Source organism: Ammospiza caudacuta, chromosome 2, assembly GCF_027887145.1.
Source record: "Ammospiza caudacuta isolate bAmmCau1 chromosome 2, bAmmCau1.pri, whole genome shotgun sequence".
NCBI lineage: Eukaryota > Metazoa > Chordata > Aves > Passeriformes > Passerellidae > Ammospiza > Ammospiza caudacuta.
In genome coordinates this window covers 46,260,035-46,541,175 of record NC_080594.1, presented here as the reverse complement: position 1 = coordinate 46,541,175, position 281,141 = coordinate 46,260,035, and the positions used below count along the sequence as shown (strand labels likewise).

The following is a 281,141-nucleotide window of genomic DNA, read 5'->3' as shown; positions in this document are numbered from 1 at the left end:
CGGCGCTGCCCTCCCGCGGTGGACGGGGCGGGGGCGATGGCGGCCGGTGCTGCTGCCGGGCTGGGGATGGCAGATAACCCTGGCTGTGGCACAAGGAACATAGCTGCCCGCTAAATTCCGCTTCCCTCGGCCCTGTTCGGCGCTGGGAGGTGGTTATGGCCTCGAGGGGGTCCGGGGGAGGTGGTTCTTAGTGGCAGCGCGCCCCGTTGCGGACAGGTGATGCGCGGCCCGTCGCTGCCAGCAGCGCATCCTGCTGAGGTGTCGCCGTCAGCGCATCCATCCCGCTGCAGAGCCCTCCGGGGCCCTGGCAGAGCTGTCGCTGTCGCAGCGGGCTGGGCTCTGTGTACCTTTTATTGACCATAAAGAGGAGCTGATTGTCCCGAGAGCAGATGCAGCGCCTGCATCACCCGAGCGGGTTCTGGCTCCTAAGGATCTGTGCAAACAAAAGGCTCTTGTATCTCGTGCTCTTTGTTCTGTTAAGAATTCCAATGGTTGTCAACTGGATTCCCATTTTTCCTCAATTATAGGCCATCTGTAAATCCTGAAAAGGTAATAAATTTGTTTGCCCTTTGGTTCTGGAGTTGAACCATAGCTAAAATCTGGGGCCTATTTGAAAATTTACAACCTGTCTTTCTGTTGCTTACCTTTAGAAATACTTGCACTTCATCCATCCCCTAACTGACCATGTACAAATGATGCAAAAATGCTGAAAATTGTTTTATTGCAGGTATTTGTTACCATCCTCCTTTTTTGTTGTTGTTGTTCACCGTTGCTGGCTCACTGTTAATATGGAAAACTGCTGTTTCTGCACAGGCCAGAAGGTCTTTCTGTCCAGAATAAGTCTCAGTTATAGTTTAGTATAGATTGGTCTTCACAAAATATTTTAAACACAGAAGTAACTTGAATAAAAAAATGTTTAATCAAGGAATCAATTGGGTATTTGACTTATTTCAAAATATTGTTCCTATTTTTCTCCATGATTTAATGAAACAAGGAATGGCATAATCTTTTTTGCATTATCCAAACCCATAGACAAAGTTAACTGACAACAGAGGAGGATTTAACATCATCAAAAAAAAATATCCCAGGAAAATGCTCTTCACTAATATCAAACTGTAGCTGAGGCTTACATTTCAAACTTTGTATTCTGTGCACTTTGAAGAGAAAATTGTGGCAGTTTGTATATTTAGTTACTGATAGGTTATAATACTAATGAATTGTGGATCTTACCTAGTTCCAAAAAAAAAACCCCTCTGGTTTGATTGATAGGTTTGGCTTGTCCATGTTCTCTACTTAAGAGATTTAAACATGTAGTGCTTTTTTTCACTAGTGGATGAACGTTTTTTTTAAATCAGCTTCGTGTGTAAGTGCAATCTGAAGCTTAAGGTGCATTGTATAATATGTAATATAATTATGGATGTATTCAATATAAACACATTTTATAAGGTATGCTAAAATAATCTCTAAAGATGCTCAATATTTCATGCATGTTTTGAAAAAAAACCCACATTTTAATCACATGCAAAAGTGACAGACTACAGAAGCCATTAAAATCTGTCATTTTCTTTTACAGAATTTGCAGTTATTTTCAGCAGAATTAGAAGTACAGTGTCTCATTTTAATTCCTTTTTTTCTTGAAAATTAAAATGACAGTTCTTGATCTTTTTTGGCAAAGGAAATAATTTGCAAAATAAATTCATGAATTAGAGAAATTTAATTTTAAGAGAAAATTCAGCCAGTTTTACTTCTTTTAAGTGATTACTACTTTATCCTAATGGGTTCATGTGTTTATCAGGGAACATGCACTTAATAATCACTGCTTGCAGAGTGGGAATCTTCCACTCTGGAAATGCCTTCAGGAATTACTGCAATTTCCTTACTTCCTATTGATACCATGCTAGGTTTTTTTTCCATGTTGATTTTTTTTCATCACTTCTAAAGAACACAAAGCTTTAAAGTCTCTGTGTCACCTTTCAATCTGAGAATATTATCCCAACATTTATTATTGATAAATGTCATTTTTGTGGATTAAATGTCGCAACAGATCCTGTCCTCTTTTTTCTTTTGCTTGCTAAAATGATTGACTGAATATTATTTTTCTTTGAAGTTCAGTTATTTATGAAAAACCTGTGAGACTCAGTTGCATTGAAATTTCTAGGCAGGAACTTGGAATTCTCTTAGTGTTTTCAATCTCAGGCAATCAGTGACAATCAACACATTAATGGAATATAAAAGCACAGAACTTGTACTCAGTATTTATAGTTTAATTACATTTTAAGTGACTCTTGGCTTTTTAGTAGTCAGTCTTTTTAGTTCATTAGAAGTGTCACCAAATCCTACAGATATGTGTTCCACTCATACTCAGCTTAGAGAATGTTAAATGAGATGCAGAGTGTAGAGTGGTGTTTTTAAAACTTATTAACAAGTCATTAATTTCTCTCCTTTTGAATGGACAAGGAATGAAAATAGCAAATCATCTTGATTGGGTATACAGTATACTCAATACTATAATACTTTTAATATTAGATCTTAGAATGGTGATCTTGACCTTTTCAAAACATATATTAATGCACCCTTACATTTTGTATGGAAAAGACCCCCTGAAAGTTCCCTGGAGAAATCTATACAATTACTTCATGTTCACTGTGCTTAATTCTTTCATCCTGGGTACATTAAATGTTCTGTAAAATACCAGGTCTTAAGATTTCCCTTTTTTAAAATCCTGGTCCTTAGTAAGACCAGGAGAAGGCCATGTAATAAACACAATGTTCCATTGAAGAACAATTTATTTCTCATAAGTTACCTGCTATGAAGTACAAAGATTTAAGTTTTTTTTAATTGGTGAGTGCTGTAGCACAGCTGTATTGTGCTTTCAGGTAAAAGCAGATAGATTGTTTTACAATTGGTTGTAACTAATGAAATACCAAATCAGGGTTGAGTTTTGACTAGTTTTGCCAGCTGTGTTGGAAGAGGAGAGAGCTCTTCCATGCATGTATGTCTACCTGCGCAGTGTCACCTCTAATTTCTGAATGGCCACTCCCTTGTGCTGGTACAGTCTGGAGTCTCAGCCCCGTTCCAAGGGTTTGGTCCTGTTTATTTTCAGGCAGACACAGCCCTAAGGGGCTTTTCCTGGCAGAGTAGGAGCTGAGCTATGTGAGATATTTATGTGTGCTCAGTGCTTCCACAAAGCAGAATTCCCTAGGCTATTTCAAAGTCACACATATTTATATGTATATTGTTATCTCACTATTATAAAGTGATCAAACAGTTTGGTGTCTTAGCCACTGTCTTTCTGGACCCTCATTTGGGTGTTCATGCTTCACTGTTATTACACATCCTCTCCCTAGTTTGATATCTTTTCCTTGGTTATTCACCAAGAAATAATTGCACATCTTCCACCATTCTCAACTTCATTAGCATATTTAAACTTCTCTAACCATTTTGTTTATCAGTTGTAGCAGCTAAGGCTATTTGGACTTTTGGTTTAGCAAAATCTTTTCAGCAGAAGTGTTTATTAATATACGCACATTATGTGAGTATGTTCCCATCAGTGCTTTGGAAGGAACTACAACAGATTCTGCACAAAAAAAAGTTCATCTCTGCTCAAAGGTCACTTCACAGTTCTGTTTCCTTTACTGTTTCTGATCTGTGGGATGGATGTGAAAGTCATTTCTAGGACATCTGTTGCAGTGGTTATGATTTTAGTGTATGCCTGAATGTTCTGAAAATGTCTGTCCTGATGTTTTTGGTCTCCTTTATGAGTTTAACAGTATGCTGTGTTTATAGTTTCCTAGTGTAATATTAAACATATATCCAGGTTATTAAATTCATGTCTAAAAGGTTATTTGAACTTCCCGAAGGAAAAGTATAAAAAAATAAATTAATGCATTTCAGTGTCTTCTAGGTACAGAATTATAAGAACACTTAAGAAGGATTGTTGATGGTGCTAACTAAAAAACAATCATAAATATGTTGCATCCTCCATATATCTTTGGAAAGGGAGCATTAGCATTGGTGAAGTGAAAAGTTCCACTAGAAATTCAGTGAGGTTTTGGCAGCTGTTTGCATGGAATCAAGGTCAGTTAAACACTTTCTTGTAGCTTTTTACAAATGCTTAGATACTATGAGGAATGTGTGTATAACTCATATTTTGACTGTGGTCTTATCAGAGTTCTCAGTGTGGTTACCGTCCCTTAGTGTCCTGGGAAAAGGACAGTGTTAAATCTTGGCAAAGGCTTGTAACCAGGTGATCCCTCATGGCCCTTCCAACCCAAACCACTCTATGCTTCTACGACAGAGGGGTCTCATAAACAGCACAGCTAATGAGGTCTGGGCCCTTATTACTGGATTTTGTGACAGATCATAAGAATGCTCTTACCCTCTGAGCTCTCAGGCTGTCCCTTATTTCATCCACCATAATGACCAAAAGTAGTTTACTATCCCTGTTGGGGTCTCTAGCTTGTCAGAGTGACCCCGAGAAGAGTTTGGAAGTCTCTTTTCCCAGCCCGGCGCTTGAAGAAAGAGTCAGGGCTCTTCATTTCTCGGTCTCAAGGTTGTTTATTGTATCTTATCTATAAAAGTTTTCTCCTGTCCTGCTGAGGTCTCCTGTCATGGGGGACCTCAGCAGGATAGGACAAAGAATTGTATTTTATGTCTTTATACTAAAAACTACGTGTACAATGTTTACAATTACTTTCCAATACCTATCACCTATGTTAGACAGTGAGCTTCTTCTCTAAACCAATTTAAAAGTGCCAACATCACAGCAGAAGATGGAGACCAAGAAGAAGAAGAAGGAGAAAGGCTGGACATGTCCAGATCCCTTCATCTTGCCCCCTAGACCTCCATTCTTAAAACCCAAAATCTGTTTTTTCACCTCATGATAAATTTGCTATCATTCTACTTAATTTGTCGTGGCTTGCAGATCTTCATCTAAGGTTGGTAACTTGCTCCATGGGTCATAATCAAAACCACAGGCATTTTGGGCTCTGTGCCAGGGTCTCTGAGACCTCTGGCAGGGGTCTTGGCTGCTCAGGACAGCCAGAGGGATGTCCTGGGTCCTGGCATATCCCCAGCCTTCTGTTCAACTGCTCGCTGCTCTGTGGCCCTACACAGACTGGCCATTGCTTGCCACTTGACTGTCAGGCATGCAGAATCTGGCCCCTCAACTGGACACCTGTACAGATAGTTTTGAGAGGTACATGTATGTCCCCTTCACATGTGTTATATGGGGTTGACCTTAATAACTGTGAAGTTTGTATCAGTTTTCACTGTAGCAGCCAACTGGCCTTGTGTTTCAGGTGTTATCCAATAAAAATAAGCCAGGGAAAATGTTTAAATTTTAACTTTAGGGGAGTTTAGTTTTGGAATAGTTTTCAGTTGTCTTTGTCAACCAGTTGTTGGTTTGTTGTTTTTTTGGTTTTTTTTCAGAAAAGCAGGCTAATAGCTAAGGGGGCATTTGCCAGTGTACGACTGTAAAGGTCCAGGAGGAGCAGGGAGGTTGTGCCAGGTGGTGAGAGATTGGATCACGCACAGCAGTACTTGTGTCTTGTTCCAGGAGAGGCTGCAAGGCCGGTTGCTCAACAACACACAGATGTGTCTTAAAAAGGAAAAGTAAGAGATCCCAGATCTAATGAACCCTTTACTGGAGCTTGGTTCTTGGTAATCCACAATAAGACAGGCCTTTTAATGGGAATCCTGGGGGAGTTTATGGAGCAAATAAAAAGAGGGGTGTTCCCCAGCATTCCTGAGCTGCAGACCTCTTCCATGTATATTTGCACCCCCTAAGTTTCTTACCCTTTTACAAATATTTATAAAAACCCCTACTGATCAAATATTTATAAAATCCCCTACTGATAATTAATATGGCTTTGTAGAAGAATGCATGAAATAATTATAAATGCCTTGTTAACATACCAAGTTTTAGCTGAATTGTTAAGAGAGTTTGAAGGGCTCTAAAATCATCAGCAGATTCAGTGAAGTGGTACATTAATACCAAAATTATAAAGTAAGTCAGGAATTGGCTACAAGACAGCTAGAAATTGAATTTATTAATATGTATTTTTTTAATAGAGAGAAGGGTGAATTAGGCTAAGTCATCGCACAGTGTTCATTACTACATTCCTTAATTGTGGACAAAAACATTCACGATGGAGTGCTGAATTTTGCTTTTGAGAAAATAATGAGATACTGCTATTAGAGATTAGGATTAGGATGCACTAGATGACTTGGAAATTGGTCTAGTGAGACAGTGATGAGGTCTGAACCATAACATTGTACAACAAATCTTGTATCAGTGAAAGAAATTTAGGATCAAACCAGAGTAAAGAGAAAACTGCAAGCAATAATAAGGAAAACCAGAAACTCAGCCTTATAAATGAACCTTGGAAAGTTTGACAATTATTCATTCTAGTGAAAGTTGAGAGAGGATATCAACACTCTTGATAATTGTAAGAATGAATAAATATACAAAGGAAAATGATGTCAAATAACAATTTTAACAGAAGAACAAATATATGTAAGCATTAATAAATTGATGTGTAATTAAGAGGTTTACAGTCTCTACACCAATGTACTGGAATAGAGTATTTGTGGTAATAGTGTGGTAAAAGAAAACTTTCTGAAACATTGATTGCTTGTATGAAAGTGATCATATGATGTCTTGTCTAAAATAGCATAGTTCAACTTGATTACAGTAGATGTTTCCATCTTCATAATACAAATATTACTGAAATTGGTAATTTTATCATCAGAAAGCATATTGTAGGTTGGACCTTGCTATAGAAATGACATGTAAGTGGAGAAAGATGTCTAGTATCAATTGTCAGTTCCAGAATTTTGCAGAAAGGTTTATGTTTCTTTTAGAAGGAGTGTTATTTGACGTGATGCCAAATAAACTTTGAAATTCACTTTCTTTTATAAAAAAGTTTCATTCAAATGTGGGAAACTAATGTTATTGAAGCAACTCTGCTTTTGAAGATTCAGCCTTTTGAGGAGCAGGCTTTTAAATTCATAAGAAAAGGGTATTCTAGAGAATTCTGACATAGGAAAAAGTTTCATGATTTATGGAAGTTGGGGTTTATGAGGCCATACATTATCAGAATAAATGGTGGTCTTGTTCTTCTGTATTTTCCTAGTTCCTCAGGCTTAGAATGGAAAGAGTGAATACGTTGAGATTGTCTGGCCATGGGAAGGAGAAGATGCCTGCTCCAAGGGTGCCAGTGCTGGCAGCAAGATCACTGGATCTCTTCTCTTCCAGGAGACATGGAGGTCTATTTGTGGTTGGAGCTACCTGACTAGATAAAGTATAGATCAGTCTGCTGTGAAAGTACCTCACATGAAGACTGCCTGATGGTTTAGTTTCCGCTGAATATATCTTGTTATCAGATGAGCCTTTTCAGAAAATTGAAAACCAAAACCAGTATTTTCTTGTTTCTGGGTTTTGTTTGGAATGTTTTGTCCCCTGTCAATTCAGGTGGGCCATTATCTGTTACTGATTTTAATTGGAATTGTGGAAGCAAAATCCTGGAATAAAAAAAAATTGGAATGTTTCTTTAAGCTTTAAAATAGGCAGTCTTGACTCAGATTTTCAGTAAGGGCAATTTATGCAATAAATAAATAGCTCTTTAAATAGGTGTAAATAAAATATAATCATGTTTGAAGTTTCTTTATATTGACAAAGTGGTTGTAAAAAACAGTTCAAACCAATTTACCATAGAAAAGCCACACTTCAGTGTAGGGATTTTCACCAGAGAAAAACTTGGCTGCTGAAAGGGAGATGGTCTTAAATTTAAATGTGTTCTAAAGCCAGTTAATTTACGCCACTGTAAATGAAACTTAGAGTGGGCAAACACAAAGCTTCCTAACATGACTAGAGGTACATGACAAAATCAGTTTCAATTGACTAAGCACTCAAAGGTGTACTGTCAAAAAACTGTCTCTAAATGACCCTGTTTGGTAAGTCGCAGCAATTCTGTTATTCAGTCAGGCTCTTGGTGTTGTTTGTATGCCATTATTGCAGTCCAGAGTGCCTCATGGGAATCCACTTAGGATGCAGTCTAATAGCCTCTGTCTCCCTTCCACTACAAGATGTAGAGTGATCAGCCTTTTGGAATGTAAAATATGTAACTAAGTTTTCTTTTTCCATCTTAATTTTACATAAAATTGTAAAAATGTGGGGTTTTTTGAGGGTAAGCCTAGGACTAGTCTTTCTCTTAATTGACAATTAAACACACTCCTTGATGTGCTTCCTGTGTACTTTTATTAAAAAAAAATTCTTACAGGTGGGTATTATCTGTAGAATTGTTCTTTGATATATGGCAGATAATTTGCCATATGAATGATATTTTACAAAGTAGTAGTATTATCAAAGTCACTTGTAACACAAATTTCTAACTGTGCATATGATACACGAACTAAATTCAATGCTGGGAACTTCTTTGTTTGTTTTATGGTGCATTGATTTAGTTTGGTTTTTTTAATAATAAGACTGTAGAATCAATTACTTATTTTTCCATTTCAGGAATAGATTGAAGAAAACATGGCCAATCAACGGGATTACATTAGCAGACCTATTTGCAATGGAATTTCTGTTCCTGAAAATAAAATCAATTCCTTAGTGGCTGAAGGTCATGGACAACAAATTCTAAAAGTACTACAAAAGTTCAGAGAACAAAATATATTTTTTGATTTTAAAATTCGTGTGAAAGATGAAATAATTCCCTGTCATCGTTGCGTACTGGCAGCATGCAGTGATTTTTTCAGGTAAACCTAATTTTGGTGTGAGTTTGCAGGAAATAGATTGTAAGTTCTCTGGGAGGGAAGGAGGGAGGGAATAGAATTTAAAAACAAAACAAAACCAAAAATTAAAAAAATTATCACAATTTACATATGTCTGCAGAGTTTTGAGCACAGCATTCAAACATCCTTTTAGGGGTATGTGAGATACAGTTCTTTGTATTTACAGAAAGCCATGAGGACTTTATGAAACAGATTCCAACAGCAGTTGAAACTCTGTAATAAAATTTCAAATCATAAATATGTGGTTCTGCTGTTAGGTTGAACTGACACAGGTTATGTATGTTTAAGAGTTACCTGTTGCCTGTATCAGTACTTGAAGGTCTGCAAGGATATTGTTTCAGTTTTTATATCAATTTTTATATGATAGTCTATGTACTTTAATACATTCATGTTGTGAAACGATTGATTAGAAATACATCTTGTAATCTTGTACTGAGCAATTGTGGATAAATTGTACATAACTTTGGAATGGAACTGGTTTTTGTTTGTCCAAGAAGAGTGGTCGGTATTGTAGAAATTGTCTTCAGAGGTATTTAAATAGATATGCATACTTTTCCTAAACTACAGATTTCATCTTTTCAGCATGAAATGGATCTTCCTTCTTGTGCTTAAAGCTGTGTATTCTTAAGGGACAGTCTTCATTCACATACAGAATATTAATTTATAAATAAGCCTTGCTAACCTTTTTATTAGAAAGATTCAAACTCTCAGTTCCACACTGAAAGTGTTTCTGAATAGAGTTTACTAAAAACAAAGCTCAGACTCTTAACAATGAAAAAATGGACTCTTGGGAATGAGTTAATAGCCTCAATTCGGTTGCCTGTACATAGGTGAGTGTTATTTTCAAATGTCCTGGAACATCCCATGGTCTAAGTGAGTCTGCCATGTATGACAGAAGATAGCTAGATGTGTTCTAAGAATTACTGAAAAAAAGAAGGAATGCGGATGAAATGAGCACTTTCTCCACTGTAGGAGCAGATTTGTTTTTTTCTCTGACACACAAGACTACTTTCATTTGTCTTTTAACTGCTTGACAGCACCAAGATGATCTGGTGGAAAGAAATACTAGGATGAAATAACTTCCAGTGGTAATTTTTAGAACTGAAGTTAAGCACATGGAAACGCGTGTGTCCTTTTCATTACCTACAGACTCTTCAGATTAAAAACTGCCTGGAGAGATCTCTCCCTGCTCCTAATGGTTGATATGGTAGATAATAGCAGCCATCAGGTTCATAAGTTGTCCTGCAATGCAAGGCCCATTTTTTACCTTCAAAGAATAAAAAGTACCTAGGTCCACTACAAACATTTTGAAATGGAACACTTTTTGTCTTCCTTGGCCTTTGGACTTCTCTTACTTTTGGCTTCATTGTGTAAACCGAATAATCAGCAACATTTTGATCCTCACTTGTTAGCTTTAAGAGTCAAAACCTTTGCCTACATTGCTCTTCTTCTATTAGTATTGTTCAGTTGCTATTTTACTCCCGAATTAGAGCTTTCATAGCTCATGGGTTAATGAGCAAAGGATTATAAGGGTCATCACTTAGTATGCAAAGAGGTCTTTGGGACACAGTTGTCTTACTGTAATTTTGTGTTCTTGTTCGGGAAGTCAGACAAGTTCCTCCTTTACCAGGTGTTCACATCCCAAAGAGTATGTGCTATACACAGGGATGGTTTTTGTTTTCCTCTTTGGCTTCAGAAAAAAATGAGATTTCAAAAATCCCATACAACAGAGATACTAAGTGTATAACTGAACTATGATATAACACTTTTTTTAGTATGAATTAACTGATATATTAATATCCAGATTCTCTGCTTTGCATTTGATGATTTATCAAACTCTTCCTCCCTTATTATCTTGTGTCATATTCAGAAGCCACTGCTATCCTAGCTTGAGGCTTAGTCTCTGGGAGGGTAGGGCAAGGGATATTGCAGCACTGTTCTGTTGCTAGCACTTACTTGCTTGTAAAACTTTAATTATTTTATCTTGCCGTGTTAGATTGTGTGAAAGAGTTAAATGTTATTACATCGTTAGAATAAAGCAGTTAAAGTTGTAATAAAATTTCCACAAATCTCCTGGTCAATAGTCCATTCCACAATTTCAACCATCATCTTTATATTCAGTCACAATCTACTTTCTGCACGGTTTCTTTATGTCATGCCATCATATCAAAATCTCATTTTTTCTCTGACATTGGCCTGTACTCATACATCTCTCTGTCAACTCTAAAGCAAGAATTAAGTTTCCTTGTGTTTTTTCTCCTCATGTACCCCTTACCTACTTTTATTTCTGAGGACTACACCCATCATCTGTCTGGCCATTTGCTCAGCCTGCAATTTGGAAGGGGTTTTTTTTTCCACATAATTTTATGTACTCATCCACATTGCATGACCTAACTCATAGGGCTTTTTTACTATGTATTTTTTTAAATCAGGCTTTCTTTCCCAAAGTTGAAACTGATGCTGTCCTGAAATATTTCACATATTCTCTCATGCTGAGAGCTGCAGACTTCATCACCATTTGTGAAAATGCATACAAAACACAGGTGCTGCAATGATTTTGTTAAGCCATCACACTGAATATGTTCTTATCACCAATATTTTTTTTCAAACACACCAAATAATTTCATTGTTCATATAAGAACTTTCACAATTTAGACCAATTTTAGACCAGCCCACATTATTAAGTGCCCCTAATTGTCTCCTTCCACATCAATGTTCTCATCTGTTTGCTGAATCTTTAATTTGTGTGTATATCTTGTGTATTCTATTCACAGAGCCATGTTTGAAGTTAATATGAAAGAACGGGATGATGGCAATGTTACTATTAGTAACCTATCACCCAAGGCAGTGAAAGCTTTTCTTGATTATGCTTACACAGGAAAAACAGAGATAACCAATGATAATGTGGAAATGCTGTTCCAACTGTCGTCATTTCTTCAAGTTTCACTCCTTTCCAAAGCTTGCAGTGACTTCCTAATAAAAAGTATTGATCTTGTGAATTGCTTACAGTTGCTTTCTCTATCAGAAAGTTATGGGTCTGTCCGCTTGTTTGATCATGCGCTAGATTTTGTACAACACCACTTTTCATTGCTGCTCAGATCAAGTGACTTCTTGGAGATGAATTTTGAGATATTACAAAAATGCCTCGAGGCTGATGAACTAGATGTCCCTGAGGAAGAATCAGTGTTGAAAGCTGTCCTCCAATGGACCAAACACAACTTAGAAACACGGCAGAAATACCTGCCTAATTTGATTAAAAAAGTGAGATTGCACCAGTTACCTGAAAAGACTTTGCAGGACTTTCTGCATTCTGAAGAGCACTTACTTAAGAGTGCTAATTGCTCAGTAATAATCAATGATGCAGTTAAAAGTGTGCAGAACTTCAGTGGATTGTTTCCAGATGCACGTCCTTCAACAACAGAAAAATATATATTTGTTCATAAAACAGATGAAGATGGAGAAAACAGACATACGTTCTGCTACAACATCAAAACAGATAAATGGAAAGAACTACCACATACGCACATGATTGATCTGCCAGGGTCGAGTTTGTCTAGCTATGGAGAAAAAATATTTATAACTGGAGGATGCAAGGGTAATTGTTATAGGACTGTCAGGCTTCATATTGCTGAACCATTTCATGATGCCACTGACCAAACCTGGTGCTACTGCCCAGTCAGCAATGAATTCTCCATAGTGTCAGCTATGAAAAAACCAAGGACAATGCACACATCTGTTGTAACCTTAAATCAGCTCTTTGTGATAGGTGGAAAGACCAGAGGAGCTCAAGAAACGCGGAGTCTTTTGGACGTAGAATCCTATAACCCTCTTTCCAAAGACTGGAAATCTGTAAGCCAGTTACCAAGAGGTATCTACTATCCAGAAGCAAGTGCATGCCAGAATATAATTTATGTCCTTGGCTCAGAAGTAGAGATTACTGATGCCTTTAATCCGTCCCTTGACTGTTTCTTTAAGTATAACGCTATGACTGATCAGTGGTCTGAGCTTGTAGCAGAATTTGGGCAGTTTTTCCATGCAACTCTAATCAAAGCTGTTCCAGTGAACTGCACATTGTACATATGTGATCTCTCCACCTACAAGGTTTACAGTTTTTGCCCAGAAACCTGTGTTTGGAAAGGGGAAGGATCTTTTGAATGCGCTGGCTTTAATGCAGGGGCAGTTGGGACAGAAGACAAAATTTATATACTAGGTGGTGATTATGCTCCAGAAGAAATCACAGATGAAGTTCAAGTCTACCACAGTAGTAGGTCTGAGTGGGAAGAAGTTTCACCAATGCCAAGAGCCTTAACTGAGTTTTACTGTCAGGTCATTCAATTTAATAAATATAGGGACCCCTGGTCACCTGTACTGACAATTTGCTCTGGAGAATTTTGAAACTCCCAAGTTAAAAGAGTCTATTTAAATGAACAAGTTGTAGAATAGTTTTTAAGTATTAGTTTACAGATGGAGAAATATGTACTTATTTGCTTAAATTTTCAGTTTTGATTAAATGCTGTAGGATTGCTTTTGGAAGACTCCATTAAAATGTCATTCATACTAGTCATTATACAGACAGTATTATATACTTAATTTTATATACAACTCTTCTCTGTAATTATTAGAATAATTTTTAAAATTATATTAATTTTCCAAAAAGAATATTCATGAGGAATTAGTTGTGTAATATGTGTCATTATTTCTGTAATATTCACAGTTGTCCCAATAGACAAATTGCCAAATGAGAAAACTGATTGTGTACTGTTTTCCCTATGTAACTGAAGTTTAAAAGACATTTTCATTAGTGCGATTCAGATTTTCTATGTTCATAAACCTGTAAGAGGAATACATTGTCAGCTTTATCTTATCACAATGACCTTAGCAAGGACAAGAGCCAAAGTGACCTTCACAGTATTAAAACCAGGTATTTAACTTGAAGAGACTGATAATTCCTGGCATCTTACTTCAGCTCTTCAGTTTTGCCAGTTTTTCTCCATCCTTGTGCCTTAGTAGTAGCTTTATTTTCTGTTTCCATGCCATTAACTGTGGCAAAGTAAACTCCAATAACATACTGCAGGGTAGGTAAGATTTCTACAGGACAGATGATTCATGTGAATACCTTTGCTTCAGTCATGTTTCTGACTAAAGAAAGAAGACTTCAGGATGTTTTCTGTCAGAAGTCTTCATCTCTGAAGTCTTCAGTGCTACCTACTAAGCAGTCACTAGGCTGCTTATAGCAGCAAGCTGTAAACTGAACCGTAGCTGTTGCTTCCGTTAACTATGGGAAAAGGTTGTATCTTGTCGTACATCAAATATAAAGTTACAAAACTACACCCCCATATTAAAAGGCAATAGTAAATAGTATTCTGAGGTGAGAAATCATCTCTTGTGGTTTAAATTAATTAAAACACTTTATCTTGAACTTCATTGTATTTTTAAGATGAAAAAATATTACACAGTTAACACTTCACAATATATTGCTTGATAAACTTTAAGTAGTCAGCTATGATAATGTTAAAATTGTAATGGACTTTTAGTGCTAATATTAGTCTAGCCATATATTCTGAAGTAAATTTGATCTCATGCTTACAAAGTCAGTCTTCTTTCTGACAGGAGGACACTGAAATTAGCTAGGTTTCATAAATTAATTTGGATTCTTCCACAGCCTGAGAATTTCCTTTCTTACCAGGTATCCAGATAAGACACTGAGAGCCCTTATGTTCTCTATAAGTGTTGTGAAAGCAGTAAGGTTGTCTTCTGCCAGACAGAAATCATGATTCTAAACATTTAATCACATCTTTTCAAGAAGTTTAAATAATTAATAAAATTTAGTGAGGCATCAGAGACATCTTTTATATGTCTTGAGACAACTGTGGTAAGTTCATTATCACATCACTACTGCATGTACTTTTTGTAAAACCCAAGCTGAATATTAATGCTTAATATTGCCTAGAACAGGCTTCTGTTTTAAACAGTAAACAATGGAAGGTTCTGATTCTGTGACTGACTCTGTAATTGGTTATGAGATACCCTTACAAATTTAGATAACATTCATCATAGCAATTTTCATAAGCATGTAAACTAAAATCATGTATATTTGGAATAGAGCAGGACCGTTCCACTCAGTAATTTCTGTATATTAATATGTGTGTCAGTTCTGTAGAAGTTAGTAGCTTGCTACAGTATTTCAGGCAACTTCCCCATTTATTTTGGTTTTTTTTTCCATAATAAGTCTCCATATTTTAACTAAACGTAGCTAGGTAACCTCTACAATCACCTTGTAGAAATGCAAGTATTTTTATATTGGGACACAACTACTTTTTGTTAGTGCAAAGCAAATGTATTGACTAGAGAGAAGAAGAATACTATTCCTACTTACTGAAACAATAGGAAAAAACCAAACACATAGGAAAATGAGAGTTTTAGTTTTAATGAAGCTACTCAGGGTAGCATAGAGACTTCATTAACCATTAATTATTGCAACTTGTCACATCATTGGAATAAAAGGCCCAATTCACCTTTGCTTATGTATTTGTGTTGTGTTTGTACCTGAGTAATATGAGTATACAATTTATGCATTGAGAAAAGTGACATAATATGCCCGTAGTACATGGGTATAAATAGCTATGCAAATTGAAAGAGACTAGAGAATTGCAAGGGTGTTTTAATTGCCACTGTCATGACCAGATTGCTGGGTCACATAAACAGCAAGCGAGTCATTCAGGTGATGCTCTTTCCTCTTAAGTTTTTGCCTACAGCAGATCTTTTTGGCAGTCTTCCACCCAGCTACTTGCTATAAGACTCTGGCATCTGACATCAGACAGAGCAATGACGTATGTGAGAAATTCCTCAGTGCAGAGGAATTATAGACAGTGAAAACTGACTGTAGCTGAATTGGGAAAATAGACATGCTTCTTTAATATTCTACACTATACTTGTGCAGGAACTAATGTCAGTTCCCAGTCTGAAAAATCATTCACAGATTTCACAGGGAGGTGAGCTCTTACTCAGTGATCAGGAAATAATGTAGTAATGTCAGTTACTTTCTAGTATTGCTTACAGAAAAGTTACTGTGAAATGGTACTGATTTTCTGCAGTTAGGCACGTCAACCTGTACTACAGCTCTCACAGAAGGAAAAAGGATCATTTGCCACATTTCCACATACAAAGTATTAAATCTGGTAGCAGAACAGAATGCAGAAGAAGCAGAAGTGTTAGGAAGTCATGTTTAAAAACAAGGCTTTATCATAGAAGAAAGGACCTATGTTCCAAACCCTGTGATTAATTGCTAAAGATGTAAAAAATCTCAGTGAACTACACAAAAAAAAAAATATTTCCTTGAGTAACTGTTGTAGTCTGGATCAAACTGATTTTTCAGTCTACAGAGCATTTATGCAATTAAAAAAAAAGTCACAAAATTAATGCAAAGTGAGTTTTCAAAAATCTTTTATGACTTTTCAAAGCTCTTTGAATCAAAGCTTTATGAAAAAGTACCTTCCTCTAAAGATAGTAACTAGATTAACGACTATGTACGTTCTCACTGAAATAGAGTGATGTTTAAACATACAAAATGCATGTAAAATTATAATCTACTATTTGCACTTAAATGATGCAACCAAAACATTTCTAATAGTATTCTATTTTATGTCACAGAATACATTATAAGCATGACCAGTATAATATACACGAAGATAATATATATTGTATGTGGGATTGTAATATCCAATGATGACTATATTGGATAATCTTAATTTTTAAAGAATGCTATCAAAACGTTATGGCACTTTGGTAATGTTATCATACTGGTTTAGTTGTTATAATAAATATCAATTATTCAGGTATTTTATTGATTATGTTTGCACAGACCTGATGATTATTATTTAAGGACTAATTAATCTGTTTTCTATATTCTAAATACATTTGTAGTAAGTCAGTTTACTGCTGTTAAAATTCGTTATATTCACAAAATTGAGTAGATTTTCTGGGTCAGATTTATTTATGTTATTACTCTGTGAAGAAAACTGTTTACCTCCTGTGGTTAGTAAAGGGTAGTAGGTAAGGTATAGGCTATAGAATGTGCTGACTGCAGTTCCTAATGTGGAGATTAATTTTAGATGTTTCTGTTTGTAGGTGACCAACAGGAGGCAGCATAAGATCTCTTATAATTAAAACAGACTGAAAACAGGGATGTATTTGACAATATTTATAGTTGAGCATTATGCTCAATTTACTTTTTTCCTTCTAACAGCCAGTAAAGCATAGAGAACAGTAACATTTCGCTGCTGCCTGGGCTCTGCTGATATGTGAAAAGTATGATACTACACATTTGCTGAGATGTTCATTCTTTTGTGAAATAAAGCACTGAGCAACTGAATCCTTCTTGGGTCTCTCTCTTTTTTTTTCTTTTTTTTTTTTTTTTCCAGTGAGTTTTAAACTGCAGAGATTCTACAGTGTTTCTAATGCAGGTAATCTCTTTTGGGATTTGTTGGTTTGTTTTTTTCCCTTCAGTTGGAGAACATTTTGAATGCCATAACCAAGAAGCAGTGAGCATGGATGAAAACTGCAGTGAGGGCGGTTTATAATTATCCTTAGACCTTGTATTTGTATTTCCTTTGCATACTGAATTACTGTTCCCATGCTAATTTTAATTGTCTGCTGAAAAGTTTTTAAGTTTACCATGGTAAGGTACTCAATTAAATTGGTATCATTTTTTAAAATTAGATCAGATTGATATACAGGTTTTTTTAACAGTCTAAGTATTGCAAATGATTGGGTGTTTACTGTTACTGAAATGGACCTTCCATACTAGTAGAAGGAGCTTTATATGGAAGGAGAAAAAAGCTACAGAGTCCAAAATTTGCATGCCAAGACTTGCAGAAATGGCATCAATACAAAGTGATGGAGCCCAGTGTTGTCTTATGTCCTTCCAAAACTGAAAATTCTGTAACCCCGAGACTCCTCTATAGATAGATTAGAGTTGCAGCAATACAAATTGACTTTCCAACACTCCAAGGCCTTTGCCCCAATAGCCTTTCAGCTAGCAAAAGCCTTTTGGAGACATGTACAAAGCATTCCATCAGCATTCACAATATTAAAAGCTTATATTGAACAATTAAGGGATTCACAGACCAAATCTGAGAGCTTAAGTTGCATAACCCTGTGCACAATCAAAAGGAAACTGTATTTGTATGTTCTACAGATCCAGGGAATTCACCATGGACTTAAACAGTTTGTGTCTGAAGTAAACCATATGGTAGGGATTTTCCTCCTGTCATCAAAAGCAAGGAAGAAAGAATCTGGATTTAATTATTAAAATACATATAAATTACTCAAAAAATCAAGTCAGTTCACATAAATGAAGGAGGTCCAAGGATTTTTGTTGGAGGAATCTGTTATACACTCGGATTTTTCACCAGTGATTAACAGCCTCCATAAAAGTAGAGTAACAATTCCGGGAGAAAGTAGAGCTATTTAGGTTTATGTGCACAGCTACTCTAGGAAATAATGTGATTCCTAGTTAAAATTATTCTAGGAACACTAATCATATTTAATGGGTTTGTCTTTCACAATAAAAGAAGGATATTCAACAAGGTATAATTAGGACTAATTATTTTTGCAGACTAGCAGAGGATCAGACTGTTAATGACCTCCCCTTTCCATCATTTATCCACCTACTTGCTCCTGAATCTAGTTTGAACTACCTTGCAAGACCTTTACAGAGTGCTTGAATTCGATTTCTGAGCACCAGAAAATTACGAGTTAAAATACTGGTGTCACCGTTGGGTCAGATATGTCATACACACACGTGATCAGGGTCCAAGAAAAAAAGTTTTTATTCTGAGTATTCTCCAGTTTATACACTCTTAACAAATCGTGATCTTAAGCCATTAACTACATCACAATAACGTATTATATTAATTGGTGGAAAGCAATTAGTGTCAATGTAATTGGCAAAAGTTTTACAGAAATTTAATGAGGCATGTATACACATTTACTAATGCACGTAGTCTAACTTATAAAAATGTTCATGTATCTTTTCTAATCTGTTCCCATGCTGATGGCCTTGTCTTCTTCCTTGCTATGGATACACTCGAAAATCATCAATTGTTATTTCTTCTAGTAACTCAGCTTTGTTTGCAGGCCAGCTGTCAAGCCCCTCCATATACTGGTAATAATGTAAAGGGAAGCCAAGTTCATGTATGGGTTTCAGTAAGAAATACCCCAGTGTTATATTTGTCAGCAATGTGGCATGGTCTTGCTCCACTACTCTTCACCATTTTCCTTTTTAACTGGATTTTCAGTACACAGTGGGCAACTATGACAGCAACACTATCACTACCTGTTAGCAAACTGGTAAATTAATAGTTGGCTGAACCTGGAAAATACCATTTTAGGGAGATTTGTAATTTCATCACAGTTATGATCTCTTAAAGCTGTATTAATCAAATAACTACCCATACAAGTGAAAAAACTTGGAAAGACTGAGCAAGTCACTGTTAATAAATATGTGAAGTACTAAATGCATACATCAGGTTCGGCAGACTAGAGGTACCAAACTTGGAAAAAGTAGAGTTACATCATTAAGGCGCCAGGACCTAACACAGAAGACAAGGACCAGACACATCTTGTGTGGTGGAGGGGGCGAGGAGCCCCGAGCCCGACAGCTCCAGGAAAGTGATTTATGTGTATATACCAGCCACATCAATGGCGTGGTGCAGCGCTTCCCGAAAAATACTTTTATTTCTTTCATTACAGGATGTGATACACGTCATTTCTCCATTTTAATCACAAATCGCGCAGTTCAGGACGAACAGCCTGTTGCCGCGCGCTCGCTCTGGGCAGCAGCATCATAAACCTCGCGGCCAGACCGGTGGCTTATGCACAGTTATCCCGCATGTTCGGGCTGCCCCTGTCCCTGCCTCTCTGCCTGCCTCCCTCCTTTCCTCCTCCTTCCTTTCCTCCTCCTTTCCTCCTCCTTTCCACGCAGGCCGCCGCCCAGAGGCACCGGGCTCCACCCCGGGCCGCGCCCTCCGGCGAAACGGCAGCACCACACCCACCCCGCAGAGGGTCCCTGGCTGAGGGGGGCGGGCCGCCACAGCCCGCAGCCAATCATCGGCACGTCTGGGGAAGACAAGCGGCGGCTGCAGCCAATGGCTGCCCGGCGGCTGCGCGCGGCGCGGCCCCGCCAGCGGAGGCGCGTTGGGGATTCCGGCCCGCCTGGCGCGGCAGGGCGGGGCGGGGGAAGCGGCGGACACGGAGCACCAATAGGCGTGCGGAGACGAGTGACAGGCAGGCAGCTCGCCCAATGGGAGGGCGGTGGCTGTTAAAGGGCCGGCGGCCCGGAGGGGAGCGCCGGGCGCAGGTGAGTCGCGCGCGCGGCCCCCGGGGACCGGGCGGGGCGGGCGGCGGCACCGGCCCGGGGATGGGGCGGCCGCTCCCCCCGCGGCGTGTGGGCAGCCCCCGCCGCCCTGGGGGGGTACAGTGGTGGGGCTCCGTCGCCCTCGGTCCCTGGGGGGGATGAGGCGATTGCCCGCCGTCTTATCTCCCCACGGGGAGGTCCCGTTCCTATTTCTCCTTCTCCCGGGAGAGTCGCAGGGCCCCGCCGGCCGGAGAGGCCCTGGTTTGCGGCAGGGCCCAGGGGCCCATCTGCTCCCACGGCCTCGGGCTGTGCTGGCAGGGCAGCCCGCCGTGCCCCCGCCTCCCTTTGTTGCCACCTTGCTTTGCCTGCAGCGCTCCGGGTGGGAGCGCGCTGAGCCCGGGGCCGCGGCCGAGCCCGCCCTGAGCCTCCCGGGGCGCCTCCGCGCAGGGACCGGGCCTCCCGTTCCCCTGCAGGGCCGTGGCTCGTCCCGGGGAACGCGAGCTGCGGCCTCATAGTCTGTGCCTTCAATTGCCTCAGTCCGCAGCTGCTTCCCATCTTCTGCGCTTTCTCCCCGCTTCGTTGAATTGTCCTTTAGGTGCTGTTGGTTCCCTTCTGTGCCTGCTTTTTCGTTTGAGTAAACCGCAGGCTTCTTCCAGGGCTGTGTTGGGTGATGTGTTGTGCAGCGTCCAGATCCTCCTGTAGTAAAAACCTTTGTACAAAAGCATAAGTTGCTCCAAGCCAGTGTAGCCATCTCTTAGGAATTACAAAAAAGTTTTCTAGCAAGCCTTAGGCAGAAGATATTCAAGACCCTAATTTTGTTTAAGAAAACTTAGCGATAGTAGGTCTTTGTAATTTGATAATTTTTTTTATTCAAGCATAAGCCCTAAAAGTTTTGGGTTTTTTTAATCAAGACTTCATCTCTTGTAAAAAGTAATGATCTTCATAACATTCAAGTTTGATGCTAGCAACAGTCTTCCACTCTGGTGAATGCATGGATTTTTTTGTTTGCCTCATTGTTTGTTTGGTGCCTTTGATAATTTTTTTTTTGTTGGTCCAACATGTGGTCAGACAATAAAAATGTGAACAAAAAGACAGAAAATATAGAGGCAGAATGAGGATGCTTCTGTCTTTAACTATGCCAAAGGTTCTCAGTGTATGCATATTCTGTCTGTTTGTGGAGTTTCCAGCTTAGTTTTACAGTACTTGTTTCTTTTCAACCCCAACAGTTTGTATTTCTTTTGTGCAGTGATGAGAGCCTTCTTGATCACAGGTTGCTTTTGGCCTGACAGACCCAAAGTCAAAGCTCCATCTTGCCATCTTTTCTGGAAGACATTAAAGTCTTTATGTTGTCATCAGAATTGGGTTTTTTTAGCCAGCACTTTACCTTTCTACCCAAACTGTCAAAGTGTGCATTTTGCATTGCAGTTCTCCCCAGCTTCTTGTGCGCCTCCTCACTGGCAGAGCATGGGAAACCGAAAAGCCCTTGGTTTAAAGTAAGCACTGCCGAAGCACAACCAACACATTGGTGTGCTGCCAGCATTATTGGCATGCTAGTCCAAAACACAGCGTTGTCCCAGCTACTAGGATGAGCAGTAATGCTATCCCAGCTGCTGAGGCTTGGAATATTGGTGGGTTTTTTTCCTGTAGCTATCTAGAAGGTGTACAAATCCTAGCTTATTTACATTCCCATCTCTTAGGTACTTTGAGTATGTAACAGCTCATTTTTCCTCATTAAAGAGTAATATCCTGGAGACCATCTGGCAGTGGCTAAGAACTGAATATCCCAAACCTCAGCTTTTGTTAGATAATAAGGTTTTTTAGTTAATATATCAGATAGATACACAGAACCATCTTTGGGAGTAAATATGCTTATAAGACAATTCACTAACTCACCTTATATTAATTAGAAAGGAATTGTCCTTAACAAAGCAATATGCTTTCAAAAAAGAAAGAGTTAAAGAGGCAGGATGTCCTTACCAATTGGAAGTTGGTAGTCATGAGTTTTAAAAAATACATATTTTGCTGATGTTTCACTGGGAAAGTCAGGGGTTTCTATTGGATGTGTTCTAGTAAAAGTTTTATTTAAAAGTCTAAAAGAAAACTTCACCTACTAAAGGAATTGGATGCCAGTAGTTTCCAAGTTAGTATTGTAGTTCTTAAAGGTCATGTCCTTGGCTTATGGCATAAAATCCAAAACAGAATAGACATTTAACAAAGCATGGCTGGGGAGATCAGTCAAGTGATGCAGGGGGCTGGCCCACAGGGTCATTTAAAACATTTGCATCTTTTAACTCTCAGCCCTCTCTAGAGCTAAGGAGAAAGCTTACCTGTCAGCATTTTCCATGTTGATCTACAGTTGTATTTGGAAGATGATGAAAATTTGGAAACCCAGTTTATTTTTTGTTTGCTTTTCTGTGTTTGTTGGCTATGAAAGAAAACATGGATGTGGAAAACTGCAAGTGAGCCACTTACTTACAGTCAGTAGTATATCAGAGATGAAGAACAATGTCTAAACTATGAGACCTTATTCCCCAGGTGGGGAGTTGTAGTGCAGTGTGCTGATGTGTGTGCTTTAATCAAGTTTATGGAGAACAATAGGAGGAAAAATACCTAGTAATTTAAGAATCCTGTATAGGTGGGAGGGAGTTATTTAAGTCCTTTAGTTAGTAACAAGTGAATCTATAATCTGGAAGCCATTTCCCTTCAGGTGGACCAATGTCTCTACTGCACGAACAGTGAACAAGCAGCAGCTGGAAGTGTATAGTGAGTCCATGGCCCCCTTGACCTAAAGCCTTTTAAACCTACCTGCAGTGGTAGGTAACATGGTACAAAAGTCTGTTCAAAATAATCCTAAATTGAACCTATTGCCAAGCAGTCTGTGAGCAAGAGCCTTTTTTGATTCCTAGTCTTTTCTTCTACTATTTGGTGGGTTGGTTTGGTTTTTTCTTTAATATAATCTGTTATTAATGCAGTAATAATATTCATTACTGTGTTAATAGTCCCCGCAGTCTCCGCTTTCTGCAGAGTTGCACACAGTCTGTCAGGTGAATTAGGGGGGTTTGTGTTCTCCTCACCATCAGGCACAGGCCCAGCTGGTGCTGAGGGTAGAGCACTGGCTGAACTGTAAAGCTGCCCTGGTTTCTGACAGGAGATGTTCAGCAGCATGAGAAGGATGCAGGAGGGTTTTACCATGGGCATATAGTGACTTAAATCTATTTCCTGTAAAAATGTCTCTAATGAATGACATTTGTTTTAACTAGTAGTTATTTTGTGACATTCAACAGGATTGCTCCAGTTCTTTTATTTATGTTTATGTTAAGTTAGAAGAACCTCGAAAATGTCAACTTTTCATATTAATTTACTTTTTTTTTAATGAAAATGTTTTCTTATTTAAAATGTGTCTCAAAAATTTCAGTACCCTAAACATTTCATATTTTTGAAGTAATGATATAACAACTTCAGCTTCTTTTGTAAGTAGTTGAGCGTTCAAACTGAAATGCGTGTGTCAAATTTCAGTCTTAAGGAAATCCCAACTGACAAAACTCTTAAGAGCTGAAGGAAAATATCTGTAGTTTTGTAATGGAAATACCAAATCAGCCTTAACACTTTGTGACGTGGATATATTAATATATCCATGGTTTTATGATTTATAGGAGATTAGAGGAAGTAGAGAATCTATGACTACTTTGTATTGAAAGTTTAGCAAAATGGTTTTCCTTTATCAAATAAACAGTTAGTTCAAAATATGCATTCCTTAAATGATGACTTAGGAGTCAAGTTGTTAAATGAAAATATTTGGTGTATACCTTGGAGATTTATCTTGTTTGCTCTTTTTCTCTTAGGAAGCCTGACAAATAGAAAAATACAACAAAGTGAAGAGAAAATTTACTTCATGAGAACTGAGCTCTGCTTTCATTTGCTTTTAAATTTATTTGTATTAGTAGCTGATTAGTGTCAGATCATCTCTGTGGTCTGCTTGGTGAAATTACTAGGTTAAGCCTGGAAAAAATGAAACAGTTAAAAAGAAAAAGAAAAAGCAATTTTAGTGTTCAGGAAACACAAACTCTCCTTAAGGAAATCAGAAAAAGGAGAGAAGTTCTCTTTTCGAAGCAACTTAATACAACAATTAATGAGATGAAACGGAAAGCTTGGGAGGAAATAGCAGAGTGTGTCAATGCTGTAGGTGAAGGAGAGCAGAGAACAGGGACAGAAGTGAAAAGGCGATACCTTGACTGGAGAGCACTCATGAAGAGAAAACGTCTGAATGCAAACATCAAAGTAGTAGGTGCTGGGTTTCACCTTCCTTCATCCAATTTAGATGACTCTCTCAATGAAGACATGGATGAGAAAATGGGATTTGCAATTGAATCTAGTTTTGAGTGGCAAAATATCACTGACTTCAGAGAAGCCGGGGGATCGTTAACAGAAATCAAAGTAGAAGAGGAAGAGGAAGACCCGCAGAATTTTGAAGTGAGTGACTGATATACTTGAGCTATGTGCAATATGGCCTTTGCTTCATTTCAGCATAAGGCGTTTTACTCTGTTTCTTCATAGCATCTGTTTCTGTTTTTTTCTGAATGTGTGAATTAAACTGTAGAAATAAATATAATTCAGAGACATGGTATTCAAATCTAGCAACTTGGAATTGTCTGTAAGGTCTTGCATGTTGATCACTGATTTGATATCCCTAAACTTTGAGTATGTCTTTGCACGTGTATTTTCCATTTGCATGTGCCACAGATAAGAATTAGTTGAGTCAATGCAAGGAAAATACTCTGTTGAAGGAAACTGGTCATTTTGGTATTCAGAATGCCTCGATGGATAAACAGAGAAGTGCTCATCTTTAACAAATGGAAGTAAATGTTACCTGCAGGTACAGAAAGAAATGGAATACAGAAAAAAATAGGATACTGCTTGCATTTCTTGAAATGAACCTACAGGAGATAAAAACATTACTTGAATTAGTCAGTCAGCCTTTCCTCTCTATCAAAATTTTAGCGTGAATTTGGCAAGCAGTTGTGGATTCTATAGACAAACTGATACTCCTAGTAGTACTGTGACTGTCTTGGGATAGGCAACCAGCTGGAGTACAGTCAAATGTTGGGATAGTTTTGCTGTTCCTCTTTAAACACATAGTTCCCTTTTCCAAAAGGGGTACTCAAACAATTTTGTGTGGGATATTTTATTGCTTTGGGTTTTTTTGGGGGGAGGTTTTTTGTTGGGTTGGTTTTTTTTTTAGTGGGAGGAGTGGGGAGGCAATTCCTGTCTTAACTCCTTTGATATGTATGCTGGGAGAAAACCAGTGTAAGCTGTTAGATGGTAGTGAGAACTGCTGTCAGACAGTGCTGAAGGAACAGTGTGTGTCTTCTCTAATGCTAGAAGATTGGCGGTGGCTCTCCTAGTCCTAAAATTTTTCTGAACGCTTGCCTTCCTCAGTTTGCCTTTCTCTTGCAGCATGCATATTGGGAGACAGTTTATCTCTTTTGTACTATGAATTTGTAAGGGCTGTGATAATACACAAAATATTACAGTCTGCTGAAAGCAGTGGTCTTCACCACCTCATCATGTGCCACAAATAGCTTTACAGCAAATGTGATAGTACAAAATGGTTAAACAAGTCCTGCTTATTGACCCACTTAATAGAGTTGGGAGAGTTAGGAGCATGTGAAAAATGTCAGTGTTAAATGTTTTTTAGGAGTGGAATAGCCCAAGTTATTGAAGGTTAGGCTAGCTTACATAACACATACCCTATGGATCCATCTGCTCTGATAAATAATTAGTCACAACAAATGCCTGGTGGCTTACATAAATGTCACTCAGCTCTATGAAAGGTAAGAACAACATATGGTCTTCTAGATCCAGTTTTTTATCAGTTGTTCTGAATTATATGTAATAACTACTCTGCTATATTTTCTGGATGTTTTTGTATGTTCACTGACAAGATTTTCCATTTTTCATTACCAGATATTAAGTTGCAGATAAAGCCTGTTTCTCTTCCTGTAATGATAAAAAAAATCTTCTGACGTAGCATCGTTATTTTACAACATATAAGTTAAACATTTCTGAATTGCTTTAAAGATGATGAAAAACATGCACTCTGTTCTTTTCAGTCAAGTTGTATCTAACAAATTTGTTCTGGCATAAAGACTGGAATGTAATTCTTGTCTGTCACATTCCTCTCTGCAGTTTCCTATTGAGGAAGAAGAAGAAATATTGTCATCAGTTCTACCAGATTCAAAAAAGGAAAATGACCTACCAGACTTCCCCCACATTGAAGAGTTTGGAAATCTGAGCTCTGCTCAAGCTAGGCTAGCCTATGAAGATTCTCACTTGCTTATAAATCTGGAGAAGCAAAAGGTGGAGCTGGAGAAGCAGCGACTGGACATTGAAGCCGAAAGGTTGCAAGTGGAGAAGGAGCGCCTGCAGATTGAGAAGGAGCGGCTGCGCCACGTTGACTTGGAGCGAGAGCGCCTGCAGATTGAGAAGGAGCGACTTCAGATAGAGTGGGAGAAACTCAGGCTAGAGACTCTGCATGCTGAAAAACCTGCCCTGGAAAGTGACCTCACCCAAACTGACAAACCCATCATGCAGCCTCTGGATCTAGAAACTGAAAAGTTAAAACTTGAGAAAGAACGTTTGCAGCTAGAGAAAGAGAGGCTGCAGTTCCTAAAGTTTGAGTCAGAGAAGCTGCAGATTGAGAAGGAGCGCTTGCAAGTGGAGAAGGAGCGCCTTCGAATTCAGAGAGAGGGTCACTTGCAGTGAACATCTCAGCTAAGGTGTCAACGTTAGTGTTTCGATGTTTCTAAATTAGAAGTAGTTCTTTCCTTGATACTGAAAGTGTCCTAGAGGCTTAACATTCTTCTGTTCAGAGTTGAATGTTGATGTTAAATTGAAAAAAAATGGTGCTCAATATGTCAGTGTGCCTACATAAATGATCTTACGTGTGAAATTGCTTTTCAGTGTATCAGAACTTAAGTGTTATGTTCTCTTGTCTTCAGTATTGTGCTGTATTAGTTCAGTGTCCTCCTCTCACAGAGGCCTTGAGCAGAGTCCAGGCTGAACCTTGTACTTTTGTCACCGTACTAACAGGAAGGAAGGATCAGAATAAATCAGCTTGCTGTGAGGACATGGTACTGACAATAGCCTATATGGTAAAGAAATATAATTTCGGCAGAACACAGGAATACAGAGTCATTACAAGAGCAATTCATTAAAATTTATTCCCACCCCCCCTTTTTTTCTCCACCCCCATAATTGGGAAGAACAGTTGAAGAGTTATCTAGAAGTTAAAAGTGCAAGTTAAATTTGTTGCAGTTGTGTTTACTGTTGTTCCATGGCTTGAACTGAATGGGAGTGCAGAAGATAGGTTTGAGTTTTTATGGTGTTTTTTTTTTTTTGGTTGACATATTCATATTAGGCAAAGTTACACATCAGCCATACATACTATGAGCTGGCCTGTTGGTTTCACCCCGCCATTAGTAATGCTGTATGGAGTAAAGCACCTGTGTTAGGATAGCACAGGGATTTACTGATGGATCAGACATGCTGTCTAATGAGTCTGTGATGACCCTCTGTAGGAAATTGCTAGACCTTGTTTGTTCTTGGAAGGCAGTAGCTAGTGATAGGAATCTCAGAAATGGAGACTGAGCTCAGCCTAAGAACCTCTGAGCTTGAACACTTCTGCACTCATTGCTGGTTCTGCCTGGCCAGTGCCAAAGTCACATTGTAAGGCAGCCAGAAGAGGCTTCTGTTGCTCTCTATGTAATGTATTTTAATTAGACAAACAGAAATGGTCAGTGCTGAAGGCTGTTAGTATTTTTCATAGGCAATGTAGTCATATAACAAAAAAAAAGCCAAGGAAGGAAGCTTTCTATTATTTCATATATGTTTAAATACCAACTGAGCCAGACTTCACCTTTCTCATCTTTCTGCAAGTAACTGTCATGTTAACTCCATTGGAAATGTAGAACTGTGGGAATACTAAGTCTAAACGTATGTCGAGTGACTTAGGTGAATTTGTGCGCAAGTAAATAATATTTGTATCACTACAGGTTTACTTTTATTCTGCAAAGATTATTTTTTTATTACTGAAACAAGTGTGATTCTACAGTGGAAATAAATTTGACTACTACACTCCAAAATGGCTCTTGAGGCTTTCTTCACAGAGAAGCTAGGCTACATCTGAAGAGAAACCTGGATGCTGAACCCTGCAGCACTCCAGAGTTGCTGGTGCCTGTATTCCCTGCGTAGTCAGTCAGGAACATGAGGCACCTCAGAGCTGGACTTAAATCACCTGGGACTTAGTTGAGAAAGGATGAAGGAAGGAGATACCAACCAGTTAGATAAAAATGCCCTGGGGAAAGTTTCCCTGAGTTTTTTCTTTCTAAATGACCTCAGTGGGATGCCAGGTGCACACCAGTATTGCTCCATCACTCTTCAGCTGGTCAAGAGAGACAATATAACAAAAGATTCATGGGTGGAGATAAGAGAGGGAGAGATCACTCAGCAATTACAGTCATGGGCAAAACTGGCTTGACTTGGGGAAATTAGTTTGCTATCAATCAGTTCAGAGTAATGAGAAATAAAACCAAATCTTTAACCACCTTTCACACAACATTCTCTTCCTCCCAGCTTAACTTCACTCCTGGTTTTCTCTGCCTTTCCCTGCAAGGGATGCAGGAGGATGGGGAATGGGGACTACAGTCACTTCAGCACATGCTGTCTCTTCCCCTCCCTCCTCAAGGGGAGGAGTCCTCACACTCTTTCCCTGCTCCAGCGTGGAGTTCTTCACATGGGAGACAGTCCTCCATGGATTTTTGCAACAGGAGTCCTTCCCACAGGCAGCAGTTCTTACTGAAGTGTTCTGGTGTGGTTCCTACAGGGTGCAGCCCTTGAGGGACAGGCTTCTTCAATGTGGGTGCCCTGTGGAGTCTCAAGTCCTGCTAGTAAACCTGCTTCAGTGTGAGCTCCTCTCTCCGCAGGTCCTGCAGGGAGCCTGTTCCTTCAGATGTTTCCATGTGCTTCAGGGTGGGCTCTTCCAGGAGCTGCTGGTGGATCTCTGCTCCCCCATGGGCTGCAGGGGCACAGCTGCCGCACCATGGGCTGCAGAGGAACCTCGGCTCCAGCACCAGGGGCACCATCTGCCCCTCCTTGTGCATTGACCTTGGTGTCTGGAGCTTTTTTGCTTGGATATTGTTATTCTTCTCTGGCTGCATTTGCTTCTGCCTGTTTCCCTCTTGTTAAATACAATATCCCGGTGTCACTAGCACCATCACTGATGGACTTGGCCATGGCCAGGGGCAAGTCCATCTTGGAGCCCCCAGGGATTGGCTCTGTTGGACACGAGGACAACTTCTGGCAGCTTTTCTCAGAAACCACCCCTGTAGCCCCTCCTTCTACCAAGACATTACCTCACAAATCCAATATACCAAAACAAAGGGACAAATTGGCAGCTCTCTGGTATGCATCATGCAAATTGATATTAAAAATAGTTTTCTATGATTTGGAGAAAATCTTTTCATTTTAAAGCATGAAAGAGGCAGAATTCACGGAATTAGTCAGGTGTCTAGTGCATACAAAATTGACCAAGATAGTGGGATAGCATGGATTTTATGAATGTGTGCCCTGAGGTGGCCAACTTTCTAGATAACTATTCTGGCTGCCAAACAGGGTCAGAGTAGGAGCAAGGAGCAACATTGCCAGCTCTGCAAGAGGTAATGACCAGAGGGCCAAACCAGGAGAGAGAACATCCTACAATCTTACTTGGAAGACATGTCTTGCCAGGGCGGAGCAGATGTGGATTCTGGCTCCTGTTTTGACAGGTAGTTTGACCAGCACCTCTGTCTTTGTGAATTACTCCATTTATCCATTAGGATAATGATTTGTATTTTACATTTAATGACTTCAGAAGTGTACCCCAAGAGCATGAAAGGTTTTAGGGAAAAATAGGTAGATAAATCTGAACCATCTCTGAATTCTTAATTGTTTCAGAAATTTGAACACTTTTCCAAATGTTAATAGAGCTGTGTGTAAGCAATTACTTTTCCTAACAACTGTTCAGACTCCTAGGGAAATGATATGTCTTTTGGTTATAGAAAATGTCTTGGAAAATATTGAATGATGAAATTAAGTATTGAGATAAATCATTGAAAATGCAGTTTCAATATAAAATTTAGAGAAAATTACAGAGTTTAATATGTCTATTTTATAGCTTGCTTTTTTCATAATGAAAATGCAGTCATTTTGTGATAATTTGAATTAAAATGTCATATATTTAAATACTAATCTACAATCCCTTAAACTTGAATTGCTTGGTGATCACCTGTGATCCTGATGGTGAAGCCTAAGGTCAAGGTTTCGACCCTGTAAATGTCCCCCGGGTTAGGACATACACATGAACTCATTGTTCTACCAACATTGATCATGGGGTAAGGGTTGTAAATGCAGTCCCCAAGAGCAGCCCAGGATGAGCAGTGTCCCAACAGGCACAGCTGACAAAGCACAGTAGGATTCAAAGACAACTTCCTTTCCTTGAGTCAGTGGTCTTATGTTATTTCTAGGACATTTTGAGCAACTTTCATTGCACAAAAAGAGGTGCTGCAAGCAACATACAAAAGGCATAAAATATTAGTTTATTAAGATGAACAAGAGATGGTTAGGATTTCATAAGCATTTGTATCTTTATCACCTCAAGGTATTTTTACTACCCAGGGAATTATCAGCCAGCGAGGAGGAGTTTCTAAAAGCCCCCTTGCAAGTGGGAACGGAAGCCCATAATTTATATTTCTTCACCTTTTCACAGAACTGTTCATGCAGTTACCACAAAAGAGCATCAGTGATGAGTATCCTCTCTGGCTCATTCGCCCCCAAAAGCTCCCTGCAGAAAGGCACGGAGTGCTCCAAGGAGATGGAGTCAGACCTAGGGCTGATATTTTACAAAATCCTACTCTCTGTCAGTCAGGAGCCTTGACAGAAGTGATAGGTGGGAGAAGAGAGAGGAGGAAAGAGTAATTTTTCTCTGTTGTTGCTGAAATTATTAGTGAATTTAAGCCAGACTGTGTCAGAAAATGTCACCACATGCAATAGTATTCACCTTTTTTCTCTTTTATCTTTTTCCTTTTGCTTTTAATTTTTTCTCTTTTCTTTCTCTTTTTCTTTTTTTTTTCTGTGTATCACTATAAGTCTGAATACCTGCATCACTCAGACACTGTTGAAGTTTGCAGCTAACATTAAGATGAAATTTAAGAAGGCTGGATTATTCTGTAGGATAATGAGTTTGTTTTGCATCAAGGGCTCAGAATGTTTGTAGTTGGCATTAGGACTATGGAAAGATTTTAATCCAAGTTTAAAAAAAAAAGGAAAAAAGAGAAGAAAAGAAAAATTATTGCATTTTTAATGAATTCCCACCTGGTTTTTTGTTTCCAGATAATCAGCTTATTTGAAGATGCAAATACAAGGAGCGAAGAACACCTTTAGTATGGGCTTGGGACAACTTGTAGTACTTCATATTTTCCTTTTTTTTTTTTTTTTTGTTTGTGTTTTTTTTGTTTGTTTATTTTGTTTTGTTTTGGTTTTTGTTTTTTGTGGGCCAATTTGTACCAAACCCATGATTTCCAAAGCACTAGCTATGCCACTTGTGCTCTTGGTTTGTGCCCCAGGTGATCTAGCAGTGACACAGTGATCAGCCTTTTGCCATTCAGACAGCATCAAATGGGAGTTGGGGAGGGAGCTCAGGACAATGGGAGCTCTTGCCCACACCTCATTGGGTTTTTCTCTCTAGTCTCTTAAAGCAAAATCTCCTGATGCTATGTCACATGATGCCAATGAATTCAAAAGTTCTCAGCCATCACAAAACGTACTAGGAAAAAAAATATGTCACCTGACAGAAGACCAGAAGAAGCCCTTTTCAGATGCTGCGCATAATCCTTGTAAACTTGACCTGCTTTAGAGGACACTTCCATCCTCTCCTTTTACAGATTATGTATGGAATGCCATTGTTATTTCTGTTCCAGTTTTATTGGTTTTAATTTCCCTGCTTCACTCTATCAGTAGTTTTATTCTATACATTAGTAGACTGTGAAATACCTTGTCTTGTTACTTCCATACTTTCTAATTGCAACACTCCATCATTAGTCAACGGGTTCATAATGTGGAAGGCAAAGTTGCTATTTCATTTCATGCTATATAATACAATGCTTTTGGTTCAGTAATTACATTGTGCCAGACTTGTGATCAATCCTGAGATAGCTCACTTGTGATGGATAGCCCCATCACAGAGCGTATAAGAGTTAAAGGAAGAAGCAAATTTTTAATTTTGCTCCTCTGTCAATTTAGCTACTTGAATACTTCTTTGCAGACCAATATTTATCTTACTGTAGAGATTACAGAAATGAGAACTTAAAAGAGAAAATTGAAGTTTGAAAAGCATTTTATAAAGTTTTGGTTTGCAAACCAGAAAGATAAAAATTGAATGTTCTTCCACAGAAAGCTATTGTGTGTTATTCTGTTAATGTATTGCCAATCTTCTAGTCACCCGTTTAATGTACTGGAGAAAATCATTACCTGCTTCTTATAACTATTCTAAGGGTTATGTGAAATGAGCTCATCATTTTACTACTATTATTGCTCAGTGCTAGGCCTGTGAAAAATAGATTTCCAAAGGTTTTTTTTCTTCTGTCATAGAGGTGTTTGTGAGTAAAACAATTTTCTGAAGTGCCGGCAATGTTCAAAGTCACAGGTTATAAGGAGTGTCTTTTCCTGACAAGGAAGGAGTTGCAAGTCTGGGGTGCAAGAGTGTAGCATGGGTTGTTGCAGGGACAGCAGGACAGCCACGCCAATGGAGTAAAGGTGGAGAGAGCTGTGGCCTTTAGGGACAAATGACATCCTAGTGCCCTGAGGTTACAGCAGAGGAAACCCTGATCCTAGTGGGACATGTATACACTTTCTGAAAAGGACCTGCTAGGAGACACAGACAGAATTTCTGTCCAGACAGACTACTGCTTTAGTTAAATGAAGCAAAACTTGTTCTTGAATATCTTTATAGATAGGAGATCACAACCTATTCCTAGTTTTGAACATAAATACAAATTTTTCCTATTCATGTTATAAAATTCTCTGGTCTTAATTGTTCTTTCACTTTTGCTTGGGGCTGCATCTCAGACTTTTCCATCTTACATCCTATCTGCCATACTTTTGGTATATAATCCTTCTCCCAAGGAATACCAGCGAGATCCCACTAGTGAGAAATAACAAACTTAAAAACCCCTCAGAAAGCCAAGGTCTGGCACCCTAATGGGGATTTTGTCATCTCACCAAAGCAAGGCAAGGTGGCTGTGTCTCAAATTATGTCAAGGTCATTTTGTATCCAAAACTTTGGGAAAGGTCTGAGGTTCAGAATTCAGTTAGAAGTAGTTCAAAGGAGAAGGGGCAGCAGGAGGACTACACTGGTGAAGCAGGTAGGACACACTCTGCTCTGACAGTGGATACTAAGACACTGAGTTAACTGTGGTACTTAACAAGTGGAGAGACAAGGAGGTGGGAAAGGAGGCATCAGACGGAGCATTGTGGGTGGGCAGAGCCTGCCTTCCACTGCCTCCCCTCCCCTTTCTCAAGAAGAAAGAATACATCATTGCTTTGGATTTTCCATTAGAGCAGCTCCTTCCAGCATCCCCTACATGGCAGATGAGCAAAACCAACATGGCAAGGCCAGCTGTAACAAAAGAACAACACAAAAGGACCACATCTGGAATTGGATTACAGGGGTAGAGTCAGTAAGTGAACTCCAGGGACACGGGTGAAGGCCAAGAGTGATGGCAGCTACAGAATGGATAGCATCTCACCTCTCTTTTTGGCTCTGTAGGATCAATATGCTTTTCTATTGATTCGGGTATTCAACTGACTTTGAAATGGAAACATTGCCACTATTTTATATGCATCCTACTAATCCAAAAGTTTTTTAGTTGGAGGACTTCAGGTGGTTTCTGAGAACAGCAAACTGCTCCACCCAAGAGAATTTTGGAGAAGTCCTGTGAAGACAGATCATTTGTTTAGTCGCTCCACTTTTGGTATGCATCTTATGCATCACTATTGCATCAAGATAGCAATCAAGAAAGTAAAAACACAGCAGAAAAAGTGGAGAAATTGAATATGCAAAGGTAAAGAGATGAATTACTACTTTTACCATGCCTGGGTTCAGATGTGCTCAGCAAGAGCAACACTAGTGCTTTGAGCTCTTGCAGAACTGAGATCTGCTTGGTGATCCCTCCTTGGGAAATAAGCCTCAAGATTTCTGGAGAGGACCTGAGAACTCAGGAGGTGAAACTAAGATGGTGGGCAGTATCAGCACAGACCCCTGCGGGGTGTGATTGTCCCTAGGCCTGGGGATCCCAGGGGTCAGCCTGTGCCAATTCTGAGCCGCTGGGGCAGGAGGAGAGGTTCAGCATCCTATTGAACTGTGGTTGTCCTCTTCCAACTGGCCCAAAGCTTAAGGAATTGCAAAAAATACAGAAAGGAAAGGAAACATAGGTAAGTGTTACTATTCTTTCATATTGGTTTTAATACACAATAAAATCTCAGAGCTGAGGGCAGGAGACAAAAAGGGACCAGTCTAATGAAAACATTAAAAAAAAAGTTTTTGTTGTGTGGCTGTGTGGGTGCTACTTTTCAAGATCTGCAGAGGACGTGGGCAAGAGTACAGCTGCTTTTAGATGTGTGCAGGTCTAAGGGTTATTGCGATCCTCTGAACTGTCTCACACACAAGAAAAAGCATTTCTGTCATGCCAAATAGGCATTTTCACATAAAGTACTGGTTTATAGTTGACCTCATATAAAAGATGTAGATATTTTTTTTTTTTTGTCTTGAAAACAAAATATTTTCTGGTAGCAGTTCTTTCAGAGGCAGGAGTGAACACAAACACGTGAACTACTTCATTTTTATAACAAAAGGACCCTTACTGTGAATTGAAGTGCACGTGCCAGTTCCTCCTTCTTCCTGGAGCCTGCCAGCTTCCCTTCCCTTAGATTGTTTTTTCATCTGCAGTGTTTATAATAGTTGCAATGTTTCTGCAAGATGGAGAAAGGGCTGTTTATTTAGGAGGCTGTACTCAGAAGCTTGTCAGTTTAGCTGGACTGTTTGCCAGAAAAGAAAATTCAGTCTATTAAAAGATGCCAGCTTTTATTCAGGATGAGCAAATCCATTCAGAAAATAAATCCCTTGTGCCCTCTTCATACTCTCCCTTTTGATACATGAGCATTTTTGAGTCTTAGTTCATATGTTTATTCTTTTTGTAGAAAAGAGTTATTTCCTGTAGAAGAAAAGTCTTTTGAGAGAGAAATCAAGCTCTGTGAACTTCAGTTCACAGCTTTTTATACAAGAGTTCAGAAAGAGGTTAGGGGAAAAACAAAACCAGTGTAAGTGGAGCAGGCTTTGAAAAGCTTCTCCTGAACCTGCTCTGTCAAAGGGAGGGAACAACCTCCAGACTTATCTGCCAGCTTCCCTTGGTGTCAGCAGAACCTTCTGCATGGCCCAGATGGTATCAGGGCTGTGGTCCTTCTCCTGATGAGCACTGTGCTGGCATCCCCACCATTGCCTGCACCAAGGGAAGCTTGGAAGGCTCAGCAGCATCTCTACTGCTCTTCAGTTGATGGAGACATAGGCAGGAATGTGTAGGTCTATGTGTGCACACAAACCAAAGGAGGTTTAGGGGAATATAGGTTCTGATGGAGAGGGACCCCATGGACCACAAGGTAAGAGCTGCCCCATAGCCCATGGATGATGCAGTTGAACGCACTCATCCCAGGTGTTGGTGTACTCCTACCCAGGTGCACACTACAGATCTGACACCTGTGACATTTTTGTTGCATGGTTTTCATGGGTGAGAGGTGTGGTGGTGCATCCGTCCTTTCCTCCCAGGCCACACCATGGTCTGGGAGATGCTCGTGAGGCCTCAGCCTGTGACAAACAGTACTTGGAAAGAGCTCCTCTTGACCTTATCAGAAACACCATCTGTTCTCAGGAACTTCTGATGCCTAACAACCTCCCGCCCTTGTTTCTTTTGTAATGGACAGTCTTAGGAACATTTTTTTGCCTGAGTACCAACCCAAGTGGAATGACATTTTTGTTCTCAAACTTTCAAAGAGAGGATGCCGACCTGAAGTGTGGCCAGGATGATCCTTATCGCTAGAGCCCGCTCTCTGGAGGTCCTATACACAGCAGTCCAAAATGAGACCCTTTGAACTCTCTCAGTGTCTGTGTGCATACAAGTGTGTATGTGCTTTGGCCAAAGTGAGAAAAATTGGATTTTTCCTGCTTCTCTCCTGGATTCTTAAGTACTTTAGATTTGTAAGCAAGTTAGGCATGTAAGGATGTTACTGCTGTATTATTGTAAATCCCATATGAATCCTTTACTCTCTTCCTGTACCTCCCTGCCTTTCCCCCATCACCACAAGGACGATTTTGGGGTTATTTTGGTTAATTTTGGTTTGGATTGATTGACTCCAGATTTCTTCTTGCTGTTTTTTCTCACTCTGCTTAACCATCTAGTAAGCAGCAGAGTGAACCTTGCCAATGAACTTTGTCATGCTGTCACTTTTATTTATAATTGACTTGTTTTTACTGATACTTTTGCTGGTGATTCTTTAAGCAATTTAGAATAACAGTCATTCACAAAAGGAAGGGAGGAAGTCGTTGTTTTCCTTTATCAGTCTTGTCCAGCATGGCACAAGCATTCTGGATCCTGTGGCAGGTTTTCCATCTGCTTCACAGCCTCCCCACCATTGCTGTGTTTCTATAAGTGAAACCAGCAAAGAGCAAAAGGATGGAGAGCCACCACAGTCAGATAATTCAGAGATACTATCAGGAAGAGATCAAATTAACACTAGTAATTCCTAAGGAAATTTAAAGCACTTTCCCTATCGAATGACCAGGAGAACATCATTGGCTCGGATCTAAAGTCTACTAAGGAAAAAACAAAAGTGCCTCTTTGAGAATGAAAAGAGAAAGGAAGAAGCAAGTCCCATTGCTAAGAAGTGACTATACTGGGTATGCAAACTGATTCTATGATACTGAGATAAATGGATTTTGGTCTGAAATAATTCCTCCAAAAACAATGATGAACTTCTGTGGCGAGACCTTCAGAAATTTAGTGGTGCATCCAAGGAAAAGGAAATCATAAAACTGGAAGGACAGAATGGAACTGCTCAGGTTATTTGCAAAGAAGATTTTCCTGATGGAATATTTCTTGTCAAAGGCCTGGGCTATGGAAGTGTCCTGGGATGAGTGTCTGAGAAGAGTGAGTAGGTCCAGAGTTGTGACAGATACATTTATGTGACACAATGGCATTGTTTAGACTTAATTTTAATTTGAAAGTTAAAAATAAATACTAGAAAATACACAAACAGGGAACTTTGAGACTATATTTTCAGGTGAACCGATATTTTCCTATCAAGCTGCTTTTCTGACAGTGTCTTTGTTTTTCCAATGTAAATTCCACAGTGATGTTATTAATCCTGTATTTTTATTAGAGATATTTTTTCTAGACTTATCTCTGCTCCTTTGTCATATTCAACCTGGAGTTCAAATTGAAATTTTAAATTATTTTTGAAACCAGTATAATGAGGTGGGTAGTAAAACTGAAGTGTCCTGTTTATATTTCCCAAATCATGGGTACAATGGCTAGCTGGAAAAATTTTACCCAATATACAGATTTTTTTTATATACTAGAGAAGGAAGGAAAATAATAGGGAATGAGCAAAAGTAGGAACTTGTTTTAAACAAGTACTAAAGGAAATTCCAACAAGGTATTTGTGAGAACAAAACCCAAACACCTACAAAGTTTTTAAATTTAACATTTTTATCTTGTTCCTTATTGAAATTTGACCTCCAGTGTAAGTACTATCAACCTCTGTAGCCCTGAGAGATGCTGTTTCTTAGGCGGTGAGAATCTTCAGGGACAAACAGGCTTGCAAGAGCTGAGCATATTTATACCAGCAGCAGAAAGAATGGCCCAAATCAATTCTCAGGTGTCCCCCTATAGTGGTTTCCCATACCTCAGCACTCAAGTTTGACAGCATCACCAAGGGACCCAAGAGGGTTACAGATGGACAGACAGCTTTGTCACCATAACACCAGGCAGTTCATCTCCAGAAGCAAAACACAGAGAAGGGTAACTGAGGTGTGGTTTCCCTTTAAATAAAGGCTGATGTCAAGATTTACTGGTGTGGTCTGGGGGCAGCCAGCACTGTTAGTGCCTGTGGAATATTTTTCCCAGGACTATATAATAAATTTCAGTTTCAGACGGAGTCTGTTTGGTAAATTTTAGCAGTGCCTATGTATTTTGCAAAAAAACCCTCCAGCCCACCAACCATGCTACTAATATATATGAAATACAGCAGCCAAAAAACTTTTTGTCCTTTATTTTGTGTATGTGTGGGTACATAGGAAATCATCCAAAAAAAATCAAACTAAGAAATGCATCGCCAATTATCAAATATACATAAATTAATCTTTTCTGCCTGAAATACCAATTCAGGGGACATATTCACCTACTCATCACATTTCCCACTGAAATTACCAGAGCAAGGTTGTCGGCCCGCAAGGAGTAGGCAGGGAAAAAGCCACCACATGTTCACTGCAGCATGTGATAATAGCTCAGTGCTGAGTGTGGTTGGGCTCCCATCCCACCTTGTCCTCCCTCCGACAGTCTGTGGCTGCCTTGGGATTTGGCGAGTTGCTCCGGGATCAGCTCTGGAGGGGTAACCCTGTCCTAGGGGTCCTGCATGGGAGCTTGGTTTCATTCTTCTCTTCCCTGAGTGTCCATCCAAGGCTGGTGGCTGTGGTGGGGTCTGGGCACTGCCCTCTTTGGCTGCTTTTGGAGGGAGGGGTGGCAGCAGGGAGGAGCATCTCTTCATTGGTGTCATTGCTGGGACAGCAAACCTGCCACGTCCCTGAAGAGAGGCCCGGCAGACCTACAGGTAAAGCCAGGCAGGGCAGAGCTTTCTGCCTTCACCTGCACACGTCTGGATGGGTCTCTCACGGCTGCAGAGAGGTTTCCCTTCCTCCTGCCAAAGTGGTCTCTGTTTGACAAAGCTTTTAGGAGTATGAAATATGGCTGATTGAAGCATTGTGCTGACACAGCCCGAGGGTGCATGGATCCAGAGCTGCTCCAGGTTGAAAAAAAAATGCTGTACAATCAGCTATTTAAATAATAGATCAATTTAATTTATCTGAGAGAACATATCTTGACAACATAACTTGATTAAGGTCTAGCAATATCTACATGGGAGATTTCAGAAGGTAGGGTATTCTAGCACATAAAGGCAAAACAACACAATCAAGTTCCTGGATACAGAAAGTAGCTGTATTTAACCTTGAAAAAAGTTAGGGTTTAAGTCAGTTCTGAGTGGCATTTGGAAGCCCAGCACCAGCACAGGAGGTGCTGTGGGCTGTGACAAATGTGCCCTCCAGTGAGATGCTTGTAATTTTCCCCTCTCCACTGTAGCCCTGTGAGTCTCGGAAAAGAGCAATTTGAGAATGCCCAAATTGTCCGTGCTAATAAACGATCAAGGTCTAAGTGCCTCAAGAAGATAAACACCCCAGGTGGTAGGTGGGTATAATGAGATGGAGTCAGCATGTACCACACAAAAAATTAGCTTGTGAAACCAAGTGACCAGCCTACACCTTAGTGTTTCTTCCCTCTTATCTTTATATGGTATAAATTATCTTGTGTGCTGGCAGATACTCCTTATGTCCTTGCAATCCTGCCATTATGATGTCTTTTTCCAAAATAAGCACCAGATAACAGCAACCTCTTGAACTTTATATTTTAGTGGTGGACTTGTGTTAGGTGGAAGTGTCAGGTTTGCAGTTGGATTCACCAATCTTGAAGGTCTTTTCCAGGCTAAATGATTCTATGATTAATTTGCAATGATTTGCATTTACTCTGCTACAACTGTTTGCTCCCTTCAGCAATGATAACCACCTTAGCACTGCATCTATCACATGTCTCCTTTTCTCTGCTGGGACTTTGCTATAGCTGCTCTCCCCATTCTTTTGTTCCTATGCTTTTCCTTAAATGTCTTTTAGAGATGAAACTATTTCTCTTTGCTGTATATAGGGAACTGTGTGCCTATGGACAGTAGAAGTCCAGGCAACTACACATGGATCTTGCAAAGTTGGAGTTCTCTTAGTGAGAGAGATTTGGGAAATATATGCTCATGAAAGGAGCTGAGGGAGCAAAGGAGATGTGGGGAAGCTGGGCATTATAAGGAGCAACTGTTTAATATATGGTCTCATCCTTTTAAAAATAATCATTTACTAGATATGAATAATCCTTGGTGAAGAATGCCAATTCCCCACTGGGATGGACAAATCAGGATCTGTGGGTGTGCTGTTGGCTCCTAAATTTTGTGTATGATCAGCACCTTAAATTGCACCCTCCACATCATCTCCCAGCACACAGTGCTGCATCACATGCTAAGCATAAACCTCCTGCTCAGCAACCTGTTCCTTCTGTCCCAGGAAACTTGTTGCTTCCCTCATCTTTGCGACTCATTGCTGCCACATTGGTTGCAAAGGGTTTAAAAGTCAGAAAATCCCACTTATGCAATATACTTTTAAGAATGACTCCACAGTCGCATGTTAGCCAGTTCTGCTGCCTTTTTCTCTTTAGTTCAGTACATGGGATCTGCTTGGCCACAACAGCACTGTTTCTATCTCTCTCTAGATTGTCCATTCAAGGAACGATGCTTCTCCATGTTGAAGAGCCAGTGACAGGAAGGAAACAGTCCTCCACTGAAAAATGTTTAGAAAATATAATTTAACTTGCAAGAAGCTCAAGGCCATTGCAAGTTGTACCAGCCCCCACTGAGAGCTGGGACATAGTGTTGGATCAGGTTGCTCAGACCCACACTCAGCAGCTTTTAATAACCCCTGAGAGTGGAGCCTCCACAGTCCCTCTGAGCAGCCTGTCTCCATGTTTGACCATTTTTACCTTTCTGTAAAAATTTTGTTTACAATTGTCTAACTTTGATTTCTGCTGTTGTTACTTCTCTCCACTGTGCCATGTCCTTTCTCTGCCTGTGTGTCCCCTTCAAGCCTTTGTACACAACTCTTAACTTGGCATTTCCGGAGATGCTCTCGCTTTCCTTGGATCAATCTCCCACTGGATTTATTCTAACAAGATGTTTGGATTTCTGCTTGGCTACTAGGACCAGCTCAGTACAAAAGATTTAGCTTTTCTGTGACTCATTCCAAGGACTTTCTCCAAGTACTGTCCAGTTTTGAGAATACTGTTAGAATTCTTCCTTTGTTTTTGTTTCAATTGCACATTCTCTGTTTGACATTAATGGTAGCTGCAACTGTGGAGTTTGGCATTTTTTTCTTTTCTTTTTTTTTTTTTTTTTTTGTAGGCTGATGCTGGTCTTCCCATTGACTAGAATGTTGCTAAGTGGCTTGTGCTGATTTCCTATAAAAATTTCAATACCACAGTTGGAAAATGTACAAATCTTTTTCTTTCCTCTTCTTTCTTCTAACAAAGAACATAAGAAAAGATGTTCTAGAAAGGGACATTTCTTTGTCTTAACATCATTTTACAGAACAAATGGGGTTTTTTTGGCATTTATCAAAGAGAGCTAATTAAAAAAGAGAAGATAAAGTTTTCTGATTGATGACTTCATACCATGAAAGAAAAAAATATTTTTCTGCCTAGAAATGATTTCTGTTTTCTAACTACTGGGAAACCCTTTAGATATATCAAATTTACTAACATGTGGTATTTTCCCTCTGTACAAGCTTACTGTATGGGTATAAATCTTATTTTCCTAAGGGATATTAAAGTAAATGGACCTGAAGAAGTACTGTTGAAATATTTGTCTTCTTTCAGCTGTAAATTTGGTCAGAGAGTAGTTAGGATACTTGGCATTTTATATACAGAGAAGCTTTAAGTTTGCAAAGCTTCATCTCTCCTTCTTCTTCAAAGCCAAGCTCATAAACAAAGGAGCTGTTCCCAAACTGTCACCATAATGTCACTCAGTTCCACAAAGTCACCACATCACTTCTGTCCCTATAACAACTTAATATCACCTGTTGCTAATGCCTCAAAATAATTTCATGACCATCATTTTCAAAATAACTCTGAAGCGATTACTTTAAATGCAGTCTTTCTGCAATGTTTTGCAGAAAATCACCATTTTAATGAGAAAACTTTAGAATGAAGACTTATTTTATTAAATATTAATAGCACTGGCAATTTGTGATAATAAAATCGTGTTTCTCACTATTAGAACATAATTTTCCAATTTATTCTCCCTTGTTATTTTCTATTTCATATGAAATGTTGAAAAGTTTTATATGAAACTAAGGTGTTGGATAATTAGTTTAGAAGAATTGAATGCAATTTAAGATGGACAAATGTAAAACTATACACTTAAGTAGGAGTAATCCACATCAGAAATGCAGGATGAAGGCTGAGTGGCTTTGTAGCTTTACTGCAAAACGTCAGGAAGAAAATGCACCAACACCCTCCTACTCCTGCAGATAAAAAAAAATAAATAGGAATTCTGTCTGCAATGCGCATGGAAAGGAATCTTCCTGCTTTTATTGTGACCACTCATCAGGCTGGAATTGGAGGCTTTCAAATAGGACTTCAGGACTGATTTGGTTCAGTTGGAAAGAACCCATCTGTGATGCAGAGCTGTAGGTATGACATTGCCTTGCAAGGGGGCCCTGCGTGGTGACAAGATCCCAACCTTTATCATCCTGGCACAAAGAATAGCTGTGAGAGTGGAAGAAACTCCAGTGGGTGGGAGAATGACTTGGGGCTTGATGTAGGTGAACAAAGGTGGAAAACCTCAGGGCATGAAAGAAATTCATAACCAAGTGATGAGCCACTCTTTGGCAGAAGGAGCTCTGGCAGAAACATGCTGGAGACCAGAGCTTCAGTGGGGCATGAAATAAGGAAAGAGATCTAACAGAGTGTGGGAGAGAGCAAGGGAGCTGTAAAGAGGAAAGGCAGCCAAACAGCAACCAGTAGAGCAGGTTCACAACTCACTCATTCAAATCTCCATCAATCCCTTTCCTCCTCACCAGCTCTAGCCCACTAATGCCTGACAGGGCAGAATTCTAGCCTAGAATCTCACAAACAGGGAAAAAGGCCAAAATGGCCCAGCAGGGAAGGAAGAGAAGAAAGGATGGGACCAGAAGCAGGACCTGAAACAAAGCACTTCAGAAGAGATCTTTCTGCTCCTCTTGTTTGCTGATCCACAAGAGGCCAGACGAGCATCCCACAAAGTGACATGTCCCTGCACTGTGAATTGTGACTATTACTGAGACTCATAACAAGACGAGATAGTATGACTGGTTTGGGTAACTTCATGCTGATGGGAAGTCAAAAGCCTGTGTTGCCTTGTGGGAATAAAATCTCCCGAGAGCTTTTTTCAGATTGACCACAAATTGCTAGTGCTCTGTAATCACACACAGTCCCAAAGAGCTCCACCATCTTCAGAAAACATCATGGTTACAACAATGCTGAGTGAAAGCATCAGCCAGTTTCCCCTTTGGGTCAGGACTCCTGTGATTTATCTGTAGAAACATCCCACAGACTTTGCCAAAAGTAGGAAGAATGGATTCATGCTTGTCACTTCTTTTTTCCTAGGTAAATTTAATGTCACAGTGACTCCTGGTTTTCAGTTCCTAACAGAGGATGTGATAATCAGGTGGACAGGTCTGAATGCATGGAAAATATATCAGCATGATGGACCAAATCTTATCAGTTGTGCTTGATAATGGCTTTGATGTCTTACAGCCTTCTCTCAGGATTTGCATGCCCCCGTGACCCAATCAAATGGGAAAAAAGGATGCAGCAGCATTTCCACATCACCTTCCTGCCTCCCAAGCACTGAGGAACCTGTCTGAAAGCAGTGACCTTAACTGCACTCTCTCTCCTGAAACAGATTCTGTTTGATGGGGAGAAAGAGGAGACAGGTTAGAAGTTGTGCCCACATGCTTAAAAAGAAACCTCCCCTTCTGTTCAGGAACTCTGCAGGAATTTCAGACTCAATTGCATCACGCTTGCCACTTCAAAGCCTTCACCGACTGATCACACACTTGGAAAATATCAAACGTAACTGAACCTGACATGGTTATCAGTGTAACTCAACCTGTTTGACAGCCTCCTTCCTCAGGGCTCCTCCCTGTACTCAGAAACGTCTCTGGGGAAAGAGCAGGCATTTCTTCCCAGCATCATTCAGAGTGATAATTGCTTGTTTTAAAAGGAAGCACCTCTTTGCATTTTCTGTGGGAATGATGCAATTCAGTATTTCATACAGTGACTTCATTTTTTTGCTTTGTGTTAGAATTATTTTAAAATACTCCCTAAATGAAGAAATGAAGTCTTACATCTAGTCTTTATATAAATGATGTCCTTTTCATGTATTTTCAATTTCTTTGTTGTCATCCAAGATCTGATTCATGGAATAGCTCTGGTGGTGAGGATGAAAACCAGTCTGCCCCTGGCTTGGGTTTCTTCTGAAGACATTCCACTTGCTGTGAAGAAATAAGCATTAATAGACTAACATGAAAATGGAAATTTCTATATTGCCAGTAGTTAACTCACTTGAGCTGTAGGAAATACAGGCTCACGTTCCAGCTGTAATGAAAATGTACCCAGTGAAATGCACAGGGAGAGTGCCTCAGGCTGCACTGACCTGCCTCCAACCCTCTTGATCCAAAATGTCATTCCTGAGGTTTGCTGAAGGTACACTTGCCACTAGGAATTATCTCCCCACCTCCTCTCACCTCTTCTTTGAGAATTCAGATTTTGGGGTATCCAGCTGCTGCTGTAACCAGGGTTCTCACGAGCTTACCAGTGGCTTACACTAATTAAATGGCAATTTGAACACAATGGGTACCAAGCAACCTAATCTTTTGGAGCTGGGGGCAAGCAGACATTGCTAGAGGCTGGTGGTGTTCAGCAGCAGCTGTGAGAGCATCAGGGATCCAAAGTTGTGTGTTTACATGGAGTGGCTAGCAAGCACCCCCTGACATCAGGTACTGTGCAGCTGAAGGTAGTAAGCATTCAGTTTGGAAGTGATGGCAGCAACTCCATCCTTGTGTCCCTGTGTCAGTGGCACTGTGACCAGAGCTCGTCTCTCTGATGCTGCAAACGAGCCAGAATCACTCCATTTCACAGTGTGCTGGCTGGCCTTGGGTCCCCACGAGGAGGAGTCATCTGCCCAAGTGTGGGCACCTGCTCCGTAAATGTCAGCCATTGAATGAGTCATTCTTGGTTGTCTTCACCAACAACACTCAGAGAAGATTGTTAGGGCATCGCTGTCCCACCCACAAACAGTCGTCTAAAATAATTTTTTTATATTGCATCCTACAAGTTTCTAGACAGTGAAACTGGAGATGTTCAAAGCCAGTGAGTGTCACCCGGAATATCAGATGCTTTCAGAATGCCATTGCATTTTCTGTAGGCTTTCCAGCAGTTATTTCTTAATCCTTGTGATGGAGCTTTTAACAGATGATTTTTTTTTGTAGAATATTGATTCTGTCCTTTAGCCAAAAAGGCATTTTTTTTCCCTAAAGTTGTTTTAGAAATGTCAGGGAACTTCCAGCAATTGACAATATTGCAGGTAGCCGGAATATAAAAGGGAAGAAGGCAAGACACAACCTCTGTTATGTATTTATGCACTTCATGACTACTGTAGTGTTTAGAAAGATTCTTTTAATAGAATTACTGGATTTAAACTGCTGCAGTCTTATGACTTCTAAATTCTCCACATCTTGTACACAGCTACACCAAAATACTTTTAAAAGTCCCACCAGATCAGCTCTTTCCTTCCATACTAGTGCTTACATTTTTACAACATTATGCATGGATTTGAACAATTAGTATCAGGCAATGGCTAGGTAGAATCAGGGCATTAGCACTGGAATCCTTACAGGGACAGCTAAAATACACAAAACCTTGAAAAGTAACATAATTCTTTTTTCCAGGACTTAGGAAAAAGTGTAATTTATCTTGCAGCACTTGAAAGTTCACTTCAACAGTTTAGCCTTGTTGAAGGTCTTTGAAGCTCTTAGAGATAGAACAATCTAAAAAGACAATCAGGGTCTGGCCTTCAGAACTTTATAGTATTTGGTGCTAATAGAAGACGATGGATTGGTGAGCTACGGGCATAAATCTTTGTTTTAGCCACAAGGAAAGACTGACAGCAGGGCACACTCCTCTGAAGTGTAATGATAACATGCCTTAGTCCCCTCACAGATAGGTCCAGATTCTGAGCTCAGCAACACAAATGATAATGCACATATTTAGGTAAGCAGCTTGAGATATGTGTTGCAGCTTTCGAATCAAAGTAACAACAAAAAATTTTAGAAAATTTTGCCCTTAGGAAAATATTGAGGGTGGTCAGAACTTTTGAAGAGGTTGCCCAGAGAGGTTATGCAATTTCAACACTGGAGATGCTAAAATTATGATAGAATAACATTGAGAAACCTCTTAAGCTTTGAAATTGGATCTAACTTCAAAGCTGAACCTATTTTAAATGGATATTTGAAGGATCTGACCTCCAGAAATCCCTTCCAGTCTAAATGATTTCGTGTTTCCTATTTACTAGTTTCAGCTTGCCTGACCTTACATTTAATGCAACCATTATGAAATCAGTAAGTTATTTGCAATCTGTGGCCCTCCTCTCATTTAGAAAAGGAAGTGACTCTAAATTTCTATTTATAATTCCATTGGTGACTTCTTACCCTTCGACATTTTATCTGAAGTTAAACTTGCTGTTGCATACCAATTACACATTTTGTGGTAACAGTGTTAATTAATCCATGTCTACAACAAATCTCTGCAGCTCCTTGCAGGCTGCCTTTCTTTTCTTGTTTTCAGCATTAGTGTGGTATGTAAAGTCTGCAGGTTGACAGCTTTAGGAGGTCCCTTTTGCTGTAATTTTCTAATCATGGATAAAAGTATACTTACATTGAATATTAAAGAATATTTGTTCTTCATTCTACATCCTATCAGGGTTGTTATTACAGAATTATTAAGCAACAGAGGTGAAAAGTGCCACTGCCCTCCTTTACCACATTCAATGATTACAACCAGTTGTATAAAGCTATTCTCCTTTCCCCAGGCTCTGTTCTCAATTGTACCGAGGCAAATTCAATTCAGAACATGTACATTCAGTTCCCAGAATAGTCCTAGGTGAAATTCAGCAATAACAAGTGGTTGCATAAAGCTAATTCTGCATGTGAGGCTCTCAGACAACCCAGCAAGTCTGTACTGATTTTAAATTTAATAGGTGTTTAATAGAATACACAACCAGTGTGGGAGGGTTTAATGTGGAGAAGAAGGTACTCATATAACAGTGAATGTCAAAGCAGGCTAGGCCTACATTATGATTCTCATCAGCTCAGAAAATTTATTTTGCAGAGTCTAATATTGTTGTGAGTGTTAATGTTAATAATTGCTCTTGATTACATTGAAACTGAAATTATTTTAGAAGCAGATAAATGCTGTTACTATTCAATTGATCATTAAGACAGCTAAATTTAGAAATCTGTAGGAAAATTACGTGTCTGAAGTATTTTCATACTCCATGGAGATCTAGTCAATGGAGGCTTGGAAAGAACTCATCTCTAGAGACTGGGACACAATTCATTTACTCTCTCACAAGTGGTATTAGAGATGCCTTGGGCCATGTGAGACACCTGCACAGGGGTCCCTTCTCTTCTCCAGACTGAACCCCAACTCTCTCAGTCTGTCTTCACAGAAGGGGTGTTCCAGACCTGTGATACACTTAGAAGCTCTCCTCTGTACCAACTCCAGCAGGTCCCTGTCCTCCCTGTGCTGGTGCCCCAGAGCTGATGCAGCCCTGCAGTGGGCTCTGAGCAGAGCAGAGGGGCAGAATCCCCTCCCTGGCCCTGCTGCCCACCACTGGATGCAGCCCAGGACACGTTTGGCTCTCTGGGCTGGGTGAGCACTTTGCTGACATGTTAAGCTTGTCATCCAGCAGCAACCCCTGTCCTTGTCCCCAGGGCTGCTCTCATGGTCACAGCAGTTGTGCAGCAGCTACCCTCTTGGAGTAAGACAAAAGTGTAAGTCACTGTGGAGACAGCAGACTAATCCCCCAAGATTGCTTTCTCAACCACTTGAGCTGTAGTGGTTGAGAAATGCTGCTGTAGCATTTTCCTATCCAGATTTTTTTTTTCTTTTTTTTTCTTCAAATATTTTATCTGCCTATGACAGGCATCAGCAAAGTGAGCGTATCCTCTTTACCTCAGCTGACCAGGTTTCCTTTCAGCAAAGCATTCCCTTGGCAAGGACAAGTCTTGGAAACGGTAAGAGGATGTGGTGATCCCCGCCTGTGGCTGCTGGCCACGTGCTGGCCCTTGGTGGGTCACGGCACTCCAGGGCCACGCAGCTCAGTGGCTGCACTGCTCGTGCTGCTCCGTTCTGAATCCTTCCCAGTGCATGGCTACTGACACTGGCCTTCTCAAAGGGCTTGGGTGCCTCATTGCCACGTTGAAACTGACTTAGGGAAGGAACAATGAGCTCCATGGAGCAACATTCCTAACAGCAGCCATGGGCTGTTTACTGAAAGGGAAAAATAAACATAATGTGTTAAAGAGACAGGGGAGTGTATAAGAGGGGTAACACTGGAAGACAGTAAATATCCCAAGACAGCCCTGGTACTGCTCACAGTCATGGACAAAGAAAGGATGAAGACAAGCTCCTGGAAAAACAGACAGACACAGTAAAACAAAACAGACAGCATTCTTCATCCTCAGTCTCTCAATCTGTTCAGCCTCTAATATGTTACGTTATGAAAAATGGAGGCAAACATTTTTTTCTTTAAAAAAAAAGACAAACTCAGAACCAACCCATCCAGAAGTTGTTTTTTTAAATACAGCTGTAAAAAGAAGGGAGCTTCCACGTTTACTCAAAAAAGAGAAAAACCAGACAACTCACCTAACCTAGCCAGAGAAACACAGAACAATTCACAGTAAATAATGAATGTGCTAAACATGCCAGTAAAACATGGATACAAAGTAACTTTAGTCACAGTGATTCATAGTAGTGTTATCAGTCTTTTTTCTCTAAGAACCCTGCACACACTGTAGTTTTTCTGCCTGAGGGGAAAGCATCACCTTATTTTCATGTTTGCTGCACTGTCAAACTCTCTATAGGAACTGGTCTCCATCAGCCTATGTTAAGGTTACTGGAAGGATTTAGGCTCTTGTTGCTGTGGTTCAGCTGTCTGATATTTTAAGGTCCACTTTAAGAGGAAGTCATTCACTCATTCTCTATTCCTCCCCAGTAGTTATAAAGGGTCTCTATAGAGCATTTGGGGCAAGAAACTCATATTTATGTTGTTGCTATCTGGAGTGAAACTGAGCCCTGCTCTGCAACTCTGTGATTGTCTGTGCCAGACAGCAGGAGCATCGGCTCAGCAGTGTCAGGTTGCTGTTTTTGGCAGCAGCTGGGGCTTGGTCCTTGCTGGGCAGCTTTGGGCTTTGGGCTCCACCCAGGGCCTGCTCTCCTCCCCATGAGAGCCCTGAGGGCTGAGAGAAGCACCAGCACCAGGCTCTGGGGATAAGTAAGCCATTGGAACATGGCCCCTCATGGGCCTGGGAAACTCAGGAGCTATGATCACTCCAGTCTGAATTCACTTGCAGTCTGAGCTCTGGCATGTGGCTGTTACTGTGCTGGCCATACTCTGGATTTGGACACCACTGCCAGGCCTTGTGAATGCCAGGAGAATGACCATCACAAAACAGATTCGCTGCTACTTTGCACCTACAGACACGCCTGCTCCTGTTCACATCTGGCTTTTATTCAAATGGTCTTTCCCAGGTATGCCACTTGACAGGCCGGGGGATGAAAACTGGGGCAGGCTGCAGCTATCATCTATCACATCAGTCTCAAGGACTGTCATTTGTACTTCCTTGCTCCCTGGCATCTCTGTCCCTGACCTACCCAGAGGACAAACACTATCACTAAATGGTTCCCTAACACTTCAGGTAGGTGTTTAGTGACTAGTACTAAAATACATCATGACAGGACAATTCTTTAGCTGCTCAGAGTCCTTTGTCCCAATTTAAGTCCCTTAAAAGCACTTTAGAAATGTGCAGGGACTCAGACTGACTCTGACAAGATTCTGAATCCTGTTGTAAGAAATGAACGGCCCTTTTCTATTTTCCAGGTGGCATCCCTAATGATCAGAAAACAACTCAAGCTCTGTCAATATTATAAGAACAATTGTTGTTTTATTCTTTTTGGTGGGTACAAAAACCACAGTTTCTTACACAGAACAAGATTATAAATAATATCTGTAACATGAGTGACCCGTAGTCTCTTTTGATTCTACACTGCAGACTGATGAAGTACTCTAAACATTTTATCATTTTGTTTCTTGTATTAGACAGATGCAAATCTGTGGAACACGGAATGATGGAACAGAATGAAGGTAACAGCAAACAAGAGGATGACCAACAACTTTTATAAAAAAAAATTCTCTGAATTTTATTACAGTGATGGCATTTTATATCAATTATTGCAATGATTTTTCCCTAAGATGGTTAGAAAAAAGAATTGTGTTGTCCTCTACTGAATTTACATCAGTTAAAAAGCAAGCATGTTTCAATATTTCTCTTTTTCCAAAGAAAATGTAAATAATTTCTTTATTTTTTTTTCACAGGATTTACATATTTATTATTTTTTTATCACAGTTTAGTGATTCATTTCTACAGCTGAACAGCTGAGTATTCTTCCATTGTATATATTGATGTTCTGGAGACACAGGTTAGCATGTTCATTGACTTCTATAGCTATTTTTCTCTCTTTGTCAAGACAAAGACCAAAATGGTGTCCTTTCTGAGCATGTTCTTCACAGTTTAATGCGCTAAATTGGCAAGTCTTATTAGTTTTAAGTCCACTCAAGTGAAATTTGTTGCTGTTAATACACCCTTCCCAGCCCCCTCCCCCCAACAAAACTAAATTATGAATTTTCCTGATATAAAATCTGAGTTTGGGTTTCCGAGCTGAGCTCATGCACACATTGTTGCTGATGATGTCTGGCGCATTTGGATGTACTTCCCTTTCTCAGCCAAATTATCAGTTCATCAATGACACTCCCATGTCGTTACAGTCTGTGCTGTGTTCCCATCAGTCACCAACACAGTTTGATTAAGGCACTCAATTAATTTTTTGGTTTTTATGGTAGGTCCGATGCAATTACAGCCAATCCTGAACTTTGTCTAATTGCAGTTCCGGTGTGCACGGCCTTCGGGCAGTCGGGAGTCAACACGCGCCCGTTCTCTCCCACGCTCCCCGTGATGGATAATCTGGCTTTGTTTCTTATGGCTTCAGAAAAGGTAAGCTGGGTTTGAAGGAAAAGCAGAAGAGAGGAGAGTGTTACAATGTTTCTGTCCTTCAACCAGCCCGGACACAGCAAACACCAAAATATTAAATTTTAGACATCTGCATTTTTTTCATGTTAACGTTAAATATAGAAATAGTAATCATCAGAAATATAATACATAGCACTTAAATCTACTGGGCAAAAAAGACTAGCAATTCTGAGGATCAATTTCATAACAATAAATTGTTATTGATTTAAATATAAAATCTGAATTTGATAATGAAATTAACTGAAGAGGTAATACCTTCATCTAAACTGCTTCAAACTAAATTTAAATACAGTGAGAAGACCTTTTGGAACCTGAAAGCATTAGCATCTGTGAATGAAGTCATGCACAGGTGTTTATAGGCTTTGACCTTCAACTAGGCATGCCAGGATTAAACATAACTACTGAAAATTGTGTATAAATTGCAATAACTGTACCAGCTATCTGGCAATTCCGTCATTCAAATCTAAAGAAATTATTACTTATTTTCACAATGGAAATATTTAGTATCAGGAAATCTGAGAACTGTCCTCAAATCTCTTTCATATATATATATATATATATATATTTCTTTTTTTCCCTACAATTAGAGAAGGTGATAACTTTCAAAGAAAATGTAATTTATTGAGAGAAAATGCAGTTTTATACAGTTTTCTACATTACGTATAAATTTCCCATAGGAAGGTTTACATTTTTGTTCCTTAAAAATCTTTCGTTTCAGCTAAATCAGAATGAAATATCTTGTTTAGGAACTAAATTACTCTAGCAAAAAATCTGGATTTGTTAAAGGATTTATAGTTATGCCATCTAACTTTAGTCATCAAAAAATCACTAGCTAAATATAAAAATCCAATAAGGCTCTCTCAAGTGATTATAAAAAAAAAGCCAAGATGACTAGTTTAAAGTAAATGATTTCCAGATTACTATAATTAGGGTAAGTGTCTAAGGTAAAAAAATGCAACAAAGCATCCAAACTATAATACATTAAAAGAGATTTCAGAGATAACCATGTTAAGATATTAATTAGTGCAGAAATCTGATTTCTAGTCAGGAGAAGTTATGTAAATGCAGGGATGCAGTTTGAAATACTAATTGGAAAGAAAGGTAGATAGGAGCATTCACATAGGAGCAAAAGGATAACAAACATCATAAAGTCATTTTGTTTGCTTTTTTACTAATCTCTGCATTTTGAACTTTATCCCTCTGAGCCCAGTTTCTCCTTCTGAGGTAGCACTGAAATCCTGAGCTGCTGTTTGATATGTGGAGTTTATTTTATATATGAGCATATAGGGATGAGGATGAGCCCTTAAAACTCCCAAACATTTCCACTGCTTCTGGTGCACTTCTGTGGAAACGCACCAGTCTAATATTGCATTGTTATCAGGAGCTGCTTCAAAAAGTTGTCAGAAATACAGCGGCTGTTTGTGGCACAGTCAGAGCTTGGATTTAAAAGCAGCTTTCCAAACCAATTACCCTAAACACTTCAGCCCTTAAAAGCACCCAAATTCAGGAAAAGGCCTCAGCTTTCAGAGGGCATTATGGCATCCCCCTTATTCTGGAAAACCTTGGCTTTGGTAAAGGACATCCTTTGAAACCTTTCCCTGCCACCACTGTACTTTGTGACAGGGACTGTTACCAAACATATCTTCATCTAAAACAACACCCAGATACAAAATGTGTGGCAGAGGTGATGAAGAAGTGGGGAACTTTACCAAAAACTTCCGACTACTTCCCAGCAGCAAATAAGAATCTCTGCATTTGCAAAGCACAGACACAATGCAGTGTGGTACAGATCCACATGGTGCATGTCCTGAGTCCCTGCAAATGGGTACTGGTAACTGCAGAAGTGCAGAGAACATGTTCTGATCAATGGCAACAGAAAAACTAAAGGTGCTTTAGTGTGGGAGAGGGATGAGAGTCCAAACCAGATTAGAAAGCAAACTTGGGTGGAAAGGGACAGCTTGCTCCAGATAGGTTACATTTCCCAGAAAGTCACAACTGTCTACCAGAGTCTCTCCAGCACACCCATCAGCTATCTGTTCATGGCCATTCAGAGCTTCCCACTGGGAAATCTGAGTCAGAGCACTCAGATTTGTATGGGATATACAAGTTCTATGTAGCTGTGCTAGCTCAGTCTAAATAACTTTCTGGCCATTGACAACACACTCAGGACAAAAAGACAATAAAAGGGATCCGGGATAAATAAAAACGATTAAAAAAAAGGAGAACAACATTTTCTCAGCAGCCTTCCACAAAAGAACAGAAAAGCTGCAAGGAAATAACTCTTGTCCTCAGTTAAAGACTAACAACAGCTCAGCAACACACCACAGGACAACTCAGACACAAAGCCAGGAGGAGCAGGTCAAACTTGTACTTGGGACAGTGCCATAAAGCCAAGTAACCAGATAGGTGTCTGCTCTGTGTTTTAAACTATGCTATAGGTAACAAGCCAGGCTAGTACTCTGCTTGACTGTGCTGCTACAACTTCAGATTTCTGGCCTGGATGTAGAAACAGTTTCAGGAGTGGCTGGGATAAGAGGGAAAAGTCTCGGTATTTACTGTGAATATTATGCAAACTGTGAAAGTCTCCTTTCAGTCAGTGTATGCAGTTAATAGTGATAATGTATTTTCAAATTTGCCATTAGTTTTGATTAGATTAGTTGTGAAATTAATCATGTGAAAACACTGATTGCTCTGTTTCTAGAGGGGAAATGGGAATTTTGGAAGATGATATCCTCAGTCTGTGTAATACAAATATCCTAGCCTGTGTCGGCTCTTTTGTTGTACATGCTCCTCTAGTACTTGGGTCACATGGAGGTGGCTTTGGCACAAATATCTAAGATGGACTTTTAATGTATTTTTCTCTCTTGACCATGAAATTGGAAGTATACAAAATAAGTACATTACACACTTACTGAGCCATCCTGTAGCACTTCACCTTTTTTTGTAGTTAATTGTAATAGTGATGTTTTCCATTGCTTTTTGTTGTTTTGCAATTAGTTTCATTCATTAGTTATAAACAACAGCATGGGATGGGAGAGCAAGAGAAGGCAGCTGAGCTGGAAGCTGGTTCCTGAGCTTCATGGCCCACTAAGAATGCCATGGAGAGGTGGTGGTGGAGGCTGGCTGGATACTGGAACAACCCCTTCCAAAGCCTGTGGGTTTGGGGTGAGGAACTCAGCAGGGCTTTGCCTTAGAGCAGATGGACAGAAGGATGTTAAGCTCCTCTCTGCTCTCGCTATCAGCTCTACATTTACACTAGGGGCTTAATACTAATGGAAAAACTGCTGCCCGGAGGAGGAGGAAAGGATTGTTCCCTCCTTAAAGGAAACTTTCTTCCCTCTCTTCAGCAGATGCAACTGCCTGCCAGTGCTTCTGAATGTCTTTATCCTACACATATAGACTAATCCATTACTATATAAGCCAGTCCACATATACAGACTAGCCCTTCATTTTCATTTTCAGCTGCCTTAAGGAAAGGTGAATTTCCCTGAGATAACTCATGTTTAACTGTATGAAACTAAACTAAAAATCAGGGTAATGAATATTAATTTTCAGGAGGGTTATTTAAGTTATTTTATATTAGTTTAAAACATATACCATTAAAACTATTTGATGTTAGCTTAAAAAGTCAGATGTGTTGGTTACTCATGCAGGTTAGAATCACCAGGCATCTTTCCATATTAGCGAGTTTTAATTCCAATAGGATCTCTTTACTCCTTGGATTAAAAAAACCAAAAAACCATATCAAAGTTTTCAAAATGTGTAAGACAGACATATTTCTACAGAAATATGTGCAGCCATCATTGTGGGCTCTGTAATGCTGCCAGCTAAACAGGGGTTTGTGACTACCATGTGCTCTAACAGATGGCATAGTCTCCCTGTGCAGTGTGGCCAGGAGAGGATGACTGGGTCTTGGCAGTCTCCCACATATCACTATAAACATTTTTATAAGAACTTCACTTGAAATTTTTCAATTTCATGTAAATATTATGCCAAATAAGCAGAAAGAAGAATTTCAGAAGTCTGTAAATATTTGTTCAAAATCATAGTGATTTTTTTGTGAATTTTAAAAGTCTGTGCCCTAAAATGTTAATTATCAGAAGTTTTGACTGACCCAAAAATGAATTTTCAGTTAAATAAAATGCAACATTTTTGTATCTTTTTTTGTACTGTTTAAAGTATATTTTATCCAGTAGGAATTCATCTTTGTGATACAAGTCCCACAGAAATCCAGATTTTAGAGTATGGTACTTATGATCTTTTTTTTAAATACAAAACTCAGTTAGCTCTATTTTTTTAATTATAAGAAAACACTAAGACTAAAAAAATTCTGCAACTATAATCAGTGTCTGTAACAATGAAATAACCGAACTGGGTGGCAACTGTGGGGATTTTCAAGTCTTGCCATGTTTAGCACGCCAGCCAATTGGGGTCAGGTCAGTATTTGAAAGAAAGCTTTATTTTTTTGTTTGCTTTTTTAAAGACTGTATTTTGAATGCATTGCACTCTGTAAACTTGATAAGGAATATGTTTTCTGGGATTCTTACTTTTATACCAGCCTGGGGACACTTTCAGTGAGCACATCACTAAATAATTTAAAGGAAAAAAAACACCCTTCACCTGCATTTGGCACAATGACGTGCACAGGATTACTTCTTTTCAAGACCCTTATTACTGACAGAAGGGAGTGGACTTGGGAGATTAATATTAGCATCTAGAAGTCCTGTGTTGCAGTTCACAGTGATGAACAACGGTCTATACTCTTGGAGTTCCCTTGGCACATAGCATGCCTCACATTTTCTCTAGTGAACAAAGTGCATAGCTAACACTTTCTTTTTTTTTTTTAACATGGGGAAATTGGCAGCTCTACTGCAATTAGAATACACCCAGGGTCATGACTCTTTGTAGAACAAGGAAGAAAAGAAAAGCCCAGAGAAGAGTGTGCAGGGGACAGTTTCCCAGCCAGCCCCCTCCCTCGCGCCCCGAGAACCCACCTATTCCTCGCAGCGCTCCAGCTACCATGCTCACACAGCATTCTCTGCTCACTCTGTGTTTGCTCTGTACTGAATGGTGCGGTACTGAACGGGCTGTGCCTTTAGGCTGTAAGCTCCTCGGGACAGGGACCTGTTGTGTGTCTGGCACACTTCACCTACTGTACAGCGCCGCCTACTCCAGCGCTATACAAATAATAAATAAAAAATAATAAGTGCATCTCCAGTTGTTTCCTACAAGCTTTTTTTTTCCTAAGTGGCAACATAAGTATTATATTCTTCATCTCATTTCCCTAAATTTGTGTTTTCTACTTCCACTATATAGGGATGGCTCAGGAAAATGTAGCTGAAGATAGTTGTTAACAGAGGAGACATGTGGCTTGCTGTTTGCAAGGGCAAGGGAGCTCAAGGATGACAGGGTAGGGTGCTAGCTGCACGTTCACTTATACAGCAGCCAGCATAGCTTGGGAGCTACGTAAAAGTTATATTTAGAAGCTCAATTTGCTGCTGCATGCCATTTCCAAAGGTCATGGAGTTGATTTGTCTAATGATTAGTTGGCAAGATACTCACTGTACGGATGAGAGCAAGTACATTAGTAAACCATCCCTGCACACCTACTCAGGGGAGCTGGGCAGGATGCAGCTCGGCAGCATCAGCAGTTCAGCCTCCAAAATCACTGCATGAATGTCTAAAATACACTAGTCTTGACCTAGGTAAAGGGGTTTGTTACTGAAAGCTGAGGGTGATAATCAGGGTCTATCCCCTGGTTAGTGACTCTCAGACTATTATAGTGGGCAAAAGTTGACCTGAAGCAGGATATTGTGGGGAGAAAAAAAAAAAAAAAAGCCACACAATTAGCATAAAACATGTATCAAAGGAAGGGTGAAGGCACAGGGAGGGGAGGAGGGAGAGAAGGTAAAACAACATTTAGACTTCTTGTAACAGTGCCTTTTCTTTCATTAGGTTAACTATGGTTCAGTGATGTTGCCTATCCTAAATCTTGGTTACAGATAGGGCCAACATTGAATAATACAGGCTTGCAGCAATTTGTCTCTAGTAGAGTGCAAACCTTTCAGAAAACAGACTTTCCAATCAAGTACTTAAAAACTGGCCCTCTGGATATATACTTTCTTATTTAAAATAGTTGTCATTTCTCAACTGATTTGACAACTTTGAATTGTTCAAAATGTATTTTTCATGTTAAAAATTCCTTGCAATGCAGATGTCTATTAGCAACATAGAATAATGTACTGTACATCTGCAGCCAAAAGAACTGAACCACTTTGCACTGAAGTTTTCCAAAATATAAAGCTCTGTTCAGAAGCAAGCACAACTAGACAGACATGTCACAACACTGCGTTACAAGATGCATCACCCACTCGCTGTAGTAGGCCCTAAGTCCTACCCCTAAATTTTAATACTTTCGGTTCCATATACGTTGTAACCTTCTCTATAAGTTGCTAAATTCTGGGTATTCTGCGAGGAAGTTGGGTTAAAAGTCTGTGCACTCTTTGCCACCTTCATTCGTTTCGCCTCTGCCCTGGACTTGTAACAGAACTCTATCAAAGCCACCAGCATTGCCAAGCCCAAGCCTCCAACCAGAATGTAGAAGACTCCAGCAACGTTGCTGAGACTCAAGGCACTCGTCTTGTCCTGGGAAAACAGAAGTCACACAGTTAACCCTGGAAAATGGATCCCAAGAAGCACAAAACACACATTAAAACATTAAAAATAGACAAGTAACAATGTTTAGCTGAAATTTAATGACAGTTGTTTACACACTTTAGCAAAATTTGACCTATCTGGATCTACAAAATATATTTTAAACAACTGGTTTTCCCGGTTGGCATAAAAAAATTATTCTAAGTATATTGCCAACATATCAGGATGTCATTGCTTACTGCAAAGCATTACCTCCATTACATGGAGAATTGAACAATGACATGTCTAGCTCTATTTAGGAGACATTTCAGCAATGATACGAAACTGGATTTATGTAAAGCTCTTCAGAAGCCTGGGAATCCAGAAATCCATTTTATATCAGACAAGACTCTGCTTGATCTTTACAAAAACCAGTAATTGTACTTGTGATAGGCATTGCTGTTAATTTAAAAGATCCAGACTGAGCTTCTGATACTTAAATGACAGGCAAAAATAACATGTGAGGCTTAAGTTCTTTCTTTGAACAAACACTTCCTTTGAAAGTGCACACTGTACCATACACATTGTGATATATTTGCCTCTTACCTATTCTTGTATTTTGTTTTATTTTACTATAGATACAGTTCTGGAACATGCCCATGGACGACTAAGCTCAGTAACAGTATACTTCTAAATATCAGTTTATGCAATTTAACACATTTTTCATAATTTAGATAAAAGTAAGGATTTTCTTTAGCAAAGTATTAAATATTCATCATTTTATAATCACCTTCTTGGGTGTATGTAACAAATAACTATTCTACATTTCTCTATACTTCACTGCTTAGTTATGAATCACATTTTTTGGACTTGAAATCCATGTGCTTTTTCAGCATAGTTCTCAAGGAACTCTCTCAGGATTGACTTCATATGCTACATCGTGTGCCTTAAAATACTTATAAAGCTTTATTCTTATGCAGACTATATAATCTTTAGCTAAAGTAAGGAGAGTATTTAACTTCTGATTTTAATCTCTATGAAATTTTAACTTATGTAGACTGCAAAAAATTTGGATGTTTAATTTAAAGAGGCACTATTCATTGTGTAATCAGTAGATGAGCACAGTAAAGGTTCCCACGGGTGTACAGAGGCGATTGGGGCTTTTACCTGGGTTCTGCTTTGTCTGTGCCTTTTTACATGGCTAGGAAGAGCCTAAGTATCTTGGAGATGATTGTCCCTCTGGTGGCAATTGCTAACATGGTGCTTGCAAACAAGGAGGAGGCAGGACTGAGAAAGACCTGCCCTGATGTAGGTGGTAGGTTGAGGCTTTCTCAGCTGTTATTTACAGATACTTTGTCATCCTCTTAAATGGTTTTCACTCCTTTTTTTCAAAGCACTTGCCAGAAAAAGTGAAATGTGTTGAAAGCTTCTTTCCCACACTAATTTTATCAAGGTAAGTCTGGAGATATGCAGGCAGCAAGCAGTCAGTGCCTGTCATTTGTTCATTTTAGCTGTGGCTGCAGAGGCTGGCATGGAGTCAGGTAATGTGAAGGAATGTCAGCCTCCTCAAATACAGGGCTGGCACTGACTGTGGTGTTTCCCAGCCATCAGAAAATACCCGGTTCTGTGTCTGTCCCCATAAAGAGAAGGAGCTGTCAGCTCTCTGGAGCTGCCAGGATTCCTGTTTGGGTATGGACTAAGATAAACACTGGAAGCTGTAGAAACTATTAATTGCCAAAGCCTTTCACTTCAAAGCTCAAGTTAAGTTTTCCTTGGCCCCCGAGGAGCCAGGGACATCCCCAAATGTGCAAGACACCACCTTCCTGGCCAGCAATGGAAGGCAATCCTTCCTGCTAGCATTTCTTCTTCTCAGAACACTGCTGAGGTAGGCCAGCTCCTAAAGGAAGTGTAAAGAGTATTTCCTAAGCAGTCAATGGGAAAAGTCCATACCCTCCAGGCAGGAAGGAAATAACTAATCCAGGTTGCTGTCACAGACATCTTTTTATGAAAATGCTTTCTTAGGATTTTTTTCTTCCTGAGAAGCTGAGAGGCTCCAGGAACAAAATGTAAACAATGGTTATCTGCTGCTGTGGAATGCAACAGGTGGTTCTGTGATTGGCCCATCTTGGATGTTTATAATTAATGGCCAATCACAGCCCAATTAGCTTGGACTCTCTGTCTGAGACACAAACCTCTGTTATTAATTTTTTTCTATCCTTAGTTTAGCTAGCCTTCTGAGATGAGACCTTTCCTTATATTCTTTTTAGTATAGTTATAATGTAATATATATATCATAAAATAATAAATCAAGTCTTCTGAAATACAGAGTCAGATCTACGTCTCTTCCCTCATCCTGAAAAACCCTGTGAACACTGTCACAGGCTGCCTCTTCCAAAACCAAAAATCTGCTTTGTATTTCATCAAGAGATGCTCTGAATATGTGGAATGATGTTTGGTGATTTGTATTACTAAAGACTTTAAAATGCAATAGTGCTTCCTTAAATTAAAGCATGACCGCCATCAAGATGGGCCAAAGTTGATTCATTCTGTGTCTACAGCTGCTTATTTTATTTCTATGTCATTTTGTTTATTACTTCCTCTACTGCTTTGTGAACACGATAGTTAGGTCCCGAACTGTAGCGACTGACCTTACTTCCAGAGTCCTTGGGTCCACATTCACCTTTATCGTACCACCATTTGTTTTTCAGCTTGTCTAAGACGCCTGCCTCACTGAGTTTCAAAACGGCAAGGTTTACAGGAGTTCTTCACGTGGAAAATAACATAAATAACATTATATATGTTATTTTATGTTATTCAAGTAAAACTACATAGAATCGCATTGCAAAGTGACAGAGCAGAGGCCACAGTGGGTGCTATGTCATGTACTGTTGGCCCAGGTTTAGAGACAGACATAAGACCGGGACCTGCTCCATCGCTTTAGGTAACAGGCACATACTGCTGGGGAAGATTTGTAAATAAATAGTATGCAATTACTGTGAACCCAAAACTATTGGCTTACACACATTAACAACAAACCCTTCAGAGATATTTGTAAGATAACTGCATTTGTGACTTAAGAAATGTTAATTTGTGTTTCTTGCTTTCAATCTATTTTTAGTTTGGATGCATACAAACTAATAATATGATTTGGCCATAGGTATTTCATTTACTGCCCTCAAAATTATCCTGGCAAGAAAAGAAAACACTTCCTGCAGTGTGCTGCCCATAAACATTTGGCACAGGCCTGTAATAGGATGTCTGCATGCAAATAACTTGGGGGGACAGCTGCAAAGATCCCCTTATCCTCAGCTAAGAAGGACAGCGAGTCTTCCATTTTAATTTCCCATTTCAACATTATTTTAAAATTCAAAGTTTTTCCTTAAATCTCACATATTCATGTCAATATTTCAAGGGTCCCAGGCTGGTGATAAATTTCTATTTGGAATAGCTATTTTTACTGGTGGTATTTGCTGTGGGTGGTGTAACAGAGTTTAATGTTGAAATGAAACCTAATCCATTGCCTCAGAATCATGAAATGCTATAGGTTTACAGTGAAGTTGCTTAAACTCATTGAATAATCTCAGGGTATTATGGTAATGCCCCACTTCATGCAGATCTATCACTATATGTTTTAAAAACGTATTAAATTATTAACAGACTTATTTTATGTACTTTTCACTTCAAATTGTTGCCCAATTCTTAGTGGAATTATGTGGTAGGCATATGGATATCTATTTATGTGCAGGTGTGCATGCAAATAGAATATATATCAGAGAAGCAGGGAGATAAACAGAAATGGCATGTGATAGATAGCCTTCTGGTGATGTTAAATGACATGATCCTGTCTATGCCAGCAGATTTCTATGGGAAAATTTATCTCCCATAATATGCCATAATTCATTCATTACCTAAACATTAACTTACGGATTCAAGGCTTAATAAATAAATAACCAGTGCAAACATTAATTAGTCTAGTATAACTGAACCTACTAAAATAGTTTGCATTTAAGAGGAAAGGGGCTTATTGCACTCTATAACTGGTATAACTGGAAATTCCCAAATGTATTAATACATTAGTGCAGGTTTGTACATAGCTATTTAATACACAAGTAACAGCTTCTGAGCCTTGTATGCTATTTTTAACTCTAGGGACCCTGCCTCTTCATAACTTCTAATTACTCTTTCTATATGTACCTAAAATGTGGGAATTCACCTCACCTCAATATTTGCACCCTAAATTATGCCCCAAGCTTTGTCTGTCTGTCCAGACCTCCCTGCAGTTAATGGGAAAAGGTAGGTACCTCCAAATGGTGGGCCTTGATACCAATATTAACAAAGGATAATGCTGAGATGCCTGCCTCTTCATTTACTGCTGAGGAAGCCTTGGTGCCTTGGAGAAATTTTTGACAGCCACAGTTGGGTGAGAGGATTTCCCAGGAACTCTCAAGTGATTACTCTAAGTAAAGGAAAACCTTCATCCACTTTCCAAATCCCACACATTTAATTCATATGCAATACTCTGCTTCTAGAAACAAAAAATACCCAATTTTTTGCTCTTTTCCAGTATTCAAACTTAAATTTTGCCTTAAGGCTTCTGGCAGCAGGCTGTGCAGGTTGACAGTGGAACATGAGAGTCCCACAGCTGTGAAATGAGTGGGCGTGGGGTGCTGGCAAGTTGCGTGTCAACATGATCCTCTGCTGGCTTCTAGCACAAGCACAAAATAATTAATATTATTTGAATAGCCATCCTCTGTAACAAGTCATGCTCTGGCACTGAGCCACATTCCCATGCTCCTGAATTCTGTCAGGGGAACAGGGCTGGTTATGACAAAGGTAAGGGGACCTACAGGTACTGTTCTCCACTGGAAAATCAGAAGCCTATGGAGTTGCTGCAGATTAAATGGATCAAACTGATAACTAGGAATAGATATGAACTATCAAGGCCACCAGCAAGGTGGGAACAAGTTAGAAAGCAGATGCTTCCATGTCCTATTCTGCTTTTTTTTTTTTTTCCCCAGGACTAACACTTTAGTCATTTAAAAGCTGAAACAGGCTGGGGATTTTTTTCTTTTTTCCAACTGTAGTTCCTTTAATGTCATCCTTTCTGCATTGTCTCTGCAAGGAAGCTCTCAGGTTTTCCTTTGGGAAAAACAATCAATTTCACACTTTAAATTGCCATGCTGTCCTCAGTTTCTAAGCAACCTCAATGGCAATGATCAGCAGAGGAAGTTTCCATTTTCACTGGGATGCAGCAGTGATGTGACTGATGCCAGGCCCTTGTTTCTCCTTTCCATGAATTTTGGTGGAAAACTTTCTGAATGCAGGCCCTGCTGAAGCTCAAGAAAGCCTGCCCTTGGCCCCTCTCCTTCTTGCCTGCCTGAACAAGGCTCTGTGACATTTCCTTCGTATCTGCCCTCAGACAGTCACAGCTGTAATGAAGGAGAAGCATTCTAAGAAAAAAAACTTTGAAATTATATATTACAATATTTTAAAATATTTTACACCTTCAAAACAGGATTTCTGCCCTAATTTAAATCAGTCAGCTGTGATGGGAAATGTACATGATCCAATATAAGAAGCCCAGACTAAGGGGCTGCAGAGTGGAAAAAGAAGAGGTTTTGCTTAAATTTTCAGAGTCATAGCATATATGCACCTCTTTGCAATCACAGTAAGTGATTGCAGGTGTTGAGATTTTTAATGTATTTTAGGTTTTTATTTTGTTTCTTTGTTTCATTTTCAGTAGGACATTTTCAACAGGGAGATGCATGTCCAGATCACCTTGGCTCGTGGGCCAAGTCACTTATTTTGACCATGTCAGTCACAAACTCAGAGACTACAATTTCTTACTAGATTGCTTGCACAATCAGTTGGTGAATAGTCCCACTGATATTAAAGGGGACAGAAACAAAAAAAAATTGCTTTGGTTTGCTGTATGTGAACAAGAGGAATGTACTGAAGTCACATAAAGGGGATAAATTCAGCATTTACAATTAAATCTCCCATTAAATTCAGTATGGTATTCTTATTATGGCAGTTGAAAGTGACTATAGATTTGGGTCTTGTTCAATTGCTTAGTGATTTCTGAATTACTAATGTTGGGCTAAATCTTCAGATAGAGTACACTGGCACAGTTTGTGAAAATCAAGCGTAGTTTTTTTCCAATGTACAGCTGCTGAGAATCTCTGTTATTGTATATAAAGAGAATCCAGCTACCTCAAGTTCATGTAAAGATAATATGTGAGAAATAATAATTAAAATTACCCTTTATCTATGGAGAAGAAATTGCCCCACATAGCCATTGAGGAAAACTGCTGTGTGACAACACAGGAAACCCTGCTCTTCACCCATGTGCCAAAGTCAGTGTTGGCACAGCCTGACCTGGGCACAGGGACACTGGTTTTCTAACTTCTCATCACGTTCTCAGCCCTTCTACCTCCTCTCTTGGCTTCTTACTCATTTCCTCCTATCCTGTCATCAATCACTTGCTGTTGAAAGGGCCGTTTTTCAAGAGCCTCAGGCTGGATCTTGAGCCAGCAACATCAGCAAAATCAGAGTGCTTTAAAATGGTATTAATGAAGTCCTGAGCTAGCTGTGTTCAGGACAACAAATGGGCAATTATAACATTTAAATCACAATACTAAGTGATTCTGAAACAAATATAGAATTCAGAGAGACAAGGATTTTAAAAATGCAATCATGGATATATTTTAGGAGCATTTTCATTAGCCACTCATGGCTGAGCCATTAAGTGTAAGGTCAGACTCCTAGCTGACTGAAAAAAACATGGGCCACCGTGTTCTCCTGCAGGCTGCCAGCGGAGACTGGGAAGAATCTCCATCAGCACAGCTTCTGTCCACTCACACTTTATACAAACAATGGAGCAAAGTGGCAGAAACTGTGTTTCAGTACCTTCCTGTGCACCACATGAGATGATGGCATACAATTAGGATCTGAGGTAATACTTTCAAAAACACTCAAATGACTTGAGGAACTCACTTTTATCTTCAATCATGAACTAATTAATCAGATCACTAAACCACAGGTGGCTCACACAGGGCAGCTTTCTGAACTGCCTTTCTGAATTTTGGAAGATTGTCCCTTAAAGGGAACAATAAATGGGGAGGCTAGAGGTGACCTTTTAACAGCAGAGAATGGAGGTAGGAGACATCCTGATTTACAGAGCAATACAGACCTGTGGAGAACAGCTGAACTCTCTGGAAGCTCCCTCATTTCTGTGGTCCTCTGTACTATCATGAAGGGATATTGTGGGTCTACACTTTCATATTCTGAATAATGAATCTCAAATAGTAACAGCACAGGTATCAGTTTAGCTTCAGGTGCTTTATTTCTTTCAAGAGAAGAGGAGTTTCGTATTCTCATTCATGAGGCAACAAAGCCCTGCAGTTTAAACTGGAGCTGCTAAAAAAAGCTTCTTTTTAAATTTGTACAATAAAAGAAGTATTCTTAACCTTCTTAAGAAGGTAAGAACTTAGTTCAGGACTTGTTGGCAGTTATCAGGTTTACTAAGGAAATGCATAGTGTCCTGGTTATTCCAGTAATGATAATTTGCTAGCAGAAAAGAAATAAAATACATAGAGCTCCATTAATTCAGTAGAAAGGGTTTTGACTTCAATTGATCAAGAGTGTTTCTGAGCAAGGAAATGAATTGTACAGATGATAAATGGCTAAGTTACCCTTTGGGCAATCAGCCTGGCTGTAGTTTATAACCCAGGATCAGATGCAGCTGCAATGCAGAGTTTGAGAAGCGTGGGATGCCTGCTCACCTGCACGATGTGATGTGCTTGGTTCCACCCAACGTGGCCAGTGTGGGCACATGATAGACCTGGAGCTTCCCAGGACCACTGGTACTGCCCGCTCACCCAGCTGTGCCTGGGAAAAACTGCGGCAAGAAACAGGCCCAAGGCCAGATAAATGCTCCTGGCAGGCTGGGTATAGTCCCAGAACCATGGATTGAGCTCCATCATGTTCTCCATCCTTTGCTAACACTGTCCTGCCCACCACACTGCATCCTGAACTGTCTGTGTCACCTGCTGCTTATTTCCACTGGCAATGTGTTCCTTCCTCCCTCCTGCATTCACAGCTCCTCTGTTTCTCCATGAACCACACTCCTTGCCCTTCTTTTCTACTTTTCCCCCCCAACTCCTTTTTCTGTCACTTTCTACCACACCAAACTTGCTCCTTCAGCACTTCCAGACATTTCCCTGGTGAAGCCCTGTGTGTCCCTCCACCATGAGCTGCTCCCTTTTCCCTGCTTTATGACTCCCAGCACCTGTGGCTGGTAATTAGGGAAAGTAAGTTAAAAAACATCCTTAGTTTTCTATCTAACTTTCATCTCACTTTGCAACTACTGCAGGTTTATGAGGAGGATATTCTAAGAAAATGTAAGTATTTTATTGATTTTATCCTCTGCCTGTGATATTAAAACATAATAAATAAATAAATACTCCTCCCCCAGTAATGCAAAAGCTCAGGCTTGAGTAGAGGTAAGTTCTATCGGGTCTAATATATCTGAACATTTTGGAAGAGAAAATAGAGACCATTTTTGAAACTGTGACTGCTGGCAAGCAGAGCGGTGTGGGGAAAAATAGGTAGAGCAGCAGGATTGCAGGCAAAGTGAAGAGGATTAGGAGACCAGTTCTGGGTGAGTGCAGAACAGCCCAAGGGATGGTCCCTGAGGCCAGGACACAGCACAAAAGAGCAAAAGGACTAAAGAGGGAGAGAAAATAGTAAGAAAAAATATATGTAGGCAACTGTAAAGAAAGCTACATAAGCTGTGTATGACAAATCAATCAAATTTAATCATCTCTATCTGACTAGCTCTGTGCCTGCACAACTACCTGTGAAGCATTCTCTAATATATTGTTCACACACAAGCACATAAATAAATATTATTATACGCTGCCTGGAACAGAAGGGGTATTTTTAATACCTCAATTTTCCCCCACTTCACTGTCTTCCACATTTTTGCTTCTTTTCAGCACCAGGCAGTTTCTCAAACAAAGCTGTGAGGCAGCAAGGAAGAACTGGTGCTGGCCATATGGAAGACAGAAGAATGCAGTAAGAATATGAAGCTGTTAACACCTCAGCCTAGCATGCAGCCTAAAATTCCTGTCCAATAAATTCTGGCAAATTATGCCTAGGGAACCACCATGGATTTCAGTTTGCTGAAAAGATATCAGCAAATGTCAGTATGAAGATATTTTATCTGAAATTTGTCTTCCTATTTTGGATACTTGTGAAAATTGTAGTTTGTACCAGTATTGTTTGTGTCAACAATGGATCCCTGAGCCTGGACCATACATTAAATTACCCCTCAGAGATAGTCACACTGATTTTTTTCCCCTTTTCCTCTAATGTCACTGAAAAATATTTTTAGTAGTATCACATAATAGGAAAAAAGTCTTAGCTGGTGAGCAGGCTTCAGAAGGTATTTAACAAGCTTGGAAAAGGCTCACCACAATTTCAGAAGATACATGTTTCTGAAAATTGGTGACGGATCTCATCCCAGAGACCATTTATGAGTTTCCCTTGGGGTGCTTTAACAAATGCAAATATTTTTGCTTTTACAGTAATTGCATACACCTCGGTTTCAGCTGCAGAACCAGCAGTGCTGTGCTACTGGTGAAGCTGTTTGGCGGCAGGTGAGACCCCAGCAGATGCACCAATTACTTCACATACTGTTTACCCGCTTTTGGTGACATTGAGGCTAACCTTGGAGTCACCTCCCCCGCTGCCACATTCTCCTTTGTCGTACCACCATTTGTTTTTCAATTTGTCCAAGAGGCCTTGTTCATTCAGTTTTAAAACTGCGAGGTTAACAGCATTTCTTGAAACGATAAAACATATTTTGTAAGAAACTGCACAGCTGTTAAGATGTTAGAAGGAATGAGGACTTAAGCTGTTTATAAGCTTGATCCACACACTAAATAAACCTCTCATTTCCATATTTCAAAGCCCTTGGCAGCACAAATAATTGTGGTTACTTCCAAATGTGAAAAATGTGTTTCCAGTTCTAGAAACGATTTTCAGAACAGCTTGGATTTTAATGCAAAAATTCTATCAACCAACTCAAACTATTTTTGCAAATTGATGATAAAACTCTGTCTGGAATTAAAAACTATTTACACAGATTTATTTGAATCTATATTTAAAGTGTGGGCCCAGGCTGTTTTTTCAAGCAGATGAGAAAATGCATCCCCATGTACTAAAGAGGCAAGATCCAGACTGCCTGTGCTAGATGCTGCCAGTCGCCGTGTCACTGCAATTCTGACATGTAGCACTTCTGACTGATCCTGCATGAGCTAAGGATTAGGGCTCCAGGAACAGGCTGTGGGAGGAAGAGGACTAACAGCTCACACACTGACAAAGACGCTGTCCAGAGCCAGTCAATAGAAAGCACTGTACAAAAGTGTCCAGAGGTCCGTCTGTCTGTCTGTCTGTCTGAAATCCTGCTGCTGGCACATCTGTGCATATGGGATGCAGGCTCTAGGGTCCTGCTCCCTTTGCACATTAGAGGCTTGGCTGAAAGGCAGGACCTGGGGTCTAGCTTAGTGCCATGACTCTAGGGACTGCCCTGCTCTTCTGGGAGAGCACCCTGTGTCCCAGCCCAAAGAGCACCTGAGGAATGAGAAGGAAGGTGGTGATGAAGGGTGTCTATGCTAGGGAAACATGGCCAAACTGAAGTTCAAGCACTGCTGGAAGAGAAAAGCTAGCCAGTTAGTTAAGTGCTGAGAGATAAGAAGGTATTTTGGACATCCTGAGGGCCCAAGATACAAAGAGATTTTTTGGACATCCTGAGAACTTTTCTCTGGAGAGTTTAACATGTTATGCTACCAGCGGATGAAAGACAAATCCTGCTTTGCTAGCAACACAGTGGCATGGGCACAACAGACTGAAAGGGGTTCTGTGAGCCTGGTGTCCTCCATATCATGTTTAAATGCTCTTTTTTTTCAGATGAGAGAGACTTTGGATCTGTGCAGGCAGAGGGGCACTGCCAACATGAAGGTTAAAGCACAGAACCACTGCTTCTGTAGGAGTTCAAGGCTGCTGGAATTGTACTGGAATTCAGCCACGAACTAGGACACAGCTGGTCCTATGATGCAGTTTCTTCTGTGCTCACAGGTGTCCCTTTAGGTGTCCAGAGCATCAGGATTGGATGGCAGCAGTTGGACAGTATAGACCACCATACAAACCTGAATGTAAGGTATTTGGATTTATGATAGTGACTATAGCCAATATAACATTTTAAAATCAGTTGATAACTAATCTTGCCAAGGTATTTATGCAGCCTTCATCATCTCCAAAGGAAACTTTGCCCTTGTTTAAATGTACAGCTTCCTATCTGTATTATTACTAGGACCCTAAAGAGTCACATACCCTAATGATATACAACTACATCAGTATCAGTAAAATTGTATCTTCCTATTTTTATGTCCAGAGGTTCTTCTTGCATCCATGCCTATGAGAAATGTACACTCTCTCTGATGGGTGTCTGCCCAGGCTCTCGTGTGGCTCTGCAGAGGCACGTGGAGCAGTGGCACAGTTCATCTCCAAATTACTTGAGAGGTGTCAGTAGCTTACCTACTGCTCTTTGGGGATGATATGGGGTTGAGAAAGATGGGAGTTTCTCTCTCTGAATTTGTTTAATGCTCTCAAGATCTGTCTGTCAGGACTGAGTGGGATATGACAAGAACTATGACTGTCAATAACATTCTCATTTCAACAACGAGAGGATGCAACACCTTCAAAGCACTCAGAGAAGGGTCAGGAAGTGATCCTCTGGCATCAGGGTTCTATCAAATTATATGGCACTAGAAGACACTGGGTTTGTGATTCAGCCTCTCTAGAGGTGGCTGATCTCTCATCTCTGGGGGTCCTTTCTGGTCTTGGAATGTAAATTTTTTCTCTTATTAAGAGAGGTATCTTCCTGGCAGCCAGGTTCAGATAATGGTACTTCATAGCTTATGGAGAGCGCTTTACTACTCTGGCCCATCTGTGGGACAAATGTCAGCTTCAGGGCAAACTTTTACTGTCTTCTGGTAACAGCTTTTCATAAAGCTCCTCCTGGATGAAAGACAAGTCCTTGCTGGCTGGTCATGAAATTTGGAAACTACTTGTGTGTAGATCTGATGTTCCTTAACTTCGCTGCAGTTAGATTTACATGAGATTTTCAACAGAGATAAAGTGATTGCTTATCTGTCCCTGAAAGTGAGAACTTCAGGCTGTAGTGGGAGTGATAACAGACTGCTCTTGGTGGATAAATCTTTAAGGGGAATTTAGCAGCCAGGCTGACAAATGTGATTTTGTGTAAGTGCTCTAATTATGGTTCACACTCCAGAGGGAGAAAAGCAATTGCAAAATTGGAATGAAATTGTTCATTTGTCCCTTTTGTTCTTGGAAGCAATTGCTTTTGAATCAGTCATATTTACTACAGACTTTTCATACTCAGCTTTTCATTACAAAGCCTGTGCTGTCAGTCTGTTTGCCCCTTCAGAAAGGTAACTGTATGGCCAGCCTTGCCACTTAGAGAGATTTCCAGTACACTAAATAGAAATGTTACCTTTTAAGGACATGGGGACTGGGCCATACATGAAAGATGATCCTGGAAACACATTTCTTTGATGCTGAACAACATTACTTATTCTGAAAATTGCTTAGATATATATCTGGAGCCTGCTGTCTACAAAGTCAATGTCAAAACTCCTTCTCGCTTCAACAGGATCCAAACCAAGGTCTAATTTAATGTTGCTATGTTGAATTGTCACAGCGGGCAGCAATAACACAAGCAGCTGCTTTGACAGTTCTACAGATGCAGGCAGGAGTGATCACTCCCATGAAAAATGAAATGTATCTCAAGGAATATCACTAACTCTCAATTCAACAAGCCACTTAATCTCAGTCTGATTTTAAAGCAGATGGGAAGCCCTATCAATCTGTCTATCTGAAAAAATCATCTTCAAACTATTTCCTCTGAGCTGTAGTCTCTCAAGTGTGAACATTAAAGCTCACCAAATTAGACAAAGTCCTTATGCTAATGTTCTTAGAAAGGGTTTTTCTTTTCAATCTTTATCTTATTTTGGGTGAAGATGTTACTTGATAATTTACAACTTCTTTTTCAAGTTAGTCTACTTACACCTTTCACTTGGATATTCCAAGCTGAATTAAAAGCAACTAGGTGATGTCTTTGACAACTAACATAAGTTTTCATGTTTAATTTTCATGTTGAAGGGAAAGAGCTTTCTCACTTGCCAAATGTTTAAATTTATCTTTCAAAGCATTAAAGATTATCAAGGAAAATTTTCCCACAATCATTTAGAAAAGCTGCAGCTGGTTGATAGTAATCCTAGAGTAATAAATAAATGAATGAAACCCATTAATGAGAGGGTTATTTAGCTGGGTTATTAGCCATATCCATAGACAGTTTCACAGCACAACAGAGAAATGAAAATAAAAAGGATGAAGAAGTAAATGTGGATTTAAGCTGCAATCATCACTCTGAAATTAAACTGTATTGTTTACAAATGTAACACATTATTGTCCTCATCACGTCTAGTAGGCCATGTAAAACCAGGTTAGTTTCACACTGCTTTCTCTGTTGCTTTGTTATCCAGGTGCACCTCAACATGTGGAAATAAATAATTTCCCTCTGGTTAACAAAACACAGAGAACCTTTGCTCAACTCTGCTGTACCTCCCAGGTAGGTTATAACTGAGAGCCTAAAACGTGCAATGGTGACTGCATTGAAAATTATACACCCAGACCTCAGAGCCAGGCTGGATCACCCACACTCATCCTAGACAGTGCTTTGTTCTGCCACAGAGGAAGGCATTTGGAAACCTGAGTCTCCATGGCAGAAACTTTTCTTTCATCTTAAAAAGTAGGACTGTATCCGCAATAGCACACTTAATCTTAAAAAGTAGGACTGTATCCGCAATAGCACACTTAGCCCAAACTCCCACTAAAGACAGCGTATTCCTCAATAAAGGAACTGGCATCTTTACAAGAGTCAGGGTTTAATAGTAGAAAGCAGGCAAGGCCTTTCATATTTGACTCTTAGTCCTTGGTGTCACTGCACAGTCCTGCCTCTTCCATTACTCTGAAGAAAACAGTCTTTGCATGCAGTAGTCAAGCCAGATCAGACAAACTGCAGCCCTCACTTCAAAAGTACTTGGGTGCATGGACAGTGATTTCAATGCATGGATCACAGCTATTTTAAATGAGTCTTTAGAATTACAGTATGAAAAATGTGATAAGAATGAAATAATTTTTGCTCATTTAAAATCACTGTCCATGTCCTTATAAATAAACGGCAGTGAGAAGTTTAATACATTAATAAGTATCCCTTTTTTTTTCAGAAGAGCCTATCTGTGCTGTAGATACACCTTTCACAGTCATCAAAAGATGAAATTACACAGACAGATGACAAGGGGACTATCCAGTCCCTTGCAAAATAACCTCAGTGATTTCAAACAGATACCTCATTTGTTACCCAAAAGAATTGCAGCAGGGTGTTTGCCCAAAGCCCAGGGAAGCCAGCAGAGAGGTTTGCTTTGACTTCTCAGGAGTTTGGATCACAGTTAGCAGTGGTTAGCAGTTGACCCATCTGTTGCACTTCAGTCTCTAAGAAGCAGCGAGGGAGGCATGCAACAAATGACCTGAACAGCATGGTGCACCACACTGTGGTACCCAGCTCATGTACATGCTCAACCACAGGAGGGGTATTTCCACAGCTGATAAAGACACACAAAGGTTCCTGCACCACAAGGGAACGAGATAGAGGTCCAGGCTAGGGACCACCACGGCCAACATCACAAGCACTGCTGGAAATCTGAGACAGTCATAGCAGTACATCATGAAAAGGGACACAAAATTTTGCCTATTGCAACACTTTCAACATCAATTTCAGCACAGGAACTCATCACCCCTTAGAAAACAGGAACTAAAACATGAAATGCATTCTGCTCAGTAAGATCAACTAATGCCCAGAGCTTGAATACACACAATACATAAAAAAGGCTCTCTCCAGCCTAGTTAGGGTGAATATCTATCCAGATGTATGTACACTTGTATACAAATATGTATACTCTCAGCCACAGCTGCTTTTCATTTAAGTAATTCAGTTCCCAAAATATCTGGATGCACCATGGTTCACAGGATGGGTAGAAAGCACCACCCATCTGCACCATTCAGCATCATTCCAAAATGCAATTCCAAGGACTCAGCCTTGGCCTGGTTCATGGAGACTGCCTCCATGAAGTACAGTCTCAGAATATCCACTTTTGAATACTAAATACTGAATACTGGCATAAAGGCACAGACAGGTACCTAAGCACTCATTACAACCAAGGCAGGATCTCTGCTGTAGGCATTTAATAACAATATTTTAGCAGCCAGTAGAGCTTTGCCAGGAAAACTTAAATGTCTTAGCTATTTAAACAGCTTTGACATTTTCCTGAATCCCTTTCCTGCACTTAGTCTCATAAATCCTGTGTAACTGGTGTGTTAGATAGCAAAAATACTTCCCTGCATCCTGGGCAGATCCTTAGCACAGTTCTGCAGTTACCATCACAGGCGGCGGCACTGTTGTCTCACTTCCAGAGCTGGGGATGTTGTTCACTTGCAATAATGAATGAACAAGATGTGCAAAAATAACGTGACTCACTAATGAGACCCTACATACACGAAGAGAGCCTTGTTTAAATTGCAGCCATACTGTACAGCCCATTGTCCCAGAAAGGCTGGGGCCACTGCTGCAGCTGAGGAGTCAAAAGCACAGCAGAGACCCCAACCCTCCAAAAGGCTTTTCACAAATCATTCCCACAAGGGATTTCAAAGTCTCAGAAACACTCAGTCACTTAGAAGTTACATGGTGCAGAGAGATGTCATCTCTGGTTAACCTCAGGCTGTCTGAACATATAACAAAGTTCAACAAGGAATACTGAAGGTCATATGAACAAAGCTCCATATGTGAGGTAAGGACCAACTGGCAAAGTACAGGCTTCCTTTCTACTAGGATAAAATATATGACCACATTGTCCTATAATTGTTGCTCATATACTCCTATATAACTGCTGCCTGTAAAGAAGGAGGTAACAGCAAACATGGGAAGTAAAACCACAGATGTACAGATGTGGTGGTGCATCACCACTGAAGGAAAAGCTTTCCTGGGACTGCAGTATCACAGCCAGTGTTGGCAAGTGATGATGTGTCCCAAGCAACCCCAAGCTCATTTTCTTCCTTGCACTGTGGATGTCCTTCCCTGCAGCTACCCTGCAGCTGGTGCAGCCATCATGCAGAGTGGCCCCTGGGCACTCCTGGAGGGCTTCCTCCTGCAGGACAAGGCAGAGAGGGTGCTTGGTGAAGCCAAGGTCAGTGACCTCATTTCAGTGATGTGAATTCAGCTATTCTCTCGTGATCTAATCTGTTTCCAGCCCAGGTGGCTTGGGAAGAGGAGGCCACAGCTGCCAGGAGCTTCTCCTCACCCCCAGCCTAGCGCTTCCTGCATGCAGCTGAGGATCTGTCTTAAAAGTGCTTAGCAAAACACAAGTGGGTGCATTTTTACAGCTTGTGTATATCATCCATTCAAATAAATTTTAACAGGAAAAATTAAAATGCAACCTTACCAAGCAAAAAATTAAGACCTGCACATCTTTTGAGCTGTTTATTTTATCCCTGTTTTGAAAAGCACTGATGGCAGATTGTAACATGACACAAATGCAGTGTGGTTTAAGGGTGTTTGACAATTCATCAGAGAAATTAAGTGCAAAGCTGCATGGCACTGCTGAATATGTTTAATAAATTAGGAATGAAACAAGCACTCTGTTAATGAGGAAGATGTAGCCAAAGCTTACATCACTGTGTACTCAGAAGGCTTGAAAGATCAATAACATAAATATTAAAAAGAAGAGCTAATGCCTGAACATTTTTACAAGAAAATGATCTAAACTTTAAAGACAAAAGACCTGCCTGCTTTGAAAACATGTCCTCTTAAACCCATTTAAGACCTTACAGGGGAAATATTTTTACTGGGATTTATAAAGGTTTGCATGCTGTCACATTACTTGTATGAAAAAACCTGTATTCAAATACTGAAGCACAGGAGTCATCAAAACATTTTCACATGTTAGTTCACACAAAATAGAGTCCTTGGCACTTGCTGTCACAACTTGGCCAGCATTTATATTAAATAAAGAACTGCTAGTATTCTTGTTGTGAGTCTTCATAATATACTAGCTCTTCTCCAGTGGGTCTCTCAGGCTTTTCTGCTAAGCTTCTCCATTTTTATATTCATGCTGATCAAAGAAAGGACGTGATCAGACATCTCAGCAGAATGCTCAGGTCCAGCTCAGGACCTACCAGAACAGTGAATGCCTCCCGAATTCCATCTTGCAAAATTCACATACCCCTGCCCTGAAGAATTGACTGGACTGTAAAAAGCCAAAGTGTTGCAAGAAAGCTCTGGGCAGGTTCTGTGCTGCATTAGAAGCTGAAGCCTTTTAAAAACATTATTTTAAAATCCCCTGTCCTAGTGCACTTAAAACACCTCTTAAAGAAAAATATATCAAAATATTAGTCAAACAATAAGAATAAAGTATTTTTACAAGAATGTATGTTTATTCCTATCTATTTAGAGATGGGAAATTTACAGCAGTGCTCAGATACTTTTCAATTGTTGTTAATTAAAATAAGTTAAGCATTCTTCATTTAGCCATCCAAATAAGATGGTTAATTTCCAGGGCCAGTGAGTATTTACAGCTTCTATGGATATCCCAAGTATAGTACATGTTTAGTTCCTCGAGCTGAGCTTTGTAAACAAATATGAGCCAAACTGACACCTTGAGGATCAGCAGGAGTTCCAATTAATGGGAGACCCACTGCTGCTAAAAATTGCCACAGCTACTTTGAATTCAAAGAGGTTCTGACAATTTACACCAGCTAGAGGTCTGATGACTGTAGTTTAAAATATTTATATAGATTGAAAGCTGTTTTGCAGCAAGATATTCCAATTACAGTATGCAAACACTTCTTGGCACAAGCAATCAAATATATATTTTGCCTGTGTAAAAACAACAGCAGTTGACCTGCGATTGCAACTCAGCTTGTTTCTCTGTTTTACACAAAGCTTTACAGTAAATAAAAAACACATAAAATTGTCCCTAGAGAAACTGTTCATATTGGTTCAGTACACAGTCTTTAGCAGCAGCAGAAATTCTAGTTTCTCCCAACTCTGAACTATTTTAATTTTTGCTAACAACTACCTAATCCTGTTGTCATTGAGCAGTGCATTTTTTTTTTAAAGCAAAATTTTTCTTGCTGGTTCTAGCATAAGCAGGATTATGTGAATAGGCTGCTGGACTCCAACACCTGCAAGTCAGAATACATGTTTTAAAGGTGTAGAATTATAGAGACATAGAATAGTTTGAGTTGGAAGGGACTTTAAAGATCATCTAGTTCCAACTCCCCTGCCACAGGCAGGGATACCTTCCACTAGACCAGGGTGCTCAAAGCCCCATCCAATCCAGCCTTGAACACTTACAGGGATGGGGTATCCACAACAATGCTGGGTAACCTGTGCCAGTGTCTCACCACCCTCAACAAATCCCTCACTTCTGTGACATTTTTCAAAAGTGTCTGAGCACCAGTGTAGCACTGACTCCATGCTGCAGAACCACTCTCAATATAAGCTTAGCTCACTGCCAAGAACCTCAAAACTCTCTTTCACCTCAGAAACATTAGCAACCCTGAGCTAAAGGAAGTAAAAACCATTTATGGTTTTTACATAGTTGAAACTGTGGAAAGAATTTACAGTAATATTTTAAAAATTGATATGTGTAAAGTGAGCATGTATAAGTGCATCCCTCTCCCCCACCAATACATAATGCTTTCACCTCTGGTATGGCTGGCAGAAAGCTTTTTGCTTTTTATGCCTTAGGTGAAGCAGATATCAATTCATAGTTTGGTTGCAGCAAGATGTTTGGATACTGTTTCACCTGCCTCTCCAGTAACTCCTAAGTTCAGGGTCCCCCAGCTGAAAGAAAATGAGGGTATTGGCACAGACAGGTCGGGGCTCCATGGCAAAGCACAGCATGTGGTTCAGTGCCAGGCACAGGTTCCATCTGTGTTGGATAGGCACTGCTGAAAGCAGGGAGTAGCAGCTTGAGGTGAGGGTCACAGCAGTGAAGATCTATCATGCCTCATGCTGTCCTGCTCCTCTCCCACTTAGACTGCATTAGTGTAAGCCTCTTGCAATGACATTCTGTTTTGTTACCCAGGCATATGTTGAGACTCCTTATGTCTCTCCATCTCAAGAAAAAGCCAAATGCTGCACAATTAATCTTATTGTTTTGCAAATGGATGATTTAACAGGACTGAAAACATTATTCATGATTACTGATCTTGGCCAGAGGATTTAAATTTTCCTTTTTATAATATCTTAATAATATTTGTAAGGACTTTAAAATATATGTTTCTGAATGCCACAGAAGGACTATTTTCACCCAGAATGAGTCTAGGAAAACATATCTCTTTTGGATGCAATTCAGTGCTTATTGAATAGAAATATGGTGTGGTTCCTTGTAACTTAGAAAGCTGTTCCTTCTTTACATCCACCTCAATCCATTTGATATCACTGATGGATTACCAGAGAGCTTATTAAGATCACTGACTCTGGCTACCTGATGCAGAGGAAGATTTTACTACATCAAAATCTTCCAGAGCAAAGCAGGTGGCAGCTGTTGCAGCAGCTTCTAATTTTTCATTCCATTCAACATGTCCCAGCAGTGGCAGAAATACTGTACCTTTGACTGAGCATTTCACAGCTTTCCTCTGCAGGAAGACCCAGTCCTAGGTTGAATCACCTACCCAGAAGAAATGTTACTGTGACATCCAAAAGGAGTCAGAACTTATTGCTGAATCTCACTACAAATCATGGAAGATTAAATATCCTGCTGGACTAACTGCAAATATTAGGTCTTCAGGTTCCTAACCAGCCCCATATCTCAATGCGCTATATAAATGTATGTTCTATTTAGTGGGTAGCAGGGGATAAAAACAAATGCAAGATTTTAGTGCAGTATTGAGCATACCTGGTACTTTTGCAGATTTGGTTCTAATCTGGCAATATTTGAAAAGATTTCACTCTCAGAATTCTCCAATTTTTCACTACTGTAAGGGTAAATCTACCATTTATGAACATACAATAATGGCTGAGAGGAGCTACATCTGAAATGGTCTTTGCCTGTTTTCTACTCCTTATGATATGTTGATGTATTTTCCTTCTTGCAAGCATCAGGATCTCACAAGAGCACCTGATTAGTGTAAGATGTCTTTAAGACTCAGATATGGCAGAAAAACATCAGGAGTCACAGTGGAGTGACTTCTACAAGTAAAAGTCCTCAACTGAGCATCTCTGCATGCCTTTTCCATGAACTACTTTATCGTCAGCTTATGATTCTCCATAAAAAGTGATAAAAATCCTCTATCCTAGCTAATATTTCTGAGATGTCCTCAGAGAAGAGTCTTACAAAAGGAGTTTCATTTAACCACTTTCAGAGTGACAGATACAGGTACCTGTGGCAAGAGCTACAGTGAAAGAAAAAAACCCAACTTCTGCCATCTTCCCAAAGCTGCATTTGGGAGAAAAAAAAAAAAAAAGTGCTACTGCTGTTCCCAGGAATTAATGGAGTAGCCACATTCAGTTGAATTCATAAAAAGAAGCACGGCTAACAAGTCAAAGGAGGTGATTCTACCCCTCTACTCCCCTCCTGTGACTACCTCCATCCAGATCTAGGGACTCCAGCACAGGAAGGACAGGGATCTGTTAGAATGGGTTCAGAGGGCAGCCAAAAAATGATCAGAAGAACGGAGCAGCCCTCCCATCAGAACTGGCTGAGAGAGTTGCCATTGTTCAGCTTGAAGAAAACTAGGTTCCAGGGAGACCTTATTAAGGCCTTTCAATACTTTAAGGGAGTTAATAAGAAAGATGGGAACAAAGCTTTAGAGTGGGCCTGCTAAAACAAAACAAGGAGCAGTGGTTTTCAGCTAAAGGAAGTCAGATTTAGACTAAAATAAGGTAGACTTAGTCTACGTATAAGGAATAGATTTCTTAGAAAAAGGATGGTAGAACATTGGACTAGGTTGTCCAGAGAGGTGTCTCATTCCTGGAAACATTCCAGATCAGGCTGGACTGAGCTCTGAGCAGTGCAGTAGGGTTGGACTAGATGACCCCTAAGTGTTTCTTCACACCCAAACTATTCTGTGACTCTATGATTTTGTGGTTCTATTTATGTCTATATCTTTATTTTAGGAACAACCACATGCTTGTTCTGTTCCTAAGGTATTGTTCCTAACTTTTTGACTTGTCTGGTTAGACCTTTCAGCCACCAAGCCCTAATCTCACCTTAATGAGAATGAAGCATGATATGACTGCAAAGCCAATCAAATATATATTTGCAGCACTAAAAGGGCTACAATACAAGCAAGCTCTTCAATAACTTTTTCCTAGTAAGAAAAGCTTACTCCACATGGGAAAGCTGTAGGGCAAAACTGCTGTTTGCTTCAGAGGGAATTCATCCACTGACATCAATGTCCATGAAGTTATTAATGAAACGTTGCCACTATGACAAAAGCTATTGGCAGCACAGAAATCAGGATGGATTATTGACTTTTATGGCCCCCAGAAACAGATCACTAATTCATGAGATTTGTACAGTTCATACAATTTTTGGCAGGTCTAAACTTAGACTGAAAAGAGGCATGAGGGATTTCTGTAACATTACATTCATGCTTCTTTGTGCCTCCATACTGAGTTTTTTCATAAAGGCAATAAATGGAAAGATTCCAGCTAAGACTCGTTTTCTTAAGCTTTAGTCCAATTATGGTGCAAGCACTTTGAAGTTCATTACTTTAATTAGAAGGAGAGACTGAAAGACAAAAACAGGGGAGCTATTTCCCAGGTGGGAACTGGAGCTGCAACTGCAATGCAAAGAATAAAGAGCACTGCATAACTTGTGCCCTAGTGACATGCTGGCTTGTGTTTTGCCTAATGGCAGATCAATACCATACAAATGAAGCAATTACAGTTGTGCCACATAAAGCTTTATTTGGTCAGCAGCCAAAATGGGGATTAGCTGGAAGAGTTCCTAGGACTTTCTGTCTAAATATTATTGCAGAAGTTAATGAGGAATATCTGATATGCTTAGACAAACATAATCAGTGCCAGCAACCAGATGAGATGGTTGGTCCAATAGCCAGTGTGCTGATAATTAAAATGCCCTGAAGCCAGCTGAACAGCAGCCCAACATCAGGTGAAATGATCACAAGGGCAATCCAATCCCTCTGGCAACCAGCTATATGATGTCACCATCAATACATCCATGCACACAGCAGCAAACTCTCCACCTTCCTCCAGCATGGAAACAGATTCCGCTCAAGCACAGAGCACCTTCACTTTTGCACAGCTCTGTGTCCCTATACTGCCACTGGTGGTGGTGAAGGAAAGGCCACAGTTAGCTTAGTACAACGATTCTGCCATGACTTTACTATGTCCCACTCATTCTCATCCACTACACCACCTGGTCCAGTAGTGGAGGTGTCCCTGCCCATGGCAGGTGTTGGAAACAGATGATCTTTAAGGTTCCTTCCAACCCAAACCACTCTCTGAAATGCAAATATAGCAGCTCTCAGACCAACTGGACCAAGCACTATCACATTGATACAGGAACACCTGCTTGTAATGTTTCAAATACAAGCAGCCAGGCTACAGAGAAAACACAGTACTAAAAGTACTAATAAATATCCACAGTGGTCATGGAGATACAAATAATGTATTACTGTTGTCCTGAACACATGTCCATGTGCCGATTTTAATTAAAAAAGCCATACAGAGTAGGGTCCAGTGGTGATGGAGATTTCTGCCATTGCTTCTTAAATGGAACACAAAACATGTGGTCATAGACCACAAACTGTTTCAGAAACCATTAGCTGAAGTTACAATTTCCCAGTCACTTTCTTTTCTTGTCAGTTTCTTTGACCAAAGACACTGAGAAATCTACCACCATGTTTATCCTGACGCACACACCTCCATGGATTTGAAATAATCATAGAAACATCTGGAGTGGGAATGGGCTTCAACTATCCACAGCACAATAAACACAATGCTATTAATCTTCACTATTCCTCTGAGGCTGATGGGCAATTGTCATTACCCTCAATTTGCAAAGGTGAATCTGAAGTACAGATCTCCTTCAAGACTCCCAGGAAATCTGGGCAGGGTCATTAAATAAGCTCACCAGTATGACATGACTTCAGGCAATCAAACTTCATTGCTTCTCAGAAATCTGTGTCTTTTCAGGCAACTATTCATGGAGAATTTATCCTTCTGGTTTCCCAGAGATGGATTAAGCCTAAACTTCTGTGTGTTTCCTTGATTCAGTCCTTAACCACAACATACTCCTAATTTTTCCTGCCAAAAGTGGGAGACAGCCAACCTGAGTGACTTGACTCCCATAACAGAATCTTCCACATTTGACCCACTCAGTAGTCCCAAAAAAATCCATGCTGTCAATCACTCAGCAGCTAAATAAAGCTGCTTAGGAAGTTAACTGCTCCTTTTTCCCTGGCAAAGAAAAGGTACGAAGCACTGTCACTTACTTCACGGACTTCAAATTCTCTCACTCTATTTTGCTTTTCCAGCAAGAAAGTTTTATTCAGATGGGAATGATCTGCTTGACATTTAATTCACAGAAATTGTAACTAAAGCCTAATGGACAGGAGAAGACCTTCTACAAAGCAGAAAACATAAACATCACTTTCCATAAGCTACTACAACTTTCCAAATACTCCTGAAGCTCCAGGAGATTCAATGTGATGAAGATATCCTTAACATAGACATAATTTTCGAAAAGGATCATCGTACAGTGTAGTCTGGAAAGTGCCTAAGGAGTTTTCTGGTCCAACCTCCTGCCCGTACAAGGGTTGGTCCTGAGGTCAGATCAAACTGCTCATGGCTTCAACCAGTCACATTTGTACACTCCCAAGGATGAAGCCTGCACAGCCACTCTGAGCAGAGTGTCACTGTCAGACTGCCCTCAGGCAGTCAGGGGAAGTAGCTCCCCCCTACATCCAGTCTGAACTTCTCCCCTTTCATTTTATGTTCGTGGTCACCGACCTTCCTGCCCTACTTTGCTGTGAAGAGTCTGGCTCCATATCCTCGAAGACCCCCACGCAGACACTCTGGGATGCTCCTAAGATGCCCCAAAACCATCTCTGCTCCAGTCTAAACAAGTCCAGCTCTCCCAGATTCTCCTCATCAGAGAAGGTCCAGATTCATATCCAGCTCTATCTTGATCATCTTCCATGAAATAGGTTCAATTTATTGATGTTTGTCTTAAGTGAGGAGGCCAAAACAAAAAAAGGATGTTGTGTTCTACATGCAGTCCTAATATTTGCAATTATTTTATCTAATGCAACAGTATCTTCTCTTGTGGCCTACAAATTGGATGAACTAAAAACACTCTAATTGGAAACTGCTTTGGATAATTGCCCACTATCTAAAAGAGATGCCAAAAATAGCAGCCTGCTTATTTAATTGTGACAGGAAAAAAATCCTAAATCCTCAAGAAACTGTGATGACTTTCTGTTCACTTTCAACTACACTTTCAAAGACTGAGCTTGCATTATTTAAACCGAAAAGTCAAAACTAATTGTCAAGTGTTCATGTGGTTTTAAACCAAAAAATATTATCAACAGGTATAGAATATAATCAGAATAGTATCATATAGTGATTAAAATCTGAGGAGCTGGATCTTAGTAAATGCAGAGCATTTGAATGTGGGTGAGTCCTCTAGCTTTGGATAGAAGGCATTTTCTTTTTATTTAAAACCAATGAAGAAATGAGCACACTTCTAAAACCTGTCTTGTCATATTTTGTGTTGCAAGCAATAAAAGGCACCTGTGGAAACCTTAAAATTCAAAATTTTGGTTGAAAATGTAAAAATGTGAAGAATTGTCTAGTAATGTTTACATTAAGGCATATGAAATATGGAAAACTTGAGTTTTCTAGAAAAAGCTGAGATTTTCTGTAGGACATTACTAGATCTCATGAATTTTTCTGTTGGCTTAAGAGTTTTAAGATTCAAAATAGACCTAAATCACACAAACAACACAGCATAAGATGTGTGAAATCAGGTGCCTGCATCCATACCAAAGAATCCAAACATCTAATTCTGCATATAAAAGCCTCTTAAAGACACAGTTACAAATCCAGGGCACATTAAATGGAACCATATCGGCAACAGATTGGAAAGAGCCTGATGTGAAATTATGCTCAGAGAAAGCTGTACATATTCTGGAGGTAACAGATGGGCTGCCAGATGTTGGGGCTGCTCTCACCTGCAGACCTCATTCATTCCTGCTGCTAGTAATGGAAGATCTGGAAGCTAGCAAGGGATCTGGATCTTCCTGCACAGAGATGCTATTCCTGAACAAGACGGGAGAAAAAAAGCATCTAAAAAAGTTATATTTTCTTTGCATGCTGGAGGCAGATTATTATTTTCATGTGTTTTTTTAGAGTAGAAAGAAGTACTTGAAGTATAAAAATAAAATAGCTCTCTGCATCAGGTCAGACTCGGATCCCTTTTATCCAGTTGACTTTTGGCTTTAAAAAACTGCAGGGAAAATTTTAGTCAAACTTTGACTACAGAAAACTGCCAATCCTGCCAAAAACTGTTAAAAGAGAGTCACAACAAAAGAACACATAGCATTGCTTAGCATAATGTGATTTGCTAAAAGATATAGTTAAATAGGAGCTAAATCCTTTTTCAGGCTTGATTTAAGCTTTCACTCAGTGACTTGTTTGGAATAGGAAGCAGAGGAAGGAAAGCAGAAAACGGGAGTAAGGCATCAAGTTATAGAAGCGCAGAGACTTGAGCTAAGGATAACTAGAGATAGTTAAGAAAAAGAGCTCTAGTTTTCATTCTACCTCTTACCACACACAAAGCAGACCAGTTAAGAGGAAAAATTACTGATCATCCACAAGTCACTATTTAATCAAACAATATTTTAAACTTGTACTGTTCAGTGAGATACACATATGGCCATTTGTATTTGGAACCTGAGCTCCTTGGGAGCATTCTGATGATGGGAAAGAGTTGCATTTTAGAGCTGCTGTGTCAAGACACACAGCAGCTTAAATTATACATTAAGACTTCTGAATCTTGTTTTGTGCTGTCAACACCTTTCTACCTTTCATGCTGGGATGTTCAGTCCATAATGCCTACTCTGTCACACACTGTGCCAGTCTGAGATTCTATTCTCAGTTCAAAGCAACCACAAGAAAGAAAACAAACTTTTCTCCCTACTTTTGGTTGGAGATCTCTCGCAAGAATCAAGGCTGCACAAAGACTAAATAGCCATTTTATGTCTCGTGGAGTCCATCTTGTACTTACTGTCAATTGGAAGTGGGCAGTTTTGCAACTATCACACAGATTAATCACAAACTGTTTTTCAGGTGCTATTTGTACCCCAAATGTCATTTCCACAGAGAGGTATTGTTACAAGCTGCTGAGATGCCTTTCAGCAGCCTGCTCCTTTGCTTCAGTCTACCTACAATTTACCTGAACAATTATTATCTTAGTGGGATAGGCCTTTCAGTTGTTGGGAACTGTACCATCAACTTCAAAGGGCAGTTCCTGGGACTTGACACCTAAGCGGCCAGAGAGTTGTAATAAAAAGAAAAGAGAGAAAGAATAATGAGCAGCATTGTTAAAATATAAAGGGCTGCATCTTGCCCTCTGCTGAGATGCTTTGCAAGGGATTGGGGAAATGGCAGGGAAAAGGGCAGGAGAAAATTATTTCTGAAGTGGCAAGAGGCAGCATTTATTTCTCAGGGGATCTATAGATTGGAAACAACCATAACCTTTTGTATCCCACTGGCATACAGTGGGGATTAATCCTTATCAAAGGTTTGTAAAAGTCCAGAAAATCAGTAGGATGTGTGCACAGCAATGGTATCAGTATTTTTGAGACATTATGGCCTTTGCTGATTGTCTGAGGTAAGTTCACTGGTTATACTGGAATATAAGCCCCTCTTCACCTGTCAGAGAATTCAACAGTCTGACAAATTTCATTTGGATAGATCTGTTATTGTGAAGCTCCTATCCTGTTTGCATTCAAACAATTCTGAAACAGACAAGCAAGAAAAGAACTCTGATCTTTTTGCTGCCTTGATTTCTTTCTGTCTGTAGAAAACAAGCCCGTTATTGAACTTTTCCTCGTTCTGGCCCAATGCTTCTGTAAGACAGTAAAGAAATTTTTAGTAATCACTAAATATTGGAATAAGAAATCTCTTGTATAAATAGTTTATAAAACTTTTTTTGAAAAAAGCCTAGTTGTGCTTTTAAGCAAATGCTAAAGCAGAATATACAGAATGGTAGCTTCTCCTTTTACACTGATTATACTGCTAATTTAAAAATACCTATTGCCACTGAAATGTTTAAATTAAAAAAAGAAACCAAAAAAACCCCACAGCCTTTCTATGAAATAGTTTTACTGCTGTTTCCATGCTCTGTTCTTTCACTCCTGTTCAGAAGCACTTCATTTTCTCACTAAAATCCCAAGACTTTCCTTGGAGTAAGGAGCAGGATGACACTAGCAGAGAGGCGCCAGAACCTGACAGTGTGATCAAGATGGGAGCTAAGCTTCTTGGAAGAGTTTTGCCTTCCATCAGTTGCTTCTACTGTTATTTGTAGTGTAGGAAAACAGAAATGGCAGCAGAACAAATTCCTGTGACTTTTGATTTCTCCTCCAAACCACAGAGAGCTTTGTTCAATTATGAATCATCCTTGAAGTCTGAGAGTGAAAACTTCCTGCTAGTGGCAATGAAGAAACAGGCTCTGTGAGGCAAGGCAGGTCAGAGATGGCTCTTTGAAGTACTTGAAAGATAGAGTGATTTTTTTCTCCCCCAGGTCAGAGAAAATTCAGCAAATGCAGCATCATGGACATTAATGACTGGTTTTCTTTCAAAGAGATAAGTATCAGAAATTATCTCAATAGCAATGCTCTTTACTGCCATTTGGTGACTTAAATCAGAATTATTACAATTTCCTTCCTCTGTAAGTAAAAATTGCAAGAATGGGTAAAACTATTTCAAGTAGAAGATTTTGCCTCAATACATTTGCTTGTACATCTTGCAGTGAATATTATTAGTCATCATGAAATTTTCCCTTTTTTTACTGCACCATTTCTGCACAGGGAAGACCCTTATCTTGACTGAAAATTATGAACTTAATCCAGCAGGCATCACTGCGGAACAAAGCAAGTTGGGACTCAAATCTCTGTTCCCAAGGCTTTATATTTACTTTTCAAATAGATACTCTGTTTTTTAGACAGAAATAACCCAGATAACCAAAATTAAGTATGCCTCCCAGGCTCAGCTGAAAGAACAACTTGCTAACATTCATTGTCAGGTTCTCTTCACTGATCTTCTTTTGACCCCTGACTTTTATATTCCTTCTTAAGCAGTGGCCCATTCTCTGCCTTTTTACCTAGTAAGTGTTATTTTCAGTTGATAGAAAACTCAACAAGCTCTGAAGGATCTGACCTGCTTGAGAAATATCTCAGCTATAAGCTTTGACACTGAATGGTAATGATGTGGTAATTCAAGCCTTGCTATGCCTGCAGTGAAGGGAAGTTATGCCTACAGTGAAGGGAAGAATATTATGCAAAGTCATACAGTATGATCTACACCAACAAAAAGGATAATGATTATATATGTATAAAATGCTACAGATCACCTTCTAGTTTTCATATAATTTTGCATCACAGAAAGAAATGATCCTGGAAAATTCTGCTAAGCTGACTAAAATCCTCTTCTTTCAAGTATCAACAGACAGACCCATAACTATGGAGGGGTTTTTGCTTTCTCCAGTGGCCCTTGCTTCAAAAGTGTAGAGGTCAAACGCAGTATTTTCACATCACTCATTTTAATAATCAAACCTCAATTATTCACCAGTTCTTGCTATATCTTCTCAACACTGTATATAAATAACATCAGTTTTGAGGTCCTACAGTGCTTTGCTGAAACAACTCTGTGAATAACACACTGATTAAGGGCAATACCAGGCATTCTGGCAGGAGAAGGGAAATGTGAAAAAAAATCAAACCTGCTTCCTCTGCATCTTTCCTCACTGTCATGGTTGCTTGTCTTCAGAATGATTTGGGGAGGCCTTTATGTGCCAGTGTTGCCAACCAGAAGACAGCTAACCAGCAAAAGAAATACCCATTCTTCTCTCCGAAGTGCCAGAATATGCTCAGAGGCACATGGGCCTCAGATGTTATCAGGATGACCCAACCATACATTACTTTTACCTATTTTGGTACCTTTCTAGAAACAGGGACATGCCACTGATTGAAGAATGCAGCCCAGATCCACAGAAACACCAAAACAGAATAGTTACACCAACAATATTGGTTTAAAAAAAAATCTATAAAGACCTTTGGAAACTGAACAATATAGGGTACACTGAAGAGTGGTCTAGGGAAATGCTTCCTTTATGATACAACACACTTTGTGCAAGGAAGCTTCATTGATGGGAAAAGCCTATTTTTCTAAAGATTCATGGATTTCTGCAGTACAAAACCATTGAAAAACAAAAGTGGAAGAAGTCCTCTGTAGTCCTCTGTCAACAAATGTTGACAGTGTAAAAAATTTGTGTGGCCAGCTTAAACATTTTTCCTAGTTCTTCTCTTACTCAGAGGAAGTCTGTGAATATCATTCCTATTCTTTTGCACACACAAATCCAATCTTCTAGAAAGCATAAGAAACCAGAGAGTGTAATATGTTTGGGGGGAAATGTTTTTACCTATCCTTACAGTTCACTACTGCATAATGACTCTGATGGTTTTCCTACAGAGCCTGGTGTGAATTACCAGATCACTGACCAACAAATCCAGGGTAAAATGAGAACTGGTGTATATCTCAGAATATTATATTAAATTCACAATAAACAGCTTTGGCAGTGAATGATGAGCTTGGAATTCCTTCCATAGTAAGCTCCTTATAGTCTGGTCTACAAAAACATTGAGGACAACATTTGATAAAAAATTAAATAGTCCCACTGGAAGAAACTATGCTATCATAATGCTATTTTCAGGTCAATGAAAACAATAAAAGGAAACATCACTTACCAGAAAAAAAAAAGGGAGGGGTGGAAATATTCCATCCTATGTAAGGTCTGCCAAAATTTTTTATGAATGAGCATGAGTTACTAAAATAAGTTTTCTTCCAACACTAGATTTCTAACGAACCGTACTACACATATCTGTGAAACGCCAAGGTAACTGCCAGCTGTAGTACCACACTGAAATGAAGCAATGGAGGAATGGCAGTTCTACAGATTCACCTCAGGAAAACAAGAAGATGAAGTCATTAAGATGGTAGATTACAGACCCCATGCACACAAAGACTCCCCTCATAACAGATCTTTATCTTATTCCCACAGATTCATTTTTCTTCAAGAAAAACGTCCTTCCACCATAGAACTCTCACTTCTAGGGTAAATCTCTTTCTGGTATTGCACATTACATTATATAAAACAGGAGAATCCATACACTGTTACAGGACAGTTTGGATGCCTTCTGCACCCCAAGCAACCTTCAGGGAGCTCTTCCTTTGCAGGGAATGGAAACTAAAATCTCTAGCTTCAATTACATTACACTTTTCCCTCCATACAAGTTGCTAAAATGATGGCAAAATTACATCCGCAACACTAGCATCCCTGATTCACTGCCCACACTGCACATCTTATGTTAAACACGGTGAAGAATGGATAAAGTGCAAAGAGTCAGTTCATGTCACAAGATGTCACACTGCAAAAACCAGCAGATATCACCAGGCGGACCTTTTTGCCTTCCTCTTCAGAACAGAAAGAATTCTTCCTAAAATGAAACTGATTTAATCCTTTAATACATATAAAGAATAGAGGCTTGAATAATGGAATATGGAATCCCAGATTCATATATATATATATAAACATTAACTGTAATTCCAATAGCAGGAACTTATTAGAGCTCTGGATTTCATGAGGTTGGTGAACAAATATCACCAATCTCTAAAATACATTGATGCATCTAATCAAAGTTTTTCTATTATTTGTCTAAATCTAATGCTGCCATTCTCATCTGCCTGGGCTCAAAGTGTCTCACCAGACACTCATGACCTTGCAGGTTTCACTCATGCATGCTGCATACTTTTGGCTACAGGAGAGGACAAATGTCCTTAGTTGAAACAGTAAGAGAAGAAATGATAACAACTCATTTTTTAGCCCAACCTCTCATTCCCCTTAACATAAAACAGCTTCAAGGTACAAAAAGCTGAAAAAGCTTTTAGTGTACTTTTGAGAAAATACTGCCCTTAGCTTCTTTATCATTACCTCTTAGGGTGGAGAACTCTTTCATGTTCTTCACTATTCAAACTTGTTTATGATGCCTACATATCTAAAACAGAAAAGCAGAGGCATGCAAGGCACAGGACTTGAGAAGTACAAGATCTTCAGGTGTTGCCCTCTGATAACACAGTTACTGCAAGTGGCAAGGGAGATGACCCGAGGGTGATCCACAAGGGCCAGAAGTCTGGCCACAAGAACATCTAATGACAACACTTTTACAGAGGTAGGTCTTGCTAAGCAGACAAGCAGCACTCTCTTAACCACCTTTGAAAGCACCACCTTTGAAGAAAAAACTCATTAATTCACACTGAGTACCACACAGTGGCTTTGGAAGGATACCTACCGTTGTAGGAGGAGAAACAGTAAGAACAGTTGGGTAGTGCCATGAGAGAAACTCAATCTTTGCTGTGATGAGAGCCTTTGCCCTCAATCCCACATTCCTTCTCAAACACGACAGTCTTTTACAACATCATATAGAAATGAATATCACTGAAAAGGAAGGAAGGAAGGAGACACACATGATATGTGATGTGGTACTGCCCATTGGGCATAAAAGAAACACACATCAGGCATTTCCCATTCTCCTCCATTCAGTGATATGCATTATTTGTAATACTGCACCAGCACTGAGAATCAATCATTCCAATTAGCCAATAGGTACTGGTTGAACACTGCAGGAGTGTAGCATGAAACCCAACAAGGAAGAGTTTTGAATTAAAATCCACTACCCTGCTCATGTGTATGGTCATGAGCAACAGAGAGACCAGTCCTTGGATCTCTCTGACAAGTGGATTTCATCTGCATGAACCAAGTGATGGGTATGTGCTCTATAATGAACATGAGCCTGGTGATGTGATGGCAGGGAACCATCCCTAATCCTATGCTACAGGAAGAACCACTTTCTGTCAGTTAGATGTGTGAGAATATGTGATCTGGTTCTCCACAGACTCACATCAATTTTATTCAGATGCTACTATATTTTCAGGGAAAAAACTCCTGATTTATATCACTGAGTAAGTAGGAGGAGGATTAAGACAAAAATACTTCTAATGGAATAGGTGTTCAAACAGTTCAGTGATTAATTTGATATGAATAATTCATTTGGAAAAGTAGGTTTTTTTCCCCTAGTCCTGAACAAACCAAAGACAGCATTTGAATGTTTAAATTTTATATGCTATTTGCAATTATTTGTGAACTACATCAAGTAATTTGTGGTCTACATATAACTCAAATAGGAAATTAGGATTATTAAATAAAACAAAATTTGCAATTCCCATATCAAATTATGTCTTTTGACTAATTTATGTAATGAGCTCAGCTAGCCTGCCCTTCATGGATTTCAAGCTGCATGTTCAATATTTGCAATTATCTGTGCAGACAGCAGTTACATAAGTCATCTGATCAGTGACAGAAACACTACCATGTGGGATGAAGTCAAAATAGCAAAAGCAGCATAATCTAAATCTTAAAATATTCAGAAAATACTGAAACATGCAGATAAAATTTACAGCTGACTCTTTTCTGTTCAAAAACACAGGGGGAGGAAGATTTTCCCCTCTTCTGTAAGTGCTACTCTCCATAGATATACATGAAAGAGGTGGTAAAAATGTGAGGTATTGCTTGTTCTTTATTTTTATCCAGAACATTAAGTGTGTTGCTTAATGTTTTTAGTAGGTAAGCAGCACTGATGGTTTGTCACTGGGGCTGGAGAGGGAATGGGGTGCAGCAGGAGAACACGCAGCTTAGCACATATGAAAGAAAGGCTCAGGAAAGGCATGGACACGGACAGCCAGTCAAGACAGCTTGAAAGAAGATTTGGTCCAATTTTCAAGTCTGGTAGGATTTTCCCTATTCTGCTTTTTGAAAAATGTTTGAAGGTAGGATGTGAAAAATGACAGGGTTTTGATCACATCACCCTAATGACAGCTGCTGACCCCCAGTTAGATGAAACTATGGCCTCACTGAACTGTCTGGGAGCTTTAGCTGGGATATAACCAGGACTTCACACTGGACCCTACAATTGGGGCTGTGCTCTTCCTCTCTGCTCTTATTAGTCTTACTAGGCCCTCTTACTTCTAACTTCTTTATGTCTCATCCCCATTACTCCTAGGTATTTTTGTCTAGCCAACTGAACAAACCTGAAATAAGCCCAAATTTGACACAAATCAATTTCCACAGGCTATCAGTGCTCATTATAACAGGCTGTCTCTTGTTGGTATTGAATACTCTGAAGAAGAAAGGGAAAGGGACTAGAGAACACCATAAAGCACACTTAAAGCAAAGAGCCCACTGTCAGGACATATATGACAGCAGCCAAAGTACTCCTAAAATGTATGTCCTAGCTTTGACTCAGTACAGCATGACTGTCAGCAGTGGGCATTTCCTTACTACCCTAAACTGCAGTGCTGCCTACCACTCTTAGGTTGTCTGAAACACTGAAAAGGAGATATTAATTTATCATAAATATCAAATAAAAACCAAGTGTTTTGAAAATATATCCAGATAATAGAGCAGCCTTTCCTATTAGCTTTAACTACTACGTTTAACTACCACCTTTAACTAATCTATGAGTTCTGGACATGTTTTTCTACAGAATTAACATTTTTATTGTCATTTTCCCTCTCTCACTTCCTTAATGTTCTCTCTACTTTGCCCAGCAGTGAAAGTGGCAATTTTTAAATCTGATAGGTACTGAATGTTAAGGACCAAAAATTCATATCCAGTCACTGAAATAGCTGTCCTGATTTTCCCCTGCACATACAAATCTTCTTTTGCTGTGGATGCAGATGATTCTAATGATATTCCTTTTACCATCCCTGTAATGCAGTAACAGCTACTGATGTTTATGGCATTCTGTGCAGGTTAAACTGATGAGTTATGAGTGAGTCTAGTTATCTGCATAGTGGCAATGATGTCTCCTCTGCAGTCACAGATGTAGACAAATAGGTCCTTGGTTACCTCATCCACAGACATATGGCTACATCTGCACTTGCAACTCTTCCCTTACACTCCTCCCCTTTATTTCACATTGTGTTTCCTTCTCATGAGCACAGACATAAAAAATGGGGTGCAGAGCACTCTGTGGAGCGTTCCCTTTCCCCCACCCATGTGCACCTTATCACTGTCAGACTCCCTTCAACTCTTAGTTGCTCTTTGTTTTCAAGAAAATTGGCAAACCTGCACTAGAAAATGGAAGTTTTGTTTGCGTTAAACATTAAAGAAACAGAATGGTAAACACCACCAATTTTAACACAAATCTGACTTTTGTTCCCTGACAATTTAAATGAAATGCAAATGATGTTCTGCCTGTGAATCAAAAACTCTTCTACTTTACTGAATGTATCTGATACCATGAAAAAGAAAATACTGGTGAGTTTGAAGGCAGTACTGAAATGCATAATGCTAGAAACACAAACATTTTTTCTAAATAAGAAGGTGCTTTAGTAAAAAAGTACTTTAATGAAGGACTAATTACCTCCAAGTTATGACATTTGAAAAAAGATGCTACAAGCAGCTTCTTACTCAGAAATTAGTAGCTGAGATCAATAAACAAAACATAAAATGTAGGCATATTATTGATGCAGATACTGATGTAGATAATGTAAGCATAATACTGCTATAAAGGGTTGAATTCTGTGAAAAAAAGCTGATGAAATAGAATAACCAGTGTTAATTCTATTGAGGCTGACTTCAAGTAGCTAGTGTTCAACCAGTTTGGTTTTTATATGGCCTTGAAACATATGCCAACTATAGCTGCTCAATCCATATTGCAATTAGAAATGGTTACCTTTGTTGATCAAAAAAAAATGAAATGGAAGAAAATAAAAATAACATACCATGTTCACACACAAAACAAAAAGAGCTATATCAGGGACATCAGGGAAGGTGGAATACTATAACAACACATTTTATATTGTTATACTATTCCACCCACCTTAATGGAGAACCCTTCGGTGTGGCTACGCCATAGCCTTTGGAATCCAGATTTCCTCCCACTTTCATGGTGTCACATGGCTTTCGTTGCTCAATGTATTCATTCATGGTGGACTCCAGCAGGAAGGCAAACTTGCCCTTGGATTTGCGGACACGAGCTACTCCCTCTGCAGTAGTCCTAGTGAACACTGATGGCTCAGCTGATTTCATGTAGGTCCACATCTTTTCATACACTGCTATTTTTGATCTCTGGGGAAAATCAAAAACAAGTTAGAACAAAAGAATGTTGCAACATTTCAGAATGGCACTGCTCAAATAAAATCAACCATACTTAATTTTTAAGACATTTGAGGTTGGGAAAATCCTGGAGAAGGGTTTCATCTGAATTCCATTATTTTAAAAGAGACAAAAAAGAAAATTATCAATACTATAGTAGCAGCTACAATTTTTGAGTTTGGCTACCCTCTAGCAGTCAAAAAAGAAACCTGTAAAGCTGAATTTACTGTTAGATAGAGGAAGTTCACACAGTCAATGTGTTTTAGGGAATGATATATGAAATAGATGTCCACAATAAGCCTGTACTCTTAAGAGAAACAGTAAAATCATCTCTCCATAAATACTCAGCTGAATCTTAAAGCATTTCTCTAACACCCACTTCTACCATCAAAACCAGAGTAGCTTAAGAAGGATTTCTGCTTTCATGATTCAGAACTGACCTGATCTATATTCAGAAATGCTATACAATACTTAAAGACATGGTTCACAGTAAAATATGGAAACAGCAAGTTGGAGCATATACTAAAGGAAGTAAAATGCCATAAGGATCTTTCTTAAAGAATTAGGTATGATTTTAGAACTGCAGTATCAATGGATTTATTTTAAAGACTCTCATCCTGCCAATAACTGAGTAAGAAATGTACTTTCTCAAAGAATGCACACAATTCATGGCTTAGAGTGCATTAGTTGGAAATTTTCCTGTCCGAGAATGCATGGAGTAACAGGTAAATACTTAAGCAAAAAACAAAACTTCTTCATAAAAAAATAAAGCAAATAAAAAATTTCACTAAAAGAAAGGAAGGAAATGATGTCAGACGGAGAAGTTTCCCATGCCTCATTAGATTCACCCAACGACTCCTTTGCTTCCTCTAACAACAGGAATACATACATGCAAACCAGCAGTGTGTCAGCTGAACACTACACACTGTTTTTATAATAACAGATGGCACTTGTCTTCCCCTATGTATGCTGCAAAAAGGACTTTTTACCCTAATGCTCAAGTCAGCTTTTATTTGAGTCAAGAGGAGTTTCTAGCTAAGCAAGTTTTGGTCTATGAGCCTGTTCCTACACTGTACTGAGCACTCCAGGAAAATATTCATTATTCAAAAGCCCCAGAACAAAGGGCCTCAGATTGTTTAAACAAATACTAAATCCTATGATCTTAGTATTATACAAATAAAAAATGGCTTTAAGAAGCCTGGAACTGAGCCTTTTTTATATCTGAGAGTAATTTCCCTGAAGCACTTCTTTTTACCAATTACTGAATGACTGTACTATTACTTAGAAAATAATTTGCAAGGGACCTAAGTCTATCCTGAAAATAATTGGCATTTAACTAAAACTGTTCAATAAAAATGCCATATAGCAGAACATCATAAATTATGCTTTCCTTTTTTAGTTTGTCTGAATGCATAATTTTATCTTTCTGTCAAATATAATAACATCTGAATCAAAAACAGCTGTGTATGTCCATAATCACATCCTGACTTGTCACCCTTTCTTTTCACTACAGTCACAGCTATTTTATATTTACATAATAGTGGCTGGGAGCAGAGCATAAACTAAGCCACCAATGCATTATTTTTGCTTTACACAGATGTAATTACATGGATTTAAATTTGCAGAAAGAAAAAAATGGAAGAGTGTAGTAATAAATCAGTCATAATTTCAAGAGTATTTTCTTGCCTTTGTCTGCCTTCACTTCCAAACATTTCTCTCATCTTAACATCCATTACATCTATTTCTTTATAAAGGAACCATATAATAGGTCACTTTCATTTATAACTTTATGCAGCACATAAAACAGCTTGATTAGTAACAGGAAACACTGCTCTACATCAATTGGAAAAGGCTGCATTTAATTATTTTTTTCTTTTAGCATCTAGTCTCCTTTGCCTATGAAAATATAAAAATATGGAAAGTCTAACAAAGTATCTGCTCTCTAGCATTTTCTTCTCCCAAACTTTCATTTGCTTGCATTCAATTTCTACATGTCAACTCAGAGTGAAAACTGAAGAATGAACTAACAAGTATTTTTTATTATCATATGAGAAAACATTGCAGCTTTCCCTGCAGTCAGCCCAGCTGGGATAATTTTAATTTCGGGCTTTTCTGAGTAGAACTGCTAAAGCTAACTACTTTCCCTCTTGAGCAGTTTGCCTGGAAAATACAACTCTGACTGCATGTACACCAGGAAACAGGAGTATATAACAGCTAACAGTATCAAAGTTCCTCTTTTTCTTTATGTTGGCTTTAAAATGATTTTCCCTTTTCTGCTTTCAATTCAGATTTAAAACAGGCTGAAGAGGTGTTTCTGACATTTTGATCAGAAATGACAAAATGATGAGAAAATGTCCTGAAGGCTCATCTTCAGCCACATAATCACCACTGACAGAAAAGTTACACATGATTCTAATACCAAGAAGTGAATTGCTTCCAAACACACAAAATGTTTGACTTGGCACACAATCTTCTTGTACTATTGTTTCAGGCTAGGTCTTAATTTATGTATTTTGAAAACAGCTTTTACGTAAATATTGTCTGTTGATATTTTATCTTTCTCCCTGTTTTGTGAAAAATATCTTTAGAAATAGTACATAAAGTATCATTAAGAATCACTATATTGTGAGAGAGACTAGAAATCATTTGAACGCAGGGCCTCAACTGCACCATTTTAAAGAAAGTGATCAACACAGTTTAAATTTTCATTAAGCTTCATATTTTGCATATGCAATAGTATTTGTAGTTAATTTTAAAGTTTCCCTTTGTATTTTGAAAGAAAAGAAAAAATAAAAAGAGCAACATTGATTTTCCTTCTTTTTTCTCTTAGCCCTTTAAGACTGAAGTGAAAAAAGGGCTGTCACCTTAGACACTTCACTCCATCGTAGTATCTTCTCTTTAAAATGAGAACTTGCATAAAATATTGAAAGAGTTTCTGTGTTTACATGATGATTTAAAAGAACCATGAAATTTTTATCACCAATAGTGTTTCTACATCAAAATATCTGATCTCATTACTTCAATACAATGGCTTGTATACGTATTTTGAAAGTCTTGAGAAAACAATTCCAGTCCTTCATTCTTTACTATTTCTTTGGGAATTAATTTTTGCATACTATCGCCTAACAAATTTGCAAGCACTAGGTACTCTTAAAAATGCAACAAATTAATAAATGCAAAGTTACATAAATCTGCCTGACCATCAGCATCATGTTTTTAAGTATCATCACAGTTTCATTCTAGTAGAACTATCTATTTGTACCCATATATTGTGGTTACCACCTCAACTTAGGATGGACTGAAACTTGAGTTCCAAGAATAAAATATCTAACTTTCCACAAAAAGAACTAAAAATGTGTTTATGGGAGAAACATAGGTGAATATAAACAATTGGTAGGAGGGACTGTACTCATTAAAAAAACCAGTAAGACAGGGTTAGTTAGAAACCTTTTAGTGAACAGTCGAGGTACCAAGCACCATAACCATTTCAGCTGGATCCTTCTAGAGTTCAAGTAAAGAGGCAGGTACTTAAATGTGTGCTTTATATCGTCATAACACACACATCTCACACAGGATGCACAGGGCTGCTTTTCCTTCTCCAGTGTCTACAGAAGAAATCTAGAAAACTGGGTTAAACTGAACTCCTTGAGCAGTTTCATGATGTGAAGGTCCAATCACTGCGCTTGTTAAGTGAAATCTATATCTTATAAATCATCTTTCTGCAGCTAATAGAACAGATTTACAAACACTTCTATGGGGATAGTTGTTGCAATAAAAAGGTTATTTCACTTGAGACACTGTCTTTGAATGGATATTGTCTACAGTTTCCAAATGGCACTGAAAATTTTCTTAATGGTTTACTGAGTTCAGTTTGGCCAAATTGAAAACAGTGAAGGTGCGTGTGAGTATCTAACAGAATTCCTTTCAATTAGGCAATTAGAAGAAATTTTCATTCCATCTTCCTGACCTCTAAAAATCCCTTAATCTTCACATTTCAGCTAAATAATGACCTAATTAGCTGTGAAATTTTCAAGGAAAGGTTACTGGCTCACAGCATTTATTCAGAGCTGCGTTTAAACACTAAACTCACTTCGGTCAGCTGAGCTTAACTTTCATCTGCTGGAGTAATGAAATAAAGCAGGAAGGACTGTTTATTATGTGCTGCCTGTGATGTGTCCAAGCTCCCTGCTTTCCAGCTGGCAAATGATGAGGATTACATACCAACCACACTAATGCAGGAAAGCAAATGACAATGAAGTAATCAATAGAGACAGCGCAGGCATATGAATGGCTATTTATCCTGTTTCCTAATGCTCCAACCACATCCCCTCGAGTTAAATTTTCTCTTTATTATCCGTCTGAAAGTCAGAAAATTAAAAAACGCATTTCCTACCCACCACCCAAGACCCTAAAGGAAAATGCACGCAGCCAAATCCATAAGCAGAAACAAAACCTGCAAGACTCCACTTTACCATCATAGGGTTTCAATGCTGCACATCACTTCAGTACTGTAGCTTCACATGAATCAATAGTGCAATGCTGCTTTAATTATCACTTGCTTCAGTATCCTCCCAGGCATCTCTTTTGCATCTCCTTTTTTTTTTTTTTTGACAGGATCAATAAGCTTTCCACAGATTAAAAAACTGAAAACTCCAACAAATGGTCTTGTGGGGGTAAAAATGTAGCTAAAGCATTTCAGGAGTTACAAAACCATACTGCATATAATTGCAAAGTCACATTATTTCACATTTCCAAGCATCTTAAAAGAGTGGTTGATAGGGATAGCTGCTCTAATGGACGTGCCAACTTACTCTGAAGAACTCTTTGGTTGACCCTGAGTCCAGTGTCCCGTAAGCAATTTCGGTTTGTTTGGCAAGGTCTTCTGCACTCTCTATGGGGGAGACCATTCTCTCAACAGTCAAGAAAGCAGCGAGGTTAGCAGTGTAGGATGAAATAATGATGAGCGTGAAGAACCACCAGACACCTCCGACAATGCGACCTGAGAGGGATCTAAACATGAATAAGATAATGCACATTTTCCTGTCTCTTGAGCCACGAAAAGTGAGAGAGAGAGAGAGAGAGAGAGAGTGAAGGCACCATTATTGCTGAACATTTGTCATTAAGCAACAATCAATGGGAGGAAGGTCATTTGCATTTTAAATATTAATAGATGCTTCTACTCTTAGAAACTTAATGTCTACAGTGTAGTCCACTGTACCAATGTGTATCACACATACACAGAAGTTTAAATCCTCTTGGACAGTAATCTCAGTGTTCCTATTATTTCAGGACATGCCTAAAAATAGGAAAAAAGTGTCAAAAGATACTGGGTTGGTAATCTCTTTTGGAGACAAAAGTAAAGCATGGTAGCTGAAAATCAGTAGCTTTCTCTGTTTCCTCTTTAAAAAAAATGCAAAAGGCTTTGCATATGGATTATGTTGGTTTTAGGATTAACATATTCCTGTCACCCAAACTTCTCAAAAATTCCACAAGCCACTGCAATCATTCATTGAATATTCACATTTTTCTTCTTTAGGAAGCAAGAATTTTTTGATAGAAAAGATATTTCTGTTAAATAAAAACTTGTATTTTCCTTTTCAATACCTGCAATTTGATGAGAAGGTTGTTGAGGAGCAAGGCACATCCACGCTTAATTAGCACCAGTTTTATTACTAACTTCAATAATAGAAGGATTAGGCCAATGCTGAACATTCAAAATTTCACTGCAAATGGCTAAAATGAAGCCTTTAATTTTGAAAGACTGGGTCATAATATTTAATTAAAAAGTTTAGTTACTGCCCACTAACTTCATAAAATGTTGAGAAATTCAGGACTGCATATATTACACTAATCATTTACTAGATTATCATATATTATAGGACTAATCATGTACTGTAGAACTAAACATGTAGTAGATCTGAAGCATGTCCTCTGTTGCTGTAAAAGCAACACATAGTGGCTTCTCAGAAACAATCAAATATTGTCTCTCACAGACAGCAGTATTTGTGAAGCAGCACTGTAGAACTTGAAACAGAAGTGGGACATTTCTTGATGCAAGGCAGATATTCAGCACAACTGTGTGCATGCATTTCATGGTTGCAACACAATGGAACTAATTTAACAACAACACAGTTCTTTAGAAGTCAACCCAGTGGAATTTCCCCTGTGTGAACCTGCTGTTTCTGACAGCTATTTGGGGTTTATGCACATTGACACTGGGAAAATAATAGTAATGACTGAAATTTCAAGTAGACTATCTGTTGCTCTTATCATGGCTATTAAAAAATAAAAAGAAAAAAAAAAGAAAAAGAAAAGGTTGAAGAATGGACTTCAAAACACTGCCAGGAAAATTAATGAAAGAAGGTTTTATGCTTCAGTGTTGAAGACAAAATGCAAATGTAAAAAGATTTGACACAAACCTTGGGGAAATATCACATCCTTGTTGCATAAAGGCACCCAGGGAAAACCAGAGGCTGTTGAATATGCCAAACTCATTGGGAGGCTGGTCACTGGGTCCTTCTTTCCCATCCTCTGGTTCTTCTGTGTGCCACTCATATGGACTAAACCTGCTAACTAGGAACAGGACCACACTGACACCAATGTAGGCAAAGACTATGCACATCCAGATCTCATACGCCAAAGGGTCCAAGAAGGAAAACACTCCTGGTTTAGATTTCTGGGGCTTTTTGATCATAATGGATATCCCCAAACTCATAAAAGGCTTAGAAAAATCAATGACCTCTTCTCGTACCAAAGTGATGGTCAGAGGCGCAACAGCAATCTCTGCTTTCTATAAAGAAAAAAGAAATATAGATGTATAGATTAATTGATGTGTGCTTATACACTTGGTAAGCAGCTAATTCCAAAGGTATGTTATTAACATCAGCAGGACACCATGGCTTAAACGCTCTTTGTAGCATTTTTCTCTTTCTATCACACTGCATTTACTCAATATGATTTCAGTAAAACATACACATTGCAGGTTTTTATTTTACAGAATTATACAAATACTTAATTTTTCTGCAAATCTTACAGAGGTGAGCAGCAGTATAGGAAGATCATTTTGGGCATTAATTTAGATTTAAATAAAGGAATTCAAGAAAGAATGGCAAATGAGAATGACCTTATTGTCACTGAATGTATAGAGACTTTTTAATTGCTGTATTTTGGTAAGACATAATAATATTTTGAGGTAAAGCAGTTCATAGACTCAAAAAAGCTCCAAATGGCATGAGGCTGCTAAAGTGGTTAACTGTTGCTGTGATTTCACCAAACTGCACAGAGCTGTCTCAAGGGACATATAGCCTAATAAGATTGAATTAGATTTTAAACAGCAAAAAATGGCAAGTATACAGGAAATAGGTGTGCAAAATTATGAGCTAAAAGGATAAAATGTGTGCTGAATCCATTCCCACTAGTGTCAGCAATATTTTTTAAATGTATTTCTAATCTGTTTTTTGGATGACGATGCCAATCTTGAATGAATTGTTATTGATGGCGGTGATCATGGCTGCTAACAATGATGTCTGTATGCACCATAAAATATTGGAGCTAAGCTAATGCATTGCTCTTCTCTTTAGGGATGCTACACTACATTAAGGTTTGTTCCTTGCCTAGCCTTGCCTTTTACACTAAAGCTGTCAGTGCAGCAGGGCTTCAGATGGGAATTGTGTGGGGACTTTGGGGCAAAGGATGCATCCCTGAGAGGGGAACAGATGCAAGAGCTGCTGAAGCCTGTGTCCTGCTCATCACCATAGTGCTGTGCCTAGGTACAGCCACAGAGCAGAGCCTGTGTTCTGTGACCAGTGTGGACTTCTATACAGCTTATGGGCTCAGGAGAGTAACTGTATTTTGTGAACACTTTGTGGTTTCAATGAAGTTAAAACATGCTGAAAAATAAGGATGTGCTCAAATAGTTTAATCCAGTGTTAAGTAAATAGCTCGTGTGCCAAAGAAAATATTGAAAAGGAGCTTATTTGTCATGTTACAACTTTGAAACAGGTAAATGCATTTAAATTAATTTGTGGTTTCTATTTTATGTGCTAATTCATATCAAGCCATATATAAGCTTTATTTTCAACCAATATTGGGTGGTTAAAAATTAAACCTATTTTGAGAGCTTTGCAATTGTAAATAATTCAAAAGAATTGACTCATTCAGTGGCCCAAAAATGCACATTTGTATTAAGATGGCTGTATATTAATCATCAGATTATATCTGTCATTCTGAAATATCTGTGATGTATACACTTTCCAAAATTTTATTTAAAGATATTACATTTTAAGCAATGCATCTGAAATCATAATTTTGCAAAGGTATCAGAAATTAACTCTGGTGCTAATGTCTCAGGTAAACATTATGATATCACTGCTAATCCTCTTAATTTTAATTTACATTTTGTTATACAAGGCATTTTTTAAAAATTTGGCTTCTTAATCCCTTGTGATTATCTAAATCAGGGTGAAACAGATGTTTTATGAAAACAGCTATTCTTTGAGAAGGGTAACATGTCTAAAATATAAAAATATTAATATCAATATTTCAACTAACCTGAAAATTAGAAAGTAAACTTAATTTCTGTAGTCCAAAGACTGCAGGATGGTTTGAGCTACTGGCTTTTCTGCATTTTTTTTTCATCTTACTCATAAGTAGCTTTTCTCCAGAAGAATGGTTTCCTTCTTTAAAGTCAACATCTTTTGTATTTCTGAGTTTTAATTATTGCGAATGCCTAATGTGGAGTCCTTTGATTAAGAAAAAGACTCATGGCAACTGTAATCTATTCCTGCCAATCCTCTCTGTGTTTGTCATATAGTGGTATCTTCATTAACACAGTGTAAATGACAGACCTAGTCACTGGTCTTCAAAGGTGTTGGCTAACAGGGGTTTTTTTTGTGTCTGCAGATTTCAACTGGGGTTAAAACAGATTCCTGGGGGTTGTTAGTTTTCACAGTGTGAGCTGGAAAAGTGACTTCCCCAAGTTAGTGTGAATTGAGGAGGTTTTGAATACCTACTTAGTACATTGCATATTATATGTGAAATACTGGAGAGGATTTATCATACGAAATTTAAATGCTTAAATAGGGTATGCAGGACGAACATGATCAAAACTGCTGCCTACAGACCTTGAAGGAGTTAAAGAGGAGAAACAGGAACTTAACCCATTTTTTTACAACAGTGATCTAGTATCAGATAATTCATAATTTAGATAAATCAATTTTATGCCAAGAAATCTAAAAGGAAAATATATAGCTCGGTCATAATTAAACGCCAAAAAACTGGAGAAACGACAGCGCCCCAGACTGATCATATTATTATTTTTGTATGACTATTGTGTGCCATGTAAAGCCTACATAAACTCTTTATTCCAAAAGCTAAATAATGAAAATAGCTGTGCATGATAATTATGTGCTTTGCCCAGTTAACATACACCATATAATTATGGATTTAAATGATTAATAATATAACTATGGTGCAAAAACAATTAATGATTTTGTTGCCATTGAAATCTGTTTTGACAGAGACTAATGATACTTCACAGTTTAATAACTGCATCTGTAACAGCATTTCAATCAAGGCTCCACCATTACCAAGTACAGATGCATTCTGGATCCTTCCAATATTACAGAAAGAGACAAGATTGATTCTGATGGAGAGAGACATTTTCTTTTCCAGAATATATAATTATTATAATGTTGAGAATAAAATTTATGCTTGGTACATGTATTGTGAAGGTAGAAATACTATCTGAGAAAAAAATCATGCAGAAACAGATTTTAATCTCAGAAGCTCACGGCTTCTGAGATTTCAAACAGAAATGAGTTGTGACCTTTTGTGTTAAGCAGTGAAAGAAAAGCATTCTGTGTCAGGAGAATGAATATTTAATTGGAGCTGACTGCTGGTGAATTTGGAAACACCTGTTACATGTGCTTAATGGCATTTCATCCCCAGCCAGCATTTCTTCTGTGAGCTAGATATCCAGGCAAACAGAATCCCCATGGCCCAGTGCATGCATGTGGATTCATCAGGGACAAATGACCAAAATTTTCTCATAGTTTTTAATAATGTGCTAAAATCAAAAGAGGAAAAGAAGCAACCATCCCCACGTGACATTCTGTACAATCTTAGCAAAACTGTACCCCACAGCATTTTATATGGGACATGATGGAAAAATCAGCCATAGGGTTCAAGGAAATGACTACCCTGCTCTGTGCAGCTCAGGAGTGTCCAGGTACCAGAACAACCTCTGGTGCATACAGGTCTTAAAGGAACATGGAATAAAATTCTCAGTAGTAAGGATAGGGCCAAGGGGCTTTGGGGTAGGAGGGTAAGAGCAAGAGAGCAGAGGAATCTTTTGTGTTGTATAGAAAAGAGTCCAATCTCACCAGCCAGAGCAAAACTGTCTGTTAATCCATTAACATGGTTGGGAATTAAAAGCTCTAAAATGTTTCCCAAACAGATCATCTCGTCAACTTGCTAATTCCGTTGCAAATTCTCTCCCAGTCCTGGCTGCAAATAAAAAGCCTTGCTTGAAATACAGCCAACTACTCATACTATTTGTGTTTATGATTAGGGGATCTATCAGAGAAGATGAACATACTCTTCTTCTAGCAGAGCTTTGCAGCAAAGTCTCTGCCTGACTGATTTTTCTGTTTTCTCCTAGGCCTGGGAACCTGATGCTCTGTAAATTGCCTGGCAAGGACTCAAGGAATTTGCAGGGAGCATGCTCTTGATGGATTCCCTGTGGAAATCCTTAGCAGAAAACTTTGTAAGTAGCAGAAAGAACAATTTCCTTTAAAGCTACACATGTAGAAGTACACTAAGCATGCCCGGTGTAGCTCTTGGCCTTAAGGCCCAGCGGCACTGGACAGGCCGCGTCGCTGCCATCAAAGTCACCCGACCTCTCAACCTGCGTGGCCTCGTTCGAGCTGCTTGTAGGGAAAGGTGTCTGCTCTATCCTGGTGTCCAGCAGGGCTCAGGAATTGTTTTGGACAGTAATTATGGGCCAAAAATGTACTGGAGACCATGCTTGAAATTTAGCAGATTAATCAGGTGAATTCTGAAGCCCAGGGACATTCCCTGGTGCCACTGATACATCAGGATCGATACAGCCTCAGGGAGCCTTATGACAGTGCAGTGAATGTCCTGGGCAGCAGCTGACTTCAGTAAAAAAGCAGCTCCAAGAGCTTTGCTGCAGCTCATTCCCAGGGCCTAGTCCCAGAATTGCAAAGACTGTGGACATCCGAAACAGATAGCTGGAAAAAGTCTCCTCCTCACTCTTTTCCATTACAAAAAATGAAATGTTGGCCTAGTATTCTGGGTTGGCCTTCTTCATGTGGGTAATTTGCAACAGGTTCCTCATGCCTGTGAACTGTACAGCTTTCAGCTCTGTTAAAAGCTGTAGGTGTTGGCACATCTGTGTGAGCTTCCTTACAACACTTTTTATTTCAGTCTAGTTCTAGGGCAATTTAGGATTGATGAGGCAAATTTTTTTAAGATAAAACAAAGGAAAGAATACCCCATACAAACAGAAAATGAAAGTGTAATATCAAGTTTCCTCTATAATTTTCAACTAGATGATAGGCCACTGAAACAGGACATATGAACAAAAGAGATTTCTCCTAAATAGTAACATTTCTTGGATAATCGAAAAAAACATTCTAGTATGAAATATTGCTTGGCCATTGATGTCCATGGGTTTGCTCCAAAATTGAAGTTGGCTCCTTCACGAACTTCAAAGAACATGGAGAATTTTGGGAACCTGATATAACCTTTCCATGCCAATGGGGAAGGGAGATCACTGAAATTCTGGGGCAACATTTCCCACACTCCTACAGTACAGAGACTGTTTCATTCTGCAGAGTCCCTTGAACTGATGCTAATGGAGAATTTATCAGCTATGCTAAACTAGCAGAAGGGAACTGAAATGGAGCTGCTACAAAAGCTACGAGGCCTTTGCAATGTATGGCCTGACCTGCCAATGGAATTGTGAAAATGGGGATGGTTCAACTGGTATGCAGGAATTTTTTATGAGGAGGTTGAGGCATGTTATGAATTCATGGGTGGAAATATTGACATCTGAGTAGTTTGAGGATTTTTTTTTATTATTCCAACACTGAAATTAAAGATTTCTCTAAGAATTCTGAACAGTTCTCAGTGCAGATACTAGCAACTATAGTCATCAGCAAGCTCAGCTCTGAGTTTTCCTACTTTTGGTAATACCAGATACTGAAAATATTTATTTAGGTCAGTTGGAGCTATTTTATGTTAAATATTGGAACTTTATGTGTCAACAGAATTGCTAACTATTATGGTATTCTGAAGAATCCTTCTCCAGAGCACTCTATAACATAATGTTCTCAGTTGTTAAACTTACCTGGTTTGATCTTAAATTTTATAATTGATGGTCATCTTAAAAGTCTGTCTTCATTTTGAATTGCCTAATTATGTACTTGTCTGTAGTGGTTTAATACCTATGTTTAATATATATGATGGTGGATTTTTCATTTATCAAACTAGACAAAGAATCCCATCTTTTTAAAAAGATCTGTCCACCATTCCATGAAAATTAATTAATGAGTGATATTCTTCCCAACCAAGTTTTACGGTGTGTCAAGAATAGATGGTCTCTAACATTAATGAATTTTTAAGGGATATACAAACTATGGATGTTCTAATGTTTCATGGTACTAATTGAATAAATTGTAGAACTTGGATGAAACTATTAAATTTTGAAAATGAGTGATAACTCACAGACCTGAAACAAGATGATGTTTCTTTTCTGTGACCCCAAGATTAAATAAAATGCACATATACTTCCTATTTTATGACTTATACTATGATAAATTAAATCCTGCTTCAAAAATTGGTATGCTTACCCCATAAACAAGTTCTCCCACCATCCCATTCCAGATTTTTGTCTCTGGATCCCTTGCTCCATATTTTCCATCAGGAACAATGGCAATTTTGTACTTGATACCAATATGTTTTGCAATTTCTGATGCCAGATCTACACAGTATCCTTCAAACTTGTCATTCCCTTCAAACGTATCATGGTTTTTCTTGAACATAACATATGGGGCTTCCTATAATGAAAGAAGTAGAACTGTAAAGGAGAAGTGTACCGAATATAGTCTGAAAAAAACCAAACATGTCATGAGCTGACTGAATAACACACAATTTATAAAAAGTTCATGGACAATATTAGCAGGTTTAAATTAAAATGTATGAACAGAAATCCTTCTGGCAAGATATACTCTTCACACTGATTTGGGTTATACATTTCACAAGAATTATCAACCTTACTTTGTTTTAAATGATAGACCTTAGTGCAGTATATGCTAAATTTAAAGTATGAATAGAGGTTGGGCCTATACAGTGCAAAGGGCTGTGAGATCATGAAGGTACAATGTAGACTTCTGACTTCAGTGAGTAAGCATATCCTCTAACATAGTGGGGTGACTGCCTATGTAATTTCAGATACAGAGCCTGAGTGGCTTCATTTCTTGAGGTTTAGAATGTATAGCTCCTAAGAGGCTACATACATTTTACTGAGAACACAGAAATACACTCCCAAGGAAATATGCATCTTTCCTTTAAAATAAAACAGTGCAGATTCTGCAAGGTTTTTTAGGATGGACTTCAGTGATATGCAAGGACAAGAATGGTATTAAGTTGACAGTGACTTTACATGTTGTATGAAAAAGAAGTACCAAATATTTGGGACAGTGAGTGCCATTGAGAACGAGTAAAACCTGTCTTGAAGAGCAGATCTTGCATTCCCTGTATTAACCATGCTATTACAATAGTGAACATTATGCAACTGGGATATCAAGGTAATTTTCTTATTAGCTCTATGTGAATTCAGACTTTAGAAATTATTAAGTAAAACTGTACTTTCTGATGGTATTTTAAATTACTTCACATAATTCATATTCAGAGCCAGTTCCAGATGAAATATTTGTCTAATATAAAAGGTAATTTAGGTCACCCTTTGTTTGAATTTACATCACAAAATACTGGCAACTTAAGTTTTCTCTGTGCTATCCCTGGAAAATGTTGGTCTTTTGACACTATCCTTGGTAGTATTCTGGTAGTATCCCATTCCCATCTTTCCTACAGATATAATTAGCACAAGAATAAAAATAAATTTAAATATGTAGTGCAGCAATGCCTGCTCCTCTGAAACTAAAAGAACATCATCTGTAAGCAACAACAATTTTTAACCTCTATTAGGTGTCTAACAAGGGAGGATAGGTGGTATTATATGAGTGCAGTCCAATGAGCGCCTTTGCCTGTAAGGAGTTTGAATTTTCAAAGGAAAACTGCAGAGTATTACCAGCAACCTGCACTTTTTCTTGTATTCCTATCCCTACTTAAATCACGTTGATCTCAACCACTGGTCTTCTAGAGGGAGAGAGGGAGAAAAGCAGGGAGATCTTGACCTCTGCAGAAGCTCCTGATTTTTGGAAGTATTTTGGCCATGTGTATAAAATGTTCTTCCCCCACAAAGACTTTTTGTTCATATGAGAGGAAGAGCCAAAATCTGTGCCTTTCCACATATGTTATTGCCACAAAAAAGTTTAAAATAAACAGAGGTGAAAAAGATTCTGTCCTGTCTGTGATTTAGCCAACTGCTTGCTAGAAGGGCAACAAAGTCTGTCCACTGTCCTACATTTGTGAACTCTCCTTACAAGCTTCAGCTACATTGCTTGCTGTACCTCAAAAGCAATTTTGCTTTCCAAAGGCCAGAGTCAGTGGTTTCCAGCTCTTCTGATTCAGCCATAAATCTGCAGCCAAAGGCATGCAACTAGAGTCACACCAGGAGATAATTCTGGCGATGGACTCAAAGACAGGCACAGTGTATGCCAGATCAGCTTACTCCTTCCTCCAAAACCCAGACACTGTGCTTCTGCCTGCACCCCACCACTGGCAGGGCTGCTTCAAAAAAAGCATTTTAACTGTTTTTGCACAGCAAAGCCAAGTGGCAGATGCCTCAAGTTTTCTGTTAAAGGTTAAGTGCACTTCAGCCCTCCTAGCCAGGAGTTGTGTGAGGGAACACTGAGAAGGGAAGTGGCCCAGTTCTGTCCTTGGTAGGTACACGGATAGGTCATCCCATGCAGTTGAGAGACCACTAAGATCTGACAGGGATCTGTTGGATACCTGGAGGAACTGCATTGGTTCTCTTCCCCATCCATCTCCCCTTCTCACACTGATCTCACTGATTTAGAGCAAAACAGAGCAGAGAGCATTTTTCATAATGCAATTAGCTTACAGAGTAAGGTAGCATGCCTTGCTGTGACTGCTTTCAAAGGAGCAGCAACTGAGTATGATCTGCCAGTGTGAAATGGCACATTTAAAGATAACAGCAACACCTACTATCATTTGCTTACTATGTTGATCTTTCCCTCCTAACCTATTTTATTCTTTAATTCTTGTGCCTACTTTACCTGCCAAGTAATCAGATATCTATTTTCAAGATAGAATTTAATGGGGGAATGCGGGTGGGACTGCATGTGAGTATCTTATAAAGATTATTTTTAAAAAGAAAGAAATCAAATAGTAGCCCTAGTTTTAAATCCTGTCCATTTCAGACTTTGAGGGTGTCTCAAATTGATGAGGTGTTCAGTTGTTATAATAAAAAGACACTGCAAGGCACCTTTTGCTAACAAGTAACTTACACGGATAAACTTTCAAGGTCACACTGTGAAGTCATGAAATACCTGAATTGATCAATAGCATGTACTTAGCCATATCTTGATGCTCTTTTCTATCTGTGGCACTGAAAAAGACCTTTTTCTTTTGTATGATTCCTTGCGATAGTATTTTCAAAGTTAGTAGTAATGGTGTAATCATGGTAGTCTAAAAATGCAAGAGCTGCAAGTTGTCTGTGGAGAGGTATTATCTTCTTTTAAATCAGCTGAAATAGCTGAAAACATAGGCCTACTTTTTAACTGTTTCCAGTTTTAGCATCTTGTCTAATAGAAAGATTATCTCTGCCCACCATCTTTGTGCTTACTATATTTTTGGACTATGAGCTTTTAACCTACTGATATAAAGCACACCTCTGACTTACTGATGAATGAGGTTTTATATTGCAATATTTGCAAGATTTCAGCTGCTTAAGAATGTTCTATGGAGTACTGAATCACGGAAAAGTCCACATTGAAATGACCAATGACTAGCACGGAACAGATATTTGAAATGGTGCAAGCTTTACTTATATAATTCACAATTTCATAACAATACTTAACATTTGCAAATACAAGTTGATGTCTGCAACAATTACCTTTATAGATGTAAACAGATCATTCCACCACATTGCCACAAATTCATGTGTACAGTTAAATGCTCACAACTGATGATTCATACTATAAGGGAAGTCGGACAAAGTAACTAACCCAAATAACAAACAGATTTAAACTTGGTTCTCCTATTCCAAAGTGGATTTCAAAATATTCACCATTGCAAAAATAATTTGTAAAAGCGGCAGATATCTGTGCAAGGAAATTTCTAATTTTTAGAACAGGTGTGGGACACATTATCACACTTTATTCTGAAAGAAACTTCTGTAAATGTTAATGGAAGGTTTTTTTGGTAAGTTTTTTTTCTTTTACTTTTTTTTTCTTCTGAATAAAGTGTCCAGGATTCGGTTTGAAGTCTTTATTATTTTCATGCAACAAACTTCATTTTTTTCTCCACACTACTGAGGAATTTAATTAATAAAGTTTCTAATGAAAAAATATCTTTCTATTATGCGAAAAAAGCCTATAATAGAATTTCTGAGGTAAGACTCTATCAAGAGTATCAGTCAAAACAGTGATGGTGATTCTCAGTCACCTAATGAAAGTTGCCTATCATCTTAGATGCCCTAAGGTGACCTGCTTGACCCCAAGGTGCTGTTCTGCAGGTGCTTTGTGCTTGCATGTTACAGATAGGTCTGATACCCTCAGTATAAGGCATCCACCTATAGGCCACTGAATCAATTTCAAAATTTTTGTGGAATTACAATCTTGGGGAAAAACTTATCCCACATGCCTGGAAAAGTGCATACACCAGCTAAAACATCCAGAAGAAGAGGTCACATATACAGCATGAGACAGGCAAGGGTGATCCTTCCAGTGTAAGAAATGGGGGACAGGCTGTGCATCCTAGAGCATCTTGAATGTCACTGAATGCAACTGAATCAATACCCTTTGTAAAGCCATCCACATCTAGGTGACTTGGCTGTGAACTGAATCCTGCCCTTGGAACTTAATCTGCAAACACCAAGGATATCTCATTCAGATATTGAACTGTAAGCACAATGCAGATGCAGCTCACCGTCAAGCTTTGGTTTTACAGGAATTTTGTGATTTTTAAGTTTTGCAGTCTCAGAGTTAAGTGCAGAGTTGGCCCTATCATGAAATGTATTGAGAGTTTGGATTAGTCTTCTGAGCCAACTTCCCTAGATTCTTCCTCAACAAGTTGGGACCATATTTCTGAACCTGCAGAATTAGAGATGATCATTCTCCTTAGCTAGACAAGTCCCTTGCTTTACCCTAGTGTTAGAGCAGGGCTGCAAAGAGCATCCCTTCTCCAGTCATGCAATGAGCCTACTGTGCATTTGGAGGTGTTACCATCCCACCCCAAAGGGAATGCCTCTGCACAGGTAAGAAATGTATCCTTTCCAGAGTGCAGGAGGCTGTGCATCACATGAGGTGCAGAATAGGAGCTATAAATTGCAGTTGGTAAAGAACATCAGCTGCCCCCTGCTGCCTCCTCTCTCTGGGCTGCTACTGCACCACACAGCTAATGGGGATAGGCTAAGAGCCTAAACCAAATTTGTAAAATAACTTCTACCTGCTCTCACTGTGTTACAAATGAAGAAAACATTTTGCCAAGTAGAAAACACTATACTAAGTTCTTTGGGTGCAGAGCTGATCATTATAATGCAGTTTCTATGCAACAGGCATACAGCCACACTACAGCAAAGTAAGCATAGACACATAAAAGCTGAAGAAACAGAGGACAAATCAACTTGTGCTATTTGGCTTTAGGCAAAAATTAAAGCGAGCCATGCTGAAAACCTGTAAACTTTTCCTATGCTGCCATGACATCTGTCTTTGAAGACTGAAAAGTCTGACAGCACTGCTTGCAGAGGCTTTTCAGTTTAATGTTGGAAACTATGCATGCAACCAAAATTAAATGTGTCATCTACAATGGTTCAACTTCCCTTCAACATGAAGAGGGCAATGAAGAGGTGAAAAATCTCTGTGGCATTTGCAACATAACAAAGAAGAGAAAAATAACAGGAGTCTGAAAGTTATTGTAGTTAAATATTTCTTTTCTTTGTGTGTGTGATCTTGCAGATGCTAAATACATTGTCCTAGCAAGCCAATATTAAGAATCATGGTTCTATTCTGCCTTCAGCATCATGTGTGCAGCTCCCAGAGCAGTACATGGGAGATGAGCATGATAAGGCAGAATTCACCATATATTCTTATTCAAACCAAATTCCAATATATTTCTCTTGCACTGTGATTTTGAAACATGGAAAGGGGACAGTTTTTGGTCAAGAAGCTGTGCTGCTTTCAATTAATTGCATTTATCCAAAAATGACATGCTGCATTAACACAGGGCATGCTTTGGAATACTAATTCAGCTTTTTGGTTTTGCAAACGATCCCATCAGTCCCTTCAATACAGGGATTGGAAAAGTTCTTTTGAAGATAACATTTATTATGCACATCAAAATGCTTTAATGCAAACAGGACAGGCAAGATAACACATTTTAAAAGCTTTCTTGTTTTCCTTTTTTTTCCTTTCTGGTGAACAGAAAACTTTTCTATTACTTTTCCTTATTATATTTTACTCGCTTCTCCTAAGCTTGGAGCTATTTATGGAAATTACAGTATTCATGTGTGAGAGCTTCAGTCAAAGGTATCAGGATTGGTTTGAGAGGAAAATTTCGACTGAAAGCTTGTAATTCACATCGTTCTCTTCTCAGCTTGGCAAAGTTGAAGGTTAACATCATCTGTTCTAGACATTTCAGATTAGTCACAGAACTTTTCTTGGTGGTTCAGTGCCTGGTCATCCAGTCAGAGGAACAGTAATCCATATGGAAAAATTAGCTCAATGTTACTAGACTGGTGGTTAATACTTGAGCCTTAGTTAGGAATGTTCGCAGCATCTTGGGACTCTTTTCTTCCTTGATCAATTTCTTAAAATAGGATTCTTCATCAGAGGCTGAAAAGAGGAGGACTGTACTGAAGTATATTTTTTTCCATCATCGAGTCTTTTTTTTTTTTTTTTTTTTTTTTTTTAGGAAAAAGATACATATATTTAAAATTTCCCATGCAAAAATAAAATTAAAAGTTACACAATTTGGTTAGGAGTTATATTCTGAATTCTTGTATGGTAGTTTGGTTGTTTTGTATCCTGGAATGACAACCTTCAACGGGAGATTTGTTAAGACATAATTAACGCATAAGTGCTGATACAGACTGCTGAAAATCTGGTAATTAACTGTATTTTTAGATAGAACATTGCTTGATGCTTTCATTTGGATTACTTTAAACTCTGTATGGAGTTAGAAAAAATTATTTTTTTAACACCTACAGAATATTCCTTCCCATTTGAGACACAGTTTATTGGGTTAACATGTCTTGTCTAAATGAGGCAGGTGAAAAGGGCAGTGAACTGAGATGTAAAATCTTAAAAGTGGTCACGTAAAGGTCACCCTTTGCCATTTGGCTTTGATAAACATCAGCTATAAAGGGCAAGTCTGACTTCAGAGGAAAAAAAAAAGTTAAATATTTTTTTTTTAAATACAGATTTGTAAGAAACAATTGTTTTGAAAAATTGTGAATTAAAAATGTAAATTAATCAAAAAACTCATTCTCCTATGCAACCACTCTTTAAAAACACAATAATCCTGCAAAATCAAATTCCAAATCTATATTGATTTTATTAAAATGGAAATTTTACTGAAATGCTGAATGAACATTAGGAATGCATCTACTAAATTCATGTTTTCATCCACAATTAAGAATAGATAATCCAGTTCTGACTGGCTGACTGAACCATACCACTTAAGAGCTTTAGCTTTTACTAAAGTCAATTATTGAGTTTATAATTTACCAAGAAAAAGGGACACTGGTATTACAGTAATCTCATTTTATACCCTCTGTTCTATTCTGTCATTTAAAGGTTTTGGGTTTTTCTTTTCTTCCACTGTTCTGTGAGTCAAGATTTATCAATTAGAGGTTGTAAGAAGTCATATCTCTGAGACTTATTTTAGCAAAAAATGGAAAAGACTGAATTAAAGAAAAAGTTACCACAACTCAATTTTTAAAACCTGATTTCAAGTGAATCATTATATCAAATGCATACCAAAAAAAAAAATCTGTGCAGACATGACAGTCATTATAATTAAGATATATGGCTCATCCTCCCACCAACCTAGGAACTGGCAGACTAAATTAGATCATAACTAGAAATGAGATTGTGTCACACACCAGTATAAGCATTAAAAAAAAGAAACACCTTACCAAAATTGTAGTGACAACTACTGTTCTATTCTCAATGGCTGCAGTGTCATTTCCAAGTGTAGGTTCATGCTGAATCAAAACTAGTTTATCCATGTCATTCCAGTAACCAACCTGCAAAATAAAATGTACATAATTTGCAGTAAGGTCTACATTCTGCACAACAACAAATATAAACTCCTGTAAGAATAAGAGTGATCCAAAGATGGTTTTGTCCAAAGGAAGTGCTGTCTGGTCAGATATGGGAGTATGCATCTATCACTTTGGGTGTATCCCTTTGCACCCCTGCTGCACAGAGACAGACCTGGTACCACCTCCACTTCACTTGTCCTGAATGACCTGAGCTACTTACTTCAACCAGTAATAAGGTAAACCCCATTTTCATTACCTTGAAGGTAAAGAGACACAAGGTAAACACCATTTTCATTACCTTGAAGCCTTCCTGGGGCATAAATGAGATATAAGAATTTTTTCTACCCACAAGAATATTTTTGTTTATTAGTCCTCCAGATCTTTTGGTTTCAGACAGAGGAATGAAAGACATCTGGATGACAGTTTTGCAATCCCACGGCTGATCTCAATTCCTTGCTCCATCATGGGCTTCCCAGGAGACCCCAGCTCTGGGATTTATACCAGGCTTGTTCCACTTAACTGCTAGCACTGACCTTTTATTACCTACATTAGAAATCCTGTTATTTGTGCTTTTTTAACACTCACAGGACAGACAGTACCAGCAGGCAGTGACTCAGCTCATGCAGGATTAAGCATCCCTCCTAGAAAGGTGCTTGCTTTTCCCACTGACTGCAAAGCACGGTGAGACTGAATCCTTCCTAAATATATCTCTGGGAAGTGCCTACAGGGAGGTGGAACAAATTGGGTTTTTCTCTCCTTGGCTGCATTTAGGCTGCCATAACCCTTCCCTGAGCAGCTTTAAGGTAAAACAGCTGCCCTTGTTCATTGCTGGCAATGAATTCTCTAGAGTCAGATTTTAATCAGCTGTCCTTGTAATCCCATGGAAGAAAATCCCCAATCCTATTCTTTCCCCCTTCTTGCCCATTCTCTTTTCTACAGATAGATCATGGCTGTCTGTGCATCCACTGACAAGGCTGCTGGGGCTTTTTTCCTGACCCAGCACTGACAGCTCCATGTCAAATGGACAACATGAACACAAACCTGTCAGTAGCACAGTGTTCAAATTCCACCTCCAGGGGCTCCCCTGCTTGCTGAGAACTTAATGAATTGGGAGGCTGATCTTTTTGCCTAGCATGATTTAACAGACAGATGATCTAAAAGGTTTCTACCAAAGAGATGCAATTGAAGCAGGCACGGCTCAGTTTCTGGGAGCACCTGGGGACAAGTCAGCAGCAACTGCCCCTTGCTCCCTTCCTTGATGAATTAGGAGTTCAGGAGACCAAGAGTTGGAAGAGAGGAATGCCTTGTTTATCTTACTAGAAAAAGAACAGGATTTTAATGGAAAGTGGGCTCCAGGCAGAACTTCAATGTGAAGCAAACATGCACAAACTATATATACAAAAGTTCTGGTATATTTAGTTGAAATGTTCCTTTTCTTTTTGAGATTTCTCTTGCAGTACTTGAGCCTTGATTTAGGTGTCTGCAGCTAACAGGAAGTGTCAGCAGTGCTGATATAGAGAAGAGGAAGGTTTTCTTCCTGGTAGTATGCACTTCTAACAAATATTCTTTTTCAGCCAGACAGCCAAACAGCCACAGATAAAATTGCTTATTGAAAATGTGAAGTTCTTGTCAAAAAAATGTGACTAGCTAAAGGCAAAATATGTACACCAAAATCTAGCAGTGTAGGGAATTATTATGATAGTGAATGATGATTTTTCATTGTGCAATTCTTCATTGCTATAAAGTTCAGAAGGAAAGCAGAAAATTAATGATATACTGTGCTACAAAAGTAAGTGCCATATGAAAATTCAGACAGAGATAAAGGCATTATTTGAGAAATGACAGGCATCTTTTAAAGGAATTTTAGCTTTTGTGCATTGGCGTGAGCTTGTATGTATTCGGTGCTAACCTGCACTAAAGTAACTCTGAAACTAGATTACTGAATAAATATGAAAGATATGTCATGACACTTGTATAAAAGTATAGAGATACACAGTCACTCTGAGAGCACTAAATAACAGTATGCTTTCCCATAAATACCTCATCTTCACAAGGAAAAAAAAATTCTCAAAGTACAGGATTGAATTTAGCTATAAAAATACCTCCAATTCCATTTGGGTCACAATTGAACTTCATAGCAGTTGCATCCACTTATACAGAGGCTGAATTTATCTTTTAGGGAAAAAATACTGCAAAAATATTGGCCTCAAAGTTGGCAAAGTTATGCCAAAGTTAAATTTGCCATAACGGTTTGGATTTGAATGAACAGTGTCCCTTCTGAAGGCCTGTGCACCTTGTAGTAACCACTGAAGTAATCCTGTTGGAGCTCACAAGCCACTGAGAGAAAGAAAATACGGAAACATTTTGATAACTAATTTTCATGTTGCCAAGTTAGAATTCAGAATCCAAATCTTAGACTGTCTAATGCATGCAATGTAATGTATATACTTTGTCTACTTTTTATTTTCAATTTCTTTTTTTCATTTTATTACCTACATTAGACTTCCAGAGGTCCCTTATCATTCACAAATGACTTCCAGAGGTTTCTTATCATTCACCATGCATCCTATCATGGTGAATGACACAATTCCAGAATTATTGAGCTGGGAAGGGACCTCTGAAAGTCACTTGGTCATACCCCTTTGTTCAGCCTAAAGCCAGTTGCCCAGGACTGTGTCAGGATGGCTTCTGAATGTCTCCAAGGATGAAGACTTCACAACCTCCCTGCACAACCTGTGGCAGTGCTTGGTTACTCTCAGAGTATGAAGAAGTATTTCCTAATGCTCAGAAGGAACCTCCTGTGTTTCAGTTTGTGCTCATCGGCCCTGGTCCAGTGCCTGGGCACCAGTGTAAAGCCTGTATGACTTGATCACAACCCTCCATTCACAGGAGCCATTCCATTACATCTCTGTGATCCTTGTCCTCCCACCCTTTCCCCTCACCAGCAGGTTTTGTTACTGCTCTGCAAAGAAGAACCAAGTAAGAAGTGATGCATAAATGAAACTAATGTGAGCATAGGCTAATATTTCCTGTTTTACTAAACCATGTGGAAGTCTGCCTCTGTCTAGCTGTGCCATTTTTTAATGGTCTCTTCACATATTTAAAGCTGTGGGCAACAAAAGTCACTTTTCTAAAGATTAGATCCATGCATTACTCTGACTGGAAAGGCAGCTGGGTGACTCATAAGTCATGTTATGTTGGACATGAGAAGAAGACATTGATAGTGAAGGCCTCTTAGTTCAATTAAGTACAGTCATTTCTCACATATTATATAGGACTTGTCAGGCTGGACTACAGAACTGGTCCAATGATCACATATAAAGCACTATCCAATACATGAGAAATAAATTCTTGTGTGTAGCCAGATCTGTCAAAGCTGTTATGACTTGTTATGTCAAATACAGGTAAAGACTTAGGAGTAGCAGAGAGGCATGACTGAAAGGTAAGAAAAGCTCCTTGGGCCTCTAGCACAGCTCAGACATAGCTCCTCTGTTTGCAATCACCCTCCCCTTAAACTGCAGGCAAGAAGAGAGGAAGGAGACATCCCTGCAGTGGTGCCAGACCGACACCTCCCCCATAACAGGTGACAAAGCTTGAAACATCAACCCTTTACAAAAGTTTGCTGACAAGTAAATTCCCTAATGAGTTATTGAAGTTGTGACCTAATTAAACACATCTATTTGCACCTTGTCTTTCCTCCAGTACAAGAGGGAACAGAGGATGGAAAGGGCATAATTCACTGTTTCCTCCAGTGTACCCTAACCACCCATATATTTTCCTGGCTGGCAATGGTGTGGCATGGAGACTGGAAGGAAGCAGGGCTGGTAGCAAGATCAGACACATTTTTTGGCACAAGACAGCAGACTTCCCAAGAGAGGAAAGACAAAATCACCTTTCCCAATTTATTCTTCAGCCATCTGTCACACTTTCAAAAGACAACTGCACCAACAGGCCTTATATGCAGGCACATGCCTTGCTTTGGTCTGCCTCTCTACGCTGTGATATAGTGGCAATTTTTACATCCAAATGTGTAATTCTGCTCTGGGTCTGCAGTTTAGCACTCTGCCTCCTCAGCTCTGTGGCCGGTAACTGTCTCCAGGGACACACAGTTCACCTGGTAGTATTTACTGCACTTGTCACCTCTGGCCAACAGCAGAGGACTACTTAACTCAATTTTGATTGCTTTGGCCCTACTCAAGCAGCCATGAGTACCCTATTCATCATCACCTCCCCCCTTTTCTTGTTCTGATGACCTCATAAGCAAAATAGATCAAAATGACTCAAAAGAAAAAGAGAAAATCCTTGAGCTTGAGTACGTTTTCTGCTTTTATTTGTTTTACTCTATGATAAATGGACAAATTTCAGCGCAGAAGAGAAAGGATCAACAAAGTACCCAAGCTTATATTTTCAAAGTGATTGGGCTGAGTGATAATGAGCATTCAGTCATGAAGGATCTGCTTAGACATGTATTAATGTGCATTTGCTTGCAAGCAACCAAGCCAATCAAGCACACAGGATTAGATATTGCAATAAATTTCAGAAAATGCAAGTATTCAGGTCATTCTCTCTTCCTCCTCTCTCCTCTTCTATCCTTTCACCCTTAAAAGCCCAGTGTTAGTTACAGCCTATGGTTCATGTTTGCACAGAATGTACAAATCAACTTGCTTAAAAATGCAAGTAATTTTCAAGACAGAAATCTTGGGATAAGATACAAGAAATATCTACTATTCAGAATTCTGACCATTTGCACCCAGCAGCCTAGCAACATGTCATCCAACTGATATTCATTAGTATGTTTGACTGACTGACATCCCACCAGTCCAAGATGCACACTTGTTTTTGTGTTCCCCAATTTGAGGCACTGAATCATAGCATCTAGTAGAAAATGCAGGTAAAACCTGCTTTCACCAGAAGTATCCATGTACTCAGTGTATTATACCTATTCCAGCTGCAGAGTCCACTTTAACGTAAGTCTGCATAACTATTTCATCATACACAACTCATTTATATGGTATGAGGATAGCAATGTCAGCACATACCTTCCGAGGGCCAGTATTTTTCAGCTCAAAGACATCCATGGTGTAGTTGACCCTGCGACCGTAGTGGTCGAACTGAACATTTCCAGTCAAGCCTTGTATTCGAACCTACAAATAGAAGAAAAACCATTGTGAAGATCCAGTCTTATGCTTTTTACTTCAAATGTCACAGAGCAGTACAAGTTATCCTGGCTACATCCTTAGATTGCCGTAAGAACCCTACTGTAGAACAGTTCAAAGAAATAAAGTTGGCTGCTTTCTTTATATTCGTTTTTCCTGTCAAACCATGCTCAAAACAGGCTTAGATATGTCAGTATCTAACTGCTAACAAAGACACAAAGTGGACCTTCCCTTCCTTCATGCTGCGCAGATCAACACCTTCCAGCTGCAGGTTCTAAAGAGAAATACATTTTTTACTATTCCCATCACTCCTGGGGTCATATGTAAAAACCTAAAGGAAGTCTGGCCTGAGCTCACGTCTTTTTAGCTCCCACTCCCACTTGACAACAACCTTAGCCCCGGCAAAGCAGCTTACTATCAGGGGAGATAATACAGGGCTGATATGGATAGAGCTTGAAAAGGGTGTTTTCAAAGCATTAGAATGAAGAAGGCCAGTTGGCTGTGGCAGTTTCCCACCACCAGTGCCTCAGCTGAAACCAGAACACTTCTTTCTTCCAGCACTTAATTGTGTCGCTGAAGGACACCCAAGCAGTGGTCCTTGTCCCAAAGAAGTCGTGGCCATATTGCTGATGGCTTTGATTTTACCAGGATCTGGCCATGAAAACCTCTCTGGCAGAATTTGAAGTCTCATGCTGTCTGCCTGCCACAGAAGCCTGACTTAATGTTTCTCTCAATTGTTACAGATCTGTGCATCTGCACAGAATATGTGAAGCATACAAAATGCTTTATTTCTCTCCCTAAGAGTCAGGATGTGGCTTGAAATCACTTACTCTTTCCCTCTGTCCATTTCTATCTACTGATTTTTCTCCAGGACTGAATCCTTGGCTTCCAGGCACGGAGCTGCGAGCTCTGTCAGCAGTCACTTCTCCTCAACAGTTTCTCCTGAGTGGAGTCTCCTCATTTGCAATGATTTAAATTCTACTGCAGGATTTTTATTTTTGTTACTGTCCCATTCAAAGGAAAGGCTAAATCATCTTGACAGAGATCTGGAACTTTCTAGGCATCCATATTCATCAGGAATTCAAAATCCTGAAATAACCCATAGCTCTGGGTTATTTCTTTTTAAAGAAAAAACCCTCAAACTACCTATGTGATTTCCCTGGGAGAAGTCTACTTTTATTGAAGATGACAGAAACATATTTGAAAGGTTATATTATGTGGTTATACCTTTTTTCTTAAATGACAATATCTGTACAGCAGGTTATTTGCAATAGTAACAAATGAACTCAGCAGTACAGTGGAGGAAGTTCCAACTGTCTCAAAAGATCTAACAGTACCTTCAAAAAGTAGTAGTTCCTCTCTGCCTTCATTCCAAGTTACAAATCAGAACAACCTGAACAGTCCAACCTGCTTGCAATTTCCAAGTAAAAAATAATTTTCCCTCTCCTATTACTACCGTAGTGTATACTGTTCTGCAAGTCATAATAGCATGTAACTGGTCCAAAATTCTAAAATCCAAAATTCTAGAAGATCACTAGAACAAAGCCTCCCCTTACCTGTTTTAATGTCCTCTCCATATCAATTCCTTGACCCCATGGGGCTGCAGGGTTGGCAAGACAATCACCAGCATTTCCTCTCCTTGAAATATCAATTTTCTGTCTTCTAAGATTACGGAAAGTTTCAGCCATCACAAGTACTCCATCATATGTCAATGCAGATGTATACTAAATAGATAGACAAACACAGCCCTTCAGAGTTGACAAAAAAAAAAAAAATCTGCTGTTTCAAGATAATTCTAGTTTGATTCATTATGCAGCCGTTTCTATACCTTCATTTAGAAAACAGCTCTCCTCAAAATCAAAAGCAATTTTGTCTAAGGGACAAATGTAGGACATTGCAGTAGGTACAGCTTTAAAACTGTATTTCCTAAGGGTAGAAAAATCTGCATCTTAAGAATTAATTAAAAAGAAAAAAAATTAAACTTGAAATATTCAAGTATTTTTCCTTTTTTTTCCCACTTGTCTTACACAATAGGGAATAACCCCATCCACCCAACCTACTCAAAAAAAAAAAAGGAAACTAACTCACTGAGAAAAAAAAAAAACTGAAAAAATGCGCAGCTGATGAGCAGGCATTCAGGCTACTGGAACTGTTAGGAATGATCAAGAGTAGATTCCTCCTATTGGAAAACCTGTGTTGAATCTCTGCCTTATAGGTACCCTGAGCAGTCTGTGTTTCTACACTAACTACAGCAACTGCTCTAGGTAGATAATATGCCAAACGAAACATTTAAAACAAGTCTTGGGCAGATGTTAGCCTGGAGCCACATAAACAAAGGGGTGCTTTCTCAGTATGGTCCTCTGATAAAAACAATGCATCAGGAAATGTTGTTCACATGCTCAGGGCTGCTACTGATATGCATGCTAACTTCCAAAATTCAAATTCCGCTATTCAAATCTAATTTCCTTCCTTTCCTTTGTCTTGCAGATTATAAGGTCTTTGAGATATGATTTATCTTTATAGCTTCAAATTTTGGTTATCCTGAGATGAATTATGTGTGATTCCAATTAATCATGCTGACTTCTCAGAAGCAGACAGAATAATCCTGCTTTTGTCACAAGGTGTCCTATAGGTAGAATTTTTTCTGTCACCAGTAACTGGGGAGTCTTCATTCCAAGCCCTTGGTTTTGGTTTGTTTCTTTTTGTTTTTTTGGGGTTTTTTTTTGTCACTGAATTCTGTAGCTATGTCTTGTAATAGCCATGTTGATGCTCTCTCTAGACTTCACCAAACTACCAATGTCCCAGCCAAGGGAGGGCTGGTTGCATATCTTTGCATAGTGCCCAGCACAAAGGGGCCCATTTTCAAGCATGTCTGGCACGCATTAGTGCATATAATAACAGAACTACTTTGTTGAAGTAATATTTACAGCTCTGCTGTGATTTGCCTGCCAGGAAAATTATATGTCAAAAAAATATCTTTTATCACTCTGTGAAGGATTAGGATAGAGGAACTCTGGGATGAGATTTAACTTTAAAATCATGCCTGCTTGTGATTTCTACATGAGGATTTGAGGTGGAAAATTTCCAGAGGAAACCCCATACGAAAATTTAAAGGTAGCAAATTTACAGTTAAAGTAGTATCTCATCCAGAAGAATTCATCTGTCAGGAAAGATCTGCACTCCAAAGAAACCTAGATAATTAGACTAATTAATGTAAATTTTATTGAAATTAAGTTGTCAGTTAAGCATTTGACCTTTATTTGCTGTCGGTAATGGGGTGAAGTTGGAGAATAAATGACAACAGACATTTAAGTACATCAGCAAAATGTGTTGCAGTTTTCATTTCCACATATAAATGTAAGGATAGGCATGATTAATGGCCAGCAATAGTAAGATCAAATGCCTTCTCCTCTGCCTAAATATTAAAGTTTTCGTTCATGTAATCAACAATGCTAATAAGAAATTAGAACACTGGAGTGATATCTTTGGTAGTGCTTCAGATTGGGGAGTACCTTTGGTGGGGTCTCAGATCCTGGGTATTCTCTCTGGTCCAGTTTCTTCCAGCGCTGCATCAGCTTAGTTACCATTGGAGTACTGAAATCCACTAGCTGAAATCCAGTCACATTGGCTCCCCCATGCATAAATCTCTCCAGAGAAATATCTTTGAATCCCTAGAAAATCAATTTAAGATTTTGTTTTCCCTCCTACGCCACTGTGGGTCCAATCTGTTCTAGGTCAGCATGGCAGCATAAAGAATGCACAGCAGCAGGATTCCATTAGAAGGCAAAATTTTAAACCAGGAAATAATGTTGAACCTTCATTCATAACTTCCATTTGTGTAATAAAGAAAAAAAAGCCAAGAAATAGATTTGCAAAATTATTGCTAGGGTGGTCTTGACAGCTAAGCAACACATTGTTGGGAATGGCAGACAGTTTTTGAAGAAGTGCCTTTGGCAAATAAACTGAAAAATGTGTGCAGAATATTAAAGGCTTAATCCAATTTCCATTAAAGTTGTCAGACTGGAATAAGCACTGTACTAATGCTTTAAAAAATACATCCTTTTTTTTTTTTGCATGTTAAAAAATGAACAACCCTACTCTGTAAATACATTTACTCCAGTCTTCCTCGTTTAGACTGAAAATGAGGTAATATATTAGACATTAGAAGGCAGAGACAGCACATGAGGATCTCATTGTTAGTGCAAGGAAAACGACATCAAAATAACACTTCTGTTAAAAAGGATTCTGGTAGCTCTTAGATCTGTTATATATTGAAAACCTAGAGTGAATCCCAACACTGAAAGAGAAGATAAAGCACATACATCTCCTGACCTATTGGTTTCTCTGGCTAATCTGTTCAGCAAAATTCTTTACTAGATTTTGCCTTTAGAGACAGAACTGAACTTCAACAAACTGCATAACACAAACTGTCAAAGCACTAAGAAGCAAGCATAAATCTTTCTCCTTTCCTGGCTGCTATGTCTAAGGTTAGCTCAGAAGCATCTTATTTTAATTTTCTTAAATTCCTCTGATTGATACTTATCAGTGAAAATACAAGTGAAAATCTAGAAATATTTAGGAAAAAAATTGCGGGGTACTGGGGTAAGGGCCCAATATCCCAGGGGAAAAGCACTTGTTAAGGACAGAGATTTGATTCATGTCCTAAGGGTTACTGACAGTAGCTATAAAAGGTGACGCATCAGGACGTTGTATTATCCACATAATTGAACAGACAGTAGATAACAAAGTGTGCCCTGCTGAAGTAGATCAGATGTGCCTGTCTCCACTGCATACCTCACTAGCAGATTACTGCAACATCCAGTTCCTTGTTTACAGCAACTATTTTACATGAGAAAAATTACTCGGGGAACTACAAAATTGTAATGCCGAAAGATCTAGTTTATAAGACTTAAGAGTACAGATGTCTCATTTGCAACACCTGAGGCTTTAAATATAATCTGAAGTGGTACTAAGTGAAGGTTCAAGTGCAGCAAAGCACAATAAAATATTTCACGTCAACTAAAATTCCTTGAGGGTGAGTAGAAAGCAAACAGTTTAAAGCATGCATTATACTCTGTCCTACATTCACTGTGCTTTGCCAGGCAGGTATTTTGGCTTAAAGAATGAGTCATTTAAATAATAAAATACTGCATTTGGTCTTTCTTTGCCCTCTTCTGAACATTAGCTGTGTGAATGTCCAGTTTAGCCTTAAAGTAAAAATACTGAAGTAGTAATTTGACTGGAAATAGCTGATCTTACTGGAAAATACATGTTCCCCGGGGAATGTATAAAAGTTATCTCTAGAGTTCTTGTGTTAGTAATAATAAAAAGATAAGTCAAAAATCATTATAGTTCTAGTTTAATTCAGCTCCAAGATACATGTATCAGTTCTTTCTCCTACCTTGATTTTGATAAAATTTAGAAGTATTACTTACTATATTACTGTGCCCTTCATATCTAGATAGCTGCAATAAGAAACCCAAGTTCTTTTACACATCATAAAGAAAGTATTATGTACAAGCACATATTAGAGACAAATGGGAAATGCTGTGTGAAGTGCTATAACTTCAAAGTAAAACTGAGTGTTTCACTTACCGAGTAGGGGTATAATTCTAGAAAAGTATCTTACCAGGTTGGCAACAATATAATGGTATCCTTTAACATGCTTTCCCACGCTCACAATCTGTGGGAGAGAAATAAGACAAAAAAAGGAAAAACAATGTTTTCTCTATAAAAGTGCTTTCATAGAAAGCTAGATATAAACTGAAATATATAGCACTGGTAATATTAGGCTGGGAGTCTTTTTACAATAATGTAACTATATCTTTCCAGGGGCTTAATAATGGGAAAAAGCTAAAATTACAGTGAGTAAAGTAATGAACTGGTAATCTGAGTGCCTTCTTATTGAAAATGTTACTGTAGTATATACTATTTTACCAAATAGAGCAATTATCTATGGAATACGAACTCAAAAGGAGGAAATGTCACACTAGACAGAAAGCCTACCCCCTAATTTACTTTTTTATTTAAAATAAGTGCAGAATTTATGAATGAAAGTGGGGGCTCTGATAAGAGACTGAGCGATCTGAGCTGCAGCCTATAAAAAGGACTCTGAATTTGCCATCTCTTCAGAACAGTGAGAGGTTCCATTGTTTAATATTATTAATTTTCTCATGTTTGTGAATACTTTGTTCAATAAATGGTTTTCTACCACTTCTTTTGAAAGACGTTTATGTTTCCAAAGAGAAGGGGGAGGGGCTGCTTGAATTTGCTTTCTAGAGGGACCCTGTTGGAGACTTCCTTCTTAAATTTGCCTGAAACCAGGACAATAGTCTACAATTAAAGTGCTTGCATTTAAAAACCAAAACATAAGCCTAAAAAATCACAAAAGACACTAGACACCCAAGCCATGACCAGACTGTTACCCTTGGTATAAATGAATTTTAGCCTTAATAAAACTCCCAAATCAGTGATTTATTACCACTGCTGACATTTTATTGGGCGCGGTAGAGATGGAGAAGTCACAACTTTGCCTATTACAAGCTCAACACATGTGAGGAGGATACTCTCAAGTAATGAATTTTCCCATATAATAAAAATTTTCAAGTCCTGCCTTGAAACTGGATTCAAAAGAATTATGATCCCTGATTCCAATCAGGATTATGATTTGTGATCCCAGTAAAGCTTATACATCTGTACTCATTCAGCAGTGCATGGTAATACAGTATTTGCCTCCTCATTACAGGGAAGCTGATATAGGGTAAAAAAATTACATTTTAAAATAAATACCACATTACAACCTGAGAGTTATTAAGTGGACTGACATAATAAAAAATCATAGAATCATAGAATGGTTTGAATTGGAAAAGACCTTACAGATCATCTAGTTCCAACATCTCCCAATTCTTTCTCCTCGGACCTGTTCTTAATCTATTCACCCTTATCTTGGGCAAATCTCCTCTTGAGATTTATTTCTGTGCTTGTTCCTAGGAAATGCATGCAGATACTACTTCAGAATTCTTGGATTTGATGTGAATAATACATAACATTTTGGAAAAACCTGAAATTTGATGTTTTCATTGTATTCTCTCAAAATTGTTTCTTTGGGTGAGTGACACAAGTACACAGTTATGTATCACAGAGTTGCCTTAACTTCCCTTACAGTCAGTGGAAAGAGCAGTCAATTTGAGGAAATGATTCAGCTTATTCTAAAGCACATGTGTGAAACTAATTAGACACCTTGTGCCCTGAAAGTGTGTATTTTTCTGCATTGACTAGAAAGATGGGGATGGGGATTAACTCTGATGCAGACACCTACATTTTATTTCCCTAATGTTAACTGAGATGAATTTCACCCTAAAAATGTTGATTATGTTGCCAGAAAAGAAAAGTGATGGCTTCTATTTTCAACCAAGATTGGGTACAATTCTGACTTGGAATTTGGAAAGTGTTACAGCTATTGATCACACAGACTTTGAAAACTGGGAATTGGTTATAGTCCTGGGAAAAAGTGCCTGTTTAGTGAAATAGTTTTCTGTAAACATGTCATAGTTTTGAATATCAAAACTAGACATGCTGTCACCTTTCTTTCTCAAATACTCAAAGATGCAGAGTATGATCTACAAACCAAGATATGAATTCTTGCTACCTGAACCACCCCCTTTTACTTCACTGCATTTCTGCCCTGAAGGACATTGAGGCAATGAACTCAAGTGGAGCTGGACGGCTATTCAGTCTGGAATGTGAAGTCTCTCACTTTCCTTCTCTGTGCTTTAACTGGTTAAGAGTTGCTAAACTTTTGAGATGAGACCTCCACATTCCATTAATGTAAGAGTAGATATTACCCAGAAACCAAAACAGGCCTGAGATTTTGTCAGATGACAGAGTGTTCCAGAAAGCCTTTGCTACAGAAGTTCATTAAATCTGGTGGTACTTAAAAAACCCAGGTGCTTCCTTGTGCATGTGTCAATTCAGACCAACAGGCCAAGTTCAATCACAGCCCAGAGGGAAGGCAAAGTGGCATTGTCTAACATCTACATTAGCAAATAGGGCAGCTGGTGGGATAAGATTGTGAGCAAGTGTTGGTGCTAAGGAGCTGGCATCCCTTGCATAAATTTCAGGGATTTACAACGGACTCCATCTAACCTGGTCACCAGACTGAACTCACTACACTTCAGGGCACATCTTGTTTAGCATCATCCAAATAAAAACCAGTTCATGTATTTTGAGTCCAAGTCCATCACCTTAATGTGAAACTCAGGAACCAGGAGAATGACTGCAAAAAAAAGCATGTTCCAGCTGAGATATTTTGTGTTCCTGTGGGCTGCACTTTCTTAGAGAGACCCTGAGCATCTGTGAAGCAGGTGACAGATTCATGTAGCACATGGATGAGCAGTCAGAACTCCTTAATTTCAAAAGCAATGTCCTGGAAGAGAGGGCAGTGCTGCCACAGGGACCTTTGGTGGCTCTGTCAGGGAGCTTCACACAGCTTTCACACTGTGGCCAGCTGTGAAACCTAGCAGGGCTGAGACATCGGAGCTGGGCTGTGCCTGTCACACAAGCAGTGGAACACCAGGAAACTGCAGATACAGTAGGTCAGGGTCATGGTAGGTCAGGAGGAACCCTCTGCACGTGTAACTGTGCTCTTCCCTGCTTCAGGATGCTCTGATTCATAGTTGTCCCAGTGCCAGCAATCCAGCAAGTATTTTCACATTATGCACAATAATACTTATGGGCTATGCAGTACTTCCTCACTTACACATTCTAAACATTTGGTTTCACTCTGTACTCCCACTCTGGCTTCTTAAACACCACACAAACATAGTGCACCTAGCTTTTGTCACAGTGGGAGGTTAGGGTGACCTCAGTTTGCTCAAGGAAGAAACTGCTGGGAAGGGTAAACCTTGCTTCTTTGGGAAAGGCTGAGAGCAGCTGTAAGCAGGATGCTGCAGTGGCTTTTGCATATTGATTTTCAGGTTTTTAGTTCAATGACCAAGGTGACTAGTAACTAGAATTGGAGCTTTTTTTATACTTTTATTTGTAAAATTGAAGAAATTATTAAATAATCATCAGTGTTAAGAAGAATGAGTAAGAAAATATAGTCTGCTTCCCAAATTGCTATTAACAGGGAAGACAAGAGTCATTCCATATACTACCATGTAGTCACACTATTGGTGAATATCTCACTTCTGTAAACGAAACAGGACAGAATAAAAAATAGTGAGATATTAAGGCCATTAGGCTATCAAGTTTATTTCAGAATCTAACACAATTTTGTTTGGTTGTTTTTCCCCCCCAAATATTACTGTTTATGTACGTGTCTGAAGAAAGGTGAACTTCAAAAAAACCCAAATCAGCATTAGGATCTAATCACATTATATAATGCATATACATACAAGAAACTAAACAGAACAGTTCATTGTGAGAATTTTTAGTTGCTGATCTACTATAACACAATTATAAAAATGCCTTATTCTGATTTCAGAATGCCAGTGGTAATCAAAAGTAACTAGAATTACATTGACTTTAAAGTTTGATAAAAGCAGGGCCAGTGAGATCCAACTTGGGCTCTTGACACAACTCTGTGACTTTATGATACAATACTGTTCTTTCAATTTAGCTGAACAATGGCCTGGTCTAGGAAATACAGAAACTGTTCCACTCTTGGAAAGAAGGGCTACCAGTGTCTGCTTTGATTATTTTCTTTTTTTTTTTTTTTCCTGTGTGTGACAAGGTCACTGACTTTGATAAAACCATTTGCAAACTTGCATCAGCATCTGAACAGAGAATCTGGCCCCAGGTCATCTTCTGTTCTCTACTACTGTGAAATGGATATTGCACATAACTCATTTTAAAATAATGCTTAGCTTCTGTAGCGTGAAATGTCCCTCGTTATGATTTACAGGAGATTGGAGGTCAGGACAGCTGGAGTGAAAAGGACTTATTTTCAGTTAAATCTCTTCAAAGGGAGATAGCTGTGCATTACCAATCAGACTTTAACAAAGGTTTTCCTCTTTGGTATTGTGTCACAATACACTGCCTTAAGAAAAAGAACACCTGCAATAAAATGAAGGCTGTCTAATGCAATACAAAAAGAGTGGAGACTTGTTAAAGACAGAAGATTGAGACCTGACCTGCAATATTGCAGCAGAAATGGTGATGATATAAACCACAACTGAAGTGGGATTTTACACAATATCTCAACCTACGATAAATCTTCCATAAAGCCATAAAAACAGCAATTGAGAAACAAGCCTAATTTTAACAACTAGTGCCCAGAAAAGGGCATTCTTATTGGAGAAAGGGTGGACAGCCATTAGAGAGGATGCTAAAAAGGCAGAAAACAAAGCAGATGTGGCTCTGTTTCTCTTGTGAAGGCAGGTGCTGAGCTGGAACAGGGCTGTGCACACCTGCTCCTCTCGGCTGGGCCGAAAACGATGCTTCCCACACAGACCCCATGCTTATCAGCAGCTGGCAAAGCAGAGAGCCCTGCTCAGTGCAGGAAGCTACAGAGGAAGAAGACCTGGAGAGGTGGCTCAAAGGTCATTAACCAGTGCCCTGCACATAGCTATTTGCTTCCTTCTGCTGCTGAAGTTGTGCCTACTCCTATCCTAAATAGGATGTGGAGACTTGTAAGGAAAAAGGAATTGAGGAAAGAGATGAAGGGTGTAAGAAGGTCACATCACAAATCCTTTAAATCATTCATATTCATCATTTGTCTTCTAATGCCTATTTGCTCTTTCAGTGACTGAAATAAAATATTTCTCATGTCCAAACCTCATCAGTTGTGTGCTGCAGCCACAAAATGCATTCTTATTACTGTGCAGTGTGGGACTGTGTGCAAAATGCCAGCTGCTTCACAGAGAGGAGCCTGTGCAGAGCTCCTCCTGGCTCTGCAGGGTGAGGAAACTGCTGGTGGCAGTGCTGGCGGCTGGCTCCTTCAAGGAGAACTATCAGTTTGCATTGACATGCCAGTGCTGCTTAGAAGCAACTCCATAGACCTCTAGGGAAAGAAAAAAAAAAAAGGCATGGAGAATAAAGAATGAAGAAGAAAAGGCACTTTATGAATCTTCCATTCCCTCTGGGACAGAGATATGCAGAGAGCTGCTACTACATCCCTGAAGTGCTATGAAGTCCAACAATGCTGCTACTAGCCCATACTACTGTGTGCAGTGCACATGCCAAATTTTTTGGCTAATGATTTGCTCCTGTGGTTCTGTGAGAGCACAACTAAACCTGCATTTCATTAATGCAAATCTAATAGATGTTGGGGAAAAATACAGACAGTCCATGCTGTTTTTCAAACAAGAGCTAAAGAAATCTACATTATGCCACTAAACTACATGTAAAAGCCATGCTGTCTCTTGATAAATACCGATCTGTGTTGTGGTAGTGATCCTTTGTGCCAACACATCTCCATGCTCATGAAAAACAGGGAAGAAGGAATGTTGGAGCTAGTACTCTGTGTAACTCATGTGTCTGGTTAATTTTTGCCTTCCTGTATTATGTTGCAATTTATTGCAAAGTATCATGTTTTAATTTATTATTAACTTAAATTAATTGCAGAAATGACAAGTGCTATCTTCAGTTAGTAGACACACTGGAAACTAAGACAAGAAAAAAAATGTTTTTAAAACCAGCCAAATTGACAACTCCATCAATTTAGAGAAATTCCGCAGTCAAACATTACTTTTTCAAGTTTAGCACTCCTCAGACAAATTGAGAGGAGATGGAGAAGGAGGGGAATATCTTGGCTTCTGTACTTTTCTCCACACATACATTTATTTGCTTTCATTTTGACCGTAATACTACTACTACTACTATTACTACTGCTGCTATTACTAGTCCTACTAATTATTCTTCTACTACTTCTACTACTAATTCTTGCTGTGACAATCTGCTCCATTTTACCTATCAGAGAGATTTGGTTTCCAGTGCAAACACATAACATGATATTTCTCAGCAACATATCTCAAGGCTTTCTAAGGCTGAGGAATCAGTGGTGTCAAGCAACATGCTGAACAACTGATTTAGTTAGACAGCTGTGAACAGCATTCCAGACACTGGGCAGCTACTTCCCTATTTTGCTTGTTAATAACAATTGTTGGCTATTATTAATTAGAGTTTATTGGCTTGCAGTTTTTACAAGATTAATGATACCGGTACTTTGTGGCAATTTTACATCCATGTGTAAATTTTAATACTACACAGGGCAATGGCAATTCTTTTTACTATTATGTATCAGTTCAGCTGTGTACACTGAAGCATTAAATCTGTGGCAGATGCTCCATAACAGTTTTCACCTCTGTGTTTAAAGGCAAATAAGCCCTGGATGAGCAATGAGGCTTGATCTTGATGATACAAAACACTGACAGAGCTGAGAAAAGTGCTCATCTACTGGGAAACATCCTATTTAATTCTTATGGTCTGGGGAGAACAGGATGAAGGAAAAAACTGTCTGGAATCAGCCTGTTTGGTACACCACGAGCTCGACTGATGATCTCTGACAGCAAAACTGATTCACTTTGCAAAAATCAGAAGAAAATGCTGTTCACAGTGGACACTGGAAGGCTCTGAACACAAAGAATGCTGAGGTTTCAACTTTGTCAGATGGAGACAGTGGGATAGGATGGAGCTGCTACAGATGGAAGAAGAAAGGAAATCCATTGCCATTCATGCAGAAAGGAGAAACATTTCTTTTCTGAATATAGTCCCCATCATGTGGATGTGTTTATGGACATATCTGTTTATATAAATATAGAAACAAACACTGACACGTTACTGCATATGAAAAGCCCTAGAAAACAGAAATGAGGAGTAGCAATATTCTCTTTCAGAAAGAAGTAAACATAAAGGTAGGTAAATGCAATTACAGTTAGTTTGTGTTTTCAGCTTGCTTTGCTGAATTTTGCATGAAGGTCGTTATGGAGACACAATTAAATTGAATTTCTGGTAAAAATCTGAGAGGGCTATCAGAAACAAGGAAGAAGCAGACTACTCAGTAGCAGAGAATGAGGAAACAAAATGCTGGAGAGGCATCTCTTTATTGAAGGACTTTTTTAGATGCAGTCACACAATATAGCACAGAGGTTGATCCGATCACCCGATATCCCTTCTGGCTGTTTCTCATGCAAGCACATTACGGATTTGCAAGGTTCAGTACAAGATGACACACAGTTCACTCACTTATAAGGTATTTCTACACCAAGAGATGTCTATAGGTGTGTAAAAAGAGTACTGTGAATCAAAGGAGCTCATCTGTGTACGTCTGTGCCTTATTTCATGGCCTTACTCTCAGCCTGACTCACGAAGCACAGCAGGACAGGCTGGGTACACACTGGAGAGGAAGAGGCCTTGCCAGAAGGCTCCTGGGCTTCTGGTTTGAGTTTCCCATGGGCCACTCATGCACCCTCATGGCAGACAATGCCAAGAGCCTCTTGAACTGCAGTGCCATCACGGCAATGATCTTGCCCCTGGGCTCAGCCCTGCTGAGGCGCATCGGCAATGGTGTGCCCACTGCTGGGCCTCCAGCACAAAAGAGACATGCACACACTGGAACAGTCCAGAGAAACACCAAAAGGTATTGAAGCTTCTCTCATATGAGGAGAAGCTGAGAGAGTTGTGACTGGAGCAGCCTGGAGAACAAATACCTCAGGCAGATCTTCGCAATTATTTATAAATACCCAATGGGATGGTGTAGGGAAGAGGGTCCCTGACTCTCCCTTGAGGCGTACAATGATGGGACGACAGGCAAGGGACATGGGTTTCAACACAAGAAATTCCAGCCAGACATGAGGAATTTTATTTTTTTTTCTATGAGGTAGTCAAGTAGTGAAACACGAAATAAGAGTGTTATGGGATCTCCATCCTTGGATGCATTCAAAATTAAGCCAAATGAGTAACCTGATCTAAGGTTGCCCCCTTGGGCACCAGGAGTGATCTTCAGAGGTGACCTTCAATCCCAATTATTCTCTTAGTTTGTGAAACAGAACTGCTCATGTCAGTATTTCACAGTCTGAATTTCAAGACCAGCTCCAAAATCTGTATGAAAACAAATACCACCAATTTAAGAGTCCAGTTTTTGTTGGTTTTTTTTTTCCTTCTGGCATCTTATTTTCTCTGCAATCCTTAATATGCAATGACAATAAGAATTTTGTCAGAAAAAGGGACAGGTGAACAAAACTGTTAACTTCCAATTTCAGTACTTCATGCTTTTGAAATCTTCCTTACATTGTTTTACATGTCTTTTTGGTATAGATTAACAGCAACAAGAAAAAAATATTGAAAGACCAGAAGAAAAGGGCTAAAATATTTACAGTTAATACCATTATTCCTCATGACCTAAATGACACCTAGCTTACACTTTTCAGGGTAACTATCAAATCTGTTTGGAGAACTGACTGCATTGTATACCTGAACACATTTCTGACTACTGAACAAAGTATAAGAAATAGCTGTGATATCAGCAGTGGCTGAGCAAATGACAGTTTGCCTCTCCAGTAATAAGGGTTATTAGTCTCTGAAGAAGTAAAAGAACAAATACAGTGGTTGAACAAATAAAATATGTTTTCATTGAAATCTTAAGAATTATTTTCTGTGATAGTCTTCAAATCTGACCGCATTGTTTTATCACACTTCAGCATTGCTTGCAAAACAGCAAACAAAGAAATAATGGAAGAAATCTACAATGTGTATTTACTGAAGGTAAAGTATCCCAACTAATTAAATGCACGTACAACATGGGAGAGAGCACCATGGCATTTCCTTAAATGTGTGGTTTTAGCTACATATTTTCTGTCATCATTCCTAAGGAAATCACTTTTCTGCCACTGAGCTGTCTCTGGGTCTGTTTATCAATTTTCCAGTAAAATATTTTTTAACACATGTGGCAATTTCAGCTATATTTGAAAGGAAGACAGTATCTCTAAGACACATGTAAGGCATTAAGTCTGTACAGTTCTTATTAATCCTGGCTGCTGGGTGGAGAACAGAGACCCATCTATTTTAGCCACCAAAAGGACAGGAAGCACCTGGACACTACAGCTCCTGTCTGACAGCTACCAGTCAGCACATGGGTACTGACACCTTCCACCCATTCCTTGATTAGCCATGGCAATTGCCTTTTCTTTCTTGCTCAGTAAGTACACATTTGGGAAAAAAAATTTTTATGGTGCTTGTGGAAGAGGTAGACTAGGAGAAAAACAAAGTCCCTAAAAAACCAGAGAGAGATCACTTGTTTTAGTACTTCTGAACACCATTTCCACCTCCTATATTTAGTTTCTGCATTGTTTCAGATTTGACTTGTACAAATTAAGTGATAAATAAATAGTAATACAAATAAAATTCTGTGGGAAAAAAATTAAAAATAATGATTTTGTTAGACTGGGATGCCTGACTTGGGGTTTCATAACTTCAGCTTAAATAGATGTGTGGTATTAGTTTTGTTTGAGCTTTCTCAGTAATAAATAAACCCACATTGCTTTTGTTAGCATATTTATTTTGAAGCCTGGATTCTGCATTTCAGATAGAAATTCACTAAATACATGTAAGTTTAAAGTAATAATTTCCTAATTTTAGTAGAAATACCCTTCAGCCTTAGGCTGACTTGACTTCTGATTTTCACTGAAGGAGCAAAAATGCAAACAGATACACTCTTTTTAAAAGGCAGGAAGAAAAATAAAATGAAAAGAAGGGCTAAGAAAAGAAGGAAAACTCTCAATGAACAGTTGTGTGTTTCTTGCTGTGCCGTATGTGGCAAATGACTCCTTTGGCCTGGGCTGCTCAGATGCTGTACAGCTTGCTGCCAGTGTCAGTGGTTTAGTTGGAAGGAAGTGGAAATCATCATACAATGGGCTTCAAGCATTCATTTCATCTTCAGCAGAAAGTTGTTTGTATTAAATTCATGGGAGCATTTTAGAAACACTGCTTGTAAAGAAGAGGCATAGAAGCAAAGAATTTTCCATCCCTTTCACTGACTTTCATCCTTTCATTCAAACAGAATATTTTTGTGCTTTTAAAAGACCACCTGCTGAAAGTGCCATGGAAAAAGGGATGTCAGTAAACAAGGACACAACGGTCCTTGACAGAGAATGAATCACTAGAAATGCATTCTGCTATATAAGCTATAGCTGTTACATAAAACTGTGGAGATACCATTTTATCTTTCTGTGCCTTTGTTTTAGCTCTGTTTCTCTGTCTTGTCCCAGTAATCTGTAAAGATAATGGTAAAAAGACCCCTAATTTCATGCCCGTAGGAAAATGGGGCTTTGCCTTTGTTTCTTGTCACTTATGCAACACAAATAAAGGACTATCCTGGTTTATGTTTTGAATTAAAAATTTGTTGCACTTTTTTTTTATGGCTGTGTATGAACAGATGAAACAAAGGACTAGGTAAATTAACTGGGAATCAGATTTAGTGATATCACTTACAAGGTTTTAGAACACATTCTGTTAAGCATAAGAAATTTTCTATAACCGTTAAGTACAGATGTGCTTTCTCCAAAATGGAAACACACTTTCTGAAAGCTATGTGGAAAGCTGACATGGAATAGATCTTTGTAAGATCATAGAATCCTAGAATGGTTGGAATTGGAAGGGACCTTAAAGATTACTGAGTCCCAACCCCCCTGCTCCCTACTTTCCATCTTATTTTACTGCTGTGGGCGCTCCTGCTCAGCAATGAAACACACCAGTCGGAGGTTATTCCTGCAGGTGAGCAGCAGTGGTCGTGTCAAGCACTGAATTTCCTCGTGCTACAGACTGTGGGTCTGCCCCAAGCACCAGCACTGCCAAGGCTGCCCTGAGAGGCCACGGGGAGGGAACAGCCCCGGACTAGACCCACACCACCCCCAGCCACACACCAGGACTACACTGGTCAACAACATGTCTGCAGGCCTGCTTGCCCTTCGCAAAGGCAAATCATGTGCATCACTTAAAGGGGCAAGTAAACAAAACACTTTTGGCAATAGTCTTGGTGTGGTGTCTCTCAGAGCCCAGGATGCAGGATGGTAAGATCTGCCAGAGGAGCGTAAAGGATGAGTTTCACTTCCAGGTAACAAAAAGGTCTTCCTGGTTATGGTTGTTCTAAGCTGTTAAGAAGATAAGGTATTCTTTCACCATCCTGAGAATAAAGGATGAAAAGGATCTAAAATTATCTTGGTAGGCTTATGTTACAGCAGATGATCAAGTGTAGGTGGAGATCTGCTGACTCAGGCTGAAGACACTGTCTCTCTTACTGATCACAGAGGCAACAACTCTTTCATGTGTGCAGAAATGGATGTCTTGCTTCAGTGTTATGTTTAAAGCTGACTTTAAGCTGAGCCATGGACACTAACACCAAAACCAAGCAAAATATTCCCAAATACCTCCAAGTCAGTCTTGTGTGGGTGAACAAGACCAAAGACGACAGCACAGCTTTATTAAGAAACCCATCACAGTCTCAGAATATCCTTCAGTGATAAAATGTGAAACCTTTGCTGAGATGAAGACAAAAGGGAGCAATACAAGCAACTCAGACACAAACCCTTGAGTGCAAGCTGAATCCATCTTCTGGATTTAATGTAATGGCAGCCTTACTATCCCTTTCTAGAATGGAAATCTAAAAATCAAACCCCATTTCTCTGTATTTCACCACAAAAAGCAATACAGACTTGGCCCTGCCCAAAATATCACAGCTACATAAAACCTAAAAGGAAGATCTCATGATAAAAATAGCATATCCTGGGTTGTGCATGGAGGGAGTCTGGAATTCTGGAATTCAGACACATCACTGGGCTCCAGGAGAGAACTCTTCTGTGAAGACAAGTCCCAGATACAGAGTGTGTGGGGGGGTAGCTTCTACACACACACACTGACATACACAGAGAGGAGAAAATATATGAGAAAGACTAAGGAACTAAGAAATATAGGGACAAAAGGAAATAGGAAATGGTGACAATAAAGTTATACAAGAAGTGAGGAAACAGCAAAGTGCTGTTTCTGTCTGCTGGCAGGTGAAGAGGGCAGCGAGCAGAAAACATCAGGTCAGCTAAGTGGGCAGCAGGCATGGGCTGGGGAGGAGCACATTAGCTCATTTTGACAACACAGCCAGTGGAAACGCCTCCAGTCTTCACTGCTTGAGATACACAGTCATGAGAAGTGTGAATGTGTATTAACATGGGCAGTCAGTTGAGAAGAAACCCACAAGCCCACAAGCCAGTTTCCCTCCCTTCATTAGTGCAGATTTAAGGGCAAAGCACTTTGAGTTATGGTCTCATTACTGAGATTTAATTACTTTTCCTAAATGTTCTGCAGAACATTTACTTGTACATTGCAAAGTATTACAGTATAGTCACAACTTAGGCTCTCAATTACAGGAGAACTAGGCAGGAAAGAAGTTGAGTTAATTAGACTCACTGAAGCTTAATCAATTCCTCAGTGTATGCAGGGAAGAACACGCCAACTTTTAGTCCAGCTGTGAAGCTGTGAAGCCAACTTACCTGTCTGCTACAGGTTATTAAAGCCCCCAAGCAAAGGGAAAAAGTCGATGGCTGATATTTGAAAATGGCTGTTATTTTGCATTTTCTACACTGGGCTATTTTTGCTAATTTCTTCATTCCCATTTTTTGAAAACTAAATGCTTTGTTTCTGAGACTGCTTCTGACTACCCATCCTCAAGGCAGCATTTGGTCTTTGAGGGCCATATTGGAACCCCAACCCAGCATCCCAGGCTCATTTGTAGGTCAGCCTGTCTAGGAAGACCAGAACCTTCACAGGGGAGACTAAAGCTGCAACGCTTATGCACATTTTCTCTAGCCTGGCTCTAATGCCATTCCTGCTTTTACAGTGATGGTACTTTAGAAGGATGGAAAGAATCTCCAGGCATATACATGACTTCCAATTTAATTAGGTCATGCAAATATAGATATGTATATGGTAGATATGTATAGACGATGACTACTGAGTGAACAAAAAATCTCTAAGCCCACGAGCCAGTTTCTTTCAGTTCAGTAGCATGGATTTAGGGCACAGATTTTACACTTAGGAGCAAATAACATAAGTACAAGTAAAAAAAAAGCTCACTTCCTAGGTAAAATTTATCCCACCCAAAATTAGACAGTAGCCAGATAAATCACTTCCTAAAAGTGATACAAGTATGCTGCATGTAAGTTGTTAACTCCTACCCTCAACTCTCCCTGTGCAGTTAATGAAAAAACTCAATTAGCTTTAAGGCTTGTCCTGTGGAGGTGTGAGACAAACTCACCATGTCTGATTCAGCCTGTTGTGGCCACAAACCCCATTTTTATTTCTTAACATGCTTGCATTAGCTACCGACTTCAGGCATGCAAAATCCAGACCTGTATGAACTGACTATGTAGCTGCCGATTTAGAAGGAAAATAAGTAGCAGCTCCTGGATGAAAATAAAATGTACACGTGAGATCAGTGAGATCCAAACATGTACTCAGTGACTTCATTTTCCTTTGCAACTGAGTGGATAGTCACTATGAACACCCACACAGGATGGTGGGTGTACTTCAAGAGTTGTGGTAACAGAACATACTTTTTCTATATCACATTTGCATGCCATGTAAAAGAAATCAGGTAACATCATGTGCATGCACAGAAGTGAGGGAGAAATTGTTTTTCTGAATGTAATTTAGGAGACCCTCACATGGGTGTTCTGTTTTACTACAATGTAGGCTGACCTGGGGGAGGATTTCATTACAAGCTGTAGAAGGTATATGTTAAAACATAATGGCATTCAGAATAAAGAAAGATGTAAGGGCCAAATGAGTATCTGTAGCAATATATAGCATTGTCTGTTCTTTTCTTGGCAATAGTCATAGAAAAATTTCCTGTTATATCAGCCACACTATTAATTCTCAGTTTCTCTCTTTACCTCCTGCCAGTGAAAGTAAAATTGATGTATATATGACATTGAGTACTATTTCATGCATTTTTGAGTGATATTTTATGAATTTCTGTATGAAAAATGACATTTCATTTTTCAGTGACTTCAGAGGCAGATGCATCATGAATGGTTTTGCAACAAAATCTTAAAAATTCTCTAACACATTAACCAAGAGAAGGAGAGTGGTGGCAGAGAGTCCAGCACCAGCAGATGGCATTCATTCCCTGCAATTCCTGCAGCAGCAACAGTGAACTTGCACCACAGCAATGTAATATGTGAGATCATAAGAGATGCAGATAGTTAAACGTAAGTGATTTTCTTGTCATTCGGCAAAACTTTTCTTTTAAAGCATCATTTGTTTTTTCCATTATTTAAGAAACAGTTTACACATAAACACTGCATAGAGAGAGATTTGACACATCAGAGCAGCATGGTTTGATATTCACTCTGCACACTGGTATAGATGTTACCCAGTGGAAGCCAGTCTGTCTGACCCAGTATTTTTTTCCCCAGCAGCATGTTTCCATGGATAACTGATGGAAGAACCTGACCTCTCTTCCCAGTTCAACAGCACTTTTATTCACTGCTCTTTGTGTTCCTAAATACCCTGCTAAGGTGATAAAACTATCAGTTTAAATATCTCAAACAATAATTTTAAAACTTTTTATGGCTAGATATACACGACCTCTGCTATCTGGCAAGCAGAAAGAGTAATGGATTTAAAATAGACATTTTTCCCCCCTCAAACAAAGCAGAGCTTTACCCCCATGAAGGTACAGACTAAGAACACAGTGGCAATTCAACAACACCTTGTTGTTCCAGCAGCCCTCTGACCCTGATGCAGGAGGCATCAGGCAGGGAGGTGCTGGAAGTGGGACCAAATGTGCAGCTGCCCTGACTGCTGGCACCTTTCACCACCAAGGTCCTGAGGGGGAAAGGAGAGGCTCCCTGCCCTGACATGCCAGCTGCTAGGACAAGTACTGTAGATGAAAAGAGAGCAGAACAGGCAAGTGGGCATACAAATATAGGCTGATGAAGTAAAAAAAAATAAAACTTAAAAGAATCAATTTCATTTCCATTGACAAAATAAACAAAACACAATCTCATCTGGAGTTTCAGTAACATGTTTACAGCAACATTAAAAGCAGGTGTTACCTGTTCTAAGAGATTCTGAAGCCTCTCTATTTCACAGTCTATTACAAATTTCTTTTCTTGCCTTCGGTCCAGATCTTCTAAAAGCCGCCTGTAGCTGGCATCGTTAAAATTCTCCACACAGATGGCACTGACTTGCCAGCTATTTTGTCCTGCTTTTTCCATAATTGCTTGAAGTATTGAATAACCTAAAAGAGAAGGATACAGTACACTAGTAACACAATCATTGCGTTTTTTGAACAGGAATTGTCCTTAATCAATATTATGTCTTTTAACATATGCTCCTGCAGGGAAGGGAATAAGAGAATATTTGAATCCTACCTATGCTGCTTGTCATGATCAGCATACAGTATGCAATTAACAAAATTTACAATTGCTGGGGGTGATCAGAATGCTGAGCATTATGGATAATCTTCATATGATTCATACACACAAACTCTTCCACTCAAGCATTCAGCTTCTCAGATTAGTTTTATACAATTTCTGTATCTGGACACAGCAAAGGAAAAATCTGAGCCTCCTCATTCAGCAGAAGTATTTGCATACCACAAAAGCATTCAAATGCTTTGGTTTGGGTTTCTTTTTATAATAACACCACTTAATCCAAGCAGCTTCTAATGCTTCCTAGTGAGAATTCTTAGTTTAATTTAATTATACATATAAATTATATGCCAGTATAGATGTATAAATAGAAATTATATTGAACTATTTCAGAGCTTCCATACAGCTTGAATCAATGTATGCAAAGAGATTAGAGGTCACTGAATGAAGGGCACCAGAGAAGCATTAACAGTTACTACTGGCAGGACTATTGCTCTTTATCTGTACCAGTATTTGATGCCTCCCTGTTGTCCTTGAAGCCATTCACAGATGGGAAAGGCAGTGTCCTGTCAGAGGTCTCCCCCTGAACCTGCAGGAAAGTCTCAGGCTGCCCTGGACCACCAGCCCTTCACCTCCTTCCTGCTCTTTTTCAACTGGGGATGTGCAGTAGAGAGGCAGCAGGGGAAATTATGACATGACTCAGGACAGCTTGCAAACCTCATCTTGACTTGCTCAACCAACCCATGAAGCAGGAAGCATGTATTATTCTATTCTTCATCCAGAATAAGCAGGGAATTTTTTAAAGCAATGAAGATTGTACACCACACACCCAGAGTAGATGTTTAAAAAAGACAAAAATAACAGAAGGACAGATATGTTTCTCAATAACACGTTCATAAAAATGACACAATTCAGAAGAGCTCCTCCTGTCTAGAACCACAAGAGGATTGTGGCTTTTAACTCATGAGCTGGCAGAATTTCCCCCACTAGCTTTAAATTAAAGATTCCACCTCTTAAAAATCTTCCTTAGTGATGAGGTCACCCAGTGGTAGCCTCTTTCTCTCTTCAGCAAGAGTGTCCCATGCCTGAGTGCAGTGACCCTCAGGTGTCATTTTATTGCTCTTAAAGATGCCACTGCATGGCAGATTCCCCGTAGAACTATGAGATATCCCAGAGATTTCAAGAAGAATCTTAGTTAGTTACATTTCAGAAAGAGCACTTTTGAGTGTGTGGTTGCTAACCAACTAATTAGGAGACGACCTACATCACAGTGGAAATCTGAATTTGTCAAATAAAACTAGATGACTGTGTTATTAGAATGTGACTTTTTTCTGACACATGAGAAACTAATCTTCTTGCAAATCAGGACTAGCTATTTTTCTACTGGCCCCTATAACATATGCAGTCTTTTAAATATTAACTTAAAATATAAATTTTCTTATCTTTATGACATTATGTACCAGCACTCCAAAATGAACATTTATTGGGTTTTTCCCCCCAATTCAGATGACATTTTAGATAAAAATACTAACATTTATAATAAATCCATAAAATGAAGGACATATTTTTAAAGAAAAATGAGACGTTTATTTTATGAAACAGAATTTTATTGCAGGAAATGAATTCAAATACTCAATGTATCAAGTATTAAAACATTTCTGCACTCAGCATATATTTTTAACCCGATGACTGTTATTTTTTTTCAAAGAACCATCAGCTTTCCTGTAAATTGCCGCATAATTATTCTGCTTTTCCTGTTGCTATATTCAATCTCCTTTTTGCCTGTAATTATCTCTGCAAATCATGGCGAGATTCTTTCCCAAGCATTGTATTTCTTGCTTCATTTCCTATTCATTTCCATATATAGACATATATTAAAACCACTCCAATGTTACAGGGGTCCCTACCTCACTTAACACTGTAACTTTGACTTGATCTGTGCTACCAAGGCAGTCAACATTTACTTAATTCAGCTTCCTGACACTAATTAACATTTTCTTTGATTCAGAATGAATGGTGTTTGAAACAGCAATTGACATTCCCTCCTTCCTTTCTTATTTCATTTGGACAACTTCACTAAGATGTGTTTGGATCAAATTGGCAATTTATCCCAGCACAAAGCAGGACAAATATCAGACAAACACATAGAAAGCCTTTTCTTCTATCTTGGATCAAGGTTTCACTTGCCACATTTCATTAGCAACTGCCTTCATTTATGTATTTGAAGCTTCTGCAGCTTCTTGTTGGTAGCTGTCACTCAGATGAGGGTTTTCACAAGTAGGCACAACACAGCTAAACAGCACCAAGGGGATATGGTGCAGCATTCTCCATCAGAAGAGTTCAGAATCCCTGTGCAAGTCACCAGTGGCATGGTCATCTATTCAGTGTGCAGGAACAATTTTTAATGTAACAGATTGACAAGTATGAAGTTTACACAGAATGAATAAAGACATTCACAGGCTCAGTTGGATAAAAATTAGACATGCTGCGGAGAATGCTTATTTGTCTAAAATAATTGGCTACAGCTGACAAGGAAATAAAGTTGATTTCTGCAAACATTTTATAAGGCAAAACCCTCTGAAACTAACCTGGGATAATTCTCAGAAGCTAAATGCTGTATTTCTATTCAAGCAAAATTCCTAATCTTTAGAAAGATGTTTGCACAAGTAAAGACAGCAGACATGAATATTATAGCTGTCTTCTAAAAGGTATTTATTTTCTGTTTACCTGCTGTTTATCCTCAGTTATGCTACAGACAGATGAATGATTAATTTTCTGGAATACATCCCTTCCATTTATTGTGAAACACTATTTGTTGCATACAAGCAAACAAAATAATCCCTAGGCTAGCTCATATCCGCTGAGCTGCAAAATCCATATTTTTTCTAAACACTATTATTTAACAAAACGTTTAGGACTATGCCAATATATAAAAGTAAGTTAAATTCTTTCACAAATTTTTAGAGCAACCTTTCCTCATCAACTAATTCAACCCTGAAATGCAGACAACTCATTTATTAAAAAAGACAAATGGGTGTGCCCAAGCATAACTTTGAAGCCTGGAATTGTGTATCAAGAAGTTCCTGGTCCTTTACAGAGATGGCCTTTTTTATTTTCTTTTTTTTTTTTTTTTCTTCAATTTAAAAATCTATGAATAAATAAAACACCAACATAACTTCCTGAAAGCTCAACTGAAGTCCTTCCCAAATGCAAGGACATTATATGCAAGCAGGACTTCTTTTTCCTCTTTATGGAACTGTATTCTGGGGAACTTTCCTCAAATGACCTGTGATGAGAAGTCTGCCAACTGACTTTTACAGGTCATTGATTAAATGTAGATACTATTACCCACTGCTTAAGGACTAGTAATACCAATTCCAATTCCACCTCAATATACTGGAACCAAAACAGCAAAAGGGTAAAGATTTTGTTTTCTTGAGCCCTTCTCTCCTTATTTTCTGTTCTCTGGTCAGGTAGAATTGTGATGACATACCATACTGCTATTTTCTTCCTTTTTTTTTTTTTTGTCCCAAAAGATAACAGTCATAATGCTGTGAAAAATACCCATGACCCCATGCACCCCACCTTTCCCCCCCATGAAAATTTAACATTACTCTATTGGTTTCCTGTAAAATGAAAGCTAGAGATGCCTTCTGCAAGAAATCCATGCATCGAGGTCGATACTACATTTAGATATATTACAAACAAAATCTCAGATTTTTAAAGCCTTCTTCCCTCATTCCATAACCCACTGGCATTTTTTCATCAAAAAAATGGATCAGCCATAGAAAAATAATAGCATATGTGCACCTGGTGCTGTAGAGATATTTGTACTCGTTCAGAGTCAGATATCTTCTGGAGGCCAAAGTGTGTAAAATGGGCAATTTTGTAGCCCAGGATTCCTCCTACTCGCTGCAACATTCCTGTAATTGGAGCCTATACACAACCTTCCTCCATCCAAGTAGCTGAAATCATGAGAAATGCTTTTGATTTTAAAATTTAAGTTACCTTTTAGACTTTTTTATTTGTCTTCAGCTAGGCTTTCCCTTAAACAATTTCATTTCACCAGGAAATTATTTGATTTCATTTATTTCAGATTAAATAAAAAGTACAATTTGATATCTATATCTCTTCAGCATGTTCAGAATAAACTGAAGAGATACAGGATTACCATCTTGACTTATTTTTCTGATGGGATGTAGACCTTTCCTTTTTTTCTCATTTTTTGTTTCTTTTTCCTTCTTTTTTTTTTCCTTGTTTGCTTGCTTTCACCAGAAGATAGTTCAGTGATCAATTACAGTGATATAATAAATTTCAATAACTTTCATCTTACAGCAGCCTTTTCCTTCTGGGAAACCATTTCCCTAACCCTCTAAGCACAAGCAATCATTCCTGATGGGCTTGCCATGTGAAGTGGCTGTTTGCTCCAAACAGTAGCACCCCAGTAATAATTCTTATTTTGGAACTTTTGTCCAGCAACCTATCACTAATTTTCTGCAATGAAGAGGATGCAATATTTACATATTATGACTGTATTTTGCTATGGTTAGCAGACTAACAATACTGAATTATTAAGTTAAGAGGTTAATAAACTTGGAAACAGCATATGCAATATATTTGTTATGACCGCAGGCATAGAAAACATCTCTGACAAACATGGGTCTTTTCCAAAGATGGGCTTATATGGGCTCATGTGCTGCATGTTACTGAAATGCAAATTAATTTGCTTCTCTTTCAGGGCCAGTTAATTTTCAAATAGGAATAAATCTCATTCCCAAGGTTTACTATGATTTCAAAAGCCCCATACACTGGTGGAGCTACTTTATGAAAGCTACTTCCAACTATACGAATTAGTATTAGAGTAAGTTTTTTATAAATCCAACACACAGTTGGATTCTTCACATAGAAGTGAAGAATGACCAATAAATCATTTGGTAAGGATAAGCCAATATATTTAAAATTCAGGACTGGATTAATGTTGCTTAATTCTAGCTGTTTATAGAGTAGTTGTCTAAGTTAATCATCCAAGCTTGCAAAGGAGACACATGTGACCCGTAAAAAACCTCATTTTTTTGGTCTTATATATCTATCTCAAAGGTGTTTTTTTCAATGAATACCGAAGAAGTTTGGACATGAGATTTAGCGAAAATAACTACCATTTATTTTATCTGGCCAAATCTTGTTGAGATGAATCCAGAAAATACAGTAATGAAAACCATACAAGAAATTTACAGTATGAGCGATGCATGACCATACATTCCACCAATAACTACAAGCACTCTAACTCATGCATATTTCATTTTTCCTTGTGTTTATTACCTTTTTATTAACACACAGTTTTGTTTCAAATTTTGGTAAGCATAGAACTTCCAGAACTTAAACAAACTTGCACCCCTGATTTTTTCTGCAGTGTGAGCTGGAGACAGAACTTTCAACAAAAAGCACATGCAAACTGGCCAATTTCTCTGACAGAGTGGAAGCTAGAATTACAGGTGAGTCCTTCTTCAATCTGATTCACAGAAATGACACAGGGATTGGAAAGTAACACAGGGAACTCAAGAAGTAGTTCCATCTATTCCTCTATAACCCTCCATCCCACCAAAAATAAAAATTATATTTAGGTATATACTTTTATATAATATATATAATATATATATTATATATAAAGTATATTTAAAAAATTCTAGACAGATATCTTTCTTTGTCCTTAAAAATCTCTAAAGAGGATTCAGTCACATCCTAGGTAACATGTTCATTGGTTAATTATCCTTATCATTAGGAGATGTTTTCTAAAGTCTAACCGAAGTCTCCCCTGGCACAATTTAAAGCCACTCGTTCTTGTCCTATCTCTAGAGTAGGCCTGGAGAACAGTTTGTTGCCTTCTTCCTTAAAGCAATCCTTTATGTAACTGAAGACTGTTGTTAAATTTCTTTTTTATCTCCACTTCTGTTTCTGAAACATGATTCTCTTGGTTTTTCCTTGTGGAAAATGTTTTAGCCTCAATTCTGACAATTTTCCTTGCTTTCCTCTGGATATGTTGCAATTGATCCAAGTTGTTCCTGAAGTACATTGGTGAAAATATGATGTATTTTAAAAATGTATTCCAGAGTACACACAGTCCTCTTAAATTTTTATCCTCTGCAAGCTTAACAAATGCATTTTGTATTTCTTCATACAAATCATTAATAAAGACACTGGAAAAAAAACCCTGTAACCAGAATGGATCAATACTTAATACCTCTTTATTTGACAGTGAATCTCGTATACTTCCTTCTGAGTTTGAGTGTGATCAGTTTTTGATAGGTCTTCTAGAAATTTCATCCAGAAAAAATTTCTTTAGCTCATTGCCATGGGTTGACCTTGGCTGGATGCTGGGTGCTCACCAAGCTTTCTATTGCTCTTGCGCCTCAACTGGATGGGATGAGGGAAAACGTGGGCCAAGACAAAGAAAGGGAGACATCAATCAGCAGTTACTGTTGTGGGCAAAACAGTCTCAACTGGGGAAAATTAATTTATTGCCAATCAAATCAGAGTAGGATAATGTGGGGAAAAATCTCTAATGTTTTCTCTCCACCTCCCCTTTCTTCAACTATGCATATGTCTGTAGAAGGGCATTCTTGCCCAGAGAAGCTTCCAGAGAAGCTGTGAATGCCCCATCCCTGGCAGTGTTCAAGGCCAGGCTGGACAGGGCTCTGAGCCTAGTGGAAAGTTCCCTGTTTGTGGCAGGGGTGTTTGAACTAGGTGACATTTAAGGTCTCTTCCAACCCAAACCATCTACAATTCTATAATCTGCTCCACTGTGGACCTCCTTGGCTGCAGGGACACAGCTGCCTCACGAGGGTCTGCACCAAGGGCTGCAGGGGAACCTCAGCTCTGGGGCCTGGAGAGCATCCCACCCCTTCTTCTGCATTGACACTGGCGTCTGCAGAGCTCTTTCTCTCCCATATTCTCATGTCTATCTCTGTTGCACTACTTTTTCCCCTTCTTAAACACATTATCCTAGAGGTGCTGCCACCATCGGGGATGGGCTTGGCTTTGGCCTGTGGCAGGTTCATCTTGGAGGCAGCTGGCTTTGGCTCTATCAGACATGGGGCAAACCTCTGGCAGCTTCTCACAGAAGCCATCCCTGTAGATCCCCACTACCAAACCCCTGCCATGAAAACCCAGTGCATTGATCTAGCGAAATTTCATGGAAATGCAAAAACTTGCCTTAGAATGAGATACACAATTTTTTTCCAGTGTCTAGAAAACAAAATCATTTTGTAATAGAATGAAAATTGCTTTAGCTCACAAAATCTGTTTTTGAAAAATCCATGTCTGGGCTTACTTAACTTTTCAAATTCAAATCACTTTCAAAGAGATCGACTATGATGTAGATTGTCAATTAAGCCACCTATACCATGAATGATCAGGACAATTTTACTGCACATGGTTCTGAACCAAAACTGAGGAAACAATGGATCCAATTTAGCTATTTCTTCTATTGTGTTTTTGTTCCAAATACTTTGGAATATTTAATGATAAAGAAAGCTGCCTTTGAGATCATATTTCTTGCCTCTTTGACAACTATGACCTTGAATATTTTCTTGGTGTTTGAGACACCTTCAAAACAAGATCCTGCAATAGTGTATGGTCAGATGTTCTGTCATTCTCTCCCTTAATCCTTTTGAGACTGGTACCTGTGCAGCTACATCTGCAGTATTTAATAATCCTTCTTTCCTGAGGACAACATAAAGCTACAAGAAAATGCTGTCAATATATTACAGCCATTACTTTTTTTTTTTTTTTAGTCTTAAGTGGAACAACATAGCCTAAGAAATGTGCTTTCAGGGAGCATATGGGAGGAGGTTTGGCTTACACCACAATGGGAATTCATGATCAAAGATTCAAGCTATGTCAGGTCCCATTAATGCTACGCCCACTCAGCAGCAAGATTTTTTCCCTTCTTTGCATTTCAGACTCTGCAGCCTTCATATGAAAAACGCTGTAAAGGTGTCTCATCAAAGTGCCAAGTGATAGAGATAACTGGGAACTTGAGAGGAACTGAAGAAAAGCCCTGGTTTTAAAGTCAATTTTATAGTTTTGGTTGGGCTTTCACAGTTTTCAGATACCATTACTCTTCCCATTTCACTATATGCCTTCAAAATAACATTGCAGGCCCATCATTTTTCTTATGACAAGTATGCATGGAGATGAAAACATCCAAAGGTACTTACAGATAAACAACAAAACCAAATTACTTTTTAGGCAATAGTTTACAAACTATTACCTAAAAACCCCCAGCAATTGAGCAAACAAGTGGAACAAAAGAGGGGAGGAAAAAGAAGCATGTGTTATGCTTACCCTCCCTCAGACCGTCTATGTAGTCTCTATAAATAACCAATTATCTGAGAAGCCATCTTGGGACAATCATTAGGGCTAATGTGTATCAGTATTTTTAATGAAGGGGCAGAAAAGAGGAAAAAATTAATTCACTGGAAGAAATGAATCCATATGGAAGAAAATAAGTTCAAATATTTGCCTTATTACCTTTTGCCAAAATCCTTACTTTCGCTAAAACCTATAGTTTGTAAGATTGATACTAATAAATTATCCTTCTTGCACAATATCTTCATTCAGGCTTAGCTATTTTCCAGAAGTTGCTAGCTTGCCAACAATCTACCCCTCCAGTCTCAATTGAACAGGATTTATTTTGCCCTGCGATGGTACACAAATGTACAAGAGGTTTCTGTAAATAACATCCTAAGGAACCATGTCTAAGGATATTAGCACTGTGAGCTAAAGCTCCCAAGAGCTGGTATAATTTCAAATTAGCAGTACCTTAATGTATTCTGGTTAATATATTGTGCTGTTGTCTTTATATTGTCACGCACTACTTTTCCCCATAAGGCATCTGCCGCAATAAGATACCTGCGCCCTAGGACAGTGACTCTGGGCACTAAATGAAGATCTTGATGCCAGCTCTTCTGCCTCCTTTCTATAGGGATTTGTTAGAAAAGTAGTGTTTTACTATAAAATACCTGGAAGTCTCTGCCTATTGGCTGTGTCATTTTTAATTCCTGCCTGATAGAAAATAGAAAGAACAGTCTTCAGACTGAAACAACAGACATTCACATTAACAAGCATTTTGAAGAAGTCACAACCTTAATTCTATCTCTATGCATTTGTGGCCATGTCCATATTTACTGGCAGCTACACAGCAAATAATATTTAGGACCTTTTCCTCCCATAAGTTCTACTTGTAGACCCCAGGCACATTATATCTGATTTTAAATTTAATTTAAAATGTATTGAAATCTATATTTTGAAGTATTTACCTTTTTCAGAAAAATGTAATAAGCCTCAGGAAAACAATACTTAAAATCTGAGTTCTACAATTATAGTTACCACTTGTCTGAAGAGAGTTTGAAATAAGTCTTACTATATTTTTTAAACTGACACATGGACCACAAATTTATTAGAAGTTAATTACTCTCCCAACAGAAAAACAATTTGGAGATAATCCTAAAGATCTATGATTTTCTTTGAGTCCCTAAAATTAATTCAGTGCTTTTCTCATGTAGACCAGCATTAAGATAAGGCGCCTTCTTTTTGAACTGGAGCAGCAACTTGTGAAACATCTCAAGATTTCATATAGTGGCTTTTATTGAAATGTAATGACAATGATCATTCTCCTTACTTGACTTCAAATTCAGTTTTGGGTCCCTCACTGCAAGAAAGACATTGAGGGGCTGCAGCATGTCTGGAGCTGGGGAAGGGTCTGGAGCACAAATGCTGTGAGGGGCAGCTGAGGGAGCTGGGGGTGTTCAGCCTGGAGAAAAGGAGGCTCAGGGGGCCCTCAGCACTCTCTGCAGCTGCCTGACAGGAGCGTGCAGCCAGGTGGGGTCAGCCTCTTCTCCCAGGAAACAAGTGACAGGACAGGAGGAAACTGCCTCAAGTTGTGCCAGGGGAGATTTAGATTGGATATTAGGAAACATTCCCTCATAAAAAGGATTGTCAAGCCCTTGTACAGGCTGCCCAGGGAAGGAGTTGAGTCACTAACCTGGAAGGCATTTAAAAGACATTTAGAGTGGCAGTGGGGTACATGGTTTAGGGGTGAGCACAGCAGTGCTGGGTTAATGTTTGGACTTGATCTTAACTTTTTCCAACCTAAATGATTCTATGATTTTATGACATTGAATAATGCACCTGCCAGGCACTTCATCTTAGGGACTGAAAATATCACTCTCAACTAAATCCTGAAAAGGGCTCAGAATCTGAGTGTCTTAAAAAAACCCCAAATCCTACAATTAAAAAAGAAAAAAAAAGCAAAAAAAGTGAGAAAAGATTTCAATAAGTTCTTTTTAATATTTCAAGTATACAGATACATGTCCATAATACGTAAATACATCTGTATGTATGCATATCTGTAACTGCTTTATATGAACCTGTGCAAACCAGCATGCAAAGAAATAACAAAAATTTCAAAGAAGGGAAATGAGCAGAGACTGTTGATTGCATTGGCTTCCTCCTCTCTTCTAACTCTTTTCAATACTGCTCTGAACAGAGCAGGCAGAGCAGAAGGCACTTAGTAACCCTGCCTCTGTGAGTGTCTCCACAAACACTGCTATCACAGTCACTGATACACAGAACTGATCTTTCCAGCAATGCTGTAAGACAGCTAATGTAACATCTAGGTTCTTACACAGAGAAACAGGGAGGATAATGATATGATCTTCACAGAGAACAGTGGACTACTCCTACTTGGCTGAATCTCCTTTTGGTGTCCACATATAAAAAATTAATGCTAAAATATTTGACAGAGGTCAAAGAAGCAAATCAAGATGATTTGAGGCCAATATATAAAACATGCCTTAGAGCAAGAGAACTACAGGAGAATTTTTCTCAACTGAAAATTTGACTAATTTGAATTTGGATAATTCTGAGCTAGGTCATCCAGTATCCCTCATCCTGCAGCAGAAGGAAACAGGCACCTTCTTGAAGGCAACTCATAAAACCCTCCATCATATGTCTCACGTATTTTTTGGAGGAGAAGAGACTCCACCATGTTTAAAATGAAAAATCACAATATTATTATTTCTCAAGTTCAATGAGAACATTGAACACTATGAAAATTATGTTATGCATATGTAAAGAGCAGGACTAAAAGCAACCAGCAATATTATCACAGTATCTGCTACTGACATGATTTTAATTTTGTTCTTCTATTTTGTATCTACATTTCACAGATGATACAACATTTCATTTAAGTGGAATTAAAAGTTAGGTGACTTTTATGCTTCTCTTGTGGAGGATGGACAGTTACACATAGGTTTCCTTTGATTATTCTGGTGAAGGGATTTGCATACAATTACAGAGACAATTTCAGTTCCTAGCAGGAACAAACACAGAATGAAGTAAGTACTCACCATATGATTAGACTAATTTATTAAAGCCCACTAAGGCAAGCTATATGCCAAGAAGTAATAATAAACTCATGTCGAAAGCTCTGGTAGAATGAATACATTTAACAATTCAAATTAAATTTCAGCTGTAGGAAGTGACATTTAGTGGGAAACATGGAAATGGGAAAGGTATAATGAAAAATTAACAGGTAAAAGGATACAGACATTGAAAACTGTGACTGGCCTGTCCGGAAAAAGACCAGGGAAGAAAATAGTGAATAAAATCCTGGCAAGTTTCTAATATGAAATACATGTTGATCTGGACTTTGGTTAGTTTTAACTGACCTTGGCATTAATGTCTGAAAATGAACAGTGACCAGTCAATAACTGCTCCATAAAAGTTAAGTGCCTGTGACGTTTCATTATACAATGGCACTTGCATTGAGCATTTTGAAAGCAAATGATCTTAAGAACTTTGTTCATTTTAGAGCTGGGTATTTTCCTTCCCCTGAACAGCTGTTTATTTGCAGAAAAGCACACTCTGGTGTAATCCCAAGTCTTAATGAGCAGAAGTGAGCATTTCTGCCTTGGACTTGCCAGGAGAAAAAATTACTTAGGTTTCAGAAGAGTGGAAAGGAAACATCTCTTTAATAAAAATGGATGTTGCTTAAATATTTCCATTTAGGGCATCTCCAGGAATAGAAACAATAGGCACAATTTGGTATCTGCCTAACTGTTACCAGCAGTGGCAGCAAGACATCTGCTCAGTATTCCTGGTCAAGAAAGCATGGAATTCTGCAAGTGTCACTGAATGTCCCTGAGTACACTGTGTCACGATCATTAGGAATGAGCACGTCCTGGGTGGTTTAGGCTAAACCTCTCCAGCAAACCCACAGTATGAAAACAAGGCTAAAATAGTCACCAAGGCAGAAAAAGACAGAGAAAAATTACTCTGCAGCATGGTACAAAGAATATTTATCAGAAAGGTGGGAAACATTTAATGCAGTCTTATCTTCCGTGGCTAATTAGTTATTAGCTATAAAAGAATATCTGAAAAAGCTGCAGAAGATGTGGGAATTGGCTGAAAAAAATTAGCTGAAATAAGACATTACAGAGGGACTTTCTGTGTCTAAGAGGAATGAGAAGTGGGAACCAAGGAACTGCTCAGTGGATATAAGATACTTTTCAAGTCCTAGGATATGTATTTGGCATTTTAGATTTTAATTTCAGTTGAAAATAAAATAGTAAATAAGGTTGAATTTCAGTTCTATTAGTGCAAAACCAGAAAATTCCCACTTTAACAATTTTTTTTATGTCCCCACTTTTGTACTTGGAAATTGAAATCTATTTATTGGAAATGAAAATCTATTTCTAAAAATCTACAGCAGGTGATAATTCATTAAAAAAACCAGTATTATTTAATTTTCTTTACACACTGCTGCCAGGAACAACACTATCTATGCCTATTGCTCAAAAACCACAGTAGGAAAACTGCTGCCCACTAACAGTTCTTTGTGTATTTTGGCTTGTGCTTCCATTGCCCTTTTCAATGTGATTGACAAGATATTATTTCACAGTATAGTATCTTAAATGCTATAAATTACGTCAACTGTCTTATTTTCCTTAAGAGATACAATGTAGAATTGAATTTTCCAATTTGCTTAAAGCAGTGACATCCAATCTTTTCAACCTGAGCCCTGAAGCATTATTCCAAAAAGAGCAGTGGGCCACAATTATTCCTTGAGGGCATTTTCTCTGGAAGCAGAATGGAAGGAAGTGGGCATCACCCCTGGCTCCCTTGCTGGGGATCCCAAAGTGTCACCAAGAGACCAGGCTACAGTTATAAAATTTCACAAAATTCCTTAAGCACATTGTGTTTTGCTTGTGATACTGAATTATGCCCAGTGGCAGCCTGAAGGAGCTCTCACATGGCAGCTTTGTGCCGTGACTCCAGGCTGGGATGTGCATGGTACAATGTCCCAAAGTACAAAAGACAGGGTCACCTCATTCCTCCTGCTAAAGTTACCTGCTAACTCAGGTTCCAAATCACTGAGCCAAATCTCGGGCTAATTAATTGCAAATAAACAAACATCACCATTACAGAAACTGGACATTTGCCTGAGTCCCTTGTGAGATTGTTTCATGAGAGACAATTTGCACAGATACAAGCAGCAGCAGCAGACGCCTCCCTGCTGAGCTGTTAACACTGGAGATGATAGGAGGACAAAAATCTCAATATTGACACACTGCAGGACATTTACACCAAACAACCTTGCTGCAGTTGGGAGGACTGTGCACATTTGCAAAGTTATCCTCTGTGGTGTCCCCTCCAAGGACTTCTGTCCTGGAGCCAGGCTGCTTCCATGGCCTGAAGCTACTCTGAAGCATCATGTTGTGTCCTCTGGGGTTGCTCATGACAGACAAAAAGGAGAGATTTCTCCTTAATATAATGAAGAAAACATAAAGCGTCTGTTCATGGAAGAATACAAGATACCAGTTTCAGCATACATTTAGCATTCTATTGACGATGTCTTCTTGACTTGTGTATCACTAAATGAAGACTTAAAAAAACCCTTAATGTCTTCATTTAGGAAGGTATTTGTGTATGAAAGAGTTATAATTACTTTACAAATATTTATTTAAGGTTTTATCTCTGCCTGAGATTGTTCATATTCACCATTTAGCTTTCGTCTCTACGGCAGGTAAAATGAACAAGTCCTTTTTCAGTGAAAGAGTCTGGTGTTAATGCATTTTTATGATTAAAAAGGTTATTCTGATCCTGAGACAACTATCTGAAATACAGGCCGGTACAACAGAGCCTGTAGTAGAGAATGTGGAAAAAATTTTCAGGCATGTTGATAGGAATAATTGTATTTACATAAGTAATGTTGTGCTCAAAGGCCTCATTGTTCCAGGTGCTGTACCAAGTACACGTGCAAAAAAAGGTCTCCAAAAAGAGCACTTTGGAAACCAAATAGACTCGGAGGTAGGAAAAGTTGTTTATTCCTAGGTGAACAAGACATTTCAGAGGCATTTTTCATACTTATCAGTCTGAAAATAAAACAACTTGCTTCTAAATGGATAGTCAACAATTCATTTAAAAGTAGGATGATCAAAATATGCAATACAAGTTAGACATATATTGGATATACATAAGTTCTTATTTTTATTTATATTTGTTTCTTTTGAAATATGCTTAGGAGCAAATAATTTAAATAATTTACTTTGCATTTTCCTTTCTATCATTCTTTTTCAGCATAAGAGGTAAGTCACTACACAGTCCATATTCTAACTTGCATTTTCACAGAATAAGAACTAGAGAAATTCTCTGTGTGTGGGTGTAAGGATTACTTATAAAAGGCAGGACAAATCCCGTTGCATAACTCATAAAATATTCGTATTGACTTTAGCTGGGACTACTCACGGGAGAAGAAGCTGGTTTAATATTTGAAATCTGATATAATTAAAATTTGAGAGCATTTAATTCCAAAACCCATGTAATACATTCACTGAGTTTTAACTGTATAGCAACTAATTCTGTGCCAGGTGAAAATGCAATTGACAATAAGAAGTTAAATATAACAAAGAACCAGATATGAAAATGAAATCCCAGTATGCTGGCAAAACCTCACATCTGGAAGGAAGGCAGGCAGGAAGGGCACCCTCCTTTGAAGGACTAGGACTGGACACCAAAACTGTTCTATTACCACAAAACATATAAAATATTATAGATGAATTTGGGTAGTAAACACGACAAATCATGGTCTGGACTGGAACTGATGTTTTATTCTTATGTTAAATATTGCCTTGATATACTTTTTTCCCAAGAAATAGATTATTCACTTTTTAGACAATGTTCACCTCTTCTGTGCAACTTGCTGTAATTTACCCTCCATATACATACAGTTTTACAACTTCAGGGTGGTCACAACATATGTGGCACAATTTTGCCACACGCTTTAAAAAGCTGCTGTGTGTGTTTTCTGACTGTTTCAAAAAGATATAAAGTGACAGGTTCTGATTTTTAAATTACATGCCTTATTTGGAAACTGAACACTTAAAACAGGGTCAAACATGTCTACCACAGATAAGCATAGTTGTTTTCTTTAGGATTCATGACATTTTTGACAGTTCATTATCAGCATGCCAATATGTCAATATTAGCTGTTTTCCTGGCTGAGGAGAACTATGCAGGTGAAGTGTATGAAATATTCAGTGGATTGCAATAGCCAAAGCAGCCTTCTACCCTGGAATGTACTCAGCCACTTAACACTCAGGTTACTTAATAGCTGGTGAAGAAAGAAACTTTAAAAACAGCCTCCCATGCTAAAACTAAAATGCTACAGAACATTTACAGGACAGGGAGGTAAATTGCAGCAAACTGGTATTTCACCATTCAGTTTGAAAAGCAAATTCCATTGTTGGCAGAGTAACTTGCTCCAGGCACGCTCCAGGCTTGAATGTCAACTGAAACCCACGAGGAACTGAACTTGTGGTCTCATGCCACTCAAAACTGGTACCAGAAAAGGCCTTTGAGCTGCACCACAGTAATGTTCAAATCTGAAAGCTGCCTTGTCTTTAGGTACCTCATCATATCTTCTTGCACATTCTCACCTAAAAGCCACACTTTCCCATTACACTCTGGCACTCCAAGGCTCTTCTATCCTGCAGGTTTATTACAATTCAGATTTTAAAAAAACTACACATATATTCTGACTTGATGCTTTTAAGATACATGATTAAAACATGGCAAAATGCCACTTTCCCATATTAGGAAGGCCTGTGCCAATGCCTAACCTTATTCTTGGGAAATTCCATCTGTGTTTTGAAAAGGCACCTGAGAATCTGCTTTTATACAGTAACACGAATAACAGTAACACATCAAAACAAAAAGTTCTCATAAATGTGACAGGCCAAATTTGAAAGTAATACAACTTGCAGTACAAGCTACCTGCATGGGATAAACTTATGAAGAGTGATTTAAGAAAGACCGAACCTAGAATGTACTGTCAGTTACTCAGGATTGCAAAATACACTTAAAAATCAAATTTTATACTGGATTGGCTCTTTGTGAGTTTGCAAAATGTTTTCATTTCCCAACAAAGTGGAAGGAGATAATTTAACAGGAAATCAGGTATCTGAAAGAGCAGACAATAAAATGGGCACATCTGATAAATTAGCACCCTGGGATTTTCTTTTCCTGGTATTGCTCCCAATACTGGTCTCTTCTGGATTTGTGAGTTATCTTCATGTAGGACTATCCCTGAAGATTAAATCCATGCTTCACTACAGTACTTGATTGCACTTAGAGGGGTTTATAGGCACCTGAGTGAATTTACAAAAGTCCAGATCCACAGATTTTGTGTTGGATCTGAGTATCTGTTTTATGATGCTTTTAAAATATAAATGCTTCTTTTCAATAAATACAAAGACTTAATCCACAAATGTAATGTATTCACCTGAAAAAAGTAAAAAGCCCAACAGCTTGGGAAATGACTCTACATTCTATTTTAGTGCAATAAAATCTCATTCAGTAACTTATTCCTCATTTTTTAGAAAGCAGAGTACCAAGCTACTCTAAGTGTCCAGCCACTTCAAGGCTGAAATTAAAGATTAGTGACAGACTGAAGTAATCGAGTTCAAAGATACTGGTGATAATCAGATGAAACCCATGACTGTTCCTCATTACATAGCATGGGTATATTACCCTGAGTTAAACCTCCTCCAGTTCTCTGGAGCGTTCATTACTGTTACTTTTGCCCACACTCAAATACGCTGAATCAGGAAAAGGGAATTAAACCTTTCTATGCTATTTAGTCCCACCTCACCTCTAACAATCCAATAGAGAATTTCATCTGGTGCTTTTGCTTGCAATCTGATAAAACACAGAGAGCTTGTTCCTGGCATCAGGAAGCAGCTGGGCCCAATCCTGGAAGCCTGCTGAATCCTCTTCTTTCCCCACAATCAGGACTTTGTACCAACTCAATATTCCAACAGGATGTATGTATCTTCTACACACCATGGAAGAAAAAAACGAACCTAAAACCACATTAATTTGTGTCTGTGAATGTACAGTCTCTGTGAAACCCGAAGTCCTTCCAGTAATTACAGGGTCCATTAGATGTCAATACAGGCAAAATACAGTCAGCAAGATAGAAAATGCTTTTCAAAGAGGCTTTTGCCAATTAACAGTTTTGTTTGTTTGTTTGTTTTGGGGGGTTATTTTTTGGTTTTGGGTTTTGGTTTTGTGTTGTTGGTGATTTGTTTCATTTTGGTTTTGGTTTTTTTTTCCTTTTTTTTATTCAAGAGGCTGTTTCATCTGACTGGTCAAAATCTGAGGGTTTTTTTTTATCTGACAAGTAGACATAACACTTCAGAGAACAGCAAGAGGAGAAAAGGTTCTCCTGAAAATATCACTTAGGTATTTGGCATAGGATGAAGTCCAAAAGGAAGTGAATTAATTTCCTAAAAGCCCTGCCAAAGACCAGTGTATCTAATAAAAGAGAGGAGTTACTTGACCCAAACAGTCAGAAGAAGAACTCCCCTCCAGACACTGAGACACAATAAGAAACAGAGAGGCAAAGTCTATGAAAGGGTCAGGCATCTCATTTTCAGAAACTTGCTTTTTCTTGACAAGTAAATAAAATCCTGACAGTTCTTGGTTTTTTATCTTCTCAGAAGCTTGATCTTTCTTTTACCATAGTGATGTTTCTAGACAAACAATATTTCTGACCCTTAGTTTACAAAACTAAATCCTAGATTTTATGGAGAATTTGAATGGGATCACTTTCTATTTATTTTGGGCTCTTCTTGGATTATTCAGATAATGTTGATTTTTCCTAATGGCATGGACATTTGCAAAAGTAAGGCAATACAAAGCCCAGGACTGGGGAACACAATTTTACAGAAAGTAAAGGACGAGAATTTCTTATTTTGTATTATAGGTTCATTGAGTGGTTATTGATAATGGGTGATTTATACTGCATCTAGTATTTCCAAAGTCTTCTGCAGTATTTATCATTACTGTATGTTTGAATCTGAAAGGTGGGTTTTAACCATACAAACTACCACTATTACTTAGAAATTATCAAATATCCTTGCTCCCTATCTCTGCACTGCTGAATGTGGTATCTTCCCCAAAAGTGTCTGTATTTTCAAAAGTTGGTACAGAAACACTCTACTAGAAGCACATGATATTAGAACAACACACATTTCATTTCTCAAACATTAAAAGTCATTCTGTGACAAAACACCTGGACAAAATCCAACCTTACGACAAGAATCATAATTTTATCTTTTAAAAATACTTCACAATCTTCCCTCTATAAAGCTCATGTGGTGCTTCTTCCACAACCTTCTTTCCATTTTTACTAGATAATTTTATTTCCAATATAGACTAGCTTTTTCGTCCATTTCTACATAACTCCGTTTGACTCAACGCTGCTCTTTAGTTTAAGAAGTTTTATTTCTTCCTTTACTTTTATTCTCCTAATATATTGATGAAGCCCAGTAATTTTTCAACTACAGACAAGTCTCTTTCTTTCATGACACAGATGGTGCATAGCGATGATCATCCTAGCAGTTCTTCTCAGAATCCCTCTTTCTCCAAGAGAAGCCACAAGAATTAACTGGCTAAAAGTCTTCAGCACCAAATAATAATAAAAAAAAGTTCATCCTGATCAACATTATGCACATGAATGCTAACAATCATCCTTTCAAAGCACAAACTATTTATTTGAGTTTGGAAAGAAATAAAAAAAAAAAATTAAGAAGTGCTAGGAAGCAGATAGACTATTTAACATAACTCAGCATGAAATCTCAGGAGATAATTGAATACTACAGCACCTTGAAGAGTGGTATCCAAGTAAATTCAGTTCTCCAGAGGTATGATAATCTAATTTCTCTGACACTTATCTCAGGGCTGTTTGAAAAATCTGTAATATGCAAAACCCCCCTGACACTTAAGAAGAAGGCAAATGAAATATGGAGCTCAGAGAGCAGAACAGTGGTTTCCAATGAATCAATGAACATCGTGAGTTACGCACAGTAATCTGCTACTCTTTGGAATGTGTACTAATAAAGATGAGTGGTTAAAAAAATCTATTTAGGCAGCTTTTTGGTGGGGGTAGGGAAAGGCACAACTCATGCATGAGAAATACTTTCACATGCCTGTCACATCTCCAGTATTGCTTTTAAAAAAAACCATTATGATATACATTGCAAACATTAAAGACAAAGAAATACAATTTTTTCCCTCCTCTTAGTAATGTATACAGATGTGGTAAAATTTTACAGGCTCAAAATGAACCTATAATTGCAATAAAAATTACTCCTTCATTCATGTTTTAAGGAAAAAGACAGCAGAAGGCATTTAAAAGAGAGTAAAATGTAAATGAAATTCTTAGGAGACTTTAAAAGAAAAATGCACACATATGTAAATTTAGAGAATAATTAAAAGACACAAAAATATTTTAAATGCCTTAATATACACTATTCCAGTCTTTCTAACACAGCTCTCTGGGGAAGAGGAATAAAAACAGTAATGCTTATAGTACACAATATCATTACCAGTACTTAATGTGTCCCTTTCTATGCATCCTAAATTCTAAATGCTAAAAATGGTAAAAATTATATTAAATTCTCCAAATCCTTTGCTATCATCCTCCCCAATATTCTGACCTCTAAATTTAAGAGATGCATGTTTGATGCCTGAACTGTCAGAAGGATAAGGAAATGTCTGTCTGTCTGCATTGGACAAAGATTTATTGCCAATGGTTCAATGCCCAAATGGACACCAATAATGAGCAGTGTTGCTCACGGGTTCATGTTGGGACCAACAACATTTAATATCTTCACTAATGACACAGGCAATGGGACTAAATACCTGCTCTGCAAGTTTTCACATCACACCAAGCTGAGCAGTCCAGCTGATCTGGTGGATGGATACGGTGCCATCCAGAGGAACTTTAAAGACTTGAGAAGTGAACCCATGAAAAACTCAGGAAGTTCATCAAGGCCAAGTGCATGGTCCTGCACTTGGGTCAGGGCAATCTCAGTATCAATACAAACTGGGGGGATGAATGGATTGAGGGCAGCCCTGACAAGAAAGACTTGGCAGTACTGGTGGAGGAAAAATTGGACATGATCTGGCAATGTGTGCTTGCAGTTCAGAAAGCCAACCATATCCTCAGCTGTACCAAAAGCAGCGTGGCCAGCACGTCAAGGGAGACGATTTTTCCCATCTACTCTGTGCTTCCCTGAGATCTCACCTGGAGTAGATGTCCTGCTCTGAGACCCAGTACAAGAAAGAATGGATATGTTAGAACAAATCCAGAGGATTGCCACAAAAATGGTCAGAGGGCTGGAACAGTCAGAGATGGAGAGAGCTGGGGTTGCTAAGTCTAGACAAGACAAGAGAGACCTTATTACATCTGGGGAGACCTTATTACATCTTTCAATATATAAACTGGGCTTATAAGAAAGATGGAGAGACTTTTTGCCAGGGCCTGTAGTGGCAGGACAAAGGACAATGGTTTTAAAATGCAAGAGGGTAGATTTAGGTTGGATATAAGAGAGAGATTCTTTACAGTGAAGGAATCCTTTCCAGTGAGGCTGGTGAGGCACTGGAAGACATTGCCCAAAGAAACTGTGGATGTCCCATCACTGCAACTATTCAAATGCCAGGTTGGAGGGGACTCTGAGCAACCTGATGCAGAGAAATATGTCCCTGCCCATGACAGAGAGGTTGGACTAGATGATCTTTATTAGTCTTTTTCAACCCCAACCATGCTATGATTTTATGAAAATAGAAGTATTTAAATTATAGGCTACAAGATCCCCTAGAGAAAGAAAGAAAGAATATTTCTCAAAAGGATCTCCTAAAACGTAAAGACCAGCACCACAAAATATAAAAAAAATCCTACAGAAAACAGTGGGAATTATGTGTTCAAGTGCTTTTGCAGACCTAGTCTTGCACGTTGACCAGGCTGCTGGGGGTTGGGCTGGGCATCAGCCTGAGCAATTGTATTGTGGATCACTTGTTTCTCTGTAGTTGTATTCTCCCTCTTGTTTCATTACTATAATTATTGTTAATATCATTATTATTATTATATATTTTATTCAAGTATTAGAATCTAATTATCTCAATTCACAAGATTTACTTTTTCTTTCTGATTTTCCTCCCCACTGGGGATTGGGGTGGTGGGCAGTGAGTGAGCAGCTGCATGGTACACATTTTCTGGCTGGAGTAAAAACCCCAACAGCCCCTAAGGCACACCACCCAGCACCAATACTTGGCTGCAAACTGGGGTTTGTACAGATAATCACAACCCTTTCAGCATAATTAATGCCGCCCACAGTACACCCACCTTAGCACTCATGCACCGAAAATGTATCCCAGTTGTTGATAGCATGGAGGATAATGCCAAAAGCCCAGCCAAAGTCCAACTAAATACATCTACTCACAACTGTACTGGTTTCACCCTTGTCCATGGAGTCAATATTTTGATCATAGAAAGCAATCAAATTGTTCAGGCACAGTGTTACTCTGGTAAATCCATGCTGACTATTCCAAATCACCTCACTGTCTTTCATACATGCAGAACACTTACTCCATAACTACTTAGTGAACTGAGCCAAAGACATTCCTCCTCCCCAAATCCTTTTTCTTCCCCTGCTTCAAGATGGATGTGAAATTTTCCTTTTCCATGTCACCATGAACCTCCTCTTGAAAAACAAGATCTTTCAAAGACCAAAGAGAACAGCCTTTAAATTATGTCAGCTGGTTTCTTCAATGCCCTTGAAACCATCTAGTACCATGGGTCTGAAAAAGCATTGGCTTAAAAGCTCTCTGACACAGGCCTTCTTCATTCCCATTCTGCCACTTTGCTTTTTGATTTAGAGGGCCTGAGGGCAGATCTTCCCAGTAAAAATCAGGATTAAAAGGCACTGAGATTTTTGTGTACTTGTCCATTCTTCCACTGCTCATTGGACAGTGGGCTCACATGGGTTTTTCTTTTCCTCCTTCTTCTGCCAATACACTTTCACTCACTTTACACCCCTTTGTTTACTCTTGTTCTACTTGACAGGTCCATGCTTGAGGTCATATACAGTAGTCCTTCAGAGAGCCTGTCCTTGCTTCCATCTTCAGTGGATCTACTTTTTACATTTGAGCTCTGTCAGGAGTTCCCCATTCAAGCACCTGTCATGCTTGAATGTGAGCTGCACATTAAAAAGGATAATTTCAGTGCTTTAAGGAAAATGTCAATTGGCTTCCTGGACCCCTTCCTGTACAGGGTAGAAGTCTGTTGGACCATGCCAAGAAGATCCCTAAATGAGCTGCTCTCCTGAAAACCAGGGCTCTGACTCTTCTATTAGATCTTTGTGTTAACTTCATAAACACAGAGCTGGTTGCTGTTTATAAGGCTGCCATTGCCTTGCCCACCTCCAGCCTTACTCTTCCTTGCTTGTAACTGCAAGTTTAACAGGTCTACCCTGGTTATAACCTTCACTGCCCGTTTCAAGAAATCATCTGGATGTACTTCAGAAATCTCCTATTTTGCTTGCATTCCACCTTATTGCATCTTGACCACTTATCAGGGCAGCTGCAGTTCCCTGTGAGTATCAGAACCTGCAGTTTTGAGGCTTCCTCCAGCTGCCTAAAGGTTTCCTCCACTTCCACTTCTTGACTGCATTTAGCAGAGGTGCCATCACACCTGCTTATCTCTCTTTTGCTCCTCACCCCCATGCTCCAGGCCATTTGCTCCATAGGGAATTTCCTGGAAGTGCAGTAATCCCTTTGCACAGAGCACAGCACTGGATCCTGTCCATCTCCTGGTGGCCTGTAACCCTCCCATCCTCTTAGTCATTGCACTTTCTGTAACCCACCACATGGGTGGCCACACAGAGACACCTCATCCCTCTTGCTTGTCCCATATGCTCTCTGAATTCAGGCATAGACTACTGGGGTGGGACAACAGCCACAATTCTTTCACCAGGTGAGAACATGAGAGCCTCTTCCACTACTCTGTTCCCCTGGTGCTTTCCCATAGCCTGCTTTCTCATGGCCTCCCAATCCCCCTTCAAGAGCTCTGATACATTCCTAAATAAAGATATGCAGATAATTTTGATTTTTTAATACTATTGCTCCTTATTATCTTTTTCCGCCTTCCTTTACTTAAAACGAGCTGATTTAGCTTACATTTTAAAGTAAATTCTTAGACGAAAGAAAGGCCTCAAAAGCAAATTGTAGACTTCTAGTAACTGTTTTATAAAAGAATATTTACTGTTGTAGTATAAACAACAAATAATTATGGTATCATGAATCATCATTGCTAAGGAAACCATATTTGTATTAGTCCCTATTCATTGTTCGCTTTAGATCCTTATCAGAAATATATTATTTTGCAACACTTCTTGGAGTATCCTCTAAAATCCCTGTATATGAGTTAAAGCTGAAAATCTGAATACTTGTCTGATTGGATTGGATTTTTTTTCCATATAAAAAGACCAATAATAGGGTGAGATTCAACTTGTCAAAAATACATTACATATAGTCAATTTTCTCTCTGTACTTCCCCATTAATTTCTTTCTTTTAATTTCTTGGCATTAAAAGTGGTATAAAACGATCAGCAGTCGATGCAGTATGTCTCCAGCCTTGCATTAGCTCACATAGCAGGCCTGATAAATTGGCTATGATTTCAGGACTTTATATAGCTCTCATTATCTTTTTCTGCAGCAAAGGAGGTTTGGAAAAGCAAGATCCCTCCTTTTGCATATTGTACTGTAAATGTAATATAAACCAGTTATATTAGCACCTACCTATATAATTAGTGGAACAAAGCTCTTAATAGAACAATTTAATTTAACCCTTCACACATTAAGTCAGTGTTGTGCCCTTTTTACTCTCAAGGAATTGCTGAATTCCCAACCCACACACTTAATATAAAAATAAAGTGGCAATGAGGCTACAGTGAAAGAAAAAAAAAGATTGTATTGTCCTTTGGAGTACTTATTTTATAAGTTTATAAGTATGAATAAACAGGTATATGCTCTTCATACACATTAGAATCATCCTTTCCTCCCAATCAGAACTTGAATTTGCACTAACCCTACATCCATTTGCCTTTACAATTACTACTTTAATCTCCTTTCTTTCTAAGCTTTCTGAATCCACTGCTTACATTCCCTTTAAGCATATTTGTCTGCTAGGTCCCTCTCACATCATCTTGTCTGCTTTCCCACCTACCTGTCTGTATCAGCTAAAGTTTCTGCTTAAGCATTTAAATCTGTATTCTGTCCCTACTTTCCTAGATATTTAACCATTGTCAAATGTATAACCTGTACATTTGTAAGTCTAGCCTGCACTTTTGATAGATGAAAATTGTCCTCTGCCTTTCTACTCTTTCCTCATGAACTCAGGATCAGCATGAATAATTTTCCTTTTTGACCTGCCTATTGACTTAAATAGCGTGATAAGATAAACGGCATATCTTATTTATAAAGCAGGCTCTTAACCTACACATCAGAACTCTGATAATTTATCACATTAAACATGCTAATGGTACAATATTATCTTTGCAGTTTAAATTCCTTAATATTTGCATATTGTATCCAGCCTGCAGTCCAAACTCACCATAGCTTCCATCCCTTTTCTCATCTACTTCAACATTATTTATTAATTTCTGAAATACATAATTTTTCCCTCACTCATATCTATCCATAATATTACTCAATGTCTCTTAGCTTATTGTTATGGTGATAATATCCCTTTCTTTCTATTCCTGTTATTCTGCTCTTCTTTCCTTATGGCATCAAACTTAAATATTTCTCTCCACTTTCAAGGCCCTTTCTAATGAGCTCTACCATATTATCATTTATTTTAGAGATGATGATGATTGGAGATGCTAATCCCACATCCACTCACTAAATTTTCCAGCTTTTAACTCAGCTTTCTCCTTTGTAGCTCTGCAGAATCTGTGAGGCTGAGCAGAATCCCTGTGAGCATTTGCTTAGGCACCTTGTTACCCTCCCTCAAATACTGCTTTTCCATGCCACCTGCAAGAAAGCTCGACAATGAGCAGGCTGCCATGATGGTGAGAATACTTTTCATGCCTCCCTGTATGACTGAATTCTCCCATCTTTTGCTTTCTCTGTCCTATTTAATGCCTAGATGTAATCACTTTAAGCAGTGGTGATGTCTTTTTGTACTCCTATGTGTAATTTACTACAGTTCTCAAATGCTAAAATGATACCAACAAATAATACTCATATGAACATACTACTTCCATTTTCTTGGTAGTTTGCCTTTGAGTAGTTCCGCTGATAATTCCATTCTAAAATTGTCGTGCTATCAATCCATTAAGGTTTTTGAAGAAGACCCATTTTTGGAATGTTTCTTGAGCAGTCAGGAAACCTCCATGCGATATGACAAAAAATGGTCAAGAAAAGCAAGCTCCCAATCAAAGTATAACATCAAGAGTAGGCATAGCCCACATTGTCTTGACTCATTTCTTATTATGTTTAATGAATGGCTTGTCAGCTATCTATGCATACCAAGAATCCTGTATCTGAAAAGCTGGAATCTTAAAAACAAAGGCTTTGAATAATACTAGATGAAACAATCACCTGCATATTTTGTTAGCAGCTATTCCGTCCTACCAGAGGCAAGAAATAGTCATGGCTACGCCACACTCGCACATTAATTCCTTTCAGCAACGTTGCCATCGGTAAGCGAATCTTTGGGATTGAATGCTCTTCTACCGAGCAGAGAAATCAGAGCACTGTGCAATGGTTCTCAGCCATTTGTTTCTGGGTCTTGTTGCTGCCACCTTCTCCAATTTTGCAAAGATTCCCTCAAACATCTTCAGAGCCATATGAAGCTAAAAGCTATATGCCAGAGTACATTGAGAAACAGAAGAAAAGAGTGAAAAAGGAAAAGAAATGAGAAATAAACCCATTGCTGTTCATTTGCTAAAGCACAGGGTTTACCAGGTAACAGTGACAATTCAGTACGACCAGTAGCTGTATTTTATATAAGTGCAAGAGAAGCCAGAAAGTCAAATTACAGCTGCAAGAAAAAACAAAATAGGATGCCTCAGTGTGCTCCTCTCTCTATGTTTCTGCATGTAATCCATGAAATGTATTTCATAAGAGGAGTGCTATTGAGCAAGCTGCAGTTTTCACGCTTTGGAAAATTGTATCTGACAGATATTGAAGAGGAATCATCTACTGTTGGTTATTTTGGCCTTCTACATGTAGCTGACATCACTTTAGGAATTCAGGGGGCGAGAGGTTTAAATAAAAATGTGAACTTTTTTAGCATAATGAATAGTTCAAAAAGGCAAAAAAAAAGGGCATCAGTTTATGTCATAAACTGGCTTCTTGCCTGCTCCAGGGATGTGACAGAAGACATATAGACTTTATTGTCTCCACAAACAAAGTCATTTGCCATGTGATTTGACAAATCACAAAATAGAAGAAACTAATAGAAGAAACAGAGGAATAAACTCTCTGTTTTATGTTATCACTTCTTTTATAACGTTCGGATTTCCTTTCCATAGACTTAATAGCTTCTAGCATTCCTGTATCTCAGCATCTCAAAAACTGTGCATGTTTTTGCAACAGAGACCAGGCATTAACCCCATTTTACAGACAAAGAACTTGGACAGTCCCTATTCACTTCATGGAATATTAATGTTTTTAATATGTAGCTGTATGCCAAGGCCCGGTACTTGGAGATTATGTATTTCAGTGGACCCAGGGTAGGTATAATGTAGCCATTTGCAGAATACTTGCATGTTATAAGGCAACATCATTCTGTTTTTCAAAACAGAAGGGAACTGTTAATAAATAAAATTAATGACTAAAAACTGATAAATAAACTCGGCCATGTCATTATTGAACTATATGGGACAAATTATATTACTGTGATTCTGTGAAGACTATGAAGGGTTTCAATGACTCATCACAAATATGTCCCCTTTCATGGAATAGGTATAATTTGATCACTGTTAAAAAAATGCTGAAGGAAAATTTTGTATAAACCACTTCAGAAACGTAATAGTTTTTTCTGCTCATAATTTGTTGCTTCTTTTTTCTCAAACCCATGCAAAACTTATTGCTGGATTATTTTTTTTTTCATTTTCATCATCAAGATCCTCATTAATTTTGCTATTTTTAGTACTTTAATAATATTGATTCCATTCTGATGATGCAGCATTGCTGTTTCCATTTCCAAAGTATGCATGTCACTCTTCTACACCAGATTGACATATTTCAGTGTACATGTGAGATAGCCTGTTTCCAAAAAGGAGGATGATGCTATTACTTCTTAATCTCCCTCACTTTCAGTTTTTAACTTTATCATGGCACAATGACTCAAAATCAGATCTAGAAAAAATGCATCCATTTTAAAATTGCAGCCTGGCTGTTGTTGACAATGTAGTATTGAAGAAATGTAGTTGTTTTTTTCCTTCCCTCTAGTGCTTTTATCCTGAGTTCGCGGAATTGTCAGCCTTTACCTACAACAGCTGCACACAAGCAGCGACAAGGAGAGACTTCAGTAGCTACAAGTGCTTCTGCTTCTCATTATACTATCTCATCATATCCTGCATTTTTGCAAAGTCACAACACAAATGCATCCAGATCAGATGCTGTCTCAGTTACAGCACAGGGCCTGAAAGAAGCATCAGTTCAGGGAGAGACTTCTGACATAATCACACAGTTTCGTTCAGGAATGTACACTGCTATCTGCCTAATTATCCCCCCTCCTTTCCTGACTTTGATCCTCCTTTCACCCCCAAATCAGGACCCATAACACCTTTCCGTATACAACACTGGAAAAATTTACTGTGTGAACACATAAAACAATGAAAATCTGAATGAACAGCTTTCAGTAAAATAAATCCCACATAAGGTAGCTATGAAATGATAATTAAGTACAATAAAGCTGTAGTGAGAAATGCTAAGTTCTGCATATATACAGCAAAAAGAAATTACAATCTGTGAGAACAATAGTTCAAATTTTCTGGCATACGGACACTTACAATTGTCTGGTGTTAGATGTTCTGCATTAGTATATTTGTAGTTTGGAGGAGCTATACTAAGACCAAAAATTTTCTTCCTGCACAGTAATTCCGTCAGGAAAAACACAATAAAAGGTACTTCTGCTGATGTTCATAAAAACATTAAATTCAGTTACGAAGCCTTAAGCTGTATAAGAGGTGCTCAACTTTTCAAAGAAAATAAATAAAGAGCTGTCTTTGTTGGAGGAAAGTTAAATTGTTACAAGCAACCTATCAGGAGCAATTATGCTGATTCATGTTGTAAACATCATTCCAAGGTACGCCCACCAGAAAAGGCAGAAGCATGACATTTAGTGCATCAATTTAGCTTTGTCATTGCCTTATCTACAGGGTAGAGAGCTTCGCACATATCTCCCAGGAGAGAAAAATATCCAGTTAAATCTTCAAAAATGCCCTTTAGTTATAACTTCAAAACCAAATTTCAGTTGAAGAAAGAATTATTTCAGAATTTTCTTTTCAGCATTTCATTGCACTCTGCATAGACAGAGTGCACTGCAGTTCTATAAAACAGCCATTGTGCCAGCTTATCTAATCACAACCACATGAAAAGAAGCCTCTGAAATTTATTTAGATCACATAGTCAGCATGATCCCTGAATAAGGAAAATGTGTAATTGCATAGCTCAGGGGCAGATTCGGGTGTGCACGGTGACCCAGAAAGTCACATTTCAGTCCCTTGCAGCGGAGCAGCCGGAGCCAGGCGTGCACCAGGTGTACTGAGATGCCCTCCTGCCAGCCCAGCTGCTGCGAGGAGAGAGCTCAGAGACACAGAATGCCTCTCACTGCTGCCTCCTTTACACTTCCTCCGTTGGCTCACATAGGTGCAGCACACTGGGGAAACAGCCCCCATCTACAAAGGCACTGAAGCAAAAAAAATCAGCCCTCAGCATTGTGTGTTTGCATATCTAAGAAGTGGGACATTTGCATGCCATTAGATTATCCCTACTCCTTGTGCTACCAATTTCTTACACAGTACTCGCTGAAGCCAGAACAACAATCCTGACACTCACTGCTTTTTCAACTGTTGGTTGAACTGTTGCTGCATTGGGTGTCTCAGAAAAGGATGGGCTGAGGTGGAGGGGAGATGACAATCTACAGAGTACAGAATGGAGCAGTGCCACAGCTTGTTTTTGCCCCTGCCAACAGGGTGTATAACCAGCAAAGTCTAACACAATGTGCAGTTTCTGTCTCTGCTGTTAGTTTTACCTCAAGGCAGAGAAAAAAAAAAGTCAAATTATAAAATTATACTACTGACACCATAACTAAGATTGAAAAAGGCTATTACTGGTGTAAGTGACTCCAAATAAGGTTCTTTATTCATTTTGAATAGCTATGCACAGTAAAAGAAAGACAGGCCCAATAGATGCAGGCTCCAGACCCAGAATTTTCAATTCCCATAATGAAGGTAATCAAAAGGGGAGATTTCTCAGAGATCTGGGATCCTTATCATTGGAGACACTAAAAACTGATTAGAGAAGGTTTTGAGCAACCTTTCTAATACTGAATTCTGCCCATATATTGGGGTGGGAGAATTTTCACATGAAATCCAGAGGTCTCTTCCAACAAAAATTATTCTGTGATTCTGTGATTTTAGCAGGGACATCAGTCTGTTTTGCTGTCGACTCAGATGTGTGTTTGCATTGGGTTTGCATGGCCAGGTTTTGGTGGCAGAAAGAGCTACTGTGTGAGAGACCAGAAGGGTGACTTCTGTAAGAAGATTCCAAGCTTTCCCCATGTCCAGCAGGGTCAGTGCCAACTGGCTCCAAGATGAACGTGCTGCCAGCCAAGGGCCCACCAGAAGTGATGGCAAAGCCTCTGTGATAACATATTCAAGTAGAGGAAAAAGAAAGTTACTGCATGGCTGTAACTGCAGCCAGAGGAGAGGGCAGTGAGAACTCGTGAGAGGAGCAGCCCTGCAGACACCAAGGGCAGGGCAGAAGGAGGGGCTGGAGGGGCTCCAGGCATTGAGCTGAGATTCCCCTGCATGGCACAGACCACAGGGAGGCAGCTGTGCCCCTGCAGCCCACAGAGCACCCACGGGATGCAGAAAGCCTCCTGGAGCCCATGGAGGAGATCCACACCAGAGCAGGGGGATGCCCGACAGAGGACTGTGACCCCACAGGAGGCCTGTGCTGGAACAGGCTCCTGGCAGGGACCTGCAGACCCGTGGAGAGAGGAGCCCGCACTGGAGCAGGTTTCCTGGTAGGATTGTGACCCATGCTGGAGCAGCCTGCCCTTGAAGCACTGACCCTGTGGCCCATGGAGCAGCAGCCTGGGGAGCACTCTGGCCTGCAGGATGGACTCACGGTGTAGCAGCTTGCAGAGAACTGTTGTCCTATATATGGCAAAATGCTCAGGTGATGAACACAGTCCAGTTAACTCATCTCTAGAAGCCCTCAGTTCTCATTAAGTCAGACTGATGGGAGCAGTAAGAGGTGCTGCATTTCTTCACCATTTATGTGGGGTCCATCAGAAACATCAGAAACAATTCAAAGAAAAGAAAGAAGAAACTAGACATAAAGAATGTAATGTTAGAAGTTCTGCCCATGTCTAACAAGACAATCTCTCATCGTCTTTTCATCTGTGCTCCCATTTTTAACACTGCATCAAGTCTACCGAAGTATGAAACCCACATAAAGAGAGAATACATAAATGTAATCCAAGATGAACAAAACATCCAAGACTTAGCAGGGATGTTCATCAAAATCGTAGTACCTGTGGTATTTTCTCAGTGAAGAAGACAGAAGTTTTTCTCATATACTAACTCAAGGCTTAAAATGAATTCTAATAGCAACTAAACAGGGCTTTTTGTTCATTCATTTTTTGTTTGATTTTTATTTTTTAATTTTAGCAGCCAGATTAATCCTTTAAAGTGGATTCCCCAATTTTTCATTTTAAAACTGCAACTGGGGCAGACCCCTATCAGGTTAAGAATCAGCCAAAAGGAAAATTATATTTCCTTTAATTTAACTACATATTCTTTGATGAGCTCTCACAATGTAATTTGTACATGAGCTGTTTCCAAATGAATGTCTGTTTCTAGCAAAAAATTACTAGGAACATTTTAGAGCATCAGCTTTCTAGTTAATATTCTTTCACTCATTAACAAGAAACACCTTTTTTTTATTTTCACAGGCTCTCAATGTGAACTAATGCTTGGGCTGTTCTGATTATTTATTATTGTATTATTCATTATTAGGATGTTGCTATCAAGCACTTTGTTGTGACATTGAAAATCTGCAAATACAAATATACTATGGGAAAAAAAATTCCAGAGGGCAGACTTTGGACTGTTTAGCAGTTGAATTGACAGAATCCCTTGGGAAGCAGCCCTGAAGGGCAAAGGAGTCCAAGAAGGTTGCACATTTTCAGAAAAGGAAATCTTAAAGACACAGGAGAAGGTCCAAATGAGCTGAAAGATGAGCTGGCAGGAAGACCCACCTGGCTGAGCAGAGATTTGGCCAGACCTCAGGGTAAAAAGGAGAATTTAAGAAGGAGCAGACAATTCAGAGGGGCTGCAAGGATATTGTGTGGTTATGAAAAGAGAAAATTCGAAGGGCCAAAGCCCAACTACAACTTAATCTGGCTACGGCTGGAAAAGACTAAAAGATGTTTCTATAAATCCATTAGCAAGAAAAGGAGGGCTGAGGGAGAACCTCCATCCTTTACTAGATGAAGGGGAAAACATAATGACAAAGGCTGAGGTACTTAGTATTAACTGTCTTTTTGCCTCAGTCTTTATTAGTAAGATCAGTTGTATGCCAGGTATCCCTGCATTCCCTGAGCTGGAAGACACAGATGGGGAGAAGAGTGAAGTCCCCATAACACAAGGAGAAAGAGTCAGCAACCTGCCACACCATGTGCACAGGTTTTAGCTTCTTTCAGACAAGATCTGGCAGTCATTTGACTGTTGTCTAAATAATTCAGCTGGAGTTCAGCTGTGCATAGTGATAGGAGCAGCACCTATGCCTAATTAGTGGATAGTGATAACGTAGTCATTCACCACAGGGTGAGCAGGCCATAGAATAAAAGTGTCATGTAGAGCAGAACAGGTAGAGGTGAAGTGCAGGTGCCTGATGCTGTAACCACAAATCACAGTGGTCAGTGGCTGGTCACTTAGCTGAAGTAACCATTAAGGATAACGAAGAAAACAGGCAAAACAGGTAGGAGAGAACTGGAAACCAGTGAAGAAAAACCAAGTGAGACAATTTTTCTCAAAGCAGCTTGGTAATTCCTGGTTTATCGCAAGCATCACTTTTAGATGAGTGCTAAGAATACACACAAATACTCTTTGCTAAGCAATGTAGATGTGTAAGACCTGATAACAACACCAAAGATCTGTGAAAAACTTGGTTTGAAACTTCACTGAAAGTGGTTTTAGTTTTTTAGACTCATTTCCATCTTTACATATATGTGTACCTCCACATTTGAAGCATGTTTGAAGCTACCAGAAAACAGAGGAATTTGTCTGCCTAATTTTCATTAGACACTAATTAGTTGGTACAGCTTTCACAGAACTTTTACTCCTCTAGTTCAGAAAGTAAGATTCTATTTTTCGTGGGTTGCTGGCTGTCCTAAAGACTGATTATGGAAGAAGCCTCAACATTTTCTACAATATGGGTTCTCTTTTTTTTTTCTTGTTATATATATTTGAATAAGTTTTTCACTCTGTGGTTAAAGAGTTTGCAGTAACTTTGACTGTCATGGCACCAGATATATAAACATCTTTCACACTGCTTAGGCAACATAATACCAAATGATTCAGGAACACACACATCTTTTTTTCTATTCTTTCATCATCTACATTTACAATTTTATTACTCCTAAACCCAATAATATTAGCTGTTCAAAAAGTAGCTTGATATTTAGTTTTTAGCATTTGAATGTTCTGATTTTCCACGCAAACATTAGCCAGCTGTACTACCTCAATGGCATCACCTGATGGTGAGTTTTACCAGTTAGCAACAGAAAACATGGGAGCTGCTTCCTGTGAGGAAGCTACGTGATTTGACTCGAAAATCAGAATGAAATGTTACTTCCCCACAAAAACTAGATTTTCACTTTATGTTGTCATTAGTTTTAAAAACAATTTGTTAGCTTTGTGGGAGTTCTTCAATCAGGAGTTAAAAGATTTATTACTTCTCAGTGTTTTTTATGCTGAAGTCTCTTCTCTTACATAGCTTATCTTAAAACTCTAAGACCTACTGTCACCTAGGATAAATTACCACAGTCCGACCACACTGAATGCAACTGGACAAACAATCCAAGAGAAATTTGGGCAAGAGAATTTTTATAGACAGGTTTTATATCACCTTATTTGAGAGTCATCGCCATATTTTTCACTTTGCAGCTTATAATATTTGACACTAAAGCCAAATCCATCCGGAATCCTACCTCTTATACTATGCAGCACCAGCTGCTTCACAAGAAGGCCAAAAGGCAGTTGCTATGTTTTATACTCTCTATCAGTTTTGTCAGGCTCCCTTACATTCAGATACTGGCTTGAAATCTGCCATGAGTTGTCTTCCTTTTAATAGCTCTTCTTCGGCTCTACTCAAGAGTGTATCTCGAGATATTGTTACTCATCACAGCCTCCAATTGGTTATTGAGGTATGGTGCATTTATACCTTCAGCAATATCCTGTAAGTGTCATTTTTGTGGTATACTTCAGATTGTGGTATACTTCAGAACTGTATACAAAATTCAAGAGTTTTGAAATGGCCTCCTTTCCATGGCCGTTTCAATCTAGAATATCTATAGATCTATAAATCTACCATATCTTTGTTCATAAGCACTCAAATGGAGAAAGAGAACTGGTCTTTTGTAACAATAGCTTTATTCTCTTTATTAGCTTCTGTATTTCCTCTGACTAATTTCAAAGGCAATGAATAAAATGTACAGCTATCTGTGCCTGATGTTCAATTGTAAGCTTCCTTTCCCTTTAGTGATGGTCCTGTAGTTACAACATTTTACATTTCCCAGCATCTGAATTCATCTCACTATGCATTTTCTGAGCCTAGGACTCTGCTTTTAAAGGTTTTCTTTGGTTACTTTAAAATAGTGTTCCAAGAAATTTTCCATGTACATTTTTGATGCTTAAATCCCCCATCTTAGTAGCTCTTTTGTAATCTTACCAAGCAAAAATAAGAGTTTGATATCCTTATTTGGCTTTCCGTTCACTACATTTATGAAGTCTTGTTGGCTATTAAAATTCTTTCACTGAGTGAATCCTCTGCCCTCTGCATTTTAAGCAGTTAGACTTAGGTGTCAGTTTGCACTTTGATACATTAGAAGAAGAATATAGTGGCACTTTGTTGCTAAAGACCAAAACCAAGTGTTGGATCTAATTTGAAAAGGACAAGGCATAGCAAGAAAAAGATAAATAGAATGGCTTATTAAGTTTTACTAGCAACACATAGAGACTTGCAGTGTTCACTGTTAACCAACTCTAGGCATTATACTAACCTGTATGCATTGGAAAGTTGAGAGGGATTAAAGCAGTTTGAAAAAAACTCTGGAAATTAAAGTCTTCATTGATCTGCTTAACCAAAAGTCATCCATTATTTATTAACTAAAGAATTTAACAGAAGATTGCAACAGTTCAAAATTACATACATTAAAATATCCTAATCTGCAAATAAAGAATATTTCAGGCAGTCTCTGCCATACATTTCTCCAAGTTGCCTGCTACCGGGCAGACCTTGTCACCACTTTCAGAGATACAAATTTTCCTTTATAAAAAGGCAGAATATTGTGTTCCAATCATTAAAGTGAAAATATCTTTGCAAAAGATCTTCACATCTAGTACCACTTCTTTGTACTTTTTTAGTTGTTTCTCTGCATAAGAGCAGTGGCTAACAATGGCTCTACTTTTGTTTAGCGATGAAAAAAAAAAATCAATTGCTCATAGGCCACTACTATTTTTCCTTCCTTCAAGCTGTGTCATAATCCATAAAGAAATAATCCATCACTGCAGTATATTTTCTTCACAGCTGTGACAATAAATTCCTCATTTTGTTCTCATCTTATCCCAGGTAGCTCCACAGCCTTTGCTGGAGTTACTGCTGATTTTCACCACTGTCAGGGAAGGCTGAATCAGGCTGAAGAAACAGCCACTGCCACGTGCACTTATGAAGTGTATCTATGAATCACAAAGTATTTTAAAAGCTTTGTATCCCTCGTTTCATTAATTGAAGACCAGTTCATCTAGGATTTAATTTTCAGCCCCCAATGGTCCTTTTAATTCAGAAGGACAAGACATGCACAAAAATTAGTCATGCATTGAAAAGCTTTCGCATTTGTAGAGCTGATATTAACTCTTTGCACACTGTGATTTATTTTGATTGATGTGAGCTGCTCTAAATTTCTTGTCACACAAACCAGTGGGAGACCAAACCTAAGACTATGATGGAAATATTATGCTACATAAAATATAAACGGGGATAAGAAAATTCACCATTAATATTTATGTGTTGTGCTTGCAGTTTTCTATTTTTATAAATCCACTATGTCTCACCAGAGTTCTTTAATACATTATTTTAATTTCAAACACCCTATTTGAAAATTCAAGCATATGTATGATTCAAAGTAAGGCCAAGCCAAATTCATGGCTCGTCGTTTTTAATACAGTAATCCATGTGGAAAAAAGGAGAGGTAGTAAGAAGATATATACTTCTGTTTAGATGAGACTATGATTTTAATGTTTTAGGAGATAACATTGACCATAATCAAAGTGCAGGTCAATATTCATTTGCCAAATGTACAGTAAACTTCAATGATCTGAAGAGGGAGGAATCAATATATAAGGCCTTGCATTTTCATGATCATTTATGGTAACTAAATGCAAACTTGGTGTAGTGTGTTTTAATTTAGACAAATAATATTTCACCTAAAAGTAATATTATTTTATATAGAAAGTAAGCTACTCTGCCTTGCAGAACACCTGTACCAATATTGCTCACACCCAGAAAGAGCTCAGCGTGCCCAACACAGTAATGTCCTCTCCTTGTGCTTAGATTGCAGGGTGCTGGGGGAAAAGGTGTTTGCTCGGGACCCAGAAACACCATCCCAAACACTTTAAGGCAAAAAACTTCTCACCAAGTTTTGCAAAGGGTGACTGTGAGTTCCCTGAGTTCCTGGAAATGCAGAAAGCAAATTCTCTAGGCTGGTATATGCATTTTCTTTTCCTGCTCACATTATGAAAATTCTGACAGCTATGCAAAAGATGGTACCAAGATGCTGGAAAACATCTCTCTCCCTTACAGCAACATTATTATCTAGAAGATAAGAAGAAATCAAAGAGACTAAGGGAGTAGGCAATAATCCCAATTAACGAAACTGTCAGTGATTATGGATTTCATAGGATCTCTAGCACTGTGTTGACTTTGGGGGTTCATTTGTTGGGGATTTTTTGGGTAGGATCTTGTTAACTAAAGTTTAACTAAGCAAAAAAACTTCCAAAGCAATTGCTTGATACTAAAATAAAATAAAATAAACATTACAAGACTAATAAAGAAAAAGGGATATTAAAGGTAAATGTTTTGACACCTGATTTCTGAGCCAGTGCAGTGTTTGGGGTCCCAAACTCTTTTAATACTGTTAGCTTTGAAATTAATTCACATGGTTTTGCAGAATGGGGTAATTTGAAGTGCTATGAAGTCAAGAAAAAATGGATTTAAAACAGCTAGCTAAAATGAGAATTGACTATTTTAGAGCTCAAAACAACCTCAAAGGAGATGCATCTTGCTATGCCATGTAGCTAGTTGTGGCATTTTATTTTTTTTTTATTACAGCAATGCTGTTTATCAAATTCTAATGTAACATATTTAGTAATTTGACACAATTGTATTCCAAACTGCAAGGTCTTTATGGATCAGACACCAGCTTGCATTGTTCTTAGCACCAGAATCAGAAGGAAACATGGAAAAGTAACCTGGCAGCATTAAACAGCTTTAAGGCTTCAGGACCCATTAAAAGACCTCAGGTCCTATTCTTCACATTGGACAGCCTGATGTCAGAGAGCCATGTGTAAATCCACCTAATAGGATTTTTAGTTAAGTAGATCAAATTTTATAACTTCAGTCTCTGCCAGAAAGTGGATTTTTCTTTACAAGCCAGATAACTTTTTAGGCCTTCAGAAACTGCCTCTTTACTACAAATGGAGCCGAGAATCAGAAAGAACTTAGTGTCTTGTGCCAGACGGCTCTTTCAGAAATATCAATTAAGGTACTCTGTTATTATCACAGCCAATGTGGTATAACACCTTGCTAATAAAAGCAGTGGCCAAAGGGGATGTGATGTGGCATTTATATGCAACTCACACATTCAGGGCAGGACGAGGCCAAGGCAGAGCCACTGACAGGTGAATGTCAAAGTATTGGGAGCCTGTCTCCATTTCTGCAAAGAGATTTGCCTTTTATCACACTACAGTCTCAGAATTGCCTCACTGGTATTTAGGGATGCCATTGCAAGCAATCAGAGTTGTTGCTTTCCAAACAGCAGATGTAGGCTGCAGAAACAGAAGCAGTGAGCTGCAGAACTGTTGCCTCAAAGTCTTCATGCCCAATGAAAAACCAAAAGCACTGCAGAGCACTGGAGACAAGCAAAGGATACCATGCAAATATGAAATAAAGTTCATGGCTGATGTGTGGTAGAAGACAGGAGAGAAGACAGAGAAGAAGTTCAGAATGTACCAGCTCATGTTTGTTCACCAGATCACTGGGGAAGGAAAACTCGAAGCCCTGCCAAAGCAATCCATTGATAGCTGCAACAGGAGTGAAAGGTGCTGGGAGCAGAAAGAGGCACCACAGTTCACTGGAACATGATCCACTCCTTTGCTCCTGCTCTGCACACATTCATGCAGTTTGTAGAGGTCTCTGGAGACTAAAGACCAAGTTTTTCTCTTGATACAAAAGACTAAACACTTCCAAACCTAAAAGGAGCGATTTTTAGCACTTTCTTGAAGGTGTGGCACTAACTGAGCACGGCTATCCCAAAGCATCTTCCACTACTAACTTCAGACATTTCATCTTGACTATTTAAGATCTTTGCTTTTACTTCCAAATGGAGCAAAAAGGATTAAACAAGATGGGAAAAAAAGAGAAACAAGCCCACATTGCAGCAGAAAGTGACGGTTGGAGATACAGTAGGCATGAATATTGCAGATATTATCAGCTATGTTTCAGGTTTGGTAGTTTTTTCCCTATTGGTTTAACCTCCACTCAAACCCTTCAATCGTTTCAAATCTTCAGGTTTTTAGTCGAAAAACCAAAAGCCGTGCTCTAAAACCTGGATGTCCCCAGAGGGGCCAATGTGAGCCATGGCACGATGGGTTGCCCATGCCATGCACAGGGCTGAGCCCAGCCAGGGGCTCCCCTCCAAGGGTGGGGGTCTGGCCTGGGCTGCACGGATGTGACACCACCGAGGAGCCATGGGGACACTGCCCTGTCCCAGCTGTCTTCACGGGCACGAGGGGAAGGCTGTGGCCACTCGCCAGCTTTGGCTGCAGTCCATCCACTTTGCACCAGCTGAGCAGCACGACATGGACTGTAAAATCTGGCCTGAAGGTTTTAAAACATTTAGCGCTGCAAAGGCAAAAGGGTAGGCTGAAATAATGGTGTGGCCTGCCCTGACACACTTCTCAGCTCTGGGGGTATACGAGATCCTTCTTATTATCCCGGACAGGAGCTGAAAAATTACATCATACCAGAGGAACAGGACACAGGGGTTACTTTAGGGATGATTCAGATCTTGTTATTAATTCTCTCTACTTGGCAGAATGTTTAAAAACTGGCAAAGGAGCATTAGCATTTCTGGCAGAGCATTGTAACAGCTGCACAGGTAGTGAGAAGTCAGCAAGAAGCTCTTTCCAGCCTTGCAAAAAAGCATAAGAAGCAGAAAAGAGTACTGGCCCCACATCCCAATGACTAAATCATGTGGCAAAACTCAAAAGCAGGTCAAACAAAAAACAAGTTAGTATTCTATCCTACAAGGTTGGCACCACAAAATTTAAGCATGTCATATGTTGATATTTGGCCTCTCTCTATAGCAGAAGTCCTTTTCACAGGTCAAGCAGAGAGGGTGAACAACTGATTTGATGGCTAGAAAAATGCTGAGAGAAAGAGAAAAAACCTGGAGATGGTCCAGTGTGTAGTACACATTTCGTAAGTGTATCTGTAGGAAAGAGAGATAATTTTCTTCACAGTTCTTCCAGCAGGTGTTTATCCTTTTTGGCATTGACAGCAATATTTTGTAGCTACGCAGCAGACATGCAGAATAAGATTCCTTTCCACACTTGAAAAGAATAATTTCCCCTTATGCGACTTACAGCTGCTCCACTCATTCATAGCTGATGTCCTCCTTCTCCAAACCAACACTATCAGAGTATTGCTGCTTCTGGAATTTACTAAGAAAAACAAAACCTCCAAGTTGTGTCCATAAGATAGTTACCAAGGTGTTCTATTGGCTTCACTTAAAAACCAAGGAAGACGCTTCCCTATGAGCACAAACAGAAAAGCCTCAGAAGAAATATTATGTGCTTTTTTGATGCTAAGATGATAAGAACTGTTGAAAGAGCCTGAATAAGGCAAGGATCAGTGTACAAGTACAAACTGAAGCAATCTCTTTGCTCCCTGACAAATTTTACTTCAACAAAAGAAAATTTTATTTCTCTTCTGATGTGAACAGAGTGTGAGGATGTGTGCAAGGACAAAGTCAAAGGCACTTTTCTCACTGTAGCTGAGGTGAACCCCTTGCTGAAATAACTGAAGGAGCCCAGGTCAGTAACCACCTTTTAGTTAACCACTTCCTCATGTAATAGCTTAAATGCAGCTCTACAAAAACACCAGCTGCTGAAGAAAAGGGTATCTGAGCTCTTACTATGGACAAAGCTGGAATTAGACCTGCCCCAGTAACAAGACCTCTTGTAAGGACACATGGATTCATAAATCCTGCATGAGCACGAAGTATGGGATTGGTCCTGTGGAACAGAAAAATCTATATGACATTAGATGCTTAAACCCAGTGGCCCAATTCCTTCTTGGTAAAGGATGCAGTCAGTAGGTTATGCTGAGCTGCTCTGAGGATCTGACCCTGCATTTCCTTGTGAAAATGTGAAAATGTTCCCACATCTCTGATGAATGCATTTACACCAACTGCATTTCTATTATCCCCGTTTCTGCATTTACTAGAACCATTTTATGTTCAAAACAAATTAAAATAATGTTTAAGGTGTTGTCCCTTTATTTAGCCAGCTTGGATTTGAAGTGAACAGCGTTTCTGAATAAAACTGTAGCACTTTATGCTAAAATAAATAGCAAAATGGCAGAGAAATACACTGCATTTCATGTATTTTGGGTAGATTAGGCCAGTTATTCTGAAAATGAAATGGACACTTCATACCAGCAATATTTTCCAGTGATCTCTAGCCTCATTAGGCATTCTCAGTACACCCAGAAGAGTAGTGTAAATAAAATACACTGTTTTCTGATGAGCTTTGATGAGCAGATGTTTGGGGTTTTTGTTGATTCATGTCTGGGATGTTTTTAAAACTTTTCTGCTTGTGCTCCATTTCCTGTTGAAGGAATTCAGAATGACCCAGATGAAAAGAGACAATTGTGACTGTGTCTGCCTGGATGTCGCCCAGGCCAGCAGCTGCGCAGTGGCCACCATAACGTGCCTGACTTGCAGGAGGAGAAATTATGTAATTTTGTGTTTAGACTACTTGTGAATTCATCTTTTGGTTCAGATTAAATACTGCACTTCTATGCATTTCCTATTATCACTTGTTTGGAAGCTTGGAAGTGCATTTGAGATGACAAGATAAAGCACTTGGTGAACTTCTCCTTTTGCTGTTTGGTGATTCATGCACATGAAAACCATGAACATTTTTAGTAGAAATAAAGTAAGTAAATAAAAACTGGAATTCTTTCTCATTCTAAAAGGACTTAGACTAAAACCAAAAATAATTGATATCTGGTTTCAGGTTTTGTTTTCTATTTTGTTTTATGTCTTTCATTTCATTCAACTGGAATGCTGATGCATTAAAATATATTGATAACTATTTGTTCTCCCTGAGACAAAACTGCAGGTTTTTCACTATGACAGCCACAGACTAATTTTAAGTCTTATTACATGTTTCATTTTTCAAGCTAAAAACCATGATCTGTGATAATTGTAAATAGCAGAGATGGAAGTAAATGGCAGTGGGATGCTCCCAGTCTCTGAAATAACGTACGAGAAATGAAAATGGATCAAGCTTACTGGAATGTACTGATAGAACTGGAAAACATGGCAAAAGGTTTAGAAGAAAGTATGGGAAAAAAGCCAATATAACTTATTAAGGAGGAAAAGAAAAGCAGAATCAAGCCAATAAATCTGGGCAAATATGTGAAAGCAGGAATGCAGAGGTAGATCCTGAGGTGATTCACAAGACAATGCAATTGAAATTAATTAAACCTCCCTGAAGCAGTGGAAATGTGAGCAACAAAACAGCTGAGTTTTGGGAGGCCCTACCAAACAGAGTTTCTGAAGGAACAGAAGATGAAGTCACTGCAGTTCTACCCACAGTCCACAGATTCAGAACCTGCAAGGAGATATTCTGACACAGAGGAGAAAGGAAGTTCCTCTTCCCACAAGGAGTAATGAAGAGATCACGAAAGAGAAGGATGCATCCAGTGGGGGGGTCTAGGGGATGTGTCACAGAATAATAGAAGTCCTGTGCAGAAAGGCACACTGTGAACGTCACCCTTGGCTTCAGAACAGAGATTTTCATTCTGCCTCAAGATCAAGAGCATGTAGCTGCATTAGGAAATACCTGGCAGAATGCTTTGCTTATTTGAGGAGGAATTGGATGTGAAATCAACCTAGCAAAAGGCACAAATGAAAAGATATATACAATGGTCTATATACTGGTCTTTTAAAACACATTTATTAAACACTTCAGAAGAAGGATATTATTTTCTCAGTAAAACAATTATATGATACTATTAGCTGGGACCTTTTTTCCCCGACTCTCTCCTTGAAAAACAAATATTGAAACGCTTTTCATGGAAAAGGCTATTTTAAATGAGTTTCTTATTTTGAATAGTTTTAAAATAAAATAATGGAGATGTTGAGCCATACTAATTGAAGGTTGTAAAAAGAGTTGGGTTTTAATCTAATGGTTAATGAGAATGAAAATACAAATTAAAAAGAAAATATAATCTAAAATTACTGCTAGAATATTTTTCAGTAGCATGATTTGAATTTGTAAGATATGAAGATTTTTGATATTTACATTACTTCAGCTGTTCTGCATCCAGACAAAGCTAGGAGATAGAATTAATATAAGGCATATAGATATAGATACAGATACAGATATAGATATATAGATATACATAGATATATATAGATATATATATAGATATATAGATATAGATATAGATATATAGATATATATAGATATATATGAAGAAAAATTCATCCACACCCTCAAAAGTAAATTCCACACAAAAATTAATGTTAGGGTCAGGTTCATGTCCTGTTTTGTACTCTAAATGTAAACTGTTTATCATGTAAATTTGGCAAAGCTGCCTTAGTTTCACTACCATTAGTTAAAAGGGTTTTAAATACTTTAGACCTATTTGAAACTCTCTTTATCCCATTATATAAAGGAGAGTACTTTGTTTTCTACAGGAAGGATATAATTGAAGTCAGAGATATCACAATGCCTTATTTTTATCAGGTTTACTAACATAGCAAACTGTTTTCTTTCCACTTGATTCATCCATACATATCAAATCATTTTATAAGAGGCATCTGCAAACACATTTCTCTGTTATGAGAGACTTCTCTGAATAGCATACTTAAAAATGTTGCTTATTATTTTTCTGTGTTTAATACTTATATATTATGTTATGTTCACTTGATATTTTTTATTTAGTTTTCTTATTCTGAACTCACTACAGAGGAAATTTGGCTCCAATACTTTTTATGAAATAAAAGTATGTATTTAGGACTTTCCCAAGTTCACTGTCCCATGCTGACTGAACTCACCCTTAGGAGAGGGATGATCTAGGATACAAGTCCTTACTCCCAGGACAGTTTCCTTGGTTTTTTTTTCACAGTGAGAGGTTAACATAAAATATATATTTGTTCCAGGGACCTACACTAGCAACCAGTTTTGTATTCATAACCCTTCTCTTTGGTGACACTTCCATCATTTATTATGCCCAGATCTTCAGAACCACATTAAATGTTCTGCTTGCCATTTGCAGACGAAGTCACACTGGAACACAATGTATGCCCCTTGTCCAAAGGAAAATGTCCTGCAGCATCCAGGTGTGCATTAATATTAAAACCCACCAAGGTAGTTGTACAAAAAGGGGATTTTGAGACCCCAGGATTAAAGGACCCTTTGGTAACTCTCTTTCCAATTGCAAAATGCTAAATACCTCAAACATGCATTGCAATTTTGGGAACAGAAGCAGCTGCTAATGCTGTTATCTGTAAATACTAGTGCAGGAAATTCCCTGTACAGAGGCAGAAATAGCATCTGTAGCACTGTGATAAGCAGTCAATCATTTTAAAAGGATGTCTACACTTCAACCACCCCTTTTGGAATTGACCAAAGACAAATTATTTGTATAAATATGTATGCAAATAGGATTCAGTGGTAATTTATGAGGGAATCACCTAAAATATAGTCCATTTACAGGGAAAATGCATCTCAGAATAGTGAACATCTAAATACATTGGAATATGCTTCTTTACAGAAGCAGAAAACGTAGCCCTGAAATCACAGACTGCATAGATGATAGACTGTTCAATCAGCTAGACTAAGAATGTGCAACTCCAGAAATACCCTTATGTACAAACACAGATTTACACTAAAGTGGAATTACCTTTACCGCCTGCTCCAGCTCTGGAGAAGTAACTCACACTACACAAGGGATAAATGTCTCAAAAACATGCCAAGGAGGGATCATGAAGAATTAAATTACCTTTATAAATTTGATTATTTTTTAAACAATAGGTGCATAAAAAATGGAATAGTATGTCTTGATATTTGTAAGTCTCTGCCTTGTTTATTTATTTTTATTTTTAAAAAGCCTGCTTTATACTCCATTAAAACTTGGAACATTCATCTACACATGGATAATACTCTCAAAAGACAAGCTAATTTTTCTAACTAAAAATGCATTTAGAAACAACTTGGCACAAGTATTTGTTTTACATTCAGTATTAAACTGGCACCACGTCTGGTCTCTGGCAGCATTGACTATGCTGCCCTTTGTTTGCTACCACTTCGTGCTCCAGCCCTGAGGCCAACACCTGTGGCCATATAAAAGGCTCCGTTCAGCAGCTGCAGGACTCGGATGTCCATACTGAAAGGAATTTCTAAAGCACAAGCATTGGGATGTGCGGCTGGCTTCCTCGTCTGAGGCCTTTCAAGGCCCTCTTTGGCGGCCCACGCTGCTGGGCGCTGGATCCTTCAACTGTCTGCAGGGTTACTGCTGGCCCTGGGCTGGGGCGGCATAGCACAGCCTCACACTCAGAAAGGATGCTCTTGGCTGGGCTGGTGTAAGGCTGCCTTCACTGAAGGTAGTTTTTTTGCAGCGTTCGTCAAACCACTGATACAGATATGTATAAAGAAGGGCAAGGTCTACCCTAAATATTAATATCAAAGCTAAATACTAGTGAACCATAACACAGATTCCTGCTTAACACTTTGCTCTCTGACAGCAATTGGTTTGATCCACAGAAAAGATGAACACAAGTCCAATAATTACGTATGTAAAACACCTCCTCTCGTTTGAGATCGAATAATAATAAAATCAGAAATGTGCTCAGAGTTGCTATTTGAAACTCATAAAAGCAGCTGAAATTAATTCTACTATTCAGAAAATAGAGAACAAAATGCCAAGACATGAGCTTTTTTTTTCAGAAAAAAATGGTATGCAGTCACTTTTTTTCTCAACTGCAGCCTTGTGTGGAAAAGCTCTTAAGCAAATGAAAACAGACATTCAGAATTACAGACCATACTGTCCCTGCTCTCAAGTAAATACAGAATGTGTGTAAAAAGCAGATAAAAATGGCATGCCTTCATTTAAAGGAATGTATTACATATGCAGGTAACAACAAATTAACTATTCTCTAATTCTCTGATATCGTTAGAACAAGCCATTGGAAGTTGAAATGTTATTTACATTTGGATGTTGGAATATAAAAGCATATAAAAGTTACAGGCATAATCTTGTATTACACATGTGCAAAACTGAGATAAATGCTACTGAGAAAAGAACTTAGCTCTAAGGATTCTGCAACACTGTCACAAACAAATCATTAGAAAGGGCAGAGATGATTCACTGGCATGGCAACTTAAAAAGCAATATTTTAAATTATCATGAGTCTCTTGTCTTCTCCATGGCACCCACTAAGTCAGAATAAAGGACAGCAAATTCTTCAGACTAGGAATATAAGAAGCAGCCATTTATTTAATGTTTTAGGATTTATATATTTCTATGGCATTTGCATATTAGGCTGTGCTCCATTTTCTGAGTGTTTAGCCAGATGACCAAACACACAGAAAAGCTCTTATGCAGCATAGTTTGAGCCACATCTTACATGGAATACCAAAGTCAGAGGACTCATCTGTACTTGATGATCAGTTTTTGATTCCAATACCTGCATTGTCTATTAATTTCAACCTTGATTTAATGTTCAATCATTTCAGTCAACAAGAGGAGCACTTTCGTTAAATGAAGCATTCTGAAAGCTCTTGGAAGATTTTTCACACGTCGTAAATTAAATGGTGACTCTGTTGATTTACCAGTATTGCTCCTCTTTAGTGGTAAGAAGGGAATGATGGAAAGTCACAGTATCATTTCTAATGCTGATTTTAGGAACCAGCTGCATTTTAGTTTCACGTGTGCATTTATTACCTGTATTTTCAAGCTGCTACCACCTGCTGAGAAGCTGAGGATGAGCTGGCATTTTGCTGGTATAATTATTAATGAGCTAGCACTGGCAAAACAAAATCTGCTGCAATCCAATTACTGATGGATAAAGCACGTTGCCCCATTTCACTAAAAACACGGAATTTACTGAGTACAGACAACAGTAGATCATATGAAAAAATTACTGCAGTTTTCACTGATATTTGACAAAACATTTTTTCTCTGTTTTGTGTACGGTTTCAGATAGGTCTGATTAAATTACGATATAAATTTGGTAAAAAACAAACACAGTGGTAGCTGGATCCCAATGTGTCTGTGACATGATTCACTGCCCACGTAAGAGTGTTTGCTGAAGACAAACAGCTTTTTATCAGATCTAGTGAGGCATATGGAAAAGTTCAAACCTGCAGACCATGATGTTAGAGCATTCTAAGGACTATGAGAGCAGGTTTTATTTGCTGTTTCTTTTATCAATATTTCTTCAATGTCATGACAACACTGATCTTTATTTCACAAAAGTTTGGTGCAAAACTGCATGATGCAAGTAGGAATCTCCCATTTTTAGTGGACCCATTAATGAACTTACGTTTTTTTTAATTGTCCAACATTTTGCCAAAGATCAGTAAGACGAAAAATTCATATTGTGGGAATCCTACCAAATTCTTCCTGGTAATAGTAATCCAAAAAGGGTCCAAGACCAAGTGGATGACTGCAATTGAACAATGTCAGATTCCCAAAATAATGTTTTTTACAATCCTAGACATAACTTGTTTTTTCAGGCTTTCCTGTGATATTATTCTAAAAGTTTAAGGCAAGAGTGATGTAGATTTGAGCTTAACAGTGCTATGTAGGAAACAATAAATAAAGAGCACTTGTGTCAAAACCATTTTTTTTCAGTATTGTGTTGTAAGGTCACCTGCAATTTGCTTTTTATTAGCAACACCTGATCCTTTTCACTTATTTCACAAATAAGAGCCTTGTCTCAGTGTTTTTATGCACATAAAAATGTAAGTTATATATTTATATCACTACTGTGAGTTAAACTTTAGTAAGTTTAGCTCTTTCAGTTGAGGTGTTGAAATAACTTTATAACTTGCTACGATATTACCACTGTTTTCACAAGAGAGACATCCAAAAATTTGTTCAGAATTGCAGTAAAAACATTGAGTAAAGGTTGATGTAGAGCAAATTCTTTCAGCACCTAAATGCCCAGCTAATGATAACTTGCTGAGTACCATATTCTAATGATAGTCCTTCAACCTGATTTTAGAGTGTTTTTATCTAGATCACTTAGAATATTTTTGATCTGATTTTTGAATAATAGAACACACTAAATGTTTTACAAAGGCTATATATATAATTGAATAGAAATAATATATTATTGAAAGTTGCTCCAGAGTAGAAAATTAAGAAAACTATCTTTTCAGCGTCCTAAGTACTGTGAAGAAGCAATTCCCTGTTTCCTAGAGAAATCATGACAACTACATAAATAATCCTGAGGGGACATAAGAGATCATCTGAGGTGAATATAACAAAGCCCGTCACCACTGCAGATATTTACTAACCTATTTAAAACCTCTGAAGTGGTAGCAATCTCACCCTAGTGGTAAGAACCTCGTCAACTTATTCCAACCTTATTGAAACATTTTTTCCTAATAGCACTTCAAATCTGACTACATAATTCTATCTTGCCTACGTCTCATCAGGTACAAACAATTGATCTTTGCTCCTTACCAGTCCTACGACTAAAAAAAAGTAAAATAAAATCTCCATTTGTAAAGTTTTTTTCTCATTGGTCATGTCTTCTTTTTTAATTTTTTTTTAATATTCTTTGTCTTCAGTGGACCCTTGAAACTTATATCTGTACGTGGTGGTCAGTGCCATTCCAGCAATGGATCCTTGTGCTACATTTGTACTGAAGGCCCTTGTTATAGCTGAAAACAGTATCTAGTGCTTCAAAAAGGCAAGGAAAAATTGTTTTGATAATTTTTTGCTGTTATTTTTTTTTGCAGTGGAAATCTCAACATACGACATAGCAGCATGGCCAGCTGTGAGAGCAATATTAAGCTTTCACATCTCACATGCAACATTCTTTTTTGAAATTTCAAAATAACCTCTACTTTATTGGACTCAGTATGGCTTTTTGTACTTACATCATACTTATGGCTCACCACAACTCCAAAATATATTCCATGATATTAACTCTGAGACACTGACTCTGCACTTTGTATCTATGAATCTTCCCTCCTATATTTAGCCTTTATAACACATCACATTTCACCTTCTTGAACTGTCTGTTTGGCAGGTCACTCTGAACGCTGAACCCTTTTTGTACCACTCATACCTTGGCCAGGCTCATAAACCCACCAAAGTCTTTCTTTGTGCTGTCATGCAAATTCAGAGAGAAATCCCTTGCACCTCACCTCATACCTGCTCTTACTTTTAAAATATGTTATTAGCAAAAAAATTTGGGGTTTTGGTTTCTAGTTTTCAAATTACCATGCTATAGCTGAACCTCTATTTTCTATTTTTTTCTGTGAAAAAGTCAGGCCCGAGGCAGTATCACTGGAGGTACTGATCATGGATACACCAAACCTAATGGTTACTGCTGAGACAGAAGCTCTGCCAAAGCTGGAAATTAAATTAGCCTGATAAACTGACTGTAAATAAAATCCATAATCTCCCTCAAAATAAGTGGGAAAACTTTACATTTCATACACCACTATTTTTCTTCTCAAGACATCTTCTGTTCTTTTCTGAGACTGACTTATCCTCCACAAGTTCTTTGAGACAAAATCCTAGATATTGTTACTCTGTGTACTGTAGGATTAATTCTAACAGGCCACCAGCACTTGTACAGAACTTCTGCCAGGTTTAGATTGTCACAGAACAGTTTCAGCTTTAAAGGAGTTGCTATTAAAACGCTATCCAGAAATGTGGGAAAATTGAATTTACTTTGTACACTGTGAGCTAATTTTCCTCATCTGCAGCCATAGTTGAGTTGGTTTTATGAACATGTAATTAAAAGGAGTGGAGGGGGAAAAAAAGCATTAGCAAGGTACATAAGCAGACTCACACACGATGACTTATTTCTGTACAATGTAACTATTTTACAGTCCTTGCCCCTGGTGACCCAACTGCTAGGCCAGCTGGTAGCTCCACCCTTTGTGCTCCCCACTTTAGTCACAGTCAGGGACTGAAACTTTCTGGGAAACACAGCTGAGTTCAAACGGATGCTGACATTCTGTGAAAGCAGTTTCCAGCTTGCTGGCTGCCATCCTCCCTGGTGTCCTACGTGTCCCCATGCTGCTACAGCCCCTCTGCCACTCTCCATCCCGGGACCTCTCAGCTCTGGGTGATCCCTGGAGTTTAACTAGCAACTTCAGCCACTCCAGCTCGCACTAAGGCTGCACATGGTGTAAAAACGTAACACTGACCTCTTGGAGGTTCAATTCTTGCACTGCTCAACTCTATATTGGATATTGAAAGTGCTAGGTGGAGGGTTGGACTTAACCTTAAGGACCTTTTGCAACCTAAATTATTCTACGATTTTATTCTTAAACAGCTTCTCATATGTCACACAAATTCCTTCAACCTTCTTCTGTGGTTTCAGGGACCAAATTTTTTTTACTTGCGCCAGAAAATGTTGTCACCAACTAGTGGAATCACACTACAGGCGTACTTGTGCTAGGTCAAAAATCCTATGAATTTACAGATACACAGCTCCACTTGATTATATGCCTCTTTTTAAATATTAAATAACTCTCAGTCACAACAAAACAAAATATATAAGCTGAATGTTCTTCTGCTCTACTCATTTGGTTTTTTTTCACTTAATTCCCTTTAGAGATGACATCAAACATTACCTGAGCTCTTTTGCCCTGCTGGACTTCCCTTTCCCATGGGTATCTCAAAGAGGCATGGTTTTTGTTTCAGCCCTTTCCTACTATGCTTTGCATAACTCAAATAAATGTTCTTCAGCCTCCTTTTTTCTTTGTGCTGTCTGTGTTCCTGGGACTCTGCTGTTATTATTAATTGTATCAGGCACAAGGTCATAATTAAACCTTTTTAAACCTGGAAGGAGGATAAGAGAAAGAGAAATGTATTGAAACAAAAGGACCCTTCAGGCTTTAGCATTCTGTGTCATTCCTTACTTGCTGACTTTCCCCTGTTAAATAATGAGCTGAATTTTCCTTCATCTTTCTCTTAGGTCTAATGCCTCTTGCAAAACCTGCTCTCCTTCTCCATAATGCCCCTTGCTAGATCCAATTAATTTTGTATTTTTGCCATTCGTCCCAGTATCTTAATTCTGTCACAGGACAGTGATTTTCCAGACTGTGAGTTTGGCAGAACATCAGAAAGGGAGATTTAACAAAATAGCTGAAGCCACCACCTCATCATAGTTTGTGTGGTCCAAGACTGCTACAGGGTCTATCTAACCCAAAGTGTGGAATGTGGGAATGACTAACAGAGATGCAACAAAAGTACATTACTAGCCTAACTGAAATGTTAACATAGGTGGCTCCAGCATTAAAGCCTGGGGTTCTGCAGGGAGCTTAGGGGCTGTCAAAGACATGAATGGAATGATACAACAGAGAAACCTTCCTGGATAATAGGATTTAATTGTTCAGCCCCCAAGAGTGAGCAGCAACTGAGTCACACACAGCAGAACCAAGAAGCAAGCAGGACAGAAAGGCTCAAAAGCAGGTCTGGAAACAACATTCATTTGTCCACCACTGCTGCTGAAGTGTATTTTGTCATTCTATCTTTTGTGAAGTACTTCTGCCTTTTGCAATACTGACAGCTGCTAAACACTGCTTTCTTCCCAGATAGCTACTGTGTCAGGCTGGAATTTAGGCTTATTGCTTACCTTCCCCCTAAGAGCTTTTTCACAGCTTCCCACTTAAGCTGCAAAGATCAACTTGCAAGCCCCACAACAAAATGCTGAAGGGCTTCCCATTTCTTCAGTTTGCTTTGATGCAGCTGCTCAGAGATATAGGGAGACATCTGGCATGTGAAATCTCTGACAAAAATCTAGACAAGTTTAATTTCTGGCCTCACTGACAGAGTCTATGACTTAACATTAATTTTTTTTTTTCTTTCTACACTTATTCTGATAGTAAGGTGATGCTTACTTTTTTTATAGTGTATCTGAGGTCCACACTGAAATTTTGTCTTGTGAAAAGGTGGTGAAAATTTACTCAACAATTACGTTCCTTTACAGTACTCTTAATACTAAAAGATACATTGAATCTTATTTTCCCTTGCATGAAACTGCATCACAAGACCCACTGAGAATTTGAGAGACTACCCAATGTAGCATCCCCTGAATCCAAGGTGGAAAATGTCATGTCTTTATCAAAGATGTGCCGATGAGTTCAGAGTGGCAGAGTTCAGTGCCATAAGAATTAATTATTAACCATGCTGTTATAGACTCTGTTCTGAAACTGTCCTTGGTGTGATACCACCTGCTTAAAAATGATGTCTCAACCTAACTAAGTGTGTGAATTTAGATGAGAAAGGTAACTACAGGTTGTGCACTTTACTTAATAAACTGTTGAACTTGTAAGACCACATCTGTAATTATGTACTTGTTTTCTTGTTATCCATAACTATATGTTGAGTAGAAATACTTTCAAATTCTTAAAATGCTTTAAAATTCTGCTAAATTTTTCTCTTTCCCATTACCTAATACATTCTGTAATGCTTCCCAGAACTTCTTCTATGGGTCCAGCAAACATTAAAAAAATATTTAGTTAAAAAAAAACAAACAATTATGAAACAATAAAAATTCTTTCATTTTCTTCCATTCTTCATTTTGATTCAAATTCAGGTATTTAGGCAGCATATCAAGGTATAAGCTCACTAAAATGTAGTGCTTGTATATAGGAGAAAATTAACTTCTATAGCCATAATCAAGTAATTAAACAGATTTAGTTAGGTCTTTGTAATCCCCTATTTTTTCTGTAGAGTAATTATACTGGAATAAAGCCACTTTAATTCTGGAATAGACTGTCTAGATGGGGAACTATATTGAAACAGCTGTAGTAAAATAATTATTTGACTACAGCTATGCTGTTCACTCCCCTCTGAAAGCAAGGCACCAACCTAAAAATCTTGCCTCTCTCGCAGAAGCTCAGCGATGCTGGCTCAGTCCTCTTCCACAAACAAAGACTTTGCCAGCAGAATGAGCACACAACTCAAGAGAACAGCTTTTACCTCTCAGTTCTTCACTGAGAGGTGATGCAGTGATGCACTTGCAGTTTTTAGCGCTTAAACAGTTCTGAGATGCATTGGGATGTGGAATGGAGACTGTGGATAGAAAATATGCCCTTTTCTGCAGTTCACTATATATTTTGTGAAAGTGTAGTCCATCACAGAAGTAACCCCAGCTAAAAAGAGCAGAAGATGGGCTGCGGCAGCACTCCCTCCCTCTGCCTGTGGATACCTTGTGCCTTGCAAGCATTGCCTCTGACCTCCACTACTGTGGCACAGCCTGAGGGCAGAGCCTTTCTCTGCCTTGACCTTCCAAAGCTTGGAAGTCCCACAGGCTCACTCTCATCTCAGCTTACAGCAGTGCAGATGCAGAAAAGAGGCTGATCCTCTCTACTTTGCACTGCTGTCACTTACAAAGTGAACTGAAGAGAGAATAGAGCTGTAACATTCTGCTTATTGAACATGCTGCTTTTTGTTTCACTACCATTGGTTTAAAGATTTTAGTATTCTAGACTTAAAGCCCAGGCTTTGGCTGGTCGATTACATCCTATGTGAATCCAATGCCCAATTTTTGCAGACTAAGGAGTTCAGTTAGAGGCATTTCACCCCAAAGGCCCTCTAAACTTTGGTTCTCCAAGCTCTCAATGGGACATGAAAGTTCCACAGACGTACAAAAGTGATTAGAAGGATGCAGATAAGAAAGCTGTGTCCCAGCCTACCTCGGTCTGTGTCGTAGAGGAAAACGAAGCGGTTCCACTCGTAGTGATCCAGCAAGCTCAGGAGGGCTCCCCGCAGGGACGGCCGCAGCTGCAGCACGAACTGGCTCTCGCCCTCCGTGGGGAAACTCGGCGTGATCAGCGAGATGTGCAAGGCGCTGCAGAATGAGGTCAAGGTATGTACTGATCTCTTATCATACAGTCCAAAAATGGCAAAAACTCCTCTAGAATACTGGGAGCAAACTGAAAGAGACAAACAAGCAAACAAAGAGACTTTAAGTAGTGACAAAAATCTGTAGACATGAGCTTACACATTCCAACATCCTCAAATTTCTAATTTGATGATTTGCAATTCTGCCTGTACATTTACGTTCATTTTTCATGTGTTTTATTCTGGAAACCAATAAATAAATAGCTAAATAACATTTTGTGACTTTCTGATCCTATTCATAGAACACTAAAGTATCCATAGTGGTTTTACTCTAAAATAAAATGTAAAATAAATAACATATGTTCTTGTAGACCAGTTAAAAAAATCAACATATACTGTTTTAGCCATAGCTCTGCACAGTATCAGGCATTGAGCATTTCCATTACCTTGAACTGAAAAATGTTCACATTCTAAAATGTGAAAATTATCAAAAATGTTACTGACCTTGTAAGTGAAATTTGGACATTTTGAATTGTAACGATGTAGAACCTTTGCTCCCTTTTAAACAGGAAGCCCTTGTGGTACATTAAAACACTTCTAGAGACATTGAGTAAAACCTACTTCATGAATAATCTCCTTGACTTTAAGAGGGCAGTTTAAGTAAAATGTAGTAAGTCAATGTGATCTGACTTTTGCCCCAACCCTTTTATTTCTACTCCGTGCTAACTGGAAACCAGAAAACAAATGACCTGAACATGTATTCTCAGTTTTGATTTGCTCTTGGACTCACTGAACACATAGGGAGAGACTTCTATTAATTTCATCATACTACGTAAGGACTTCACTGATCTCTGCACAGAAAAGCAAGCATATGGGTGTTTTCTTGAGCATTTACTGCATTCTTATCAATTCATAAAGAGTCTAATGAAAAACATCCCATTTTTTTGAAGCACAAACCAAGTTATTAGAAATTGTGCGATCATTAATAGTGTTACCTCTCCCAGACACACAGAAAATGGAGAAAGGAACGGTCAGTTAGGGGATCATCATATTTTCTATGCTTTCCTCTCACAATTTCCCATGCTGTCCTGTTCCAGATGCTCTCTTCTCAGAGTCCATTCTTACATGTTGCCTAAACATGGGAAAACTTAAGGCATCCTCCCACTAGCCAGGAGTTCACAGTCATTCTGCACGTGCAGCACACTCACGGAACGATGTACACCCTTACCAAATTTAAAGCACTCCAGCTTCAACTTTTTCATATTACATTTATTTCACAAAGAGCTGAAAATAGGAATTGTGCATTTTTCTCCCGAGACTTGCGTGATTTACCCACTTCTGATGCCAGAACTGGAGTAAGTGACTTGAGGGCAGTTTTGTGATTTTATGTTCTCCTCCACTGTTATGCGTCCCATCCTAATGATTTTTAAAGTCAGATTTTATATCAATAGAGCTTTTTCAAAAGCTTTCTTCCTTCAGTTCACCTTCAATAAGTTCACCTTCAATATACACATCTCTTACAAACCCTCTTAGTATTTTCTTTGCTGGACCACCCAAAACAGATTCCCACAGACCCCTCAAATGATTGGCTTGTCATTAATCATCACACTAATCATCACAGGGAGCATTGCTCTCTGCTTCCCCAGCTCCATCTCATCTGGCTTGAACACAGATGACTGACATGTTGAGAACTTCAGTTAAAGGTTTTCCTGCTTTTTTTTTTTACATTATTTCCCCATCTCAACCATACAGTATCTTTTCTGACATATCCTAAGATGACACTGTGCTTTTCTAAAATCTGAACCTCAGTGATGGCTGATGATCATGTTGGGATCAAAAGTCTGCTTCTTCCTTCTGGGCCATTTGCAAATGATGAGTTTCTGCATATAGCAGAGTGTTTTCATCAGGCACTGTTATTTGTTTTCTATCATGCCCCACATAGATCTGAACTCCTTTAAAATTATTTACTTCTCTGCTTACAGTGTTAATCTGCTCTGCTTGATGCACTTTTCACCCTTTCCAGCAAATTCCATATTGGTATCCTGACTTTTCATCTCTGTGTTAAATTAGACAATTAAGATCTTTCTCCTGTAATTGTGCTTCTCCAGCCTGGAACCTCCCCTTATACCAAAATTTCTTGCCATCTTCTCCAAAGTTTCATGCTTGCCTTTTGACTCTGTTTGTCACCATTTCCAGAAATCACTTCTCTTAAGACCATGTCTATTTTATACCATTCTCTTGGCAAATGGAAGATAGAGATCAATCCTATACTGTCTACCTTAGAAACTTCTGGTTGCATTTTATGCCATTTCCAATCTATATCTATATTTTAAAGCTTTCATTCCATCAAAATCTGTTCCATAACTTCACTGATCATACATATTACAGCTCTAGTAAGAGGCACTTGTTATTGCATCTGCCCTTCAGTAAACCAGTTCTTGAAGAACCAGGAAATAAAGATTTGACTTCTCTGTTCCCATTAGTCATCACACCTCTTTCAAGATCAACATTCTCCTTGAGTGAAAATCAATGTGAAATATCTATTAGTTTTAAATCTCCAACTAGATTTTCCTGCTTTTCTGTTACATCACCAATATCGAACAATTTAGCTTATTTTACTATTTCCTGTATTTTTATTAAAATATGTAAACAAAATTCTAAAACATTTTGTTTTAATGTTCTTTAAAAGTTTCATTTTTCAATGGAAGCTCTAACTGAAGGTTTCATTTCTGCAGCAAATGCCCTTTTATATCACTTATTTTAAACACAGTCTTTCTTAATTATACTACTTTCCAAACTTGTATCTTGCTTCTATAATCATTCATTGAGTCCCACCCTGTATGTTACTTTCCTGTGAAAAGGGGTTTTTTCATATTTTACAAGGATTTCTGTGAAAATAGGGCAGGCCTTCTCTATTTTTAAACACAATTCAATTAACTCTGAGAACTGAAATAATTGAACACAACCCTCATGTAAGAGATAGTTACTTTGTGTATTTCTTGTTTAGACAAAATTCTTCCTAAGGCTAACCGCTGTTGTACATCTTTGCAGTTTTACGGGGCACAGAGTACTTTTTGTAGCTCATGGTCCTTACAGTAGGAATCCACATGATGAAAAATTCAAGAAATCAATGACAAGCTGTGAAATGGTACACTTAGTGGAGTTAAAGCTCAAATTCATTACCAGGATGGAGAAAAAAGTCAAACTTGAAATTTCATTAAATAACATAATACGACCCTGAAGTACTTAGAGTAACAGAATAATAATTCTTCATGTTCAAAGCAAACTATCTTTGCCCCAGTCTAAATCCAAATATGATAAAACACTATCTGAATACCATTAAAGTCCCAAAATAGCCAATCCAAGAAAACTCGTGCTATTATACTTGAGATCAAGACTGGAAAATCACTGAAGAGTGTCCTTCTGTGCTCCTTGATAAGAAAAAATGCTAAGATGAGGGTTACGAGACTTTTTCTTACTCACTACAAAACCCACAGAGAGGAAAAATGCCTGTGACACTATGGAGATGAAGCTTAAACATATGCAGAGATGCTGCAACACTCCTGAATCAATTTTACAGTAATCATCAGCGACCACAAAATCAGCAAAGCCACGAGGATTTGCATTCCAACTCAGTACCGTTCTCAGAAAATGCCTCCCGGCAAACATGACTACCTGAATTTGCCAATTCTTTTTCCAGTTTGCTTACACTTCTGAAGGCATTTTACTTATTAAAAATTAACTAAATTATGCTTGGCAAAACAGTTGCATACTAGCATTCTAAGAAAATTTTTTTCAAGACTTTTTCCCTCATAAACACAAAGCAGTGACAAATACACTTTTATGAGCATATTTTGAAAAATATTGAACAAAACTTTGTCTCTAAACCAAATACCTCTTCAAAGCTGACAACTTACTGTCTGTATTACACATGCTATTTTCTCCAGCAGATTTTGTGATGCCATCGGTCTCACCAAAGACGAGATGAATGTGGAGGTCAGATTCATAGAATCACAGCCTGGTTTGGGTTGAAAGTGACATTACAGATCATCTAGTTCCAATATTCCCTGTCGTGGGCACCTGCCACTAGATCAGGCTGCTCAGGGTCCTATTCTGCCCAGTCTTGAACATCTCCAGGGATGGGGAGCCCACAAACCCTATGGGCAAAATTTTCCAGCGCCTTACCACTTTCACAGAGAAGAATTTCCTCCTAATATCTAATCTAAACCAACCTTCTTAAAGTTTAATGTCATTTCCCCTTGTCCTGTCACTACATGCTCTTGTAAACAGACTCTCTCCATCCACCTTGTAGGCTGCCTTCAGGCAGTGGAAGTCTGCAATTATGCCTGAAACCTGGTTCTTTCATTCTGTCTTCACAGGAATGGTGCTACAGCCCTGGGAACAAGTGTCCCACCTCTGGACTGGCTCCAACTGGCTCCTTGCTGTGCTGGGACCCCAGGCCTGCATGCAGGATTCCAGGTGGGCTCTGAGCAGAGCAGAGGGGCAGAATCCCCTCCCTGACCCAGCTTTCCACACTGCTCTGGATGCAGCCCAGGATACCAATGGTTTTCTGAGCTGTGAGCACTCATTGCTGAGACATGCTGAGCTTCTCATCCACCAACACCTCCAAGGCTTTCCCCCAGGGCTTCTCTTGATCCTTTTTCCACCCAGCCTGTTCCCCTTGGAACAGACTCCAGAAAAAACATTGCATGGCACCTTAAATTGCCAAGGTAGCATTATTGCAGTAGTTGTAATATGAATTAGATGTGTTCTGTCCTAGCTATGATAGTACAATCACTTTAAAAGAAGAGATGACCCTCAGGACCTTCAGTTAAGAAATGACATCATAAAGCCAAAATGGCAAAAATGCATATACTGAAGGGTTTGCTGAGACACACGGAAAAGTCACGTGGTCTTCTTTCTCTGCAAGGGAACTTTCCAAAGTTCCTGCTACAGCTCTAAAGACAAGTTCCTCACTTAAAACACAAATCTTATCTTGAAAAACAAAAATCGAAAAATTCCAACAACTTCTTATTCCCAAGTTATGCTCAAACAGTTTAAATCCTCTAAACAATATGTTTACAGAGAGAAAGTAGGGTACAGCTGGTCTGCCAACAATGTTAGTTTTGCTCAGCAGCAAACAGGCACCATGTGTAGGAACCTGGAAGACCTGCAGCCTAACACTAAAGTAATATGACAGAACCTTCATCAGTCATGACTCACTGACCCTGAGTGTTCCAGGACACAGCTTCTGGAATGAGCATTGTAAAAGCCTTCCCCTACATTTTCAACTCTTGTGTGGGAAGCCCTGGTATGGTTAGCTATTACAGATACGTTAACAGACACACTGATCTGTCATAAAAACACAAACTTTTGTGGAACCACAAAAATTGAAAGACTCCAGACTAGTTTACATTGTGGAAATTTTCAGATACGAGGACAGTCTTTCATTGCTGTCTCTTCCCTTTCTCCCATGCTCTGGACATCCAGACAGGGCTTAGGGACTGTGATTGGTCACTGACAACTTGTGTCTGACTCTCCCTCCTCCTCAGGCTGCTCACCTAACCCAGATGTCCTGGATCCAGATCTCCTGGATCTCCCCAGGAGATACTGTCATTTGCAAACTTCTTCAGCATGGGACCTTGCCATGGGCTGCAGATCTTCAAGAACTGCTACATTGTCTGCACACTCCAAGTAGTCCTTCAGGAAAAGACTGCTTCAACATGGGTCCCCCACAGGCCACAATTCCTGTTAGAAAACTCGCTCCAGCATGGGCTCCTCTCTCCATTGGAGCACAGCTCCTGCCAGGAGCCAGCTCCAGTGTGGACTCCCCATGGGCTGCAGCTTCATTCAGGGCACTTCCACCTGCTGGCATGGGATCCTCCACAGGCTGCAGGTGGATCTCTGCATCCCCATGGATCTCCATGGGCTGCAGGGGCACAGCTGCCTCCCCATGGGCTGTGCCATGGGCTGTGGGGCAATCTCAGCTCTGGCACCTGGGGCACCTCCTGCCCCTCCTTCTGCACTGACCTGGGGTTCTGCAGGCTGTTCCCCTCACATATTCTCACTCCTCTCTCTCTCACTGCTCCTAAGCAGTGGTTTTCATCCTTTACTGAATGTGTTATCCCAGAGGTACCACAGCATCACTGACAAGCTCAGCTGGCTGAAAACTCTGTCTGACATAGGAGTGGCCCCTGGCATCTTCTTGCAGAAGCTGTCCCTCTACTCCCCTCCCCCAGCCAAAGAAGGGCAGGCACTGATCTCTCCTCTGTGGTGACCAATGACAGGACCTGACAGAACGGCCTAAGTTGTGTCAGGAGAGGTCTAGGTTGGATATTAGCAAAAGGTTCTTCACCTAAAGGGTGGCTGGGGTCCGGAATAGGCTCCCCAGGGAAGCAGTGGTAATAGCAGCAAGCCTAAGGAGAGTTCAAGGAGCACTTGGACAATGCTCTCAGGCACATGGTGTGACTCTTGAGGATGGTCCTGTGCAGAGCCAGGAGTTGAACTTGATGATTATCTTTGAGGGTCACTTCCAACATAGCTTATTCTACTCTTCTTTGATCTGGTAAACTCCAGAGAGCAACACATTTAAAAAGCATATTTAGGGAGTCACATTTCCTTGTGCCACCATGAAAAATTTCATTTGAGGTGTGTCTGAAATGCCATCAGTGGTCCATGACTTCATGGGTCACAGTCACATACACTGTTCAGCTGCTGTGCACCTGCCAGCACCGATGTAAAAAATATTGAGCAAATTTTTCTGACCTGAAGATCTCCTTCCAAGAGGAACAGCCTACTCATATGGAGATGCAAGCTCTACATGCGAGATTAAGCACAGAAGGGAGAATCATTTAATCTAAATATGAACCACATCTGAAGATCTAATGATTTATAAACTTATATTCATAAGAACTGTGATGTAGGAGATGAGATTAAGCACTATTTCTAAAATAACTTTGAGATTGGTGTTTCCTGTTAAAATGTCCAATGATCTTTCTGTTCATTTTGCACAGATCATCCCAACAGTCTCTTTCTCCTCTCTGCTCTCTGATCCACCTCCTGATCACTCCACCGACCTCTGCCTCCTGGAAGAGGACACAGGGTTAGTTAGAGCTCTGGAACTAAAAGACAAATGATCTAAATTCATCCCTCTGTAGTTTTAAACTACCTTGTACCCAAATCCAGTACAGATTTGAAACACATATGCTCTTCCTCAGTTGGGTTTGAGACTGCTGATTTAATACTAAATTATGCTCTTGCATTAAGAATAATTCCCAACACTGAGACAAACTTAATGAGCTGAACTAAATCACTGATATAAGATGACAGACAGGATTACAAAAAAGGAAGCAGTGTTACATAAAGTGGGTAGATGAAAAATATTATAGAAGTATTAGGACCAGTATACTAAAATCTTAAAAATTGATTGGAGTAGAATAGTATACCTCTAAATACGGTTAACAAGGAGTTAACAAAAGGGAAGCAAGGAGTTTTTAACAAATTATATAGTTAATACATCCAACAACATCCAGCAAAACCCTATTCGCGTTCTATTTATGGACCCTGCACCTTCTAAATCATCATCTAACTCTGTCTTTTGATCACAAACTCCTTCAAGCAAATTAATTATCTTGCATTTAGGAGGCATATATCACATGTCAGGTAGCAACATACCTAAAGTATTATAACCAGAAATAATATCACAGCATTAACCAAATAATAATAATATGGTTAAATAATATCACAGTTTAACCAAACCAGCTTATTGCTCTAAAATTTACCATCATGTTAGTGGTTGAGGTGAACAAAAAGAGACTACATTATGATATTTCCAGCTTTTAAAAAAAAACAAAAAAAACAAAAGAAACCCCAATGAATCACAAGTATTACTCTCTTGAGTATTTATTCCTCTCAAACATTTGTCCTCCTATAATAAGACATTGCATAATGAGAAGTCTGGCATGTTGGGTACTGAATCTCTGAAACTAAATTCATCCCCTGGAGCAAGTCACTTTGCATTCCCATGTCTCAGTTTTCAAGGTTTAAACTGTCTGTTCTGTTGAGGACTATAAGCACTTGACAGGAAGGCCAGTCTCCTGTTAGATATCTGTAAAAGTTTAGCACAATGGTCCAGATGTCCCAATGTGGCTTCTGAGTGCTACCCCAATGTGTAAGAATGTTATACCTAGTGGGTATAACCCATCTCTTGTAGTTCTACAGTAAATTCTGAAACCCTAAAACTACGTAAACCTTTGTCCCAAAGGTCATTGTGTTTGACTGTATGCGTAAGATGAAGCACTTACTAAAACGTGTTCAGGAGCTTTTAACTGGAGTTCAGCACCAGATAAACCAAACACAGAAAATTCATCAGTGTTTTCTACTCACAGCAGTGGATTCCTTCTAGTAATCACTTCTAAGCAACTTACCAGTTAATTTAAAAATACTCTCCTAAGTACAATGAAAGCCTTGGTTTAATGTGGTAGATCAAATGCTAATTTGGGAAATGCAATTCTATTTGTTCAGCTGCAGATGTGAGAACATATTGCAAAACAAGATACAAACTTACAAAATTTTTAATTAATTGCCACATTTCCAGAAATCATTTTTGTGAATTGTCTCTAAAAGACTATTTCTGCTCAAAGACAATTCCTGAAACAATATCAGAAAGTGATAGTGCATTGCTTGCCTATTGAATGGAAAAATGGAATTGAATGAGCTTAACTAACATGCACGGTATTTTCTTCTTTTAACATAAATTTAAACTTAATATAGTGTTTTGTGTACAATGTCTTACATCAGACCACTAAGCTGCAGAACTTTAACTTTAGAAGGTTATCCTGAGAGATGTCCAATATAAAAGACCATTGAGACCAGGCAAGACTGGCTTGTAAGTCCAACTGCCCAACTCTTCTCCATGCTTCATATGGAGGCAAGATTCTCTCTCCACAAATTAATACATTGATTAAAGTTTCCTCCAAGCCAATTGCAGAAGCTGTGAAACAAGCACGTGCGTCTTTGTATGTATAGGGGCACAGGGAGAGTGGATGAGTCTGTCTCACCTGGTTCTTACCACCCAAAAGTCAAGGGTTTTAATTTCTGGGGATTTTTTTTTCTGTCTCTAAAATCGAAAAAAAAATAAATTCCAAAGACAGATCTTAAAATGGGTGATAAATTGTGTGTACCAATTTATCCACTAGCGGTACCTTTCTCTTTTTAACTACAAAATTAAATGATACAATATAGATAGATAGACAGATGGATAGATAGATAGATAGATAGATAGATAGATAGATAGATAGATAGATTATAAAGATTATAAACTCTTCACACAATCTCACTTTAGAAAAAATACCTCTTTATTTTTAATTCCCTTTCCATCCCTAAACTCAATGTGATTTGGAGCTGCCCTTCTCTGAGTCTCATCTCATATGACTGACACAGATCCCTTGCAGCCAGGGGCTCCAGGTATTTCTCACACAGAGATCATGTATCTCTATTTTCCTTGAAAGTGCTCACAACTCTCATTTCTTGATAAAGAACACAAAGTAGCTTGGCAATTTATAAATTTCTGAGAGGGAAAATGCTTTAATCTTTAAATACCTCCATCTGAAAACTTGGGCACCACTAAAGTATTTTACTTTCATTAATATATAATTCCACATAATTTAAATCCAATGGAATGTTTTTACAGAACAAGAAAAAAATTTCCATTGGGTTTATTTACAAAATTTACTTTTCCTCTGTGCCTTGGCTAATTTATTTAATAGAAAGCCCCTCATGAATTTCACATGTGCTGAACACTAACAAATCTTCTCTCATTTTTAAAAGCCCTTTACAGCTCTACAATAAATCATCCAGTCTTTGTGCCTTTGTCCTCCTGTCCTGTGCACTCCATGGATGTGATATTTATAGCTGCCTGGCAATGCACATACACGTGCGTATCCCTAACTCTGCCAAAACTTTCTTTTTGAAAGCTCCCCCATAGAGAATCCACATGCAGCATTTACCTTTCATAGTCACATGAATGAGAATCCACGTTGGTACAGAAGTTCTTTTTTGGCTGTTTTTAAAAGCTGATAAAAATACCAGTAACATGTGAGAGTTCCAAGCTTTTCAGAACTACAGAAGTTTTTTAGAAAGTTAAACGTGGTAGGAAGTTCCTGTGGCACTGGCAGGTTTTCTCAAGGACAAAGTCTATACAGCCATCTTTGAATTTTTTTCCTGCTTCAGGATAAAAGCTTAGAGAAGCATAACAGATTGCATGGAAATTAGATTGGACTACAGTAAAAAACTGGTTTATGGAATCAATCGTAAAATTCCCAGTTGCTTAACTGAGGTGAACATTTCACCTCTGATACTCCTGGTGGTTAGAGATCTTCTTGCAAAATCCTATCACCTTTTCAGTTTGCCAGCTGAGGGAAAACTCATCCTCATTAAATGAATATCTAGAGGAATCATGTTTGATAACTTATCTAGATAGCCTGTGTGATTAAACATTTTTTGCTTCTCTGATTAAACATTTTCTCTCTTTCTTGGATTGATTCATTTTCTTCAAGACATATTACTTCTTTCAGTTCAAATCTGGACTTCATCCAAATATTTCTTTGTAGGAAAAACAAATTACCTTGCAGCTTGTTTTTCCGCCCAAATCTAATACTTTATAAAACCTTGCCCCATATTCTATTTTAATGAAATAGAGCAAAGAAAAATAAAAGTTTTGTTTTAAGAAGTAATCTTCTGATGGCCCACTTCCCTGTAATGCTAGCCTCTTTTTTAAATTATTATTATTTATCTTGAAAAGGGAAAAAATAGGCATATTTAAAAAGAAATTTTTCTTTCCAGAAGAAAAAGAGCTAAATAAAAAAAGAATCAGTTTCATCAGTTTTAAATAAGAGGGTAGCTTATGCAGTTAATGACATAAAACCAGCTTTTTATTCATAGCTATGTAATCACAGGCTTTTCTTACACATAAGAAGAAATATTTATACTTTACAGAAAAAAAGAACTGCATTTTTTTTCTTCTTTTTGGAGAAGTAAACGTTAATTCTGAAGTACTCCTGCCAGAAAAAGTGTAATTGACAGGACTTAACTGTATTTAATTTGAGATGTGAGGTGAAGCCATACAACTTGGCTCTTAACCTAAATTGTTTTGATGAAGACTTTACCGTAATTTTTACCTCAAATACTGTTTTCAATTTGGGCCCCCACTACAAGAGAGACATTGAGGGGCTGGAGCGTGTCCAGGGAAGGGCAGCGGAGCTGGGGAAGGGTCTGGAGCACAGGTGCTGTGAGGGGCAGCTGAGGGAGCTGGGGGTGTTCAGCCTGGAGAAAAGGAGGCTCAGGGGGCCCTCAGCACTCTCTGCAGCTGCCTGACAGGAGCGTGCAGCCAGGTGGGGTCAGCCTCTTCTGCCAGGCAACAAGTGATAGGATGAGAGGAAATGGAAAGTTGTGCCAGCGGAGGTTTAGATTGGAGATTAGAAAAATTATTTACTAAAGATGGTCAAGCATTGGCACAGGCTGACCACAAAGTGGTTAAATCACCATACCTGAAAGTGTTCAGAAAACATGCAGATGTGGCACTTCTGGGACATGTTTAGAAGTGGACATGGTGTGTTATGTTTAGTCTATAATTCCATTAAACTGGGGGGGGCATGGGGGCAGGGAGGGCTCCAATGTTATCCATCTTCTAACGAGAGCACATGCCAGAACATCCTACATCATAGCCTGCATTTTCTCTTTAAAGCACATTTTCCTAATGTACTGGTTTCCATATTTCTTCAGAGAAGGTTAGACTTCTGGTCTTAGAGGTCTTTCCAGCTGTGAGTCTGTAACTCACATTTTGAACCAATGTTGCTTCTTTATGTCAAATTTTGTGTTCTGATTTTACTGAACCGGAAAAAAAAATCAAGGCTCCTTGAATTTGAGGAAGCTTAAGTACAGCATTTTTTAAAGTATTGGGGAAGCTTGGTACAACAATTCCATGTGACTTTAAAAGGGGACTGGACATTTAACTGCTCCTTCTGGCTTAGGAAATATCTTCCCAGATCACTGAAAAATTTGGCAAAGGAAGATGCAGAAGGCAGGTAATCATGAAAGATGTCCAGCATGAGGAGTCATTCCACAATAATTTTCATTCAGACTTGACCAAAGATGTTATTTTTTGTCTGATTTGTAGATTTATATTAAGAAATAAAGTTTGTCTTTAGGGGAGAGATGTCATTTGATCCATCACTAGAACTCTAATGTTTTTTGTTGGTGAGTCTGTTTCTCAAATTCTTATTCTTCCACCTTAATCTTCCAGCCACCGCAGTTTGTCCCCTGAAGTGCAATGATCTCTGTCCATTCCAGGCTTTTGATTGTGTTGGCCCAGATGGGGCTGAGGTTTTACTTTCTCTCCTCAGTAACTGATTTCACATCATCAGGAGTTCCCTCACTAGCAACTTAAATCATTGCTGACTTTGACTCATGCTATTGTGCAAAGACATAATCATAATTAATTTCTCCCACTTTGCTATTTACTATTTAGAATCAGTGAAGCCATGGATTCCGTTTGGCCTCAATAAGATTAACAGACATTCATCACATGATGTTGATTAAATAACATTAAATAAAATACTGCTTCCTTGGACACTCTTAAATCTGAGTATCATTTAAAAATCCAGAAAACACAGTTTTTAATTTCTGAAAACAATTTTCATGTTAAGAGGACAAATGTGACGAAAATCTTACCTGTTTTTTCCCCCCAATTTCCCATGGGTTAATAACCACTAGTATCTAATTTCATATACTTTGACTTGAAAAAAAGCATTTTCACTAATTTTTTTAGTCCTCATAACTTGGATTTACATACAAAAAGCTTCTGAATGCTTTTGGAAAAATCTGTTTATCTTTCCCTTACTTCCTTCCTCTTGATGGTAGGAAGCACCACTTGAAACCAGTGTTACTTTTGGATAAATGGAATGTGCTATCTCATAGAGATTACATACAACTTGATGAGAGAGACAGAACTTCAGAGGATCTAGAAAAACTCTACTGCTGCCTTCTGCAGCCTGTGACCAGGTATTGGCAGGATAGCAGGTGTTGACAAAGTCTACAAGGCTCTTCTGAAGCTTCTCCCCAGTCAAGGAGGATCTTCTAAGCTGTCATTTCAAGATAAAGATATATCAAGCAGCAAGATATACAACAGCCCAGAATTACCTCATAAATGGGACTATCTTTCTGTTTTCACTGCTTTTCCTTGCCTTGATCTAATGAACTGCCTTAATGGTACCTGGAAGGATAGAGAAGTGAAAGCCAAGGAGTTTGTAAATTTTCACTCAAGGTCCTATTTTAATTTTCAACAGACATTTCAATTAGCTATTCTGAGTTTTCTAAAATCCAGTTTCCTGAAAACCAAAATGCTAACATTTAAGTTCTTAATATAATTGAAGTAAAGAATAAAATATTTTCAAAGAATCAGTAAGATGACTGTAGATACCCTTTTTATTCATCACTGGCCTGTTCAGCATGGATTCTCTGAGATTTCTTTCATCATTCTATACTTTATACTACAGCCCTCCCTCAAAAATCACAGGCATTTTACTCTTTACATAACCAAAACCATACTAAGAGATTTCCTCTCTAGAAATTTGGATCTTAGCCTGCCTGGGTGACTATACACATCTGGAAATCATGGTTCCTTCAGACATCTGATGCTGCACATGCAGAATGTGTTTTCTGTACTTGTACTTGGTCCTTCATGTTACCTTGGTGTTTCAATCATCTCACAGCATTTATGTTTTTCCAGCATCTTTTAGCTTGCCTGTTTCCCACAGATAATGCAGTAATCACAGCTAAGGAATTTTTTCAGACGTAGACTCTGCCTACTATGGTTATGTCTGATCAAAATGCCATTAGGGAATTACTGTCTGTGGAGGGCCAGAAGTCCAAAGTTTAAGAAACCCCAAGCTAGCCCCCTACCCTCTGCCCATTTTCTCCCACTGTGCCTTGCAGTTTCTCCTCTACTCATTTGATGAGAGATTCTTCTTAGCCTCTTATGATTATGCCAGTGGAAATCAGACACAGTACAAACAGATGATTTTAAAATCAAATGCTTGGTATGAATGATTGGAAATGTATGTTCCATTTTTGCCACCAAGCTGATTTTAATTTCTCTAAAAAAACTAATATTTCAACTTATTTTATGTATAAAATACATTTTTCAACAGCTAAAGGTCTCACATAATAACTAAAGTAATGAGAAGAAGGAATTACTTTTCTAAAAATAAAATATGGATGAACCCTTTGACCAAGGGTATTTACAGTGAAAGTCATTCACCTTCTAAATGGAAGACCAGTCTCATCAGATCTGAGTGCAAAATATATTCTGGCCATGCACTCTGTTTAATGACTCCAAGCTCCAACTGTTTGATATGAAAGGCAGTTTTCAGTGCCAAATGCCATGAATGGGTTATGCTTTCTAAAGAACTCTTTCCAGCTAAAACAAGACTTAAGAAAAGAAGTTTAATACATGCCCAAGCATACCTGTCTACATATCATAATATGTATGCATGTTCTCTGTTTCTGGGGATCACAAATTTTTCTATTCTGTATTTTTCTATTCTGCTGCTTGTTTTAAACACATAAATCAAGAGATAGATAATAGCTTAGATGTCTCTAAAAGAAGTATGCAGATAAGCCTCATAAAGTACATCACTTTGTCTAACATACTTGTCTTACATATTTCTCCCTGTTTAGTTTGCATGGAGAGTTTACTTCATTTCAATTCTGGAGCAGGAGATCCTTATGGAAATTAATTTACTATTGTCTGAGGGCCTAGCAGTTGATGAGAGGAGAATGTTTATGCTGTCTCATAAAGCATTGTTATCACACACAAAACAATTTTTCACATGAAATAATTAACTTCTACATTAAACCACTGACTTCTGTTATGAATGAACACCTCTTTTGTAACTCTGTGCTTGTAAAACATTAAACAAAATAGTGTCTTTACCCAAAAACGAAGCTCTTGAGGGATTCCAAACTAAAAGCAGACTGTAGAACAGAGGTAAAGGCTTTGAATGCTTGGCATGACCTACCTGCCCTTGACTCAGGTAGCCATTCTGAAACCCAACACGGCCCTTCGTAGGCAGAATTTGCTTAGCATACCTTGTATTCTCCTCTAAGAGCAAAACTGCTAACTTGCATTAAAATCAATTGATGTTACTAAATTTAATTATTACACTCTTACACTACAGTAATACCAGAATCTTTCTTGCAACCACACAAAAAGATGTCAGTGCTACCTACTGACTTAAAATCATAAATCTGAAGAAATCAAACTGCTTCTCAAAAAGTATCTCCCCATTGCTCTCCTTAGCACAATGTAATGCAGATACTTCGGCTCCCATCCTGCTTTTGGCACAACAATCAAAAATGCCATCTCTCTTCCTATGACATTGTCAGGTTGTGAGGTTATAAATGAGAACAATAGTCTGAAAAGCACAACAAAAAGATGGCAAAATGTATTTGAAACCATTTTAGAGAGAGAGCATTGCTGGTCCAAGCCTAAAGCAGCTGTCAATATTCAGTTGTATGCATCAATTCACATCTTTCTACATGCAATGAGTTTTCTTCATTTTACAAAAAATACATCTTCTGAAGACAGAGATCCTTATTTTTGTAGTTGGAAAATGCTCAAAAAAAAAAAAGGCAAAACAGTATGTGTTCAGTTCTCTCCATTTCTTTCTGAGTTTTCAGCTAATTCTATCTTCTCTATGCCTGGTTTTCAGGCACCATCTTAAGTATTTCCACAACTTCACTAATTTAAAACAGGAGCATGAGCCCTCTCATTTTGTTCTCTCATATCTTTGGCAGGAATGGTGCTTCATCCAAAGGCATTTTGAAATAGACTATCTATAATTGGGATTTCTACAGAGCTGGCAAATGTGCTGGTGATAGTTTTAGAAAAGAAAACAGATAAGAAGGGAGCTGAGATTGTTTGGCTGGCACCTTGTTATCTCTGTGAATGGACCAAAGGAGGGTGTGCTGTGGGGTCTGGGGAAAAAGGAGGCACATTGTCAAGCAGGCTTTACCATTACAAATGCTTTTTTAAATCATGTTTATCACAAGAGATTTAAAATAGCTATCACCTTATGTAAACTTCTTTTGCTATTCCAACAGCAGCCTTCTCAATTGAAACCTATGTTTTTTTCTATTTATTTTTGGACTTCAGCAAAGCAGAGTCCATCACTTCACGGAACTGTCTGGTCAACAAAATGAGTAATATACTCTGTTCTTTTGTACATGAAAACAGACAACTCAAATTTAATAAAATATTTAACAGCTTGTGATGCAAGAACATGTCTTTGTTGATGTATTGAAATCAATTTGCTGTAAAGACTGCTTTAGGAATAATGAAATATTGTATATATCACCTTAGGCATTATGTAAGGCAAGTAGCTTCTATGGTGGCATTTGCAGGAATAAGCAAAATTAATTCAGCACAGTTCACAGCTGTGATCACTGGAGTAAAGCTCAGGGTCTAGGGGCTGCTAGCTCTGATACTCTGCTAAAAAGGCAGCTGTACTTTACTACTGGTCCACTGGGCCTGATGCTAATAATTTTTAAATGGCCTGTTAGTTACAGCAGTGGCCTCAAGCTACCTCTTATTTCAAATCCTATTAACATTTGTGTATCTTTAAACTACTTTATTGTCTTAATTAGCATATATTCATTCATAATTCCCAGTCAATCTGTGGCTATACACAGAAAAGAGAAACGAGAAAAAAATATTAACGGTGGCCGAAGAGTTGGTGGATGAAATGTGACTGTGGTAATGTGGAACCAAAGCAATCACACCAAACAGCAAGCGCAGAAATGCTTCTGTGCACGCTGCTTTTCTCCACAGTGCTCTGCAGGATCAAACCGCTGCCTTAGGATAATGGATTGGCACTGCCTACAGCCATACTGGGGAAAAAGAAACCAATATAAGTAGAATATTTGAAAAAAACAGGTTCAATTTTTTTTTCTTAGTTATAAAATAAGATTAAAAAAAAATGAAAGGTTTTTCACAGTTTTATTAGTTCCAGAAAGATGTACTCAAACCTGTTCTAATAAAGCAGGTTTTTCCTTGCACTCTGAGACTTAGCTTGCTTATTCTTCTGTTTCAGGCAAAATTTCATTAACAGAAAGGGAAGTTTTCCCTGAACAAAGATTGTAACACATTTCTTAATGCATATATGCTAACAAATATAAGCACCTCTGTCATTAAAAACTATGAATTTCTGGTAGCTCACAGCTACCACAGCATGTATTTTTTTTAAAAAAGTCCCATTACATTTGTCTTGAAAATGTTTTATGATTTTTACATTTCTAACATACAGAAAACTCAGTAGTTAGGTACCACAATGATTTTATTACGCAGATATGCAATTACGGGCCAAAATCAACTTCTTCAAGTCTAGAAAATGCTGATCAGGCTGATTATGACTTTTCAATCAACCAAAGATTTAAAAGAAATGCTGACATATATCTAAACACAATCAGTCAGGAAAAATGTACAGAGTAAAGCGTTTTTTTCTCTTACACAGCTATGCAAAATCTAACTACTCTTTGCCTGATTAATTTCTTTTGCTTATGGGTAAACAATGGAACAGGGATGCTACTCAAGCTTCAGGAAAAAAATACAGAATATTTTGCACAGCTTGATTTGAAGTAAAAGGGTTGTTGTGAAAAAGGCATAATACACAGAAGCACAGAAAACTTGTCCTTTTAAAACTTAATTTTCTCTACAGTCTCTTTCTTAGCCTTTTTTTAGCAGTTCCACAGTAGTCAGGCTTCTATACCTACTCACAATAGAAAGAGATGCATTAGTTTCTCTTTTGCTTAAAATGAAACATAATCTAGGTAGGTCATTTAACTTTCTTCCAGGTTCAGCTGGGTTTAAGGTATGTCTTGTTGAAATCACACTGAGGAGATTTAAAAAAAAAAAATCCAATCCTTGTACAATTTTGGTTTTCAATGCCTGGATCATCTACTTCAGAGCCACACACATGCTGGCTAATTCTTCCTATGTTATGATCAAGGGATAGTTTAACCAAACCAGCTGCCTATTTTTCTTCTCCCCTTCATTCTAGACTGAAGAAGAGGGATGTCCTGCCAGCTGGTGGCCTGTGAGAATAGAGACGACCATACTGGAGACTCAAAGGAATCTCCTCCAGCATCATGTTCCCTGTCATAATGTTCTGACCTCAGTACTTTCAAACTCAGCACAATCTCACAGGATTTCCTTACCATGGTACTTTTTATCCTTGAGCTTAACTCAGATCAAAACTCAGAAAAAGCAAACAGAGATAGACAGGTTTCAAGCAACCTGTCTGGAGGGCAGGAACAGGATCACAGGGTAGTTCAGACTGGGAGTGACCTCAGAAGGTCTCTGGTCCATCCTCCTGCTCACAGGAGGTCAGCTCTGGGGTCAGCCCATATTCTCAGGGCTTCACCTAGCAAAGGCTGAAAATCCCGAAAGACAAAACCAGCACAATGTATCTGCTTGCTCTGTTCCACTGCCTGCCTTCACAGGGGCATCCTAAAAAAAATATTCAGTCTGAACCTCTCTTGGTTCACTTTACTTTCACTTTCTCAGCTTCTCACCCAGCCTCACTCCACTGAGCCCAGCTCCATCTCCTAGATGGTCTCCCATTGGCACTGGGGCTGTTCTCAGGTGCTCCCCAAAGCCATCTCTGCTCCAGACTGAACAAGAGCAGGGCCCCCAGCCTCTCCTCACACGCCTGGTGCTCAAGGTGAGTAATACTCTGATGTACTGTCTCTGGCTCTTTTCACACAGCTCAGGATAATGTATTGGTTAACAGGCACTCTTAAAATTTTACCTGAAAATGTCACCATTTTCATTGCATATTGCAAGCAGTAAGTAACTACTATGATCAAAGTCAGCACAGCTGAAAAAAACCCCAACCTAAAACCTGAACAACCAAGGCTTATCAATGGTAATGTCAATGAACACAAATGTACATATGTGTCTGAAAATACACATTTAAAACATAATCATATTTGCACTTAATAATCATATTGCTCTATCCCAATACAAATTTGGACCATGAGTAAGGCAACTGTAGAAACATAAAGAAACACACACCCATTCATGCATGCACAAGCCAATGAAAAAATGTTACTAACACACTGAGCAACATGTTTTGTTCCAAATCACTTACTAACTCCAGAAATCCAGACTGATCATTTATTATGGATTTGGTGCACTATGAGGTGTCACAAAAATATAGCTTCAATTGATTAAATAATTGCAGTGCCATACAGGCTGAGAGACAATATCCCACTTCTGTGTGGAGTCACCTTGCCTCAAAGTCAGTAAAAACTGCTTCTGCACACACAAGGGCAAAATCTAGCCTGAAGTCATCCCACAGCATCAGAAAATAAAACAACATATATCAATGAGTATTTTAAACAACACAATTTGATTATTTGACACTGTACACAGCCTAAGGCATAGGTCTAGACATGTCAGAATAGTGCAAAGGCCTTGCTCTTTAGAGGTCATATTTCATCCTGCTCTACTATTCTCCATTTACTTTCCTAACTTTTTGCATTACCTCAAGGAAGTAAGTGGCAGACCATAGCTGTAACAGAGCACCTGTGGAAATCAGTTCCTACACAGGCATAGGAGATCCAACTTATTAACAAAATTAGGAGGCTGTGTAGACAGAGGACACAATTTATAAGTGATCTATAGCCTGAAAATAGTGGAAAGATTGTGAAAAAAATGGATACAGGTCTTTGAAATATATTTCAATTTAGCATTTAAGGAATATCAAACAGTGATATTCCTTATCAATGCACACAATTCATACAAAGATATTCCTTATATCAACACACACAATTAGGAGAATCTGTTGGATCTTCCCGTTTTTTCTGTCATTATTCCCTGCAACTGGATGGATAGAGAAATGGCTTGTGCTCCTCATCCCTTGACCTGTCATCCCAGGGCCATAAAGTCTTGATTGCCGTTGGACTTCTTGGTGCAACCTCAACACTGCCTACCTGATGGATCAATAATTATCTGAGAATCGGAGGGCCATACCCAGGGTAGGAGGCGTTCTCTTCTATCTTTAACCTGATCCCCAGGGAGGCAGCAGGCTTCCCTAAGGAGTGGCTCCAGTCCACGTGTTAGGCTTGTGCTCATTTCAGGAGCCGTCTCCAATGGCAGTGACACACCATTTTCTTATGGAAGTGGTTTTGGTGCAGGGTGCAGGCTGGGTTAACCTTGCTGACACCTCCACCTGGATGAAGCATCATCCTTGTTGTTGTGGGATGAAGCATCATCCCACTTGCACAGCCGCCTCTCTCCTTTTACGCAGGCACCTGGGAAGGGGAGGCAGTCACAGCACTGAGCACCTCATCCCAGAGCGTGTGATGGATGGGGATCCTCCTCTTTAGAGATAAAGCAATGAGCTGATGGCTACTGAGGGAAGCACAGCACTTCGGCCTCCTCCTGGTGCTTGCATTCTGCCTGCCACTGAGTGCTGCGATGCTCGGCACTGAGCAGTGTTTTGGTTTACGCTCGTCTGGCCGGGTGAAGCGAGGTTATCGCCTGGCTTCACCTAAAAGCTCCTCCGTGCCAAATGAGGAAAGTGCAAGTTGTTTTCTGTACTAGCCTTGCAGCAAAGAAATAGTGAATAATTTGTCAAAACCACGTAACTTCGCTTTTAATGTAACTCCAATCTTCTGCAAAATGCTGAGCAATCAGGAAATCAAGCAGCTAGTGAGATATGCCGTAAGCGGTCTCTGATAGAGGGCTCTCTCTTATCCAAAATGCTGCCAATTTTCCTCCTTGCTGTACTGCATCACATAGGCAATGATAAAATATATTATTTTTGCAAGGCTATTGTCATTAAATTGCATCTATTACATGATGTACATTTTTTAGATTTATAATAGGGACAAAACAGAATGATACACTATGCAAACAATGAAGTAAAAAGGTAGTCACATGTGTGTATGCACACAGCCAAATTATTTTTTGCTGTAATTACTCTTGGGTTTTGTATTTAACACAAAAGAAAAGTTATTAGAAATTGTGACATTTTTCTGGGTTGGATTTCATAGACAGCATGAAGTATTTTTAATTGCAGAGATGATTACTTACTGACCTTTCTCTAATTTTCATCTGTTCATCTCTTGAGATCCCACATGTCAAAAACCAAGGACTACCAAATAATTTCAAAACAATAAAAATATCTAATGAGAACTAATGGTTCTAATTTCAGTAAAAGTACCACAAGAGTAATATCACGGTGTAGAGTGACATCAAAGAAACTTTTTTTCTGACACCTAAATAGGAATACTACTAGGAAAATACAATTCCTATAAATTTAGAGGTCTTTGACATCTACTCACAACTACCTGAAGACTCTTTCACCAGTAAAATATAAATAAATAAATATATTGCAAATAAGATTAAAATAATTTGTTTTTTTTTTAAACTGACTCAGAAAATTTTGTTTCAGAACTCTCCATCCTTATTCATTTCCTTTTTCAGACAATTTTTCACTCTCACTTGAAACGAAGCATTCTGGTCAGACCACAATTCTCATAATGGAACAAAACATTTCCCCTGGCCTTCTGAACAGGATGATTACAAGAGCTGCTGCTAGAGCAGAGGGAAGAAGGAGCAGTGGAGGAACAGTGGTTTTGATTTTCCATCTTAATCTATTCCAAAGATATGTAAGGATATGCCATATAATACAGCTATTTTGTCTTCATTATTTCTATAAATGTCTAAGAGCAAAGCAGAAGGAGGATTTTTTAACACATGGCTTGGTCTTACCTGACACTAGTGCTACTCAAAAAAACCTGTCATGAAATGAGCAGTCTAACTTTGAGAGCAACTGCAAATACACCTGACATTCAAGGATCATGAATAATACATACACCTTCATCACTGCCAAGAGTTGAAACAAGCACATCAAAATAGGTAGTAGTTTTAAAAGGACAGGAAGTCATAATTTTTTAAGACAAAAATACTTGACTTGGATTTCACAAAATACCAGTTGTTCTGCAATTAAGCTTCAGTGACTGAGATTTTCTTAAACCTGAGTACTTATATTTTTTTATACTTTTGATAACATTTCACAGTCCTGCAGTAGTTATATTTTTTATACTTTAGAAGATAACATTTCACTAAGCTAAAACCACATGCACACAGCTCAGTGTTCAGCTTACAGGCTGTCCAGAGATGAATTTGACAAATATATTTTAGCATAATTTATAATGTTAAGCTTTTCTCAGATCAGAAATGTTTAACTAGCTCCCCTAAAAACCTCAGCTTCAGAGTCTAAATATTCCCATGTTCAGTCTCTGTTATTCTATCAACAGAAGACTCCAATAATTAAGTCATCTGTAGCTGCGAAAGATGAGAAGTTTGAAACCATCATAATATAGGATAGCTAAAATAGTAAGAAAAACATAATTTTCAATCAAGAGTACAGTGAGAGTCTGGCAAAGATATTAAACCATTTATAATGGTGGCTAAATGTTAAGGAGAGGAAATTATAATATACCATATTAATGTACAAAATACATGTAATAAATGCTACATATATATGTATGGAAAAAACTCAGAGATATCAATATACACCTAACGGAAGTGGAAAATGTAAAGTAAGCTTAGGTAAAGGTAGTATGGCTGTGCCAGTGTACAACCAAATGTCAGAGGCTTATGGAAACAATTTTGCCCATGGAAAACAATAAAAGAAAATTAGGAAGAAAAGCACATTTACTCCTGAAAGCAGTGGACAAGCATTGTAACAAGCAAACTGGAATTGGTAATGCTGTCCAAAAGGGTAGAAGAGGCAAGGTTTGGGCAAGGATTAGGGCATCAACCCAGTTCATGCCCAAAGCACGCTGGAAGAGGAAGAAGAGAAAGGGCCCAGTGCCACAGACTGCCCTCTGATACTAAACAGCAACTATGGGGAAGCTCCAGCAGGCCACCAAAAGGCAGAGTAATGCTGATAAAGACAGAGCAGTAAACCCCAATTAACAGTTGATTGTGGGAGGGGAAAAAAATTGAGGTAACAACCAGCAGGACGGGGGAGATGAACTTATGCAAGAAGCTGCAGCATCTTAGGAATTAAATAGTATAATTTGAAAATTATAAAATTTATATATATAAAATCAGACAGTAAGCTTTCATGCACATATCCACAGCAGAAAAAAAGCTTTAGCCCAAAAGTATTAGAAAACAGAATGGAGAAAATGTACTTGGGATTGGGAAGAGCTTTTCTTTGGATGTTTTCACTGAATTGTGTCTCTTTGCGTGCGTGTCAGCACCCAGGCACTGGTGAGGAGGGCTGCGCAGTGAGGGAGGCCAGGGCTGCCTCCGAGGGCCCCACCACACACCATGGCTGAGCCCTGCAGCCAAGGTGAAGCACTCAGGAGGGAAGGACTGCAGTTGACCCTGGGAAAACCTGCTTAGCTAATTTTCCCACAATCATGTCTGCATTGTCCACAGCAGTAAATGTTAAGGTGGCCCTTAACCACGGTCAGCCAATGACACTCTTTATGAGAGTCTTTTAATTCTTTTAAAATAAAACAAACCAAACAATGCAAACACATGCAAGTGAGAAGCAAAGGGGAGAAAGAAGATTCCAAAGAAAAACTAATTTTAAATTTGCTTCCTCAAAGAGATCAGAAGAAACATTCCTAAAGGATAGAAAAGTAATAGTCTCCAAATTAAAAAAAAAAAAAAAAAAAAACATAGAAAAGATACTTTGGCTTGCACAACTTGCACTCAAGCAGGACAGAATGAATGTAATGCATGACTTAAGATAAGTAGGAAGAATCAATGCAGCTATTCCAATGTGTAGATGAACTGCCCCAAAGGCAGAAGCTCTGCTGCCTCAGACACACTGAACTTCAAGTTGAACACACAGAAAGTTTCATGAGTGGGGGGAAGCCAACACCAACAGAACATCATAGAATGATTAAGGTTGGAAAAGATGTCCAAGATCATCAAGTTCAACCTTCCAAAATACACTGGAAGATCCAATCTGTGCACTGTAAAAGACTGATTTCTCAGAGCAGCTAAACTGAGCTATTGCAGCAGATACAGAATTAATGAAGACACAAAACACTTCAATATTTGAAAGAAAAAAGGCACACCTTTAAGTAATTTGTACAAGAAACACAGTTCTGTAGGAAATCCAGCTAATCCCCAATGTGCACAATTTTCTGCATTACCAAAGCTTAAAGTATGAGCAATTAATGCTCTGCCACTCTCAAGAAGGCCAAATACAGACTGTAGCTGAATAATGCCTTCTTCCACCAGTAGAAATTTCTGTCATCTCATCTAAGAGAGGAGCTACTGTTAACCCATCTAATTTTTACAAGTAAGAGCCACCTTTGCAATCAACCAATCTACCATAACACCCTGGACACATAGATTTTTAGTTCAGAAGACACCACACTAAAATCTTGTCTAGGCACCCTCATGATACAAAAAACTAAGTAGTTTATTTGCTCTATTTAAATTGATTAATTAAAACTTTGATGAATTTTTTACAGTTTTTTGAAAGTTAATTTTTTTGTGTGTTTTTGGTTTGTTTTTTAACAAAAAGCCTGATCAGATCTGAGAAATGCAAGCAGGTATATTTGCAAATTAAGGGAAGGAATGGGCTACAAAACTATGAAGTTCTTTCTTGTTTCCAAACCTTCATTTAAAATTACATGTGCTAGGGGCGTAGCTTCTGGCACCAGACTTCTGATTGACCCAAAGCAGTCTCAGATCTCAGCCCGTTAAGCACTGGGGAATCTGTACCTAAATAAGCCATTGCAGAATCTTGCAAATCCTGACTGTGACTGTAAACTCTTTTCATGTGAGGAACTTCACAACTGCAACAGCTTCCACTTGCTCTTGCTTGTTGGTATAAATGTGGTACATTTCATAAAAAATTGTTTGACCCACAATAATTCTCCTAGCATGTTCATTCTTCACTAGCATCCCTGTATAAATCACAACTTCATGTTCATCTGACTTAAGGTTACGGTTTTCATTTTTCTTTAATCTTAGAAAGTCTTAAACACAAACCATATTTAAATTAATTTCTATTACAGAACTTCAATCCTTTGGGGTTTTTTGTCATTGTTTTGTCACCAGCACCATGCAGGCATACTTTTTGCATTTATTTATTTAAAATCTTCTTTTGGGTATCACTACACAGCTGGTTCATGTCAATAGGGCAGCAGAAGTCATCACATCCCACTGCCTGAGGTAAACTCCCTGATAAACTTGGCTTCCTTCCAGGTGAGACTGAAGCAATGCTTTTATGGGATCTGCTGCAGGCTGGTTATTGAAAATGGAATATGCTTAGCACTTTGCATGCATAGCCCTTTATAAATAATATATAAAGGTCAAATAAGTTATTTATTGGGCCTTTCTGCCCATTTTATGTATGCTACTTTGTTTCAGTATTGAAGGTCTGATTTTCAGTTGTTGTAAATTCAAACCAATTGACATGTTAATTTACCACGAGCTGAGAAACTGGAAAACAGTGAGAACACTCTTTATTTTTTTTTTTTTTCAGTCAAATGCTGTTGTCTACCCACATTCACTGATTTCTCTTGAAGTTGCCTCTTTTTTCTGTTTTTTCCCCCAATTTTGCATGTTCACACACTGTTAGGTAATAGTCTTGCATAGGTGACTCACAGCAAAGCTGCTTCTTCAGTGATGGCCTGTCTCAATTTATTCAGTTCTATAAATCACTCTAACTCATTATTTCATACTATCTGCCCAACTCACCATGGCAAAAGAGAGATCTTCTGTTTTCTCCACGAATTGCTTCACTGTGTAGTTCTGATATAGCCCAACAAAACATTGACCCCTTCTCCTCATCTTTCTCCCTCCAGCAAGTGGTGTCTAATACTTTTTTTCTCACACTGCATAGAAGACATCTTCTTTGCTTTGTTCTCCTATTACACCCTCACCAGCTCAACTCACAGCAATGCCTGCCTGCTGGCCTGACAGAAACCACACTTGTTACTTTCTGGTCTGTGTAAGAGTCATCTCTGACAGGGTCTCCCTTGCTGCTTCTCATCACAGCATCACCTCTGAGCTCTTACCAGCGTTACTTCTGAGATCTCCAGCTGCAGCAAATTGAAAGCAAATAGTCATGAAGGCATTTTTCACAGCTCATTTGTTACATTTCTCACAGTTATGCCCTCTCTTCTCTCCATGGTTCAACTCCAGTGGGATCACCTGCTCTGAAATGTTTGGAAAAGCTTCCCACTCCCTGCCAGGTGTCTCCTTGAGTCATTCTTCTTCCCTATGGCAGCTCTCAGATATGCATTGTAGGGCCCACAGGTACAAAGCCTACATTCACCTAGCCAGAACTGTTGCAGGAAAAGGCTACAAGCAGCCCAAATTCCAGCTGCTGCTACAGTGTGTGCTGCATCATCACACTTCATGGGAATGAAAGGAAGAGACAGCCCATCCCTGAATGGGGCTAGGAGGCAGTGGAGCAGGGAAGCACATCCAAAGCTCTCAAGCATTTCGCACACAAAGAAGGACATGGGAGTGTTTTCCAGCCCAGCCAAGCCCTGAGGCCCCGCAGGGCCCCTGTGGCCTCAGCAGCATCCTCCAGCTCCCGTGGCTGTGATTTATTTCTGCAGTGATGCCCCTGATGAACAGCCCCACGATGGCTCTGCTCACAGCCACAGCAGGGGCCACGTGTCACCTACTCAAGTGCCACAGGCTGGTCACTCCTGACTCAGATGGATAAGTGTAGACAGCAATGGCTTAAATACCCCAAATGTGTTAAATCTGGACTCAGACAGGAACAAACCTGTAAATAATAATGCATTTGCCTACCATCAATCTGACACTCTGAATATTACATCTGTTCTCGCTATTTCATGCATTTTTTTAGATGCAGGCTCTGCTGTCTTCTGCATTTCTAAAGAACTCAGTAAATTCTGGAAAACACTAGAATAATAATAGTAGCAATAATTATGGCCCTGCTCCTGTCTAAAATGCTTAATGCATTAATAATTTTCCACAGTATCAACATTCAGTAATAATGAAATTGATAACTTTTGTACAAATCATTAGCAAGTAAAATTTATTTGTACACTATAATTTGAATATCTGAGAAATAACATAGTGCTAATTAGTGTATACAAAATCTCTTACTAATGAGTTAAGGATATTAATTTGTCTTTTCTTTAATAAAGCCATATTTCTCTAAAATGACACAAACAGTCCAACGAGAAATTAAATTCTATAGAAATAGTGATTTTCAGCACTAGCCATTTTTCCACAGAACACCAGAATTCAAAAAGCAAGACTTTACCCTCTGTCTTATGAATACTAAACAGCATTCTTCATCTAAAGGTTAAACCAGAAAAAAATCAGTCTCTCTGCCTGTATTTTTATGAGAATTGCACAGTATTTTATGTGCATTGTTTTTTTAAGTGTAGCTAAACCTGCACTGTGTGTCAGCAAACTTTAATTTAGCATATTGTTTTTCCATAAAAACACAACACTATAAACAACCTTCAAGACACAAGCGCGTATTTTCAGTCTGTTAAAACAGGTAATTCAAAAACACCTCTCCCCTACTTTACCTCTTTCAGGAAATCCACAAATGCTTTCCATGTCTTGAGGAAGCTGACAATACATAAATATTTTGTGAGTCTTACCTTACCTCCTTTCACAAGAGGGGTAGCAGTCACAAAGCATGACTATGGCCATTGAATTTCATTGACCCTGAGTCAGAGTTCAAATGACAAAAAGAGAGTTACGAAAGATTTCTTAACAGAGTCAGTCCATGGGCTGCATTACCCAACACCTAAATCAGGGATGAGCTAAGCAGCGCCAGATCTATTTTTTGGCACAAATTTTTGAGGGGCTCAACCAAAAGCAGTGCAGAAATGAAGCAGTTTACACCAGGGTTTTCCTGTCCTACACTGTTCTCAGAGATGGACACAGGAGGGTCCCTACACTTTCAATGTGAGCCTGACAAGTGCTCCTGCCTTCAAACATCATCAGCCTTCAAGATCCACATCATAAACCAGCTTAGTTAAAGATGATGATAGCAGATATGCAATCAAAATATGCATCTGGGGGAAGGATGCTGACAGCATTTTGCCAACACATGCAAGGCAAGGAAGGATGTAAATTTCTGTGTTGCAATCCAGTGTGCTCCAAACACAAGTTCTCAGCGCTAAGAACTGTTGCATCACCAGCCAACACACACTGCACCTGTTTCTACTGGTGCAGCATTTGCTGTAGTGCTATGGGGAGTATCTCTGGTGTGGCAGGAACATACTGAACTTTTTCAAAGCAAGGAAAGATGTGACTTTACAGCAGTCAGAACCCTACAGTTATCCTTGGCAAATGCATATGAAGAAAGATAACCAAAAATATTTTTCATTTACTGAGGATAAACTGCAGATTCTGGGTGATGATTAATTCATTGATTAATGAGAATAGAGATCTCTGGGGAGCATCATCAGCCCAGACTGACTTTCCAGGAATGCTGAATTTTATGTCTGGATCTCTCTTTTAATAAAATGGAGAGAAAAAATACAAGACAACAGTACTGGTGATTTTGTCTCTTTGTGAGAGGGTATATTTGAAGGATCAAAAGCATAGTGATTTTAGAAAATAAAATGCATTCTTGTGTTAGCTACACAATAATATCTACAGAGAGTACTGTGAGAGAAGACTAAAATACTGCAGACTGGCTGCACTTCCTGCCATTACCTCATTCTTAAAAAAAAAAATACAAATGCATCCTTCCAATCTAACACATTTTAGGAGACAGGAGGAGAGCAGGGTAACTATTTTGGACAGAGACTGCTATTAGCATTTCCAATACAGAGTTCATTCCAAATTTGGTGCTATGCTTCGGCAGATCTCAGATCAGAATCAAGCCTTTAGGCATTAACTGAGATAAACAAAGTATGATACGTCAAATCTAATTATGCTATAAATATCCAAATAATATCTGGATCTCTAAGGTAATTCTAAAGAGCCTCAGTGACAGAGAGACAAATACGATTAAGTTTAAACTGCAAACAGCTTGTGAAATATGGAAAATAGCATTACATGTGAAAATATCTGTAGGGAAATATTTTCTTTTAACTAATAAGGCAGGAAATTTTGTGACATAGTAAATGATTTTTCTAGTAGCTTAAGGCATCTTAAATAAAAAGCAAGGATGCTAAATAACTACTATACATTCCAGCTTTAAAGCCATCATCAATAATACTTGTTTCATAACTACTAAGTAATAAAAAATAGTGGAACGCACCCCCTCCCCCCTTTCTTGTATGTTTGCATCAATTCTAATAATGAACTAAACATGTAAATTGGTTAATCATTCACTTCTATTCAGGACATTTGAACATAAAGCCTTTCTCCCCTCCGCTTTAACAATTTTCCTAGCAAAAATATAACGTCAGCAGGTAATTCAAATACAATGCTTTGCCCAAGAAGGGTTTGAAGAAAAAACAAAGAATTTAAATACAGACCTCTGTTATCCCATTTGCTACCCACAGAGGTATTGTTAAGTGCACCTAGCTACAACTTGATTTTAATATCAGACTGAAGCTCAGCTTGTAAATGCATACCAAGCATCTGTCTGACTCTGCCCTCTAGTCCTCCTGTGTGAGTTCAAGTCCTGGAAGTCCACAGACACTTCATGGTTTTCTCAGTCAAATGACAGAAATTCCAAAACTGCTCAGTGCAGTTTTCAGGAACAAATTTACATGCTAGTAAGGCACCTGGAGCTATATGCCTTAATTAAATCCCTTTCCTTTTGCTTTACCCTAAAGCACTTCCATTAACTTTTTACCTCTTTGAGCTATGTGTACTGACACTGATTCATAGAATATCTGGCCAGTTATACACTCACATGCCCTATGGGAAACCTTTCAGGAGAACCTCAGGAACATCTCCTGGCACGAAATCTTCCACACTGCACTTGTTAAACCTCCATCTTTTCCATGTAAACATGGTGCATTCAGAGCATGTCCATCTAACATTCAAACCCAGAGACAGCAGCTTGGTTCTATCCCCCCCTGTGCATCACTTCTCTGCCAGTGATTTGGGCTGGCTCAGCTCGTACATCCAGCGATAAAATACCAGATCACTCTGAAATGAATACAGCTAAAACCTACTAGATCAAGCTGTGCACCAGGTTGTCTACACAAATGTTCAGTGACCACCAGCTAGAACTTGCTTCTGAGATAGGATACAGCTTGGCCAAGGTGAAAAGCCCTGAATAGTCCAGAACTGTCCTAAGCTTTCAGGTCCAAGTACGAAATTGTGTACACAGACTCAAATAATTCCAAGACCCAGCTTCTGACTTCGGGGTGTGAGTAGAGAGATGTATAGAGAAATGAAACATCAGCTTTGACAGATACAGATTTAACTACTGGGACAGCTCTGCAGCAGCCAGGCTGCTGCATTCCCACAGCCTGAATTGAGGCCAATGACAGATATATTTGCAGGTCTTCTTCCAGTGCTGAAGGAATATATTTCATGGTTTAAAAAAAGTGAAGTCATGTAAGAAGAGCTAGATAAAGACAGAAACATCACCTAAAGGAAGGATTATTCTGAGCTGCAGGAGGACACTTTTCTGAGCTGCAGAGAGATCAGGCAGTGCAATGTGCAGTGACAGATGTGATCCCAGATCCCAATGGACATTGCCACAAGTCATCTTGTTAGCTATGCCCATCCTCAGGTCACTTCACGTGCCCAAATTAACAACATAAGGGGGCCCAAAGGAAATCTGGGCCTGTCAAAGAGTCCCCTCTTGTCCTGGTACCTGGGTAGCAATAAAACATTCTTCACATAGCTTTGAGCACAGCTTTCAAACAGAAGAAATCTGAGGAAATGTCCCATTTTCTTCCTACTCCTTTGAGTCACTGCAAAAGAAACTGGAGGCCTTGGACACACTGCCCAATTCCTTTTTCATTCACAGCTCCCTCACATAGCACCTCAGAAAATGCAAAGACTGAAAGAAGCTCTCCAGCCCCTCCAGAAATGCACTTTTTTCTCCCCATTCACAGCTCACTCACATAGCACCTCAGAAAATGCAAAAACTAAAAGAAGCTCTCCAGCCCCTCCAGAAATGCACTTTTTTCTCCCCATTCACCTTGTAACCAGATAGCCTCGCGAAACACTACTGGATAAAAATATGTCTGGTAAATTATGATTCTGGTCAACAATATGACATCTTTAAATAGCACCACAGATGTAAACAGACAGAGAAATTGCCACCCTGATCTGAAGACTTAATCTAAATTAGACCTATTGAATAGTGGAAGATTGTATTTGAAGGAGAAAGTGCTGAACAGAATGACACATGGCTAATTGCACAGATACAATTTGCAAGGGCAGCTTTATGGAGAACACTCTCATGTTTACAAGACTGTCTCTACCATTGGACCAGGGAGGATTACAGAACCTTAGAGTGTGCCTTGGGAAAGCCAAGCACCAAGACATACATCCTCAAAGCAACAACATGTATTTACAATCCATATTATTAACGTGTGATCCTATAGACTTAAATAAATATACTTTTCAAAGGGCTCATTTTTAAAATTTATATTTATTTTAGGGACAGAAATTCACCACATACTATGACACTACATCCTAGAATTTAAGGTCACAGATATATATTACTTTGCAGGCAGCTGGAAGAGCTGCAAATGTTAGTACCTCAGGCCATTTTTTTCCACTTCCATGTTGGAGTTCACCATGACAACAGCAAAGCAAACTAAATGGAGCCCACGAGTGCTTCCTAGTCTCAATGCCCCAATGAAAAGTCTTTTTTTTTTTTTTTTAAATCTTAAATCAACAGTTGAAGGCACTTCAATCTAACATGCTTGACTCCACGCTCAAACAAGGAAAAGGTCACGGGAATAGGGAAGGCAGCAGCCACACACGCACACTGAGCTGTACAACAGCAGTAACAACATGGAGTTACAGGAGCTGGGTTACCAGCATTTAAAACATCAGCAGCTAGCTCCAGCAAAGGACAGCTGTCATTGCCAAGGGATCCACTTAACGGCAATCTCAGGCTGAAACAGCCCAATGAGCAACGTTCCAGTGGAGTCTCTGCATCCATGACGGGACCCGCTCTGCAGTTTCTCGTCTTTGAAAGACATCAACTTACAGCTGTGACTTAGCTTACAGTTAATACACAGAATGTTTACAGACAATTCTTAAGAAAATATAGTAAATGATGGTATTTTTCTAGTGTTCCATTCACTTCTAATTACATACATGTATGTAAATTATAATGAACACCAGCTGATTTATGGTTCAGCTTTTGTTTCATTTCTGAGATGATATGCAGATCCCTAGACTTGGAAGTCATGAACATAAACTCCAAATTTATGTTTCTTCATTTACTATAATGTTATCTTCTTTGTAACTTAACTGCAAATACCATGAATTCTTAGAAAACTATTTTCTCTTTATGGAACAGTAATCAAAATATGTCCCAGGTTCATAAAGTTTTCTGCAGCCTTGTGCCATGCCCTCAATACCTGGATTTATGCATATAATTTAGTGTTCTGCTATTTTGTCTCATGTCATCATCTTTAGAATTTACCCGTAAATCTTTTTCTTGTAAAATCTGTTATTCAGATCATGAATGTCTTAAGCTTCAGGAAGTTGAAAAAATTGGAAGTGATTTCTTTCAACAGAAATACCAGATGCATCTTTCTATGCTTCCATATAATGAATGAAAAGAAGCATTTAATGGTCCAGGAAATTTCTCTGTAAGTATCTGCAAGCACAGTGGTTTTTTTATTTCCATTTTTCTTCATTGCATTTGAGATTTCAAAAAGCTCCATCTCTACAAGTATAAGCAATATTTACTTTATGGAATTTTGTTCACAGTACTTGTTTCTCTTATTGTGCATTGTGAAGGAGGCATTTAGTAGGTAGGTGAACATTTAATTCAAAATCAGCATGCAATAAGTAATGAGAATAAGACTCAGAAAACCTGCAATTTCTGCATCCTTAAGAGATATAATTCAATGTTATTTATCATTCTAAAACTCAGAAGTTGGCTGCAATATGGCCATATCAAATTAAATGTAGTTTCTTTCAGGAAGTAGCATTTGTGAATAGTACCAGAAAAAACCCTTTTCTGACAACTAAGAACAACGTTCTGGCTCTTAAAGCACCCTGGGCAATGACTACCATGCCCAATGGTTTTATACAGTCAGAAAAAAAAAAAACTTTAAGTGACACAAATAGAAGGCCATTATTTTATAGAAATTATTCATCAAACAACAGATATTAGAAATTACCTAACAGAAGAATATCAGAACCCCCACAGAAATTTTTAAGCTTTTCAAGACACCACTGCTATGTTTTATTACTTGCACTAAATAATATTTTTATCTATGTACAAGACTTCTTATTCCACTGTACTTTTTCCTATTACTCATCATATCACCTGTACCTAAGGAGATAAACATAAGTGTCTGAAAAAATTAGCAGCAGGAACAGCATCTCTGACTGCTCTTTATTCATAAACTATTTGTTCAGCTCCATTTTTCAACATATCTGCAAACACTGAACAGACATTTGAGCCAATAGGACCAGATTGGAAAGGCAACACAGTTAATTATGGGTTAAAGTGATCTTTTATTTAATTGAGCCTGGCTCACAAATGTGGATCCCAAATGCGCTCATCCCAGCACCATAAAACAAATTTGCATTTCTATATTACAAATACTGTATTACATAAACCTGACATTACACAATGATACTGTTATTCAACATGTATTGGCAGTGAGCTATTTGGACAGCTGTTATTTGAGTTAGGATGACTATCGAACCTTACTTGTCTCAGGAAACCAAAATATAAAAGTGATCAAAAGCAGATGCTCCTACCACCTTTCCATAGCAAAGTAAATCCATCTGAACTGTCTCCAGGTTAGTGAATTTCCTGAATTTACTTAAGCAGTTTTGTTAGCTTTAAGAGATAAAGCAAACCTTAATATTTTGAGTTTCTCCCTGCCTGCTGTGGAAGGATACCCTGAGGAGCTACCCTTTAAAGGGTCTCCAAACACGAGTGATCTACTGTTATTTAGACACCCATATCTCCAGTACTTTACACTGCACCAGTCTCAGAGGATTAGCACAAAAAGGGTAATACTTTCAATCAGCTGATAGCTGAAGAGGGACCAGCACTGCTGAATTTTCAGTTTTACTCCCAGGCCTCTATGCAAGCTGAGTCAGCAGTTGCTTTATTTTAAAGGCTCTCTTTATTCACCTGCACTGCTGCAAATTGATAAGACTTATAAATTCCAGCTACCTCTTAGAGGGCTGCTTTAGAGATTAAAAGTATATACCTGCTTTGATACACAGTGGCGCTCCCAGAAGGATTAACAGGAGTTAAGAGCGTGCCTGCTAAGCAGGAGATACTCCACACCTCCCCCCTACAGAAGGCAGGAGGGGAAACAGGCTCTGCACAATCCTTCAGAGCAATGTAAAGGTCACGCAGGTGAACTGTGACTAGAGCCCCCTCTGCTCCCTCAGGCAAGTCTGCAGCACACTGTGTGGTTCATGTTAGCAGTTCAAATGCGAGCAAGACACAGCACCATTAATTAGGCACTAAAATCGTCTCCTAGGAAAGGAAAGGGCTCCACAGCACATTTACTACAAACTGGTTCTACATTTCCAGCTTTCCTGGGGTGCCCAAAAATTACACTTCTTTCTTCTGCACTGCAGTTGCTTCTGATTTCATAGCTGTATTGCAAGTGTTCATAAACCAGCACACGGTATTGAACTGTTCTGCTGTTTACCTAGAGCTTTTTACTTCATGGTGGATAATACAAAATAGAGATAAGCCAGTGACTGGTACTAGGTAAATCTGGTGACCCATCTGGTGACAACTGAGAGAAAACTTAACATCAGATCAGTTCACATGCCCTCTAATTCCACATAGGATACATTCCACATAACCTGACAGTACTTCTCTCTACTGCAGAACTATTGCTCCCTGGTTATGTAGCAGATTCAGCTTACGAGTGCAGGATGTCATTTTTTTCTTTTCAATTGTACACACTAAAAATAAGAAAGAAAAAAAGCTGCATAAAAAAGAAAATGTCTTTATGTAAGGCTATGCAATTGAGCGCAGGAAGTGGGGTCTATATTCAGAATTTATAATTAAGGCAGTTTAAAATTGACACTTTATTTTTGTTTTTCATCTTAATGATACCTGTTAATAGATCTCTTCTAAGCCAGATACTTGTGTAGAAAGGATTATGACAAAGCTTTTGCTTCAGCAGTTGCACAAAGAGTAATTTAAAACTGAACTAACATTTTCAGTAACTTCTATATGTGATGGAAAGGGATGTTGCAACAGTGCAAACAAGTTACAGGCACTTACAGTTCAAACAAGCATAGGTTTTATGGCAAGCATTGTCTAAATTACCAACGAATAAAACAGTAAACAGTTCCACAGCAAATGAAAATATAGGTAGTTTCATACTGTAAGGGCTCTTTCCTAAATATGTTATGAACTATTTGAATATGAGGTACATTCCTGCAGCTGCCTTCATAGGAATATCTTCTGACACACAAGTTACAGGATGCCAGCCCCGCAAGGCTGGCAAGATCTGCTAGAATCTCTTAATGCCACGAATGCTGTAAATGCTGCTTGTGATGGGGAAGGTCTAGTGATGCAGGTCAAGAGGATAGGAGAGATCAGAGGAATACATGAAGACATAGTAGCTGTAAGAAATGAAGGACCTTTACAAACTGAAAATTTTCAAACTGAGAAGCAAGGAGATGCAGTAGGAAGGACTTTCCTGGGTGGAGAAAAACCCAAGGAAGCACATACCCAAACAAGGCAGGAAGTTGAGATGATCGCAGGGCACTGGAATGGGGAAAGATATGGTGCACAGAAAACACCCTGGAAGAATCCTCTACTGAATCCCAGTCTCACTAGCTGATGTACCAAAAACCAACAGTTTTTGCTGCTGTTAGCAAAAACTTTCTAAGAAGCATGCAAAATTCCCAACATGTTTCAGTTTCAGTATCTCACTATTTTTACTGATTTTTATCTGTTTAGCTGCCTTGTTATCTTATCTGCAATTAGGGTTAGAAATTGAATGAATTCAAGAACAGCGAGCATACAATTTCACAAACAAGTCTGTGTTGGAGTATGGATTTGAAGCACAGGTGGGATATACAGACAGACCTCAGAACCAAGAAACACCTCCAGGTCCATCAACCCTGGCACAGTCACTGTCGGTGGCACAAACTGCAGCCACAGCATAAGAAGCCTCCTAAGGAGATTCTGGAACAATGCTGGAACATGGACTGAGCATTAGCACATGTAACGCTTCTTCAGCTGTTTTTCATCAAGTTCCAGTGAAGACAACTTGCCAAAACCTTCTTTTCAAGAGGCTGATGAAAAAACCCAGGGTAGAACAACTACCGCAAATTGAAGCTCTCTGTCACTTTCTGCCTTTCCCTAATTCAGCATGGGCATGCAGCACCTTTCTCAGACCCTGCAGGCACTCATCAGGTGCATAAGGTTAGATTAGACCTGCAAACATATCCTTGACCTTGAGACATTGCTCATTAATATTATTGTTTGCATTTACCTTTCCATTACTGAGATACTATCCAAAGGTGACTTAAGTAAGAAGGCAGAAAGAGCAAGTGCTTTCATTTTGTTATGGTTCTATTGTTATGGCATCTGTGTAAAAATGTCTATTTTCTAGAGGTTTTATGTCAACAAGGGAAATTCAGTACAGACTTACATGGCAGAAGTGAATGCAACTCCACTACATCTCTACTGGTGTTTTAATGTATTTCCTTACTGAGTTTGCAAAATTCAGAGCATAAAATCACATGGATTTTTCCTGTAATTTAATAGAGTGTATTACCATATAATTAATATTTAATAAATGCAGGAAAGAAAGGAGAGGCAGAAAGGGACACACAGAAAATGAGAACAGTGCAGCTTTTCTAACAGTACTGAAAACAATTCATATTGAAGAAGACTTATGTCTGCCATGATTGTTTTTCTTCGTCAGTGCTAAAGGGCAATTCCCAGTGCATCCTTCAGGAAAATGGACAGCCTCCAAGATTTCATTTTTGTGACCATCAAGTCCTGAAGACTGTAACACTAGAAATACCAGAAAACCCTTGAGTTCATTTCCTAGAAGCCCTTGAGTAGGAAGAAAATAACAGAATCTGTTGCAGATCTTTGTGTAGGGTTTACATATCTATGATCCTGACAAATTTGTGCTGTTCAACATTTGTTTGTGGATACAGGCAGGCCTCTCCTGTATGATTTTATTGCTCCAGTTCTGCCTTTCTCTCTTAGAAAACAGAGAAATTGCTAGAATTCTAATTATGTACTAAGTAAACAACCTTTACAAGAAATTTCTGCATGCAAACTGAAAAGGGACACACTTAGACATGAGGGGGATATAAAGGCAAACACCTCAAAACTCAGATTTAGGCCTGATTGAGAGAGCTGCCCTCAGGCCTCTCCACCAGTTAATTTCAGTGGGAATGGTAAAATATTCTCACACCTCTCAAGCACTTAATCCTTGGTATTGGACACCTGTAGTGTCTAGAAAAGAAAGAAAATTTAGGCTAAAATATCTGTTTTCTTCCTTTCTCCCATCAACATGATTAATCCATAAATATTCTAGAGTTTGGTACCACCACTACCTTATCAACACCTGCCCAAATGAGCATTGCTGATTATTTTTGGGAGGGAGGGTACTCCTACTGTTTGCACTGATCATCTCCTGCCCCTTGGGCAGGGACTGATTCCTTATGCTGCTGTAGCACCTAGCACAGCATTATTTTAGATGTTACCACCTTCAAATTATAACCACAGCCAACACTAATACACAGCACACATGGTGACCACAATCTGCAACTTCTTGAAATGAAATGTTTTCATTAGACTGGCTTTTGGTAGTGAACAATTGAACTAGACAATCAGAGTGTGACACATTACTAGTATGACACCTTGCAGTCTAAACTTTCATTGAACACTCACATGGGCAGCTCTCAGCTATCTGCTTTTCTGCAAACTTTACATTCTAAATTCAGCCTTTCATATACTCAACATTTTTATATGGAATCAACAATTACACTTCTGTTTGACTGAAAAGTTAAATGCATGAAAAATGTTATGCCTTCAAAAGAAAATTGATGCATGAATAATATTCAGGGACTCATACACTGATTCAGGTATAAAAAGTATCCACCAAGTCTGCTTAAAACAGACGACAAATGGGCACATAAAAAACTTGTTGAGCTGCTGTAAGTCCTCTAGGAAAGTCATAAATCTATGTGATGGTTTCGGTACCTTAGTGCCCAAAGAGAAAAACAGACAAAGCAGCCAGATTATGGAGAAGCAAAGTCTCTTCAGATGCATTACTTTTTTTTTTAAGAAAATTTACATGGTGTACCCATGCTACCCAAACTCCAAAGCACCTATAAACCAAGGACTACCAGGTATTGCCTCAGCCATACTCATAAACTGGTATAAACAAAACAGAAATTTCAGTATAAAAAGTATAGTCCTAGTCTGGATTAATCCTTTAGCTCCGAAGAATCTATTTGGGTCTAGCAATAAAAAAGAAAAATAACCACCAAAAAAACCAAAGTGTCAGTTCCCCCCCGCCAACCAAGCCTCCACAAGACAATCTTTCCTGCTGCATACAAAGTAAGTGTTGATAGCATCTGGCTACTACTGCAATAAAGATAACTAATCATCCTAGAAATTATTATCTAACAATTTGAACCACATGAACTCCTTCTAGCAGAGCCAGCTCTTTTTTCTCTGTTAAAAGAGAAAGAACCCTGCTCCCCTCGTAGTCCCTGACATTCCCCTGCATTGAGTTTCCTACAGGCAGCCACATCTGGCAAAACACCTCTCCAAAATGACATCAGAAAGAGTTGGGTACCACCGATGTGGCTCTGAGAGTGCTTCAGAGCCACCTTGTACAAAGTAGGGCAGGAGCTCGTCCTTCACGTCCCTGCTCTCCAGTGAGAAGCAGCAGAGCCTGACGAGGATGTGAGGTGACAAGCCAAGACGGCACATCAGGATATTTTAGGTCTTCAGCTGGGAAAGTACATTTCTGGCTTGCACTGCAGCCAGACAGCCCACCCTGGCAAGGCTTGGGGCTGGTGCCTGCAACCATGTTATAAGTGGTTCCTAGGAGGAAACCTGGGAGCATCTCAGGTACTAAAAAGATTTCAAAATGCTCCTAACTGCTGAGAGAGGCACTGCTGGCAAAGAATTGTAAAGCTGAAATATTAGGTTCTTGCTTAGCAGCATTTCATCAGGGACCATTTCATGGGGCTTTTAATTAGATTAAATCAAATCAATACTGGACACAAAGGTCATCTGTTCTATATCCTTCCTCCAAAACTACAGCCTAGTCTAACTTTTATACTAAATTCTTATGAAGAGATAATATTCCATTTTTAATATTATAAAAAGAGTTTTTGTAACTAAATAGTGGTGGCTTCCTAACACTAAATAATACATCACATCTATTCAAAGTACAGAAGAGCAGAGAAAAAAAGCCAAGGCATATAATTGAATAGCATGTACAGGTATGTAAGATTATATTTTTAGAGAGAATATATAATAGAAATTTCAAAAGGCAAGGTAAATTTAATAGTAACTTGGTTTTACACAACTCAAAAGCATTTTCTCTCATAATGCTTTTTTTTTTATTGCAAATACAATTGACTTTCTTTGGCATAATACAATATTCATCCTGATACTCAGAAAGCTGTCAGTTAAAGAATGTAGCTGTGATGTCTTAATGTGTTTCTCACTACTAACAAACATACAGCATGAAGTATGTTTGGAGATAGCAGATATTTTTGCAAAAATTTTTGGAAGAATTCTTTACTTTGTTCAGCGAAGAAGCAATAATTTCATTTCCCATCTTCCTTTGAAGTAGTATTTTAAAACAGGCCAAAGTAAAAATTTCAATTGCTTATCTCCAAAGGATGAAAATAAAAGCATAAACATTTTTTAATCCAAAGTAATAAATCATCAGTTTTATTTGAAGATTTTAATTTTGATCATTTTTTAAACAATCTACAGAAATCCTTTGGGGAAAAAAAGCCTCATTTTTTCAAGTCTATTGTAAAAAATTATGTCTCTGGAAAAATACCTCCCTTTCACAGAAATCTGTAGTACAAAAAAACCCCCAAACCTTACTATGACTGAGACATATAAACACCTGGATTATTCTACTTTAAAAATTCTATCTCAAAGCTAATTATATAAATGTACATTTTTTCAAATTCGGAACACACATACACTTCTTAAATTCAGCAGCAATGCTAGAACCCTGACTATAGTCCTAAATTCACAGATCACATTTTGACTTCCATCTGGTTTAAACAGCACTTGTATTAATAAAAATAATCTTCAAGTGAGACAGAGAACATATTTCATCTTTCAAGAATATACTATGCATCTTAAACATAAGGACTTAAAATTATACTCTCTTGCACATATGTGTAAAAACACATTTCCATCCATTATCCTAAGCAAAGAAACTCCATTGTTCAGACACCTGGAAACCTCAAGGTTGTTGAGAGTTTATTTTACCTTCAAAGACAAGTCACTTTCAGTTAAGGCAAGTGCTAGGGCATTTGAAGTAATAAAACATTTACTATTAACTGTAATTTTAGGAATCTGTCTATTAATTATTTGAACATTGCCTGAATAAAAACATGACTGACATTTCATTATTATTACCCAGCTATGACAATATTTTATGAGACTAAATTTGGCAGTGCAACCTCAAGTGCAGGTTATCACTGCAATACTATAATGAATTTAGGGTTAGACAGTGATTTACATCGATTATCCCTTGTCAAGCTCACCACATGTTTACTGAGCTGAGGAAACATGCTGTCAAGCAGTTCCACCCTGAATAAATGTTGTTACAGTTCACGTTACTGAGATTTTGTCCCTGTTTCAGTGCATTAACAGAAATGAGCAATTTGGGTATTTTTCCTTAAATACTGTCAGTTAGGCTATTATTTTATTCACTCTAGCTGATTTTATGCTTTTTAAGTCCCTAATAAATTTTAATTTTGAGGTATGACTTCTCTTCAGCAGTGAATTCCTGCTGTTATTCAGTGGCAACACCACACCTACTGTCAGCTCCAATGGTTAACACTGCTGTGCTTTTACCTCGTATTGCAAATCTAACCCCATACCTTGAAATAACAGATTACTTTCAAAAAGTCCACAAGGTCTGGGCCTGAGTTAGCAGCACTTGGATAAACAATAATCTGAATCTCCACATGCTAGTCTCTCTATTCCTGGTACTAGAGAGCTATTGTTAGTCACAGTGCTCTTGTAAAAGTGACACAACTGGACATTCTGAATTACTGCCCAGAGCTACTTACTCTGCCCTCATTTAAGAACTGTATGTAAGCTTTTCTTATTTCTATGGCAAGAACAAGTGGTAATAGCACTTGGCAGTATATTTACTTGATAGCTGTTTGCAGCTACGCCAGTCATCTCTGTAAAGACACGTACCATGGGCCTGTGGTTAATTTTTACAAAAGGAAAGACTGTGTATTTGCAGTGTAGTAAATATTGACTTCCTATAAATGATCACTTTATGTAAATGGTATTTTCCGGCTGTAAGCTTCCCCTCTGATTGTTCTATCTCTTTATTATTTCGTGGTACAAAGAAGACTGAGTAATGTTTAATTGCCGCTTGAATCCCGGGGAAATCTTGTGGAGCCCCACTGTCATTTTTTATTTAAATATATATTATCTTGTCAGTCAACCTGGAACAGTACAACCTGATTAATGTTACAGTAAACAGGCACTGTGATACATATTTTAAAGGTTTAAATTATAATTTTTAGTCAACAGAGCACAAAGAGATGCAATGTTTAATAGGGTATGACAATTGCCTTCTAGAAAGGCCCCCTATGAGTTACAGGGTAATTCTCTTAATTTCCAGCCCTGCTTAGCACTGTGTCTAGTACACTGACAGGAGCCACAGCAGCCACAGTCACTGCACCCGCAAGGTCCACTGCCATGAAGCTGGGCTGTGCTGGGACAAAGGCAGACATGTGGCTCCACTTTGTCTCATTCCCCTGCCTCTTCTGCAAGCAGGGCATGATAGCTTGGCACAGGGATTTACCAGGTATGATGATACTTTCAGTCCAGCCCTGCCTTTCTTGGGTTTGTTTTTTTCCTCGGAGTTTTACTCAACTTGAAATTCTTTCTCTACATCTCTAACTCTCCTCATCTAATCAATATTATTAAGTATGCCTCTCATGGCTTAATTTGGAGTGTACTGATGGGCACCCGTCCCAGTACATGAGAATCTATTATTTGATTTATCAGGCATGACAAATCCTCAGTGTACAACCACTGTGACGCTAACAAAACATCAGGTAAAGCTTTATAATTCCCATTCTACAAAATTCATGGTGCATAATGGCAAACTCAGCATGTGGGATAGCAGAGCACTCTGGAACTTGTGAACAGTCAGTAAACACAAACCTCAGTGGTCCCACTGACCAATTAATTCCTCAGTGGTCCCACTGAGGAATTAATTTAGTGCAGGTATCTCAGTGTGCAGCTGCAGTGTGAGCTGCAGGTTGGGTGCTGGGTGCTGGGAAATGATGGGAGCCCCAGGAAGAAGGCTGTGAAGTGGTGCTGCCCCTGTGCACAGCAGAGACCGCAGGGGCCAGCCAGGAGAGCAGGCACCCAGAGACACTGCAGGAGCCAAGGACTCAGCAGGAGCAGCCCAGACTGTGGCACACGTACACTGCAAGGGTCTAGCAGCTCAGGGATTCAGCTGTTCAGGGTCCCTCCCTGCAGGCACCCAGCTCAAACTGGCCTTGTGCTCTGCACCTTAACTAAATTATTTAAAGGATTCAGATGTCTGAGACCCGCTTTGGGAAACCTGTGGTTGAGCCAGTAAGGAAACCCTTTCTGACTGTGTGAGCCTTGCTGCAAAGGGGCTTCAGCCCCAGCAGTGAAAAGTGTTTGATGGTGGGATTGTGACTGCCAGAGTGCTCCCTGAATGGTCAGATAGGAAACTTTCCTTAACAGTTTAAAAGACGTCTATGTTTATCAGTCAGAAAAATGAAAATATTTCATTTTCATTTCTTAAGTTTCATTTAATACTTTAGTTGTTCTTTTAAAACAATGGTTACTAATTAAAGAGATCAGTTGTTCAGATTATTGTTAAAATATTTATATAAGTAAATCACATATTACAGTTCCGCAGCAAAAAAAATTAAACAAATTGCCTGTTAAACTAGAACACGATGCATTGTGTAATAATAATGCAAAACAGATTTGCATTAATTTTTTACTGTGAAAACGTAAGGTTTACAAACTTATTTCATAACCCTGAACTGCTTTAAGCTCATGAATACGTCTTGTAAAAACAGCAGGATTGCCAGCTCACTGAGCTGCTACAGGTGCAAGGGGTTACTAGGGCAGGGTCACAGTAACAGGTATGCTAAATTTCCCACTGGGAAAGCCTTAAGGTTATACTTGGTCAAAAGCCAATTTTCCAGAGAGAAAAACTTCCACTACTCTTTTTAGCTATCTTAATTTTAGCCAAGGGCTTTTGCTTCCCACAGGCTCCCTCGTCCTGGCCTGTCTACGAGATGGGGAACTCAGGGATAAAATGCTTTAAATCTTCATTCACACTTCTGGGAAGGAAAATAACTTCATGTGGTGTACGGTGGTGTAACTGAAGGGGAGAAACCATTCAGAGAAATGGGGACACTCTGTTCTTTCTCCTGTTCTATCTTTGCAGTCAGGTTCAAATCATGGATTCTTTCCTCCAGTGCCCACAACTGGACCTACAGTCCCACAGCACTCCATGTCAGTCCTGGAGAACATACATGGCATCCAGCAAATGGTTTAAAGGCAGAGAAACCTCATGCCTGGCTCATTTGGTCAGTGTAAACATTCCCAGAAACACGTTAATCTTTTGCAAGCAAAAACCAAAGGAGCACAACTCTCACACATCCTTTACTAACCTTAAAATCTTATTTTCCCAAGGTATTTACAGTGACTACGCTAGAAGTGTCAAACTTGCATCAGAACCAGCAACTAGGCTTAGGGTAAGTCTAACATACACAGATGCATCTGTACACACACACACAGACACAGACATACATATATATGCATATGTTGCTGTAATTATAGGGATTTTTTTTTTCTAGAGGAAAATAGGTAAAAATAAATAGGTAAAATAGGTAAACAGAAACATAACACACATATTCTAAAATATCTAATATAAAAAGAAACAAAAAAAGAAACAAAATTAGGTCTCTTGCATTTCCCTGCTCTAAAATTTACATACTTGCTTTGTAAAATCCTTTAGTACATAGAAGTACTAAAATTACATTACTTTTGCAAATAAAGGGCCACCACAAATAACAATAATTCAGCTGATCTCCAATACATGGAGAGGGACTTCAGCTGGAAGGTTCACTGTTGAACTGGTAAAATATGTTACTCAATTTGGTTGGGCTAGCTGCTTTTTCACCTAGTGTACATACAAATCATCAAGCAAATTCTCACTGAAACCAATCTAAGCAAAACTAATAGAAGAATGATTTCCAAAACAAATTACTTACTTTCCTCCACTACTTCCACAACTTAACAGGATTCACACTACAGATTAGGGGCTAACTTTTAGCTTTAAGAAAGCCAAAACATTTTGAAATACTTCTTTTAACATGAGGATTAGAATCACATTTTCTTTGCTTCCAATTACAAGCCTTGAGCTTTCTCACACAGCTGTGTAACCTGAACATAAACACCTCCAAGGCGGTCTGGTACACCAGCAGCCTTTACCATTTTCAGTGAAATAAAACAAATGATTTTGCACTGTACTGAACTTGGAAGACTGCTTGGCTTCCAAGCACTTTTTCTTGGCTTCCTCAGTCATCTGTGGGACGTGCAGACCACAGACCAGATGTTTCCTCAAATTAGCTGGTCAGCTGAAATGGATGGATGATTTCATGCTCTGATAACAACTAGGTGTTCCTTATTCTGAACATATATTATTCCATAACAATGAAAAACATCCTTTATAGTATGATTCTCATCTATCTGTAATTTAAAAGTTGAGAGAGGTGAACTTTTTTTCCACAGTAGCATGGTTTATGGAATACTTTGCAATCTCTTTTGATGTCTTTGGAGGTTTCTCTGAGTATCTTTGCTCCAAGGAACAAAGACTCCTTGACTGAACTCAGTGCCAGTTGCTATTTTCCTTCCACACTCTGCTTCCAGCCAGTAACTCATCACATATTTCCTTTCTACTACCTCTGTACACATAGCTGCAAGTCTGAAGGAGCAGAAAAATCATCTCCACATCCACACTACTGCACCAAAAGATAATTTCTGTGTTGGGGGGTGAGTATCTGCCTTTGTCCAGTGCATGAGTGTGCTGTGGGTTTCAGCAACGTCCATGTGTCAGTAATGCCAAACTGGAGCAATGTGCTATTCTAACTTGAATCCTTGGACCTCTGACAACTCTCCATGGCTATCTCCTTGTTTGAATGAGCACCTATGGATTGCAGTGTTTCTGGCACGAAATTATATTTCATAATGTCTTACTTTCTCTCTTGATACAAAACTGAACAATTTCAAAAGACGTGAAGAGCTAATCTGCACTCTGAAGTATACAAAAATTAATTTTGTCATAAATATCATTGCCCATTATCACCAAATCAGCAAAATATAAGTTCTGTCAGCATATGTTAGAGAAAAAGACAGAAAACAGGATTTGTTCGACTGATAGTTCTGAGGTAAGAGTGGATGTCAAAACCTAAAAAACCGTATTTCCATTTTTAAGTCAAGTGTTCATTACCTTTAACTGAACATGACTTTTCAGTTACATGAATTTTAAAAGTATTTATCTGTTCACCCATACTGCAATTTAAATGGAAATATTTTTACAGGTCAGATAGTCTGATTTTTTGACTGTAAAGACAGGAACAATAATTTCTTGAAACTTTCTACATTCTTCTTGAAGAAGCATTAATTCCTTAAAGAACAAGGAAAACATCACTTGTCCATGTCCAGCACAGAAATCCCACTTCTCTTCTGCTCCCCAAAGTAAAGCCACCTGAACTCTAGGTAGTTAAGCAGCACCCTAAACTGCATTTCTTTGTTCTAATTGTGGTATGTACTATCAACTAATAATGCACATCCCTGTTCATTAGCGCTCTGCAGGAGGGTCACATTGGAAAGACCTCCTCATTACTCATGCACTGCTTGTCAGCACACAGACCGGAGCACGATTACTGATACATCTGTCTAATTTTACTGAGAATATTGATGTTAAATAGGTCTCATCCACTGTCTGCACAACCAGAAGCCTGTCCAACTGGGAAAAAAAAAAATAAATCTTGTTCTTCTTATCAAACATCCTAGGTGGAAATGAGGAGAAGATGCGTGTAGCCTATTGTGCTGTATTTGTAATCTGCAGTAGTTATCCAATGCCTTTATGTAATAGATTACTACATGTAATGATGAAAACTCAAAACTCCACAAAGGGACACGTACAGCTGATTTTGCATAGTAAAAAAATAAGGGAAAAAAAGGAGAAAAAAATGCATATCCTAGTAGATTTTCTGATACCACTCACAATACGTGAATAACATGAATCCTCTTCCCAACTTATATTTTAGCTTGCATTAAAAAGTCTGGGGTTTTTAATGGCTCTTACAAAATAAATTTCTGTTAAAAATTTATTAGGTCAATATTTAGAACTGAATCTGAACACTTTTGGTGATTCTAGTTGCGTTCTGCTGCTTCAAAATAAGCCAAAAAAAGGCCCTCAATATTTAAGCAATTTTCTCACCTATCATGAGTATCTTCCTAATTAGGCAGTGTGATAAAATACAGAGAGGGAAAAAATAGAGGGAAAATAAAATCTAAATTATCTACTTACAGTGATTTTTCAGAAGGATTATTTCTTGTTTTCTATGAAGTGGTGTAAAGAGTTGAGAATAAAGCAAGCAAAGGAATTTCTACTATTTCTCAAGGGACACAGAGTTCTAATAACTCTGGTAGAGAGCAGCTACCTGCAATATTATAGAATTAGACTTCTACATCTCAGCTCTGTCCCTGCTTGCTGCACTTCACTGTCTTTCTTCACTGGCATGACATAAAAAATCGTGCCCACTTATTGAATAATTTGCAATTTTTGATCATTCATACAGGCATTGTAATATCCTTTAAAACTGTTCTGCAGTTACTTATCATAAAAGTGCAATTTCCAAAATGAAGTCTTCAAACACTTTCTATGTTTTAAAATTTTAGTGCAGTGGTTTCAGGAAAAGAAGTCACAGATATTACAGACAATTTTACTGTCATTTTGATCTTTTTAATCAAATGCCACATCTTCAAAGGACTTTGACAAATTCAGTGTCCTCAACAGCTAGCTGTTCCACTTGGATTTTGATTGACTGAACAGTCACAAGAATCTTAAGGGGACAGAGAGTACTGTAGCGACTTTGGAGCTGCATAAAGGGACTAATTTTTGATAGTTAATGGTTTATTTTGGGATACTCCATGCAAAGTACCAATGGCATACATGTTCTTTTATTATTTGCAAGACTAGAGTACACCAGTGAGTACTAAAGTACAAATTATTGTCATCTGAAGCTTCTAAAATAAACATCAGTTTTCCAAAGATACATGAGGAAAGCTGTCTGCATAATTTATTTTTTCAGTTTGTTTGAAATTCTGCAAGTGAAATCAACATCTTATGTAGAAGAGCATTTTCTTTCCTTGACAGTAAAACAGTCAGGAACATATCTGAAAGTAAAAAAATAATTATGTGATTTCATTGTTCTACATTGAATTCAAAGTACTTGTCAAAACTAAAATGTCAAATACTAAACCTAGAAATTGTTATTTAAGTATATGGCATGTGAAGAGATGAGAGAGACAGGGAGAGAACATGCTGTCAGACATACTCACAAAATATAAATGGATTAATGAAATATATCAATGGCAACAGATCTGTATGTTTGGCTAAAAGATATTTTGGAAGAAACATTTTGTCTGGTTTAATCAAAGCTTGATGCAACTTTCTGCATAAACTCCGGAAAAGCAACTGCCAGTAGGTGAAGATCTGACTCCTTCCCATTCATTTAATAACTCAAAACAGGAAGGATGCTGTAGGTGATGCATATGATGTGTCTCCAGCTCCCTTCCCACACCAGGATGTTGAGAATTTCAGGAGGATACACAAATTCAGAAGGGGATTAGGCAAATTCCTGAAGGATAGATAAACTGATTGAATAAGTCACCGTGGCCTGGATAAGCACATTGCCTCCAGAAATCTCTACATCCTAGCAGAAGTGGCATGGGTCACAGTGCAACCATTCTCATGTTCCAGTTCCCTGGAATTTCTTTTCTTACTCTCCTATTTGTCTCATGGCAGTAAATCCTTTCCATCTGCTTTTTACTTTCTTTTGTTATCTTGATTGAAAGAGACCACATTAACAACAAGACTGCTTCACAAGTCTCCAACTCTGGGTGTGGAGAATACTTTTCAAAATAAAACCCAAACTACTTAAAACAAAAATTTGATAAAATAATTAAGAAACAATGGTAATTCAGATAAATTTCAATAAACTCAATCTAATTAACTTTCATTAAAAAAAAAAACAACAGTCTGGCAAAGAAGAATCAAACATCAAACATCTCACTTTTTTGTTTTGTTGAGGCTTTAAAAAAAATAAATTAGCTACTGCCTCCACCCTGAAATGCAGGCAGAATTTTAGTATTCTGGGTCTGCAAGTGCAGTTTTGGTGGCAAATAATTTGAGTTATGTTTTAGGGGTTGCAAGGCACCAGACAACCTAAGAATTTTGTGTCACTGGAAAGTAATAAAATAGAGAGGAAATTGGGCTGACACAATTCCGGAACTACAGAAATGCAGCTGACAGACCTCAGCTCTTATCAGTCTTTGACAGGTGCATTTAGGTATTCTTGGGTTATTGCTCTGGGACCTATTAACCTATAGTGAGCCCAGATTTCACCCCTTACAGTCAAGATCATGCAGAGATACTTGGGGCATGTAATTTAATAGAAACCTCCAGAAAGTACATAGTTTCTCACATCCTCAATTTTTTTGCCACCCTTAAAAAATCTCCTCACTGAAGAAAGTAAAAGTTTTGCTTTATCTCCTAAGCATAGAAAAGCAGACGTTGCATGCCAGGATGGCAACAGAACTGCTGTTTAATGTATTTATTTCTCTATTGCTTGCTTCCTTTGCAGGCTGCTTCTTTTTCTGGGCTCCCAGACAACCACAGGACGTAACTGTGGACTTGGCAACATCTACATTAAAGGCAATTTTACTGCAAAAGATAACAATAGATAGCACCATGGATTTTATTTTTTGACCTCTTATATTCCTGACCTCAAAAGGTCCAGTTTTCAGCCGCCAGCTGTGAAAATATCTTTTCCTGCATCATCACTGTGATAAAAAAGATCAGAAGATGAAAAATAACTTTTTGGTGTATCTGTGCACCACAGGACTTTGGATTATACTCTTGAGTTGTACAGTGGTATTGACCATTGGCTTCAATGGGACCATTACAGTAATGGATGGGAAAGTAGCAAAGATGCAGCACTAACACTCAGAGATGAGACAGCAAGGCTTTTTCTCTCCAAACTTTTGAAGATATAACGTTTGGCCAAGATAAGGTTTTGGCCAAGATCCAGTGCAGGGAAGTTTGTAAAAGAATTGAAAAGAGCTTCTGGTATTCAGCCAAAGCCTCTAGTTTCTAATAGTTCTGAGTCTACCTTTCTTATTTTATTATTCAATGCATATTTTTTGTTTCTTGCATGGTATCCCAGAGTGTAACACAGTTGCTTTGGCCTCTAGGGAGAAAAATACCTCACCTGAAAGAAACTACATAGAATCATAAAATAACAGATTTTTTTTTATGTTGGAAGAAACAAGGTCTCCTTTTTTTTTTTTTTGTCTTGGAAAAAAAAAGGGAATGTGCCAAATATCCAAATCAAAAGAAAAAAGCACCAGTACTCTTAAGGTCATCAGCTAAACCACTCTGCACTAGCAACTTAATTATATCCCTAAATGTGGAGTAAATGTCTTTGGGTAGGTACTCTTACACCTTTTAGAAAGGTCTGTTTTACACAGAGATATCTGGTAAATAAATCAGTTCACTAGTTCTGTGGCATAAGACTCCTACCCTCGCCTGGGAGGGGGAAGGAAACCCATAACACTGTCTTGTCCACTTAGGTATCTAGCACATCAGCAAGTCTGAGGAAATTGCCTTGGCATATGTAGAGTGCAAAACAAAAGGTTTGGGGAGGTGAGGGTATGCAGGTAGTATCTGCCATCCTGGGAGGGTCACCTGTCCCAGCGTGTCAATTCCTTTCACCAGTTCCTGGAACAGACAGCACACCGTTACTGCACCATCCTGACACGTGGTATTACCACACCAGTCCTCTGATGCTAATGGACAATGCCAAAGCGTGTCCTTCCTTCGTGACAGTGCTCCGTGGGACTCGCTGTCACCAACCCAAGCTGACAGTGAGAACAGGACCCCCATCTCTACAAAATTAGAACTGTGCACCAAGATCTGCAGTGGCCACAGTGGAGTAACTCTGTCCTACCCTGCTTGCTAGGGTGTCTCACGTCTGCACCTCATTACCTACCAAGGGTAATAGGCCGTTAGCTGAGGAGAACAGAGCTATTAATGGATTCTGTTACAATATAATGCTTCGTTAACAGAGCTCTCAAAGAAATCAACAACTTCAAAACTCCCATAATCAATCCAATTTCATCTGATATATGCTCTGTCAAATTGCATTTCAAAAGGCTTTTATAATACTGAAACTCAGTTATCTAATAACAGCATTAGCAATGTTAATTTTCTAATCAGAACGCAAAATCATTAATTAACCATGCCTTCTTTAACCGAAAGAAGCTGCAGTTCCTAATCAGCAACCCTACAAATCCTTTGATGTTTATGCATAGAAAGGGTACATTCTCCTCTGAAAATACCTGTGAGGCTTTCATTAGTGCTGGTGTTTGCATTGGGCACAAAATTGCTTCCCTGGCTCTGTGCCTCTCCCATCCTTCCATCTCGTGCCATTACCTGCAGCCACAAGAGCTGATGCTCAGTAGCATGAGCAGCACTCCCAGCTGGTCCTCGCTTCCCAGAAACAACACCCAGCTCTCCAAAGCACCAACAGCCCAAAGGTGTTGGTTGGTTTGCCATCGTGTCTAGCCTGTCCTTATACTAGCACAGTGGCACACAGAAGAGCCTGTGATTGTAACAGGATTGGGAACATTGCCAAAGAATGGCAATTTTGCCTCAGGTAAAGGACACACCTATCTCCACTAGTGTCCAGATATCAGTCATTCCCATGAATATTCTCCCAGCATGAAACTATCTGCATTTACAACTCCTGATTACAGCTTCTGAGTGGTTTGGACTCATGAACCTCTGCCAGTGCACAGCTAATTTGAACCCGAATCCATGCAAACTGTTTGCATTTTTCTTCAGGAAAAGGTCCCATAGGTCTACCACTTCTCATGCAAAACCACATCTGTTTGTTGTTTTGTTATTTGTTTGTTTGTTTTGAATCTGCTGCTTAAAAACTTTGTTGAGAGAATACAGAAAAAATGTATGAAATAAATAGGTTTAATTTATACCATTATTACTTAAACTCCAAAAGTTCATTTGACTCTCTGGAAACAATTGTTTCCATACTTCAAATGTTATTAAAAAGTCAGCAAGGACATAAATTTTCCTTTAAAACAACCCAACAATAAACAGAATATTTTCAGATTTTTTTTTTCAGGGAAACATTATTGTGTAAGAAGCTCACACTACATATTTAATATATTATTAAAACAGAAGTTAAAAACAGAATAGTAAAACAATAGTCCAGCAACTGTTCTTGACATTTACAATCAGGGAATTAATTTTCCTAGGAAATGCTGTGCTCCGTGCTCCAGGAATATACCCTTTAAATTTGATGATAAACCAACTAGCAATTGTTTATCCCACTAAAATTAAATGACAGCTTTAATGTTTCTAGGGAAAATAAAACATACTGCTAAGGCTATAAACTTGGTCATGACAACACTGTAAGATAAAAAACAAGAAAGTAAGCACAACTGTTAATTTATTTTCATAATAGTAGATTGGCATTTAATAGCTTATTTGCTCTTTTAAAAAATCCTATTTTTCAGACAGAGCATTTACAAAGAATGAAGACAACCATAAAACACACCCATCATGAAGTTTCTTACACCTATATCTAAATAAGTAAATGGCTCTCAGACTCTGCTCTACCTGTCAAGAAGCTAGTGAAGGAATTCAGTCCCTTCCAAACTGGCTAGCAACTGGTTCCTTAGCCTCAAGCAAATATTTCACTTTGTTTTCCCCATTTGTAAAATATTTGTGCTTTGGCCTAAAGAACAATAAAATGTCCTGAATGCCTTGTTCAGCTAAGCATTTTGAAGTAAGTGTGCTTAACTTTAGACATACATATAGTTGCAAAGGCTTTAACATAATAGATTTTCTTAAAAAAGCACCAAAACTTTTTTTTTTTTTTTGAGATGAGCCTTGAAGAACATCTGTAACTTTTGTTTTAAAGTTGAATTGCTAAAAGCACATTGGATGGATCATAAAGTAATGATTATTTTCACTTGTAACTGATAGGGTGTAATCTCTTTCCGAAGTATAAAAGTGCCCCCTTAAACCCTCAGACATGGGAAACAGGACCACACCTGACATGATTATGCCACTGATTTCCTTCTCTTAAACCTTTTTGTGTATTTTCAGTCTATAAATAGCAGATCACTGCTGTTGAGAACATCTAATTAAAACAAAATTTCTCTGTTTGGCACATACAGGAATAGTGTTGGAGATTGGACCTTGAGTCATTTTGCCATTATATTTCCCTAGCAGATGCTACTGCACACACAGCTGAGCACTGAATCTTTCTAAAATTTGCAGCTGTCCTGGAAATTGGAAAATAAGTTGGTTTGGGCTGATTTTACTTATTTTACAACCAAAAATGGAACCAGAAGTTAAAGTCATGTCACCAAACCACTGACTCCATAATTGGGTGAAACCATTTATGTGCTTCAGCAGAAACCCTACTGACCTTTTTTTTCCAGCAAAATAAACTGCCTTTGACATTTGGTGATTCAGTTGGGAGAAGAATTCAGCCCTATTTTTCAGAAAAGTGAGAACAACATCTCCCATTATCTTTCTGGCTGATAGAACAGTGTGTGTCGTCAGGACACCACTCTTGGAAATAAGACACCAAATGCCGGACCAGTAGAAAATGCAAGAGTCATAGACAGGGTGGAATTGGAAGAAGCCTGAAAATCTGTCTCATTCCAAACTGATTTTCCACTAGACCAGGTTGCTGAAAGCCCCATCAAACCTGGCCTTGAACACTGCCAGAGCTGAGGCATCCACAGCTTCTCTGGGCAAGCTGTGCCAATGCCTCACCACCCTCAGAGGAAAGAATTTCTTCCTAATATCTAATCTAAATCTTAGCATAGCTTCCAGGAGGACCTGCTCCATGACTCTGCCAGCCACCAAGGTAAGACTCACCAAGGTGAGACTCACTGGTCTCCAGTTCCCTGTGTCTTCCTTTTGCCCCTTCTTAAAAATGGAAGTTGCGTTTCCCATTTTCCAGCAGTGGGAACTTCCCCTGCCTGCCATGACTTCTTAAGTATGCTTCTGCATATCATTTTATAAGCAGGTGTTTTCACAGTAGGCAATGGGGTATGGGGTATCTGGCATTTTTTGACTTTTAAAAAATTACAAGTGCCTTTTTCATTCAAAATGTATGAATTATGTTCCCAAATGAACTGCATCAGAGTAAAACAGGTTAGTGGCCCTGAAGTTTTGTGCTTCCCTAGACTCCCCTGACACCCACGTGTGGAGATTAGTAGAGGCCATGGAGCCTCCCAGCCAAGTGCTGACCCAGAGAGTCAAAGAACTTCCCCATTGAGGAGCAAGGTAACATATATCTGACACTAAGCCTCCACACAAATAGTACATTGTATTAAATGTCATTTCCATCCTAAGCCTCCCAAGGCACCTCCACAAGAAAAAAGGATATTACGAACAAACAAAGAACTTCCATTTTCTATCTCCCACTACGTCTTTCATTTCAAATGGTATTCCAAGCCATGGACATATATACTGCAGAGGTGCCATTTATTCACCTTTAGGTTAAAAGCATTCCTAGTTATAACAATTACCTCTAATGATCTAAAATTATGTGCTCATCATTTTCTTATAGCTGATTACTTCTCCAAACCCAGCCTGATGGTTAGGCAATCGTGTGCTTTGCTATCTAGGCTCAAGTTACAGCTGAGTATGTGATATACTGAATATATCTCACATGTCTCACATGCTAATTTTAATTTAGCCTGAAAAAAAACTGTTGAAGCTGGTGATTGTATATTAACGAGAGAAAGACTGTGAAAAGTTCATTACCTAAACATGGTTTTATGTCATTAAATCAGTGACATATCATCTATCATACCACCCAAACTGATAAGCAATTCCTAGAATATTTATCATTAATCAGTAAGATTTATACATTCAAGAACAAATGCAATGGTCATGGTGAAGAATTTTTTTTTTTTAATTTAATGCATCTGAAGTTTCAGTGGTTGCTATTAGGTAACTAGAGAAATATTTGCCACATACATACATAACATCATGGCTGATCCTGCAGCTTTTGCATTCAACAGCTCACATGCTCACATTGTATTAAAGCTTCGTTTCAGAATTCTGAACATTTGTGATGAATGTACATTTGTCCTATTTCCAGCCTCTCTTCCTGGAATGACTTTGAGAGTTCAAGACAAATAGCTGCAGGAAGACAAAATGGAGGAAAGAAAAATTCTACACACTCTACTCCAGCACCTATCACCTATGCACCATCTTCCATTTATCTTTCTTGCACTGCAAAGCCAGCCCAGTCTATTTGTCTACCTCCTATTAATGAATTATGAATACACCTGATAATTAAAATTCAGTATTTACAATCCTGGCTGTGCAGCGGCACAATGTGTGATTCAAAGCTGTCGCTCTGTGTTAAAAGCAAGGTATGCAGATCTCCAGGTCTCTGGCAGCATTTCATTTTCTTGCTAGAAACACTTAGCAGACACACTCTTGTGGCATGGCCACAGTATATTAACCCTGAAGAGCAAGAAGAAAACCTACATAATTTCAAGGTATATAAACAAGCACCAGTTATTTTGCTTATTAAAAAGTCTAATCCAACACACCTGCCCTGGTGTGCCTTGCTGAAATGGGAAGTACCAGCTCTGCCCACATTCACCCATTTTGGAGTTTTTCTTCTTTTTTTCTATTTTTTTTTAAGGTTTATGCAGGTGATTCTTTATTATTAGTTTTGAATTTGAGATAAAACAGAACAACCTCCAAAAAATCAAACAAAAATAAACATCAAAGCTAAACTATCATCCCAAGCATATCTGAAAGATCACACCTGAATGTTTACATCTCTTGCTCATGCTTGATCACATCACTAACCCTCTTCTTACAAAGATATACATGTGAGAAGGATATGTGCTGCCCCCTCTGCAAAGGGACTTTTCTTCAGGTCACAGTTGGTCTTTTTGACTACAGAATGCAGAAAACACAGATGGCAGGTACAACAAAAAAAAGAAATATATTGTGAGCAGGTTCCTTTCATGAAGCTTGGTGAATGTGATGGCCCAAGAGGGAAGGAAGAAGGAAAGGCAACACCACATCACTAGATCATGCAGTTCACTGGGACACTTCTCCACTCATCTCCTCCTGCCTGTTCTTGTTTTTTCAGGGTGCCCTTCTTACTGCCTAGACGCGAGAGATCTGCCACAGCCTCTTGAGATCCAGAGTGTGCTGTGTGCAACACCACAAACAATGACAGAGGGGCAAGAGGGGCAGAACAAGCTGCTGAAAATCACTATCATGCCCCGAGCAGCACGTGGAGTGGGACAGAGGTCACTCACTAAATGCTTCTACAATGCATGTGCACATTCCTGAATATTAGAAAACAATGATTAAGGTGAAATAGATAAGCACCTAAAATACAGTTAAATATATTAGTTGCTGGGAAAAATTTCACTTTGGTTTTACATCTCTACAAATTCTGAAAACTGCCTTAAGTCTCTGCAATGTCTCTGGCATCCCCCTTCTGTGAGGAACAGCAGAGCACTGAGCCAAAGCTTTGCCCCAAGAATTTCTAGCTGCTCGTTTTTTGATCTCACACTGGGTGCTCTAAATAAGCAATTGGATGAATATTACCACAGAGTTATTATTTCTGTCATAAATTTTCAAAACTACCTATATGAATAACTGTAAGCCAAAGTCCTTCAGGGACCGGCATAAATTCCAAAGCTGTCCGAGTGCTAGATTTAGTATTTCAAACATTGAAGTGGCTGAAAGTAGTACAAAAATATATGCACAGAAGGACAGCTGTCTGTCAGCTATACACATTTACACAGGCTTCTGGGCAACAGTTTCAAACAGAAATTAACAACTTGTTCTAAGTAAAATAACTCCCATCCAGGCTTCCAACAGGGTATTGGAATTTACCCTGACAGGATGGGCAATGCTTAAAGTACCCTAAAGTCTCTTCCTGAAAAGCATCTCCTAAAGGTTTGCAATTCTCCACATAAAGCCAAAATACAGCATTTTAAAGGAATTTAAATGTTTTATAGAGCTTTCTCTACATACAGATGGAAAAAACCAAGTAAGATGTTATTGCATGCATCTGCAGCTCAACCTAAGACACTATCCCAAAATGCTGTAGCCTCAGTGACTTGTTCCTATTATCCCATACCTCTTTCTTGGGTACAAACACTGTCAACCAAGTGTATCATTTGGAACACAAGTAACAATCCTAAGAAAAAAGTCCAAGCTCCCAAAACCAATCTTGGTAGAGGCTGTACTGGATGAAATGTAGATGCAAGAGTAAAAGGCGCAAATTAGGACAGAGTCACCATCTTCTGCTCTCCTCATGTCCTTCACAAAGCCAAAAGGAGACAGAATTAGCTGGGTAAACACAGGCATGGTGGAAAAGAGATCTTCCAGCAAACCTCTGCTGCAATCCTTTGGGACCCCTGTAGGCTGTTAAAATTCCAGGGGATTACAGCCAAACAGACATCAGGGACCAAAACATCTGTTTGATGAGGATGAAAAGAGAGTGTGAAGTGTTACTGTATAACCTCTGACATGCAATGATGATGATCAGTGGTAAAAGCATTTCATCCAGTGCAGCACCAGGAATGGCCACATCCAAGCTGCCCTCGATGGAGTTCCACTAGGGGTAACAACTTGCTATACAGGGAGCAGAATTGTGGTACATCCTGGATTTTAGGAAGTCTGAGGCCTTATTTTCTCTCTTGAAGTCAAGCATCAGGACAGACACATTAATGCAAGTGACAAACAATTCTTTCAGTCACCCATGCTACAAATGCAGGGAGATAGTCTGCTTTGTTCCTGGCTGGTTTTGAATGCTTCCATCTCTGTCTGCTGAGAGGTGGAAAAAGGGACAGGTTCCCACTAAAATCTGAAATTGCTCATTATTCTCAGTGTGGAAAGTCTCTATCAACAAGTAAAATAAAAATCCCGAACCCTAGGATTTTAATGAGTTTTCTATTTTTGTCTCAGTGAAAAAACTATAGCACGCCTTTATTCCTTCATATACCGTAAGGAACTTACCATCATTACAGCACTAACAATAGGTACAAAGTTTTGAAAGCATGACACTGAACCTTATAATTTTAGTTAAATGTGAAACACTTTTACTGAGGCCAAGCAAAGGCCCTGAGGGATTTTATTTCAGTAGTTAGAAACTGCTAACTTACTGTGCCAATAATCCAACAGTCTGCAGACAATACTTTCCCAGACAGGAAGGCAGTACATTGTTGTAATGCACATCTTTTAAGAAATCAACAGGCTTAAAGCCATACCTGTGTGTTACATTTTTGGTGGCACTCACTTCACTCTCTTAACAAGTACTTCTAAGACCTACATGATGTGCAGTCAAGAAAGGAAAATATCTTATGTAAGCACGCTCCCTCTGAACTGGAGAGATTATCCTTTAATGTTCTCCTGTCTTTTATGGGCACAAGAGGAAAAAAACCCCCTCTTTTATAGGCACAAGAGGAAAAAAAACTTCTTCATGGTGCTGATTCTCCTCATTCACATTCTCTTTCGTGACTTCATTTGTGCAGTCAATTGCTCACAGACGTGAATAGGAAGGTGGCAGTACAGCCCTGCTTTAAAATAAAAGGTAGCAGGAAGGTAAGGCCCTGGAGAGTAGTTTCTCAAGGTGATGCTCCTGAAAGCAGATATCCATGCCTTTTCAAATGGGTAACATTATGCTGGATCTCATTTTAATTTCACAGACACTATATAAGGGCAAGGAACTGCAAAAATTATTATTATCCTATTATTGTAATTGCTCAAAGGATTTTCTGCTAGTCTCCCATTTAGTATAGTATGTGAAAGGCTGACAAAGAAAATGTGATTAAGTTGTGAATCTCTGGTTCCTGCCAGCAGTTTTGAAGAGCAAGAGATTCCCATCATAAACAGTAACCGAAAGAATGATGGCATTTCTGGTCCTTTCATCAGGAAATTAAAAAAACAGTAGTCCTTCAACACCTGTTAGAGACCCAGAACAGAATGGAGGGAAGCAATCCAATTCATCTGCATGAACTGTTTTTTGTGGTACAGCACCACCACTCCCTCAAAGTGTTGACCATGTTGGAGTCCAAGTCTGACTTGGGGGAGTAAGACAAAGACAGAAAAAAGCAGAGTTTTTCTGAGGTCATATAAGGATGCAATTTCTTTTTTGCTTGTGACCAAGAATCAAATGCTTTATGCTCTTTCCCTTTCCTTCCTTTCCCTGCAGTAGTTAAGCTGACAGTTATCTGCAATCAATACATTACAGGAGCTAATCAGCTGCTGTGGCTTCTGGTGCTGAACCCAGAAGGACAACAGCCTGTCCCTAGCTGTGGGGTAGAGCCGGGACATTATGAATTTGGTTCTGGGATGCCTGGATCCTCTTCAGTGGTGCAGAGCTTGGGAAGCACCACGTCAACTGCTTCCACTGGTGGTGCTTCTTGAATACTGCTCTCATTTTGTCATCTAAAGCTGGGGCATGTAACAGCAAAAACCAGAGGACGAGAAGAGAGAAGCAGATAGCTGATAGAAGCAAACGGAATTTCCTCTGTGTCTCCTCCTGTGCTTCACTGGATGTCTGGTCTAGGTCTTACTCCATCTCTGTACTACATTTTCAGCTTGGCATAACCAAATGTTCACCTTAAATCTTTACAAAGTCATGTCAGCTCGCACCCGCTATAGTGCCTGGTTCACAAGCACTAGCCACACCTTCCAGGTGTTTCCAGAAGCAGAAAATTCCCCATGCAGCAAGAGGTGCTTCATGCTCCATATCAGTCCGTTCTCTGCACTCTGAATCCTCTTTCTCCAACACCAAATAATGATGTTTCCTTAATACACAGCTCCTGATGGATCTTGGAGCTTTCTCCCACCCAGCTGGGTGTCCACGAAGGGCAAAGAGCAACTTCAGGGGAAAGATCTCAAACTCTAAATTAAATTCCTTACTCTGGGTAATCTCTCATTTCTGATCTGCAAAGGTGTCTGAAGAACCAGGGCAGACCCACCTCCCAGCTGGGCTCCAAATCACCTCAGGCAGCCCCTGCCGAAACCGTGTCAATTACCTGCTGCACACATGCATTTGCATTAACTGTGCCCGTTCTTTTTCTGAGTTGTCTGAAAAGACCTTTACATTTTCCAGCTGATTTCAATAATAACTGAATAATAAATAATTTAAGCTAAGCATTTAATGGATGGAGTAAACAGAACATTGTAAATACAGCTATTACTACAACAATAATTAATTGCTGAGGTCTTTTGTTACTACTTGCCCCTGTTTTAGGGACTTAATAGTATCAGGAAAGAAAGGGTTTGTCCTTTGTTATTCTTTCCATATACATCTGCTATTCAGAACACTGCAACAGATCATCAAAGACAGCTATGGGAGCACTTCTTGTATTCCTTTATTCAGTCTTTTGCTTTCTGCAAATATTCTTGTGTTTTAAATATCATTCATCATCGTGTTTGTGTTCAGGCTGCAATCTCGTCTGACACACAAAGCAGATGAAACTAGGGATTTCCAAAGCTAAATTCATAACTCTTGATATCTTAAGCTAACAGCCCAAAGCCTCCAGGAGAAAGCAGTAATAGATTCACATCCTCTGTGGCTCATAGAAAGTGAAATATGTGTAACACATATGACCATTAAGTTGTATTTGAAGGTAGATGAGTCTGTGAATACAAATAACGGGGATTAGCACACATTTGTTAGCAAAAATTTACTTAATTTGGTCTTGGAACACATTTAGCAAGCTTATATCACTGCTGCTTCAAGCCACAGTCCCTGCTGGGGTTAGGAGATGGTTTTATTCTTACGAGGGAAAAAGCCCTACCATTTGTGTCCACCCTAAGCATTTTCAAGGGAACTTGAAAAAGGCCTCTGTAACTCCTTACATATCTTGCCATACCTAAACCATGCTACTAAAGGTGTCCCAAACCACCTTTCTGTGCTGGCAACCATACAGAACAAACCTCAGGGGCTCTGGGAGGTGCACAACTCTGAAAAATCATGCTGATTATGGTATCCCTCCAAAGTAAAAGCCAACAATAGACCCAGTAGACTTCTTCCTTTCCTACTCTTTATGGCTCCCACATTCAACACAAAGATGCTGGGTGACATATCCCAACGAAGTGTTGATGACATGACAATTTACCTGAGATTTTTTTTTTGTCTTTAAGACTGGATTTATTTGGGAAAAAAAAATTACAGGTTGGATAAGGGTATTGAGGTTGGCTGACAAGCATCTTGATGCTCCCAGTGAGTGACCAAAATGGTCCCACCAATCCTTTATCTGTGGACATTATTGCATACTGTCTACATTCCCATTCACTTGGTGACCTTTACTTTTTCTTTGTTGAAGCAATGATGCTCATAGCCATCAGTCAACATTTCCTCCCCCAGACTGCTCTCATATCCTTCCTCATCATCTGCAAGGACTTCTAACTTGGATCACTTCCATTCAGCACCACACCTGACCTTCCAGACACACACTGTGATGGAATCTATGTAAGCCTGCAGCAAATGCCAATGAAAGTTGTCCCAATACACTTCTTATGCTCTTCTTCTTGAATCTTTCATCTTGAAGTTGGATCTTTGTTTGTGCCTCCAGACAGCAACTCTAATTATTAATTGATCTATATAATAACATGTCATACAGCATTACTCTGCTGCTTTTACCTGTGAGAAGCTGACCAAAGATACTGATTTTTAAACAAAGGACCTGAGAAAGAAAAACTCCTGACCAGCTCTCAGTTGGAGGACACACAAACAGCTAGACACAGAGACAGTGTTAACAGGCTATGGGAACAGCCCCAAAACCCAGCATTTTACTTGGCTTGTGCTTTCTACCTGGAGGGGAAGTGAGAAAAACTCCTGAGTCAGCCAAGAGCCCATGACTATTGATTTTTGAAGGAAATTATCCTTCCAGATGCAGTGCTTTTGAAAAGTCCACTCTTAAACACTCTTCTCCATTTAAATGAAAGGAAATTACCAAGGCTGAAGGTCTTTATTAGCAAACCTCTCCAGGATCCATACAGAAAACCTGGAGGAAATCTTTGCAAGACGATCCTACACTACTCTGCTGAGACTGAGGGCCTGTAAAAGCCTCTTCCCTTTCCCCCCCCATCAGCTTAGGTGAGAAAACAAGTGCACCATTTATTGATAGCCAAATACTACTTAAAAATTATTATAACTTTCTCTCCTGAATGTTACATGAATGTATCTGTGTTTAATAAAATCTTTCTCCCTTATACACAATGTTTTCCAGACCTTAACACAGCATCATCCAGATCCATATCTCACATTAACTAGTAGCATGGAACACCTCTACTGAACATCAGGAATATTAAAATAGCACAGGAAGCTTTTGGGGACAAATAATACTCTACATTTCATACTTTCCTTTCTACAAGAATTTCCTCTCTTGCTGCTGTTTTTATCTTGAATATCTATTAAATGAATTGCTTTTCCCACTGGGAAAACAGATCTGACCCTGACATGGTGACATCAGTGAAATCTCTAAGAAAAAGAAATTGTGGAATGGTTTGGGTTGGAAGGGGACCTTGACAATAATAAAAAAAAAAAAATAAGTGTAGCACATATCTGAGAAAGAAATTAACAAAAAAATATTTTAATAATAATTCTTAACTATTTTGAGTGATAATTTCTAATACTAACATATGGATCATCTTTTACGCCACAATGTGAAGATGCAAATTCCATATCCTTGAAATCTGTGGCAAGCAAAGCATAAAGATTTCAATTCTTTTCAGCAATTAACTTTCTGTCTGTGAACTTCCCTAAAATTTGACAGATATTCACTAGGTGGATCTGAACTTTACGTCAAGAACATAAAATAAAAAATGTAAAAATGAAGCAAATAAAAAATGAAGTTGCATTTTCATGGGTTTAAGTTCATTATAAAAATACACCACAGAAGCTACTGGAACAGCGTGCATGCAGAAATCTACCCCACAGAGGGTCTGAAAGCAAGAAACAGAGAGCTGCTATGAGTAGTTAAAAAATGTATTTTAATACATCTTCAAAATCTGTTTAAAGCTTTTCCCCACAAACAGTCTAATAAATAATCTAGTGAAAACTGTTAAGTACTTTTTCTTGCTCTTGGGCTGTATTTGTATTTGCAGGAAAAAACAACTGCATGTTGGTCATGAATATAGTGAAAGGTACTGCACAAGCCTGCATACTTCAGGAGCAATTGCTGCATACAAATACAACATTGAAGTAGCCTGTGGAACACAAGAAAACAGTAGCCCAACTGACTTTCTTTGTAAACAGGCAATTATGTACCAGGGGTCCAACTGCCAAACATTTTGGTTTTTAAAACTAACAGGAGTTAAGCAATTTACTAAGTTTAAAAATTTGAGCTATGAGATGAAAAATGTGAACATATTCCTCTTGCAAATAAACTGGATTCCTACTTCTCCTTCTTTTTAAGAGGTTCCAAACTGCAATCACTGCTCAGGTAGAGCCCCTATTTAAATCACAAACAGCTCTTTCTGGGGGAAAAAAACCTGCATGACAAGGGCCAGTGTTTGCATTGGAGTTTGCTAATGCTAGCATAGCTGGTCAAAATCCAGCCATTACAGTAGCTTTGTTGTAAGTATCTGGGTATTTCCAGTTGAGTCCAACATAAACCTTAGCTATAGTAAGCTCTGGAGGAACTGGTGAAGAGGAGGGATGAGCTGGGTGTTTCCAATGTGTTGCCAGGACAAGGATGATGGGTATGTGTCACTCTGGTTCCATCTTCTCACCACACGGAACCTGCAATTACTTGTACAAGTCAGGCAGACTTCATCTGGACTATGGGAAAAAGAGGGAAGAAACTCAGTCCTCACAAGGAAGTAGCAGCACCGACAGAAGACACTTGCCCCATGCATTACTTTTTTTATATATTATATTATTTATATATTATATTATATATTGCACAGAGGACAGGTTTTCCCAAGTGCTCAGCCATAAGCACTTGCCAAGAGGAAGGCAGGGGCTACTAAGGACTCTGGAAAATACTAGAATGTCTCTGAGTGCCAAAATGTAGGGTAGCCTTCCTATTTGAACTTGGGTGCCTGAAAGCAGACATCACTAATATAGAATTTTTGAGATAACTCAAGATACAACTGCATTGACAAACAAATGAATTCACATCAACTTTGATAAAAGCCAGTAGGAATCTTTGTAAGCCATAGTAACAACCAAAAATCTATGTAAGAACGTATACTAGACTGAGGAAGATGTTAAAACATCTGAGAAAAGTTTTAACAGTAAAGCAATGATGAAATTTCAAAACAAGACACTGTGATCAGATACTTTTTGAGTAAATTTATTTTCCAAAATTTAGAACAATTTTTGATCGACACAGGAATAAATTATCTAGATTGACTTTGTGTCCTACCACATAACTTTGGTGTGCCCACCTCAGTTGCAGAAGCAGACTTGGTGCTGTACTAGTCCAAAATCTTTGCCTCAAACTAAGTGCTCAGAGGAATGGAAATCTAGAGAACAGGCCAATTTTCCCTGTAATTACACTGGTGCAATCACAGAGACATCTTCACTTTTGCACTAGTACAGATTTCATACCCTTAAATGAGTCATATATTAAGGAATAGGAACTATGAGAAATGATTATTTGGTCCAACATGTTTAAATCCAAAGAACTTCACCTGCTCACAGTCTGGAATTGCACAATTCATTGTGGGATCTAAAACTGTTAAGAAATCAAAGCAGACGTCTTCCCCTCTCATGAACAAGCAAGTCTCAAAACAATCAGGACCTAGAAATGAAATGCATGACTTATTTTGACTAGCATACAAACTTAGATCACAATGATAAAGCTGAAGTTAATCAATTTAATTTACTTGTTAAAGTCTTTGTCCTACACAAAAAGTACTGCACTGCTTTGCCTTCTGCAAAAGGAATGAAGGAACACAGCCTTTCTTATTAATCCTCTGAAATGAACATTAAATTATTTCTATAGGCTCATATAAAGCTTTTGAGTTTAAAGTTTTAGTCAGTCCAGTAACATGCTAGGACAAATGCCAGGGAAATGAATGTTCTGGATTTCCCGGGTAGAAATCTGACTGTAGGTCAGCAAAGGCCCATCTTTTATTTTCCCAACAATAACCCTGAAAATTAAAACCAGACTCTGATGGACTGGAGATATTGACAGTTGATCTCTCTGTTGTATGGTTATTTAAAAATATCACATTTAGAGCTATGAAACTCGTTGAATATGGATGTTCTTATTTCTAAAAAATATACAGAATCCTTCTTATGGTAGATGACACCCAAGTACACACACATTCTTTGATTCCATCAGCAACTGATAATAATAAAAAATGTTAAGAGAAATTGTTAACAGTAATTGGAGTCTAGCTTGAGATAAATTCCACATATTAAAGCAAAACACTCACTTAAAAGGATTTTTGTAATTGAACTTGTCTTAGAAGGGTAAAATTTAATCCAGTTCCATCTTTCTAGCTAACTGGTACACTATTTGCTTTTGCAGTTAAAACCTGACTGTATGATAACTCTCAACACACTCCAAACTGCATCCTTGGGAATACTGCACTGCTCTTGATAGCAAAACATCATTCAGCTGTATGAAATCTCACTTTCTAAATAAAGAACATCATGTTTTTAAATGACACTGATTATTCAACCAAGGTTACGCTTCTATTGCTAAATTGAGTTGTAATTATAAAGCAGAATTAATAACCACATTTAATGAAAATCCCATTATGATGCAGCTGAGGAAATCAAAGTTGAAAACTCCTGTAAGTAAAATGACAGATAGTCACAATATAAGGGCAATACTATGTGTGAGTCTATTTCCTCAGCTTTCTGGAGTTCTCAGCAGAAAGTTAACTCCAAAATGATATTGCTGCTCCCCTCGGGAGCATGTACAAACCCAGAGACAAACATATAGAGAGGTGAGAGTGACAAGGAAGGCTCCTGTCTGACCTCAGGGCTGCCTCTGACCTCAGCAGATCTTCCCCAGAAACTGCATTCCCACTAGTGAGGCAGAATCAGGCCCTCCAATTTCAGGTCATCAGCCCCACATAAATCTAGAGGGCACAAGAGTCCAAGGCACTAACTCTTGGAGAAAGAGGAAAGTTATTCCAAGATACAATTTTTTTTTTTATTTCAGTAGGCTTTTCTTCGCATTCATGTGGCACATAAACAAGATTATGCTTTGGGAGGTTTGCCTCTACTGGGATTAAAATCTACTAAGAATGGAACTGTGCAGAAGAGGAAGGAAGGGTATCATTTTCCCTAAATTACATTTATTAGGTATATATTCATCTCAGAATACACATTAAGTCAAACAGACTCAAAGAGAAAAGCTTTACCTTTACTATAAAACACTAATGAAAGACTGGAATCAATCTCTCCTCATTCCCTTTAGCTTAATTCTGTGCAAGAACTGCAAACTGCTACAGATTAAGGATTGTTCAAACTTCAACTTGAGAAAAATTCTCAACCACAAGAGCTGAAAGGCAAATAGTTCTTTATAAAACCATAGCACTACCTCTCCTAAGTACTCAAGCATGTTTAATGTTGACTGTGTTGCTGAGATATACTAACATACTATATAGATGGTGCACGGAGGGAAAAAAATTATTTTGCATTCAGCTAAAGAATAAATATATACAATCCCCTCCAAATTATCAATGTATTGCTCCAACATCTGAAATCAAACTGAATGCAGGTAGATTTCTAATCATGAGCAGAATTTCCTGCTTATAAGTGGCAAACCAATGTATGCCAATAGACAAATGTTTCAGCTCTGGTGTATTGTGTTCTGATGAGTAAGAATCTTGTACTATTCATGTTTTTGAATAATTTCAGCTCTGTCAGTAAGAGGGATTCTCTGAATAATGTATGTAGTGCAAAAGAAATGAACAGAGTTTAAATAAAACACACAAATGTGAAGGGAAAAGAAAAAGGACTGAAATCTCCAAAGTGATATAGATCAGATCAATTTTGATAACTCACAACAGATTCTATCTATTAAGGCAACCTGTTTCCATATGCATTCAAGATTTAAAATAAAAATACTAATGTTCTAGGCCTGTTTGAAGACAACAAAAATGCATAAAATAACCATTGGAAATTAGCTATGACATTGAACATACAAAATTTTCCAGTTCCAAAAGTATCCTGGGTGAACATTTTGATAGATGTTTTTAACCTAGTGAAAACAAAAAAAAACCATTAAAGTTTATCCAGTGTTGCAGTGAGTTACCTGCTAGTATGCCATCCATAATCCTTTGAAATAATCTGTCTACTGTCTCTGACACATGCAAAGGGTCAGGCCCTGAATCTGCACAAGTAACCTCTGCAGCAAATGGAAACAGAAGTAGAGGAAACTGGTAATGTCTCAGAGCTTTATGCTTGAACTCACATGAATATTCATCTCGGTCCAGAAGCTCTCAGGCTTTTGTTTGGGGACGTGTGCTCTGAGTAATTTCCACACAAACAGCAAGGTCCAAACCCACTGTTTCACAGCGGTTCAGCAAAGAGTTTTCAATTCATATTAAAACATATGAAATCACTTAATTCAGAGCTGATGGTGGGGGTTTCTTTAATTAGGTTAGAAAAACTCACACATGTGCGCTTTAGAAGCCTCTGTCAAGCCAGGAAATTCAATCACATGGAAGCCAGTGTCCTCCAGCTATCAGACAATTGATTTTTGCAGGACTCTGCTCACATTTAGCTTAAGGAACATGAGATATGTTCATTCAGTTGTCAGTTGGTTTGCCTACATTTCATTAGGAGAATATCTGTTGTTTAAAATATATTCTTCAGTAATAAAATGTTTTTAAAAAGAAGTAGTCAGATTATTGGCACAAGACTGCAAAACACGAAATAAATGCAAACTTGGACTAATGCAAAAATACATGTGCATTTAAGTGGCAAGCAGAAACATAAATAAGGCCTTTAGGATTACTTCTATTTAATACAAATGTACAGAATTTTATGAGCATATACACACATAAGCATATACATTTAATTTCCCTTTCTTCTCTGCCACCTCCCCATACTACAAGGATTCGTCATTTCTAAAGCTCTTAAATACTTTGGAACCGAAACTGGGTTCAGTTTAAAGAAGAAAAAAAAAGGATCAGGTTATGAATCACTATTTCTATAAATGACAGCAAACATAATGGGAGAGGTGTTCCTCAGTTAAATAAAAGGCAAAAATAGCATAAGGTGGTTAGAAAGAGAGAAGAATCTGCTGCAAATAGTGTAAATCAGCAAAGGTTTGGCCAAACACTTCTTTGAATTTAAAGGTGTTTAGTTTTACACAGTGAAGTGGTGCTATTTTAGATAATTTTAAATGTGTGCAAATCAGAATTAGTTCACTAACATTCAAATGGAAAGACTAAGCAATATCCTTAATCCAAAATGAAGCAATAGCTTGAGAAATTGACAAAACTAGATGCATAGGCAGAATCTAGAATAATTGACTTAAATTAAAATTACCGATTTTAGAACACAAAAATTTTAGTCCCATCCCATTTGCTAAAAATTTAAGTTTAAAAATGCTAGTGTGTCATTGGTCTTCATGGAATAAATATTATCAGTGCTTTCAAAAGTTGACATGAACTGTAGTATTTTCTCAATGTACTACACCTGCACAGACCTGATTCCTTCCAGTTTCAAAGCATCTTTTGAAATGTTTTTGCCTTATGGAATTTGATACTGATTTCCACGCTAAATACAATTAATACATTGCTTAATATAGAATCCACGCTTTACGGGACATCACCCTTTCCTGCATAAAATGAATGGAGCCATTTTGGCAGCTCAGAAGCTTTTCCTCTTAAACAGGGTGGCAAGGTCATCTGAAACTTGAAGTAGCAAAGACTTGGATAAATAAATTTAGTAATCATGCAATAAATTATTCATGAGAACTGCACAGCATATTGTATGTTTACATATTAAAAAGTGCCACAGAGATGGCAGTGAGAAAGTGAAGAGAAACACAGCACATATTTTAAAGGCACCATGAGCAGTAAGACATTCTCCAGTATGTTTCTATTTTAAACTCGCTCAGCAATGTTGCTTAGAGCATCTACTTCCAGAGGCAATTCACTCATGAACGGAGAGGAGGGACTGGAAAACTTAAGAGCTACAGAGGAAAACCTATAGAGTCCTGAAATATGAACATCAAAGTAGTAACGCTACTACAGTCTTCAGCTCTGCCCCACAGTACACCAGCATCTTACATAATAACATGAATTCCTTTTAAGAAGGCAGACACACACGAAAAGAAATAGAAATAATGCTTTGCCCCTCTCAGAGATTAGGCATATCTAGTACATGTTTTAACCACTGGTAAGGTTCCTGGGGTGACTGAAATGTAGCAAGTTCAGCTAATTATACATCACTTTTATCAAAATGGAAATTAAAGAAAATAAATGTTACCTCATTTGTTAAGGGCATTTCTTGCTCTGTCTTCCTCTCATTGTGTATGTGCATCTGTGTGTATGTGGGTGTGTGTGTGTTTATAAAATATATAGTAGGACGAGAATATTTGTTCCAGTTGAGGTGGTCTGTGAAACCAAGTAGCTCAGATACTAACTTGATTTGGCACCAATGTATGGATGCACAGAGACATATCCACAGGATGTATGCATTACGAAATGGTAAGAGACATTTACAACCTAGAATATAAGAGCAGGGCTGCCTCAAGTGACATCACCAGATCAACTGCAGCGTCAAGCAACTCAGATATATTATCCTGCACACCACTGCTTCCCTGTCTCCTTTCCAGCCATTAGAAAAGCATCTGGGAGCACAAACATTATCATATATTTTCAAATACACGCAAGGCACAGCATGCACAGAAGCAAACAAAAGTGTGGGGTTTATGCACTTATTGACACATTCACAATTTTTCTTTACAACAACAAAATTCATCTCCATAGAAACAAAGAAGCAAGAAACTACAGTAATACTGCAGTTTACTTTTTACCAAAGTAAATGTCACATCAGGTTAGTCAGCAGAAGGCAGGAGAGGGGATTTTGCTCCACTAAGGAACTAACGAGGACTGCTGCCCCTTTTGCTGTTCTGCAAAGGCTATCTGTACCGAAGACAGACTTCCCGACATATTTACAATGCAAGATAACTACGTGGTTTCCTGTTCTTTCCACTGCAATTTATGTGTAAGGTGGTCGGATCAGTGGCATGTTTACTTACAGGCATTTGTTACAGCGAAGCTGTTGGCTGTTTCAATGTTGTCTACATGAGGAACCAAATTAAAAGGTGCTTCGGATGCATTGGGGCTGGTGTTATGAAGAAAGATTGCTAATCGAAAAGCAGTGTATTCCTGATCTGTGTTCCTGATGAAGAGACCACCTACAAAAAACAGAAAAAAAAAAAAAAAAGCAAAAAGCAAAAGCAGCTGGGTAAATCATTTGCAAGCCACTTAGTGTCTTGTAAAACCAAGCAACTGTCTCTCCCAAAGCTGCACAGTAAGGCAAGTCCTAAGACTTTAATGGATAAGGAACTAATCGTATTCATAATCACAATCACTGCCTTTAAATCACCGTCCTCAATCGATTTTAACCTCCCTGATGCATTCATGCTTCTTTTCTGACTTCTCGGTTTTCAGCCTTTCATACATAAATACCCAGATTTGTCATGATTACAGTGACCTTTTAAAGTGTTTAGCCTCCATCTCCTTGATACTGAACACACTGGTAAATCAGCTGCTCAACAGCCTCTCACATTAAGTGGCGGGCTGATTAAGCGGAACGATGCTTTCTGGATTAAAAAAAGGGAATACCAACTCGGCGTAGGATAATCTGCACTGAAGAGGAAGATAATGAACTTTGCTCCTCTGCAGCCATGTGCAGGCAGGGAGCAGCTCAGCCTTATTAGCAGCATCTTTACAAGTCCACAAGAAATGATGCAGTGATGGAGCTGAGCTGGAAAGAATTCAGATAGCTGCGTCCCATCCCAAACACGTCCGAAAGGAGGGAAGCGGGAGGCGATGGGAAAGGGGTAAGGATGGGGCACAGGACTAGAGGGACACACTTACAAAACCCTAAACTTTCCAACTACACAGAGGAACGAAGGACGATGTAGCCTTTTGCCCCCCCATCCCTGCCGGCTACCGCAACCTCCGCTGCTCAGGACTCGCCATTCCTTCGAGAGTCAGGCAAGAGCAAGGGGAGTCGGAGGGGGCTAAAGCAGCCAAGGGGCACCAGCCCCGAGCCCCTTCGTGCCCTGTCGACACCGCACCCCCGGGGCTGGAAGGAGTTCTGCACAAGACAAGCATCCTCCTTCCCGCACGCGAACGCACACAGAAATATTTACACACACACAGACACACGGAGGCACGTACACAGAAACACGAGGATGATTCGTGCAGGCACGGAAATGGGATGGTGCTGGAGGAGAAATCTGCAAAAGCTGCCTCCAGAGCCTGCTTTTCAACTCACTTCGCAAAGGATTGAACCCCTGGACACACGCACGCAGCCCAATGCAGCGCTTACCTATTTGCACGCTGCTAGGAAAAGCTCCCATTGCTAGTCCCCAAAAGCCAGAAAACAACAAGACAAGCTGTCTGCAAATTATCCTCATCTTCTCTTCTGCCTCTCTGTCTCGCCTTCTCCCGCTCGCTCGCTGGATGCTGTTTAAAGAGGCATCGAGGGCGAGGAGGATACACACAAAACCAGGAATAAAAAAAAAAAAATTAAAAAAAAAAAAAAGGGAAGGGGGAGAAAAAGAGAGGTTTCCTCCTTTTTCTTTTTCTTTTTTCTCTTTTCTTTTTTTTTTTCGGGTGGTTTGGTTTTAGAATTTGTTCGCTATCCTCTCCCGCTCGCGCCCTGCCTCTCTCCCGGCTGCCGCTTCAGCAAGCCATGCCGCCGCGGCGGATTTTTCCCGCAGTCTCCATCGCCGGGGAGCGGAGTGTGTCCGGCTGCAAATGTTGCACATGCAGAAGATGGTGGTGAGTTTGGCGGCGGGGGGCAGCGTCTGGCGGAGGCGCGGCGCGGCGCGGGCGGACATGCGCCGTGCGCCCCCCCCGCCGCCCGCACCGCCGCGGGCGGGAGCGGCCGCCGAGCGCGCCCCGCTCCGCCCCGAGCCGCGGAGCCGCCGCGCCGGCCGCAGGCGCCGCGTTCGCCCGTATTTTTAATTTCTGGGGGGGCTTTTTTTTTTGTTGTTGTTGATGGTACTGGTGGTTTTTATAAATTTTTATTCGCGCCCCTCACCCCGCCTTTTTCGTGCCGCTCCCCCATCCGCGGGCGCGCAGCATCGCTGAACTTTGTGCGGCCGGAGTCGGGCCGGCAAGGACAGTGCCCCGGGCGGGGCGCGGGAGGCTCGTCCTCCGCAGCCCATCCCTGGGGCTGCTGCTGTGAAGTACCCGCTGTTATTAGTGAGGGTGGCCGGGCGGGTGTGCGTGCGCTGAGCGGCTGCGGAGCGGGGCAGGCGAGCCCCCCTCCCCGCGGGAGCGCTCCGCGCTGCCGGCCGCGCTTTGCGGCAGGGGATGGAGCGAGCAGGGCAGCGCTCAGCGCTGTGCCACTCGTGCCAAAGGGAGGAGAGCGAATGCAAAGGAAAACTTCACTGCTCCTACGCCACCTCCTTTTCGCTATTTTCTATTTTCTTTCTTTCTTTCTTTCTTTCTTTCTTTCTTTCTTTCTTTCTTTCTTTCTTTCTTTCTTTCTTTCTTTCTTTTTTTTTTAATTTCTTAATATTTTTAAGTGGGAGGAAAAAAAATGGAGCTCTTTTACTGTCTAGTCTTTTTCTGGTGCCTTTGAATTTTTCTCTTGAAGCCTTGGAAGTTTCCCAGAGGAGCTGCTAGAAGTCTGGGTCTATTGCAGTTAATAATTAAAAGATATATATAATAAATGATAGGTAATGAAATCATCCAACAATAGCTGTATCTCAGAGGAGGGAGCTTCTAGCTTCACATGTGGCTTTACAAGATATTTCTGTCAGTCACAGGGAATGACTGGAGTTGCAATAGCATAATTTTAAAATGTTAATTGGCAATATGAAAGAATAGTGATTTTTTCAAGGTGAGCTTTATGGCTCTGCTTTGAAACACACACATTTGCTCCAAGATCAGAGTTTTGCCTCCTTTCACTCAAGTTTACTTTCTTAGTTTTTTACTGCACCTTGTGTCCTCAAACTCTCCTGTTGCAGGGTGAAATACAACCCCTCTATTTGCTGCAGAGGGTGACAGTGATTTGTGAAGAATGATTGTGGGCTCCTAGCATCTACCACATAGGAGAGTAAGCAGAGAACATTGAAAGCAGAGATGTATAGACAGACAGACTCATCAGTGTGGATGTGTCCAGCTGTGCGCATGACTCTGTGTGTGTGTGTGTTTGGGAGACGGCGAAATTCCTGTAAATTAATTACTTTTTGAAAGATTTCTTTGCAGGTCAATGGCAAACAGACTTAACCTGCATTTCAGAATACTTTATGTTTCAGTAAATCTTCTACTTCTGTTTACTTTCCCTTCACGTTTTCCAGTCTTCTCTCTGAAATGGCAGGCTTGTTCTTCACATTATTTACCCATCTCTTTTTGTAACTTCTGCTTTCACTCTTGTTTGATTTTCTTTTCTTCTTCCTTGCTTTGCCTCCTTTGTCTCCCTAAATTCTCCCCAAAATTTGGTTCCTCTTTTCCTCCACTGTTCATCATTTAACTTTTTGACTTTGTAAACCCAGATAAAAAGCAATGAAAATAGTATTTCCATGGCTGTCTGGTTCTTTGTCACTAAGAGCAAGTGAACTTGGAAAAACATTTAGTTATTTTGCTGGCAAATATGCATGTGAATTCATGCAAAATAAGTATTAAATATTAAGATTTTAGACCTTTATCCATGATAGTGATCAGCAAGGTACTGCCTGCTAACTGAGCTGAGGCATATGCTTTGGTCTTTTTCAAACACAATGGTAGCATGCTAATTTAAATTTAATTTGAGAGTGCACAAGGAACACACAATGGTCTACCCTGATCTGACCAAGAGTCTCACCCAGAGGTTCCTCCATCAAATCTGTAATTTCTCTTGGAGTTGGACAATATATTTTAGAGAAACATCCAATCTTGATTTAAAGACTTCAAGGGACAGGAAATCCATCACTTCCCAGGGTAAGTTGTTCAAGTTGATATCTTCTCTCGTTTGTTAAAACCAGCATTTTTCTGGCTTTGGTTTCTAATGTTCACTGTCAGAGATGAACCCAGTATTCCTGTAATGGTATCACTCAGTGCTGTTCCTGGAAATAATCCCGTCCTCCACTTGACCCTCCCTTGCCCAGACTGCTCAGGATCATTTTGGCAGCTGTGGAAAGCAGAGGAAAGAAAGGGGATGAGGCTATACTGTAGAAATTTTGTTTAAAAGACACAAGGGGAAAAAAAATAAAGAATTGCAGTATCAAAGGGGGAAAATCCTATTTCAGTAAGTTTTGAGAAGTGAATGGGAGATGGTGAAGTGATTGATGACAATGTTTATCTTACAGAAGAACTGGTACAGGAAAGGGATGTAACAGGGATGTAATCAGGCTTAAGGCTGGAGGGGAAGAAAGGTGAGATAAGATTTTAGACTCTCTACTGCTCTGGTGAGTTAACTTTGTCTGATTGCCAGGTCCCTACGAAGCTGCTCTCCCATTCCCAAAAGGAAGGGGGTGAAAAATAAGGTGAAAAAGCTGATGGGTCATGGTAGACGAGGAGATCACTCACCAGTTACTATCACAGGCAAAACAGACTCCAATTGAGTAAAGGTAATTTAATTTATTGCCAGTAAGGGGTAGAATAGGATGGTAAGAAACAAAGACAAAACTATAAACACACCCCACACACACCTCTCTTACCAGGCTCAACTTCACTCCTTCTTCCATGACTTTCTCTCTCCTCCTCCTGGGCAGTACAGAGGTGCCACCAAGCATCACTGATGGCCTCAGATTTGGGCAGCCATGGGTCTGTTTTGGAACAGGATGAAACTGGCTCCTTTTGGGAGCTTGTGGTGTTCTGTGACAGAGGCCAAGCCTGCAGCACACCCTCCCAGCCCAGCCTGGCCACACAGACCAGTTTAGCTGTGGCCTGCCAAGCAAGAGGAGACCAGAAGGAAGAGCCTGTGTGTTCTCCTGGTGCTGTGCTGAAGCCACTCCTGAGCTGAGGTCCCAGGATTCCCTTAGTTCCCCTCAGGCAACCTAGGAAAGTTGTGTTTGGTGATTGAGGGAACGAGGGACAGGCCTCAGAATTCCACAATGAAATATCAGAGAAATCAAGAAATTAGTGAAAGAAGTTTCGTTGAATGCATCAGTTGTATGGGAGGGATAGACTAGAGGGGGTCTGTCTGGGGAGTGCTGACAGTCCGTGGTGAGGGCTTGCTCTGCCTTTGGGCACAAACAGCTCCTGTTGGCCTTGGCTGGAGGCCACCACTAGAGAGAAGACTCACTCTGTAGAGAATCAGCAGAGTCTGGCTATCTCTGCAGCACATGAATGATTCCTGCTGCAGAAGATGCAGGAATATGACTTTAGCCCCCCTGCCTCTGGCAAGGTTTGGAAACCCTTGGCTATTTCCTTGATCAGATAGTCTTGTGCTTGAACAAAATGACTGTATGAAAAGACCCTGCAGGAACTTGAATAATATGAGAATATTTACTCTAAAGAAGAGATGAAGGCTGTATGTTAGCTAGGAGGAATAAAACTGCAGAGAAGATACCAGAGGCATTCATTATGGAAATCCCAGAGGAAAAGCAGGATAGGGAGGAGACAGATATCTAGCACCATGGACAGAGTTCGTCTTACATATGTAGTACATAAATAACCACATGCTGAAGTAGCAACTTTGACTCTTATTTATAGGTTCTTGCACCCAAAATGCAAATTCCAGCTACACCATCTACTAAAAAGGCATGCTATTATGTGTCTGGAGATGTGTAACTTTTTGAGGGAGGTCTTGAGTGAGAAAGGGAGAATGTAAAGGCTGTGCCAATTGTCAAGGATAGGTTGTAACAATCAGGAGCACAGAGAGAAGGAAAGAATGACAATTTCACTATCAAAAGACACAAAAATAGAGATCCACCATCACCCTTCCTAGCAGGTTGCAGGTGCACAGAGGCAGCTTTAAAACAAACAGCACCATGCCCCTGGACTGTGTGCCAGGGCTCCTAATGATTCCTTCCAGAGCAGGCAAATGTCTGTGCCACAATGGCTCCCCATGGCACAACCATCTGGGTACAGAGATCCATCCCAAAAGAGACTCCTTCATTCAGATTAGTCTTGCTTCAAATACAATTTTCATTGCAGCTCTCACTGTGTGGCCACTGGAAATGCTTCAGCAATAAATAAATGGTGGCAAAACCAGTTGAGTCAACACCCTGTACTTTTTTAGTCCTTTCTTGCCTTATGAAATGCTGTAGCTCACACATCTGTCAAATAGATCCCTTAGACTGTAAACTCTGGGACACGGCTATGTCTTTTGTGAAGTGCTAGGCAATAAAAAGTAAATAAAAAACAAATCATCATCATAGAATTTTTCTATGTACTTTTTTTGGGTGCACTCCACCCTTTGGCATGGTCTCATGTGAACTTTTGTAGTCATATCAGCAGTACTGAATAGATAACCATCACACAAAAAAGAAGATACAGTTTTCTTTCAGTAGCAGAACTCCTTTTCAAGAAATAGCTTCACAGCAATTTATTCCATTTTGCAAGATCTTTTCCACCTATTTTCATTCTTACTATTTTTCATTAATTTAAATTCTGGGGTAGAGAGAACAGTTAATTATTTTTAATAACACTTCTCATTAAGAGATTTGTTTTGATACTGGAAAAACTGTAGTACAGTGCATCTAGCTTTGAATGTGTTCATCCACCAGTCCTACTCCTTTCTACCGTGATGCATGTTAACATCATTCTTTACAAACCCAATGACCTGAGGAAATTATTGGGATACTATAAGATGCCATGACCATGAAAGGAGAAGTTGTTGTGGAATGGAAAAAATCCTGATATAATTTAAATTGTGCTGATATCAGTCAGGGAGTTTTGTCAACCTGAGGAAAATGTGGTAGCACTGCAATAATTAAGAACTGCCTTATTAAGTTAGACTCAATGTCCATTTTTAACAGTATCTTATGTGTAACATTAACTGATAGAGCTTTATTAGGAAAGAGTAGGAGAGCTGAGCAGCTTTTCCTTTAAAATTTAAGGGGCTTCGGGGAGGTTATTTCTGAGTCCTCTGACCTCCTGACAGTCAGGGCTTTGGGGCTTTTAAACTAAAGATTTTCTGGAGGTCTTTGTGTTGAAGAGTTGCCTACAGTGTTGTTGCCTTACGTTTACTTCAGCATTCTATGCAAATGACTCTATAACCCCATACTAAGAAAGCAGTTTGTTTAGTTTGATTTAAATCTTACATTGTATTGACCTTTTCCTGCAAATTCTGAAAGGTAGTAATAATAAAAAAAATGTTTACCTTGCAATATCATTCATAGCTTTATATATTGTTATAATGTCACCTTTCAGTCACTGCTTTCTGTCTTCCCATATCTTATAGTCTATACTACATATCAATCCTCCTGGTCACTATTCTTTCTGCTGCCTCTTATGTCTTTCTGAAAAACAGGACACATGAAATACAACACATTTTTTCAGGTGTAAAACTGGTTTCTGCTTAACTCATTTTCTTCCTAATCATTCCTAAAGCATCACTTTCTTCTGAGCACGCAGACGATGTTTTCAGGAAACTATCCACAAAGACTTCCATATCTCTTTCCTGGGTGGTAATAGCTAATTTAGAGCCTATCATTGTGCATGCATAGTTAAGGGGATTTTTTCTCATGTACACTTCTTTGTAATTTTTTTATACAGAATTTCATTTGCTATTTTATTTTTCAATCAATTAGTACTGTGAAATTTTTCTGCAATACTTTCCAGACAGCTTCAGTCTCTGGGAATTTGATAAAATAACAAAATCAGAATCTATTCCCTTTAAATTTGATCTCATATTCATTACATTTATAATGGCTTAATAGGTTTTTTTCTGTCCATATTTATAACCTGGGCTGCATCATGGGGTGTACCTTAGAAAATACAAAAGTTTGAAGTAATGTTTCTTTCCTAAGTACAGCTTATTGCAGTAGTAAATGCCAGGCAATTCTGAAGGATGGGGTAATTTCCTCATCAATTATAGGTGTGCTTGTGGGGAAAATGCAGGAACTTAAAAGCATTCCACCTGAGCCCATCTGGTCTTGCTTATACAGGGAAAAAAGATTAACTTTTGCTAATGCTGGTTTCTGCCCATCACTTATAGTAATTCCTGAATTCAAAATGAGTTATTGCTAATCTTCTAGGTACTGGGCAGGTGAGACCAACTGTTTGCAAACTTTCATGAAACAGGGTTTAAAATAAGTGTATTTCATTCTCATTTTTCATACTTACTCATCTGAGTACTTTTCTGAAGTAGCAAAGGAAGGGTTCCTCTGGGTGTATCTGAGGAGTCTAGTTGGTAATCACCCACACCAAAAAGTCAGGTTGTTACCTGAAAGGGAGGGAACAAGTGGAGAAAGGTCATTCACCCATATTCCCTCTGCTGGGGACAGGAGACATGCACATGGCTCCTCTGAATCATGCAGTACTTAAAAATTCCCTTTTTTATCTGGGATCAGGACATTGGTTCTACATCTCCTAAGCAAAGAGCAGTCACAGTAACAAAGACAACACCCCGCAGGTGAACACTTTGTAGTGAAATTGAATTCAGTGTGGAATGAGATGGGAAGAAACCAGAAGAAAATCAGGAGACAGAAACTCCATTTAGGTAATTACAGATATTTGGAATGTGAATTCTTGTGAATAAAATTTTTCTTTTCCTAAATAAAAAAAGACTGTTTCTTTGGGCTATATTAACCCAACTAACTGAAACAAAACCAAAAACCAAAACCACAAAAACATATTAAAACATCACACTAATTTCATGACAAATAATATTTTTCCCCTAAATATTTTTGTAATTTGGGGTTTTTTTTTTGCCAAAAGTTAATGGAAAATATTTTTCATTTTCTTACCAGTTCTCATTAAAATGTTTTCCCATAAGCTCTGGGACATAATCTACTTAGCAGAGTGAGGAAGATGTCAGAACTGTATAAAATATAGCCTCTGTTCACTACCCATAGCATTTTGCTGTATTGACCTAATTGTCACTTCTTGTGAAAAAACACCCCAAAGCTCACCTTTGTTTGAAGGCAATGGTTTTTAGCTCATTTCTCTTGTTCACCTCCCGAGTGCTGTCACCCACAAGGAGTGAGCTGGTTTCTGTGGTGCTGGTTTCACCACTATCAGAGAATCACCTCATCAGATCAAGCTGCACAAGTCTCGGTAGTGATGATGCTGGATGAGCAAAAAGGATGATTCCAGATCCAGAGGGAGAAAGGGAATGGTGAAATTGCTGAGAGGAAGCCTCTGCCCTGTCTTTTTACCACATGAAGTGAAACAAATTTGATAAAAAATATTTCAAGCATGATAACCAGGAAACCTTCAATGCTCTTTCTGCAGAATCATACTTATAGAATTTAACTGCAGTTTGATACACTAAATTGCTCATAAAAATTAATTTTAGTGAGGTTTATTGCCAATAAAAATGATACTTTTCACTTACATCCTGTGATCTTGTCTTGCATTTCCCAGTCCCTAACAGACCTGTATCTGCCTGTCTGAGAGATAAATATCCCGCTTTTGTACCAAAGTACTCCTTACTTATATTGAGCTGTTTCTCAGCTTCAGAAAAAAACATACAATCAAATATTGCAATGCTTTTCTCAAATGACACACACTCTCTCTATTTTCTGCTATATTTCACATTAATTAGAGCCCATAAAACATTGCCTGGATTTGACGATGCATTTTCAGCCCACAGTTTTGGCCTTTCTGTATTCGAAATTGTATTATTTGCTCCATGGCAGGGTTAAAGTTTATCTTAAATAAATCTGTCTCTTTGGCTCAGCTCTAGCTGGCTTCCAGCCCCCTTCCCCACACCACAAAAGCTGCAGACTAGATAATTGCTGTCATTCAGCTATAGCCATGTACTGTGTTTGCAGAACCAGAATTTGTTTCCCTAGAAAATCAGACAATTTTTGATGCCTTAAATGCTATACGTTCTTACTAGTGCTCTGATAGTCAAGACATACCAGTTTTTATTCAGTTATTTCTTCTTCAAAAATACATAGTGAAGATAGAAGGTGGGTTTATCTGTTGCATTATTAAGTAAAGTTTATGAAGCAATTTAGTGCTGTAATGGTCCCATCTAGCTCTAATGTCCCTGAAAATAAATTAATTTATAAGCTGTTGGTTTATTTAACAGTTGATACACAATGATTCCTACTCTAAGGACTAGGGATTATTGACAGAAAATTTTTTCATTGAGCATTTTTTGTAACAGGTCAGATTTTGTCATAATAATTGATGTATACATACTTATAAAAATTATCCAAAATGCATTTTATGTTGACTTTCTCAGTCTTCTGCTGTGCTAAATAGCCCAGTAATCTGCAAGTAAGTGCAAGGCAAGCAGGGGTGCCTTTAGGGGAAGAAAATGCTACTTTGCAAAAGGGTGAAATTATCTAACCTTATGTCACTTGGAGCACTCTTTTAAAAAACCCGTAAGTGGTCCTTACTAAAGCACATCATGTGGTCATTGAATTAGAAATACAGGGATGGAATAGATTCCAGAGGTTATATCGTCCGGTCCTCTGCCTCTGGGGAAGGAACAAATACACCACAGCTTCCTACAGAGATTTTTATCTGCTACTTTTTTTTAGAATTTCTGCTAAAAGACTCTCCAAGGGTGTCCTGTTCAAGCTTTCTCCTCTCAATTTTTTTATTAATATATGACCTATATAGTCTTTTCTGCAAGTTGTACTGGGTACTTTTTGTCTTTCCTTCACATGGACAATTCGTAACAATTGATCATTGTCTTTCCTATTAACAATCTGCCAGGTCCTAAAAGATCTGTCAAGTCTTTGTCTGCCTAGACTAAAAGAAACCCTTCTTTTTGCAGTCTTCCTTCACTATTAATACTTTCTGAGCCCTCTTCTCTTTGCTGCTGTTTTCTTCTGTATTCTTTCCAGGGTGACTGTGTGTGTTTTGGAGTATGGCACTGAAAGCCACTGGCATTCCTTCAGCTGCATTCTCTCTGTAAACAAGTAGAAGGAAATTATTCTGACCCATATCTTACCTTCAGAATGCTTGACAACAGATTTTCCCTTTCCTTCTTTTGCAGTAATACTGCACTGTTGACTCACAGGTCTTTTCTAATACTCTTAAACTTCCAGGTCCTTCTTTCCTCATTTGGCATTTTCAGTATTCATTTCTCTTTACTAGTTTGTTGTGAACTTTGTTTCTTTTTTTATTATTTTCTTTTTAATTCTAGATTATGTATTTATTAGGACAGTTCAGAAGTCTCCAGGCTTCTGTAATCCTCACATATCCTATTTCATCTACAATATTTTTTAACTTTTTAATCCATACTTTTAATGAAAGCAGTGAACAGAGTTGTGCCTGAAATCTCTATGGGTTGCAGTCTGAAAGAAAATCCCCATTTGATACCGATAGTTATTCTTTGAGAAGAGCTTTCCAAGAAGTCACACACAGTCTCTATATGTTTTTTCATGCATAAGACATTTCCCTTCTTTTCCTACAAGAATTTAATATGAAAAAGAATTAAATTTCTCACTGTACTCAAGATACTTCAACATAATTCTTCTTCCCTGTGCCATGGTTTAAACCCAGCTGGAAACTCAGCACCACACAGCCATTTGGTCTCTCCCCCTGCAGCATAACTGGGGAACCAGGATGGTAAAAATGAGAAAACTTATGGGATAAAGACAGTTTAATAAGGAAAGAAAAAGACACACACACATGAGAAAAGCAAAGAATTCCTTCTCCACTTCCCATGGGCTGCCCAGTGTTCAACCATCTTCAAGAAAGCAGGGATCCATCATCAAGTGTACCAGTGCCATGGGAACACAAACACTGTCACTCTGAACATCTTCCCTTCCTTCTTTCCCCCCAGCTTTCCACACTGAGCACGGTGCTGTACGGTCTGGAATGTCCCTTGGGTCAGCTGGGGTCATCTGTCCCAGCTGTGTCTCCTCCCAGCTCCTTGTGCACACTGAGCTACTGGCTTGTAGGGTGGGGTGAGATGCAGGAGAGGCCTTAACTCTGTGTAAGGGCTGCTCAGCAGTGACCAAAACATCCCTGTGTTACTGACACTGCTTCCAGCACAAATCCAGAACACAGCCCCAGACCAGCTACTGTGAGGGAAATGACGCCAGCCAAAATCAGCTCGCCCAGTAATATAGTTATCCCACCCCAGGAGATTAGCTTAGCTTGACACAGTTAATTTTTGAAAAATACACATTGTTTGATTTTATTATTCTTCAGGTGTTTCCAAGTTTTCTGTGTACACATCTTTTCCATGTTAATGCAGTCTGTAGTAAGGTGAGGTGTCCCTTTTTCTTTAGATTCCCTATTGTCCCTCTTTTAAAGATACAGATTTTCTCATTTTCTGAGACTATCCCTCTCTAATATGACTTCTCACATGTAATCACTGATGCTTCAAATACAGTATTGTTTATTTCTCTATGCATTTGGAGGTAAATTTAATCAACTAGTGGACATTTTAAAATAAACAAACTCATTAAAAAATTAGCTATTCTGTCTTAACTATTGAAATTCAGATTTTTGTCCTTCAAATAGTTTAGAAGGCTTAAAAGCAGCTTGAAGGAAACATCATCATAAAACCATGCTTCAAACTATGCTAGTGGTGTTTGAAATATCAAAAGCCTGTTTTACACAAGTAGCCAAGACACCTTTAAAGCTTTTTTTCGCAGTTCTTTTGGAGCATTTTACTTTTTGTTCCTTGAAATGTTTTCTTATTGTGTTACAAGAGTAAGGTGAGGAGCTAAAGCAATAGCTCAATAAAGCAGTATTTTGGGAAGAATCTTCAGTGATGGGAAAAAGATTGTGTAATGCCTGAAGTGAACAGATTATTCTTTTAGAGATATTTTGAACATTTTCATGTTGTACATGTACCTGATGCACTAAGCACATGCAAACTTTGCATAGAGATTTTGCATTCAGATCAGGTAAACCTCCAGCCAAATGCACTCATGAATACTGAAGTAATTACTGAGCTCTGAGGACACGTTGTGAGGACATTATCATTTGTCAGCAGGATACCACTGACTGCTGTCATGGAAAATTTACATTAGCATCATTGTTAAATAGTCTGTTTACTAGTTTCTTAATGACCTGCAGCAAACAATGATTTGAACTACTTTATGAAGTTCAGCGTGGAAGGCTGCAGTTATGTTGAATGAATTTTCATAGGTTAATGATATTAAGACAGAATCAACAGCAGCTGTCAAGTCATATGCAACCAAATCATCTGTGAGTAGGTCTAGGTGGCAGTTGTTTCTGTGATGCTAATGTAGGTTGGAGATGTAAAGTTAGTGTTAAAATATGCACTTGAAATACAAGTAGCCAGATAGCTGTGCTGAAGCATGAAGCCTGGAACTTAGGAAAAGCAGGACTTCCTAAGCCAAAGCTGCCAAGAGTCATTCTCTGTAGCAGATCAGCAGTTTCTAGGAAGGAAGTGTGGGCAAATCAACACATATATGGTTTCCTTGGTAATTACAACTTAAAAGTTACTCAAGAAACACTGGACAGTGCTAATAGGCTTAAAAATATTTTCTCTAGGTTTCACTGGCGATTACCTACTACTCAACAGCTGAGAGTTTGGAAATTTCTCTTTAACTTCCACAAATGATGATTTGATCCATGATCAGATGTTTCTGGAAAGATTTAATTAAACCTCACTAATTGAAAAAATATACATGATTTCTGATGATGCATGAAAAACTTTACATGTATTTAATATTTGAAGGATTTCTTTGCCTGAGATGACAGGTTTCATGGAGGGAAAATCGGACTTAACTGTTATTTGGCACCTAATAGAAAGAAAATGTTCTTGGAAAAGTCTATGTGCAGTTTATTATTTTATTTTTCTTTATCAAATATAATAAAAATTATTGATCTGTTTTACTTGAGAGTAAGCAAAATTCATGAAGACGGACTACTTAGAATTTTTTTTTTGTAGAATAATGGGGTTTGAGCATTGTGGTCAGTCCACACTTCTCCCCTGCTCCAGAGTTGGCTCTTCATGGTGACAGCTTTCTTCAGGAACTACCCACCTGCTGGGACATGGGACCTTCCATGGGTGTGGGGTCCCCTCTGCTGTGGTCACTACAGGGGAAGCTCTGCTCTGGCACCTGGGGCACTGCCCCCTGCTCCTGTTCCAGTGACCACTGCATCAGCACACAGCCCTTTCCCAGCCAGGCTTCCTGCCTCAGTCCTGGACAGGAGCCCCAGGAGCAGGGACATCCTGGAAGCAGGTGTCTGCAGTCCCTGTGTGCGTGTCTGTGTGTCTGTCTGGGACAGCTTGCTGGCTTTCAGCTGGTCACTTAATGATGTGCAGAGGATGTTCAAAAGGAAACTCAGCATACAGCTCGTGAAGCAATGCGCGCTTTGGCACAAGGCTGAATATTCACTGAACGCCTTTAACAGCTTTGTGAAGCAATACATAAATTATCTTATTAATATAAGAATCTGGTTTTTTATCTTACCTACTTCAAAGGGTTTTGGGGAGAATTTTGTAAGCTGTTCTTCAACCCTTATTTCATTTCCAAATTAAAGACTTTTGTCTGTCTGTGAGTAGGTTGTGCTAACTCTCCAACCAACAAAATGTCTGAATCCCTCTCTTATCTTCATCATTACATTCAGTAGGCTTTCTAACCTTTTAAAAATTATTTTGTATATTTTATTAGGTTATACGGAACAAACTGTTTCTTAGAGGAAACTGATTCTCAGTGAAAATGTCTTTGCATTTATTCTGAACAATTACTGCCATTCTGTGTGTACAAGGTGAAATGTCTCCTCATTTCCATCTTTTATAGACTGCCTCACAGTACTGCAGGCTACCAGGAGCAACAGGCAGTGGGGATTTCTACATTCAACATCTTTTTACATTTTTAGGATTTTTGCCACAGCATAGTCCCAGAATAAGAAATGGCAGCCTTAGAAAAATGGTGTTAGTTCAGTCTTGTAAATGAATGTTACATATATTCAAGCAAGCTTAATTAGGAAAAATATGTCAGATTTAGTGTTTGCTAATATTATTGGCCAATTCATCATTGTAGCACATTTATCAGATCTCCCCATGAAGGCTTCCCTAGGTCTTTTTCAACCTAAACCACTCTATGATTCTGTGATTGTAGATAAAGATGGGTTGATTTTTTTCCACTAAATATTTACTCACTTGAATAATGACTACATACCGAGTCAGAATTATGTGGAAAAATATTCAAAGTAATTGTGTAATGACAGTTTATAGTAATGACAGTTTAAATTATGTATTAAAATGAACAAATTTAAAATCACAAATGCAGCTCCAACGCCTTGATTTTCACAGTTCTAACTGCTTGATTTTACTACTTTAGCTGCATATCTTGTAGGGCTTTTCTTCTTCTGTAGCATGACTTTAAGAAGGAAGTAAAAAAGCTGCTCCAACAGGGTAACTACTGAATTTAAAATGAGAAAAATTTGTTTCTCAAACTTCATTGTTGCATTCTTCAAAATTATATTGGACACTGTGCTTGCCTTTTCTTAAATTTTCCTCTTGATGTTCAGTGTCTTTTGAATAGATTTATATCTACCTATATGGAAAAATAGATCTTTCACTATTATGTAAACCCAGCAAAATGATTAAACTTAGACCAAAAAAAATTCTGGAACTCTGATGGAGCCAGGAAATTTATGAACTTCTACATTTTTAGCAGGCTTATCTTGAAGCATGAAAGCTGATATAATAATAGCCCTTTCTCTTTTTAGCATGAACAAGTGGCCTTCTATAGAAAATTTCTTGAAAACTCTCAGTCTCTAGTAAGAGCATGCTCATGAATTAAGAGGTTCTCCCCCCAAAAAGTGTGGAAGCTTTCAACTGAAGGTGAAATTTACTCTGCTAACAGAAACTTATGCAAATGCTCAGAAACCCTGCTTTTATAGGACAGGGAGAGTCCTGACTTAACTAATATATGAGATTTTTTGGGATGAAGTCTGAGTAAGGAAGCAGTATCACTTACTGTGGGAAATCTGGGGAATTTCTGTTGAGCAGGGAAGAAATAATAAAAAATCTGAAAACTGGTAGTACTGAACAAGTTTATCCAGATCTAAGCATACAGCTATTCCACCTAAATGCAGAATATTTTTACAAAGTGTGCATTAAAAAATACAGCTGAGATTTAGCAAATGGGGAAATATTTGCCATATTTATCTTTTTATTAGTAAAATGTCTGTTATCTGTTATCTGTGACTCAAGATTTGCCATTGGCACTAGCTGAAGATGTCATTGACATGGGAATTGGGAGCTAGGGATCTTGATCTAAGGGAACAAATACGTTCTTAATTTGGAAGTGCCTAACACAAGATCAGATCAAGCAGTAGATATTGCATAATAAATGACAAATCATGTTAACAGGCAGACTGATACATTATTGTAATCTGTTCTCTTCCTAATCTTTCATCCTTATTGTGTGGCCCACCACTGTGAGGAAGAAATCATACTGAGTGATTTATTTCCAAGCTTCAGTTCTTAACACAAAGTTGTCACTCCATATCTGAATACCTGCACACCTGGCTTGAATGTCCAGTTCAAAATGTGTGATTTCAAATTTGAAGAGAATCTAGCTCTTCCAGAAACACTGTGTAAACTTTCTTCCTCACAGTTTCTTCCCAAACAGATAACCAAATAC

The 281,141-nt window shown here is 38.8% G+C and overlaps 3 protein-coding genes across 10 annotated transcripts; 2 read left to right on the top strand and 1 right to left on the bottom strand.

The window, feature by feature from the left end:
* Positions 1-7,285: 7,285 nt before the first annotated feature.
* On the top strand, positions 7,286-17,170 carry KBTBD3 (kelch repeat and BTB domain containing 3). 2 transcript variants are annotated; one of them, XM_058825708.1, is made up of 3 exons: positions 7,286-7,304; positions 8,522-8,763; positions 11,574-17,170. In XM_058825708.1, exons 2-3 carry the CDS (start codon positions 8,540-8,542, stop codon positions 13,192-13,194), a joined length of 1,845 nt encoding a protein of 614 aa, XP_058681691.1. In that variant the 5' UTR covers positions 7,286-7,304; positions 8,522-8,539; the 3' UTR covers positions 13,195-17,170. The 2 variants fall into 2 exon arrangements, with proteins under 2 accessions (XP_058681691.1, XP_058681690.1); XM_058825707.1 differs by having other exon boundaries at positions 7,288-7,474.
* Positions 17,171-20,128: 2,958 nt separating this feature from the next.
* Positions 20,129-28,281, top strand: MSANTD4 (Myb/SANT DNA binding domain containing 4 with coiled-coils). Of its 2 annotated transcripts, XM_058825532.1 has the most exons (3): positions 20,129-20,158; positions 23,998-24,625; positions 26,342-28,281. In XM_058825532.1, the coding sequence occupies exons 2-3, from the start codon at positions 24,164-24,166 to the stop codon at positions 26,915-26,917; spliced, it is 1,038 nt and encodes a 345-aa protein (XP_058681515.1). In that variant the 5' UTR covers positions 20,129-20,158; positions 23,998-24,163; the 3' UTR covers positions 26,918-28,281. The 2 variants fall into 2 exon arrangements, with proteins under 2 accessions (XP_058681515.1, XP_058681516.1); XM_058825533.1 differs by lacking the exon at positions 20,129-20,158 and having other exon boundaries at positions 23,326-24,625.
* A 22,164-nt stretch (positions 28,282-50,445) lies between these two features.
* On the bottom strand, positions 50,446-266,098 carry GRIA4 (glutamate ionotropic receptor AMPA type subunit 4). Of its 6 annotated transcripts, none has more exons than XM_058800332.1 (16): positions 265,823-266,098; positions 264,522-264,680; positions 194,385-194,624; positions 140,728-140,912; positions 125,313-125,366; positions 123,196-123,354; positions 121,240-121,407; positions 119,567-119,671; positions 114,399-114,509; positions 106,747-106,953; positions 100,291-100,661; positions 98,683-98,881; positions 93,597-93,844; positions 67,932-68,046; positions 58,077-58,211; positions 50,446-51,535 (listed from the first exon to the last, which is right to left on the bottom strand). In XM_058800332.1, exons 1-16 carry the CDS (start codon positions 265,908-265,910, stop codon positions 51,371-51,373), a joined length of 2,709 nt encoding a protein of 902 aa, XP_058656315.1. In that variant the 5' UTR covers positions 265,911-266,098; the 3' UTR covers positions 50,446-51,370. The 6 variants fall into 6 exon arrangements, 5 of the variants coding, with proteins under 5 accessions (XP_058656315.1, XP_058656314.1, XP_058656316.1 ...); XM_058800331.1 differs by lacking the exon at positions 67,932-68,046 and adding an exon at positions 60,848-60,962; XM_058800333.1 differs by having other exon boundaries at positions 51,346-51,535; positions 57,964-58,211.
* Positions 266,099-281,141: the final 15,043 nt, after the last annotated feature.

What these genes read in the sequence shown, in the direction of transcription:
- GRIA4 (XM_058800332.1), bottom strand. Translation starts at nt 265,910, where the DNA reads ATGAGGATAATTTGCAGACAGCTTGTCTTGTTGTTTTCTGGCTTTTGG. An exon ending in TCCTAGCAGCGTGCAAATAG is followed by an intron (nt 264,681 to 265,822) that starts GTAAGCGCTGCA and finishes TGTTTTTTGTAG; the next exon opens with GTGGTCTCTTCATCAGGAAC. An exon ending in TGGAGAGGACATTAAAACAG is followed by an intron (nt 119,672 to 121,239) that starts GTAAGGGGAGGC and finishes TTCTATTTGTAG; the next exon opens with GTTCGAATACAAGGCTTGAC.
- MSANTD4 (XM_058825532.1), top strand. Translation starts at nt 24,164, where the DNA reads ATGAAACAGTTAAAAAGAAAAAGAAAAAGCAATTTTAGTGTTCAGGAA. An exon ending in AAGACCCGCAGAATTTTGAA is followed by an intron (nt 24,626 to 26,341) that starts GTGAGTGACTGA and finishes TCCTCTCTGCAG; the next exon opens with TTTCCTATTGAGGAAGAAGA.
- KBTBD3 (XM_058825708.1), top strand. Translation starts at nt 8,540, where the DNA reads ATGGCCAATCAACGGGATTACATTAGCAGACCTATTTGCAATGGAATT. An exon ending in GCATGCAGTGATTTTTTCAG is followed by an intron (nt 8,764 to 11,573) that starts GTAAACCTAATT and finishes TTCTATTCACAG; the next exon opens with AGCCATGTTTGAAGTTAATA.